The sequence below is a fragment of the Choloepus didactylus genome, chromosome 10 (genome assembly GCF_015220235.1).
Source record: "Choloepus didactylus isolate mChoDid1 chromosome 10, mChoDid1.pri, whole genome shotgun sequence".
In the NCBI taxonomy this organism is placed as follows: Eukaryota; Metazoa; Chordata; class Mammalia; order Pilosa; family Megalonychidae; genus Choloepus; species Choloepus didactylus.
Window position 1 is genome coordinate 63,082,173 of NC_051316.1, and position 288,358 is coordinate 63,370,530.

The 288,358-nt window shown below is 37.3% G+C and overlaps 7 protein-coding genes across 11 annotated transcripts in view; all 7 read right to left on the bottom strand.

Moving 5' to 3' along the window:
• Positions 1-18,702: 18,702 nt before the first annotated feature.
• ZDHHC21 (zinc finger DHHC-type palmitoyltransferase 21) lies at positions 18,703-123,498 on the bottom strand. Of its 5 annotated transcripts, XM_037797119.1 has the most exons (11): positions 123,425-123,498; positions 122,871-123,016; positions 116,291-116,423; positions 114,232-114,339; positions 110,441-110,639; positions 108,851-108,949; positions 104,043-104,154; positions 100,881-101,019; positions 56,931-57,047; positions 43,253-43,296; positions 34,909-42,751 (listed from the first exon to the last, which is right to left on the bottom strand). In XM_037797119.1, exons 5-11 carry the CDS (start codon positions 110,592-110,594, stop codon positions 42,619-42,621), a joined length of 798 nt encoding a protein of 265 aa, XP_037653047.1. In that variant the 5' UTR covers positions 110,595-110,639; positions 114,232-114,339; positions 116,291-116,423; positions 122,871-123,016; positions 123,425-123,498; the 3' UTR covers positions 34,909-42,618. The 5 variants fall into 5 exon arrangements, 4 of the variants coding, with proteins under 4 accessions (XP_037653050.1, XP_037653047.1, XP_037653046.1 ...); XM_037797118.1 differs by lacking the exon at positions 114,232-114,339 and having other exon boundaries at positions 123,425-123,496; XR_005210612.1 differs by lacking the exon at positions 114,232-114,339 and having other exon boundaries at positions 42,654-42,751; positions 43,253-43,728; positions 123,425-123,496.
• An 18,134-nt stretch (positions 123,499-141,632) lies between these two features.
• Positions 141,633-144,192, bottom strand: CER1 (cerberus 1, DAN family BMP antagonist). The gene is made up of 2 exons (XM_037798610.1): positions 143,689-144,192; positions 141,633-141,947 (listed from the first exon to the last, which is right to left on the bottom strand). The coding sequence occupies exons 1-2, from the start codon at positions 144,190-144,192 to the stop codon at positions 141,633-141,635; spliced, it is 819 nt and encodes a 272-aa protein (XP_037654538.1).
• A 20,305-nt stretch (positions 144,193-164,497) lies between these two features.
• Positions 164,498-214,119, bottom strand: FREM1 (FRAS1 related extracellular matrix 1). The gene is made up of 14 exons (XM_037798356.1): positions 213,742-214,119; positions 200,470-200,884; positions 195,675-195,876; positions 194,801-194,945; positions 187,194-187,323; positions 184,814-184,886; positions 179,742-179,891; positions 178,010-178,248; positions 177,209-177,256; positions 176,796-176,939; positions 176,472-176,600; positions 175,901-176,016; positions 168,271-168,356; positions 164,498-167,099 (listed from the first exon to the last, which is right to left on the bottom strand). Exons 1-14 carry the CDS (start codon positions 214,038-214,040, stop codon positions 166,900-166,902), a joined length of 2,376 nt encoding a protein of 791 aa, XP_037654284.1. The 5' UTR covers positions 214,041-214,119; the 3' UTR covers positions 164,498-166,899.
• A 4,830-nt stretch (positions 214,120-218,949) lies between these two features.
• LOC119505532 (FRAS1-related extracellular matrix protein 1-like) lies at positions 218,950-229,866 on the bottom strand. The gene is made up of 5 exons (XM_037798357.1): positions 229,640-229,866; positions 226,033-226,255; positions 223,684-223,828; positions 221,974-222,115; positions 218,950-219,101 (listed from the first exon to the last, which is right to left on the bottom strand). The coding sequence occupies exons 1-5, from the start codon at positions 229,814-229,816 to the stop codon at positions 219,069-219,071; spliced, it is 720 nt and encodes a 239-aa protein (XP_037654285.1). The 5' UTR covers positions 229,817-229,866; the 3' UTR covers positions 218,950-219,068.
• Positions 229,867-230,964: 1,098 nt separating this feature from the next.
• LOC119545210 (FRAS1-related extracellular matrix protein 1-like) lies at positions 230,965-252,137 on the bottom strand. The gene is made up of 6 exons (XM_037850762.1): positions 252,117-252,137; positions 249,562-249,770; positions 245,921-246,014; positions 242,661-242,913; positions 232,282-232,476; positions 230,965-231,179 (listed from the first exon to the last, which is right to left on the bottom strand). Exons 1-6 carry the CDS (start codon positions 252,135-252,137, stop codon positions 230,965-230,967), a joined length of 987 nt encoding a protein of 328 aa, XP_037706690.1.
• Positions 248,288-248,789, bottom strand: LOC119505533 (60S ribosomal protein L23a-like). The gene has a single exon (XM_037798358.1). The coding sequence runs from the start codon at positions 248,787-248,789 to the stop codon at positions 248,376-248,378; it is 414 nt and encodes a 137-aa protein (XP_037654286.1). The 3' UTR covers positions 248,288-248,375.
• A 51-nt stretch (positions 252,138-252,188) lies between the features above and the next one.
• Positions 252,189-288,358, bottom strand: part of LOC119505530 (FRAS1-related extracellular matrix protein 1-like) — a 38,264-nt gene continuing 2,094 nt past the window's right edge. Inside the window, exons 2-12 of the mRNA XM_037798355.1 lie at positions 285,244-285,338; positions 283,302-283,612; positions 281,792-281,988; positions 276,233-276,556; positions 273,190-273,298; positions 269,684-269,815; positions 266,884-267,228; positions 266,079-266,221; positions 254,093-254,289; positions 253,339-253,429; positions 252,189-252,501 (exon numbers count right to left, since the gene is read on the bottom strand). Coding sequence (XP_037654283.1) covers positions 252,232-252,501; positions 253,339-253,429; positions 254,093-254,289; positions 266,079-266,221; positions 266,884-267,228; positions 269,684-269,815; positions 273,190-273,298; positions 276,233-276,556; positions 281,792-281,988; positions 283,302-283,612; positions 285,244-285,338 — 2,214 coding nt within the window. The 3' untranslated portion in view covers positions 252,189-252,231. The remainder of the gene's footprint in view (positions 252,502-253,338; positions 253,430-254,092; positions 254,290-266,078; positions 266,222-266,883; positions 267,229-269,683; positions 269,816-273,189; positions 273,299-276,232; positions 276,557-281,791; positions 281,989-283,301; positions 283,613-285,243; positions 285,339-288,358) is intronic.

Genomic DNA, 288,358 nt, shown 5'->3' on the forward strand with positions numbered 1-288,358 from the left:
TTCTCACTGCCTTCCCCTGACCTCATCTCCACTCCCCCAGTTGAAAAATCAGATGAGGAGACAGAGGGATTCAGAAAGATGGAGTCCAAGAACATAAATAAAACAGATGAATTACCTGGCAGTGTGAATATATTGAGAGACTATTTCATCTTTTTGTAATGAGATTAGGATTGAATTACTGACTGGTACACTAAAAAGTTGACAATTAAAAGTCATGGAAATTATTAACTCTAGGGAAAGTAAAAAGTTGTTGAAGAAAGAAAATGAAATTATAATGTACAACATGGCTCAATTGTGGAAAATATCAAAACTTATGGTATAACTATAGTGAGAGGATGTGGAAGGGAAAGTGTATGTGTATGAGTCAGGCAAGCAGGACAGGACAAACATAAATGTAAGAATGTTAAATCTGAAAAATCAAGAAAGGACATATAAGCATGTTATTTAAAAATGTAGAGGTAAATGCATAAAAACAGTTAAAAGGGTGAAAAATGTTGCTTCTGGGAAGGGGCACAGGCAGTGGATTGCTGTTTTTCATTATAAACCTTTTAAAATAGAATATTTTACTATAAAATTATGTGCATGTATGAATAAGATAAAAACAAGCATTAAATGTTTTAAAAGGTATGAAGAGAATGATACTCTGTTTGAATCATCTGAATTAAGAGCTGAATGGAAGGGTGTGTCAAGGTACAAGACCAATGAATTTGGTCAGGTCCATTGTGTAGGGCCTCAGAAGACAAGGAAAGCATGAAAGGTTTTTTGTTTTTTTTTTTTTTAATTTAATTTTATTGAGATACATTCACATACCATACAATCATCCAAAGTGTACAATCAATTGTTCACAGTACCATCATATAGTTGTGCATTCATCACCCCAATCTATTTTTTGAACATTTTCCTTGTATCAGAAAAAGTGAAAATAAGAATAAAAAATAAAAGTAAAAAAAAAAAAGACCTAAATAATCCCCCTTCCCACCCTATTTTTCATTTAGTTTTTTGTCCTCATTTTTCTACTCATCCATCCATACACTGGATAAAGGGAGTGTGATCCACAAGGCTTTCACAATCACACTGTCACCCCTTGTAAACTACATTGCTATACAATCGTCTTCAAGAGTCAAGGCTACTGGGTTGCCTAAAAAGGGTTATCTATATACTACATAGGAATGCCCACCAGAGTGACCTCTCAACTCTATTTGGAATCTCTCAGCCACTGAAACTTTATTTCGTTTCATTTTGCATCCCCCTTTTCGTCAAGAAGTTGTTCTCAATCCCACAATGTTGGGTCCAGATTCATCCCCGGAGTCATATCCCGCATTGCCAGGGAGATTTACACCTCTGGGAGTCAGAGCCCATGTAGGGAGGAGGGCAGTGAGTTCACCCACTGAGTTGGTTTAGCTACAGAGAGAGAGGGCCACATCTGAGCAACAAAGAGGTACTCAGGGGGGGACTCTTAGGCACAATTATAAGCAGGTTTAGCCTCTCCTTTTCAGTAATGAGCTTCATAAGGGCAAGCCCCAAGATAGAAGGCTCAGCACATCAAACCATCAGTCTTCAATGTTTGTGAGAACATCAGCAACAATCCAGGTGAGGAAGCCCAACACCTCTGCATTTTCCCCCAGCTCCTCAGGGGGCCCTGCATATATATTTTTATTCTCTGTTCAAATTACTTCGGGATGTGTCACTATTTCACACTAATGGGTGAAAGGTTTTAAGTAAAGGAGTGATATGATCAGATTGTACTCTGTAAAAAATCTGTCAGCATACAAACACGTATAATAAATAAATGATAACCCTGCAGGGAGCAGGAAGAGTTTAAAAAGAAAGGTTGGTTTGTAACCTTTTGCACTACTCCTTCAGAACAAAAGCAGCAGACATGGGCATTGACAGAAGAACACGAAGCTGAGTGATATATACAAGATGGGCTCATCCTGTCTATACGAGCAGTGAGGGGGTTGACATGAAGACCCCCAGATTCCTGATTTAGCAAATTGGGAAGAGGGTGGTGCCATTAACCAAAATGGAACCTCAGAAGGAGAGGTGGGTCTCTAGAGGAAAGGCCAGACAGAAAAAGTGATGTGTTTGTCAGAAGGAGGGACAGCTAAAGCTAGGTTAACCTACTCCAATACAGGTGTCAGGGTTGCCAGCAAAAGCACGACTCACACAGGCTCTGATGGAAAGATGTTTTACTCACATAGAGAAGAGACAGAGCAAGGTCAGCTTCACTAGTGGGTGTTGGTTCCCCATAGCCAGTGGGTCTCAATCCTTGGCCAACACAGGGAGTAGTCTAAGAGAGCACCTCTCTCTTGTGTTTGTACACAGCAGTGGTGGATACCCACGAGGTGTGAGCTGGACATTCCAAGGAAGAACTTGTGAATGCTCTTAGGATATCAGGATGGAGAAAGCGCTGGAAGATTGAGATTTTGGAGTCCCTGGTTTATGCATGATGATCAGAGCTTCAGGAGGTCATCTCAAAGTCCAAGTGAAGTACACAGCACAAATCAGTGCAAGAACCTGTCGTAGGGAATAAAAACTGTAAAGAAATAGTCAGTCAGCTGGGCATGATCCATCAAAGAGTGTAAAATGTGAACAGAGAAGTGGAACTCAGAGAGTGGCCTTACAGAACATAAGACAGATGGGGGTTTTGAGAAGCAAGGAGGATTTGACCAGGCCACGTGTCCTCAAGAGAAGTCAAGGATGGAGGATGAGGACATCAGTAACCTGAATACATTTGCAGTGGTGGAAGGGGGAAGGACAGAAGCCCCAGAGAATTGAGTCGAGGAGTGAATGAAAGTTGGCATGACAATGCTGTAAGAATTTAGCAGAAAAAGGAAGTATGAAAATAGAGCATACAGTGAAAATCCATTTACTTTCGCTGCCCAGTGGTCCTCCTTTCTTCCGGTTTCAGCAAACCCGCTGACTTGGAAAACTAACTCCTCTCCTTTCCACTCCGAGTGCGTGGTTCACGGAATGCTGCAATCCTGACAACCAACGCACGGGGGCGCCTGGCCGGAGAAAGGCCTATTGGAACTCTTTCTCCAGGACTATTGAATTGGAACTAAGGAAATTGGTTGGTTGTTCCTCTCTGGTGACAGCACCAGAGAGGTATCACCCTGGGAGACGCCCTGAGCCATGAGTTCAGCTGATGGGGAAGTGCAGTCTGAGTGATTGAAGCCCACCGAGGAAAGCAGAGACAACAGATAGTCTTAAGGAGCCCCTGATACTCGTCAGCGGGGTCCCTGAGCTGCCGGGGGTCGTCCTCCCTGAAGTATGGCAGCTCAGCTCTTTTGGCTTTCACTTCAGTTCTCTGAGCCACCCCGGGTCCATCCAATCAACCTCTCTTTGCTTAAACTCATTCAGGTGCTTTTTATGTCACTTGCTATGAAAAAGAAGTTTTAATAAGAGTGGCAACTTGAAGGAAATGTAGGTTGGGAAGATAGATTATCGATAGATAGGTATCAATAGATACATAGATATATCGAAATCAATTTCTGTATCTAGAAAGATATGGATATGCATCAATGTCAATGTCTGTCTGTCTTCTATCCATCTGTCTATCTATCTATCATCTGTTTCCAAGAGGTAAGCTTTGTTTGTAAACATAGGGAAATGATCTGGGAAATGGAAAGGCTACACATCGAAAGGGAGAGGATGGCTAATGGAGCTTCCAAGGAAAATGGAATGGGATGGAACTGTGAACCCAGATGAAGGAAGCAGTCCCTCCAGTAGAAACCAAGGACATAAGCAGTTAAATGTAGTGAGGAGAGACCTTGAAGAAACATCCCTGTGCCATTATATTTTCCCCTGTGGAGTGGGAGGCAAGGTCATTTCTCAAAAGTAAGGGAAGGTTTTAAGGTAAGGGGATCTGAGGAGAGTAGAAATAGTTTCAAACTACTGCCATGGGCCATGAGAACAAGAGCTGGCTCAGAACAAGAATCAAAGGCTCAGTTTCCTCTCTGTAAAAACCCTACCCTTGCACCGGGCATTAATGTTTGTGAAAGTTACTGTTTCATGAAGTTATGTAGGAGTGTTTTTATGTATACGGTCTATTCATTTTAAAACAGGATGAAATGTACTTATGTAGCCAATTTTCAACTGTCTAGAGCAGGAGTTGGAAATTTTTCTGTATAGTACTGGATAGTAAATACAGTATTTAGACTCAGCGGTTGTAGCCTGAAAACAACCATAGACAATATGTAAATGAATGGGAAAGGTGGTATTCCAATAAAACTTCCTTTACAAAAACAGGCCACTGACTGGAGTTGGCCTTTGGGCCATAGTTTGCCAACCCCTGACCTACCTAGAGATTCAGGTAATAATGATTATTAAAAAATAAAAGTAAAAATTTGTCTCTGAATTTGTGAACACTTTGAAGGCAGGGCATTTTCTGAGCCTTCTCTGTATCCCAGAACTTAGCCATGTGAGTGGTAAATCATAGGTGCTCAATACATATTCACTGAATTGGACCATAGCTTCTCTACAGCGAACTCCTAGAAAGGATTGAGTTTGTAGTGAGTCAAACGGGGAGGGAAAGAAGGAAAGGGATAACAAATATTATTTCCATCAGAGGAAAATGGTTTCAATAACACCAAGGTTCTGCCCAAAACAAAAAATTTCCAACGACTACACTGAGTATCCTATATCCGGGCACCCTGTAATAAGCCTCTAAAAAGCCTTTATGTCTATAGTCTTCACAAAGCTGCTTTGTTTTCAGTGTGTTTTTTTAAAGCCTTACCCTAAGACAATATTGGAAAATCTTTTGGCACAGTTTCCAACATCCTGCCATGCTGCAAATGTAAAGTTTCCACGTTTAAAATAAGAGAGCAAAGTTACCTGTGACCTGCAGGCCCCTGTTATACACATCTTCTTGTGAATAGGTCACCTGAGGTGGGTGAGGTGAGGGGAGCAACTCGATTTTCTAAAATACAAACCTTGTCACCTGTCATTCTCAGGACTGGCATTTTACCTCATCCACTGATGCCCAGGCTTCCTGGTTCTCTTTGAAGACTACTTACTTGTAGAGGAGTTTTATCAAACCCATTTCTTTAAACGGCACCTCTCCCCCAAAGTCTGGAAAAGGTTTCAGTGAGGATGGGAGACCATGTAGAGTCACTGATCAACAGGGGAACATAGGGAGGTTCTGGAGCATTTAGAACCAAGGCCCAGTTATTAGCCTTCCTCTAAGAAAGCCAAACCCTGGGTGGGGAGCTGGACAGCTCTCAAATCCCTTTCCAAAATTGAAACCCGCTCGTATTTTACAAGGTTAAATGTTGAAAATGGAGGCTTGACTGTTGGCTCTATAAGAATGGAAAAGGAAGAAAAAGGACAAAAATGTGGCTTTTCAGGGTATGACTTTTATCTAAAGCAGGTACATTGTACAACAACGAGCTGAGAAACAAAGGGAGCCTTGTGTACCTCCCTCCACTGGCCATTCTAACACTGCGATGGGAGTAAATGGAGTCGGGGAAATGTTTTTGTGTGCAGTGGAAAAGAAAGAGCAATTCATGGGAGCTGCAAATGGGGGGCTTGCTCTGAGGTGTGCCTGCTGGCCTGGCTTGACCGGCACTCAAGTTTCACCACAAGGAAAGGAGGCTGCTGGAAGCTGGAACCTGAGGGAGGCTAAGGTTCTCCTTGTTTGCCAATTACCCAAGGACAGGAAGGACGAAGCAGCCTCTCCCTGAACACATAATTGGAATGGGATCCAGGAGGCACCTGCCCAGGACCAGCTGGGGCAGGGTGCCCAGCAGGGAGGCAGAGGTTGTGGGAGACTGGCCCTGTTGCTTAGCAGTCCACACTTCAAGGTGCACACTGACCAGTACAGGAGCCGCTAGTCAAAGGCAGCTACTGAGCATTTGAAATGTGGCTGGTCCAAATTAAGATTTGCTGAAAGTTGAAAAGATACACCATATTTCCAAGACTGAGGACAAAAACAAGAATGAAAAATATCTCTTTAGTAATTTGGTGTGCATTGATCACATACTGAAATGAGAACATTTGGGATATATTGATTGAAATAAAATATATTATTAATCTTACATGCTTGTTTTACTTTTTCTTTTTTTTTTAAAGTGACAGCTAGAAAACTTAAGTTTATACATATGGGTTGCATTTGTGGCATGCATTATATTTCCTTCTGGCTGTGCTGCCTTGGAGAACACAGAACAGTTCTGACTTTCTCAACTAATTTTCTTGGTGGCATTTGGATAAATGAGAGACTAAGATTGAGGAGAAGATCCTAGTGAAGTTGTCTTTCCTGATTTGAGGTAGCTAGTTCCTACTCCTTCAGAGTCGTTGGGCCTGTGTCTGATCTGTGCTGTGCTCCTCGCCCCCAGCCTGGCGTACAGAGGCCACTGCGTTTGTCAGGGAGTGGGTGTTGCTGGCTGGGAGAATGTGTTCATTTTGCAGGATTTTCCCTGTAGTTCTCCACATATCCCTCACCCGCAATTGGTGCAGAACTTTAAAACTAAATAGTTACAATTGTTTATGATTACTACAAGCAGAGTCCTGGCAAATATCTGAAAACCCAGCAAAGGGGTGTCCACTCTCTCAGCGATGGCTTCATTGTAGAAGGGAGAGAGAAAGGTGCAAAGAATCAGGTTTGGAACCCAAAGTCCTAGTTCTAGTCCTATTTCACCATCACCAGCTACACGACTCTGAGCAAGTGACAATGCTGTGAGATCTTATTTTTCTTTTCTGCTAAACAAGAATACTAATCCTTGCTCTGATTTCCTCTTAGGGTAAGGATCAAATGAGAAAATGTATTTCAAAGCTGGTGATGGTGTTTGGAATATGCAAAAATTAATGTTATTTAGCATTGAGATTCTTTGGAATAAAAATCAAAAGGTCTCAATGTTTCCCTCTGATGTAAGAAATGGTACCCAGGAAACCAGCCACAAACGCGACTCCATCAGTCGGTAAAGAAAACGGGGATGGACAACTCACGACGTCAGTGCCTCTCCTCAGACACTGAAGGGTTGGATCAAAAGTATGTTCACATCACAAATGATCATGCTCTGAGTTCCTAAGGATCATTTGTGCCACACCCTTATTTGCGAATGAGAAACATGAGATGCAGGGAGATTAAAGAATTGTCTTAGGTCACTCTGCTGGTTGATGCCCAGCCCTCGCTGCAACACAGTCCTGCAACTCAGTGTGCACTCAGTCCATGAGCTTCATGGCTGCCCTTACCTCCAGCAGGGCCTCCCGCACTGCTCATCTTGTCATAGGAAGAGGGAGAAGGAGTCCGAAGACCATACCAGGTTGTACCTAAGGGCCCAGGAAAGGAAACTCTGAGCTGCAAATAAACTGGTCAACTGCAAACTGCTAGCAGGGATCTCACTGATCACAGAAAGGTAAGCTTAACTCATGGCCAAACAACAAAGAAACTGAGCTTTTATAAAATTATGAAAAAAGGGCCATTAAAAAAAATAGCTTTGTGTTTAAAAAGAGTGAAATTGTATCAACGTTGGCTGAGCGCTCAGTAAGTGGCTGGCATGCTCCTGAGTGCTCCATGCGGAGTGTGCATTATCTAATAAATCGCCCTGGCTGCACAATAAAAAAAAGTTAACTTTTTTGACTCCTCTCTCCCACTGGTTTTACAATCTTGAACAGGGCTTAAAACCTATCTGCATATTGCCCAGAGTTGCTAATCACAGTAGCTGTGAGGAACTGACTTCCCCCAGTGCAGAGGGGAATCCAAAGAGAAGGGAGTGTTTAGCGCCAGACAGGGTCAGACTTTCAGGTCACCCAGCAACAACAAAGGGTGTCTCTTTCATCTCCCTGAGCCCTGCACTCCCCTGCCCCAGCCTCTTGCAAACCCCGCCCACTATCCTAAGGCTGGGAACTGCTTAAGTTTTGCCATCTGCCTTACAGCTTTTGTCTGATGTCTTGAGATAATTTTTCTGGGCTTGGCAGGGGTGGGGTGGGATGGGGTGGGGCATATATATGGGTCCAGTTTATGGACAGTCTTCCTTTTTCTCACCCTCTTCCCCCAACACAGAAAAAAAAAGTTATTTAAGAATAAATGAGAGTAAGGCTCAGACTGAGGCTAATTATTTGTTTTGAGAGATGGAAATACCTGCATTCATGGGAAAGCTGTTATGGAGGAGACTGGGAAATCTGGGCTTGGGGGAACATTCTGGATGGGAAACGAGTGATGTGAAGGGGCAGAGTGGCGATGACTGTGGGCTTTTAGAAAAATTGGTTCAGAGAGCCTAAGAAAATAGCAACATGGGGCTACCAGTCAAAGAACACTGGAAACCTGCTTCATTTATTGGAGAAATCCTGATTTTGAATCCAGACGGCACAGAATCGGTGATTTGAGGGATATGATTTCCCTTTAAGATAGAGGGATAAAGACAGCTCAGAATGACCCTTTTCTTTAATAATCAAAAGAGTTTTTGGATGTGGAAATGAGTGTAAAAATCAGAACCATCGGTAAATTATGTGGCTGATAACAAAGTCACTGTGAAGGCAGAGAGATTGTGCACGTTGAATGGTTGCCTGAGCCCATGGGGCTGCGGTGGGGCCAGAGAGGGCTGGAGGTAAAGAACAGCATGGCGCAGCATTGGGAAGGGACAGGGAGGAACATTTTCAGAAAGAAGTCCTAAGTACCTTGGTGGAGGCAAGGAAAAAAAAAATCTAAAGGCACAGAAAAACCTAAAAAAGGGACTTAGGCTTGCAGAATTTTAGACCTGGAAGGGGCCTGGAAGATCTCAAGGGATAGTGGATTTTAGTCACTTGTTTCTGGGATCCGTGCTGGCCTGTTGTGTCCGGATGCATGTTCTCCAGTCATGTTTGGGATGCATGTTGGTCCGGCTGCATGAGAACCACTAGGGAACTAATGAAAACGACCGATATTTTGATTTTATAGGATGGGTGGTAGAATCATTATTTTTAACAAGCTCCTAGGAGGTTCACATGTGCAAAGAGTTTGAAAACCATTTAACTGATCCACCTTCCAGTGCCTTTAATTTATAGATGGCAAGGCCAAGTGACTTGCCCTAGGATGCATAACTAGTTAGCAGCAAAGGAAGAACTAGAGCCTGATCTTGTCAATCTAATCAATAATCTTTCCTTGACCCCACAATGTCATATCATGGAGCTATTTTTGAGTAACAAACCACCCCAAAAGCTGGTGACTTAAGTGCCATTTATTTAGTGCACAGTTCTGGGGGTTGACACTGTATGCAGGTCTAGGCTGGATGCTTTTTCCTAATTTAGCTGGGCTCCCTCATGTATGTGTGGTCAGCTGCAGGTCAGCTAAGTAACTGCTTCTCAGGATTGACTATCAACTGGGGCACTGGGGATGAATGGTCACATGTCTCCCATCCTTCAGCAGGCTAGCTCAAACTGGTTCTCATGAAAGCTGGGCAGCTTCCAACATGGCAAGTGGAAGCATGCAAGGCCTCTTGAGGCCAAGTTAGCACAGTACATCATCACTCCTGCCACATTCTATTGGCCAAAGGAAATAATAAAGCCAGCCCAGATTCGAAGGGTTAGGAATTTAAGACGGTGACTCCACTTTTTGAGAGAAGAAGCTGCAAGTCATGCTGCAAGCAATGTGCATCCAAAGAGGGAAATAATTGGGAACATTTTGCAATCAATCTATCACAGGGGCTGAGTCCACTCCTCTTAGATCACTCCTGCCCATTGCACACTATATTTCAGCCAAATGCAATCCCTACTTCCTAAATATAAGGCCATATCCTTTCAGAAACCTGTTTTTGGACTTGCTGTTTCCTTTACCTAAAATGCCTTTTCATTCCCCCATGCCTTCATCCTTATAATTGTTACTGACTAAAGGCTTGCTGCCTGAAGTGCACTGAGGCCAATACTATGACATTAAGATTTTGAGAAAAAGTGAAGTTTATTGTAAGGTTGACCAGCAAAGAGACGGGAGGCCAGACTCAAATCTGTCTCCCCAAACTGAGAGTTAAGGTAGATTTTACGGGAATGGGAGGTGAGAAGTGGGGACTGAACTGGGGAGGTTTGACTTGGCATAGTCCAACTGGTTAATTATAGAGCTGTCCAAATGTGGTAGAGTGGATTTTAGGCCACATCTTCCTTACTGAAGGACCTCTTGCATTTGATTTGCTTCCAATGTCTCCTTGTCCTTGGAATCTTGGCTTCAAGGGAGGTGACCTTTGTTCCTCATGTCTCAAAGGTCATCTGAAGGACAAGAGTCTGTTTTCTGTGCATGATCAGGTTATTATGACCTGCAGTTAAACAAGCTCAGAAGAAAAGATTACAGGAACAGAGGACATACACACACATCAGTTTTGGCCTGCCCATGGTTTCATAAGTCTTTTAATGTCTAATTGTGACTCTGAGTTAAAAGGGGCGGAATTAAAGAACCATTCTGCTTTGCTCCTTCATGAAAATTTAGTAAAAGGATATTGTAAAGACGGCAAAAACTTCAACAACCTCTGGTACCAACTGAAAGTACTACAGTAACTCAAGCCAATCCAATTCTGACTCTAACTACCTGGATTGAGACCAGACTCCACAGGTTATGGGCAATGCCCTACAAGATGGTCTTTCAGGTCCCATTCACAAGTGTGAGGTCCCAATTCTGACCAACTGACTGCAAATTTGGGGATTCCCACCATCCCCTCAGGTTCACTAATTCACTAAAATGACTCACAGAGATCACTAAAAGCACAATACTTACTACTATTGCTTTTTTATAGTAAAAGGATACAAATTAGAAAAAGCCAAAAGAGACACACAATGTGGAGCCTGGGAGGGTCTCAAATGCAAGGCTCCATCTCCTCTCCTTGTGGAGTCAGTGTGCTTCACTATGGCAGTCCTGAGATGTATATTATCAATTGTGGAAGCTCTACACATGTCCTATAGGGTTTCATTACACAGGCATGATTGGTGGAGTCAACACCCACATGGTTGAACTCAATCTCCAGCCCTCTTCTCTACCCCATCAGTGGTCAGGGAGGTGCTGATGTGACATGCTGATATCAGCAGGCAAAGCCCCAGCCTCCTAATCACACAGCTGGTCTTTCTGGTGTGGCAGCCCCCACCCTAAGACTCCAGGTGAGGCCAGTCCCACTCTGAGACATCTGGTCAACATACGAAATACCAGATGTGGTCCTGGGCCCTCTATGCATTAGAAAAGACACTTCTATCATGGGAAATCCAAGGATGTAGGTGTTATCTCCCCAGGAGCTGGACAAAGGCCAGACCTCTTTTCGAAGGCCAAATTCCTTATTATTCAGATATGAAAAAGATCATTTGTAAAGATGCATAATCCTACCAGGGCAAAGAGGAGAGAAGATGGCAGGAGATAAAATATTTCAACAAACTTTGGAATGTGGAAAGCAGATGTATAGTACCCAATTTAGGAAACCAGAAAAAGCTAAGTACTGCAGGTGGGGAAGCCAAGCAGCAAAGCAAATCTCATTGCAGAATCCAGAAGGACTTGGGAATTACCGGTACCAGCTATCTTGCAAGGCAGGGATGTAGAAGATGCTGAAAATAGAAGGATTTGTTGAACAACGTATGAGAAGTGATTGATTCTGCATCTCCTCACCTTCCTCACACAGCCAGGTACATACCCCTCTCCATCCGGAAGCCTGGAGAGTTTAACCTTGAAGAACCCTGGACTTGGAATGAGCAGGCACGGATCATGGCAAGGGTGCCACACTGAAAACAGGGGGATTAAAGAAAAGTCTACACACTGAAAGGTGAAACTCCCAGCTGCAAGCCCAACTTGGCCTGAGAAAGCTGGCAGCCAGACTTGTTTATCCCAAGCAAGAGATGGTGGGATTCCTCTTTAGGGAAACTGACCAGCCCAAGAGACAAGACTTAGAAAGACTGACCTTTGCAAGCTACCCAGTAAAATGTCAGGACACCTGTCTGATTTCCCCATAGTGAGGCCTCCAGTCAACAGGCCTACCTACCCCTTCCATACAGAGCTTCCAAGCAGATTTTAGTGCCTTGTTTTCAAAAGGAACAAGCTTCCAAGTCTTGTGAGACCTTTGAACAAAGCCTCTGCTATGAAAATCAGCAACAAAACCAACCAACCAATAAATGAAATGTGAAGTTTGGGTAAAAAAATCAAGATAGCATTATAGACAAATCGTTTAGAAATATATTGGTAGCAGAACTAAAACTGAAAAGTGCTGGAAACCATTTTCTCTAAGGAATGGGACTCAGAAGAGGGGAGAACAGGAGTCAGCTGAGTTTGTGGAAAACCTTGCAAAAGACCTAACTTTAATGTGCATGCATTACTCTGCTAGAAATGTGTGTGTGTGTGTGTGTGTATGTGTGTGTGTGTATAAATATATATATATATTTTTTCTTTTTAAGCAAACCTACTTAAATGTTCTAACTTCTCTGAAGACTTCTCCATCTCCCAGGTGACTCCCCGCCTCTACTTTGTGTGTTTTCACATGATTGTATTCATAGGAGTAGTTGATTGAAACAAGCATGAATAAATACATTGATGATAGAGCACACACACCACAGCACTTAACCATTTTCATTTTTCGTCTGTCTTAATTGTCTATCTTTCCCACTAGGCTTAAGCTTTTGAAGCCAGAACTAAATCTTAATCATTTCTGTATTGGAAACCCCCAGCACAGTGCTGGGCATTCAGAAGATGCTCCCTACGTGGTGGGGAGGGCATGGGGAGTAAATGACAGCCAATTCATTAAGCAAAGTTTTCTCCCTTTATTCCCTCTTCTATTTTATTCACTTTTAATCTACCCATTCATAATTAGCTTTGTCCATAACTAAATTTAAGTTGGCATATAAAAACATATACTTTTTTTTAAAAAAAGGTGAAGAAATCAGGGTAAATGGAAGCATATTAAATCATACCACCATATTATTTAAAACAAGGAAGAGAGAAGGAGAGAGAGAGAGAGAGAGAGAGAGAGAGAGAGAGAGGGAGGGGGAGAGGGAGAGGGAGAAAGAGACAGAGAGAAAGAGAAAGAAAGAGAAAGAGAAAGAGAAAGAGAAGGGAGGGAGGGAGGGAGGAAGGAAGGAAGGAAGGAAGGAGAGAAATTTACCCAGCACAGCATTTCAATGACAAAGCTACTAACAGCAGTCTTCCATTACTCATATCCATTTAATATCACTTTAATCATAGCATAAAATAATTTTATGTTATGATATTTTTAGAATCACAAATTATTTTCTTTGGTGATAGTAATGAGTTGGTGAACTATGGCCGTCCTAATTTTTTACATTTATATTAAGGGGTTACACATACTGTATCCTGTCATTATGGCAGGATGTAATAAATCATTCTCTTATTATTGCACATTTAGCATTTTTTAAAACTCAGTGCTACAGTGATATCTTGTAATACAGCTTTTCTTCTTCTTAAAAGTTCTTTCCTATAGATACACCCTTGGGAGTGTATGAGACCAAAAAGGGCAAATTGCTTTCAACAACATTCAAATATTTTGTACAGCTAAGAGCAGTGCAACTGTATGCCAGTTAAAAATCATCATTAGGTATTAGAACTTTTTATTATTTAATTTTATTTAAATTTTTTAACATTTTTCTCTTAATATTTCCATTTTTATCTCATGTCAGTTCAATGTTCTCATGACCTCTGCCTATTTACCTATTGTATGCTTGATGTTTTTCTCATTAAGGTATTTAATATATATTATTATTATATATTATATATTTATGTAATATAGCTATTTATATAATATAAATATTATTTATGTAATATAGATATTCATATAATATAAATATATTTATGTAATATAGATATTGATCCTTTATAAGTGTTATTCGAGTATCTACATTGTATAAATATAGTCAAAAATATTTTTCCAGTCGGTTTTCCATTTCATTTGGGTTTTGCTATTTTTTAATATAATAGAAATTTTTCATTTTAAAAATAGAGTGAATCTGTGGGTTTTTCACTACTGATTCCTTCTGTCCATTTATTTGTATGTTGAGTCCCCAGATAGTTAGACACAAGCATCATTTGTGCTGCTTATAGTGAGTTAAATGCCCGTTATATCAGTGTATTATTTAAATAAACAGCATTCTGAAATTAGATGTGGTGGTTTGAAGCTCTGTGTACTCCAGAAAAACATGTTCTTAAAGTTAGTTCATTCCTGAGGGTGTAAACCCATCGTAAGTAGGACTTTTTGATGAGGCTACTTCAGTTAAGGTGTGACCCACCTCCTCAGGATGGATCTTAATCCTATCACTGGAGTTCTTTATAAATGGAAGGAATACAGAGAGTGAGAGGGAAAGCCACAGAAGCAAGAAGTTGAAAGTTACAAAACCCAGAAGAAAAGGAAGAGACCAGCAGACGCCGCCATGAGCATTGCAATGTGGCAGAGGAGCCAAGGATCGCCAGCAGCTAGTCTCCGGGAAGAAAGCATCGCCTTGATGATGCCTTGATGTGGACATTTTCATGGCCTCAGAACTGTAAGCAAATAAATGCCCAATGTTTAAGCCAACCCATTTCATAATATCTGCTTTGAGCAACCTAGGAAATTAAAACACTAGGGAAACCAGTTCATCCAAACACACAAACGCTTTAAGCCAATTCTGAAGTTCTGATTTAGAAATTATTTTAACTGAAGCTATGAAAAATTTTCACAAAGACCATGAGTGTTGCTGAAGATACTCATAGAAATACGTGCTACAAAGTTGCCAATTTTTCTGTTTATTTCATTTTTAAAAAAAAATTCTACTCCCTTTCCAGGTTTTAGGCCCAGAAAATAAAAATGTGAGATGGACCCTTGACTTTTCAATTCTTGAATTTGAATTTAACAGATTTATATTTAAAATCCTAGGGGTTTTGCAAGCTTGGAAACCAAACTCCAGAATGTTAGAATATGAATCTGAAGCATTCTCAAACAGGAACTGAGAAGACGGGAAATGGAGTGGGTCCCCTAGATCACACCTTCCCCTCTTTCCTTTTGTTTCCTGCTCCCAGAATGTTCATCAGTACAGAATTGGAAAGAGATGAGGAAAAAACATGAGACAAAGGAGAAAATATATCTAAGAGAAGAAGAGGCTGAGGACAAAAAGAGAGAGCATATACTTGAGCAGGGGCAAGATATATGGGAGAGTCATTCAAATTGCCAACAGAATTTGCCCAAGGCTTCCACTGCACTCCCCCCACCCCACCTTCTACTCCTACTACCACAACTGTTGAAAAGAGTCCAAAAGTTCACCCTGGATAAACAGAAGGGAGAGGATGAAACCTCTGTGAGAAATCAGAGCTTCAGTAAGGTGTGAGCCATATGGGCTCTAGCTTTTTAATCCCACAGTCAATGGTTCAGGTCCTATCTTAAGCATTTAGTGATTTGCTGGATACCGCAAACACTTACAGTCTCACTGACAGATCTCTGCTCTGGCTGGCTGCTTGCCTGGCAGGATCTCCCCATGGCCCCAGTCCTTTCCCTTAGCTAAAGGCTGCTCATCCCTTAAGACAGGAGCACTCAAAGTGTGAGCTGCAGATTTATGCCAGTCTGTAAAATTTTTTTTTTTCCTTTTAAACCAGTGAAATGGGGTAAGTCTAAAAGCTGAAGTAAGCATTTAGAAAGTTTTGTAGTACTCTGTTAGAGTGATTTTATGTCTGTGGACTCTAATAAAATTGAGCTTTTTTGTTCTGTTTTGTTTTTTTTACCTTACTAGTATTTCATTTTTATTGTATTTCACATGGTAGATTGGAAATTTATAAAAGTTTAAGCCTAGCCTTTTAGCACAGATCATTTGGGAAGCTGCATCAACACTCATCTCAAATGTCACCTCCTCCAGGAAACCTTACCATTTCCTCCCAGTTGAGGTAGATGCTTTTCCTCCATACTTCTAAATGCCCACGCTTATCTCTAATCATTTGCAGTTATCATAACTATCTGTTTGTGTATCTGTTCCCCAATCAAATTGTGAGCTTTTTGAGGGAAAACAGTCTCAGTTTCCCAGGGCTGCTGTCACCAAGTACCACAGGCGTGTTGGCTTAAACAATGTAAATTTATCATTTCACAGTTTTGGAAATTAGAAGTCCAAGGTGTTGACAGGGCCATGCTTCCTTTTAAAGGGGAGACTCCCTCCCATGTCTCTCCTGGCTTCCGGCTGGGGGCTGGCAGTCCGTGATGGTCCTTGGCTTGAAGCATAACTTACTCTCTGACTCCTTCATGCAGCCATCCCTTTCTCTCTCCATTTCTTACCTACTGTGTCCAAATTTCCTCTGCTTAAGAGACACCAGTTGTACTGGATGAGGGCCCATCTTAACCCAGTTGGTCTCCTTTAAATTCATAACATCGTCAAAGTTCCTATTTACAAATAAGCTGATGATCACAGGATTGGATGTCAAGAACGTCTTTTTGGGGGGGTTGGAGAGAACACAACTGAACCCTAACAATCACTATATCTTAAATCTGTTGCATGTTTGCTGAATAGAAGTAACTAAATGACCCTGCTTGGATACGTACAGCTCGTATTACATTCAGGGACACTCCCTTTCCTCAGTTTCCATTACCAACCAAATCCTCTTATACTGGCAACATTCCTTTAAATACATTTATACATTAACTGTGATTATCGGCATATTTTGCTGGGAGTCATTCTGATGTTATTCTTTAGCATAGAGTTTTAAGTCTCTTCTCTGTATTTCATTATGTGTTGATTTCACAGCTTAACTCTCTGAGGTAATTCTGTTTCTCTGATCTCTGCATTCATGTGGGCACCTCACTTTTCTGTCATGTACTACCCATACAGGATAATTTCCTAGTGATATGATACACTAGGAAATACACTACTTATTTCCTGGCGATATGATAAAAATATCATGTAATGTATGTAGAGTGCAAGGCATATAAAAGGCTTTAAATAAATACTTCTCTCAAAGGATAGCAAATATTAGACAGGTGTTCTGTAAACTCCCCCTCCTGTGTCCAAGGCAGACTTTGCTAAAGAATCATTATGTTTTTAGCTCCTGAGATGAAAAATGGCCTCAGATTCCTATTCGGCACAACCACCATCAATTGATGAGAAATAGAAAAACGAACCTTATTCGTGCAAGCCGTGCAACCCATGGAGTGATTCTGGCTATTGGTGAAGGGTGTGACAAACCCAGATCCAACCCTGTTTTAGCAAGTATAGGATAAAAAGTCTGGTGAGCAGCATTAGATGATACAGGACAATGAGAATATACTTCTCTTCTTATTTCCCAAGATGAAAGATCTATCACATTGTTGAAGAGGAGGTAAATAGGCCTTTTGGGTGGTAGTGCAGTGTGCCAGTTTGGATATATTATGTTCCCCAGAAAAAGCCATATTCTCTAATGCAGTCTTGTGGTGGCAGATTGATTAATCTTTTTGATTGGGGTGTGACCTCTTGATTGAGTATTTCCATGGAGGTGTGGCCCTGCCCATTCAGTGTGGGTCTTGATTCATGACTAGAGTCCTTTAAAAAGAGCCACATGGGCCCAAACGCTAGCTGATGCTGAAGGTTGTAGATGCTTGTAGATGCAGACAGAAGGACATTTAGCTAAGAGATAAAGCCCAGAGTTTGCTCTGGGATATGCTAAGACAAGACCCCCAGACATTTAGAGAGAACCATCCTGGGAGAAAGAACCAAGAACACACAGGAACGGAGAGAGGAGCTGGAACACAACCCAGGATCAGCAGATGCCCTCCGCGGGCCTTCCCAGATAACAGAGGTTTTCCGGATGCCAACGGCCTTTCTTCAGTGAAGGTATCATCTTGTTTAAGCCTTGGTTTGGACACTTTTATGGCCTGAGAAGTGTAAATTTGTAACTTAATACATCCCATTTATAAAAGCCAATCCATTTCTGGTATGTTGCATAATGGCAGCATTAGCAAACCCAAACATGCAGTTTTTTTCATTTTTAAGGAACCGTAATAAATGTAAACAGGCTACAGTAGGATTCAGACTCAACCAGCCAGTGTGCTTCCCACAAGAGAGAAGAATTAGGAAACACCAGTCTTCCCAACCTCTGGTCAGCCTTGCTTGACAAGGTGAGAAATCTCTGTGTTGGTCCCTAGGACAAGGCAAGGAGAGGGAATGTGTGCTACAGATATAAAATTAAGTAAAAGAGACTGCAAAATAGTATTAGATTGTGAATACCATTATGTAATAAATGTGCATAGCAAAAAAAAGACTGGAAGGAAATACATCAAAATAAAATAAAGTTTGTGGTCTCTCTTAGGATGAAGTTATGGGTAATGTTTTTATTTTTTTAATTTTTTTCTATAATGTGGTTGTATTATGTTAAAATAAAATTAAAAATTAATGAAGTGACTGTTTCACATTTTGCAATTTTCTAAATAAAAAGAACACTTCAGAATAGGGTAAACAGGGGTCTCTCAAGCCACAAGGGCCTGACGTAGAGAGATGGGCAGGCGAGCCATGGGCATTTTGTTGGTTCCCTGTCCCTTGGATATGTACAGAAAGAGAGGCAAAACCTTTTAAGGGTAACCACAGGTCAAAATCTTTAAAAACTGACATTCGCATACCCCCCAAGAAGGGCAGGTCTTGGTACCTCAATAAGAAAACTGGAGACTGATCTCTAACTGTACTATTTTAGCTTTCTTGTGTAGGATGTGTGTTTGTGAGTGTGTTTGAGTGTCTTTTGAGGTCAGAGGGAAGGATGGATGACCTGGAATCAGTCTTTTCTTTGCATAAACTGGTTTTACTCCAGAAGCACATGACAGAGTTATCACGTCCATACAGATGATGAGCTAGAAGTTTACGTTTCTTCTTAGAATATTCCAGTATTGACAGTTTTTGAGAGGATCCATTTTAATCTGACCATCACCGTAGCATGTCACAGGAACAACAGCTTGCAAAAAATTAAAGGCAAACAGAAGAATGTTGTCCTTTTGTTGTGACCTGTTGGAAGAGATAAGATGAATGCTTCGAAGGGGAGAATTTAATAAGGGAACACTGAATTCTGTGTCACTGTGAGGAAGTGGTCTTGTTTATCTATAAGATAAGGGTCCTGTGTAGCCAGGTGCATTACTCTCTGTTTCCAGAAACTTGATGTCTGGGTTGGAAATAACTTGAGTATTTTTTCTCCCACAGGCTGTAGTTTTCTCTCTTCTAATTGTTAGTGGAATGTTGTCTAGAAGCCAAGTTGTGATCTTTTCTTAAGTTGCAAGTTCATTTCCATCCCATGGCGCATTTTTCACCATCCTCTTTAGAATAGTTGCCTTAGAAGTCTCCTCATATTGCTTCCTAACACTCTTTATTTTTATTTTCTCTAAATCCTCTGAAAACACAGACTCATATGTTAAAAGGTCTCATTCCTCTTTTGGCTTGCATGTAGTATATACCATTTGACTTTGCAAAATAGGATTCAATTTCCCCTCATAGTTACTGACAGATTTCTTGGAGTTAGCTGCCTATTCACCCTGTCTGGTCTGGTTAGTTCACTTCTTAACGCTTTATTATCTGGCTCCTCCACTACCAATACCCCCACCCCCCACCCCCGGAAATCAAACTTATTCTTAAAATATTTTCTCTGACTTCAACTTCCTTGACTGTTTTGTCACATTTCTTATTTTGGGTCATTCTCTTTTAGAAACTCCCTTTTTGGTTTTCATGACATTTTACTTTCTTGGTTCTCTGCCCACTACTGCTCTCCTTACTTCCTTACCTTCTTTAAGAGTTACTCATCATGTGTGGCCCCTAAATGTAGGAAAATCTAAAGATTATGCTTTGTCTCTCTTCCTTTCCTCAATAGCCTAATCTGCCATCACCTTCATTTTAATGTATCCCCAAACTATATATTTGCCTGCATCACTTTGCATTTAAGTTGATGTACTTTAAATTTAATAACCTCCTGCACCACAATATTGTCCCATCCCAAACTGAGATCATTATCACCCCTACTAAATGAACTCTTTTTCCTGCATTCCCTATTTTCATTCATGGCAACACCATTTTTTCAGGGTTCTAGGCTCAAACATAGAACTATATCTGATACTGCCTTCCCTTGATTGCAAACATCTAGACAGTTGTGAGGTTCTGCCAAAACTGTGTTGCCGTGTTTTCTGAATTCTCCCCCTCCATACTTTTGATATTGGTTCAGTCCTCATTACATCCCAAGAACCACTGCAACAGCCTCCTTGTCTCAGAGTTGCCTAGCACAATAATCTTTCTTAAAATGTAGCTTTGATCGTGACACATTCCTTGCTCAGAAACATCCAATGGCTCCTCATTCTCCTACAATGTGTGAGTGTGCTGGTTTGGATCTATTATGTACCCCAGAAAAGACTATGTTTTCTTAATCCAATCTTGTGGGGGCAGATCTGCTGTGAGTGGAATCTTTTGATCAGGTTGTTTCCATGGAGATGTGACCCACCCAATTCAAGGTGGGTCTTAATCCTTTACTGGAGTCCTTTAAGAGAGCTCAGGTTGAGACAGAGCTTAGAGAAGCTAAGATATGTAATCCAGAGTTTACCCCCTGGGGAGAAGCTAAGAGAGAAGCCACTGAAACCAGAAGCTAAACCCCGGAGAGAAGGATCAGCAGAGCCAGCCATGTGCCTTCCCATGTAACAGAGGAACCCCAAATGCCGGCGGCCTTTCTTCACAGAAGGTATTGTCCTGTTGATGCCTTAATTGGGACATTTTTATGGCCTTAGAACTTGTGACCTATTAACCCCCCATTTTAAAAGCCAATCCGTTTCTCGTATATTGCATTCTGACAGCTTTAGCAAACCAAAACAGTCAGCAAAGGTTTCAGGCTTGCTTTCAAACAAACAGTTTCCTGGCCTTGTCTCCCATATACCCTATATGTAGCTTATACTGCAGTGAATTTACACCAGTGTATTTGTTGCTTTCTAAATTCTCCGAGCCTAGTACTTTTATTCATTCTCTTCTTTTTTATCTAAAATATCTTACCTGGTAATTTCTGTTTCTAGAAATCTTACTCATTCTAGTAGGCCCAGCTTACTTCCTCCATAAGCTTTTCCTGAATGCAGCCAGCCACACACCTGTTTTTTTCCTATTTCCTTTGCTGCCTTTTAGCGTAGCTGTTTGTATACTTGCCTAATCTTCCTTACTAGATTGATCAGAAATGTGTTTTAGAAGATGGGGTCTTGATTCTTATTCTAGCTGTGAGACCTAGGCTAAGTTCATAATCCCCTTAAGCCTTAGTTTTCCCTTTCATAAAATGCAGATAATGACAGAGTATAAAGTGATGAAGACTGGGCTCTGGAGGCAGTCAGATGTGAATGTGTTTTTACTTTGACATTGCATCATTGGTTGCTGTGGCCTTATTGTAAAATAAGGGTGTGAACAGGACCTTCCAGCTGTTTTAAGGATTAAATGAGATCACATGGAAACCTCTTAGCATAGTGACTGGGACATGGTAAGTGCTTACTAAACATTGTCAACATTAAGATTGTCATTATTTCCTACATACGATTGTTGTGATAATCACCTGAGATAGATAAAAGCCCTCTATGAGCAGCAAGGCCCCGACAAACATGGGTTATTATTAGCTCTGTAAAAAGTAACATGGAGTACAGGAAAAAATAGCAGCGCTGGGCTCTAAATCCCAATTACAGTGCAAAATATGGATATGTGTGTAATTATAAACCATAATATGCTATATAAATATAAAGCATCATCAGTAGACCATCTTCATCTTTGAATTTTTCTGAAGCAATGTGGTGAAGTAGAAAGAGTAGAACCTTGGAGTTTATAAAATACTAGGACAATGAACTCTGAGCCTCAGTTCCTTCATCTGGAAAATACAGGCAGTCATATCAATCACATGTATGATTATTAAGTAAGGTGATTATAGACTTATTAGTACAGTATTTGGCAAAAGAAGCTTCTTAATAAATGTTAGATTCTTTTTCTTTATTTCCTCCCTTTCCTAAAAGTGTTTTGCATCTAATATATACTTAACAAGTATTTGTGGAAGATAATTAGACTTAAAAATATTAAGAGTATTTATTTTTTTTTTTGGTCACAGATGGATTGGTGCATTGTCTGGCTATCACACTGACTCCTGGAGAAGCCAGGAGGAATTCCTTTAGAGATTTTTTTTTTAAATAAAATTAATTCTTTATTAAAACTGGACTCTATAAGAAAGTGTTGTTGTTGTTGTTGTTGTTTGAAGAGAGATGTAAATAAAGCAGGAATTAAAGGAAAAATCTATTGTCACTCTGGGTTAGTTCCAAAGCCTATTGCTATGTATGATTCATGATTCAAACAAAATAAACTTCAAAGCAAATATATGGCCATTATTTCTTTCTTCTAAATAATCTTACACTTGTAATGGGACTTTGACTATTCAGAGCAGAAAATTAACCTATGACATTTATTGAGTACCTGTTTTTGCAGTTAGTTCTCAGTATAATAATAAATTATAACAATTTATTGAGGATTGCTACATTCTAAGTGTTCTATATGTGCTAATTAATTGAACTCTCAAACCACCCCAAGAGGTAGATACTTTTACCACCCCCATATTAGAGATAATGAAAATAAGGCTCAGAGAGGTTAAGCAGATTGTCCAATGTCACACAGCTAATAAGCGGCAGAACCATGACTATAATCTTGGCTCTAGAGATCTTTTCCATAACTGTTATGTACATACAGTCTCCCATTTTAGAAAGCATTAAGTCATTGGTTCGAAGCCCTAGAGGCACATCTGAATCATCTATAGATTGATACATGGACACAGATTCCCAAGCCCCACTGAGACCTACAGAATCAAACTCTCAAGGGTGAAGCATGGCTGTGTATTTTGAGGAAATTCTTAAGGGGCCAGGGGATGGAGCACAATGGCCTAGGGCCTAGCATACCTACTCGTGGCAGAAGAGTCTATAGCTTCCAGACATCAATGAAGAGTGGTCTGGAGAGTCTCATTTCCTATTGTGGGCCTCACACAGGACCAGCTGTGCCTGTTAAACCTAGAACAACTTACCACAAACCTATGTCCTCTCAAGGTACAACTATCAGGGGCTCTGCAGCGCGTGTTAAGAGTCCATAGTCACTTTGCAAAGAGTGAAAGTCCACGCTGGGCACACTTACTGTAGCCATGTAAATCTTCCATTAGTACTTGTGCTGGCCAAGAAGCCAATGCCAGCTCCCTGTGAAATCCCCAGAATTCAGACACTGACAAATTGTGGATGCTTTAAGATCTGCTGCTAGAGAGAGCTAGCTCCATGTGACCCTCCTCCTTCACTGCCTTTTCTGCTTGATGGTTGTGAGTGCTTTTCTGCTGGTGGGTGTTGTTTTGGGGGTTGGGGGGGGGGATTGGAAAGGGTACTCATTTCTATCTTGCAGCAGCTGCTACAGCAGCTGCTATAAAGAGGCAAAGTTGAGGGTAACTGCCAACAGCTTCTCCTTTCTCTTCTTTTTGTTCACTCAGTCTGTCTGGACGAATGCACCAGGAGAAAAGACAACCAGAATGGCCCTGCAAAACTGCACTCTGTTTTAAAGTTGATGAAGGATGTGTTTTCCACAGCTTAGGAAAAAAAAATTGTTATAAAGTGCCCAAGTAATTAAACAAAGGGTATTTACAGACATCTGCCATCCAGGACTATTGCCTGTGTTCAAACAAAGTCTCAAAGTGTCTTTGGCAAACCAGGGTGAGGAAAGCTGGGTGCCATTTGCTAAACGAACTTAGATTATAATTTGGGGGCCTGAGGGAATCAATTCAACCCTGCTTGGAGAAATTAATTTCAAAAGAGGTAGTTGTTCCATAAGAGAACAACCATAGAAACTAGGACCTAAAGTAAAGTTGGCAGCAAGTCCATGAGTGTTTTATTAACATCCCCTAAACCGTATTTCTTATTTATGGCTGAATCACAGATCATAGGGTTGAAAAGACTCCAAGGGGAAAATGAGACTTCTGGCTAAGAATGGCTTCCACTTCGCAGCCCCAGTACATCGCCTCCAATTCCTCTTTGATACTAATGAAAATGCAGCTGAAGACAAGAACTTTCAATAGCATCATTAAGACTGACAGACAAATGCCACAATCTGGGGAAAATTAATTAGCATTGGTGGTTAAAAATGTGGACTATAGGTCTGAATTTTGGCTCCATCATTTAATAGCTAAGTGACATTAGCCAAGCTACTTAATTTTCTCACCTGTAAAATGTAGATAATAGCAACAGTTCTGTAGGCTTGTTCTAGGATCAGAGAAGATCAGGCATGTAAAGCTCTCAGTACCATGTATGGCACATAATAAGCCCTCCATAAATTTCAGCTGCTAGTAACATAGTCATGATTATTATTGTTATTAGTGTATTAATAAGATTTTTCCCATTGTCCTGGAACTGCAGGCTAAGGCATAAAGTAATGGCACAAAATGTTCTAGGTTTACAGAGAGGTGCTGGTTTCCGGGTTCCCCACCCCCAGCCTCCCAATTAACATAAGGAACGAACTGGCAGAGAAGAGTGGCCTTTGAGGGAATATTCAGGAAAAGAGGCAATATCTTTTCACCCAGTCCCTATGGGGGAGGACACCTGGTACTACTTCTTGCAGCTAAGGGAGGGAGATCCTAAGAGAAATTCTACCTAGGTTTGGGGTGGGGGGTTTCCAAATACTCTCCCCCCTTTTTCATTAACTGAGAGAGTAAAGATAATCTTTCCTCTGAAAGTTGGTGAGGCACAAGGCCAGTTGAGCATCTAATATGTTCCTTGAGCTTGGAGAAATGAGTGAGAAAGAGACACAGTGGAGTTGACGGAGGGGGTGGCTGAGAAGCTGCTTACATTTCCATCATTTTCATAGCAAGAAATAGAGTGGAAACTAGAAATAAGAGCAGACATAAATGAAACTAGAAAATAAAGAGAAAAACAAATGAAGCCAAAGGTATGTCTTCTAAAAGATCAAAGAAATTGATAAAACGTTACCTATAGTACCAAGGTGGGGGGAGGAAGACAGATTACTAAAATTGGGAATGAAACAGAGGACATCACTACTCACCCTATAGAAATTAAAAGGATTATAAGGAAATACTATGAGAAACTTTATACCAACAAACTAGACAACTTGAATGAAATGAAAAATTTCCTAGAAAGACATAAAGTTTCAAGAAGAAACAGAAAATCTCAACAGAGCTGTAATAAGTCAACAAATTGAATTAGTGACTTAAAATCTAGCAAAAAAAAAATGCCCAGGTCCCAATAGCTTCACTGGTGAAATCTACCAAATATGTAAAGAAGAAATAGTACCAATATTTCAAAACTCTTTCAGAAATTTGAAAAGGAAGTATTATTTTTCAACTCATTATATTAAGCCAGTATTACTCTAATATCAAAGCCAGGCAAAGACATTACATGAAAACTATTGACCAATATCCCTCATGAACATGTGCATGAAGATCCTTAGCAAATTGAATCCAGTGGCTTATAAACAGATTATAAACCACAACCCAAGGAATTTTTTCCAGGAATACCAAGTTAGTTTAAGACCCTAAAATCAATGTAACACTCACATATTAACAGAATAAAGGATAAAAAGCACATAACTATCTCAATAGATTCAGGAAAAGCATTTAACAAAATTGAACATCAACTTATGATAAAAACTCTCAACAAACTAGAAGTAGAAGGGGACTTCCTGAACATGAGAAAGTATATCTATGAAAAACCTTCATCTAGCATCATACCTAATGATGAAAGACTTCAGTGCTTTCCTCCTAAGATCAGAAATAAGGCAAGGATGTACACTTCCACTTCTATCCTGCAGTGTGCTGGACACATCAGCCAGTGCGAGAAGAAAGAAGGGAGGGAGGGAGGAAAGACATCCAGAAAGACATTCCAGTTTTGAAAGGAGAAAGTAAAACTGTCTTTATATTCGAATGATGTGTTCATATGTGTAGAAAATCTAAGAAACATCACATACACATACACATACACATACACAGACCTAGGACTAAAATAATTCAGCAAGGTAGCAGGATAAAAGATCAATACATAAATATTATTTGTACTTCTTTGTACTAGCAATAAATAATCTGAAATAAAATTAAGAAAAATTCCTTTCACAGTAGCATCAAAAAGAATAAAATACTTCAGGAATACATACAACAAAAGAACAAGACTTGTATATTGAAAGCTATGAAACCTTATTAATCTTCCCCCCAGTCTTCCCCAAAGGGATCTACATCCTTTGATCAGGGTGACTATGCATTAGGGAAAAGGAAATTTGCCCACATTTCAGGGATTATTAGACACTGACTCTGAACTGACATTAACTCCAGGAGACCCAAAATGTCACTGTGGCCCACCAGTCAGAGTAGGGGCTTATGGAAGTCAGGTAATTAATGGAGTTTTAGCTCAGATCCATCCCCACAGTGGGCCCAATGGGTTCTTGAAACTATTCTGTGGTTATTTCCCCAGTTCCGGAATGCATAGTTGGAGTAGACATACTCAGCAACTGGCAGATACCCCACATTGGTTCCCTGACTTGTAAGTGAGGGCTATTTTGGTAGGAAAGGCCAAGTGGAAGCCATAGAACTGCCTCTACCTAGAAAAATAGTAAATCCAAAGCAATACTGGATTCCTGGAGGGATTTCAGAGATAACTGCACCATCAAGGACTTGTAGGATGTAGGGGTGGTGATTCCCACCACATCCCCCATTCAACTATTTGGCCTGTGCAGAAAATAGATGAACCTTGGAGTGTGACAGTGGATTACTGTAAATGTAACCAAGTGGCTTCAATTGCATCTGCTGTTCCAGATGACATAGTATTATTCCTTGAGCAAATCAGCACATGCTCTGGTACCTAGTATGTAGCTATTGATCTGGCAAATGCTTTTTTTCTTGATACCTCTTAGTAAAGACCACCAGAAACAGTTTGCTTTCAGCTGGCAAGGCCAGCAATATACCTTCACTGTCCACCTCAGGGGTATATCAACTCTCCAGCCCTGTGTCATAATCTAGTCCACAGGAAACTTGATTGCCTTCCTCTCCCATAAGACATCACACTGGCCCATTATACTGATGACATTATTCTGATTAGACCTAACGAGCAAGAAGAAGTGACTACTATACACTTATTGGTAAGGCATTTGCATGTCAGAGGGTGGGAGATATATCTAACAAAAATGCAGGGCCTTCCACCTAAAATGAAATTTTCTAGGCACCTAGTGGTGTGAGGCATGTCAAGACATCCCTTCTAAGGTAAAGGATAAGCTGTTGCATCTGGCCCCTCCTACAACCGAAAAAGAGGAACAATACCTAGTTGGCCTCTTTTGACTTTGGAGGCAACATATTCCTCATTTGGGTGTGCTATTCTGGCCCATTTACCAAGTGACCCAAAAAGCTGCTAGTTTTGAGTGGAGACTGGAAGAAGAGGAGGCTCTGCAAAAAATCTAGGCTGCTATGCAAGCTTCTCTGTCAGTTCAATCATATAATCCAGCAGATCTAATGCTACTCAAAGTTTCAATGGCAAATAGATAATGGTGTTTGGACCCTTTGGCAGGCTTCTATAGGGGAATCAAATGAAGACCTTTAGGAATTTGGAGCAAAGCCTTGCCATCCTCTGAAGATAACTACTCTCCTTTTGAGAAACAGCTTTTGGCCTGCTACCAGGCCTTAGTAGAGACCAAATGCTTAATCATTGGCTACCATGTTATCACAAGACCTGAGTTGCCAGTCATAAACTGGGTGCTGTCTGACCCTCCAAGCCATAAAGTTGGGCATGCACAGAAGCACTCCATCATCAGATGGAAGAGAGGTATATACTAGATTGGGCTCAAGCAGACAGGCCCTGAAGGCACAATTAAGTACTTGAGAAAGTGGCCCAAATGACCATGGCCCCCACTCACCTGCCACATTACCTTCTTTTTCCAAGCCCACAGGTATGCCCTCTTGGGGAGTTCCCTATGATCACCTGAACAAGCAAAAGAAAACTCAAGCTTGGTTTACAGACAATTCTGCATGATATACAGGTACCACCTGAAAGTGGACAGCAGCAGCAATATAGCCCCTTTCTGGAATATCCCCGAAGGACAGTGGTGAAGGGAAATACTTCCAGTGGGCAGACCTTCAAGCAGTGCACTTGGTTGTTCATTTTGCTTAGAAGGAGAAATGGCCAGAGATGTATTTATATACTGATTCATGGGCTGTGGCCAATGGTTTGGCTACACGGTCAGGGACTTGGAAGCATGATTGAAAAATTGGTGACAAAGAGGTCTGCGGGAGAAGTATGTGGATCAGCCTTTCTGAATGGGTGAAAAACTTGAAGATATTTGTATGCCATGTTAATGCTTACCAGAGGATGACTTCAGCAGAGGATTTTAATTGTCAAGTAGGCAGGATGACTCATTTCTGGAAGCCTCTTTTCCCAGCCACTCCTGTCATTTCCCAATGGGCTCATGAACAGAGTAGCCTTGGAAGTGGGGATGGAAGTTATGCATGGGCTCAGCAGCATGGACTTCCACTCATTAAGGCTGACATGGCTACAGCCACTCTGCTGAGTGCCCAATCTGCCAGCAGCAAGGACCCACACTCAGTCCCTGATATGGCACTATTCTCCCTGGTGATCAGCCTGCTACCTGGTGGCAGATGATTACATGGACCACTTCCATCACGGAAGGGGCAGCAATTTGTTCTAACTGGAATACACACATACTTCATGTCAAGCATTTAAATCATCAGTCAGTTGATTGCATGTATGGCTGATTATATCTACAGTCAGCAAAGGAGATTGCCTTCAGCAATAAGAGTAGTCTCATCCAATCAATTGAAGGCCTTAAAGGAAGAGCTGATGATTTCAGCATTCAGAAAGAAGAATTTCTTTCTCTTCTTCATCAAAATTTCATCATAATTGCTAACCTGAGGTCTGCCCTGTGGAATTTGGACTTGCCAATCCCCAAGTTCATGTATATGTATATATATGTGTGTGTGTGTGTATATATATACATACATACATATACATACATTTTTTTTTCTGTCAATTCTGTTGCCTTGAAGAATCCTAATACAGTACTTTCCATATTGTGAGTACTTTTTCATATTGAGAATATTTGAGATGCTTCTGAACATTCAAGAAATCTGCAAGCCGGACATCAAGTTGTAACAAGTGTAGACCACATACAAAGCTTTGATATCAGTTACTTATGGTTGTCATTTAAATATTGAACCATCCAATAGAATGAGGATACTTGTCCTTCAATTACACAGCTTATCCAATTTATAGAACACATTTCATTAACTTCATGGTCATTACTTATTCATGAAGTATTACCCATCCAAGGTTTCAGTGTGGAACTATAAAACCTCCATATCATATTAGGACCTCAATCATTCAATTTTTGCCAAGAATCATCACAAGTTAGACCTAGGAAACACTTTTATGTAGAAAAATATTAATTTCAGTATAAGTATCACTCCCAGTGACATCATCAACATGGCAACATAAACAACCACTGAAAACTTCTCTCCAGAAAAAAAGGACAATTCTGAATTGTTTGAAACTCTGGAGGAGGATACAGACAGAAGACACTGCAGATGCCAAACTGAAGAAAGAGAATATCAGGTCAGAATCTTCCATCCTGAATCAGCTGCTCCTCTCCCCTCCCCATCATTTGGTCTCACTTGGGAAAGGCACAGCATCAGCAGACAGGACCCCTGCCACCACAGACAGACTACAAAAGCTCTCACAGCACTGAGACATATCCCCATTGTTTGAAGGACTGGGGGACAGGGGAGGACATTTCAAGGCCCAGGTCAATGAGGGACAAAGAGACTGGGGAAACGTGGACAGACACTGTGTTTCCAGCCCCGGGTCTGAAAGCTCTAACCCCACACTTGAGGGATGCAGCAGCTGGTGGCTATTTCCTTGCCTGGGGGACAGCTGGAGTACTGGGTCAGCTGAGGGAGTAGGTTGCCACAGGTGGAGCCCCACATCAAGCCAGATTGGGGCTGGCAAGTGAGGGCATAGGAATCCCGCAGTTTCACCTCATCTGTGTAGATGCAGCCTGTGCTCGGAGGCAAAACAGACTCTGAGGTCAATTAAGTTACCAAACAGCACCACCTGCTTGACAGTCTGGACGGTGCAAGGGAATTGAAAATCTTTTAAGAAGATGCTTCAGATCCTTTCTTAGGAAGACAGGAGCTGGTCTACATGCCCTGTACAGAAAACTGGCCTTTTTTGACTGAGAAATATGGAAGAGAGAATTCTGACAGCAGCAAGAGGAAAGCAATCCATCACATACAAGGGAAGCTTGATAAGACTAAGTGTGGATCTCTAAGCAGGAACCATGGAGGCGAGAAGGCAGTGGTATGATATATTCAAGATACTGAAAGAGAAAAACTGCCAACCAAGAATCCTATTTCTGGCAAAATTATCCTCCAAAATGAAGGCGAGTTTAAAATATTTACAGATAGACACTGAGATAGTTCATGAACAGGAGACCACCTCTACAAAAAATACTAACGGGAGTGCTACAGATAGACAGGAAAAGACAGGAGAGACAGGTTTGAAGAGTGCAGAAATGAAGATATTAGGAGATAGAAGGAGGGTAGAGATGGGCATTTGATGCTGAAGGAATACAGAATGTTCAAGAGGACTGATTTTATAGATCCAGAAATGGATAGCACAATACTGTGTGATGGTAGCACAATATTGTAAGTACACTGAACAAAGATGACTGTGAATATGGTTGAAAGAGGAAGGTTAGGGGTAGGTATGACACCAGAAGGAAAGGTATAAGATAAAGACTGGAACTATATAACTTAGTAAAACCTAGAGTGGTCAATGATTGTGATTAAATGTATAAATATAAGAATGTTTTTACATGAGGGAGAACAAATGAATGTCAACTCTGCAAGGTGTTGAAAATGGGATGGTATTGGGGAAAAAAACAATCAATGCAAACCAGAGCCTATAGTTAACAGTAACATTGTAATATGCATCCATTAATTGAAACAAAGGCAATATACCAAAGCTAAGTGTCTATAAAAGGGGGGATGATATATAAAGAAGAGGTATGGAAGGAACTCTTGGAGTTGGTGGTGTTGTCTAAACTTTTTATTGTAATTTATTTTTTTTTAGTTGTCATTTTTTTCTTTTTTTTTTTTTCCTCTTCCTTTCTTTGCAGAAGAAATGGAAATGTCCTCATATAGATTATGGTGGTGAATGCATAAATATGTGATTATACCGGGAATGGTGTTTTAAAACTTCAACTTCAGTGTGAGACCAAAGAAGGAGATGTTTATTTGGTGCAAAGCCTCTATTTTCTGTAGCACACTATATAATTGAACTTGTATGGTCAGTTTATTCAAACACCATAATTACATGGAACTTTAATAGGAAGTGAGATCTGGTTGGCTTGGACAGGTTAGAGTGAAGCCCAAATTCATCCCAGAGTAATTAGGCCAGAGAATAAAAAAGTATTTGCAAAGCCCCCTTGAGGGACTGGGGGAAAATGGAAATCTTAAACTTCCCCATCTGGGGAATTACCAATATTCTCACAAGCATTGGGGACTACCAATTTAGAAGGATGATCCCTCGATCTTGAGGCTTGCCCTTAGGAAGCTTGTTACTGCAAAGGAGAGGTTAAGCCTACTTATAATTTTGCCTAAGAGTCACCCCCAGAGAACCTCTTTTTTTGCTCAGATGTGGCTTCTCTCTCTAAGCCAACTCTGTAGGTAAACTCATGGCCCTCCCCACTACATGGTACATGACATTCAGGGATGTAACTCTCCCTGGCTATGGGACATGACTCCTGCAGATGAACCTGGACCCAGCATTGAGGGACTGAGAAAGACTTCTTGACCAAAAGGGGGAAGAGAAATAAAACAAAATAAAGTTTCAGTGGCTGAGAGATTTCAAATGGAGTCGAGAGGACATTCTGGAAGTTATTCTTGTGTTATATAGATATCCCCTTTTAGTTTTTAGTGTCTTGGAAGGAAATACCTGAAACTGTTGAATTGCAACCCAGCAGCTTTGATTCTTGAGGATAACTGAATATATAGCTTACAGGGTGTGATTGTGTGACTTTGAGAAACTTGTAGCTCACACTCCCTTTATCCATGTATGGACAGAATGAGTAGACAAATGGGGACAAAAAGTAAATGAATAACAGGGAGGGATGGGGGGATGGGATATTTTGGGTCTTCTTTTTTACTTTAACTTTTATTCCTATTTTTTTTTTTTTGGCAGCAATGAAAGTTCAAAAATTAATTGTGATGAATGCAATTATATAATGGTAGTGTGAACAATAGTACACTTTGAATGATTGTGTGGTATGTGAATATATCTCAATAAAATTGAATTTTAAAAAAGAATAAATATCATCCAGAACATGCCACTGTTGAAGTTACTACTAAAGACACAAAGAAGTGAATATCGTAGTAGTATCCAAATATTTCAAAATGTCTGTTTCCAAGTTCCCTATTTCTTGAATTATTCTGGCTTTTTATATGTAAAACACATTGCTATTTGGGTGTTGGATTTTTTAAGAAGAGGGGCTTTTTTGTTTAAAGAAGAGGGCCAATTTGGAAGAACAAAGAAAGTGCTGTGGCTGACACAAAATTTTTTTAAGTAAGTCTCTATGTTTTGTTTTGTTTTTTTTTGTTTTGTTTTTATTTTTTTTTTCCAAACAAACACACATTCTCTATCCTTCCTCAGTCCTGTTTGCTCAGCTGGATGTCCACAGGGTCCAATTTTCCTTCCAATTGCCCATGCAATGCTAATGTAATTGCTACTCATACGGGTAATTGGTCAGCCTACAGCAGCATTTGTATATGCTATATTTGGCAGCTTCTCAAATGACTTTGGAGCCTTATACTATCATGAATTTTTAGTTTTCATCTCTTCATAACAAGGCTAAACAGATGTGAATCTTTAAGGATGCTATATTTTAAGTGCTCAAAAACAGGGATGTAACAAATTTTCTTTTTAAGTAACTAATCTTTCTTTTCACTTATCAAATACCATGTAAATGAAATCAAGTCTCAAATGCAGACTCAGTTCTGCCATATCTTCCCCTATTGCTCTCCTCCTCAGAGCCAAATAAACCAGATTCAATCAAATTTTAGAGGTTAAAAGAGAGTGACAAGACAGTTTTGCTTAATAATATCCTTGAAGAAGCAGCAAAAATTATTAATTTTATTAAATCTTGATCCTTGAGTACACTTTTAATATTGTTTGACAAAACAGAAAGTACACATGAAGTACTTCAACTACATTCCAAAATATGATGGCTTATTCTTGAGGAAAAGCATGTGTCTGACTGTTTGAGTTGCATGCTGAACTAACCACTTTTTAAATGGAATCCTATTTTTTACTTGAAAAAATAATTGAAAGATAACTCTGGTTTCAGACTTGAGTATTTGGCAGGTATTGTCTCAAAAATGAATGAGGTGATCCTGCCGCTTCCAGGTAAACAACTCACAGTATGTGACTGCCAATAATAAAATGTAATCTTTCGAGTGATTAGAATTTTGTAAAATATATTTCTGCTGTTGTAAACTTAATAGCTTTCCAATTTGTGATCTTACTTTTCTGATAGGATCATTGATATTAATGAATAGTATATAATGAATGTATCAACACTTGGAAGATTTGCATAACTTGAACATTTTCCAAATGGCCAGTGAATAATGGCACAAAATCATGTATAGGAAAGAGAACTTTTCAAAGTAAAAAGAGACTAATGGATTTTAACATAACAAGTATGAAAAGTTCCTTGGTATTGTTTCAGATTCCACAATGCAACTAAACTTTGAGAAACTATCACTCATTGAGTTTTTTGTAATCTCAAAGAATATATACAATTATCTGAAAAGACTATTAAAATCTCAATTACATATCTGCAAGTGACCAGATTTCTCCATATACTTCAACCATAACACAATACAACCAACTGAATACGGAAGCAGTATGAGGACCCAACTTTCTTCTATGAAACAAGATATGAAAAGCTTTGCAGAAATGTAAAAACATGGGTCTAATTATTTGTTTTGGAAAATGTTTTATTATATTATTAAAATGGGCTTAATATTTTTTACATATAAATGAATAAGCATTTAAGTTGTTTTAATTTCTAATACAGTAAATATTGATAAACTACATCAACAATAATTTTTATGAGTGCAAAGCAATCTGGAAGCCAGAAAGTTTGAGAAGTACTATAATTTATCACCACTAAGAAAACACAATTATTGTAAATGCTGCTTAGAATCAGAGCAAAGGAAACTAAAATAGGAATAAGATTAAAGTTATTCTTGAAAGTGTGTCAGAATGCAACAGATTTGCTTTGATTTACCTATGTGGTAAAATTTATAGTTTTATCTGCAATGCTACCAAGTCCTTTAAGTTATCTATTAATACAGAATATTTATCAAAATTACTTCTGGTAAAAATAATTTTAAGAATTCTGAAAATAAAGTAAGCCTCTATCTTCCAATCTCAGGGTGCTTTCTACTCCACTGTTTCTCATTCACACTGATTTCTCTTTTCAGAAAGGACGACACTTGTGACAACCCATACTCACTAAATTGAGGCTTAGGAAACGTGTCAACAAAAAGCTATCCAGACACTCTTAGAATGTAACTTAATAAGAGCAAGTATTCCTAGATCTAAAATAGTGTCCAGATGTATACCTAAAGTCTGTGTTTTATTGTATGTAAGTTATTCCTCACAGAAAAAAATATTTTCATAAAATAGTGTTTGGCACAATAAATATATGTTAAATAAATCAGGTTGGATCTAGCCATCTGGGTTATCTCTCAGACAAATAGGCATAATTGGAATAATGTATTTGTTACTTTCAACCTTAGTACACATATTTAGTTCTTGAATTCTTAATGAATTTTGTGACTGCAGAACAATATCCCACGGCTACTGAGTTGTCCAAATTATATAAAACTAAAGAGTACCTATTACATTGGTAGTGCCGAAATGTAGAATTTGGGTTTATTTTAATAAGTAATGAGATGGATGCAAAAAAACAATTGTGTATTTTTTAAAAATATTTATTTAAAAATAAGATTTCTAAAAATACAGTACATAATACATTTCAAGAGAAGTAAAAATTCCACAATTTTAAATTAAAACAATCTGCAAAGAAAAATAGAAACATCACATGAATAAAATTAAATCATTAAAATAAATTTTTAAAAAACCTCGTTTGTAAGGTAGATACATGGTTTCTCATTTTAAGAACCAGTGTAGACTTTTCATTTAAACAAGTATATCTCAGATACATGGTTTCCACTTGTCATTTTCATCCATTTTTTCTCTCTTTTCTCAATCTTTTCCTATATCTCTCAACTACTTTTTGCTTTATTACCATTAACACTAGGAATGTTAGTGAAGACTTTATTAAATGCTCTTATCGGAACAAACAAGGTAAAATAGCACACAACAAAGCAAAGTATTCAGATTTAAGTATACTATGCCCTGAATACCTGGCAAATTTAAAAATGGGATCTTCGTATGTCACTTGGAACATAATACTACTAAAATAAAAGGAAAATCTTTCACTTCAGGGATATATATAATGTGATACACAATTTGGGGGTGACACAAGATTTTAGGAGCCTTAAAAATAACACAGATTTTACTGAATCATTAAAACTCTCCAGTCAGATTCAAAGAAAGAAAGAAAACAAAAAGATTAATTGCAGTGAGACACAAAGCTTGATTCATCTATGCTCAGTACTCCCTATAGCCTACCTTTGTTCCCCTCATGTTAAATTTGCAACTTACTAAGTACATCTTATTGGAATAAAAATTCTTTCTATTATATCACTTAATAGTTTTATAATACCTATGCTAAAAGAGAATTTTTTTTCTTTTTAATATTCATCTCTGGGAATCCTCCTCTACCCAATAACTTGAACAAATAACTGCATCCAGCCACATTATATTAATTTAAATACTACACAAAAAGGTGAATAACTCAGAATGAACACAGTAGAAATGCAATCTAGGAAATACTGTTGACAGACTACAGAGAGATATAATGTTGCTTTGTCCCAATTTTGCTTTCAAACAAATTTTGATTTACCTCTAGTGATATGTATATCTGAATTTTTATGTTTTATTCAAATGATCTTAAGTCAAATTTCACATAAGTTTCAGACTTGATTCTTTTTTTCCATTCAGAATTGACTGCAAAACCACATACTGCATCTATCGTCGAGGAGAGACTTATTTCAGCTGATTGAAAATAATGCAAAACATTCTTATACGTGATTGTCTACTTTTTCAAACATATATACTGTTATCTTCTTGCCAGAATGATTAACCATTTTAGCTGCAATTTTAAGGACACTAAATGAGCATTTTGAGAGTTTCAAGGGAAAAAAATAGTGAACCAGTATAGTATATACATGTTTGTAAAATAGATCACTAAGCAAAATTAGTTTTTAAAATACTCTTACTCTGACTTTTCACGTAAAGTGAGTAATAACATCCAGGAGTCACCCCCCCCACACACACCCCTCCCCCCCTTTTGGGTAAAGTTCAATTTTCTATAAGGAGTTTTGCTTAAATCAAGATATATTTGCATATCCTCTTGAGAAAGAGTGTGTGTATGTGTGTGTACATGTATGTAGTAGTCTTAGTTTCATCTTTATTTGCAAAGAGACAAATGGCAATATCATTTTGAATGCCCCTAAGAATCACATACACATACACACATAGACACAGAATTCTTGCTTTGTGATGAGAATGGGACCTTAACTTTTCATTTTAGCATTTTTCTTAGTTCATTAAAAGAGCCCAATAAGCTATATAGTCCATTTACAGAAATAAAAGTAGAGTTCTTATGCAGAAATGAAATAAACTTTAAAAATCTTGTGGAAAGTGCTTCAATGATCTCTTTTAAGTTCAGCCTATTAAACTACCTTTTGGAGTAGCAAGCTATATTAAATAATCAAATTAAAAACCATACTAATCTGCCTAACTAAAAAAAAAAAGTACAAACAAGATTAAATTGAGACAGCAGCATGCAAAAACTGTTAATCAAAACTGTTCTTGGTAACATTAAATTCTACAATTATAAACAGAAAGATGTGAGAAGAAAACTCTCAGTCAACTAAAAAAGAAAATAAACTCTTTGGTACAGGAATTTAAAACATCACTCAATGCTAAAGTGAGTAGCACCAGGATCTGTTTTAGTTGTTGAGGTTTTGAAACACTGACTTCAGGCATCATTAGGTTAAAATATCACCCTATGCATACTGGCTAGAATACAGAGCTAGCAATATGCAGACAAGCTTTTCCTTTAGTTAACAGCCTACAAACAAGTAAACCCTGTACTTGGTCAAATGGGTAAGGAACACACAAAAAAGAAACACACCTTCTGTTGCTGTTTTGTCTGCATTTTTGTTTCTATAAAGCTATCAATAGCAAAAAAAGATCTGAGTGTTGAACAATTGTGGTAAATACTACATGTTACAGGTATTCAAAACATCAATAGGAAAGAAGACCTTCAAGGTATCAAGAACTGCAAAATATCCCGAATTTTAAAGTAAAAATCACCCTTTATATATAAATAGTTCATTTGTCCTCTGGTGACAAAATTTCATATAACATTTGGTACTCTCTTTGAAACAGGAGATTCTTAGAAAAGCTCTCAGGTTTCTCCAACGTCACTTCTCCTCTACATTAAATAACTGCACCTGGACATTATTCTTAACACTTCAACATATCTACATTATGATGATATTTAAGATGATTTCTCAAAGGCCTCTATCTGACCAGCTGAAGAGAAACAGCAATATAAATTCCTTAGATAAAACATCTCAAATGCTTACGTGCATTAGCAAGACAAGGCTAAAATGATTACTGTGTAGTAGGGGATTTTCTGATGTCACAGTAACACTATCCAGTAAACTGTGTGCTGAGATGTTATTTATGCTTTATCTAATAAGACTTCTTTCCATCTTAATAAGTTACCCTACTGTCTTCACCCAAACTTTTTGCTACTCACTACTCATTTGTACCTGTCCTCTATGGTAAGACAAGGAAAAAAGGACATTCTGATAGTTAAAAATATAACAGAAAAGACCATTAAATACCAATGACTTAAGAATTTCATATACTATTGTTATTTCTGTTTCAAATTTATCACTAGCAGGCAGTATTGCAACATCTGAAAAACAGACAAAAATACAGTAATTTTGTTGCTAAATACTGCACAATGATAATGAAAGAAGAAGTCAGAGAAAATAGGCACTTTCCTAAAGTTAAACCATCATCCTGCTCAAGGTAGTAGAATTGTCGAATACTGATTGAAATATGGAACAACAGCACTGCTTCAAAATACTTCAAGCAAGTTGATTCTATTACTTTCTCATATTCTACTGTAAAATATTCTGGAATAAACTGAGAATAGCTAAATAGTTGAATAGCATAATGAAATTTGTGATTTCTATATAAATGCAGAGGATGATCCCTAGAATAGATAGGAACAAATGTGGGCCTTAAATAATATATTTATTGATTCATTAGCTAATTATATGGCTAGTAAGACAGGCAAGCAGAACATTAGAAATGTACATGACTTCCTACACTTGCCAATAGGTAGTATATTTTTAAAAGCAATAGCAGAGTTGGGTGAAAATCCAATACTTCTATTAGTATACTACTTAATGTAAGCGTAAACTCTACCAAATAAATTCTATATTCTATAATCTATATATATTTTCACATATATAGTAGAGATGTCAAAAACGTATTTAATGAATAGCTATAGTTTAGTAAATTTGACCTAGGTAATCTATTCATACACGAAGTGCAAGGAAAAGTAGTCTTAGAGAAAAATCTAGGCAGATACTAGCAGCTTTGTTAATGAATATTAACACCATTGGAAACCAGGGCTGGACACAATGTAATATAAAGCAATATATGTGCAAACATTTGAACTGACTCATGATCTACTACTACAAACAAAAATGTGTGGCCATAATCTAAATTAGGTCAGACCTCCTGGTTAGAAGTATTTGTTCTAACTTAAGTCTTCAAGATTAGCATTCAGAATTAATATACCCTTTTGGGTGAAATATCTCTTCAACAAGTAGTTACTTGTATGAAAGTGACTTGAAAAAGTCTGATCCTTGGAAAACAATGCATCATACTAAACTTTACAGCTTATGTTCTCTACTTCTATTACTACTAGAAGTAAACTATACTTTCCTCTGTTAAAAAAAAAGGCAATATAATAACTACAATTCTATATAACTATCTCTTATGTTAACTACAAATATTTTTAATACAACTCTCTAGCAAAATAGTATATTTATTATAATGGAACATCAGCTCACTTGATATTTTTAAACAAAGCCTAGGTTACAAAAGTAGCAAGAACTCTTTCAATGCCTACTGTTTGGGGGATTCTGAACTCAGTCAATTTTGCCTAAAATCTTGTGTCCATAAACATTTTTGTTTGCAGAAAAAAAGAAGAACAAAGATGATGGTTCAGGAGGTGTGTCTTTCAGTAAATGGTAAAAACCTTTCTTGTCCAGAAGCTCAATAAATAACTTCATTGATGTAAAACATCTTTTAATGTACATTTTGCTTAAAATTAAATGGAATGCTTATAAAGAAATACTTCAGTTCAACATATAGATTACATCAGTAACCTCACTGCTCATAATTATTTTCTAATGCGCAACAGCTCTAGTTATTTTCATGGTTATCCAGAAGACAGAATAAATTGGCTACAAAAGCTACAGATATAATTCTAGCTGGAAAAGTTAAAAAACAAAGAGAAGAAAAGGAAAAGTAAAGATAAAATTATCAATCTCTTATTATTATTTTATAGCAATAGAGCCAGGAAAAAAATCATTCCAAAACTGGGATTAAAGAAACAAAACATATTTTTTAGATAGTCAATAAAATGCAGATTTTTGTTGCCTTGGTAACTACAACAAATTTCTGTTTTGTAATAAATTAGGATTTAAAGCAAAGGCTTTTCCAATTCTAAGAAATTAATTTCAAAAAATAAAATTTTAAATAAAATTATTGAAATGGTTTCCATTAGCTTATCCTGATCTGATATAAATTTGTGATTGAAAGTAAAAAAATATCCTTAAGAATATGCATAAATGAAGCAAAATAGTCATCACATGCTTACAAACTAGAAACTGACATCATACTCAGGAACACATTTATGTTAATAAAACTTTAGATTTTTTGACATATATTTTTCATAAGTTTGTACCTATGACAGTTTCATAATTAGGCTATCCAGTTTGCTTAGGTGGCATTAAATCTCTTTAGAGCCAGTATAATTACAACCATTAGCCAAAAGAGGGCGCAGAGAGAACACCAGAGTTTATGCGCTCCCTAAGGAAACTGCCAGTTGGTTTCTCATTAGTAGTCTTAACAACGAGAACTAGAAAACCCACAGTAGGGTTAGGTGTATTAACTTGGGAATACTGAAAGTTATAGTATAAGTACATATAGGTACAATTTAATATAGAGTATCATATAAATATATTGATATGTATAGCATTTCTGCCATTCAAACAAAATAAACATAGCTCTACCTAGTCTGTTAGTTTGTATTCCAGTAATTTAGAGGAATCAGGCAGACAGGGATCAGTACCACAGAGGGTAAAGAGTAAAGAGGGGAGCGAATGTGCCCTAGAGTTGGTAAATCTAAGGAATAAAGCCATCAGAATGGAAAAGGGATCATCTCTGGTTTTCATTACCGAGGCAGAGTTGGCCCTGAGTACCTCCGTTACCCTTCATGGTGGCTACTGATACTACATGAAGAATAAACAAGTCCACAAAGCTCTTTAGCAGATCTTCACTTGGACTTGCTGTTTTCTCAAAGTCCTCATTTGAAAGGAATGTACACAGCATAAGGCATTCAACTGATATCTACATTACCTATACATTACTTCCTCATAACTCTTAGTCCTGTCACCAGGTCAAATTTGGTCAGTATGTTAGCCTGCACAAAACCCAACCCCATTTGCCTGATAAAAACATAGTAATTTATGTTTCATTAAGTTATTCATAAATATATCTCATATAAAATTTACTGTGAATCTTATCAGTACCAATAAATACTTTCATCTGTCCTTCTGTTTTTAAAAGCATTACAGTCAGAACATGAAAAACGTGGTACTCCTGTTTCTGGCAAGAGCTTATTGTATTATTTCAGGATACTTCAGAAGGCATTTACAATTTCTGAAAGAACTAAACACAATATTGTTAACTGGATGAACTGGTACCTTCTGGTTTGTGATTTTCCAGGTGTGGTTCCTTATAATCAAAACTAACTAAAAGGAAAATATTAATATGCTCGAAAACAGTAGCCTCTTTCAATCTTCTCAAGTGAAATAATGTGAAAAAAGATGGATTTTGCAGTATTCCAATGGAAAAAATATAAAAAGCTGAATTTTTTTCAAAGCATGCTAATGTCTTTTCACACAAATGTTCTATGCTTCCCAAGAGACTACCACAGTTATCAATTTAAATTTGTATTAGGTTAATGTTAAATATAGATCATTATATTTTATTTTAAATTCATTTCTTAACATTAGCTACTAACAATATATCTCTCAACCCAAATTATAACTGGCCAATTAAAATTGAATTTCAATCTTGGTGACTATAGATATATAAAAGTTGTTTACCTACTTTAAACAGTAATTTCCTTTAAATAAAATTTCAATATGACTTGGGCAATATCTATTACATATAAACCTTCAATGTGCAATTTAGATCTACTAATAGGTAAATAAAAGTAAAAAGTATATATACTTTTGTAAAAGCACAATATTCCTCTTTACACTGTACATTATTTATTATCTGGCTATACTAGGATTTTTTAAACATATGCATTCTCATATAACTGCACTAGAAAAGGTATATGCAGAATTATTGCAAATTCTCTACCCTTTCTGTCCATCAAAATCTTAGGGTAAAACAGGAAAACAAGTCCACGGGTCACAAACTTCTCCTTGGAGCAAATATTTTAACAACAACCAATAATGATAATAAAAAGGAAAAAAAATGGGAAAGTTAATGCTAAAATTTTTTTAAATCTTTCCTTTAAAATAAGGTAGGTAGGTGGTGTTTTATTTTAGTGTTATTTTAATTTTATTTTCCACGAATAGAGAAAGGAGAAAATATTAGCCACTTCAAAGAAAACACTGCCCGTTTTTGGTTGTTAACTCATATGCTGCATTTTAAAAATCTTGCAGCACGTATAAAAGGAAGTATTAAGTACTTAATTGTATTAGAAGAGGAAAATTTACATATAATATAAGAAGGTGCATCAACTTTTGTAAAACCTGAAGAATAAATTCAGATTTGGTGAGGGCTGATTAAAAGTGATAAATTTAAATAAACACCTGAAATTTCCCATAAATTAAAATCTGTAACATTAATAGTACTAAAAGAAATTATGCACAATCATTTCATTCCAATCACTGCCTTTTGAGTTGAGTAACAAAAGCATTTAAAGAAATCCCTGTGGAAAGCTAATTTGAAAGTAAACATGCTTTAAAACTTAAATATAGATCTTGTATTAGTCCCACAACAGGATCAAGATCACTATTAAAATAAAGCCTGGGGCACATTATGATGCCTAAGATTGGTGGGTGGATTTTAATTGACTTGAAGACTGTCATAGTTCTATTATCATAAAACCTGTAACGCATTTCCAGCATGGAGGACCCATCTGTGCCCACCATCCATCTGTTTAGACGTGATTGGCAAAGTGGTAGGGAACTCGCAGTGGTTGCCTGTGCCTGAAAGGAATGAACCACAGGATCTTCCAACGAGTGCCAAAAACTTCTGAGAAGGTCTGCTGCCATGGCTTTCGGGGTCTGGATCTACAGAAGACAGCATTATTAGTGAAAGACAGCACTCCCATGGTGCACTTCAGTGAGCTAAAACAATACAGATTGGCTGGGGATCCATTACTGGACTCTGACGAATTGTGTCCCAGCATCACAAATACAGCTTTTCTTTCATTATGGCATGCAGCTGACTTTTAATTCTGGATAGCAGATATTGTATCTGTGTTGTCAATCAACCTAAGGCAACTTTTGAAGCAGAGGAGAATCTTAGGATTAACCAAACGTGTGTCAACAACACAGTAGCAAATCTCTTTTGATGTACTTTCAGAACAAATAACTTACGTTAGTTAGACAAGGAACAAGAATGAGCAGTATTTATTTTGTTTGAAAACTATCATGGCTAGAAGACCCCTACTGTAAGACTGGGCTATGCCTCTCTAGCTCAGGCCGCAGACAAGGCACCAAGAAAAAGCCATGTGGCCAGTTGTTTTGATCTTTAAATAAGAGTACTATAGACTTCACTTTCATACTTACATTTCTTCACAGCAGTTTGACATCTTTTCAATAGATGTTGTATCCTATTAAAAGTTAAAAAAATTTATTCAGAGTTAAAGTTCTTAAGCCTTTCTTCTATATCTGTTGAAAGATGTTTTTTATTCTACTCAGAATATTATGAAGACTTAAACACATTATTACGTATACGTACTGAGAATTTTTAACTAACTTCATGCATCACTGAAATTTCCTTGGAAAAAACAATTAACATTTTTGTAACAAAAAATTTATTCAAATATGAAATTTCATAAAAATTGTGGGAGTCTCACTTCATTAAAATATAACCCTTTATTAAACTTGCTTTTTAGACAATTATTTTTAAAGTCTAGTATTTATTTTCAATTCAATTGTCAGTGAATATGCATTAGAAAACTAAATGCCAAAATGACATTTTAAAGACACTACCAAACAGAAAACTGCCAAGAGTGAAGAAGAGTTTTCCTGGTTCCAGGTTTCTGTAAACAAAAATAATAAATTCTACAATGAGGTCTATTAATTTCCATACAACATCCGAAAATATGAAAATTAGAGATAACAGATTAGTGTCACTTTTTGCCAACAGAAAATCACTGTTCTCATTATGATTTCTTGTTATGTGTTATCTATAAGGCTCTAACAAAAATATATAAGAAAAACAATTCAACAAACATAAAGTAGCTTCTACATTCTAGTTTAATTCATGCTAACAGACTGATAAACTGTGATAACATCCAAATAAAATACAAATTACACAATCTTATTCTTAGATATTTATTTATATTTTAAATATACTTTAATATAAAAGAAAATACATTTTTTAAATACACAAAAAAGTTAGAGGTTTGCCTTCTCTTACCCTTTCACTTTAATGCCTTGCTCACATATGGGCAGAAGGTAGCTATACAGTTATCAAATAGTACTATTCATGCAAATACTTCTAACTTTAATTCAAATCCCAAGAACTTCTGTGGCTATAGAACTACTGTTTTCCATTGATACTGATAAGAATCACCATTACATTAAAAAAAAAAGAACTCTTTACAGAAGTTACATTATCAGCTCATAATATACTTAAATTCTCATGTGTCATTAGTTGAATAACTAGTTAGTTCACATAAAGGGAAAATAAATATTTTTTTAGATGACTGGTGACTAACAACAGTTTCACTTCCAGATTTTCCAGAGATTTGTGAAGAGTTGCACAATAACTATATATTCTATATTCATTAGCTTTCCTATCTTTGAAATTCATGTATCCAAGTAACAATTCTATTTATAATCAACCTTTCTTTGCTCAGTTGCATAATTCCTTAAAATACTCTCTTACTTTGTAAAACAGTCTGCAAATACATATGAAATCTGATTAGGTGCTCATAGAAAGCTGGGTCTCAGTTTTTCCATACCTGCTAAAGAAGTGAATGAAATATTTTTAATAGTTTCTTAGAGTCTGGTGGGTGACAGGTTGTTCCAAAGCAATTAAGACAGCTTGTGCAAAGGTGTAGTGGGAAAAAAGTGGCACAGAAGTGCTATTAGGAAAAAAGTGTATGAATGGCCTAAAATTGCAGCTATGAACAACTAATTGTGAATAACACTTAAAAACTGGAAACTATTTCAGGATGAGGAAGACAGCTGCAAAGTCACACTATAGCAACCAGTTAACATTACAGAGTATTTTTACTATGCAGAAATTTATCCTGATTATAACCCTGAGAAACTTACATGTGGTATTAAAATAATCAGCTTGAAATATTTTAATAAGGTAAAGACTTCAGATTTAGATTTCATATGGGAAAAGCTTTTATTTTCAAGTGCTTCTGACACCTTTCTAGAACGTATTTCAGGAAATAACTAGAATACTGCCTATTAAATCATAATAAGCAAATGGGCATTCTTTCAAAGGATATGATGTTTACCATTACTTTATGAATAGAATGTGCAAGCACTCTGAAACTCAGCTATTCAGAATACTGTCATGACATAAGAAGAAAGTACAATTTGTATTGGAACAGCCAAACATGTCACAAAGTTTTTGCACTGGAATTTATACAATACACATAGAGAAATGCAAGTTATCACTGTCACATTCACACACAGAACAGAAAGAGCAAATTAGAAGAGGGGGAGAGAAGTTACTACAGGCAGGAACACTAAAAACTCAATTTATACCCAAGCACTAAATTACATTTTATATACTTTTCATTTTGCTTCATAAGGCAGGAAAATGTGGCATATTTTAGAAAAAAAAAATACACTAAAAATAATTAAAATAGATTTTAGAAAAAATACAGTAAAAATAATTAAAATAGATTTTGGTGCAGATAATTTCTTTCAATACAAAAGACACAGTATGGTTACTGCCCAGCAGAGAAGGATCAATAAGATAATTGCTACCCTCAAGGAGTTTACAACAAAGCTGTAAAGTTCTTAGTTATATGTAAAACTCAACTATCCAGAAAAAATATAGTCTTTGAGGATTGATAAGTTTTTACCTTATATTATTTATGATTAGGATATTTTGGGTCCAGGAAAATATTTATGCCTTAATTACAGTCTAATGATAAAAATATCTAAGACTTCCATCTGTCTGGATAAAATCTGGATGTTCACTTTTTTAAAAAAAGAATAAACTAGAAAAAGCAAGACTTACAGAAATACATGGCTTACCTATCTTATCAACCAATACTTTATCTTTTCCTTATGGCTGATCTTACCCTAAGAAGTAGGTTCAGTCTAAGAAAATAGGTTTAACTATATAAGAAATCTGTATCCTAACAAATAGGAGCTCCTGATACCATTTAAGTATGAACTTAAAGGAAACAAAAGTATCTCAGTTAACTTGGCATCTTACATAGACCTAGCATACATATTGTACCAAGTATGCACTCAATATAAGCCGGCAAGATGGGGAGAAACAGCATGATTCAGTCATTCTTTTTTTCCTTTCTTTCCTCCCCCTACCTTTCTCTCTCTCTCTTTCTCTCTCCTTCCTCGCTTCTATCCTTCATTTGCAATCTGAAGAGAGAAAATTTCCTGATAACCTTAACTCTCCTCCTTTGAAGCCAGAGCTCACTATATTCCTCATTTGAAACAAACGGTTCTTTAAGCACCCATCTCCAATAAAGGATGAGTTATGTCTTCTATTAGGGATCTGAAGCTCACCCAAATCTTTAATCAATCATGGAACTAAAGAGAGAGAGAAAGAGCAGAAGATCTGACATCTGCAGCCAAAGCTGATACCTTTCCAAAAGAATTTCCACTCTTTGTCAAGCCACTTTCTGGCTCTTTAACCTTAGGCAAGTTTTTAAACCTCTAAACCTCAATTTCCAAACAAAAATACCTCATAGGTGACTGAGTGAATTAAATAAGTTAGCATATTTTTAAAGTCCATAATAATTCCTCAATAAACAGTAGTAGTAGTTGTGGTTGTTTACATTACCTACAATATCCTGAGAGGGCTTGGAGATATAACATCTCAATTATACTGGAATGTAATTTTTCAAAATTATGTTTAAATACACAAAAAAAGTGGTTTTTATAGTGAAAATGTGGTTTTTACATGTAAAACCTGACAGGCAGTTTTATACAGGAAGACCACATATATAAAATCCTGTCTCTGTCCACAAGGGATTTATAACCCAGTTGAAAAACATAACCTAAGTACATAAACCATGATTTACTTATTAAATTATGCACTCATCAAAAACTAAGTACATACTATGACATAGTCCTTAGCATCAAAGAGCTTACAGTGTAGTGAAAGTAGTAAAGTAAACAATAAACCATTATACAGGAATATACAGAGGAGGCTGGAGCATAAAGTAAGTGGCATAAATTAAGCCTTTCTCTAGCATATTTGAAACAACTGAAAAATTATGTTTGCAATCAAGATTCAAGTTCAACTACACTTACATGTTTAACACTAAACTTAAACTTCTGATAAGATTTTTGGTTAAAAGTAGAAGTATGATAGGCTAATGTGCCTCTTTGGCTAGGATTTGGGGAGTAACTAATATATCAATGGAATGCGACGGAGAAAAGCATATGTTTTATTGTGGAAAAAGATATAAAATTAACTATAAATATAAGAATCATTGCTTTCTCCAATCCCATGATTTTTTTTTAAATTCAGTTTTATTGAGATATATTCACACACCATACAATCATCTGTGGTGCACAATCAACTGTTCACAGCACCATCATATAGTTGTACATTCATCACCCTAATCCATCCTTCGAACACTCTCCCGACACCAGAAAAAGTAAAAACAAGAATAAAAAAAATATAAGTAAAAAAGAACACCCAAATCACCCCCCCCACACACCCTATTTTTCATTTAGTTTTTTGTCCCCATTTTTCCACCCATGCTTCCTCATACTGGACAAAGGGAGTGCAATCCATGAGGCCCTCACAACCACAGTGTCACCCCCTGTAAGCTACATTGCTATACAACCATCTTCAAGAGTCAAGACCACTGGGTCGCAGTTTGATAGTTTTAGGTATTTACCTCTAGCTGCTCCAACACATCAAAACCTAAAAAGGGTTATCTATATAGTGCGTAAGAGTACCCACCAGAATGACCTCTCGACTCCATCTGAAATCTCTCAGCCAGTGAAACTTTACCTTGTTTCATCTTGCATCCCCCTCCTGGTCAGGAAGATGTTCTCAGTCCCACGATGTCGGGTCCAGATTCATCCTCAGGAGTCATATCCTGCATTGCTAGGGATATTTACATCCCTGGGAGTCAGATCCCAAGCAGGGGGGAGAGCAGCGAATCCACCCGCCAAGCTGGGTCAGCTAGAGAGAGAGGGCCACATTCGAGCAACAAAGAGGTACCCGGGGGAGACTCTTAGGCACAATTATAAGCAGGTTTCCCGTGATGTTTTAAAGTTGGATCAAATATTCATGTGGATTCAGATCATGAGATAATAAAATGAACATCTAGGAAAAATTATCAGTAAAAGGAAAACTTATGTAACTTTGGTTTTCTTACTCCCATCCCCCAAAAAGCAGCTATTTAATCATTCAAGCAATTAGTAATGCTTTAAGACAATTAAAATGCTCTATCCTACTGAAAAAAAATTTACAGAAATTGATTTTTAAATTATTTTAAATTTTATCAGAAATACTTCTAAGGGGTTTATTATACTGAGCAAACAGAGACGATGTCACATAAATACATTTTTACATAAGAACATGTTTATCTTAAAGAGTAATCCAATTCCACACATAATTTTGATGGTAGCAAAGTATTTTTAGAAATAATACATTCTATTATTACGCAATGCAATTTAATATGTATTTAAATGTATTTGGCAGGGGCCTAGTTTCTGTAAAGTTCCCTATCATATTCAAAATTCAAAGAAATGTTATAAATAATTGTATATGACATAAAAGTGGGAAATATTTTATTAGAAACATATCTTTCCTTTTAACAAACAAAAATATAAATCAGAAAGGAAAACAAAATTCTGTACAGAGCTCCCTTTTTTACGGAAGTACAGGTGAACTGAGTTTAGCATAATTAGTAGTGATTTCTATATTTGCAATGTTGATTTGCAGTTGAGTAGACCAAATATAATTTGTGAATAGACTGCGCTGAATGCTTGCTAATTCACCACACTGATTCAGTGGGATACTTGGCAAAATTTAATTATAAGGATTAATAATCTCTAAACTATATTTCTTGGTATATATAAAAAGCACGTAAATCCACTAATTTGTCTGCTAATGAAAATGCTACTTAACAGATAATCCCATTTAAACTGATTTAACAGTTTGAACATAAGATACCTTTCACTGCATAAGATAACCATGTCAAAATTAACTCACCCTTGTATTTGTGTTTCTTTTTGCATTTATTTAGGTAAACATCAATGCTGCAAGTTAAGCGTTAGTTTTTAGCAGCAAAAATAATATTTTCCCTTTTAATCTGAATAGCTTTGTTTCAAGCTATCTTTAATAATTCAAATAGAGTCCAAAAACAGTACTTGTGAGACCAAATGCAAAAAGCACCAACTTTTTCTTTCAGAATGTAAAGCCTTTTACAAAACAGCAACTAAATACATTTTTCCCACCCTACCCCCAACCTCACTACAACTGAGAAAAGCAGTAAGCTCCAGAGATGCCATCAAAAGCTTAAACTATTACATAAACTCCACAATTCCCAGAAAACAAAAATGCTCATATACAAAATTTAGATAAACTGTCAGAACAGTGTCATGGTATACAATAGCTTACTGTCAGAACCTCACCAGAACACACCATACCAGCTGTTACAGTGCCTCTTGATTAACTCTCTCCAAGCCCAGTGACTGAAAACATGACTAATACAATACAATCACCCAGCACTAGTGATGGTGCCCATCAAAATGGACATTATTCTTGGCTGTGTGTACACTGCTGCTCAATAAGAAATTCTGACACCATCAATTACATTAATAACAACATAACTATCCATTTCATTCAGAAAGAGCAAAAGAACTGACTAAACGGAGTAAGAAAGGAAAAATCAGCATAATCTAAATAAGAAAAGGACTGCCTCAAAACAGACTGCTCTGAAAACAGCTTAACTTCAATATTAACTTTAGTAAAACCGCACACACACACATATATATATACTTAAATCTTGTTTAATAATACATCTAAAATAATCAAAAGTAATCCTTTAAAATTGGGCTTCAGATTAGTCAATTGAACAAAATATCTGGTTGCACTGAGATTGTCTTAACCTTGGAAATGAGATTAGAAATCCACTATTTTTAAGTTTAAGTAATTTCTCATTATTTTATCTGGATCACAGATAATCTGCTCTTGCTAGGTCTAAAATGACATCAGATTATCATTGCTATGATTATCACAATACCTTCTACTATTTAATAGGAATATGGAGTTTTTCTTCTTCTAAGTCAGAGAAATTATTTATTTATTCCAAGTGAGAACCATAATGAGAAAAAATTTACTGGAAATTAATATATTGCTTCCCTGAAACTTCTAGTGAAACTTAAAAAAGGACAGCATTGAATTATAGGTGGAGGCCTCTGGGCGATAGCCTCTCCCTCCTCAGGGTCCTCCGGCTGGTCCGGGCCAAAGGGTTTTCTTCCATCTTCTTTGAGCCCAAGCAGGTGCAGCTCAGTCCTGCCAGCCTGGTTCTGAGGGTTCCAGAGGTTGTGACTGAACCAAGGAGCAGGAGTAAGCAGGTGCTGGGAGGGGCAGTGGCTAAGCGCACCCGCCCTTTTGCCCCTCCCAGCCACTGCCATGATGGGGCAGCTCTCTAGTCCCTCTTCCCTTCTGTATCGAATCCAGATGGGAGACTTAAAACGTCCTTCCCTCCACAGGGTCAAGGCAGACTGCTGCGGCCTAGTCTCCTGCCTCCAGGGTTCTGCCCCTCTTGGCAGCCAGCCAGCGGGACCGCTTCTGCCTCCTGCCCCAGCCCTGGCTCCTAAGCTGTCTTCCTTTCCAGTGCAGACCCCCCAACCCCTAAATCCCAGTTCCTCTTTATTCAGGAGCTCTATTTATGAAGTCCCTAATTTAGTGTGAGTTAGTTTCTGCATGGTCTGTGCTCCGTCCTCAAACACGAATGGACCTGATAGGCAAATTCCTCCATCTCTGTCAAGTCTGGAGATGCCCCCTGCATTTCACTTTATTCCATAGGAAACTTTACTCTTCAGGTCTCAGGGCTGTGACAACCACGCTGGGGTACGTGGGTATGCCTGTCCCCCTCCCCCAAACTGCTGCCCAGGGCTTGAGCTCCCCAGCAAGGGCCTCTGGGTAGCAGGCTGGTTTTTAGTTCTGATTCCCGATCATCAGTCTAGGGAGACTGCCCCCTGAGTGGGTGCTAATCCTGGATCCTCAACCCACTGTAGTCCAATCCCTAATTTAGAGCTCAGGTCTGGGATAATGGACCTCCTTCCCGTCCGTGGTCCTGACTGACTGTTCTTCATACTCCTGTGGTCAGTTCCCCCCACTACCTCATTCACCACTGCAGGACTGAGGCCCACCCACATCAGGGCCACGGGAGAAGAGGAGCCTGTGGGGCCAACCCCCTTTTCCCCAGGGAATGTGCCCAACACCAGCCCTTGGTCAAAGTACTGTTGCTTTAAGCTATCTCTGTGGCACCTCTGGGGCTCCCTTACCTCAACATGCCTCTGGGAAAAGATCACACTATATTAACTCACGCGAGGATCTTCCTCATCAACAATAAATGGAGACCACTTCAATTGTCAGTGGGGGGGCGGGGGGAGGACAGCATTTGTTTTGTTTGCTTATTAATTAATAGGCCTATACTCAAGCCATGTCATGAAATGATACCCCTACCCATGTTTTCCTGAAATGCCTCTTGGATCTTTGGGGTACAGGGGAAGAGAGGAGAGGAAGACTTTAGTGGGAAGGGCCAAATTTACTGATTCCTTGTCCCCTTCCTCTTCTTGCTTATGCTACCTGAAAACATATCACTTCTTTTCATACTATAAAGAGAGATTCACAGATTCAAATTATAACAAGAATATGTCCCTATATGAAATTTCCTGTAAGTAATTTTAACGTTTTCATACAATGAAACCGTAAAAGTATTTTATAAAGTAAGCATAATCTATATTTTTAGCTTTAATTAAAATATTAAATGCTATTTTTAATGCTAATAATTCATTAGATGTAAAATTAAACATTCAATACATAACATTTAAATATTTAAGGCTTTAGATTAAAAATCCTTAAATCTATGTGGAGAGGGGAGTATTCTGGAAACTTTTCTTCTGTTTTTTTTTTAAATCCAAAAAGAGTAGTGCCTGAACTTCACTATGTAAGTCCAGGTAAATGGAATTGAGATTTTCTGTAATTTTTTAAAGTATTTGGATTCATGAGCAAGTATAGTAACTAAAGAGTAGAATAACAAACAATATATTCTCTTTCTCCTTCAATACCTGCACTTGTTTTGAATGTTTCACAAATATATAATTTCTAGAGACATCATCCCTGTCTAGTATACAGTAAGAGACAAACCTTTTTTGTGGAGAGGATTATTTAAGAAATGTGGTTTTCAGAATTACCATAATGCCAGAACACTGTCTCCCTATCTTAATACAATGAAATGTTGTACATATTACAGCCAAAAAGGAAAAATCCCAAATGGAAAAGTCAGAACTGAATCTGACATTATACATCCTTTAAAAACCAATAAATACGACAAATATGATAAACTACTTATTACGTCCAACTCAAAAGAAAATGCTAAATGTTAGAGTCATAAAAGATTTTAAAGCCTTTGCTCACAAACCCAACTATCCAAAGCTAATGGGGCTGCTGGGTAGGAAGAAAACTGTTACCCTCAGTTATAAATCCCTGCTGTCCTTCATGAGTAACTAGTACACTTAGCAGTGATTCCCCAAAATGTGCATTTTCAGTCATCAATCATAAGACTTTGGAGAAATCTGAGAAATATTGTTACAGAGAATATAAATATATACCAATGGTTCAGGTAAATTCAAAAGTGGAAAAAGAAATTCAAAAGATATAAGCATTATTTGGGAATTTTGACATGACTTATAAAGACTATAACATAATTATGAATTAGCACAAAAGTAAAGAAATCATTTCTAAAACACTCTCATCCTTGGCATTTTTATTTATTAACTCCATGTTATTTATCATCATCATTATTAGAGAAATCACAGGGACATTAGGAAATATTTCAAACAGAATAACAATAAATAGCTATTTAAACAGACATGAATGGCCAATAAGCACATGAAGAAGTGTTTAACTTCATTAGTCATCACAGATCTGCAAACATAAACAATGGGATACTTCCAAACTCCATCAAAGTAGCTAGAGTTCAAAAGGCAGGCAGCATCAAATATTGATGAGGATGTGGAGCAACCAGAATTCTCATACACTGTTGACAGGAGTGCAAAGTGGTACAACCACTTTGGGAAAAGGTCTGGTGGTTTCTTATACAACTAAAGCTAAATTTACCTTATGTAACCCAGCAATTCCATTCCCAGATATTTACCTAAAAGAAATGAAAACGTGTGTCCACAAAAAGACTTGAACAAGAATATTCACAGTAGCTTTATTCGTAATTGCCAAAATCTGGAACCAGCCCAGGTGTCCATCAATAGGAGAAAAGATAAACACATTGTGGTATAGTACAACGGAATACTACTCAGTAATAAAAAGGAACAAACTACATACACAATAGAATGGATGAATCAAAAAACATTACACTGAGTGGAAGACAATGGGGTACACATAAAACTCTAGAACAACAAATACTAATCTATAGAGGAAAACATTGAGATCAATGGTTGCCATTGGAGAGTTGCAGATTTACTGTAAAGAGGCATGAGAGAACTTCCTGGGGTAATGGTAATATGCTGTATTATGAAAGAGGTTGGGGTTACACATGCCTGCTCATTTGTCAGAACTTATCAAATACTACACTTATATTTCTGCCTTTCACTGCATGTAAATTTTATTTCAAAGGAAAAAAAAACTCTAAATGAACATTGAACTCTAATTAATGATATGCATGGTGAACTATTTATTGGGTAGAAATGTACTGATGTTTTTAACTTACTTTGATATGGTTCAAAAATATAACAGATTAATAGATGGATAATCTGAAATAGAATGATTAATAGATGGATAATCTGAAATAAAACAAGTATTCTAAAATGTTAATTTTTGGTTAGTATATGGGTTTTACCTGTAATAATCTTTAAAGTTCTCAGTAAACTTTAAAGTTTTTTCCTATAAATCATAGGGTGGGGTGGAGGGGAGGTTATATCAGTACCTTGTAAACCACTCAAAGAAAGGTTACAGAATAAAACATTTTCTTCCTATTCCTGAATTGATTCTTCCAGTTTTTTTCAGAGGCCAGTACCATTACCAGTATCTAATGTGTCTTTGAATTAGGCAGAGATAGTCTTTGAAGATAGACAGATAAATAGATAGATAGATGGATAAAGACAGAGACATATCATACACTTTTTTCTTTTTTTGAAAGCTAACATTTCATATTAATCAATAGGAGAAACGAATACCTTAATAGAAAATAGACAAAGGACATCAAAAATCCATATACAAAATGAACAAATGAATATGAATAAATGAATAAAATCAAGTTAGCATTTGTTAAGGGCTTGCTATGTGCCAGATCTTTTTATTTAACAGCTCTATTGAGATCCCATAGAATTTACCCATTTAAAGGGTAAAATCAGTGTTTTTTAGTACATTCAAAAGTTGTGCAACCAGGGACAGGTTTAGAACATTTTCATCCCCCCCCCCCCAAAAAAAAATCCCTACTCTTTAGGTATCCTCCTAAAGTCCCCCACCCCCCATCACTAGGCAACCACCAATCTACTTTGTCTCTGTAGATTTGCCTATCCTGAACACTTCATAAAAATGAAATCATACAAAATTTGGTATTTTGTGACTAACATCTGTCACTTAGCACAATGTTCTCAATGTTCATCCATGCTGTAGCATGTACCAGTACTTTATTCCCTTTTATGGTCAAAGAATGTCCCATAGTATGGATATGAAAGTTGGACATTTTGTTTATCCACTCATTAGGTGATGGAAATTGTTTGTTTCTACTATTTGGCTATTATCTATAACATGAACTGTTATGAAAATCCAGGTACAGATTTTGTGTGGACATACATTTTCATTTCTCTTGGGTACATACTTAGGAGTGAAATTGCTGTTAAACTTTTTGAAGAACTGCCAGATGGTTTTCCAAAGTGGTTGCACTATTTTACATTTCCAAAAGCAGTGTATGAAGTTTCCAATTCCTCCACAACCTCACCAACCACTGTTATATCTATCTGTGTGATTTTAGCCTAACTAGTGTTTGTGAAGTGGTATTACATTACAGTTTTGATTTGCATTTCCCTGGTGACTAATGATGAGCATCTTTTCATGTGCTTATTTGGCCACTTGTGTATCTTCTTTGGAGAAATGTCTATTCAGATCCTTTGCCCACATTTTAATTGAGTAATTTACCTTTTCATTATTAAGAATTCTTTATATTTTCTAGATACAAGTCCCTTATCAATTAAATGATCCGAAATTATTTTCTTCCATTCTGTGGTTTGTCTTTTCACTTTCTTGAACTTTGAAGCACAAAAGTTTATAATTTTGATGAAGTCCACTTTATCATTTTTACATTTTTTGGCTACTTGTATTTATGATGTTACATCTAAGAAACCAGGGTCTTTAAGACTTACTGCTATGTTTTCTTCTAAAGTTTTATGGTTCTAGGTTTTTCACTTAGGTCTATGATCCATTTGAGGATAATTTTTGTATATGGTGTGAGGAAGGGGTCCAACTTCATTCTTTTATATATGGATATCTACTTGTCCCAGAACCATTTGCTGAAAAGACTAATCTTCCCCCACTGAATAGCCCTGGCACCCTTTTGAAAATCAACTGATATGGAGATATAGGTTTAATTTGGAACTCTCAATTCTATTCTATTTATCTAAATGTCTATCCTTATGTCAGTACTACACTTTCTTGATTACTGTTGCTTTATAGCAACTTTTGATGCATTTTTTTCTTACTATATATTTCTTCACTAAATATACTCTGATAAACATTTAGGTATGTGTTACATGTGTGTTGCATGTTACATACATGCAAATAAACAGCCTGGATCAACCTGTAAAGATTGGTCAGAAGAACTGCACACTTTCTAGTTTGACAGACACTGACACATTGCCCTCCAAAAAGGTTACACCAACGTACATTCAATAACATATGAAAAGGTCTATTTGTCCTACATCTTTGGCAATGCACTGTATTATCAACCTTTTTATCCTTACTCAATATGATTTCTCCCATTAAAAAAATATTTTGTTATGATAAAGGTACCACATTTGGCTAATTAGGAATAAAGATTGGCACTACAATGTATATTACAATCATCTCTCTCATTGCCTCTATGCTGAAGCCTCAAACTGACCTACCTGCCTCATGAAATGGACACACCTATGACAGTACCAGCATCTAATATCAGATTTCCATGTGTTTGATGCAATTGTACCACATAGGTGGTGTGGAAAAATTTGTGAGTACATTTTTGTATAAAAAAATGTAAAAAACAGATGAGATTATTTCAAGTCTTTTCCATATCAAATATTGTAAAATGAGGAGCTGTCAGTCTTTTAGATATGCTAGATAAATAATGGCAATCATTTTTTGAGTTAGTTTTCACATCAATAAATACAAGTAAAAAATGAGCCTTAATTACTATAAAATGTTTCTACGTGAAACTCCACTTTGGGAATTTACCCTAAATAGTTTCAAGTGTCAAAAAGAGATGTTGAAAGCAGGGTTGTCCATATTATAAGAAAAAAAAAATACTGCACACTAGATGCCAATCAACTGGAAAATGGTTAGTTAAAATACAGTGTATATGCAATGATTAAAAACTATAAATATGAAATCTGTAGCTACATAAAAATACTTAGGTTAATTTTTAAAAGCAGGATACAATATATGTACACTGTACACTGATTATTACTTTAATGTTACAAAGGCATATGGAAATGGGAACATATAAATGATTATGGGTAATGTTCTCCTTTGTTTCCTGAACTTTCTGAAACACTTTAGAATGAAGAATTAGAAGACATGTTCCTAAATACCTTATTTTACATTCAAAAATATACTTACTGTGATGATGCCAATTAGTTGAGTATAAAAGAGTCCAGTTATTCCAACTAACATAGTAATACCCATAAAAGCAGCTAGTCTCATAATGGCCAACTCATGTCTAATGACAAAGAGGTCCTATAAAGAAAAAGAAAAAGAAAAAAAAAGAGAAGTTCTTAAAACAATTTGAATGGCTACTAACAGTTTCAATAATAATCAAGAACTGGGCCATCACACTTCCCCTTATTATGTTAAAAGAACTACTTTTTCCCATTTTCAGCTGGTTCCACTTTACCAGTATATAAATACTTGAAATTTTCAAAAATAACTGTTTTTAATTCAAAATACAGGATTTCACTACTCTATTGTGTTGGGGAAAAAAAAAAAAACCTCAATCCTCAGGCTGCAAGTTAGTCACGTTCATTTGTTTTAGAAACTATTTGCAGCAAAAAAAAACAAAAACAAAAACAAAAACCCAGACCATAAGCAATCTTTAAACCACATAAGGAAATTTTATTTTTGTCCTGTTTATAAGCTTGAGTGCACAGGTATAATGAGTCATATTATTAAAGTTCAAGTGACAAAGATAACTAGAAATTATGTAACTTAGTCAAAATGAGCAGAAAACATACATAATAGGGTCATATGGATAGCTCTCTTCAAGCCCTCTTCATTCCATCTACACACTCAACCACTACTTCCAAGCACTGTGCTATGTAGCAGAAATGTAAAAAATTTAAAGATATGGTCCGTATCCTCAAAAAGCATAGTTCATTTACAGAGACAGTGCAACTTTCAAAACTCCAAAACAATGTGCTATATGCTATACACAGAGCATTGTAGAAACCAAAATGAATACTTAGGAGGGAGAAATGGAAATGCTATAGGGGAAGGCTGACTTTCAGGCTAAAGGCATGGAAAGATGGGTTTTGAAAGTAACCAATGAAACTACATAGAAGACAGGAAAACAAGGAAAAGGGTTTCATTTATCCTCAGTATTGCCAGCCAAATAGACCAGAAGAGGAAGAGAGAGGTGAAAGGATTTAAGTCTTCTGGAATCCGATTGCTGTTAAGCTTGGAAATAAAACAACCACAGTGGATAGAAACAACAAATGGATGGGAACGACTTCATGCTTTCTTTAATACTGATTCAGGTTAAGGCTTAACAGTATCCTGGTAGTAACACTAAAAATAGGGCAGTCAACAAGGATAATGCATTTGCTTGAAACAAAGGACTGATGCTTATCTGTGTATCACAGTGATCAACCAACAAACTCAAAGCAAAACTCTGATTACACACACAAATCATTTATTCATTAGTCAAGAGAAACTTAAATTTCACCAAGATAGTTAGGATGCTATATAGCAAGCAGTCAAGTATTAAGTCGTCTTATTTCAAAACTTTGGTCAAAAAAGCCTAATCTGGAATTCTCATAAAATAAATAAAAATGAAAAGATGGGCCTGCAACTGATTAAAAAAAAATTCAGTACAGAGAACCTAAGATGGCGGCTAGGTGAGACAGGGCAAAAAAACACCTCTGTGAAAAATACTAGATAAAAACCAGAAGGTGACCCAGAATACTGGTTTCAGTGATGCATGGCTGGACAAGGTCTGCTAGAACCACAGGGGCCATACACTTGGTGAAACCGGGAGTCTGCATTCTGAAACGAGTGAGTAAGCTGGCTGAAAGACCCAAGACCCACGGCCGTGCTGCGGTGTGAAGAAGCCAGGGGTTGGCGTTTGGAGACGGACTGGTTCTTTTTTTAAAAAAAAAAAAAAGGGAAACCCAGGAGCAGCTGCAGTTGGGATGGTGGGAACACAGCAGGAGCAGGCTGAGCCGGCCTCTCAGTGTCTGGCGTGGAGGATAGCCCATGGCAGATTCCCTCAGAGCCAGGGGAGCGGAGGGAAGAGCCGGACACAGAAAGAAACCCTGCAGCCTGCAGCTGGCTCCCCGGAGGGCTGGATAAAATCCTGCCCAGGGCTGTGCCCACAGCCCAGAGGCCGGCAGTTGTCCTGGAGCTGGGAAGGAGGAACTGTGCGGGGAGGGGGGGGGTGAGATACCCCGTTCACCCATCCTTGCATCAGGCTGGGAGTGCCCCTGCATGGCCCGGCGACCCAGGGCTTCCCTTGACGGACAGCGCACACTTGTGATACAGCACAGCATTCCCTTGGCAGAGGTCCTGGAACATCACAGCTGAGAAGGGGGGCCCACTCAGAAAACCCAGGGATGCTATGTCAAAGCCGGTGGTTTGTGGGTCAGTGGCAGGGAGAGTCTGCGGCAGAACTGAAATGAAGGCTTAGACTCTTGCAGCGGCCTTGAATCTCTGGAAATACCTGGGGGGTTTGAATATTAAAGCTGCCCTGCCTCCCTAGCCACCCGGACACACGCCCCACATTCAGGGCTGACAGCTCCAGCAACACACCCAAACAGTTCACCAACTGAACCCCACAAGAATCATTTCCCCATACACCACAATGAGGAAGTTGAGGAGAGCTGACTTGAGGGATATAGATGACTCGCAGATGCCATCTGCTGGTTAGTTAGAGAAAGTGTATGCCACCAACTTGTATTTCTGAAAAATTAGATCGGTATTTTTTTTTTACAACTTGAAAGAACTCTATCAAGTGTAGCAAATGCCAAGAGGCCAAAAACAACAGAAAATCTTAATGCATATGATAAAACCAGATGATATGGAGAACCCAATTCCAAACACCCAAATCAAATTATCAGAAGAGACACAGTACTTGGCACAATTAATCAAAGAACTACAATCGAGGAACGAAAACATGGCAAAGGATATAAAGGACATGAAGAAGACCATGGCACAGGATATAAGGGACATAAAGAAGACTCTAGAAGAGCATAAAGAAGACATTGCAAGAGTAAATAAAAAAATAGAAGATCTTATGGAAATAAAAGAAACTGTTGGCCAAATTAAAAAGACTCTGGAATATTCATAATACAAGATTAGAGGAAGTTGAACAACGACTCAGTGTCCTAGAAATCCACAGAACAGAAAATGAAAGAACAAAAGAAAGAATGGAGAAAAAAATTGAAAAAATTGAAATGGATCTCAGGGATACGACAGATAAAATAAAACGTCCAAACTTAAGACTCATTGGTGTCCCAGAAAAGGAAGAGAAGGGTAAAGGTCTAGAATGAGTATTCAAAGAAATTGTTGGGGAAAACTTCCCAAACCTTCTACACAATATAAATACAGAAAGCATAAATGCCCAGCGAACCCCAAATAGAATAAATCCAAATAAACCCACTCCGAGACATTTTCTCATCAGACTCTCAAATACTGAAGAGAAGGAGCAAGTTCTGAAAGCAGCAAGAGGAAAGCAATTCACCACATACAAAGGAAACAACATAAGACTAAGTTGTGACTACCCAGCGGCCACCATGGAGACGAGATGGCAGTGGCATGACATACTTAAAATTCTGAGAGAGAAAAATTTCCCACCAAGAATACTTTATCCAGCAAAACTCTCCTTCAAATTTGAGGGAGAGCTTAAATTCTTCACAGACAAACAAATGCTGAGAGAGTTTGCCAATAAAAGACCTGCCCTACTTCAGATACTAAAGGGAGCCCTACCAACAGAGAAACAAAGAAAGGAGAAAGAGATACAGAGAATTTTAACAGACATATATAGAACATTACATCCCAAATCACCAGGACATTCATCTTTCTCTAATGATCATGGATCTTTCCCCAGAATGGACGACGTGCTGGGACATAAAACAAGCCTCAATAAATTAAAAAAAAAAAAAATTGAAAATATTCAAAGCACATTCTCTGACCACAATGGAATACAAAGAGAAGTCAATAATTTTTGATTTGTAACACCACTATGTACTTCTTACATGATATAAAACACACAAACTCTAATGACAAATCAGTGGTTTTGAACTCAATGTAAAATATGTAATTTTTGACAAGAACTATATAAAGGTGGGGGAATGGAGGAGTATAGGAACATAGTTTATGGGTCCTATTGAAGTTAAGTTGGTATCAAAGAAAAACAAGAGTGTTATGGATTTAAGAGGTTAATTTTAAGCCCCACAGTAAACACAAAGAAATTATCAGAGAATATGACCACAGAGATGAAAAGTAGAGTATGGGTTAAGAGAAGTGGGGGAAGGGGCAATGGGGAGTTAAGAAATGAGTGTAGGGTTGCTGTTTGAGGTGAAGGGAAATTTCTAGTAATGGAGGGTAGGAAGGTCATCACATTACAACATTCTAAATGTGATTAATCCCACTAATGGAATGCTAGGGAGGGTGTGGAATGGGAAGATTTAGGCTGTATATATGTTTCCACAACTGAAAAAAAAAAAAAAAAGTCTAAATAGATGACAATCAAATGCCAAGGATGATCCTGGATGGGATGTGAGGATGGAGGAGAGGAGGCTCAAAGGGACACAATTGAGACATAAGAAAAAAAAAAAAAGGAAATACAGAATGTAAGCTTTATAACAATGTTGAATCTCTTGTACTTCTTAGCTGCATTTAATGGGATTGCATAAAAGAATGTTCTTGTTCATGGGAATTGTATATGTGAATCATAGTGTTTGTTCAAGGATGTGTGCAGCTAGCTCTCATGTTCAGAAGACAGAGCAACAGATGATGGATGATAGAGAGGGAGGGAAAGAAATAGCGGTGTGACAGCATGTTAAAGTTGGTGGAGTGGGGTATCAGGGGAGGGGGGTCAGGGTATGCTGGAGTTCTGTGTATGGGGTTTGTACTGTTTTTGCAACTTTTCCTATAACTTTGAATTTATTAAAATAAAAAAATAAATAATAAAATTAAAAAAACGGAAAAAAAATTCAGTACAGTAAGTTCTGCTAATAATGCTTGTCTGAAAATGCAAATTTATTCCAAAGTGATTGACACATTAAAGAACAATTTGGGCATAACGAGAATTTTAAGTTTGCTTACGCACAATTTCATCCATAAGAAACACTAGATGAACATGAAAACTGCACCCAGCTGAACCAACCCATTCTGAAATATACAACACACACATACACACTCCCACCATCCACCATCCAGTTCAGTTTATGGCATATATTATATAGTCAGTCACATCTTCATCTGATGTTAAAACTTTCCCTCTATTTCAGCTAGTCTTCTTTCCAATGATGCCTACTTTCACAAGAAAATGTCAGTCTTTTTCAAGGTAAACTCCCATGTTTAATGTAGTATTTGTCTTTCTTAACCATTTAACACTGCTGCCCTTTTTAGATTACTATACTTTTTAAGTGTCACTGAGAATACTTTTGAGTGTTGTGCTCCCATTTTTCCATAGGCCCTGTGGTTTTATTCCATGATTTTCCATAGTGGAGTGATTTTAGGAATGTACATATCATTACAGACGAGTTTATTGTACTAAGAATACTATATATGACAAATAAAAATACATCTGCATTCTTCCAGTGAAAAGGTTTTTAAAAATTTATTTTTAGGCCACTAGAATTTATAAACTTAGGGATGGAGATGAAACTAAAAGATAAATTAAAATTTACGCATTTAGCTGTGCATCTAGATATAAGAATAGTTATGTAAAATATTTTAAAGTAGAAATTGCTTTTTGTTGTACTTACATTTTCAAAAAATAATTGTATTCAAAGTTGACACATATAATCAACATCATCAACATTAGATCCATATTTTGAGTCACATAACACAGTTTCCATAGCTTAAAATCTTTACTTCTGTCTTAGATTTTTTTAGATACAGCACTTTCTGAATAAAAAACTGACCATGGAATTTTTATCCAAAGTCACAAGAATCCATTTGCTATTCAAGATCTTTGCTATATAAATACTAACTATATTTCTTTATTGTTTTCATTTCTTCCAATTTTCTGTTATGAAATACGCTTATACACAGTAAATGCATAAAACATGTTCAGATTAAAGAAAAGTAACCTCATCTTCTCAAAAATAAGAACATTTGAAACCACCCAGAAGCCCCTGTGCACTCCTTCCCAATAACAATCTCCCCCTCACCCCTATCTTAAAGGTAAAGTTCATGTGAACTCATGCTTCGGTTACATGTTGCAAATATCTTCTCCCACTCGAGATTACCTTTGTACTGTCTTTATGGCATCTTTTGATCAATCCAAATTCTTAATTTTGATGCAGTCCAATCTATCAGCCCTTTTCTTTTAGTGCTTTTTATGTCCTCTCTAAGAAATCTTTCCCAACCCTGAAGTAATAATGACATTCTGTCATAAACTTTTCTAAAGTCTTTAAAAGCTTTATAGTTTTGCCTTTCACATTTAGATCATCAATTCATCTAGAATTGGCTTTATTCATTTTTTTTTGTACATGGTGAAAGATAGGGAGGGGTCTGATGTACTTCAAAATGTCTAATTGTCCCAGGACCATTTATTTTAAAAAGCTGTCCCCTCCTCAGTGATCACAGAGTAAGTTTCCAAACATGCGTGGGTCTGATATGGCTCTCTTCTGTTCCCTCGGTTTGCTTAACCCTCTGCCAATGATGACATATGTCCTAGTTACGATGACTTTGTAATTACTCTTGCTATTTGGAAGGCCAAGTTATTCCATCTTGTTCTTTTCCAATAATGTCTTGGGTTATTCTAGATAATTTGTATTTCAAAGAAAATTTAAAATTAGATTTTCAGGTTACACTGCATACTCATGCATATATAACCTATCAATATTTTGATAAGGATTACATTGAAGATCACATCTTTACAGTATGGAGTTTTATCTTTGCCTATATATATTAAGATGCTCAAAGGACATTTTCCCCTTTAATTTGTTAATGTGATAAAATACACATTTTATCACATACATTAGACTGATTTTCTAATGTAGAACAACCTTGCATATCTAGAATGACCCCAACTTTCTCACACTTTATATATATAAACAGATTCAGTTTGCTAATATTTTGTTTAGCAATTGTTCAACTATATTCATAATCAGACTAGTCTATAATTTGCCTTCTTATATTAACCTTGATAGGGTATGAATTTAAGATATGATATTCACATAAAATGAGTTGGGGAGGGCTCCCTCTTTTTGTATTCTTTAAAAGACCTTGTGCCAGACTGAAATTGTTTCCTTACATATTTGATCAAGCTAGAACTCACTGATAAACCTATAAATATTCTTTGCATGAAACACTTTAACCACCACTCACTCCTGATTATGGAATTACTCAGGTTTCCAATTTCTTCTTGAAATAGTTTTCTTCTTGAAGCTATACTATGTTTGTGGATCAGGAAGCTCAATAATGCAAAAATGTCAACTATCCAAACTGATCTCTAGAATTAATGCAATCTGAATAAAAATGCAAAGAGTGTTTTTTATTTCATTTTGTTTTGGTTTGGAGACATCACTGAAGCTGTTTCTCAACTTCCTAAGAAAACCCACAACACAAAGAATAATCATAATACTCATATATAAAATGAACAAGGTAGGAGGATTTGTTCTACTGCATGCAATATATTAATGGGGGCAACATTTTCCCCAAGAGGGAGAAAACTGGTTCTTGGAGGGAGAAAAAATTTTAGCTATTACAATGAATGGTGCTTAATCAGTTGGATATTCATCTGAGAAAGCATGAAACTCTGACTCCTACCTCAAAAGAATCACAAAAATCAGTTCCATGTGGAAATGTGTGAAACAGAAAAACATAGTACCTAGAAGATAATATAGGAGAAATAAACTGATGATTTGGGGGATAGAAAAAGACTTCTTAAATTGAACCCAAAAATGACTAAAAAGATTGATAAGTTTAACTACATTAAAATTAAAAATTTCTGTTCACCCCAAAGTGCCATTGAGAGTGAAAAGTTAAGCCAAAGAGTAGAAGATATTTATAACACACATAATCAAAAAGTGCTTGAATCTAACAATTCCTACAATTATCAAGAAAAAGTCAAATGACTCCACTCCCAAATAGGCAAAATACTTAAACAGGCACACTTCACTAGCCTATCCATATGGTCAGTAAAAATATGAAAAGGGCCTGAATATTATTAGTAGCCAGAGAAATGCACATTAAAACAATGAAATACCACTCACAGCCACCAAAGTAACTAACACTTAAAAGACTTAAACAAGGATCAGTGAGGACGTGAAACAACCTACACTTGCATACATCACTGGTGGGAATTTATACTGGTACAAATACTTTGGGAAACTGTTTTAACAGTATCTAAAGGAATACACACATAACCTTTGAATACACCAAGCACTACCACTTCTCGATATACAACCAACTGAAACACATGAAGATGTACACAAGAGATAGGTACAAGGCTGTTTTATGGCAGCATTATTTGTAACAGCCCAAAACTGGAAGAATACAGATGCCCATCAACAGCAGAATATGGTGCAGCTGCAAAAGGATAGAGAGGAAGTTGTACAAATTGCTCCCTGCACTAGAAAAAATGAAATATTAAAGAACTGGAATTAAGTAGGTGGTAATCTTGGAACCAAAATGGACATTTAAAACAACTACAGGAGTTCCAGAATAAGCCAGAGGCTGGTGAGAGCTCAGCTTTTGTAAGTGAAAGTATGAACCAGTCATCAGCCCCACTGTTCAACCAGACACAAGGCTGTGGAAATGGCTGCAGCTGCAGCAATGTACCCATCTGGAGCCAGGGCTGGCAAAGGAAAACTCTTACTCTAAAAGTTGGGGTTGAGGGTCGAAGTCAGTGTATGGGATGCCTGAGGAACCAGAAAGGAAGCAGGTCTCAGTTTCGGCCAGCTAAGCAGCAGAGCTTCAAGCCTCCCATCAGCATCCACCTAAGAAAAAGAGCTAATGCACCTTTTTTGGCTTTTTTTTTTTAACCCCCTCCTTCTACATGTGGGTGTTTCCAGGTCTGGCAGGTCCCTGAGGGCACAGCCTTGGTTTCAGTCCTCTCTGCAGCAACAGCTTCTGGCCTCACACCAGTATCTATCAGGATTGAAAGACACAGTGCACCTTTATCATCGGTTGGGTTTCTTCCTTCTCTCTCTTGTGTTGCTCAGTCCAACAGATCCCTGAGGGTCCAGCGCAGGCATTAGATTGGGTTTCTCTCAAAAGCAGCATATTCTGCTCTTACATTAGCATCTGTGCCAGTTTGAGTGTATTGTGTCCCCCAAATGCCATTATCTTTGTAGTCTTGTGTGGGGCAGAAGTTTCGGTGTTGGTTAGATTTGCTTGGAGTGTGCCCCACCCAGCTGTGGGAGATAATTTTGATGAGATGTTCCCATGGAGGCGTGGCCCCACCCATTCAGGGTGGACCTTTATCAGTGGAGCTATATAAATGAGCTAACTTGGCGGGGAGGAAAGAGAGTGCAGCTGGGAGTGATGTTTTGAAGAGGAGCAAGCTTGCTAGAGAGGAACGTCCTGGGAGAAAGCCGTTTTGAGGCCGGAGCTTTGGAGAAGACGCCAGCTGCCTTCCCAGCTAACAGAGGTTTTCCGGACGCCATTGGCCATCCTCCGGTGAAGGTGCCCGATTGCTGATCTGTTACCTTGGACGCTTTGTGGCCTTAAGACTGTAATTGTGTAGTGAAATAAACCCCCGTTTTATAAAAGCCTATCCATCTCTGGTGTTTTGCATTCTGCAGCATTAGCAAACTAGGACAGATTTTGGTACCAGGAGTGGGGTGCTTTTGCTGCTGCGTTTGCAAATACCAAACATGTTGGAACGGCTTTTTAAATGGATAAGGGGAAGATTCTGGAAGAACTGTGAGGAGCTTGATAGAAAAGGCCAAAACTGCTTTAACGAGACTGTTTATGGAAATATGGACTCTAAAGATACTTCTGATGAGGATTTGAGCAGAAATGATGAATGTGTTTTTGCAAACTGGAAGAAAGGTGATCCTTGTTTTAAATTGGCAGAGAATTTGGCAAAATTGAGTCCTGGTGTCAGATGGAAGGAAGAATCTGGAAGCAACAACCTGGAATACTTAGCTGAGGAGATCTCCAGACTACATGTGGAGGATGTATCCTGGCTTCTCCTTGCAGCTTATAGTAAAATGCGAGCAGAGAGAGAGAAACTTAGAACTGAACTCCTGGGTTCAAAGAAACCAGAAGCTGATGGCTTGGAAAATTACAGGCTTCCAGGGGGTGGAATCCCAGAAGCTACAGCCCAACATGAGGATGTAACCAAACATGGAACCCAGCCACCATTTCACTACAAGCCAAGATTGGAGATGGAATTATCCAGAAAGGATTTGTGGAAGGTCCTATTGTCTGATGGCTTTGACCCCTGTATGCTTCATGCAAAGCCAACAGAATTTTTGCGAGATCTTTATAGACAGAGCCCTTGCCGGTCTGGACTGGAGGAGACAGACAAGGAAAAAATTAAAGGAAAAATCTCTTCAAAGACAGAGCCATGGAGGTTGAGGTCTGGAGTCAGGAGGTCTCGGGCTGGGAGAGCGGAGCAGCCCAGATGCATGGAAAGGGTGAGTTTGCCCTGGAGGTCGAGGGCGGGCTTTCCGCCTCGATGCTCTGGAAGAGTTTTGCCACCTCAGGTCCCAAAGAGGGTGGAGCACATTTCCAGGGAATTGAGGAGAGCCTGGCTGCCACCACACTGTTCTGAAGGGGTTGAGCGTGTGCCCCAAAGATGGAAGGGAAACTGGGAGCTGCCCCGAGGTTTTAGGAGGGTGGAGCCAAGAAGGTGGTCTCCCCAATGTGTGGAAATGTTGGAGCACTCACCCAAGCATTTGGAGAGAAAAGGGCTGCCACAAAGGCCCTTAAGAAGGGTTAGGCTCCCGCTCTCTAGCCCCAAGGATGCAACATTGTTCTGTAAATGACTCTCAGACTTTGAAATCTAATGGAGTTTGTCCTGCAGGTTTTAGGAACTGTTTTGGTCCTGTTAACCCTGTTTTCCTTACTGTTTCTCCTTATGGCAATGGAAATGTTTATCCTATGAATGTCTCTCCTTTGTATATTGGGAGCACATAACTTGTTCTAAGTTCACAATTCTGTGACCCAGACAAGGGTGTGGCACAGGCAGAGAGAGACCATCGAAATGCTAATAACCTCCCCCTAGGGCAATTATCTTCTCTAAGAGGAAAGGGGTGGGGCCCAGCTCTACTACCTGCCTTTCATTCAGAACTTACACCAGTCAAGAATTATAGGCTAACAGGCACCAACTGCTGGGCAGAAAAGCACAGTGACCGGAAGCATCAGAGGGTGTACCAATTTTCTAAGACAAACCCTCAAGGAAACCGGATACTGAATATTTCTTCCTTCTGGGACCTTAGCCCATTCTGGTCTGGGGAGGCCTGATTGGGGTAACCAAGGAAACCATGCCTAGACAACAGAAAACTACAACCTACACTAAGAAAAATGAGGTTATGGCTCAGTCAGGGGAACAAACTTGCACTTCAACTATGATGCAGGAATTGAAACAACTAATAATAACTGAATGCAAAAAGTTTAGGGAAGATATGGCAAAAGAGATGAACCGTATAATGAAAACACAGGATGTACATAAGGTAGAAATTGAAAGTTCAAAAAACCAACTGGTGGAATCTATGGAAATGAAAGGCACAACACAAGAGATGAAAGACACACTGGAAACACACAACAGCAGATCTCAAGAGGCAGAAGAAAACACTCAGAAACTGGAGAACAAGGCACCTGAAAGCCTACACACAAAAGAACAGATAGAGAAAAGAATGGAAAAATATGAGCATCATCTCTGGGAATTTGAAGACAAAATGAAAAGCAAGAATTTACATGTCATTGGTGTCCCAGAGGAGAAGAGAAGGGAAAAGGGGCAGAAGCAATAATAGAGGAAATAATCAATGAAAATTTCCCAACTCTTATTAAAGACATTAAATTACAGATCCAAGAAGCACAGCGTACCCCAAACAGTATAGATCTGAATAGGCCTATGCCAAGACACTTAATAATCAGATTATCAAACATCAAAGATAAAGAGAGAATCCTGAAAGCAGCAAGAGAGAAACGATCTATCACATACAAAGGAAGTTTGATAAGACTATGTGTGGATTTCTCAATAGAAACCATGGAGGCAAGAAGGAAGTGGGCTGATACATTTAAGATACTGAAAGAGAAAAACCACCAACCAAGAATCCTATATATGGCAAAACTATCCTTCAGATATGAGGGAGAGCTTAAAATATTCTCTGACAAACAGACAATGACCGAGTTTGTGAACAAGAAACCTGTTCTACAGGAAACACTAAAGGAAGCACTGCAGACAGAAAGGAAAAGACAGGAGTGAGAGGTTTGGAAAACAATTTTGGGAGATAGTAGCACAGCAATGTAAGTACACTGAACAAAGATGACTGTGAATATGGTTGAAAGAGGAAGGATGGGATCATGTGGGACACCAGAACAAAAGACGAACGATAAAGACTGGGACTGTGTAATTCAGGGAAACCTAGGATGCTCAACAATTGTAATAAAAGGTACAAATATGTTTTTACATGAGGTAGAACAAATGAATGTCAACATTGCAAGGTGTTAAAAATAGGGTGGGATTGGGGGGAAAATACAATCAATGCAAACTAGAGGCTAGAATTAACAGAAGCATTGTATTATGATTCCTTTAATGTAACAAAAGCAATACACCAAAGCTAAATGCATATGGGGGGGTGGGGAATAGGGGAATGGTATGGGACTCCAGGCATTGGTGATGTTGTCTGACTCTTTATTCTACTTTAGGTTAATACTATCTTTCCTTTTGTCACCTCTTAGCTATCAAGTTTTTTTGTTTGCTTCTTTGTTTGTTTTTCTCTCTTTCTCTTGCCTTTTTCTTTTGCTTCTCTGCCGCCTTTGACTCTTCCTCTGTCTTTGTGGAAGAAATGTCCTTATATAGAGAGTGGCGATGGTGCTCAATACATAAATACGTGACTATACGGGGAACCAATGATTGTTTACTTAGGACAGAATGTATAGTGTTTGAACAAAACCATCTTAGAAGAAATAGGTTGATGAAGAAACCATGAGGGTACTATATTGAGTGAAATAGGACAGACACATAAAGACAAATATTGCAGGGTCTCACTGATATGAACTAATTATAATATGTAAACTCATAGACATGAAATATAAGTTACCAGGATATAGAATGAGGCTAAAGAATGGGGAGCAGTTGCTTATTATGAGCAGAATGTTCAAATAGGCTGAACTGAAATATTTGGAAATGGACAAGGGGTGATGGTAGCATGTAATGAGAAAAACTAACAGTGCTGAAAGGTGTGTGAAGGTGGTGGAAAGGGTAAGCTCAGTCACGCATGTCACCAGAAGGAAAGTTGGAGGTTAAAAGATGGGAATGTGTAAAACAGTGAATCTTGTGGTGGGACAATGTCTGTGATTAGCTATACAAATACCAGAAATCTCTCTCACAAACTAGAACAAATGTATGTCACTATAACTAGAGGCTAATAATAGAGAGGCATACAGGGAAAACATATATACCTATTGCAAACTATATACTACAGTTAGTAGTATTTTAACAGTCTTTCATCAACAGTAACAAATGTACTATACCAAAACTATGAATCAATAATGGAGGGGGGGGCGTGGTTAGGGGTATGGGAGGATGTGAGTTTCCTTTTTTTTGTCTTTGTTTCTTTTCTAGAGTAGTGAAAATGTTCTAAAAATTGAAAAAAAAATAATTGTGTTGTGGATGCACAGCTGTATGGTGGTGCCGTCGGCAACTGATTGTACAGTTTGGATCTTTGGATAGTTGTGTGGTATCTGAACAATCTCAAAAAAATAAAAAAATAAAAAATAAAAATAAAAATAAATTAATTAATTAAAAAATTAACCTCTCTAACCACAATGCAATGAAGTCAGAAATCAATAACAGATGGAAAATATGAAAATTTACAAGTATGTGGAAATTTAACCAATGGGTTAAAGAAGAAATTACAAAGGAAATTAGAAAACACTTAGAGACAAATGAAAACAGATCTGTTTGTGTTCATCTGTTTGTGTATTTCATACAATATACCAAAACTTATAGGATGCCATCTAATCAAGATGACAGATTGAGAATTTCAGGGCTCTGTCCCCTCACAGAAGCTTAGAACAACCAGCAAGAACTGGCAGAAAGATCATTCTCAAAGCCCCAGGAAACAATTAAAGGACTGTGGTACAGGATGAGGCACCCCGGTGGGCCTCTCCCCCATGCCTCACTGACTCAGCATGGAGTTGGCCCATGGTCCTAGTGTGGATCCACAGTCCAGTTCAGGAAGACAGTAACATTCTTGTACATAGTGGGAGTGTGCATGTCTGGCCCCATCTGTCTGGTGGTGACCTGAGTGACACACCATCCCAAAACTTGCCTTGCATGTAGAAGACAGCTCACCAAACTCTCCTACAGAATGTCATGAGAAAATAGTCAAGTGGCTGGCTGGGCCAAGGGATTGCTGGCTTTAGGACTTATAGTACAATGTCCAGGACCTTGAGGAAAATGTTACCTAAGGAAGAGGAGATATTTGTACCCGTGTGAACAAGAGACTTCTTAGGGCCAAACACGCATGTCCAAGACAAGACACATGGGCAGAAAGGACCAGGGAAGCCTCTTCGCTTTGGCCTGGAGCTATTCTCTAAATCCCTCATATGGATATGCTATGAAGGAGAGTACTTACACAGCTCAATCTGCAAAGACTGGGTAAGTGGTTTTCTTTTTTTTCTTTTTGTAGTTAGCTCCTGGCATTCAAAGAAAGCTACGGTGTAACACTAGCTAGATACAAACTTAAAAAACCAGACACCTCAGAGTCTGAATTCCAGCAATAACACATTAAAATATCATAATGTCCAGATTTCAACAAAAGATGGCAAAACATACAAAGAAACAGGAAGTGATGGCACAGGCAAAGGAGAAGAATAAAGCATAAGAAACCATCAGTGAGGAGGATCAGACCTGGGACATTGCAAACAAAGACTAAAAAAATGGTCCTGAATATGCTCAAAGAGCTAAAGGAAAACATGGACAAAAAAATAAAGAAAATCAGGAAAATGATAGATGAACACAAACAGAATATCAATATAGAGATGGAAATTATGAAAAGGAACCCAATAGAGTTGAAGATCACAGTAACAGAAATTAAAAATTCCCTAGAGGGATTCAACAGCAGATTGGAGCTGGCAGAAGAAAGAATCAGTGAACTTGAAGATAAGACAGGTGAAATCATCCAGTCTGAGGAGCAGAAAGAGGAAACAATGAAGAAAAGTGAACAGAGCCTGAGGAACCTATGGGACACCATCAAGCATACCAATGTACACACTGCGGGAGTACCAGAAGGAAAAGAAAGAGAGAAAGGGACAGAGAGAATGCTCAAAGAAATAATGGCTGAAAATTTCCCCAATTTAATGAAAGTTATGAATATACATCTCCAAGATGCTCAATGAAATCCACATAGGAAAAACCCAAATAGACCCTACTATGCCATGTTATAATCAACTGCTGAATGCCAAAGAGAAACAGAGAATCCTGAAAGCTACAAGACAGAAGCAATGTGTCACATATTATAAAACGAAGTGTCTATTTCTCACTTGAAACCATGGAGGCAAGAAGGCTGTGGGAAGACATATTTAAGTACTGAAAGCAAAATATTGCCAAACAAAAATTCTATATCCAGCAAAACTGTCTCTCGAAAATGAGGAAGCGGTTAAAACATTCCTAGACAAACGAAAGCTGAGGGACTTCATTACCACTACACTGGCCCTAAAAGAAATGCTAAAGGGAGTTCTGCGGGTTGTAAGGAAAGGACACTAAACAATTGACTGAAACCACATAAAGAAATCAAGATCTCCAGTAAAGGTAATGACATGGGTAAATATAAATATTAGCACTATTGTATTTTTAATTTGTAATTCCTACAGTATTTAAAAGGCAAATGCACAAAATGCAATGATATATCAATGGTTTTTGACTCATAATGTATAAATATGTAATCTGTGACAACAACTACATAAAGCTGGGAGGGGCAGGGGGTATAGAAACAAAATTTATGTAAGCTATTTAAGTTGATAATAAAGCAAATGAGACTGTTATATAGATTTAGGATGTTACATTTAAGTTCCACAGAATCAAAAAGAAAGTATCAGGGAATACGCAAACTCACAGAGACAGAAAATAGAGTAGAGGTTACCAGAGGTAGTGGGCAGGGGCAATGGGGAATTAATGCAAATTTAGTATAGTGTTTCTGCTTGGGGTGAAAGGAAAATGGATGGTGGTGAGGGTACTACAACATTGTGAATGAGATTCATTCCACTTAATGGTATGCTTAGGAAGGGTTTGGATGGGAAGATTTAAGTTGTATATATTTCCACAATTTAAAAAAAATGAAAGAAAGAAAAACCAAAGCAATAATGACAATTAAATGCAAAATATGATACTGGATGGGATTTAAGAATGGAGGATAATAAATGCAAAAGGGAATTGTTGGGTCATAAGAAAAAATTGGTATATAGAATGTAAAACTTATATTAATGTTAAATTTCGTGAACTTGGTAACTTGATGTAATTACATAAGTGAATATCCTTATTCATAGGAAATGTACATGGAAGTATTATATCTTCAAGGAATATGATGTGTGCAACCTGCTCTGAAATGTTGAGAAAATAGGTGGTAGGTAAGTTGGATGGGGAAGGGAGGAAGCAAGGGAAGAAAGGAAGGGAAGGAGGGAGGAAGGGAGGGAGGGAAGAAAGGAGAAGGAGTGGGCAAATGTGGCACAATGTTAAAAATTGGTGGATCTGGGTATCTGGGAGTGGGGTGGGTGTATGTTGGCGTTCTCTATATGGAGCTTGTATTAACTTTGCAACTATCCTGTAAGTTTGAAAGTATTTCAGAATAAAAAGTTAAAAATGCACTAGTGGATTTAAATGCACTAACATGGAAAAATCTCCAAAAGACATTCTCAAGTGTGTTATAGAGACAGAGAGAAGATTACAGGTTACCAGGTGCAGGGGTGGGGAATGGAAAATGAATGTTTAATTGATACAGACCTTTGTTTTTGAGGTGATGGAGAAGTTTTGGTAATGGATGGTGGTGATGGAGGTGCAACACTGTGAATACAATTAACACCACTAAATTGTATAAAGGGGAAATTTTAGCTTGTACAAATGTTACCAGAATAAAAATTAAAAACAAACAAACAGGCAGAACCTAAGATGGCGGCTAGGAGAGACAGGGCAAAAAAACACCTCTGTGAAAAACACTTGATAAAAGCCAGAAAGTGATCCAGAACACCAGTTCCAGCGATGCACAAGATGGACAAGTCTGCTAAATCCACAGGGACCGTGAACTTGGTGAAACCAGGAGTCTACATTCTGAAATGAGTGAGTAAGCCGCTGAATATCCAGCAGCCACATTGCGGTGTGGGGAAACTGAGGGTTGGTGTTTGGAGGCGGACTAGTTCTTTTCTTTTAAAAAAAAACCCAAAAGCGGCTGCAGATACAGCAGCGACAACCGCACAGTGAAGCGCAGCAGGAATGGGCTGTGCAAATGCCTCAATATCTGGCGTGGAAAATAGCCTTTCATGCACCTGCTACTAATTGTTCAGGAACAAGGAAGGCAGAGGTTAGCGAAAAGGGGAAAAAAACCACACCCTTGCAGCCATCTTCCCAGCAGGCTGGGAACACTCCTACCCGGCACCGGAGCCAGAGCCCAGAGCCGCACCAAGAAACCCAGTGTGACAGGGGGTACTTCCAGCGGCACACGCAGACGCCACAGTGTCAGGAGTGGAAAATAGCCTTTTGTGTACCCACAGCTAATTGTCCCGGAGCTGAAAAGGCAGAGCTGTGCAAAAAGGGGGAAATTAACACACCTCATTCAGCCATCTTTACAGCAGGCTGGGAATGTTCCTGCACGGACTAGCGGCCCAGGGCTTCCCTTGAGGGACGGCGTGCACTTGTGACAGAGCAGAGACTTCCCTCAGCAGAGGCCCTACAAGGGCATGGCTAGGAGGAGGTAACCAACCAGAAATCCCAGGGACCCTACACCAATACCAAGGACTTCTGGGTCAGTGGCAATCTGTGGCGAGACTGAAATCAAGGTTTAGACTCTTGCAACAGCCTTAAATCTCCAGGAACACCTGGGAGGTTTGATTATTAAAGCTGCCCTACCTCCCTAACCTCTCAGACACACGCCCCACATTCAGGGTGGACAGCACCAACAACACACCTAAACTTGGTGCACCAATTGGACCCCACAAGAACCAGATCCCCACACACCACAAAGTTGGGGAGAACTGACTTGACGGGAATAGGTGACTTGTGGATGCTATCTGCTGGTTAGTTAGAGAAAGTGTACGCCACCAAGCTGTAGATCTGAAAAATTCAAGATTGGTGTCTGAATAATCCTTCATTTCCTAAAAGAACCCTATCAAGTAAAGCAAATGCCAAGAGGCCAAAAACAACAGAAAATTTTAAAGCATATGAAAAAACCAAACGATATGGATAACCCAAACCCAAACACCCAAATCAAAAGATCAGAGGAGACACAGTATTTGGAACAATTAATCAAGGAACTAAAGACAGGCAATGAGAGCATGGCACAGGATATAAAAGACATGAAGCAGAGCATGGTACAGGATATAAAGGACATGAAGAAGACCATAGAAGAGCATAAAGAAGAAATTGCAAGAGTAAATAAAAAAATAGATGATCTTATGGAAATAAAAGAAACTGTTGACCAAATTAAAAAGATTCTGGATACTCATAGTACAAGACTAGAGGAAGCTGAACAACAACTCAGCGACCTCAAGAACCACAGAATGGAAAATGAAAGAACAAAAGAAAGAATAGGGAAAAAAAATTGAAAAAATTGAAATGGATCTCAGGGATATGTTAGATAAAATAAAACATCCAAATATAAGACTCATTGGTGTCCCAGAAGGAAAAGAGAAGGGTAAAGGTTTAGAAAGAGTATTCAAAGAAATTGTTGGGGAAAACTTCCCAAACCTTCTATACAATATAAATACACAAAGCATAAATGCCCAGAGAACTCCAAATAGAATAAATCCAAATAAACACTCTCTGAGACATATTCTGATCAGACTGTCAGATACTAAAGAGAAGGAGCAAGTTCTGAAAGCAGCAAGAGAAAAGCAATTCACCACATACAAAGGAAACAACATAAGACTAAGTAGTGACTACTCAGCAGCCACCATGGAGGCGAGAAAGCAGTGGCATGACATATTTTAAATTCTGAGAGAGAAAAATTTCCAACCAAGAATACTTTATCCAGCAAAACTCTCCTTCAAATTTGAGGGAGACCTTAAATTTTTCACAAACAAATGCTGAGAGATTTTGCTAATAAAAGACCTGCCCTATTTCAGATACTAAAGAGAGCCCTACCGACAAAGAAACAAAGAAAGGAGAGAGAGAAATAGAGAATTTTAACAGACATATATAGAACATTACATCCCAAATCACCAGGATACACATTCTTCTCTAGTTATCATGGAACTTTCTCCAGAATAGAACATAGGCTAGGACATAAAACAAGCCTCAATAAATTTTTTAAAAATTGAAATTATTCAAAGCACATTCTCTGACCACAATGGAATTCAAATAGAAGTCAATAACCATCAGAGACTTAGAACATTCACAAACACCTGGAGGTTAAAAATGAGGGGGAGATGAAAACATTCCTGGATAATCAAAAGCTGAGGGACTTCATCACCAGTAGATCAGTACTATAAGAAATGCTAAAGGGAATTGTATAGGCTGAAAGGAAGGGACACCAAACAACTGACTGAAACCACATGAAGAAATAAAGATTTCCAGTAAAGATCACATGGTAAATATAAATACCAATACTACTGTATTTTTGATTTGTAACTCCACTATTCACTTCCTACAGGATCTAAAATACATAAAATGTAATGACAAATCAGTGGTTTTGGACTCAATGTAAAATACGTAGTTTTTGACAAGAACTACATAAAGGTGGGGGAATGGAGGAGTATAGGAACATAGTTTATGTGTCCTATTGAAGTTAAGTTGGTATCAAATAAAACAAGATTGTTATAGATTTAAGATGTTGAATTTAAGCCCCAGGGTAAACACAAAGAAAGTATCAGAGAATATGATCAGAGATGAAAAGTAGAGTACAGGTTATGAGAAGTGGGGGAAGGAGCAATGGGGAGTTAATAAGAAATGAGTGTAGGGTTTCTGTTTGGGGTGAAGAGAAATTTCTAGTAATGGATGGTGGGAAGGTGATGGCATTGCAACATTGTGAATGTAATTAATCCCACTAAATGGAGTGCTTGGGAGGGGTTGGAATGGGAAGATTTATGCTGTATATGTTTCCACAACTGAAAAAAAAAAGACCATCTAAATAGATAATGACAATTAAATGCTATAGATGATCCTGGTTGAGATTTGAGAATAGAGGAGAAAAGGATCAAAAGGACACAATGGGACATAAGGAAAAAAATGAAATACAGAATGTAAGCTTTATATCAATGCTAAATTTCTTGAACTTCTTAACAATACTTAATGTGATTACATAAATGAATATTCTTGTTCATAGGAAATGTATATGTGAATTATATTATTTGTTCAAGGATGTGTGCAACTTGCACTCATATGTTCAGAAGACAGAGCAATAGATGATGGATGATAGCCAGGAAGGGAGGGAGGGAAAGAAAGAAATGGTAAAGTGACAAAATATTAAAGTTGGTAGATCAGGGTATCGGTGGAGGGGGGTTGGGGTATGCTGGAGCTCTGTCTATGGGCTTTGTATTATTTTTGCAACTGTTACCGTAACTTTGAATTTATTTCAAATAAAAAAATTAAAACAAACAAACAAAAAAACAAACACAGAACTGTACAAAGCAAACAGTAAACCCTAATATTAAGTATAGACTATGGCTAATAGTATAATTATAATAACATTGTTTCATCAATTGAAATAAAAGTACCACACTAATGCATAGAAGGGGGAAGGGCGGTATAAGGAAATCGTAATTTCTGCATGATTTTTCTGTATACCTAAAACTTCTCTAATTAAAGAAAATTATGGAATGCAGTAAAGGCAATGCTTAGAGGGAAGTTTATAGCTATAAATGCCTATATTAAAATAAAAGATCTCAAATTAATGGTCTATGATGCATCAATCAAACCTCAAATTTATACTGAACTGCAAAGAGCCCCAAATAGCCAAAATAATCTTGAAAAAGAACAGGGTTGGATATCTCATACTTTCTCGTTTCAAATTTTAATCAAAACAGTGTGGTACTGGCAGAAAGACAAATAGATCAGTGGAACAGAACTGAAAATCTAGAAATAGACCCATACATCTACAGCCAACTGATTTTTGACAAGCGTGCTAAGTACATACCGTAGAGGAAAGAACAGTCTCTTCAACAAATGGTATTGGGAAAACTGTATATCCACATTTAGAGGAATTAAATTATACCCTACCTCATACCATATACAAGAATCAACTCAAAATGGATCAAGGACCTAAACATAAGAGCTAAAAAGTCTTCTGTGCATTGAAGGAAATTATGAAGAAAGTGAAAAGACAGCCTACAGAATGGGAGAAAATAGTTTCAAACTATATAATGGGTAAGGATTTAGTACCCAGAATATAATAAAGAACTTCTACAATGCAGCAACAAAAAGGCAATCTAATTTCAAAATGGCTGTGACAGAGGAGTAGCTAAGATGGTGGTGTAGAGAGGTGTGGAATCTATTTAGCCCCCTGGAACAACTAATAAACAACCAGGAACAACCAGTAAATAATCTGGAACTGCTGAGGGACAACCGTGACTGTCCACACATCATACACCAACCTGAACTGGGTGGAAAGGCTGAGACTGCAGCATAAAATCTTTAAGCAAAAACTGCAGAACCATGTCGGGAACCCCTGCCCCCACAGCAGGCTAAGCTGCAGGACCTCCCTGTGGGAGAAAGCAGCAGACATGGAGTGAGCAAACATAGCTCAGGCCAACTCCAACCGGGGTTTTAATTAACAAATGTGGACTACTGACCACAAGCTACAAACACAGACAAGAAGCAAAGTACCCTGAGGTTACTCCCAGTGAAGAGGAAGTAAGGCTGACAGAGAGGAAAAAAATTAATTAAAAAAAGAAAAAAAATACAGAGACTTTTAGAGACTGACCTTAGAGTGCTGGAAAACACCTGTGTCCCGGAAGGGGGAGCCCAGAAGACTAGCTGCTGTATCTGACTGATGGGCGAAACTGGGGTGCTGCCGACTAGCTCTGAAGGGGGGGTTTCTTTCCCTTTTTCTCTCTCTCAAACTGAATGGTTCAGTGAGCCTCACCCATTTTCAGTTCACAGAGCTCTGACCCAGACAGGGGTGGAGTTGATAGAGTCAGAGAGAAAAAGAACAATTTATATGCAAAAGATAACTCCCTAGAGGGCGTATCATCCCTAAGAGGAAAGAGGTGGGGCCAATGCAAGGGCCTGCTGTCCCCTCAGAACTCAGACCCCAGGGCCTGGGGGAAAACAGTCAAAACAGAAAAAACTACACCAGTCCAGAGCAACAGGCTAACAGGCGCCACCTGCTGGGCATGTTAGGAAAAGCACAGCAGCTAAAGACCTCACAGAAAAGTCCATCAAACTCTAAGACACACCCTCAGGGAGACTTAAAACTGAATATAACCCCATTCTGAGATGTGAACCTGTTCTGGTCTGGGAAAATCTGATTGAGGTAACTGGGGAAGCCAGATGCCTAGTCAACAGAAGACGACAAATTATACTGGGAAAGATGGAGATATGGCCCCATCAAAGGAACAAACTTACACCTCAATCAAGATACAGTTGAGATACTGTTTCACTTTGATGAAATAGTCAATTAAAAATTTTCAAAGAAATCTGCTAAATCAAATAAAAAATCAAATCAACGAGTTCTGGGGAAGATATGGCAAAAGAGATGAAGGATATAAAGAAAACACTGGGCAAACATAAACTAGAAATCAAAAGTTTGAAAAAACTACTGGCAGAATCTATGGAATGAAAGGCAGAACACAAGAGATGAAAAACACAAGGGAGACATACAATAGCAGAGTTCAAGAGGCAACAGAAAACACTCAGGAACTGAAGAACAAGACACTTGAAATCCTACACACAAAAGAAGAGAAAGGAAAAAGAATGGAAAAATATGAGCAACATCTCAGGGAATTGAATGACAACATGAAGTGCATGAATGTATATGTCAATGGTGTCCCAGAAGGAGAAGAGTAGGAAAAAGGGAAAGAAGCAATAATAAAGGAAATAATCAATGAAAATTTCCCATCTCTTATGAAAGACATAAAATTAAAGATCCAAGAAGCGCAGCGTACCCCAAACAGGATAGATCTGAATAGACCTACACCAAGACACTTAATAATCAGATTATCAAATGTCAAAGACAGAGAATCCTGAAAACAGCAATTAAAAGCGATCCATCACATACAAAGGAAGCTTGATAAGACTATGAGCGAATTTCTAAGCAGAAACCACGGAGGCAAGAAGGAAGTAGTGTGATATATTTAAATACTGAAAGAGAAAAACCACTAACCAAGAATCCTATATCTGGCAAAACTGTCCTTCAAATCTGAGGGACAGTTTAAAATATTCACTGACAAACAGATAATGAGAAAGTTTGTGAACAAGATACCTGCTCTACTGGAAATACTAAAGGGAGCACTATACAGACAGATAGGAAAAGACAGGAATGAGAGGTCTGGAACACAATCTTGGGTGACAGTAGCACAATGTAAGTACAATGAACAAAAATGACTGTAGGTATGGTTAGGTTAGGAGCATGTGGGACACCGGAAGGAAAGAGGAAAGATAAAAACTGGGACTTTATAACTCAGTGAAACTTATAGAGGGCTCAACAATTGTGATAAAATGTACAAATATGTTTTTACATGAGGGAGAACAAATGAATGTCAACCTTGCAAGGTGTTAAAAATAGGATGGTATGGGGGGGGAATACAATCAATGCAAACTAGAGACTACAGTTTAAATAGAAACATTGTATAATGCTTCCTTGAATTAAACAAAGGCAATATACCAAGGCCTATAAGAGGGGGATAAAAGGGAGGGGTATGGGACTCTTGGCATTGGTGATGCTGTCTGACTCATTTATTGTATTTCAGCCTAATTCTATCTTTCCTTTTGGTGCTTTTTAAATGTCCTTTTTTATGGTTTTTCTTTTTCTTTTTTTCTTTTTCTGTCTCTCTACCTTCTTTGACTCTTCCTCCTCCTTTATGGAAGAAATGGAATGTCCTTATATAGATAGTGGTGATGGTGGTGAATGCATAAATATGTGATTATACAGGGAAACATCAATTATTTACTAAGGACAGAATGTATGGTGGGTGAACAAAACTGTCTTAAACAAAAAAAAAAAAACCGGGATGATGAAGAAGCCTTGAGGGCACTATATTGAGTCCAATAAGTCAGACACAAAAGGACAAATTTTGTGTAGTCTCACTGATATGAACTAATTCTAATATGTAAACTCATAGGCATGAAATATAAGTTACCAGGATATAGAACAAGGCTAAAAAATAGGAAGCAGTTGCATATTATGAACAGAATGTTTAACTAGGTTGAACTTAAGTGTTTGGAAATGGACAGAGGTGACGGTAACATGATATTGTGAGAACAACTAATAGTGCTGAATGGTGTGTGAATGTGGTAGAAAGGGGAAGCTTGGAGTCATGTATGTCACCAAAAGGAAAGCTGGAGGTTAAAATATGGGAATGTATAAAACAGTGAATCTTATGATGGACAATGTCAGTGATCAACTGTACAAATGTCAGAAATCTCTTTCATGAACTGGAACAAATGTATGACACTATAACTAGAAGTTAATAATAGAGGGGTATATAGAGAAAAATATACCTATTGCAAACTATGTACTACAGTTAGGAGTATTTTAACATTCTTTCATCAACAATAACAAATGTCTATACCAATACCATGAGTCAATAATGAAGGGGGGCAATTGGGGGTATGGGAAGATTTGAGTTTTCTTTTCTTTTTTTTTTTTAATTTCTTTTCTGGAATAGTGGATGCACAGCTGTACGATGGTATCGTGGACAACTGATTGTGCACACTGGATTGTATGGTATATGAACAATCTCAATAAAATTGAATTTTTTTAAAAAAATGGGTGTGACAGAGGAGTAAGGGACCAAGGATTACTGGCAGCCAGCCCCAGAATGCCAGTCTTTGGCAAAAATGAATTACCTTGATGATGTCTTGATTTGGACTTCTCTTAGCTTCAATAACATAAGTCAATGAAATGTCATTATTTAAACCAACCCATTGCATAGTATTTGCTGTAGCACCGAGGAAACTAAAACAATGGGCAAATGACTTGAATAGATATCTCTCCAAAGAAGATATACAAATGACCAATAAATATATGAGAAGATGCTCAACATTAAATTAAAATCAGATGACATACCACTTCCCACCTACAAGAATGGCTATTGTTTAAAAAAAAACAAAACAACAAGTATTGGAGAAGATACAGAGAATTCGGAACTCTAGTGCATTGATGGTGGGTATGTAAAATAGTATAGCCATTGTAAAAAGCAAAACGGTGGTTCCTCCAAAAGTTAAAAAGTTAAATATAGAATTAGCATTTGACCTGGCAATTCCACTTCAGGGTATATGCCCAAAAAGACTGAAAACAGGGTGTACCAGTTTGTATATAATATGTCCCCCAGAAAAAGCCATGTTCTTTGATGCAATCTTGTGGGGGCAGACATATTAGTGGGGATTAAGTTGGAAAGTTTGGATTAGGTTATTTCCATGGAAATGCACCCCACCCAACTGTGGCTGATAATTCTGACCGGGTAATTTCCATGGAGGTACGGCTCCATCCATTCAGCATGGGCTTTGATTAGTTTACTAGAGCACTATATAAGCTCAGACAGAAGGAGCAAACTTGCTACAGCCAAGAGGGACCCTTTGAAGAATGCACAGGAGCTGAGAGAGTAGCTGCAGATGAGAGACAGTTTGAAGATGGCTGTTGAAAGCAGACTTTTGCTCCAGAGAAGCTAAGAGAGGAAAAACGCCCCAAGGGCAACTGAGAGTGACATTTCTGAGGAACTGCAGCCTAGAGAGGAACGTCCTGGGAGAAAGCCATTTTGAATCCAGAACTTTGGTGCAGACATCAGCCACGTGCCTTTCCAGCTAACAGAGGTTTTCCGGACACCATTGGCCATCCTCCAGTAAAGGTACCAGAGGATGTGTTACCTTGGACACTTTATGGCCTTAAGACTGTAACTGTGTAACCAAATAAACCCCCTTTTATAAAAGCCAATCCATCTCTGGTGTTTTGCATTAAGGCAGCATTAGCAAACTAGAACACGGTCACAAACATATACTTGTATACCAATGTTTATAGCAGCATTAGTTACAAGAGCCAAAAGCTAGAAATAACCCAAGTGTCCATCAACAAATAAATGGATAAACAAAATGTGGTACATATACCCAGTGGAATATTATTTGGCTATAACAAAAAATAAAATTATGAAATACACTGCATTATGGAAGAACCTTGAAAACATTATGGTCAGCAAAGTAAGCAAGACACATAAGGACAAAAATTGTACGGCATCATTTATAAGAGATGGCTAAAATAGCAAATTTACAGAGAATAGAAAGCAGTTTACAGTTTACTGCAGAAAGAGGGTAGAAGGTAGGGGAAATGTTTGAAAAGGAGAAAAAAAAACAACAGAATTGATAAATAAATTGTAATATATTAAATGAAATATTATATAGCAATGAAAATGAACTATATCTAATGTAATAAAACAGATAAATCTTTTAATTGTTGTCCCAAAGAGGCTTTGTGATAATTCACTGGGCTGCATGTTTTTATTTTTATGCATTCTTCTGTATGTATGTATTTCACAATATAAAGCACTCAAAAAATGACATTATAGTAAAAAGAAAGTTGTGTTAGTAAATTACCAATAAAATGTAAAATAAAATTTAGTTACATATGGTCTGTAAAAGAAGAGACAAAAGATGTCAAATAAAAGATACTGAAAAGAAGATAAGAGATACAGGAAAGAGTAACACTGACTCTCTGACCTCATCTACTACTTTTTTTCTTTTTTCACTCTACTCTAACTCTATTGACCTTGCTAATTCTCAAACATATCAGGCAAACTTCTATCCTCAGGCCTGCTGCATTTGTTCTTCCTGGGAACATCTCCTTGCCCTGTTTTATTTTTTCCACAATAGCCATCTCCATTTGATATTATTTATAGTCCGTCTCTCTCAGTAATATGGAAGTTTCTTGAAGATGGGGACTTTGTCTGATTGTTCACTGACGAATCCCTGAGCCTAGAATGGGCTCTCACTCACAGCAGGTGCACAATAAATACTGAATAAATGTACGAAAACGAGGAAGAACGCTGTATAAAAGCACAGAGTCCTTTCCTCCAACATGTGAAAGAATACATGTAGTAGCAGAGATAAACAATGAAAAGAAACACATAGAAGCAACATGTACACAGACACACAGACATAAATGTCCTCACAGACAAACCAGCAGGGGAGGCAAGGGTCACTTACATGAAATGATATTACTAGTAATTTGTTTTTAATAATACCATTTAAATTATAACATTTAAAATTTCAAAAATTTTATAAAACTAGGCAGTAGTGGGGACATCAATTCTTGATGCAAGCTAAATGAAAAAGAAGAGTCAGATTTGGCTAGTTATGATCTCGCATGTAACTTACTGTTCCAGCCTTATCTCTTGATGATTTCAACATCCATATAGATAACTCTTACAACACCAGGTCTATGAATTCCTTGAACTCATTCTACCAATAATCTATTCTATCCTATTCTCAGTTGAAATTCTATACCTTATCATTTCCAATAACTGTATCCATAATAGTAATTTTAAGTATGCCACTCTCTGAATACTACCTCCTATATTTTGGGCTCACTCCCTGTAGGCTAACAATGCTAACAAATTCTTAACTTTAACTTCATCTGTTGACCCATTCACCATTGACTGCACTGTGCATCACTGCCTTTTCTCAATACCATCATTATACCCCCTACTTTTTTATATCCCTTGGACAATTGTTATAATTTCTCCTTCAATATACCATCAGCTCTCTTGCCCCCCAGTCTCTCCATCATTCTCTTTGTGCTTCACTGACTTCATCCTAAATACATAACTTAGGAAGAGACAGAAATGGATCTAAATCACACCTCTGCCAAGTGCTTATGCTGTGACTGGGCAAGTTATTGAACCTCATGTAATTTCAGTTGCCTTACCTGTAAAACAAGAACTATACTATTTATCTTCTCAGGGATACTGTAAAGAAGAGTAGACATTTTCAGCTAATCAAATAACTTACAAATCCAGAATGATATAAAATAAAAATCATGAAATATATGACTAGTGAAATTTCACAGATCAATATATACTAAAAATAAGAAAATACTTTAAGTATAGTGCTACTTTCCTTCATATTTTATAAAAGAACTATAATGTTCTAATATTGATTTTGGCAAACAACCAGCATATAACAAAATGAAATATATTACTTTAATTTAGTAATAGACCAAATGACCAAGCATTTCTTTATAAACACTTAAAGTAATTATGTGGAAAATAATCAAATGTAGACCTTGGTCAAAGATGAAAATTCATTTTCTTCAATATCCACCTATCACATTCATTAAAAATGTCAAATTATTCCTCACACTTTAGATTTTGAAATCTTTACAATGATTTCCATCCCACGTACTACTTAAAGATAACACAAGAGGGGTTTTAAAGTAAAATTCAACATTATGCTAGCATGATAAATGCAAATGGTAGTCAAACTAATTTAATGTCTAACATTTGAAAATTTTCTCCAAATATCTCAAAACTTATAATCTGTACTGATTTTTTTATGCTAACTAAAAATGCTTAATTTATCTACAGTCATTTAAAAAGGAACCTACTACTCAAGTTTCTGCAATTTTTCTAGATATGCTTTTTTCTTCTCAACATTAATTGAGAATCTTAGGTTTTTTTAATTACTAATTTCAAAGATATAAAAGCAAGTATTTTTAAGTTTAGGGGCCTCCATTAGTATAAGTCAGAATATAAATCAACATTTATAGCTTAAAAATAAATCCTAAATTTGGGGATAGATTTATGATGAACTGTAAATTCTTTACTCCTGTCTCTTACACTTCCTTTACACAGTGAAGATATATTAAAATATTTCCTTAAAACTTCAGATAGTGAAAACATACAAATCTTTGAAAGTTTGGAATAGAAGGATATTTTAAGTAAAGATTAAGAAGAAATCTAAAGAGCATTCAATTGTCCTAAGAAACAATGGGGCAACTGCAAGTCAATTAAATAATCCAGCTCAGAAAGAGCTCCCTGAAAAGAGAAAGCAAGAAGAGAGAAATGGAAGAAGGGCAGGCTCCTCAAACTGTTCATTTCCCAGTTTATTAACAGCCCGTTTTTCTCTCAACTGTTTCCCACGAGCTCAACCATAATGTACCAGTTTTCTACCGAATACAGGTTAGGTACAATTACAACCAAGTCCAAGGGGAAACTCACTTTGTATTTTGTCTAATGTATGAACATCTTCAAGTTAAAAAAAAAAATAAACAACAAACCTACGGGTTAACACTTTCTTTCCCAAGCCAAGGAATAGCACTTAGCTTGGGATTTAAAGATGGGCCAGAAAAGTTATTATGCTGCTACCTATCTACAAAAAGGGTATAAAGAAAAATGATCTTGGCACATTTTTAAAGCCTTTACTTCAGTCTGACTGACAGAAGAATACAGAGTCAAACTCACGGCATACCTTAACTGCACCATTACTCCCACATGAAGGATGCATAATAATTATTAATATAAACTCCAAAGATAGTTAGGGATCTTTGGGGATGCTTCTTCCATATCACAAATAATAGAAAGAATAATGGTGAACAAAAGAGGATTTTTATACCATCTGGTCAGCGTGACATACATAATCAAGAGATGGATATAATTTTTTAATTTGTTTTAGAGAAAAATGAAAGGGACACAGGCAAGGACTTATTAAAAAAACACTGATTGTAGTGGATTGTTTGAAGAATATTCCACTGTAAGACAAAGTAATTGATATTAGTAGGCCTACTCTACAAGCAATGTTAAAGGAAGTTTTTTAAGCAAAAGGGATAATGGGTCAGAAAAATAAGGAAATGAAGACAGCTGGAAATGGAATAAATGAAAAAAATAAAACTATTTTCCCCTAATTTTTAATTGCTTTACAAGATAACTATTTAAGGGAAAAAACAGTAACAAAGTAAGTATTTTTATAGCACATGTAAAAGTGAAATGTATGACAATAATGGAACATGAGATAGGGGGCCGGGAATTAGGAATGTACTGTTGTAAGGGCCTCCTAATACACATGAACCAGTATCATATTTTAGGGTAGATGTATATTATTTTTAAGTGCATATTGCAAAACCTAGGGCAACCACTTAAAGTTTTTAAAAGGAAGTATCAGCAACAAGTCAAGGAAGAGTTATAACGAAATGATGAAAATTGTCTAATTAAAGCCAGAAAAGTCAGAAAAAGAGTGAAAAAAACAAAGAACAAATGGAACAACCAGAAAACAGGTAGTAAGATGGTAGATTTTAATCTAACCACATCAGTAAGTACTTCAAATGTGAATGGTCTAAACCAGTGGTGCTCAACTGGGGGAGATTTTGCTCCCCAAGTGACATTTGACAATGTAGTATATGGAAAAACTACCCATTACATATTAAAGACTATATTTAATAGGAATATCTTACAAGCACTAAACTAATACTAGGGATGAATAATTAGCAGCTGATAAGAGCTCTGGAAAGTATTATGTTATGATAATTGTTTAAAGTTGAGAGTGATGATGATTGTAAAACTAAGTGAAGATAACACAGAAACTGACCATTTATCTTGAAACAGAAAATATATTAAGTGAAATTAGGAACCCACTACTTATCAAATCAAGCCCTTGACTTGAGGCACGCTCTTGTTAAACAGGGTTGTAAATGGGAGGCTGGGCCCTCCTATAATTATGCCTAAGAGGAACCTCCAGGGAACTTCTTTGTTGCTCAGATGTGGCCTTTCTCTCTCTAAGCCCAACTTGGGAAATAACTTCATTTACTTCTCCCCCACAAGGAACACACCACCAGGGGAATGAATCTTCCTGGTGACATAGGACATGACTCCCAGGAATAAGCCTGGCCCTGGCACTGAGGGACTGAAAATGCCTACTTGACCAAAAGGGGGAAAAAAAGAAAGGCAACAAGCTGAGGTCACAGTGGCTGAGAGATTCCAAATAGATTCGAGGCTATTCTGGAGGTTTCTCTTATGCAATCTCCAGTTAAACATCCCAAATGGCCACAGTATGCCATGCCCTTACCAACAGTAGTCCCCAAATACCTAGGTCCCTACCTGAGATTCTATAAAAAATTCATTCACTAAGTTTTATCTCTCAGAAACATAAATCCACAGAGTGTTCCTATGCCAGGCAAGTCCTAAAACCCAGAGGCAACAGCCTCTTTAAGAAAAACAATCAGATGCAGCCCCCAACCCCATGCTGTGAACACCTCCTTTCAACATGAACAAGTTAGGGTGCTCACTGCCTAGACACCCCTGAAGACGGAGAAAGGGATTATGTGGGAGGAAGGGGTAGTAACAAACAAGATAAAATTTAGCAAAGGGTTATGAATACTGAAACTTTATATAAATATATATATATTTTTAGATGCTGGGGTACTGGAATTGCTGGAAGGAGGTAAATGACATAGTGAAACTGTAACCTATAACATCCTTTGAAATTTGCTCTGTAACTACTCGTTGAATGTTGTTTCACCTTTTTATATATACCCTACATTGCATAATAAGGAAAAAAATGAAACTATGGAACAGTAACCCATAACAATTTTTGAAATTACCTATATAACTGCTTGTTGAGCTATACTTCAAAAGTTAACACCTTTCTGCATGTTATATTTTACAATGATGGAACTAGCTGATGTTGTGGAATTGTGACCCATGACATTCTTTGAAATTTGCTCTCTAACTTCTTGTTTATTTTACTTTGAAAGTTATCACTGTTATGTATATATGTTAAAGTTCACAATAAAAAAATGCATTAAAAAAACTGAATTAAAAACAAAATTCCTTACTTGATAATTGATAGAAAAGCTAGGCAGATCTTTGTTGCTCAGATGTGGCCCTCTCTCTCTGGCTAAGCCAACTTGAAAGGTGAAATCACTGCCCTCCCCCCTACGTGGGATCAGACACCCAGGGAAGTGAATCTCCCTGGCAACGTGGAATATGACTCCCAGGGAGGAATGTAGACCTGGCACCGTGGGACGGAGAACATCTTCTTGACCAAAAGGGGGATGTGAAAGGAAATGAAATAAGCTTCAGTGGCAGAGAGATTCCAAAAGGAGCCGAGAGGTCACTCTGGTGGGCACTCTTATGCACACTTTAGACAACCCTTTTTAGGTTCTAAAGAATTGGGGTAGCTGGTGGTGGATACCTGAAACTATCAAACTACAACCCAGAACCCATGAATCTCGAAGACAGTTGTATAAAAATGTAGCTTATGAGGGGTGACAATGGGATTGGGAAAGCCATAAGGACCAAACACCACTTTGTCTAGTTTATGGATGGATGTGTAGAAAAGTAGGGGAGGGAAACAGACAGACAAAGGTACCCAGTGTTCTTTTTTACTTCAATTGCTCTTTTTCACTCTAATTATTATTCTTGTTATTTTTGTGTGTGTGCTAATGAAGGTGTCAGGGATTGATTTAGGTGATGAATGTACAACTATGTAATGGTACTGTAAACAATCGAAAGTACAATTTGTTTTGTATGACTGCGTGGTATGTGAATATATCTCAATAAAATGATGATTTAAAAAAAAAAAAAAAAAAAAAAAAAAAGAAGCATAATACAATGCTTCTGTTAACTATAAAAAAAAAAAAAAAAAAAAAAAAAAGCTAGGCAGAATATCAGTAAAGATAAACATGACCTAAAAAACAGTATCAACAAACTTAACCTACATGACACTCACAGAACACTTCACCAAACAAAGCAGAATACACAATTTTTTCAAGTGCACATGTATATTTGCCAAGTTGGACCATATTCTGAGCCATAAAACAAACCTTCACTAACATAAAAATAGAAAAAAGGATTTTAAAAATGAATGAATTTAAAATAAATTTTTTAAAATGTTCACATATTTCAAAGAATAGGAAAAAGTATATAAAAAGTATGTTTTCAGGCAATAATGGAAATAAACTAGATATTAATTAGGAGTTGGAAACTAAATAACACAATTCAAGATAACCCATGGGTCAAAGAGATGTCTCAGAGGAAATTAATAAATAATTTATACTGTATGAAAATACAACATAGCAAATTTTGTGGGATGCTACCAGAGCAGTCCTTAATGCGAAATCTTTAGTATTAAATATTTATACCAGAAAAGAAGATAGATCTAAAATCAGCAAGCTAACACACCATCTAAAAAAAGCTAGGAAAAAAAAGCAAATGCAAGGAAGCAAATAAAGGGGAACTACAATCATTAGACAAGAAAAACAATACAAAAAATCAAATAAACCAAAAGCTGGTTATTTAAAATAGCTAACCAAGATAAAAAGAGATGACCAAGCTCAGAAGACCAACCTGCTATTACCAATATCAGAAATGAAAGAGAGGACATCACTACTGACCCAACAGGTCAAAAAAAAAAAAAAAAGGATAATAAGTGAACACTGAAAACAACTCTAGATCTAAACAATCAAACTAAGATGAAATAGATTCAAACTACCAAAACTCACTAAGAAGAAACAAGAAAACATGAAATCTACGAAAGAAATTGAATATGTAGTTTAAAATCTTCCAAAAGAGAAAACTCCAGGTCCAGATGGTTTCATCAGTGAATTCTACCAAAAGTTTAAAGAAGAAGTAGCATCAATTCTACACAATCTCTTATAAATAAGAAGAGAAACATTTCTCAACTCATTTTATGACGCCAGCATTATTCTTATATCAAAACCAGATAAAGACATTACAAGAAAAGAAATTTACAGACTAATATCACTCAAGAACACACACACACACACACACACACACACAAATCCTTGACAAAATATTAGCAGATTAAATCCAGCAATATTCTTCCCACAGATTGGAGAAATAAGGAGACATGATGACTACATGCAACATGGCATCTGGATTGGATTTTGAAACAGAACAGGTACATTAGTTGAAAGGCTGGTGAAAACCAAATAAAGACTATAGTTTAATTATTCATATTGTACTAATACTAATTTTTTAGTCCTGATAAATGTACTATGGTAATGTCCTATAATTCAGCTTTACTCTAATAATTTTAAGTAATAAACTTAAATTTATTGTATTTAAATGAGTCTAACAAATTGTCTTTTCTTATACTGGTCATTATTATATTATGATAAAGTTTTCCTCTCCATGCACCTAACTTGATATATATGAATCACTTCATTCATTCAGAGAATAGATCATAAATAATGTTTAAAAGTACTGTATTCCTTAATGGGGTGTTAAATGATTTTTGGAAACATTATAACATAATTTCTAGAGATTAAATTTCATTACCTCTAACATGAAGCTAATTATAAACACATCCTACTTAATATAATAAGGATACTATAAGACTTAGCCTAAGAGAACAATTCCTGCTTGGCACTATTAGACATAAATAATTGCTGAGTCCCTAAAACTATTTATAAGTTTACTACTTACTACCAATGTAGCTGTATTACAACCAATATGACCAAGTTAAACTATCTAATTCTCATGCAATAATTATATTAAATTATTGTAAAAAAAAAAAAAGATCACCTGCATTGCTTCTACAATTGATTACTGTAAGAATCAATCCATTGATGATTATTACAGCATTGAGTTTTCAAACCCCAACTCATACTCATTTTTCATATTTTTCCCCCTAGTATTTTAAATCCAATACAACCTTTACTAGGTTGTTGGTCTTTTTTCAACATTTATTATGTGTGTATGTATACACACACACATATGTTTTCATATTCAACTATTTTCACTTATAATCAATTTATCCATTGAAAAAAAGATTCTTCCTCTAATTGTCATTAATTTCTCCAGAGTTTCTAGTGGATTCCTTAATAGGGTGTTAAACAATCTTGGAAACATTTAGGGAGAGAAATCAGTTTGTAATTCCAGATTTCTAAACCTTAAGGTAAGTATTACAATCACATTCTTATCTGATTATGGGTATTTCTTTAGTTTGTTACCATTTTTCTAATAATAGTGCTCAACAGTTTGTAAAATTCAAAATTCAATATGCCAAAGAAACACTGTTCCCTCCTTCTGAGAACTTTCACTGAAATCAAATGTAATACAAATCAAGTCTATATACCAGGTACTTCTAAAGATATCACCTCATTTACTATTCACATTTTTCAAAAGTGGAACATGTATAACTTTTTCTTACTACATGTTGCAATTCAGAGAGTTTAAGCAAGGTGTCAAAGGTTATACATGTAGTAAGGTTATACATACAGTAAGAAAGGTGTCAAAGGTTATACATGTAGTAAAGAAAAGTCAAGCTTTAATCTTAAGTGTCTGTTTATAAATCCAAGATCTTTCCACTTAATCTCTAAAAAGCCAGATGTAAATATTTTAGGTTTTGCACATCATACATTCTCTAACACAACTACTCAGTTCTGCTGTTGAAGCACAAAACCAGCCATAGGAAATAAACAAATGAGAGTAGTTGTGTTTCAACAAAACTTTATAACAAACACAGGGCTGAATTAATTCAATGCCAGTAGTTTGCCAACTCCTGCACCATACTACAATGCCCTCTCTCCTAGAGAGCCTCTGTTAGCTTTTCATCAACACTGCTAAATCTTATTTCTCTCTCTCTCATTTAAAAAAAAAATACATATATATATATGTGTGTGTGTGTATGTATATATATATATATACACATACATACATACATACATGACCTTGATCCTACCAAGCAGTTTTATTTTAATGCTTGTCTTATTAAGCTCCATTATTTGAAACAAGGTACATTTGGGGGAATATGTACAACCTTTTACATATTCTATGTATAATACAAATTACATCACAAATTCATTAATAATTAAAAAGATGAAATATTTCTTAACTATGGGACTAGGAGAAACTAAGTTCTCAGTGTAAAAATATCATATACTCCCATTTAAAATTCTTCCTTTGGAAGATTTTTCAGTTATTAGAATCTAATATTAATTGCTCAAACTATATTTAATACATAATAATCACCAAAAGGTCCACTAATAAGTGCAGGCAAGCAACTATAGCAAAATCATATCTTCTTTCAATTATCCAAAATGACCATGTATACTATTATAAAGATCCAAATACATAACTTTAAGATCTTTCCTTTTCTCCTTAAAATTTAGCTGTATGATATATCAAAACCTATGGGATGCATCAAAAGCATTGATGAGAGGGAAATTTATAGCTCTAAATGCCCTCATTAAAAAGGAAGAAAGAACTAAAACCAAAGACCTAACTGAAAAACTGAAGAAACTAGAGAAAGAACAGCAAACTAACCCTAAAGCAAGAAGAAGAAAAGAAATAACAAAGATTAAAGCAGAAATAAATGAATCGAAGATCAAAAAACAAAATTTATTGATAATGGATCAATAAAGCAAAAAATTGGTTCTTTGAGAATACCAACAACACTGACAAACCCTTAGCTAGACTGACAAAGTCAGAAAGAGAGATGAAAATAAAATCAGAAATGAGAAGAGGGTCATTACCACAGACCCCAAAGGAAGTTAAAAAAAAAAAAAATCATAAGAGGATACCATGAACAACTGCATGCTGATAAACTAGACAAGTCAGATGAAATGAACAATTTCCTAGAAACAAACCAACAACTGAGACTGAATCAAGAAGAAACAGAAGACCTCAACAAATCAATCACAAGTTAAGAGATTGAATCAGTAATAAACAACTTCCGTACAAAGAAAAGCCCAGGGCCAGATGGTTTCACGGGTGAATTTTACCAAACATTCCAAGAAGACCTAATACCATTCCTGCTCAAACTCTTTCAAAAAGTTGAAGAAAAGGAAACACTACCTAACTCATTCTATGAAACTAACATCACTCTCATACCAAAACTTGATAAAGATACTTCAAGAAAGGAAAACTACAGGTCAATCTCCCTAATGAAATATAGAAACAAAAATTCTCAAAAAATCTTGCAAATCGAATCCAACAGCATACTAAAGAATTTTACATCATGACCAAGTAGGGTTTATTCTAGGCATGCAAGGGTGGTTCAATACAAGAAAACCAATCAATCTAAAACAACACATCGACAAATCGAAAGGGAAAAATCACATGATCATCTCAATTCATGTTGAAAAGGTATCTGATAAAATTCATCCTTTTTTGATAAGAACATTTTAAAAGGGAGGAATCAAAGGAAACTTCCTGAATATGATAAAGGGCATATATAAAAAACCAACAGTCAACATCATACTCAATGGTGAGAGACCATAAGCCTTTCGTCTAAGATTGGGAACAAGACAAGGATGCCCACTGTCACTATTGTTACTCAACATTGTGCTAGAAGTTCTAGCTAGAGCAATTAGGCAAGAAGAAGAAAAAGGCATCCAAATCAAAAAGGAAGAAGTAAAACTCTCATTATTTCCAGATGATATAATCCTACATTTGGAAAATCCCAGGAAACCTATGACAAAGCTACTTCAGCTAATAAACAAATTCAGCAAAGTGGCAGGATACAAGATTAACATGCAAAAATTGGTAGTGTTTCTATACACTAGTAATGAGCTAATCAAGGAGGCAATCAAGAAAAAAATTCAATTCACAATACTAACTAAAAGAATCAAGTATCTAGGAATAAACTTAACCAAGGATGTAAAGGACCTGTACACAGAAAACTACAAAACATGGCTAAAAGAAATCAAAGAAGACCTCAATAGGTGGAAAGACATTCCGTGTTCATGCATAGGAAGACTAAATATCGTTAAGATGTCAATTCTACCCAAATTGACCTACAGATTCAACATAATACCAATCAAATTCTGTCAACCTACTTCACAGACTTAGAAAAGTTAGTTATCAAATTTATTTGGAAGGGAAAGGGGCCTCGAATAGCCAAAAACATCCTAAAAAAGAAGAACAAAGTGGGAGGACGTACACTTCCTGACTTTAAAGCTTATTATAAAGCCACTGTGGTCAAAACAGCATGGTATTGGCACAAAGATAGACATATTGATCAATGGAATCGAATTGAGAGTTCAGAAATAGACCCTCAGATCTACCATCAATTGATTTTTTATAAGGCCAAGGCCACTGAACTGGGTCAGAATAGTCTCTTCAATAAATTGTGGTGGGAGAAATGGATATCCATATCCAGAGGAATGAAAGAGGACCCATACATCATACACTATACAAAAATTAACTCAAAGTGGATAAAAGAACTAAATATACAGTACCATAAAACTCCTAGAAAATAGGGAAACATCTCTTGACCTAATGATAGGAGGTAGCTTCTTTTTTTATACCCAAAGCACAAGTAACAAAAGAAAAAATAGATAAATAGGAATTCCTCAAGATCGAACATTTCTGTGCTTCAAAGAACTTTGTCAAAAGGCAGCAAAACTCAAGGGGAAACAATATTTGGTAACCATATATCTGTTAAAGGTTTGATATCCAGCATAAATAAAGAAATCCTACAACTCAACAATACAAGGACAAACAACCCAATTATAAAACGGGCAAAAGATACAAATAGTTACTTCTCCAAAGAGGAAATACAAATGGCTAAAAAGCACATGAAAAGCTGTTCATCTTCATTAGCTATCAGGGAAATGCAAATCAAAACCGCAATGCGACATCATCTCACACCTACAAGAATGGCCACTATTAAACAAACAGGAAACTAAAATGTTGGAGAGGATGTGAAGAAATAGGAACACTTATTCACTGCTGGTGGGAATGTAAAATGGTACAGCCACTGTGGAAGACAGTTTGGCAGTTCCTCAGAAAACTAAATATTAAGTTTCCCTACAAGCTGGCAATTCCGCTACTCAGTATATATCCAGAAGATCTGAAAGCAGGACACAAACAGACATTGGTACACCAATGTTCACAGCGGCATTGTTCACAATTGCCAAAAGATAGAAGCAATTCAAGTGTCCATCAACAGATGAGTGGATAAACAAAATGTGGTATATACATAGATGGAATATCATGCAGCAGTAAGAAGGAATGATGTCCTGAAGCATGCAACAACATGGATAACCTTGAGGATATAATGAGGAGTGAAATAAGTCAGACGCAAAAGGAAAGATAATTGCATGATTTCACTAATGTGAACTAACGAGAATATGTAAACTCAGTGCCTTAAAACGTAAATATAGGGTACTTAGAGATAGACAGAAGCTAGAGAAGGAGGAGCAGTTACCTAATATATAAAGAATTTTAATGAGGTTGAACTAAATGTTTGGAAATGAATAGAGGTGAAGGTAGCTTGTCTTTAGAAGTATAAGTAATAGTGCCATATTGTAGGTGAATTTGGTTGAAAGGAGTTGTTTAGAGTATGTATCCCACCGATTAACACTACAAATATAAATAAGTTCATGCATGAACTACTATAAATGTAAGGTACTTCTACAAAGAGTTAATAATAGAGTGGTATATGGAGGGAAATTTACCTATAGCAACCTACAGACTATAGGTAACAGTAAATATCTTAATATTCTTTTATCAACAGTAAGAGGTGTACCACTATGGGTCAAAAATAGAGATAAGAGATAAGGGAAGTTTTCATTTTTTTTTCTTTTTTTGTGTGTCTATCTGGTATTTTTCTTTTTGGAGCAATGAAAACGGTCTAAAATTGAGTGCGATAATGATTGCACAACTAGGTGATGATACTGTGAGACACTGATTGTATACTCTGGATGGAATATACAAGTATGTGAATACCTCAATAAAATCTGCAGATTCAAAAAAAAATTTAGCTGTATCCCATCAATGAAATTAAAATTGTTAATATAAAAAATTTTAACAGTTTTAAATGGTATAAGCAGGAAATAAAAATTTCCCTTCTCCATCAGGGATTCTATTCTTTCTTCCCTCTCCCTCAATCCCTTATATGTTCTCTCTCTTTCTCTGTCTGTCTCTTTCTTTCATATAAAGCCACACAAATATTTTTAAAATTCACCTAAGCCCAAATAAAGTGGAATGAACACTAGCCAAAAAAGCACATGAGAACCTAGACTGACTGAAAAGAAACAGAAGACCTCAACCAACCAATCACAAACAAAGAGATCCAATCAGTCATCAAAAAGCTTCCCACACCCAGGGCCAGATGGCTTCACAGGGGAATTCTACCAAACTTTCCAAAAAGAACTGACAACAGTCTTACTTAAAGTCTTTCAAAACATTGAAGAAAATGGAACACTACGTAACTCATTTTATGAAGCTAACATTACTCTAACAGCAAAACCAGGTAAAGATGCTACAAGAAAGGAAAACTACAGGCCAATCTCCCTAATGAATATTGATGCAAAAATCCTCAACAAAATACTTGCAAATCGAATCCAAAGACACATTAAAAAAATCATACACCATGACCAAGTGGGGTTTATTGCAGGCATGCAAGGATGGTTCAACATAAGAAAATCAATGTACAACACATTAACAAATCAAAAGGGAAAAATCAAATGATAATCTCAATAGAAGCTAAAAAAGCGTTTGACAAAATCCAGCATCCTTTTTTTTGATAAAAACACTTCAACAGGTAGGAATAGAAGGAAACTTCCTCAATATGATAAAGAGCATATATGAAAAACCCAAGTCAGCATAGTAATCAATGGTGAGAGACTGAAAGTCTTCCCTCTAAGATCAGGAATGAGACAAGGATGCCCAATGTTACCAATGTTATTCAACATTGTGCTAGAAGTGCTAGCCAGGGCAATCTGGCAAGACAAAGAAATAAAAGGCATCCAAATTGGAAAAAGAAGTAAAACCATCATTGTTAGCAGATGATATGATCTTGTATCTGGAAAACCCTGAGAAATCAACAACACAGCTACTAGAGCTGATAAACAAATTTAGCAAACCAGTGGGATACAAGATCAATGCACGTAAGTCAGTAATGTTCCTATTCATGAGAAATAACCTAACTGAAGAGACACTCAAGAAAAAGATACCGTTTTCAATAGCAACTAAAAAAATCAAGTATTTAGGAATAAACTTAACCAAGGACCTACACATAGAAAACTACATAACTTTACTAAAAGAAACAGAAGGGGACTTAAAAAGATGGAAAAATATTCCTTGTTCATGGATAGGAAGGCTAAATGTCATTAAGATGTCAATTCTATCCAAACTCATCTACAGATTCAATGCAATTCCTATCAAAATTCCAACAACCTACTTTGCAGACTTGGAAAAGCTAGTTATCAAATTTATTTGGAAGGGGAAAATGCCTTGAATTGCTAAAACATTCTAAAAAAGAAAAATGAAGTGGGAGGACTTACACTCCCCTACTGTGAAGCTTATTATAAAGCCACAGTAGTCAAAACAGCATGGTACTGGCACAAAGACAGACATATTGATCAATGGAATCAGACTGAGAATTTGGAGATAGAACACCCAGATCTATGGTTGACTGATCTTTGATAACGCCCCCAAAACCACTGAACAGGGACCTAACAGTCTATTCAACAAATGGGGCTAGAAGAGCTGGATATCCATATCAAAAGAATGAAAGAGGACCCCTACCTCACACCCTACACAAAAATTAACTCAAAACGGATTAACGACCTCAATATAAGCGACAGTACCATAAAACTCCTAGAAGATAATGTAGGGAAACACCTTCAAGACCTTGTATTAAGAGGTCACTTCTTAGAACTTACACCCAAAGCACAAGCAACAAGAGAAAAAAATAGATAAATGAGGACCTCTCAAACTTGGAAGTTTCTGTACCTCAAAGGAATTTGCCAAAAATGTGAAGAGGCAGCCAACTCAATGGGAAAAAAATTTTGGAAACCATGTATCTGACAAAAGACTGATATCCTGTATATAAAAAGAAATCCTACAATTCAACGACAACAGTACAGACAGCCCAATTATAAAATGGGCAAAAGATATGAAAAGACAGTCTCTGAAGAGGAAATACAAATGGCCAAAAAACACATGAAAAAATGTTCAGCTTCACTAGCTATTAGAGAGATGCAAATTAAGACCACAATGAGATATCATCTCACACCAATTAGATTGGCTGCCATTAAACAAACAGGAAACTACAAATGCTGGAGAGTATGTGGAGAAATTGCAATTCATATTCATTGTTGTTGGGACTGTATAATGGTACAGCCACTCTCTAAGACAGTCTGGCGGTTCCTTAGAAAACTACATATAGAGTTACCCTTTGATCCAGCAATTGCATTTCTCGGTACATACTCAGAAGATCTGAAAGCAGTGACACAAACAGATATCTGCATGCCAGTGTTCACAGCAGCAATATTCACAACTGCCAAGAGATGGAAACAACCCACATGTCCTTCAACAGATGAGTGGATTAACAAAATGTGGTATATAAACACAACGGAATACTATGCAGCAGTAAGATGGAACAATGTCATGAAATATATGACAACATGGATGACCCTTGAGGACACAATGCTGAGCAAAATAAGTCAGGCATAAAAAGAGAAATATTGTATGCTACCAGTAATGTGATAACATTATAGTCTGTTTATTTTCTTGAGGTAGGGTAGAAACATGTTGGAAGCAACGCAGTTAATTTAGGCTATTTTTTTTCTTAATCCTTTGTTTTGGTTTTGTTTGAAATTTTTTTTTATTGTTTGTTTTTTAATTTTTTGATAAAGTTAAAAAAAACAATGAATGAGTGTGAAAAAAAGGTAAATGAACAATGCAGGGAGGAGGGAAATGGAATGTTTTGAATGTTCTTTTTTATTCTAATTTTTATTTTTAGAGTAAAGAAAATGTTCAAAGATTGATTGTGGTGATCAATACACAACTACGAACAACTGATTATACACTTTGAAGGATTGTTTGTTATGTGAATATATCTCAATAAAATTGCATTTAAAAAAAAAGCACGAGATCGGGTTCTATTCTGAGCTCTACAACTAAAACAAGCTGAATAATCAGTTTCTAGCTTTATGCCTTCAGTAACTTATTTAACACTATTAGTCTCTGTCTCCTCATTTACAAAATAGGGGCAAGGGGTTATGGTGTCTCCCTCAGGTGGTTGTTGGGAGCATTAAAATGAGAATGCATCCGATGCCTATAGAAAAGTTCTTGACATATATTTAAGGACTCAAAAACTCTAGTTGCTGCTGTCATCATCATCACCACTATCATCACTATCTTGGAAAAGTCTTACCATCTATTGAAGTTCCTCTATAAAATGAGAAAAGCAGTGCCTCAAATGGTATATATAAGGATTACTTTTTAAAAACCCTATAAATTCATCTTATCATTCCTGCCAAAAAGTCAGAAGAAAAGAAAGCCCCTTTTCTCAAGAACTTACCTATTCCCTTGAGAACTTTTAAAAATGAAATGAAGTAGAAGACTTATGTTTCTACTTCTGAAAAGAAACATGAAGTTAACATTTTTCCTTTGTTTTTCATTATGCTAGATATTTTTAAATCAAGACATACACATTGAGTGATCTGTTACTTTTTAAAGAAATCACTCGACACTAATAAATAATCACAAATGGAACTGGTTAAAAGGTAATGTTAAATTAGGGTCTACATTCTCAATCCCAATATATTTTAAAAATCACCAATTTGAGGGTTTATTTTTGTTGTTTTTGTTTTCAATCTTCTACACTTCAAGGAAACACATTAATAACTGTATGCTATATCTGCTCTAACATTAGGGGATATAAACATTTCTTACCAAGTTACGCTTTTTTAGCGGAAGAAAGTAATAATAGTGGCAGAAAGAAAACATCAGTGCGTAGGAAGTAAGAAGTTCAGTGTAGAAACACAACTGCAGAAAAAGCCAATGATTATCTTCACCAACACAATTGTTAATCCTGAAGGGAAAAAAAATGAAAAAGAAACAATATTTTAAAATTCAATAAGTTGTTAATTTCAGGATTGGTAAGACTATGAAACTAAAAGTAAACACAATCAACTTCACATACATTAACTTCATGGAGATATGTTAAAGCCACTCAAACCTGAAAGCAAACAGTATGTAGAAAAGATGATATAAATACACCCCATCTCACATTTGTAAAGAACTTTTTACTTTACAAAAGGAAAGAAATCATTGCATATGATCCACCTTCAGTCCACAGCAACCCAGTGAAAGAAGAAGAGCAGATGGTAGTGTCCTTGTTTTATTAATATGAAAACAAGACCAAAGGCGGTAAGCCACTTGCCAGAGAACGGACAGTTAGAAGAGATAGTGGCCAAGAGAACAAGACTCCATTTCTCCCGTATATTTTTTATTACAGCATTCTAGCTGTGGAGAGCAGTTTGAGCGCATTGACATAATGTACTTTAGACTTGCCACTCCAACATTCACAATTTTTCTTTTTCTTAAAGTCTATCCTTGGCTACTGAAAATAAAAAATGTATCAAAACTATTTAGAAATCCTTAGAGCCACATATCCACCAATAAAATAGCGAACAGTAACTAGGGAAAAAGATTTAAATGTTTCAATTCCAAAATTTTCATGATCTAGTTAAATATTTTACCATTCAACAATCATTTATTGTACTCAAATTTTCAAAGTATTTTAAAATTCCAGCAGAAAACCCTAGTTCAAAACTAGAAATTATCTTGCATTAATGTTTTCATTTCAAAATAGCATTATTCTTACACTATCTGAAAAAAAAATGCTATAACAAGCTTGGCTCCTAAATTAAATTGTTTTTTGGGGGGATGAGTCATTAAACTATTTTAAAGATCAACTATAGAACTAGCCTGAACAACCTTGGAGATGCACTTTTTGGACTTAACAGTTCACGTTCTATAAACAAGAGAATTACTATGTTTTGCTATTTTCAAGCAAAGCTGTCAATAAAGTGTGCTTATGTGCACACTCAAAAAAATGCTCTTTAAACCACTGTTGCTTGAAAGATAACTTATCACTGTCTTGACACTCCTTGTCTCCAAAAAGTTTGAGAAATAACTGCTATGATCACAGCACTCTTCTTGACCTTTGGAGAGCTTTAAGAGGAATTCAGGTAACCAATCTACAAGTAACAGTTACTTTGTACCATTTAAACTACTTAGAAAGAGTGATACAGAAATACAGAAAACCTTAAGGCAATCTGATAACTGACCTCCAAATCTAAAGCTGTTAGGCAGTTAAGATAATGCAGTTTCTAAAATCTTCAATAATTTTCCTTGCTTCTAATTCATACTGAATGCTTTCCTCACCCTCTGAATATCTCAGCAGTGCTCTATCAGGGAATTCAATTTGCACGAAAATTCCTAATTTAAATCCCTGGTCTACTCTCCTCTCCTATTCACTAACCCTTTCTACTTCCCCTCTCCCTCCTGCCAATTTCTAAGAAGTTGATTAAAACTGTGGAAGCAAAGGCCTAGAAAAATCACCCCAATCTTAGAATTTACGTTAAAAAGTACTATATTTTGTCACCAAGTCAGTTTTATTTCTTAAAAATAAATAAATAATACACTAGTCTTCACAGTACAAAACATTTCCTAGTTGATGGCTTATATTCTGATTCTTAAAATAAACTATTGCATTCTTTTAAAAGGGAGCATCAATTTCCAACTATATTATGAGCATTTATTATATTTTTAGTTAAACAGAAACTTAACTCTAAAAAGTATATAATATTGAGTTTTCCAGTGTGATTACTACTTACCTGAATAAATGTTTCATTCACTTTTTAAAATCTATGACTGTGGTAACTACAAACAGACAACTAAGGTTTAGAAAATCATTTATGAATTAATCTGCTTAAATTCAAGGCACATTTTTAACACCTTCTATGTCATATACTGTACATAATTCTGTTGACAGAATTAGAGAATTTTAAAAAGATTTATATAGTAATAAAATGTTTTCATTGAAAACTAAATTTCCATTGAAAGTTTACTAACTAATTACATGTGCTATCAAAATAAGTTATAAAAAATAAGGAATCTCCAAAGTGAGTAACACTATTAGGCAAAGCTTAAACTCTACCTTGAGTCAATTTTAAATAAATGCAGTTATAAATTTAGGAAGCCTGTCATGTAGTTAACTTTGTATATAGGCCTGCATACATGTACAAACATAAATATATATGTATGCAGATATATTTATAAAGTGCTACACTATACTAGCTTAAATATTTATACAGAGATCTAATGCTAGAAAAACAGAATTAAATACAATATCTTGCTCACAGATTTTTGTGACAGCTTTGAAATGAGATACAATGCAGAGTTCTCACAGCACTTGCTTTTAAAAATTCTATCTCAACAGAACAGTTTCTTTAAATATTACAAGAGAGCCCCCTATTGACCAAAAATGTTGGCACTTCAGCAGAACTGGTTAACTACCACTTATACACACATACCAACATGCATGTAACGGTAGTATCTATTCCTACCTAATGCATAATATTCCAAAAGGCTTAATTTGGGAGGGAATATCAAGGTATCTGAAATATGCTATCCTTTAATTAAACAAATGGAAAGGAGGATACAAACAATGGGATGTTTGAGGTTTATTACAGTTAGCAATAACTACAACTACTAATATTCAAGTATTTTCAATATGCCACTTACTATATTAATGCTTTTTTTATATTGCCTCATTTAATACAACCATCTTATTTCTTTTGTAGTATTTGGGTGCATATTAATTCTTATTGTTTCTGCTAAAATCTCTCCTTGTTTGAAAAGATAGGATCTCTGTAGAAAAAGAACTTTGGGAGATGGTGATAGAACCATACAATCATTAAAGGTATCATTATTAAAGGATTTTTTTAAAACTCTTAACATAACTTTTTTTTAAAACCTGCTAAGTACTAAAATTTATTTTTTCCTATTTATGATATTTTTGCTAAAAGTGAATTATGTTTTTCTTACCATGGACAGTGATGATCCATTCTCCTAACACAATGGCCGCAACGGCTACAGTGATGGGAACGCTTTGGTCGCATCAAATTACACTTGTTACATAATTCCCAGAACTCCCTTTCTATAGAAGGAAATTAAAATTCATTTAATGTAGGCAAATGAGTAACAATGAAATACAGCAACTGCTTACAAGATTTTATAAGTAGTCATATATATATATATATGGGATTTTTCTTCTAAATCTGCAGTCTGGATACGTTTGCTGTAAATGATGCTGTTGCATTCTACATATGTCTTATTGTGTATATTTTTAATTTTAAACACTATAAAAATAAGATACTACTGTTGTACTCAAAGTAAGAGATAGAAAAAAATGTATTTGGATCTTGGAACATAAATACAATTCAATGATAAAACTCTAAAGTACAACCAAATTATTATATTAAAACAAAATTTGATTTAAATGAATTAATTTCTAGAAATTACAATATCTAAAGGCTTTCAAAAAGAAATAATGACAAGTCTTTGTTTCTATAGATTAGTAAGTCAAAATTAACCCAATATAAAAAAAAAATCAATCCTATAAACTCACTGAAAAAAACAGAGATGGCATTTTCCTCCTCTGTATCCAAACCACTTTATTTTTTTATATCAATGGATTCATTTGTGCATGTGTATGGGAGGGGGTTGGAAAAAGATGTTAGACAGATTTAGGAGGTATTAGAATGGTTTCAGTAGTGAACAAGGTTAAAAGAAAATTGTTAATTAAATAAAGGAGGATCTTTACAAAACTCTGTCCTACCACCAAGTAGCAATTTCCTCTAGCCTATAGTGAAAAGACCATACAATTAAATTCTGTGATAAACACACGAAGTTTGCAGAAATAAAAGAGAAAATTCCATTATAAATTGCTCTAATCCATTCCATAAAAACTATATGGCATAGTCATCAAACAGGACAAGTGCTTTATAATTCAGAATGTATCTTTTTAATATTTGTTGAAATGGAATTTTACTTGTACAAAACTCAAACTTTCCATCTTAAACTACCATATGACCTCATTAGGAAGGTAAGCATAATAAAATTAATCCCCAAAATATTCAGTGAATATTAGCATATGCAGAATGTGACCATAATGTATAGTAGGTGCTCACTATATGCTTGCTAAAGTATGAAAAAGTTTAAAATTTAAAAAAAAATGAAAGATTCTAAATGCAGGTAAAAGAATATACTAGTGGGTAGCGTTCAATTTTTAAAAAATATTCCATATTTGAATTCCACTATTTAAATTTACTGCCCAGGAGTAACATCAATATACCAGAAATTGATACAGTAAAACGTCAGAAAAACCTTTTGCTATAGATGTCTCTGAAGAAAGAAGAAATCAATAAATCAACCTGTGTCAAATTGTTTGCTCCAATATATGAAAGTTAAGAAATTATCTTTTACATTTAAGACCTCATCTTGAAATAAAATCCTCTTTCATTTCTTGCATAGTTCTTATTTTAATAAAAATATGTGAGAGAGCAACAAACTAAAGCTTCATTTAGAGACAGTTAAATGTTATTATTTAACTGTGAGATGGAAACTCAATTAATAAGTAGCATAATACAATGTCATAAGCTTATCAATGTTTTTGCACTTATGCTCCGAAACATCCTAATGTTAAAACTTCGAATTCATATTTTGCAAGAACAGACAGGAAGTATACTTCCCACTACTAATTCAATGACCCAATTTTCATTAAAAAGACAATATAAAACTTAACTGTTCTTAAACCAATCCCTTTAAAACATATAATATTTTAGAGAATAAATTCTTCCTTTCATACCTTAAAAAGATGTATCCTCAGAAAAGCAGAGAACATTTGGCTATAGTCAGAGAAAGTCTCAAACTCGATAGTTTAGACCAGGGATTAACACACTAGAGTCTGGGGGCAAATACAGTCTACCACCTGTTTATGTATGACCCATGAGCTAAGAATGGTTTTTATATTGCTTGAAATATGATTGAGAAAACTAATAATTTGTGACATACAAATCAATGAAATTCGAATTTCAGTGTCCATAAATAGTTTTATTTAAACACAGTTATGTCTATTCATTTGCATAGTTTTCATGGCTACTTTTGTACTAAAATGGCAGAGGTGAATAGTTGTGACAGAGACTGTATGGCCCATCAGGGTGAAAATCTTTACTAGCTGATCCTGTATAAGAAAGAAAAAGTTTGCTCATTTCTGGTCTAGAGTATAAACAAATTAAAACAAAGAGCTTGAACCAGGACTTTGGCTAAATTTAAGATGTTCTGCATGTATTTAAAATGAGAAATACCTATGAAAACTCATATTTTCACACACGTGCACATACACATCCCAATGTTAAAACAAATTCATCTGACTATTTCATTCACATATCCCAAAGTTTATAAAACCAAAGTCTGGGGATTTGCTCAATGGCATTCTCTTATATTCAAACTGCCTCATGTGGGCATATTTAGTAGGTCACAATATATTAAAGTTATTCTGTTTAAGAAAACAGGTATGTAAAATATTTCCGAGTAATTCAATAAAAAAATCATAAAAGTTAAAATCATAAAAGTATTAGGGCTTGAGTTTCCTTTTTGGAAAAATTCTTTAGCCATGCTATATTATTTTTCACTGTTAAAATTCTGAATATATTTTACTGAGCTAACAGCACGTTTACAAATGAATCAGGTAATAAGCACCAAAATGGGCACGATGATTACAATTTTCTTCAGAATCAAAGCAAAGGTAAATGAAGAGCTCAAATAATTCATCTGCATATAGACCCATGATAAAAGGATGATAAAGACAAGGATCTGACACCAGCTCTGTATCTAGAAAAGACAATCTATGCTCCTGACTACCTAGCCTACCTACCCCCAGACAAGCGCTATGAAGATCACATGAGATGAGATACCAAAAGGCATTGGAAACATTAAAATATGAAAAACGGATTTTTTTTTTCCAATTGGGAAAAAGCTTTCTGGACTCTAGGAAAATAGAGGTAAAGCCATCTGAGACCAGAAAGTCAGTAAGATGCCATGGCATCCTCCATTACTAACAGTCTGTAAGCTAGAGGTAACACAGTAGTCACAGATACAATCCGTTTAGTCTTCAGTATGTTTTTATATTTTTTAATGAGTTGCCAACATGTTGTAAAAATCATAACATTTCCCATAAAAACTGGGATTCCCTATTTTCTCTTAAAAAATTTTAAGATCTAACAACATTGGGCCTGCATGACAATTTCACTGTAGCTGAACAGGGGCCACTCCCCTTAGATAAATAGGAAATTTGCAAAATGAAATTCCTACCCAGCCCATTTTAGGATCTGCAGTATCTGGCACATGTAAGCATTTAAGTTTTGACCACTGCAAACTAAACAGTCCATTTGAAATGAGTGTCGAGTTATGAAAATCCTGCTTCTTTTATTTTCTGGGGCCACTGGGTTTTAGTTAAGAGATAATACATATACACAATATTTTAGAAAGTCTTTAAGTAGTCCAGTTGGGAAAAAGGAGGATTCTACACAAAGTGTACAAATTGTATAGTGCTACACCATTACCCCACAAAAAAAATGTGTGTGCACGCACACACACACACATAACTGCCAAGTGACAGCACCACTGTTTCTGTAAGTTAATAAAAATTAAATATTCAACATTGTTTTCAGAAACATCTGCTACACAAACACTAGTATCATATAATTCCTATTTAATCTCTAAATTTGCAAGGCCAAGTAAGCTCCTAAATGATGGTTTTTCAAAAGAACAATAATCAGGACCTCAACAGAATCTTTATAAGCCCTCTGTCACAAACTAATTTCATAATGAATTGCTACATTGGTTCTCAAGCTTTGCTACAAATTGGAACTACTTCGTATCTTTTAAAAATACCAATATCTGTCTCCCACCCCCAGACATTCTGATTTAATTAATATGGGGTATGACTTGGGCACTGGGATTTTTAAAAGCTCTGCTGCTGATTCTAATATATACCAAGTTTGGAAACCACTGAATTACTATAAAAAGTATTCTGGTTCTATAATGTACAACACAGGCATATGAATTTCTTACTAGAAGAAAGTGCAGAGCTTACATAGCAAATAGCCAAAAAGTAAGACACAGAAAAGTAGGAGGATAAATGAGGTTGTGTTATACCCAGTATGTGATAAAACAAGCAATACATTTTCAATTCATTTTTATGGTCTGAATGGTTACTGTGCAACAAGGTATTCAAAAATTACCTTCAACTGGCAATAGAAAAAAAAAGGCTTTTAAATTTTTCACTGAATTGAACAAACTCAAAAAATATCTAGGCAATAGTATAAATAATTCTACAAATATTTACTCCAAGTAACATTATATTTATAACATCATGAGGCAAATAGCACCATCAATAAAACTTTTATTAAATTAAAATACGATTTCTCATATTATTATAAAACCATTCAACAAATATTTGCCCAGCACGTACTAAGTAATAGAGACTGTTCTGGGCACTAGGATAAAGCAGTGAACAAATGAAAACAAAACAATCTACACCCTCACAGAGCTCACAAAGATCTAAAGTAGGAGACAAACAAAGTAAAAAGGAGAACCAGGGAGTGGGGGGATGTGAAAAGTTGAATGGAATTTACAATTTTAAATAGAAAAGCCTAGTAATGAAACCTGAGCAGATTTGAAAGTGGTGTTAGATGATTTTATATAACTGATATTTACTAAAGGCAATGAAATATACTAAGATAATAATTCTGGCATCAGTAAAAAACTGATAAATCTGAAGAGTACCATACCTCCATGTGGGATCTTAGGGTTCTCAGGGAGTCTTCCTGGATCAGTTATTGAGGCCCTCACTAAGGCAATCAGACAAAATATGGCAATGCCATAGAATACTTAAAAAGAAATAAATAAAATTAATCAGTCATTAACCCTTAAAAACATTTTATCAAAAGCATACGTAAAGTTTAAAATGTATATTTAATTAATACCAGCAGGATAATAATTTTCAAAAGATAAAAAACTTAAATGACTAATTCATTTCACTTACCAAATCATATTGCCAAGGACTACTTTAAATGTACTAATTATTATTTTACAAGAACAGAGACTTCTTGTCAGTAATATTATTTTACAAGAACAGAGACTTCTTATCAGTAATCACTTTTAAAAATATTCTATAATTAAACCTTTTCAACATCTCTAACTGGCTATCTTCAGTTACTATAAATGAGTGGAGTTCAATTGCTCCTTTCAATGGATCTTCAAATATGCAATCTAGAACTTCTGCATTATGAAATCAATAACCAGAAAAAAAAAAAGAGGGAAAGGAGAATCATATACAGTAGTTCTACATCTTAAATTAAAAAGAACATAGGCATTTTGTTAAAAAGAAAAAGCACTGCAGATGCAATAGGAAACTTAGTTTGAATGTTTGCTCCAGGACTGACTCACGGTTGTGATGGTTAAGTTCATGTGTCAACTTGATCAGGTTATGATGTCCAGTAGTTTGGTCTAGAAAGCACTGGCCTGAATGCTACTGTGGGGGTATTTCATGGTTTTAAATAATTAGTCAGTTAATTGCATCTAAAATCAACAAAGGAGATTGCCTTCAGTAATGAGAGAAGTCTCATCTAATCAGTTGAAGGTCTTAAAAGAGGGAACTGATGATTTCAGCAGTCAGAAAGAAGAATTGCTATATCTACTTCAGGCAGCCAGCTTTTCTGGGGGAATTCATTGAAGCCTTCATCAGAGTTCCAAATTTCTTGCAGATTTACTAGTCTCCATGGTCACATGATCTATATCCTGTTCTCTTTCTCTGAAGAACCCTAACTACTACAACAGTATTAGTTTTATCATTTGTACAATAGAAAGAATATGTTACGTAAGTATTGTGAGGTCAAAACAAGGTGATGTACATGAAAACTGCCAATGCCGTGTACATATAAAGTATATAATTTCAATCTTATTCTTGCAATCATAAGTAAGTCATATCAGTGGACTATGGCAGAAAAGTTATCCAGAAGTTCAAAGTGTTATCATAATCAATATACTAACACATAATTTAGTATCATGAAATTCTCCTTTCCCAGCAATGTATACCACCTCCGTTCTCAAAACTCCATCCATACTTGCAATTAAAGACAAAACAGAAACATAAAAATATACCCAGACTCATAGAAATGGCATATATATATCACATTTACCTAACCCTGTGAAATATAGAAAGGCCATTCTTTTTAAAAACTTCCATAATTTAGTAAATAACAACATTAATACCATAAATATTATTAAAACAGAGGTTAACATGGTGACATTATACTCCAAAAACATTCATAATAAAAAAAATTTTAATTATACAAGGAAATAAAGATCTAGGAACTTACTTATTATTAATATGCCTGGAATATGTCCTTCTTCATAGTGAGGAAAGAGGACAATTTTCGGAATTAAAACAATATTGTATAACCAGACAAAGACAATCAAACCCATGCAGCACCAACCATGTGGGTCAACAACAAAGTGAATCCGGAGACCCATTTTGCAGTCCTATAACTGCCTGCCAACCCACAAGGGAAGATGATCCTAAGCAAAGGGAAAAGGGAAAAAAATTACTTACATAGGAAAAGTCATTAAGCTATTCGACTAGAACAAAACTGCATTTCTGGCAACTATAAAATGATACTTACTGAGTTTTCTTTATGTATTTGATTCTTTTTTTGACAATACAAAAACTTTGGAAAACAAAAAAGTTTCAAGACTTTCAAATTTTACCATAAGTTTCAAATAATTTGATTTCAATTATGACTTGATTTCAATTCATTCATTATGAATTCCTATCAAGGGTGCACATTGTCTTCATCTACTGAAGTTAAACACAAGTCTGTCCTATAACCCAGCCATTCCATGTATAAATGCAAGAGAAATGAGCACACATATCCACCAAAAAAAGAGATATACAAAGATATTTGGTACTGTTAATCATAACACTAACTGACAGATCATACAAAAATTAGTGATGATCTTTTGGTGGGAGGGGTATGTATTACTGGAATGGAACATAAGGGAACTTTCAGAGAGCTAGAAATCTTCTATATCTTGACCTGGTAGTTTATGTGTATATACATATGTAAAACAAATCACTGAACTGTATACTTAAGATTTGTGTACTTTAGGACATGTTATACCACAATAAAAATTTTTTTAATCATTCTGGAAAAAAAGTAATAAAAAATGAAAAGTAATTATGAACTGCCAAAAATGTTAAAATTATGAAATAAAGCTCAACTAATCTTATTACTATCAATTCAGGAAGCCTACAGTTTAAATGTTTTGTTTCAGTTGATTTTTTTTTTTTTTAATTTCAGCTGATTTTTAACAAACTACCAACATACCTCTCAATGAGGCACTCAAAGTTAAGATATCTCTATGGATGTTATACCAAAAAAGCAACTTAAAATATTTCATACTTGAGTGAGTATAACCACTAAAACTTTAAAAATACATTATTATCTAGGATCTAGGAGGTGCCTTTCACATAAAACACAAAGTAATACATTAATAAACAAGAGCAATGGCTCTCAAACCTGCAAGCAAAGCAAAATCAACTGGAGCGCTTTTTAAAAATACATATTCCCAGGCCCCATTCCAGATCCACTGAATCAAAATTCTTTATGGAACAAAGCTCAAAATAAAAATTTTTAAACCACTCTCCAGGTGTTTCTGATACAGCTGACTGGTGTCTAGGAACTACTGATCTATGGAGTTTCACTAAGACATCAATGTTAGGGTCATGTGTTGAACTCAGTTCAACAAGTATTCATTGATCCCTCACTATATACCAGCTGCTTGCTTAGATGCTGATCTTTGCTTAAAGAAGCTAACAGTCTAATGCAGAAAACAGTAATAAAAAGAGTTTACTATGACATGTTAAGTTCTAGAAGCGTGCACACAATGTTACTGGAGGCACAGAAGACGATGACTAGCTAAACCAGAATTCAAGCAAGACTTCCTATAGGAGGTGAAACTTGAGTTCAGTCTTAAAAGATGAGTAAACGTTATTCAAGCAAAGAAAAGTGACAAAGATACAACAAATAGAAGGGAGAGCAAGAGGTATACATCAGTTAAGAATGTAGAAGCCTTACAATGACTATAATATAGCAGTTCAGTGTAGGAGAGGTGGTGAGAAAAAAGAGGCTATCTCATGAAGGACATGAAGGTGCCTTGTTGGAATACTAAGGTTTCATTAATAGGCATTGGAAAGCTATTAAAGCAGGGGGTTAACTTGATGAGATTTGTATTTCTGAAAAATTATTAAAGCTATAGTGTGGAGTACAAAATTAAAGACAGAGATCAGTTAGGAAGCTATGAGAAGACAAAAGCCAAAATTAGTTTTCAAGAAGGAACCAACTGAAGAAATTAGTAGTATCAACCCAGGAAGTCTTACTAATTACATATTAGGGGTTCCAGAGGAAAGAGACAAGGATGACTCCTAGGTTTTCAACTTATAACCCAGACCATTTCATTTTAAGAGCTATTTATTATCAGTTGAAGAGCTCTTCAAAACTATAAAGCTACAGGACAAGATTAAGGAATATTTGATTTTAAAGGAATATCCCCCCCTATCTTTCCTAGAACCTGCAAATAATGTTCCAGCAGAAAAAAAAAAAAAAGGACCAGAACTCAAATGCAACCACTGAATTGCTAAAAATCAGATACAGTCTAAATTAGTCTCTGTATATGAAGTAAAAAATAGTAACAGTGCCTAGATACTTCAGTATCTAACTTAATTATAAAATTAGTATCATTAAAATTACAAAAATCACAAAAAACATGCTGTTAAAAATCTAGAGAAGCTCAAATACAAATGATAAGCTATCTACATAGCTAAAAAAGAAAAACACTCAAAAGAAATGACAGAAGGCTCTGTCTCTCAACATGTTCAATATAATTAACTTCATGTATCTCCTTTTTAAAAAATGTTCAGTTCCATTCAGACTAAAAAACAAAATACAAACTCCAATAACTATATAGGACAGTGATTTCATTACTTATTTCCGAATTTCCTAATATTAAAAGCAGAAAAGCACATAAGCCAGCAAAAAAGGTAGCAAAATTAGCAAATATTCATTCATTTCATCATCTCCACTTGTATTCTTCTCTACCAGAGAATAACAAATTTTCCTTATCACTAAGAGTTCCCACACAACAGGAAATATTAGTTATTGAACAGAATACTTAAAAATGTGTCCGTTTTTCCTGGGTGTAAACAAAGACAGACAAGTGCTGAAAGAGCAGGTACTCCCCAGGAAAAATAAGCATACAATAGAAAAATAAAACAATTAATAGGATCTTGAATGTTAAAAAATTGATATCTATATACCTGTTTAGTAAATATCAGTGCCACATAATCCTTACAGTTGGGTTGTAGAGAAGAAAACAGTGGTCTTCCAAGAGCTCCAAATCAGATTACAACCACAAACACGGAACTCGAGTTGAAGGATTGCACCATTCAGTTAATATCTACCAGGTGTGGCTTATGGCTGAACAGAAACTATTACACATTCTAAGCAACAACTGAACTGAAAACACTGCTACTACCTGGTCTTAAGCAAGGGCGGCATTTGTAAAATACTTTGTTACCTAGAGATTCCAACATACTAATTTGTATATTAAATGGTGAACTCATAACTCAAACTTTGATGTAACTAGTGGACATACTGGTACTTCAACATTTTTTAAGATTGCTATCTGATAACTATACTTGAGTATGGTGTCCAACTTCATAATGATGTAAATTACTACAGCACAAACTTTTCTTTAAAGAAATTATAACTCAACTCTAATAAACTAGACTGAACAGATATTTACAATGTCCAAACTATTCTAGTGGAATATCCCTTTTCCTTTTCAGACAACTGTATTTGATCACATACTTTCTGCAGGAAGAACTCTCACATTACTGTAAAAAAAAAAAAAAATAGAAAACTACATCTGAATGCAAATTTTAGAAAGTCAGAAAAATTAGCCAAATAATTAACAAGAAATCTAGCCAAACCTACATCTCCAAACTTAAAAGTTTTATATGACTCTCCAATCTCAGCTAAATTGGTTTTATTACTGTTCCATGAATATGAAAAATATATTCCATCTCCCATTCCCACTGAAATATCCCTACCTTTTTGCTTACTCTTTAAATTCAACTTATATTTCAAGGACAATTTGAATCTTACTCTCCATATGAAATTTTTCCTGGTACCTCAGTTCACAGCAATTTCTCTCTCTTCTAAATTTCAAATAAAAAGCAAGATTATTAGAGTAAAATATCAATTGGTTTTATAATCTTGGAATGAAGAAGGCCTTCACAAAAAAGAGTGAAATCCATAAGCTATATTCGATCATGTAAAGATTAAAATTTCTGACATGCAAAACAAAGTAAAAAGACACAATGCACTCCCAGAGAAAATATCACAACATGTATCTGATGAGAGGCATACAAAGTAAATACATAAAGAGGAAGGCCACAAAAGAAAAAAAAAATCAAATGGCTAATCACTACTGATCAGGAAAATATGAAATAACCAGGTACATTTTTAACCCACTGTATTGAAAAAATTTTAGAAAGACCAATGATATCCAATGTTGAGCGGGCACAGGGAAAAGAACACTCTCACTCATTACTGGTGTGCATGTACCCTGATACAATCATTTTTGGAGGGCTATTTGATACTATCAAAATGGAAAACCCTTCAACCTAGCAGTGTCACTTCTAGTAATATCTACAAAAGTACTCATGAAAATGCACATACAAGGATATTCCATACAGCGCTTTCTGTAATTACAAAAATATGGCACAACCTAAATGTCCATGTAGAGGGAGGGGAATGATTAACTAAATTATAACACATCTATACTGTAGACTATTTCTGAGCTACTGCAATTAAGGGGAAAAAAATGGGACGGGAAGGGGCAGCGGAGAAGGTAGATCTAGATCTGCATATGGTATCCACAACATTCTGTTGAATGAAAAAAAGCAAATTACACAGGCAAAATCTAAACTTAACTTTATGTTGCCTGGTGGGGGGAGGGAGGATAGACTAGGAAGGCAAAGAGGGACTTTCTGAGGTGCTGACTGATAAAGTTCTATATCTAGATGTGAGTTTGAGTTACACTGGTGTACAAATTTGTCAAAACTCCGCAAACATACACTTACGATTGGTACATTTCATGGTATGTAATTTTACCTTAAAAAAAACCCGTAAGCAAATATTAAATTCAGTGATACATATGCTTAAGTATTTGGAAGGGGAAGGTGTACTGATGTATGCAATTTACTTTGAAATGCATCAAAAAAAAAAAGGAAGATGGAATGAAGGTTGTACAGAGAGATGTGTGTTAAAAGAAATACAGCAAAATATTAGTTGTAGAATCTAGGTGATGGGTATTAAGGTGTTAGACCATAAAATTCCTTCGGCTCTTCTGTTTGAAAGTTTTCATAATTAAACAGGGAAGAAAACAAGTAATAGAATAGTCTGTATAACATGATTCTGTTAGAAAAAACGTACATACATAAGTAATCTCTGAATACATACAGAAAAAAGTCTGGAGAAAACACACTCACCGAACTGTTAACAGTGGTTATCACTGGACTGAAGGAGGAAAGAATATGGAGGAGGAAGACTTTCACATTTTAATGTATGTATTTATGTGATCGTCTAAGTTTATCAATAAACACCTATACTTCTAAACTCTTTTCAACCAGTGGAAAAACAGAGATAGTATAGGGGTCTGATTAGACACTGAAAACCTTACCAAAAAAAAAGTTAAATTTAAGCATTTCTTTATCACTATATACAATCCTTATAACATACTAAATGCTTTTAAAGTTAATATTTTAAAAAATGCAGTACAGAAGCATCAGTTATAAAGCCATTTAAGATTTACAACTTAGAAAGACATTTCTGAAACTCATATTAGTTACAAATTTTTCCCCCTACGGAAAAAGTCTCATTTAAGAAAACGCTTAGTTAAAAGTTAAATATTAAAAATTTTAAGTATACAAAGCAACTACAATTATTATTATTATTATTATTTTGGTAATCAACAATTAGCAAGTGCATCTAAACACAGCACTTGACTCACTTTATATACATATTGTGTATCTTCCTAAACATCGAAGTATACCATAGCATGTAATTCTGAGACATAATCCCATATAAAAATAAACACAGACTTACCACTTGTAAAATCACTGAGATGTGTTGTAATTTTTCTGGTACTTGCATTTAGAGGTTTTATCTTGATTCATTTTTTTTTTTAATTACATCCCATCAAATGGATCTGTCCTCAATAACAATTCTCCATGATGTCCTATTAATGGTTTAACAAATAATGATCTCTCACAAAATAGAAATTGTAAGCAGCTAAATATTCTGTAAAAATGCCAATTTCAAACATTTTACATTCAGAAATAAGAAAAGATGATTCAAGCCCACCTAATTCTGTGCTTTTATATCCCATCCCACCCCCTAACAATTTGCATTTGATTAGCATTATCCATGAAACTTCTCTTTTGAAACCCAGTTCTCATAAAATCAAATTAGCATTATGTGTCTAGTACTTGGTCTTCATCAAACTTCCTTGACCACGATCACAAAATGAAAATGGATTCTGAGATCACTGAAGTATCAGGATGCAATGTAACATCCATCAAAGTAAGACTGGTGAGCCAGAAGTCTCTAATCATAATTGATAAACAGAGAATAAGGGGCTTAAAATAGAAGCAAATTTTAGCTTAAGATGTTTTAAGAAAAACATTTATCCTCCTGTAATGAAGGCATTAAGAGAACCAACCACAAAAGTTACTTTCTACAATTCAAGCTTAAAAAATAATAATACTATAAAGAATTCTAGATAAATGTATAGATTCCATATTTCATTAATTCAATCAACATTTACTGAGTAAATATTATGCACTGGCACCAGATATAGACGAAAAAGAGACAGGCCATATGCTCATTGGCAACAGACTAATAAGCCAAACCAGAACAATACTATGTAAGAAAAGCTAATGCAGAGGACAAGGGGGCAAGAGCACATCTCATGTAGTAAAGGTAAATATTGGTTCACGGAACTTTTTTCAGTAATGAGAATATTTAAGTTTGTACTGGGTTATATTACAAAAGTTATTTCTTATAATAAGTTGCAATAAAGAAAACCTTCCTAGAGAAAGTGAAGCCTGGGAGTCAGCTAGATAAAGAATGGAAGAAGGCTCTTCTGACCAAGGGAACAGAATTACAAAGGTATGAAAGCAACAAGGAAAACCTAAGTAAACTGAAATGACTGGAGTAATTACATGGAGTAAGACATGCATAACCTTTTGACACAACCAACATCTAAGAAAGGTTTTATAACATTACCAGAACACACACAAATGTATGAATAGCTGTAAAAGTTTAACAAAATGGTATTTCCCCTTAATGCATGTGATGCATTCCAGTATTTCTATTCTATTGTTTTCTATTTCATTTTAATAAAAATATATAATGCTGGTCACACACCCCTAAACTGATTTAATGACTCACAAATAAAAAGTGATCCACAATTTGAAAAACACTATTAAAGTTTGGAATTCACCCTGAACACAGTGGAAAAACACTAAAGGATTTTAGGCAGAAGAATGCCATTGTCAAATTTGCATTTTAGGAAGAATACAACACTTTGAAGGATGTACTTAGATAGATGAACCACCAAGAATGACTCCATGCAAAAATCTAGGTTTACTGTTAACCCTGGGAGAAATGATGAGAGACATGGTAAACACCTCCAAAATGGTACCTTATAAGGGGTGCAGGGGAGGGTGAGGAAGTGACACTTAAAACAGGAGACATGCTGAAAAAGGGCAGATTCAGAAGAACTTAAAGAGTAAAACTGAAAAGACGATCAATCAGAAGCAAAAGGCAGATCCTAGGATGGCTCTCAGATTTCTGGCTTAGGGACTGGGGGATGGGTGGTACCATTCTCCAAGAGAGGAAATAAAGGACAAGTTATAAGTTTGTTAAGCATACTGCTTACCAACAACAGAAAACTATCACATGCAGAAGTTGTGAAAAAATACATCAAATCATTACATTTAAATTCCCCTTATAGACTATGTGCACACACATGCATACACGCACACACACACAAATACACACAACCCTGTATTTTCTCCTAAGGTCATTTTTCCGTATACATGATTGTTAGATTGTCCAATATTATTTGCTTCTACTCTGACTTTCTAAGTTAATTTAAAGGCTCACTAGTCATCTCCTTGGCCACACCTTTGCTTCTAAATAACAAAATTCAAAATGGTAAAGTAAAGGAGCTGCTACCCTCAAGGCAAATGAATAAATACATCTTCCAGAAAAAGTTGCAAACAGAATGAACTGGCTACAACAAAATGTTCTGAAATATGGCCAAAGTCAATAATGCTGCTAAGTCTATGACTCTAGGGTGGCTACCTAATGTTTCAGCAAAATAGTAGTTTCTGTCAGTAACATTATTATGTAACAGCACAGGTCAGTCATCCATGAGTCAAATCCCAGTCACTCGCTGGCTTAGAATCAAGAAAAATACTGTGTTACATTTTACAGTCATTAGGACTACAATGCAGATACAGTATCTGAAATAAGATTACCATTTCGATGCTAGATCTAGATCAATATCACCACCACCATTGTAGAATCAAATCAAATCTCAACTATGTGGTAAAAAGTAATGCTAGGCATAAAAGTCCAAGAAATTTGGGAATGACAAGGAAAACCCCAATATTTCAGAACTATAAAATGCCATTAACATTTTTTTAACATTGCTATGTCTGGAAGAATACAATCAATGATTTATAGGGCTAGTTTTCAAGCAAACCAAAAAAATTGCTTTTCACAGGACCAAGAAAAAATATATAATACTGTATATATAGTATATATAATATATAATAGTCAATATATAAGAACATATAAAATTTAAATCTTACAATTGCAGCCAAAAATGAATTTAGAAAATATAAAGTTATAACTATATACCTTTAAACATATTTAGAAAGCTATTTGACTTCTGGTTTTATTCTATTCTGAAAATTGGTCAAATGCTGCAGTTACATAATTCTACCTAAAATACTGGGCTATAGCTGCCTCTAATAATTAGCTAATGGAGTAATCCAACTTTTAAAACATCACATAGGTATTCAGTTATTCTCAATAGGTTAATAAATTAATCTTGCTCAAAGGTTTAAAGTAGTAGAGTTGGGGTCACATTATGGCTCAGCCTATTAGCTTTCTAAGTTTCAGTTTCCTTAGAAGTTTCAGTTCAGCCGTCTGTAAAAGGGGATAAAAATATCTACCTCATAGGGGCTGTGGTCATACTCAAATGGGAAATTATCCAGCAAATCGTAAGTATCTCCAAAAATAGTAACTTTAAGAGGTAGGGGAAGAGGAAAGGGAAGGAAGGGAAACTTAAAGATGAGATTTACTTCTAGTCTTATAAACTCCAGAACGAAATGATGTTTCTAGGTCCTGATCATTAGTGACGATTTAACCATATCCCAATAGCATTGGTCAATGACCTACCCATGATCCCAAAGCTAGGTAGTGAAGCAAAAAGACCAGAATCTAGTTGTTTCCATCACACCAAATCTCATTTGGTTTTTTCTTTCCAATTGATTTCTCACCTCCTCTCTTCTTCAAAAACCTTTTTGCCATTGAGATTGCATAATTAGCAGTCAAAAGAAAGTACCTCTCTATACTTTATCTCTAAAATAAATAATATCTAAAGAATTGGAAGGAATTAATGAGACATTACATGTAATTCAACACTAAACTCTGAAAACAACCTGTCAGAGATGAGAAACTTCAGGTATTACATAGCCATTCAGCTACTATTTCCACATGTTGGCACAGGGTCTCTTTAAGCAGAAAACCAAAAATACAGAGTTGATCTAAAATAGAATGACTGAACTAAAGTCCCTAAAGTAAATCTCTTTCAAGTAAAAGCAGGACTGGTGAACTATGGAATGAAGCGTGGGAGAAAAATGAGGACTTGATTTCAAAAGGCAATGAAGAATGTGTAATTAAAGCAGGGAATTTTTATTTCATCTCTGTGTTCCCCAACAACACACTTTGTGAAAATGTAGGTGGGCAAAGTATCAAAGCATAACATACTTGCACCATCAATAGTTTCAAAAATCCACTTCCTAGAATGAATCTGTAAATTACCACATTCTGGGAAAAACTGAACATAAGCCATTTGCCTCTTTGCATACTTGCTCTTCTACGTACTTGCTTCGTGAGTGAAAAATAAATGTAAATTAATACTTCTATTAACAATAGTGTGTTTCGGTGATACGCTTCTTCAGAAATTCCCTAACAAAAAGTAGAAATAACTTGGGAGGTGTGGGGTGATATGAATTTAAAAATGCTGACAGCACAAAATGCTTGTGGGAATCTTCATTAGGAAAGTAGGAGTGTGGGAAAAGATATAGGGAAGGCAAGAGAAGAACTAGAGTTAAATGTAGGTTAGGGATAGAAGGCAATAGATAATCTTTGCTCAGATAAAACATCCCTTGGAAAAGCCTTCAGAAATGGTAAAAGTCAGAAATGAAGAGGCTCAGACTTTCCCTGAGCAAGAATCAGGCATGTTCATCCAAAAGGGAAAAGAAACCAACTCCCTACCTTCCAGTACTCACCACACCAAGACAATTAAAAAAAAAAAAAGACTAAATTAGATTTATTTCATACCAAGCTTTACCAGAGCTAGCATGATTTACAAAGAACACTAAAGCTATAAAAAAAAAACAAAAGGTAAAAAAGTTATTCACGCCATAGTTACAGATAAAAGGGCTTAACATCAGAAGTGAATTATAATAAAATTAATCAGTGAATAGCAAAAAAAAATAATTTTTACCCAACAGGTGATAAGAGCAGGTATATTCAGCCTTGTTAATGGGAAAGACTGTTAATCTCCCCTGAGAGGGAAAACACGAGGAAAGTGGTGGCCAGGAAAACAGAAGACAAATTAAGAAAATGTTCTAATTTTGCCCAAGGTAGGTCTATAAAGAGGGAAATAAGTAAATAAATTACCATCACACTAAGGTATCCTTGACCAGGTAGCTACCAGTGAGAGCAATCCTGCTTCACCTGTCTATGAGAATGTGCTTTTTAAATGGGTTGTCTCAATGTACCAGTAAATTTAACCAACAAATTGCTATTCTAGCAGTAAGAAAGGTTAGTGTTTTCCCATTTATTGCCTTTCAGCTATTTTTAATTGATTCATAATAGCTTAAATATTTTAAATTTTAATACAAGGCATTAATGCACTGATTATCCTCCTAGATGCTAAATTGTCTTTTGGCATTCGAAGAGTTGAATCTGAGCCACGATGTTTTATCAAAACAATATAAACTGTCCGTCATTCCTTAATATAAGAGTAAAGCTAAGTTTAGGAAACAACTTCATAGAAATAAAAATGGCTTGTCCTCTGCCTTTCTTATTATGCCTGGTAATATAGCTGAAAGAAGTTTTCACTGACTCAGGCTCAATTATGATTCCAGAAAAAACCTCCATCTAGACATTACTAGACTTCTCAACCAGTTTCTTCACTAACCTACTGCAGTATTTTGAATGCCAGAACACTAAAATTATCCATGTACATTTCCACAGGTTGTCATTCAGTCACCTCAAATTAAAGAAATCAGACAATGAGCAAATAAAAAGTAAAAATTATCTGATTAACGGATAATTTTTTCTTGTTTTAGAATCTGTTAAGCTGATGATTATATGCATACTCAAATGCTTACGTATCATCTATTAAACAAAACACCCTAGAGATAACAGAAACCTCTACCGTTGGAGGAGTCTTAAAATAACTGTTTTACATCCAAAATGTGAACATTGGAATTACTATACCAAAAGTTATGAACTTATAAAACTTTTAAGTTTTATTTTGATATAATTTTACTAATACTTCTTCAGGTATCTATTTAAATGTATCTTCTTACATCTTAAATTATCTATAAACATAATACATGACTAGTGAACTTGGAAAAGCTAAAATAAGCCTTAAGGAATTTAGTCTGACTCCCTAATTGTACAGATGAGAAAACAGCATGGGTCAGTGACCTACACATGATCCCACAGCTAGGTAGTGAAGGCAAAAGGAACGAATTGAGCTCTTTCCATCACATCAAATCACATTTGGTTCTTTCTTTCCAAATGATTTCTCACCTAATCCCTTTTTCCAAAACCTTTTGCCATTAAGAAATGGCATAATTAGTAGTCAAAAGAAAGCACCTCTCTATATCTTTAAAATAAATAAAATCTAAAAAATTGGAAGGATTTAATGAGATGTTACATGTAATACATTTTACTAGAGATGGCTCTTACTAAGCAGTCATCAAATGGTGACTGTTAGTATCATCATTAATATAATTTTTACTACAAGGAATGTAGCGAATTCTTTTAAGTACACATATTCATGTACTAGGCTGAGGATCCATTTGACACATCTTTTCAACTTGTGCTTATACTTACTCGTCTTTTTCTTACATTATAACTTTACACTATGATTTATGAGGCACCCACAATGACCTCTAATTTTTTTTCTCCTACACTTTTATGGACGCTGTATCCCAATATTTCCAAGTAATAATTAATCAAATCCCCTTAGCCCTGGAGATACATTCTCCAATGACTCACAAAAGATATTAAAATATGACCTAAATATAGCCTGAGCGAGACTGTAACTTTAAACGGACTCTCCAGTTAAAATCCAGTGAGCTCTTACAGTGAATGGTGACAAGTGCAAACTCCTGCCAGCCACAGCCATTTTCTCGAAACCACACTTGGATTGGGGAAGAGGGGGCACTGCAGTAAAGGAGCAAAGTATTTCTCCCCCAGCTAGTCCTCTCTCTGCAGCCTCACACCGACGTTCTGAAAATGAATGAAAGACTCTGTGATAGCCTAGAGAAACCGGCATCCCAGGACTGGTCTCTGGGTGTGGTAGAGGGAAACTGCTGTTCACAGGAGAGAAACAAAACAAAAAAACACTATTAAAAATCATCTTTCGATTAAAGCAGGAGCCCACCCACCACCAGTTATGAGAGGGGCAGGTGGCGAGAGGCTGTACCTCTGGCAGAACATGGTGCTGACAGAGGCAAGGCCTGGGGCGAGAAGGGCACGGAGGGGACCAAGGGTTATGAACGGGGGTGGCGGCAGCACTGCGGGGCGGCGCAGCGGGACGCGGGGACAGGTCAGCGCGGCAGGAAAGGCGGGCGGGGACCCGGTGAGGCAGGGGTCGGCCCGGGTGGCCGCGTCGCCCCCGCTACTGCACACACTCACCGGCGCCGGCTGACTAGCCTCTCGCTGCCGCTGCTCTGGCGGCGGCCAGCGGCTCTTCCCCCTCCTCCTCCTCCTCCTCCAGCGCCGCAGCCGCCGCCGCCCTGGCCGGGCCGCACTCCCCTTCCGCTTCCGGGAGCCCGAACGCCAGGGCCGGGCCGCGTGGGTGCATGCCAGTGCAAGGAGGGCTCGGCCGCTGCTGTCTCAGCCCCGTGCCCAGGGGCTGCGATGGGAGCTGCCGAGGGCCGAAAGACCGGAGATCGCGCCGTGGGCGGGAGGAGACGCGCAGCAGCCACCAAGCCGCATGCCGCGCCGGACCGCCATAACTGGAACACGCGTACCTGACGCACCTCAGTGCCTCCGCCCCGCTGTTGCCACTTTTCCCTACTCTGCTCCAGCGGCCTTTCTCTTTGTCTCCACACCCGCACTGTCCCCCTGCCCGGAGGGGAAGAAGAGACGCTTTCCTTTAAGAACGGCATTTGTCCTCCTTCCCCTTCAGGGGAGATGACCAACAGGCCTCGGTTACCCTTAACGCATTCTGTATGTCCCGCGATACCTTGCTTCAAAATATCTTCCGCACCATCAGCATCCTCTGGAAACTTATTAGAAACGCCCAATCTCAGGCCTGCTGAATCAGTATCTGCATTTTAACAAGGCCTCCAGGTGATTCCTACGTGTGCACCTTAAAGCTTGAAAATCACTGCGGTCTAGTGCATGGTATTGCCTACTTAAGACCCTCTATGGAGCAAGGCTCAAAGTTGCCCAAGATAGCCAAGCTTTTTCATGTTCCAGTCAGCAACCTAAATCCATATTCAAACAGGCATTACTTAGTATTTCAGGAATCATCCAAAGTTGTCGGCCTTCCCATCCTTGCAACCTAGGAAAAAGTAAACTGATTCAAATTGCTAATAATCCACCTTTAGGTCTAAATTGGTATCTTCATGAAACACCAGAGATACATCTTTCCTTCAGCTGAAAAGTCTTTGGGAAGGATAAAATGCTGCCATGTGGGGCCGTTTTTTGTACCTTAGTGCCTCAGGAGGAAATATTGTGCAGATGGAGGAAATACTGTATTCCTTACATGATGACATTGGAAGCTCTCCACAAACTGACACTGACCTACCTTTCCAGGCTTAGCTCCAACTAGGAGGAACTCTCCAGTCAAGTTGGCTGCACATTCCTATCTAAACTTGATTCATTTCCCCATCCTAGAATGCCTTCCACCTCCCTCTCTGATGATCTTAATTCTTTTCAAATTTGTGAGTCCCTTCAAATCCCACCAGAGGTCTTTCTCACTACTGCACTTATAGTGTAGCTTGTTTTGGGACCTTATGTTACCTTGTGTTGCTAGGTATTTTTAAATGTGTTATGTTATGGTTTCTGAACTAATTTCAAACACCTTGTGTCCTTAAAGACCTAGATCAGTGGCTCTCAAAGTGTAGTCCCCAAAAGCATCAGCATTGTCTGGGAACTTGTGGGAAATGCGTATCTTGGACCCCACCCCAGATCTACTGTATGAGAAACTTTGAAGTCGGAGCCCAGCAATCTGGGTTTTAACGAGTTTTCCAGGCGAGTCTAATGCTCACTCAAATTATAGAACTACTGACCTAGAATATTGCCTCATACCCCCAAACGAACCCAGGGTTTGTTGGGGTTAATTTAACTATATGCAAGTTTTATTGCCTTTTGGGTTGACAAGTAAGCTCCCCTATTCATGCATAGATAGGTTGGAAGGCTGTCAGTTGCTTTCTGCAAGAATTATCTTCCTTGTGGTTTCATAATGCATTTGATGTAGTAGGATTTGGTTTGTTCAGAAGGAAGGAAATAATACAGATAAGGAGTCACTCTGAAGGAAGAGGAAGCAGGTGGAGTTTTCCTTGCTAAATACTGGTACCCAACTGCACACACCTTTGTGAGGGAATCATTTGTGGCAAGTGATCTCTATGAGTGCCAAGACAAGAATTATTTGATGGGCACATGAATTCACATTACAATTGGAAGTGCACATATTTTTCATGCCTTTTTTTTTTTTTATGAGTTAGCCTGTCTTTTAGCCAGATTAACTCCACAGAGACTTTTCTAGGAAAGCCATGGAAGGAGAGAAATGGCAGGAAAAACATTTTCAAAATCATGAGTCTTTTTAGCATGGGTAGTTAAGAAGTATAATCAAGGTCAAGTCATCTAGTTACATTATTCAGGCTAAATATTGATAGAATTGTATTTCAACCCATATACTCAGAAACCTATGTCATAATGAAGGTGTGGGGGAGATATGGCATCATGTAACCCTTTTGAAGAGTTTTTCTACTTACTGTAAGGCTGGAAATAAAATATGTCATGTGTTATCTTTTTCCTTTTACATTTCTATTCTACTTCATCGTGCCTGTGACTGACTGAACTGTAACGTTAATCAAACTAATATTTATCTGGGAATAGAAAGAATAGACAAGGACAAGTAGCACTGCTGCCACTGCCAACTTAGCTTCTCAACAAAGGCCCAGGCAAGGCATTGATGAGGATAAACTCAGCCAACTACGATGCTTCTGTGCCGTGACTAGGGAGGATTGGGTATAACTGCTATTTTCAAAAATCAGTACAGTCCAGAATTTAATCAGTATTGGCTAATAGCCCTTGGCAGCTTTGGGTGGATGGTGATCTCCACCTGCCCAGCTGGGTACCATGCCCTAAGCACCCAGATTTGATGCACATTCATGATTTCTTGGTTGCTTATAGTCATCTCCCCCATCTGTTTGAGTGGCAGAGTGCCCATTCCACAATAGTCTAATATTCTAATCATTGTTCTTAAGCTCTTTTAGGTTGCACATCTCTGAGCAGCTGATGAAAGTTGTTGACCCTCTTTCCATCAAAGAACAAACACATAAGTATACATATAGATTGATACATGGATATGCACACACACACACACACAAAGTTTCCCAAGCTGTCCTCAACTTCCTGCATCTCCAGAAGACCACAACAAAGTCCATAAACTTCAGGTTCAGGACTTGCCCTAAGATACAGAGTACATAAATTTAACTTTTCAAATGTCAAGGACAAGTCTAAAACACAACTGGGTGCTTAGGAGACCAAATAAAAGCAATGCTAAACAGAGTAACAAGCCAAGTGCTACAGAAATGCTAAAGAAGAAGCTAGTACTTTCAGCATGGTGGCTCAGAGGTGGCTTCTTGGAGAAAGTTGTTCTTGCAGCAGGCCTTTAAGTGAGAATAGGATTTCAATTGGGACAAAGAAGGGAAAGAAATTCCAGGATGACAGAAAGTGTGAACAAAGGCATGGAGACACTGGGTCCATCTGGTATGGCCAAATGTGAAATATATGGAAAGATAGAGAAAGGAATGGGAAGATAGAAGAACGGAGACAAACTGTGGTAAGCCGCAAATACAATAGTGTTTACAATGCAGAGCCATTGAGCTTTTGGAGAAGGGTAAAAATCTGCTCTGAGCCAGAGAAGACTCTATTAGTAAGAGCTGTGGCATCATCAAAAGGCAGAATACTGGGACATTTGGGAAGGTTTTAAATAGGAACCTGTGAGTGATGCCACACGGCTTCACCTCAACTTTTTAGGGTTGCTTGATGTCTATTCTAGAAGTTCCTATTAAGCTAAATCAAGATAAATATGAGATTCTTACACTTGGTTAAATGCCCCACAAATTTAGAAGCCAGGACCCTGTAAGAGTTAAAATCTGCTCAGGATTGAAAGAGTGAAAATCAGCTCTGGCTGAAAAGAGCAAAGAAACCCTTCCACTAATCAGGCTGGGAGAATAGACATAGATAACAGTCAGCTACAATGTTAACAGAAAACACTCTTTTCCCCAAGATGATGCCTCAGTTGATACTGTAATAAACCCCTCTATGAGTGACTTCTGCTTTCTTTACCAATGATGTCCCAGAATGCGTTGCTGTTTTCCTTCATTACTGGTGATGTCCAATTTTTCAGCCACCTTTGCCTTGTGACAGCATCCAACACCTAGTTAATACCCTCTTTTCTAATTCTGCCTCAAAGCAGCAACCAATTCAAAACTGATCCCATGGTTCTCTTAGACCATCTTCAGAATCCTTCAGTGGAAGCCCAATTTACAAAACACGACTCCCTCCTCCCTTTTATCTAGCTGCATTCTGGCATTCCACTGTTCCTCCCTTGCAGCAAGGCAATAAATCTGATTTTGTCAAACTACAGGCTTGTTCCTTGTAGTCTTTGACTGGCATAGGCTTTAACAACCCATTTGATGATGAAGGCCTCCCTCCACTCAAGGCTCATCAGGAAGGAGGTCTCTATTTTTGTGTCAGTGGCACAATCAAATAGCTGCCATTCTCATCAGTGAAGCTCAGCAATTTCACACATAGACTCTTCCAACATGAAATCCCTCATCCCTTGGAGAGATGTGGATTGAGGAAGAAGGCAGAGGGGAAAAAAATAATTTTTAAGAATAGGTGTAAGTAGAGTCTATTCAGATGCAGCTTAATTTAAGTAAATGGGATTAGTAGAGTCCCAAGACAGTGGGGAAGTGAAATGGGTCTAAAAGGATAATGAAAAGTCCTGCTCTGGCACGATGTAAAGAACATGAAAACTAGGGTTAATTTTGATGGCACAGACCCCTTTGCAGGAAGGACAGAGATTGGGTGAGATTTTCCTTGAGAGATTTCATTATAAAGAAAATAACACAAAAAGGCAGACTTCATAATGATAGATACAGTGGGAATCTGGGGCTGAAGCAAGTTCAAGGTCATGACATAGCTTCTGGAGATCTCTACCAGCGGGGCCAATTGAGACTATGAGAGTGGATAGGTCACCAAGAAAGGGAGTATAGTAAAGAGAAGAGAGGCAAGGGCAAAATCCATGTATTTAAGGATACAGTGTATTTAAGATTCAAATAGGGAAAGAAATAATTTGAGAATTACCTGTGTTCCAGTGACTATAGTTCCAATTACCCATATTCCAATGACCAAGTCAATATATCCATCTTTGCTCTGTATTGAGCTGCAGGCTCATAAATTCTAGGAGAAGCCCCACCAAGATGTTTGCTATGAAGGTTCAAATGAGGTGCAAACCTTTGGGACCAGCCATGAAATATGTAAAAAAGGAACCATTGTTCTTACACAAGGCAGGCCAAAGCTCCCTGCCCTCTTTCCTGTAAGAAACCTGTTGTTATTTGTATTCTGGAATAATAAAAAACATTCACTAGTGCCTCTTTATTTTTAGTGATTGCCCTTTAAATATGTATAACTCCATTAATAGCTTAGGGAGAAATTTGTCACTTTGTACCCCGGAAAAGACATAATAAGTTGTGAATGGGTTATATCATTCACCTATAATTTCTGCTATAGGAAAAGTAAGTTATAAAAAGAATCAGAAATCTCTCTCCTGACTGGGAGATTATCTGAGTCTAATCTGCGTGTAAGCACATGAGAAAAATGTTAAGTCAGTGGCCCAGAACACTTTGGATCGGGTCTGCAAACATGTTCCCTAAAGGTCCAGATAGAAATATTTTTTGGCCTTGTGGGACATACAGTCTCTGTCTCAACTAATCAATTCTGCCATCATATTGCAAAGCAGCCATATGCAATACACAACTAATGGGCATAGCTGTGTACTGATAGAATTGTGATCCGTGTGTGTCAGAGTTGGCTGACCCCTGCTTTGGATTGGAGACTTGCCATCTCAGAAAGGCAGAAGAGTATAGTGAAGCAAGACTGCCTGGTTTAGACTCCCTGCTCTAACACTACTAGTTGTGTGTTATTTAATCACCCTATGCCTCAGTTTCCTCATCTGTAAAAGAAGGATAATAACAGTCATCATCAAAGATTTTATGAGGATTAAATGAATTAATTTATGTGAAGCATAAGGAATGACTCAGTGTCTGCTATTACTATTATCTTTAGGCAGAGAGCTGAAGACAATGTTGGTAACATCTAAATATTAGTTGGACATTGCTTTGGATAAGGAATAAGAACACATAAAGCTCTCTCACTAGTTTCTGGCTCTTGCTGCTCCCAAATTTTCTACTTTATTGTAATTTTTTTATTAGAGAAGTTGTGTGTTTACAGAACAATCATGCTTAAAATACAAGATTCCCCTATACCAACCCACCACCAATATCTTGCATTTGTGAGGAACATTTGTTACAAATGATACTAGCACACTTTTATAATTGTACTATTAACTAAAGTCCATGGTTTAACTTAGGGTTCCCTGTTAGTATAGTGTATTCCATGGATTTTTAAAAATTTTTATTCTGTTACCATATATACAATCTAACATTACCCCTTTCAATCATACTCAAATTTATATTTCAATGCTGTTAATTGCATTCACAATGTTGTACTACCATCACCACCATCTATTACCAAAACATTTCATCATTCCAAATAGGAACACTGTATATTTTAAGCCTTAACTTCCCATTCCCTATCCCTACTCTGTCCCCTGGAAACCTATCCTGACTCTATGAGTGTGCTTATTCTAATTGTTTCAAATCAGAGAGATCCTACAGTACTTGTCCTTTTGTGTCTGACTTATTTCAGTCAACATGATGTCTTCAAGTTTCATCCATGATGCTGCATGTATCAGCACTTCATTTTTATAGCTGAATAATATTCCATGGTATGTTTATACCACATTTTATTTATCCTTTCGTTAGTTGATGGACACTTGGGTTGCTCCCATCTTTTGGCAGTTGTGAAAATGCCACTGTGATTATCAGTGTGCAAATATCTGTTAGAGTCCCTGCTTTCAATTCTTTGGGATATATAACTAGTAGTGGGATTGCCGGTTCATATGATTGTTTGATGGTTCTATACTTAGCTTTCTAAGGAACCACCAAACTGTCACTGCCACCAGCAATGAATGAGTGTTCCTATTTCTCCACATCCTCTCTAATGCTTGTTATTTTCCATTTTTTTTTTAATAACAACCATTCTAGTGGGTGTGAAATGCTATCTCATGGTTTTGATTTACATTTCCATGATGGCTAATAATATTGAACATCTTTTAATATGCTTTCTGGCCATCTGTAAATCTTCTTTGGAGAGATGTCTATTCAAGTCTTTTGCCCATATTTTAATTCGGTTGTGTCTTTTTGTTGTTAAGTTGAAGGATTTCTTTACATATTCTGGATATCAAACCTTTATTGGGATATATGGTTTCCAAATATTTTCTCCCATTTTATTTTCATGAGGCACCAAAGTTTTTAATTTTAAAACTCAAAGAAACCCCCTTCCAGAGCAAGGAGAATAACCCAGTTTGAGCAGGCCCTAAAAGAAAGTTCCTCACGTTCCTCAAACCCTCAGACTCAACATGTCCAAAAACTAAACTTTCATACCCTCTAGTATCCCAATTCCAGAAACAGGTGATGTCAAAGCTAAAAAACTGGGAATGTCTCTTCCCTCTCCCTCCCAATCAATCCACACAAAGTCACCAAACTCTCTCAATTGTACTTTCACAATTCCTCTTGTATCCATTCACTTCCTTCCATCCCTACAGCACTATGTGAGTCCAGGTTGTCATTATTTTTCAACTTTTATTGGTGCATTGGACTTCCTGCCTCTAATCTTGACCCTACCCCATCCATTCTCCACAGTGTCCACAAAGGTCTCTTCTATAAAGGCAAATCTAGCCATTCTTTCACTCCCTGCTCCAAGTCTTTGTTGTGAAACCAAACCTCCCAACCATGACCTAAAATATCTTTCATGATCTGGCCTCTTCAGCCTCATTTCTGTTCCCATCCCCCAAATCCCTCCTCTGCCTTGTCTTCAAATATATATTCTACTAATAATCAACTTCTTGCTGAACCATTGTTTTCCCTGCCCTCTTGACTGCTAACTCCATACTCATTCTCCAGATCTCTGCTCATCTCCTCCTTCAGGAAAACGAGTCTAAATTAGGAGACTTCCTTTGGGCTCCTATATAATCCTCCTGACTCATCTAACACAGTTCTTACCACATTGTAATTATCTGTTTGCTTATCCATCTTCCCTATAAAATAGTAGTCTCCATGGAAGAACAGATCCAGTGTCATCTGTGTTTGTCTTTCCATTGCTTCCCACAACGGCAGATCCATCATAGGTGTTCAGTATGTTTGTGGAATTATTAAATGATGGAGCTAAAAAAAAAAAAATACAAAGGAAGAGTCAGAGTGGTTGGCAGACCCTTGGGGAGAGGTCCGGGTCTGATCTTTGACCATTGTTGAAGCTGAAAAGTTTGCAGAAGTCAAGTGAGGGAACTGACAAGGGTATATGGTCAAGAATCTGCAAGTCTGCAGAAATGTTCCTCATGAGGCTTGAGAAAAGACCATTGGGTTTGGTGACCAGAATTTTCCTGGGTAATTCAGTGATTTTTAGTAACTAAGTAATATACACTAAGGAGAGAGAAGGTTATTTGGAAATGCGGGCAGTAGGCATAGATTATTGTTGCAAGAAGGTGGTAATAAATATTAGTTTTCTGCTCTTTTTTTAGGGTGGAGGAGGCCTGGGTTTGTCTCTGAGAAAGACCAGAAAATAGAGAAAGAGAAGACAAGTTAGAATTGGGAGCTTAAACAACGCATGTTGCAAGAGCAGTTGTAGAATCAAGAGTCCATAGGAGAGTTATCTTTGTCTTGGAGAAGAAACAGTTACATATTTTTCAAAGTCAGATGCAAAACAAAGAGCAGGAGGGTGACCAAGTGGTAGATTTTGAAGGGGAGCAGAGAGATGCTGCAAGTATAAAATCATAGCGTCAGTTTTCTCAGTGTGGACTCAAGAACAGGAGGTGCTGAGCTCTCACAAACAGAAAGGAAAGAGAGGAGTGCTCAGTGCCAGGAAAAGAGACGAAGAGACTGGAGGAGACAGCCCACCCCATTCATGTGGAGATAATGTTGGCTAGGGGGATGAAATAATCTCTGAGTGCACATGTCCTTCGGGAAAAACCCAGATGCCAGAGGTAATAAAAATAGGACTTACTGCTGTATCTTATGGTTCCAAAACACTTTGGCAAGTTAACTTTTGTTGGTTTCCAAATATGCTAATACAACTGACCTGCTTGGAGTTCACATTATCCACATCTAATAGATGGGAAAACTGAAGTCACTCAGCATTTCACCTTTTGACATCCTATGGTGCCACAGGAAGCCTCAGCTTTCACTGGTAAAAATGTGGTTGAATGATGCGCTAGCAAATAGAGATGCCTGTGAAAATTCCATGGGAAATGCAGGCTCGGGGTGTCATGATGGAGAACAGCATCGAGAAAAAATAATTAAGGAAGTTGGTGGAACCAATGGTGAAAGATTGTCCAACTACTTCAAGTAGTTGGACCACATCTTAGGTTTAGTAAATACCTGTGCTGTTTTGGATAGTGATGCCTACCACACACACACATACACATACACACATATTCACACCATTTCTTTTCATATCCTTGTTCTTTGCTTCTTAGTTAAAGAACAACTTTCACTGGAACTTCATTACAAAAACAAAAAGTTACTCCCAAGCTCCTCCCTCTTCTAGCATGCAACCTTCTCATTCACTCTTTCTCCTCCGATCTCACTTCTTGTTCTTTGGGAAGGACCTGGAGGTATGGCACTATAGTACCATATAGCAAATAATGAAATGGGGCAGTCCTTAGGTTTGGAAAATTCTACACCCTGAAATCATCCCCAGGCCTGGGTTTGTGAAAACCAGCGTTCACTGGCAGACTCTTGCCTGAAGCGGTCCTGTCACAGTTGTGTTGTCATTTATTAATTGCTATGGGAGCCACCAGCTGTCATCATGAAATCTTTTATGGGCACACTGTAAATATTAAAACAGCATGTTAAATTACACCGTGTGCAGCAGCAGCTGATGCTGTTTTATGGATACAATATTAGAGAGTGTGCAGAAATATTGCACTACAACTCCCATGATTCCTATTTCCTACAGCTCCCCTGAAGCATGACGCCAAGCCACCGTGTTAACTCTTTAATCACGGCAGGGAGTCATTTGACTGATCATTTGCACTGAAGCAAACCTTATCCCTTAAACTAGGTGTGTAGTTATTGATGTAGATGTCTTCTGTATACTCACCAGTTAACTTTCTATTGTAAAAATGAGGACAGGAGGATTTTCTTTGAAGTTTCCCAGGGCAGGAAAGAACAGCTAACCTTTCTTATAGTTAAAACAGTGTGTGGGAGTGCACCCTAGGAGCTGTATGGCCTGTCTGGCTTGGCTTAGACTGTATGTCAAGGGGAATAGACATTCTGGCAAGATGGCACGTTTGTCTGTACTGCTTTATTAAATCTACCCAGAGACTGGTGGTTTGATGGGTTGAGCCCTCTACCATAAGTTTTACCCTTGGGAAGACGGTTGCTGCAAAGGAGAGGCTAGGCCTCCCTGTATTTGTGCCTAAGAGTCTCCTCCTGAATGCCTCTTTGTTGCTCAGATGTGGCCCTCTCTCTCTGGCTAAGCCAACTTGAAAGGTGAAATCACTGCCCTCCCCCCTACGTGGGATCAGACACCCAGGGAAGTGAATCTCCCTGGCAACGTGGAATATGACTCCCGGGGAGGAATGTAGACCCGGCATCGTGGGACGGAGAACATCTTCTTGACCAAAAGGGGGATGTGAAAGGAAATGAAATAAGCTTCAGTGGCAGAGAGATTCCAAAACGAGCCGAGAGATCACTCTGGTGGGCACTCTTACGCACACTTTAGACAACCTTTTTTAGGTTCTAAAGAATTGGGGTAGCTGGTGGTGGATACCTGAAACTATTAAACTACAACCCAGAACCCATGAATCTCGAAGACAGTTGTATAAAAATGTAGCTTATGAGGGGTGACAGTGGGATTGGGAATGCCATAAGGACCAAACTCCACTTTGTCTAGTTTATGGATGGATGTGTAGAAAAGTAGGGGAAGCAAACAAACAGACAAAGGTACCCAGTGTTCTTTTTTACTTCAATTGCTCTTTTTCACTCTAATTATTATTCTTGTTATTTTTGTGTGTGTGCTAATGAAGGTGTCAGGGATTGATTTAGGTGATGAATGTACAACTATGTAATGGTACTGTAAACAATCGAAAGTACAATTTGTTTTGTATGACTGCGTGGTATGTGAATATATCTCAATAAAATGATGATTAAAAAAAAAAAAAAAAAAAAATCTACCCAGAGCTACCTTAAGACTTGAGTTGTCCCATAAATCCTACTTGCTCCCCAAAGATCCCCTCTATCCACTGGGCAGAATGTCTGAAACTTCCACCACTATATTTGGGACAGAAAAGTAGGTCCAGAGGGCATCTGTTAAAATGCAAATGATCAGATGATATTTAGAAAATATTGCTAATTTTCTTAGGGGTGATATGGTATCATTATCCTTATCATGTAAGAGAATATCCTTATTCTTAGAAGCATGCTGAAGTTTTAAGGCTGCAGTGTCATGATATCTGTAATTTGCTTTCAGTGGCTCAGCAACATAAAATTGTGTGGTGAATACACATACCCATGCTCATACATATTGAGAGATAAAGCAAATATGGCAAATTGTCAGTAATGGTTGGATTAAGGTCTAGGGTGTGGAGATATTCATTGTACTACTTTTTCAGCTTTTTTTCTGTGTCTGAAATGTTAAATTGGAAAAATTCAGGTTCCTGAGTATAACCCAAGCCCACTGAATCAGACTGTTGGGGTGTGAAACCCAGAAAGAGGTGCTGCTACTGAGCACCTGAAATAAGCTTTAGGCACACTAATATTAATTATAGTGCTAAATGCTGATGGAGGAATAAGTGCTATAAGTATGTGATAAAAAGAGCAACTTATTTTGGGGAGGAAAAAAAAATCAACACAATTAACAACACCTATTTCCTCTGGGTGAAAAATGCAATTGAGTTATCTGGGTAGGAGTAATGTTGCCCATTAATTGCTTAGAATTGAAACTTGAAGGATCAAGAAGGGTCAGGAGAACAGTACAAAATTCTCTTTCTAGAAGAAATCTGAGCAAGTGTTCAGAATTCCTGTGATCAGAATTCTTCAGTGACTCCCTAGCTCCACATTAACTGGCCTTGCAGCAAAATCATCTATGGAGCTTTAAAAATAGACAAATGCCTACCACCGCCAACCCCCACCTCCATCCATTAGAACAGAATTTCTGAGGGTCCTGGAAAGCTACAGGACAGTATTGCCATTTATATTGAAAGACATTAATACATGTCATGGATCCAGGCCTCCTTTCAGTGTCTTACTTGAGCTTGAATATGAAGAGGGATCTGGCTATACATTTAAGCTTTCACCTGTTTCTTGCCTGGGGTTTGGGGAGGACATGGATTTCCTTTTAGCAATGTGATTGTGACTAAAAAAAATGCTTACTGGAAATTCTTGTTTTTTGGGTATTGGTCATAAAAGAGATGTGTTTCTCTTAGCTGGTAGACAAGAGGAAATGATACTATTTCTGTGAAAACATTAACCCAAGTCCCCACCCACAGGTGGGTCATTGGCGATGTGATTGTTTATTTGGAGGAAGGAAGTAGGAAAAAACATTTAAGAGAGAGGAAGGCAATAAAATGGGAATCTGTGTTCTCTCCCAGGAATGTGGGTGGACAGGTGAGGCCTGGCTGTGGAAAACTAGTATTACAGGAAGTCTATTCCTTTGCAGCAGGTGTTATTACTCACCCGTTTCACCACTGTGAGCTCCTGGATGTGAACATTAGATTAAACAAGGAGAAGAGTACCCGTGATATGCATTTAAAATTCACTTTCTGTTCCTAAAATGGAAACCTGACTTTCCTTAATTCTAGTCTGAAGAGGTTTGTGCCACATGATTTCCAAGGTTTCTTCCAGATCTCTGGCTCTTCTAAGCTTCTTACTTTCTCTCCACCTCAATTTATCATATCCGCCATTAAAATTTGGGGTTCATAGAAACCCTTGAGATGCTTGTGAGAATTCTAGACTTTCTCCCCTGAGTTTGCTCATACCAACAGCATTTGCACACAGTTCAGGGAGTTAAGGGACCCCTCTGAAGCTACTGTTGCAGAGCAATACTATCTGAATCTGCTCAAAAACCTTCAAGAACTTCTCCATTGACTATCAGATATGTTCTTAATACTCACTGGCTGCCATTCAGAGTTCCCACTCTTTATACGCTACCTACCCTTCCAAGACCAGCTCCCAAAATTCATTCATTTAATTAAAAGAAAATTTAATAAAAAAAAAAAAACTCACATGTTTCGAGTGTTTATCCCTCATAAAACATTACATTAGAAACAGTGGGGTAACCAAGATATATAATACACAGAACTTGCCATTAAGGAGTTTATAATCAAGAAAGATAGATAAGACAAATAATAACATAAGTTAAAAAGTGTCAGTGGCTGTGGCAGACATTGTTGCTACCCAACAGTCTTTTCCCTTTATTCCTCACTGTCAGAACAAAGATTTTGTTCCATTGTTCACCTGTATTTGACAAAACTCATTGTATTCAGCTCTTTAAAAGGGATGAAAGTAGGAGAGAATCCCTTTTGTTCCACTCCGGACATTGGCATGTGAACAGTGAAACCTGAGGTCTGGAACTTGCAGCAGCCGTGTTGTGACCGAGGGGAGTTTTAGCTTGTGGAGAAGACACTGATGGGACAGAGCAGAGAAAGGAACCTGAGTCCTTGAAGGAATGGTGGAGCTGCTGACCTAACCAGCGAGGGGGCTAAGGGCCCTCCAGTCTTCTTGGTATGTGAAATACATTTATTTATCATTAAATCCATTCGGACTTGTATTTTCTGGTACATGAGTTGAAAATACCCTCACTGATACAAGTGCCTTAATATAGGCATGGATAATGGGCTCAGGGAATCAGAGAAGGGAGGGATTATACACACACACACACACACACACACACACACACATATGCATTTCTATCTTTGCTGTCTTGAAGCAATGTGGCATAGTAGGAAAGAGCTCGGCCTTTGGAGATTTCAGCTTCTGTTGCTCCATAGCAGTGAAACTTTGGGGAAGTTATTTAATTTTTATGAGCCTCTGCATCCTCATTTACAAAATGGTACAGTGCTCCATACCTCATAGGGTTTCATAAAGATCAAAAGAAATAATATATGTAAAATGGTTGACAGTATCTGACAAGTTATGTACCCTCAATATATGGTATTGATATATTGATATGGCTTCTTTCATGCAGACGAAAAATATCCTTTGAATATCTACTATGTGCCAGGAACTTTGCTAGGCATTGATTACAATGGTGAAGGAGACTCCAATATGATCCCTATCCTCATGGAACTTACAATTTGATTACTAACACAAATGAAGATGTAATTATAAACTGGGATGAGTACTATGAAGTGAAGGTACACAGTACCATCAAATCATGTAAGAGGTGACACCAACCTTGTCTAGGGATTTAGGAATGTTTCACTGGAAAAGTGACTTTTGAGCTTAGGGATAGGGGCATGGTGGAGGGATCATCATTCTTGGCTGTATAGGAGAGTAAATGGGAAGTAAAAACATTTAGCTACTTGTTCCTAGACTGTAGGGTCCTTCAGGTCAGTGAATATATTCAGATAATATGTTCATTTATTCATATTCTTTGTACCAAGCACAGGGACCAGACTCATCACAGGCTGTCATGAATATTTGTGGAATGAAAGAATCAATTCCATTTCTAAAATGGGTGTAGAATGTCTACTTCAAGAAGGAAAGGTCTGTAAAGCATCTGAACACATGTAGGTACCAAATAAGTGGTAGCTCTTATTATTATTATTGCTTTATGATTTGCACATACTAGCTCTGGCATTACGTAGTAAGCTCCTGGGTCATGGGAAAATTTGTCTTATTTATCCTTGATTCCCCCACAGTTCTCTGCACAATTGTTCTCCATAACAATTCAGAGAATGAATGACATTCTTAATCAAAAATTAAATGGACAGGTTAAAGAAAATGTGTACATTGAGAAAATAAATTATCAAAGCAAGCTTAACTACTCTCTGCAGGGAATAGTCAATGCCAAGTTTCTGGAATAGAGATGAAATATATAGAAAAAGCCTCTAAAAACTGTTATGAAAACAAGCCAGAATCCTGTGTGGATTAAAAAAAAAAAAACATGTAGAATAACTCATATAAAATATCATGTGTGTAATTAACAGCTCTAATGACATATGTAATGGGCAATGCATAATTACAGTATGTAATGCGCAGGATTTAATATGCTCAGAGACCTCTCAGAGATCACCCAATCTAAAGTAGTCAAACTCTAGCACATGTCCCTATTTTAATTCTCTGAATACCACTTAGAGCCATTTGATAGTTTTTCTTTTTCATTTGATTGATTTTTTTAATTGCACCCCCCTCCCCGCCCTGAGAATGAAGCTCTGTAGGAGCAAGGATCTTGTCTGACTGCTTCATTTGCTATATGCATAGAACCTAGAACTGTATCTTGCAAATAGCTGGTAGGCAAATAAATATCAGTTGAATAAAGGAGCACATACTCAAATATGGTACTGTGTATGTATGCAGAAGTATAAAAGAAAAAAGGATCTATAAGTAGAAATCTCCATGACAGTGGTTTTTCTGGGGGCAGGGGCAGGATAGGACTCAGCACAATGCTTAAAGTGGACTTATATCTGAAATTGTTCATCTTTTAAAAAAAATAGAGCAGCATCAAAAGATGGCAAAATGTTAACTATTAACTTCAGTGGTGGAAATTCAACTGCTTATTATATATATATTTTTGCACTTTTCTATGTCTTTTAAGTTTCTCAAAGTAGATTTTAAGAAACAAAAAAGAAAGCCTGAATGAAGAAAAGTGAATTAACCCCTTGGAGTTTTATAGGATCTGAAGCTCTCTGAAGTGCTTTTACCTACTGGATCATCACAACAATTTTGAGGAAATTATTCTCAGCCTCATTTTCGCAAGGGAAGACATTTGAGACCAAGAGAGTCACCTTGTCATGGCAACTGGTCAAGTGAGGCTGACGCTTGGTCAAGAACCTGCCCTGGAGATTTCTTTCAGAGAGAACATCAGTATCTTTCAAATATGAGAGAACCAGACGAGGAAAAAAAAATAAATGAGCCCGGAGGTTTATGGGCAGGAGAACTCAAAGAGCTAAATCTAAATTGTGGACAATGTGAATGAGAAAATGTTTAAGTAAAAATAGAAAGGATGCTCCAAACAGTCTTAGACAAGTTGCTTAAACTTTTCGAGGATTTTATCTTGCTCTTAAAAGTGTTCAATTTTTGGGCTTCCTCATGCTCCAGCATTTTATATTGTACCATTTCAAATTGCCCTTTTTGTAAGTAAAAATGGTTGAATATGAGCAATTTCATGAGGTTCATGCTAGTATTCTATGAATGTGAACCCTGATAACACTATTAGCTATCTCAACTTGAATTCACATGTGAGGGAAGGGCAGACCAGAGTTTAAAGAAAAGCAGATAATTGTTTGGGGCTTGGGCATGAGAGTCTATTTGCAAGGATAGAAAAGAGAGATTTGCAAGTGTGTCAGGAGGAGAAGGATAGTCCATTTGGCACAGATAGGTTTACATAATCAGGGTTAGGCAATTGCAAACCAAACAGCTGCTCAATAGCTTTTGGCACCAAAATATATTGACCAGCTGGGATATCATTAATGCTTAACAGTTTTATACTATGACCACATCTTGGCCAATTAGTTTGCCTTTGACTACCAAAGGGTATAATATATTCTGATGTAAATGCCACATGTGTGTCTGTATAGCACATATTATATTATATTGATGTGCTGTGGAATATACACTAAATATAAATGCGTTCACTTCTTTGGAATGCCATGTTAGATGGTATGACTAAAGAGGAATATAATTAAAATATAACCTGATTTCTTTTAAAAAAAAATAGTCATTATTCTGGAAAACATTTTGTGTGTAAGTGTACTCTGAGTAAAGGAATCCAAATAATTAAAATTATTTTTAAAAATGAATTTTTAAAGAATTATTACAGAGAATGAAATCTGGCTGGGGAAAGCCAGTTCCACACAATATGTGCATACAAATAAATATAGGCAGGAGTAATGCAACAGCCAAAAGATAGTGATTGAAGGACCTTGACAGAAAGTTGCTTTCAGAGTCAAAAGAAACACTTGGGCCAGTATCATAAACCTATGGAGCCATTTCAGAAATGCTTCTAGCTAGATAGTCTCCAGATATTGCCTTAAAATTTTGAGACAGACAAAAAATATAAGGGTGAAATGTTAGATATTTGATTACTATGAACTCTTCCAGAATGCTTCATACTCTAAAATTTAATACATTAAAATATTAGGAATATTCTCAGAACTTGCAATTGTGGCATTTGAATAAGCTTTGTAATACAAATTTTTTATACGTAGCTATCCAAACACAGAAACCTTATTTACTCCTAATCCAAAATACACGTGGATAAAGGATTTCACCTGTAACTTGTTTCAATATTAAATCATTTGCCGTTTATTTAATTTGACATCTACTGAAATGCTCTGGTAGCTTTTATTAGCATCTCTGGATTGACCTTTACACCTAGTGCTATGTCTCTCCTTCCCTGTAATACAGGCATGTGTTTGATTCCTGAGGAGTGCTCCTCTTTCCTAGGCAAACCACTCAAAGTAACTTCAATGTTCTGTCTTCAAAGCTATAGACCTGGCGTTAAAAACTTTGCATGGAGAGTAACAAAACTAAGGCGACAACCCAGCGAGTTACTCCTTGCATCTATGGATTAAAAAATCAAATAAAACTGCCTGAAATGCAAAGATAGCTACAAGTATGAGATGAGGAAACCTTCCTAAAAACAGCCCAGCTATTTTTTTTTTTCTTGGCTGGTAATTTACAAGCAATAAAGAAGCCCCTCCCTTTTTTTGTTCTAATTTATTTCGTTTACTTCTTTAGATGGAGAGCATTTACCAAACCTTGCAGACAACAGATCATGGAAGATTAGTAGTGGAAAGGACTTCAGTGATATTTAGTTCAATTTCCTCATTTATAGATGAAAAACTTTGAGGTGGAGAAAACTGCTCCTTGTCAACATCTTTCAGTCAGCAGTGGCGGAGCCAACACTAGATCTTTCTTCACAATGTACTGGTAACTAGATCAATACCATTTCCTCTAAATTGTGCTATCTTATGATTACTTTTTAAGCCATCTTGCCCTTAAGATATTATGTACCAACTTTACATTTCCAGACTGAATAATCAGCCACTTTCATTGCTGTGATTTTTGCTCTTCAAAGGTAATAGTGGGAGAGCTCTTTAAGTTGAAAATCCTGGGATAAAGGAATCTTGGGCATGAAGTTCTGCCTGGGAACCAGACTGTAGGAGGTGTCTATTCCTGTGCTCCGTATTTACCTTGCACTGACACTCCTCCACAAGCATCAACGCCTTGACCACGGGAACACGGCCAGGGCAGTTCAGCCTCACGTGCATCGTGCTGAACTTGGCAGGCGAGCAGTGGGAGCAGAAGGTCTGGGGGTGCTGTGCAGCCACAGGAAAATGAACAGACCCACATTTCCCAAAGCAAAGATTGTTCTCGATCACTACTTTCTCACAGTCTTCGTGGGTGATGGTCTAAGAGGCAAACACATTTCCATTAAAGTATTTTTAATATTTCTGTAGTATTCTGTAGGCACAATGCAGAAGCTATAAACAGTAAGTCGAGTCTAACTGAGACTGAAATTTCAAAAGCTTTCCAATTTTTAATGATGATATCCATAAGGGCATAGAGACACTTTCTTTTGAGTAAATTAACACATTTTAGTCTTTAGGAAATGCCTATGTTAATATGAAAATCTTTTACTCTACCTTTTAAATTGCAAACTTTAAGAAAATTTATCTAATGGGGTGTTACCCATTGGAAAAATTCTAATGGTATCTTCTTGTATTTGTAACGTGGATTGCCTTTCTACTCTCACGGTGCGTTGTGCATAGTATATAATAGTTCTTAATGTATGTTAATATATGTTAAGTTTATCACAGAATAATCAGAACATACTGATTTTAATTCTATCCTATTTTGCAGGGCCTATAGAATAGTCAGCTCTATGAAGGTGGATGGGGCCAAGTTGCAACACATATGGCTACCAATCATCATGTATTACATCACGTTTGCCTCTCCCAGAACCCCAGACACCTGAGCTTTATGGGTTCTTCAGAGACTCAAATGCCTTAATTTTATTAGAAATAGGGTTCAAAATAATAAGAAATAGGGTTCTAATAATTAGAAATAGGGTTCAAAATAAGAATTTCAAAGGAAATTTGATTACCTGATTCTTAGGCACAATTTTCTAATTACAATATGGTCCAACAAAGCAGTCATTATTATTCCACAATTGACTTATTGCTGCTGCATAATCTTGCCTTTTCGGGAAGAATACTTAATGCCTGGTACAATTACCTCAAATACTGCCTGCTTAATTGGGTACTATTACTGGACTGTAAAATTTTACTCTGCCCTGTGTTGCTTTTGGTTTGGTCTCCTCATGTTTAAGGCTTTGATGAAATTTCTCAATTTTAATTTAACATTTGGAATTTACACAGTGCCAGAACTGGAGGAATTATTTAGGAACATGCCACTTTGTCTTAGCAGTGTGGAATTCATCATGATAACCACGCATCAGCCTATGTGAACTAGGAGATAGGCACTTCTAAGGGGAGGAGATGTTAATTCCACAAAAAGATTTTTTTTTAAGCTTATGAGAAAAGTTGAAATTCAATATTTTTAGTTATGGTAACACTAGAAATGATATGGCAACTTTTGCCTAAGAACCTCAACATACTGTATGAACCTATGATGTAATTAGCTGGGAAATCCAGGGATTAGGACCAACATAAATGTGTGTGAGGGTGTTTGGGAAGGGTTTCAATGTATTCTACCCTATCTACAGATACAGTTGACCAGCTCGTCTACATCTTAGTAGGGAGCAGAGATGGAGCTATAGAGAAGTTCCGATAATTGCTGTAAATTCCCCATTTTCTTAACTGTAGATACAGTATCACTTCTCTTTCTACATAGACCATCCCCCAAAATGAAAATAAATAAATAAAACCCCATAAAACAAAGTTTTGCACCATAAATACATATTATTACTGATATTGACCATACTATCGTACCATGTATACACCATATCCAGAATATCAAGAAACAGTGGTGTGATCATGTTTGTCAACTGCTATGATGAATGCCCTAGGACCAAATTTATGAGGAAGCCATTCTCTGGCTCCTGGAAGCCTCTTTCCCACTCCCCACCCCTACTACCTGTCCACCCTCCTCCTGCAAACACTTAATCTCTTCTTCCCCTACAACACATACCTGGCTGAAGGGCACTGTCCTACAGGTCTCGTGATGCACGTCATGACTCTTGATGGGCAAGATGATGCCCTGAGACACTGGGCTCTTTCTGAACATGAAGTGGTGCCAGAATTTCTTAGCTTCTTCCTGAAGAGATTTCTCCATTTCCATCCCATCCATTGACTGAGTGAGGGGCTGAGTCCTAGGGCGGAAGTGCTCACTAACCAAATCCCCAGGTGGGTGCAGCTCCCTCTCAGGCTTCTCCCAGAAACTGCCAAAGCTGGACAGCATCTCCTCTCTCTGCCTCTGTTCTTCCGCTGCAGGGCTAGCACCTATCAGGCGCGGCACAGAGACAAACAGATCTGGTTTCTCCTCAGCCTCCTCGTGGTTGTCGGTGGGGAGCTCTCTGCGATTCCTTTCTACCAGCACAAGGGAAAGAGAGCTTGGATTCTGGCTGCCCTCTGGGTGCTGTCTTGCTTTCCCCAGGGGCAAGAGCAGCAACAGCTGAACTAGTAGGAGATGCATGCTGTTGGGGCCCAGCAGCTTCTTTTCAGATTCACAGATGCACAAGGAGAGGCTCCCTCTCTGCAGGACGGTGAACAAACGAATCCTATATAGAGACACCTGCCTTCTGGGAGGGGGCGACAGGTGGTGGCCAGGCAGAGTAAACACATTTACTGTTTGTTTGAATTATGTAGTGCTAATGGCGTCCTGCGATCACTTTGGTTTTAGGTGTTTTTAGAAGGCCCCAGTGAAAACTTGGGGCCCAAAGGGGGATTGGCTGACAGTGTAGCTATTGTCTGAGATTTAAAAAGCTGCATTGGCCAAAACAACACATTCTTTGCTCTGGTTTCCCATCACTGTTATTAGAAGAAAGAACAGAATCAACTAATCTTATGCTGGGATGGAAATGACAAGAACTTTTTTTTTTTATGAAGAAGCATATCAGATAAAAATGAAAGACATTTAGCAAAAGCCCAGGCCTTTAGGAAGTCTATTGACACACACATAGTTGCATATCTAAGAGATCAAAGAAGTATGTCAAAATTGGAAGGAAGGAAAGGAAGAACTTCAGAAATGTAAACTGTTGAGCAGAGGACTCTCTGCCTCTTACATGTGGATTGGGAGTGTAGACTTTCACCGTTTAGACACATAGAAACTTCACAATTCCCAAATTAATCCCCTCCTTTCGTAATAATAATCAAATAATCAGTGCTAAATTCACAACTGGTCAGAGTCATCAGATAAACTCTTTCAATTGTTTACAAATTTCTCAATAGAATCCAAAATAATAGACTGACAGCTCCTCTGTCTTCTTTGAGGATAGGGAAATGTCTCCCCCCCAGCTACCTTATTGATTTTTTCCTTTCTTTAACAAAGAGCCAGACTTGAGAAAGGTTCTAAGAACCAGGTTTGATCATCTTTGGGAATGAAGCCGATTGGTCCCTTCCTTTCCTTTCCCTTACTGAATCCACATCGGCTCCCCATATTCAACAGTAATCGATGACCGATGACCGGGTTAAATAGAGATGGAAATAAAGATGGGCCTTCTGGGAGCAAAAGAAAATTTTTGAAATGACTGCCATTTTAAAATGTTGTAAACCAGCTGAGGGTATGAGGAAGAAACAAGTCCTCGAAAATGAAATGCCAGAGTTGAGTCCAATGTACCCACCTCACTATTCTAACAATATTTCCACTGGGAATTGATTCAGTACTTGCTTACATCCCCCCCCCCACCTTTTATTTAATAACCATGTCTTGCTTTTAAAAAGTAACACAAATCCCTGGAACATGTCACTCACCCCCTTTTCAATACTGATTAAACTTTCTTTCTAAGGAGAAACTTGTTGGAATGTTTTTTCCAGGTACTGTGTTCTTAATAGTTGTACATGATTTCTATGAGATAAAGTCACAAGTAAGTCCATTTATCTATAGTAATAAAACGATTTTAAAATGTAACATCATTTTATCAAAAGAGATAAATTTTCCTTGTACTAATGGTCCATGGAACATTTGATCCATACTTAATGATCATCACCATTTCTTTTAAAGGAACTTTTTAGGGGGAAAAAAAAATGCCTGCTATTTTAATTTCTTATTAATCCTCTGCCATCCAACACAATGGGCCTTCCAGAGCTACCACTCTGCCCCCTGGTTATAAATATGGTGTGGAAGCCACTATGATAGATTTCCTGATTCCTTTTTAACTTTTATTTTCAGTGACTGAAATTCCATTGTCATCAATCATAATAGCTAGCATTCCTCAAAACCAAAGACTATCCCAATGATTCCATTTGGGCTGTCAGTTGCTCAGCTCTGGAATGACTGAATATTGGATATAGCTCAAATAATTTCAGTTGAACTGAAATTTGTAAAACACCCATTTGTGGTCAAGGCATCCTGTTAGATACTGGGAGATGGTAGTAAAGTAAAAGTAAGGAAAAAAAGTAAAGTAAAACTTGGTCCCTGCCCTCAAGCATGTTATATAGTCCAGTGGTTTCATACATTTTGTAACTTAATTGTATTATTTTTAGGTTCATCAGTTATCCTTTTTTTTTTTTTTTTTAAACTTTTCTTTAGCCCTGAACTCCCCTTCCTCTGATCCTAATTGAATTGTCAGTAAATATTATTTAAAAATCACTCATGGAGAATTTCCTTTTGCTGTCATTCCTGTTAGAGAAAATTTTCAAATATCCTGAAGGGTAAATCCAGCAAAATAAAGCCTTCAGTCTTCAGAACTATGGGGCATAATTCTGTCTCCAGCCCCTGTCTTTTGGGGCTGAGGGCAGATCATTTTCACCACTATGTCCTGTCATCAATTCTCAAGCTATGTACGCAATACAGTAGATTTTATTCTTAAGAACATAAACAAACAGTTTGTAGCTTTTGGCAAAAATATGCTGCCTCTATTGGTTCCCAGTTGATACAGGCATCTAGTTACCTCCCAGTTTGGGTGAAGCCAAATGGAGGTCAGGCCTGGAGGAGGCCTCTGGACACAGCAGGAAGCTGGTATGTGACAACAGCCCCACAAATTTGGTGCCCTTAGTACCAAATGCCAGGATGAAATCAGGCCTGAGCTTGGAGGCCTGCTCAGCCCACATACTGGGGAGCCTCAGACCTCGAGAGCCAGAAGGGCCAGTCTCATCGTTCACTCATTGCAATGTACAGCTCATGCTTGGCATGATCAGACCCTCTGTTTTCAGCTTGACCGAGTTTTCTTAGGCACTGAGATGTCTTCAGGTACCCTAAAGATTTCGTGAAGATACCCATACAAAATGTTTCCATATGCTAGCATCATTTTTACAGAATGGACAGGAAGCGGGGCCATGAAATCCTACAACCTGTAAGACGTTTTGTGTTGCGAGTCTCCCCAAAGTCCCCGGGTGTGCCTGTGAGAGAACAGAAACAGCTACATTTTATGTCTGTCTTTCGGAATCACAGAAGGGAGCTAAAAAGAGTTCCTGGTGCTCTCTGAGGGGAAACTGAGAAAGGCTACATTCTTTCCTGAAAATCCCAGGCCTAAATCAACAAAAGGTGAGAGGCAGCGTTAGGGGGTAGGGGGTGGGCATAGAGTTAAACAGGATAACTGAGAGACAGGAAAGAGAATTTGGGAAGACAGATTTGTTGGAAAAACCTCTTTGGGGTATATGCCACATCACCTTTACCTCTCTTCGCAAAAAACAGAAGGCAGATAAGATATTCTCTTTTCCGAAGGACAAGAAAGAGGGAAATTAGGATAAGTGGTTTCCTCTTAAACCTTTTATCATAATTTAGTTTAGAAAGTCATTGAAAATGTAGAACTCTGCCCCCACTACCTCCCTCTCCCATAGCTTTCTAAGGAAAGGGAACTTTAAGGAGGGCCTCATTTCCGAAAGCTGTTCTACTTATTGCACTCATTCATTTATTCGTACAGCAAATATTTGAGTGCCACCGCTGTGCGAGACTCTGGGAATAAAATTCTGAGGTTGTCCCTCTCCAGACCTCCTGGAGTTTTCAATCTATTGGGACCGTCTAGTTTATTCAAAACAAATTGCACAAGGAAAACTTAGGAGGGCACCAGTCCTCTGCTATACAGGAAATTTCAGGTAGATCCAAATCCAAAGACATTATGGACTGCCACGTTGTGTTTGTGCTAATGCCACAGTTGTCACAGAGCAACCACAGAAATAAAGCCTATTGTCTCCTACTCTGCTTCCCTCTGGATATTATAAGATTTCACCCCTCCTTCCTGGCCTACTCCACCAATACAAAAGAAATAGGGTAACACTTTCCATTCATTTTTTTCCCAGATATGTATTGAGCTCAGACTGTGTTTCAAAGTGCCTAGCACTTTGCCAGGCAGTGGAAACAAAAAATGAGTATGACATGCTTGCACCTTTCCAGGAGCACACTGTTTAATGTAGCAGGGAGAGCTTAAGTTTGTAAATTAGAACAGACATTCGAAATTTAGAGAGAGAAAGGATTTAGTATTCAGCCACGCATGACAAAACCACAGTTTTTCTCTCCTGGTTCATGGTTTTCACAAAAGAACCATTTTTTCTAATCTGCAGATTTTATTGAGATATATTCACATGCCATATATTCCATCCAAAGTATACAATGTCTCACGGTATCATCACCTAGTTGTGCAATCATCATCACACTCAATTTTAGACCATTTTCATTGTTCCAAAAAGAAAAATATCAGATAGACACACAAAAAAAGAAAACCCAAAATACCCCATATCCATTATCCCCCCTATTATTGACCCTCTAGTATTGGTGTGGCCCACCTGTTACTGTTAATGAAAGAATATTAAGATATTACTGTATCTTAATAGTCTACAGTCTATAGCTTGCAGTAGCTAACTTCCCCCATACACCACTCTATCATTAACTTTTTGTACAAGTGTCATACATTTGTAGTAGTTCTTGCAAGAATTTATTTATATTTGTAGTGTTAATCAGTGACATACGACTCTGAACAACCGCTTTCAACCAAATTCACCTATAATATGGCACAATTATATTCCCGTTAATAAGCCACCCTTATCTTTATCCATTTCCAGACATTTAACTTCAACCTTGTTAAAATTTCTGTACATATTAGGTAACCACTACCCCTTCTCTAACTTCTGTCTATCTCTAGGTACCCTATTCTATATTTTAAGACTCTGAGTTTACATATTCTAGTTAGTCCATATTAGTGAAATCATACTGTCCTTTTGTGTCTGGCTTATTTCACTCAGCATTATGTCCTCAAGGTTCATGCATGTTGTCACATGCTTCAGACTTCTTTCCTTCTTACTGCTGAATAATAGTCCATCGTATGTATATACCGCATTTTGTTTATCCACTCATCTGTTGATGGACACTGGGATTATTTCTATCTTTTGGCAGTTGTGAATGCTGCTATGAATATCAGTGTGCAAATGTCTGTTTGTATCCTTGCTTTCTGATCTTCTGGGTATATACTGAGTAGCAAAATTGCCAGGCCATTGGGTAACTTGATATTTAGTTTTCTCAGGAACTGCCACTGTCTTCCACAGCAGCTATGGCATTTTACATTTCCTCCAGCAGCGAAAGGGTGTTCCTATTTCTCCACATCCTCTCCAACACTTGTAGTTTCCTATTTGTTTAATAGTGACCATTCTTTTAGGTGTGAGATGATAGCTCATTGTGGTTTTGATTTGCATTTCCCTAATAGCTAATGAAAATGAACACCTTGTCATGTGCTTTTTAGACATATGATTTGTATTTCCTCTTTGGGGAAATGTCTATTCATATATTTTGCCCATTTTATAATTGGGTTGTTTGTCTTTGTATTGCTGAGTTGCAGGATTTCTTTATATATACTAGATATCAAACCCTTAGCAGATATATGGCTACCAAATATTCTCTCCCATTGAATTGGCTGCCTTTTCACCCTTTTGACAAAGTTCTTTGAAGCATGAAAGTGTTCAGTCTTGAGGCGTTCTCATTTATCTGTTTTTTCTTTCATTGCTAGTGCTTTGGGTGTAAGGTCTAAGAAGCTACTGCCTATCACTAGGTCAAGAGATTTTTCCCTATATTTTCTTCTATGAGTTTTATGGTACTGGCTCTTATATTTAGGTCTTTGATCCACTTTGAGTTAATTTTTGTATAGAGTGTGAGGTAGGGGTCCTCTTTCATTCCTTTGGATATGGATATACACTTCTCCAAGCACAATTTATTAAACAGACTATTCCATCCCAGTTCAGTGGATTTGGGGGCCTTGTCAAAAATCAATTGACCATAGCTCTGAGGATCTACTTCTGAATTCTCATTTCAATTCCATTGATCAATATGTCTATCTTTGTGTCAGTACCATGCTGTTTTGACCCTTGTGGCTTTATAATAAACTTTAAAGTCAGAAAGTAAAAGTCCTCCCACTTTGTTCTTCTTTTTAAGGAAGTTTTTGGCTATTGGAGTCCCCTTTCCCTTCCAAATAAACTTGATAACTAACTTTTCCAAGTCTGCAAAGTAGGTTGTTGGAATTTTGATTGGCATTGCATTGAATCTGTAGATTAACAACATTTAGTCTTCCTATCCATGAACACAGAATGTGTTTCCCTCTATTTAGGTCTTCTTTGGTTACTTTTAGCAATATTTTGTAGTTTTCTGTGTTCAGGTCCTTTATAGTCTTGGATAAATTTATTCCTAGATATTTGATTCTGTTAGTTGCTATTGTGAATGGAATTTTCTTAATTGCTTCCTCAGTTAGCTCATTACTAGTATATAGAAACACTACTGATTATTGCACGTTAGTCTTATATCCTGCCACTTTGCTGAATTTGTTATTAGCTCAAGTATCTTTGTCATAGATTTCTTGAGATTTTCCAAATATACAATTACATCATTTGCAAATAATGAGACTTCTTCCTTTCCAATTTGGATGCCTTTTACCTCTCAAAAAAGAACCGTTTTATCATCCGTGGTAACAGGTGGCTCTGGGAGAAGAGAGAGAGTGGCCTGTTTCCAGCTTTACTCTTCTGGTGAACCTGTTACAAGCACCGCACATGCGCTCACAGCTCACAAAAGAAATACGGGCCAAAGCCACAGTAAAAATGATGGAAGCTTCAGTCCCTCAGCCCCTGTTGATGATGAAAGGGGCATTGTCTTTGGTAAAATGTACACAGCTCCCAAGATGGGTAACATTGTAAGTTTATTTATTCATCCACTCATTCAACCTTGAAATGCTGAGTGGCCAGTGAACTAGGGTGAGGCCAGCAGGGCACCTGGGGTGCAACATTTAAGGAGGCCCTTACTTTTAGGCATGAGTGCAGGGTCAGTGCCTGAGACTGAGTGCCTCCTTAAACACCATGCCCTGGGACCCTCACTTTCTTCACCCCTACTGAGCACATAGAGCATGCCAGGCAGAGAGGGGCGAGTGGTCCCTGTATGTGTGCATAGAAGCAAATCATTATCCTAGCTGTTATTGTATAAAGTTGTCCTAAGTGTTCTGAAGGAAAAGTCGGTGTTCAGTAAGAGCATTTAACACGTGGATTCAAACAGTGAAGAAAAGGATGGGTCAAAGTAAGGATAAGTAAAAGTACAATGAGATCGGGTCAGAGGTTCTCTCCTTAAAGAAAGAGCAATCCCACAGCAATTTGCTGGAACTTCTCTTCTGTATAGTATTATGGTTATTTGCCCCCTCTCTTATCTCCATTATTGGTCTTTAAACTTCTTAAGGACAAGAATTATATTTTATTAATCTTTGCATTCTCCACTGAATCTGCTTGAGTGCTTACTTGTTGACTTGAGTTGTTTAGCCAGGAAATTCTCTCTCTTCTACCCTATATCCTTTTCCCAGGCATTTCCAAACATAATCACTCAGTTATTTTCTAACACAGACTCTATGACTTCTGAAGTCTATGGACAGCAAGGTTTAAGGATCAATCCTTTCTTCAAACTTGTCTCCATGTTAAATGTATGAAAATCAACCCATGGTAGGTTAGAGTTTATTTTTTAAAGTTCATTGGATACAGAAAGTCTAAAGCCTTTAGTCAGCAATTGGCATTGTGCCAAACACAAGTAACGGACAATAGATGTGCAATAATTTTTTTTGAGTAAGTAATAAACACACATAGAAATAAAATTCAGCAATCCAAAGGTTGTACAATGAGAAGTAAGTCTTCCTCTGACTCTTAGACCCCAGGTTCCCTCCCACAGAGGCAACCATTATTATCAGATTGTTTTCAACCTTTGAAGTTGTCACTCAAAGAAACTAAAACATGTAGCCAGTAGAAAAGGATAAATATGAAATCGTATAGCAGACCACAAAACTTCCCCATTTCCGCTTTTAAGCACTAATGCCTAAACTGTCTTCTAAGATGAAATTATTCTGTGGGCAATTTCAGTGATCTCATCTCTCTTTGTCCAAAGGCACCCCACATCGTTAAGAAGTATTTTATTTTGCTAGGGGGATTTATCTATTGTTGTGCACAAGTCACGGAGAACGCTTAAATGTAGCCAACTGACTACTGACCTGAGAATGCAGAGAGGGCTCCTGAGAATCTGTGACGTTGGCCAAGGCAGCCTGAGGCGGCCTTCACCATGTGCCACCTCCCCACCTGCCCACCTGATCCCCACTGCCTGCAGCTTCTATCGCACAGCCAGCCCAGGATTGCCTTACTCATGCTACACCTCTGTCATGCGCCTTCTTCCCATCCTTAACACTTACCATGATCATTTTCCATTCTGCTGGAAGCTTCTCTTAGAGGTGAGCAATGTCTACATTGAAGTGGATCTAGACTTAAAGCCAGGATATCTAGGTCTGATTCCTGCCTCTCCTTACAGCTTGCAAGCTGCATGGTCAGAGGCACTTCGCTTTATATCTCTCAACCTCTCCAGGGATAATATTGCCTGCCTGCGCTCTTCATCTGGCTCACTGCCTGTCTTTTCACCCCACTTCCTACCATCATGCTGGGTGACTTCGGTGTCCACATGGATGGGTCTGACCAATGACCTGGCATCGGTATGAAACGTATGTCCCTTTCAATACCTTGGTTGAAATCTGATGACCATCCCCACTCCAATTTGCTGCCCCCCTGCCTTACATCCTGACCCCCATAATGACCAGGAACAATCCCACCTCTGAACAGTAAATCTCACATTCCACTCTCGCATGACAGCATTCTGTTGTTTGAGTTCTTCCACTCATCTGTGGCAACATGTGTTGCCGCTTTAGATTTGAAGTTTATGAAAGTTGGGGCTATGTCTCTCTTAGTTACCAACTCAGACTTCAGCACAGTTACTCTCACATAGTAGATGCTCAAAAATATTGGTGAATAATGAATGAATGAATATAAATTCTCTGGTTTTCACTTCCTTCTCTATCCATCTTGGAATTCCATGGTCCATCACTTAATTTTTTTATTTTTATTTTTTTAATATTCATTTTATTGAGATATATTCACATACCACGCAGTCATACAAAACAAATCGTACATTCAATTGTTCACAGTACCATTACATAGTTGTATGTTCATCACCAAAATCAATCCCCGACACCCTCATTACCACACACACAAAAATAACCAGAATAATAATTGAAGTGAAAAAGAGTGGTCCATCACTTTAAACTTGCAAAATTACCAACTCTCTTGCCCCTTTATCCTTCTCTTGCACCCACACAGTAAAATTCCAACCCCAGAAACATCTGGTTGTCCACCTTCCCTCGGCACATCCCTGGGTATGGAATGCCACCAGAGACAATGACAAAATGGCAAAAATTTGATTCTATGTAAATAGACTGTCTTCAGTATCAACTGAACTCTCAACTCAACCCACCAATCTTCCAATCTTTCTTATTACTCTACTCCATTCTCTCAAAATCCCATCTTTTCCTCCCTTGTCTCTGTTGAATGGCCTTCTCCTGCTCCCTGCCAATGTCATCAATCTCCTCTACTCTCCTGGTTGCCTCCCATCAGAACATCTGTTTCCAATCTTTTAACAATGTCTCTTGATTTCATAAAAATATTTAGGTTCTGCCCTTTAGTTTTTTCTTCTGTCCTCACAGTCAAATTTTGGAAAGCATTGTCTAGACCAATCTCCATTTTTCATACTCCAACAAGTTGAAGTATGGCTTTTAAAATTTTCTCCCCAGGGTCACCCACACTTTCCCAGAGCTACTTGAACTTGTGGCAGCATTTAACTCATTTCTCATTAAATTGGTCCTAAATAAAATGGAGAGACAAAGGGAGATCAGAGTGTGCAAAAGAGCTATGAGGGAGATCGGGGCAAGATGGCGGCATAGAGAGGAGTGGAAGCTAAGTAGTCCCCCTGGAACAACTACAAAAAACCAGAAACAACTAGTAAATAATCCAGAATAACTGCGGGGGGACAAACGAGACCATCCACTCATCATACACCAACCTGAATTGGGAGGAATGCCCGAGAACACAGCATAAAATCTGTAAGTAAAACCTGCGGAACCAGGTCGGGAGACCCCCTCCCCCATAGCCCGAGCTGTGGAGCCGCGTGGTGCCACAGAGAAGCTCTCTCCCAGCAAGCGAATACAGCTCAGCTGAGCTCCAACTGGGGTTTTAAGTAGCGAGTGTGAACTGCTCACTACAGGTACACAGCCCCAAAAAACAGACAGAGGCTTTGGGTGACGACTAACCTGGGAGAGCCGGAGGGTTGCCTCGGACTGGGTCTGAAGGGGACTATCTGTTTCTTTTTTGGCTCAGTGGAGGAAGCCCCAGGCATTTTCAGTTTCCAGGGCTGTGACTCTGGGAAGGGTGGAGACACCACAAGCAGAGAGTGAGACCATTGAAATGCTAATGACCTCCACCTGAGGGGTCTGTCTTCTCTAGGAGGAAAGGGGTGGGGCCCTTTCCATTCAGAACCAGACCCCAGAGCCTGGGGGAACACGGCCATACCTCCTCACACCAGTCAAGAATTATAGGCTAACAGGCGTCACCTGCTGGGCAGAAAAGCACAGTGACCTGAGGCATCAAAGGGTGGAGCAATTTTCTAAGACACACCCGCAGGGAAACCAGATACTGAATATTTCTTCCCTCTGGGACCTGAGCCTGTTCTGGTCTGAGAAAACCCGATTTGGATAACCAAGGAAACCATGCCTAGACAACAGAAAATTACAACCTACACTAAGAAAAACAAAGTTATGGCCCAGTCAAAGGAACAAACGTACACTTCAACTGAGATACAGGAATTTAAACAACTAATGCTAAATCAATTCAAAAAGTTTAGAGAAGATATTGCAAAAGAGATAGAGGCTGTAAAGGAAGCACTGGACATGTATACGGCAGAAATCAAAAGTTCAAAAAACCTACTAGTAGAATCTATGGAAATGAAAGGCACAACACAAGAGATGAAAGAAAGACACAATGGAAACATACAACAGCAGATCTCAAGAGGCAGAAGAAAACACTCAGGAACTGGAGAACAGAACACCTGAAAGCCTACACGCAAAGGAGCAGATGGAGAAAAGAATGAAAAAATATGAGCAACGTCTCCGGGAACTCAAGGATGAAACAAAGTACAATAATGTATGTATCACTGGTGTCCCAGAAGGAGAAGAGAAGGGAAAGGGGGCAGAAGCAATAATAGAGGAAATAATTAATGAAAATTTCCCATCTCTTATGAAAGACATAAAATTACAGATCCAAGAAGCGCAGCGTACTCCAAACAGAAGAGATATGTATAGGCCTACGCCAAGACACTTAGTAATCAGATTATCAAATGTCAAAGACAATCCTGCAAGCAGCAAGAGAAAAGCAATCCATTACATACAAAGGAAGCTTAATAAGACTATGTGCAGATCTCTCAGCAGAAACCATGGAGGCAAGAAGGAAGTGGTGTGATATATTTAAGATACTGAAAGAGAAAAACCACCAACAAAGAATCCTGTATCCAGCAAAGCTGTCCTTCAAATATGAGGGAGAGCTCAAAATATTTTCTGACAAACAGACAATGAGAGACTTTGTGAACAAGACACCTGCCCTACAGGAAATACTAAAGGGAGCACTACAGGGAGATAGAAGACAGGAGTGTGTGGTTTGGAACACAATTTTGGGAGATGGTAGCACAACAATGGAAGTACACTGAACAAAGGTAACTATGAATATGGTTGAGAGAGAAAGATGGGGAGCATGTGAGACACCACAAGAAAGGAGGAAAGATAACGACTGGGACTGTGTAACTTGGTGAAATCTAGAGTATTCAACAATTGTGATAAAATGTACAAGTATGTTCTTTTACGAGGGAGAACAAGCAAATGTCAACCTTGCAAGGTGTTAAAAATGGGGAGGCATTGGGGGAGGGATGCAATCAGCATAAACTAGAGACTGTAACTAATAGAATCATTGTATTATGCTTCCTTTAATGTAACAAAGGTGATATACCAAGGTGAATGCAGATAAGAGGGGGGGATAGGGGAGGCATGTTAGACACTTGACATTGGTGGTATTGTCTGATTCTTTATTCTACTTTGATTTAAGGTTATTTTTCCTTTTGCTGCTTCCTAGCTGTCATTTTTTTTTGTTTCCTCTTTCTTTTGCCTCTCTACCTTCTTTGACTCTCCCTCCTGCCTTGTGGAAGAAATGTAGATGCTCTTGCTTAGTATGAGCAGAATGTTCAATTAGGATGAACTTAAATGTTTGGAAATGAACAGGGGTGTTGGTAGCAAGATGTGAGAATAACTAACAGTGCCGAATGGTGTGTGAATGAGGTGGAAAGGGGAAGCTCAGAGTCATATATGTCACCAGAAGGAAAGTTGGAGGTCAAAAGATGGAAATGTATAAAACTGAATCCTATGGTGGGCAATGTCCATGATCAACTGTACAAATACTAGAAATCACTTCATGAACCAGAACGAATGTATGACAATACAATTAGAAATTAATAATAGAGGGGCATATAGGGAAGAACTATATACCTATTGCAAACTATATACTACAGTTAGTAGTATTTCAACATTTTTTCATAAACAGTAACAAACATACTATATCAATACTAGGAATCAACAATTGAGGGGGGTTGGTTAGGGATAGGAGAGGTTTAGAGTTTCCTTTTCTTTTTTTTCTTTTTTCATCTTTCACTTTATTTCTTGTCTGGAGTAATGAAAAGTTTCTAAAAATTGAACAAAAATTAAGTGTGATGGATGCACAGCTGTATGAGGGTACCCAGGGGCAAGTGATTGTACACTTTGGATCTTTGGATAATTGTATAGTATCTGAACAATCTCAATAAAAATGGAAAAAAAAAAAAAAAAGAGCTATGAGACTCCTGAAATTTTAAGCTCTAAGAGCAGAACTGCCGTCCAGCCTGCTCCCAGTGTCATAGAGTTTTTGCTAGAGTGCCATCACACTATAGCGCTGGAATTTGTTTTGGACCCCAATAGCCTGATTTATTCCTCACTTGGCCGCTTAGTGATTCTTTGGACTTGGGTTAATTTGTGTGTAGGTGTTCCTAACCTGAGAGAGAAGACTTCTTAAAGGCAGGGACTGTGCGTGTGGGAGATAGCATTGTCAGCCATGCTGAGAACAGGGATTTTGTTTAACACAGTTTTCTGTTTCTTTCTCATTTCTGGCACCTTGCTTTACACTCAGGAAACTAATGAATGTTTGCTTTAGCAGCCCAGATCCAATAAAAATGTGGATGGGAACTTCTGATGTTGGTCCTTGTGCTTTACTAAGAAGCATCTCTTTGTCGTAGAGAATTTATCTCTAATTCTCTCCATTTAGACCTCATTTTAAAATTAAATTTCAACTGAATCTGGGAAGACTCAGAATAAACCTTTCTTTATTATTTTCCCAGCCTGGCCACAGTCTCAGATTGTGTCTCTGAATTTTGTCACACTAGCCACAGTTCCCAGAGAAGTCTCTCCTGAAGGATAATTACACTCCTAGAAAAAGCAACTTATGCCAGAGAACTCTATGTGTGTTAGGAAACTTTATGCAGCTTGTAGATTGTTTTACTCCAGTTGGAAGATGGGGGTGGTTTATCACCAACAGAAGTTAAGTGTAGGGGGCATCTGTCTGAAAATCTTTCCCCCACTGGCCACCTTGCCAGTTTCTGCTTATACAATGCAGGCAGCTTGGGGGAACCATATTGTCCCTATAAGCTCATAACACATGGACAAATGATTAAAAACACATGGAAAACAGTTCCACAGTTAAGCTAAAATTCAGATGGGAATGAAAAATCAACTTGCAAAGCTTTCAACTGACTCAGGGCCAAATGTAGGACAGAATGTGAGGAGACACTGCCAAAAAGAGAGGGCAGTTGGGGAAAAAAGCAAGTCATGGATAGGAAAACTAAAACAATGACACCTTATATTGACAACCCTTCTCTAAAGCTCACCAGGGGTAGGAACCAAAATCAACCTTGCAAATATTAAGACCTTCATTTCATAAATGATTTCAGACAGATTTATATTTTCTACCCTCTATAAATAAAGGTTGGCTTGACTCTCTTGGCAACACCTATGCAGAAACATAATGTTAAGTATCTGTAACATAAATATTCAAATATTACACATTTTTCCCTCCAAGGTGTGGGAATTAAGTAATAAGGTGACATGAGACAAACTGTGAAAAATAGTGACAATAAAATGCAATAGCAAAGCAAAAGTTTCCAGCCAGGCTCGCCTTCTGTTTTGTACCTGAAGTTGGGCCCAGGTTTGCAATAATGCTGGGCAGGACTCAGTCACATTTGCAAAAGTTCAACTCTTGGTTCAAATCTGAAATGCTAAGAAACCTGTTTTCTTGTGGCTGGCCACTAAAAACACCACAATCAACGCATCCGATAGGTACAAAATTTGTAGGAAAGGAAGCGATTTCCTGAGAGAAGTCAGTGGGCCGTGTGACATGCCAGTGTTTGGAAGTCCCTGTGGGTCTTATCCTCAGCTTCTTCCTTGAATCCTTACTCCCATACACATTAGGCTGCCTCTTTCTCCATTAGCACCATTTAAGCCTCCACTTGTTGATTTGCGGGTATGGTTTGCAAACAAAGGCTTACTCAATATATGCAAAAAAGGTGTCCCTTAAATGGTGAATACGAAGGGAAATTTTGAAAATGTGGCTTCAAGGAGCATCAATTCTCAGAAAATAACCGTCACCCAAGTTCAGTCTGTTAGCAACTTGGATGAAACTGCTAATTAGCAACTATCATATGGAAAACTGTCTCCTGACTTCTCTCTCTTTATAATGAGATTTGCTTATCTGGGGATCATGTCTGAAAGCAAGGGACTTGGGGTTCTAAAACGGGCTCCTTCAGTCATCTGAATTTCTCCAAAAACTGAGAACATTTCCCTGTCCAGCACAAAGTGTACAAATGTCCTAACATATGGTAAGTTCTCACTTGTAAAATAGAACTTTAAAACTCCAATTCTTCTGCCCCCAGCTCCCACTTCTCTGCTGGGGTTAGTTATTGCTGAGAACAGGTTCTATTGGAAGTTCTCAGTCTCTTCCAAATACAGATGCTGGCTTTTTACACACACACATGCACACATGCACAATTTATAGCTTTTCAAAAGATACCCTTTATTAGTACCTGCTGTCTCCATACTCTTTACACTTTCACATTTAATTTTCACACTTCTTCCAGGAAGTTATTGTTATCCTTAAGTTCTCTAAATTTAGTTTTCCTCATTTATTAAATGAGGATGACAGTAAATTCCTGGAAGTGAGGTATAAGTGACTTACAATAAACTCCAGATTGAAAATATACAATTTGATATATTGAGTATATACATACCTGTGAAGCCATTACCACAATCAAGATAGTGAATATACCTATCATTTCCAAGAGTTTCCTTCCTTACCCTCTTCCCCATTCCTGGGCAATGACTGATTTATTTCTCTCACTATAGATTAGCTTTCACTTTCTAGAAATTTATATAAATGGAATCATACACTATGTACTCTTTTTAGTCAGATTTTTTTCACACAGCGTATTTGTTCTAACAATCATGATACTGTGTGTTTCAATAGTTCATTCATTTTTATTCCATAACTTGTTTATCCAGTTACATGATAATGGACATTTGGTTTGTTTACAGTTTTTGGCTGTTACAAATAAAGCTGCTATGAATATTCATGTACAGGTTTTAGAATTGATCTGTACTTTCTTTTCTCTCAGGTAAATAAGGAGTGGAATGTCCAGGTCATGATTTTGGTTGTATATTAGACTTTAAAGAAAACACCAAATTATTTTCCAAAGTGATTGTACCATATTATTTTTCCACCAGCAGTAGTTCCAGTTTCTCCACATCCTCACCAATGCTTAGTATAGTTAGTCTTTTCAATTTTAGCTATTCTAACAGTATGTAGTGGTATTTCATGGTTTTAGTGTACTTTTCCCTAATGATTAATGATGTGGAACATCTTTTCATGCACTTATTTGACATCAGTATGTCTTTATAGTAAGGTATCTTTTCATATCTTCTTCCCATTTTAAAATTGGGTTCTTTGTGTTCTTATTATTGAGTTTTGAAGTTTTTTTTATATAATCTGGATACAAGCCTATTATCAAATATATGCATAGTAAAATTTTCTCCTGCTCTGTGGCTTGTCTTTTTGCTCCCTTCAAAGTGTCTTGGTCAAGATGTATTATGCATTTGTATATATTGTTGGTTTTGAATTGCTAATACTTTGTTTAGAATTTTTGCATCTATGTCCATAAAAGATAATTATCAGTTTTCTATTCTTGTAATATCTTTGGTTTAGTATTAGAATACTGCTGGCCTCACTAAATAATTTAGAAAGTATTCTTTCCTATTCAGTTTTCTGGATGAGTTTGTGTAGAATTGGTACTATTTCTTCCTTAAACATTTGTAGACTTCAATAGTGAAGCCATCTGAACATGGAGTTTTCTTCAAAAGAAAGTGTTTAATGATAAATTCAATTTCTTTAGTAGATATAGGACTTTTTCAAGTTACCTATTTTTTCTTGATTGAACTTTGGTAGTTTGTTTCTTTCAAGGAATTGTTCACTTCTTTTAAGTTGTCAAATTTATTGGCATAAAATTGTTCATGACATTCCTTTATTATCCTTTTAACATCTATAGAATCTGTAGTGATGTCACGTCTCTCATTCCTAATAATGGTAATCTGTGTCTTCTTTTCCTCCTAATCAGTTTGGCTGGGGGTTTATCAATTTTATTGATCTTCTCAAAGAAATAGCTTTTGGTTTCATTGATTTTCTCTATTTTTTGTTTGTTTGTTTCATATTTAACTGATTTCTGCTCTGATCTTTATTATTTGCTTATTTTTGCTTTTTTCTTTTTCTGGTTTTGTAATGTGGAAGCTGAGGTCATTGATATAAAACCTTTTTTTCCTTTCAGATACGGGCATTTAGTGCTATAAAATTCCCCCAAGTACTACTTTAATGGCATTCCACAAATTCTGGTATGTTGTGTTTTCATTTTTATTCAGTTCAAAATGCTTTCTAATTTCCCTTTTGGATTCCTCTTTAACCTATGTATTAAAACCTAACTGCATAATTTAGTCTCCAAACACTTGGGGATTTTCCAGAGATATTCCTATTATTGATTTCTAATTTAATTCTGTTGGGGTCAGAGAACATACTTCGTGTGACTTGAATCATTTATATTTACTGAGTCTTGCTTTATATCACAGAATATGGTCTATCCTGGTAAATGTTCTTTGTGCACTTGAAAAGAATGTGTATTTTGCTGTTGTTGGGTGGACTATCCTATAAATGTCAATTAGGTTAATTTAATTAACAGTGTCCACCCTTCTATATCCTTACTGATTTCCTGCCTATTTGTTCCATCTTTTATTAAGAGAAGGGTTTTGAATTTCTGACTGCAAGTACAGAGTTGTCTATTTCTCCTTGCAGGCCCATCAGTTTTTGCTTTGTATATTTTGAAATATGTTTTAGATGCATAAATGTTTAGGATTATTATGTCTTGACATATTGACCCCTTTATCATTATGGTATCACCTTCTTTATCTTTGGTAGTATTATTTTCTCTAACATCTATGTTATCTGATAGCCACTCCAGCCTTCTTTCAACTAGTTTTAGTATAGTATATCTTTTTGCATTCTTTTAATTTATTTGGGTATTTATATTTCAAGTGTGGTTCTTATAGATAGCATATAGTTGGGTCTGAACACATTTTTATTCTATAGGGTAAGTTTGGATTGATTGCTTTTAGAAATCAAAAATACAGATGGGATAGAAGCAAAAGGTGAACTGACACGTCATTTCTTGGAAAAAGCATTGCAGAACACCACGAGGCCTTTAATGGAAGTGTTGGTTGATTTTTGTTCCTTTCTGTTTTAAGATAAACTAAACTTTATTGCCTAACAGAATATGAGACCTATAAAAGAAATACTTTCAAAATGAACAGTTATATGTGTAAGTTATGAGGATAGTATATGTGTAAGTTATGAGGATAGTATATTCATTTCCTGCACAATCCTGCACAATCCTCATAAACTTAATTTTAAGACAATCATGGCATTCTGGACATTGCAGACATCCAGACACACACTGTTTTCAGAAACAGTTCTCCCATGATTGATGGGGAGATGGGAGTTGGAATTTCGATAGAACTGTACTGTAAATTTAAAAATATGTCTAACCAGCATCCCCTTCCCCTTAATCTGCTATGTAAATAAATAAACAAAAAACCTGGGTGAGGCATGGGGCAAAGCCTAGAATGTATCTTGGATGGGTCAGATAAATACGCAACAAATGCAACAATTTGTATCTTTCTGAAGTGAATTTTCATATGGCAAATTTTTATAGCATTTTTTGGTAAGATGTGCTTCACGTAACATAAAATGCACCATTTTAAAGTGTACACTTCAGTAGTTTTTGGTTTATTTACTATGCCATGCAACCACTGCAACTATCTAAACTCAGAACATGTCCATCTTCCAAAAAGGAAACCCATACCTATCAGCAGTTAGTCCCAATTCCCCCTCCCCTTCTCCCCACTCCATTCCTTGACGACCACTAGTCCACCTTCTGACTCTGGATTTGCCTGTTCTGGGCCCTACATACAAATGGAATCATACAACATGTGTCCTTTTGTGTCTGGTTTATTTCACTTAGCACAGTGCTTTCAAGTATATGGTGAATCATCATACCCATCATTCAAAGATGTTGACTTCAACATAATAAAACCGTTTGCTCAGAGTGGTACTAGACATATGGAATAAATAGAGGATATTCAGTCTACAATTTGGATGACCTCAGATCTAGTGCTGATGTTTTCTCATTTTAATTTGTGAGAACCTCAGTCTTCTCTGTTGTAAAATGTGGCATTAGAGGAGATGATACCAAAGCCTTCTCTCTTTTATTTCTGTTACTTCAAGGGTCTCCAAGATACAGAGACATCTACTGCCTGTCTTTTAAAAAACTGCTGCAATTAACTAGATTTTGAATTTCTAGTTACTAACTTGATTCTGGAGAAAAGAAATTTGAGATAAGTTGCTACCAATAACTTTTTGATCAGATTATAAATGCAGGAAGTTAACACTAGTTTCTTTATCAGGAGAGAAATATAACAAAACCCAGCTAACCTGAGATGTTTGTATCTAAACTGAGAAAAGGAACAATGTAATCAATGATTTCCACTGTGACTTCCTTCCTGATTAAAAAAAACTTGAGACTTAACAAAACTATTACAAATTTGCATATCTGTGCTATGCTTATATATTCTTATTTTCCTATCTAATTTCCTACATTATTTCTAGTATCTAGAACAATGTCAGACCAAGGGTTGGCACTTCATGTTCAATATTTGTTGAATGAAGGGTGGAGGATGGAAGGATGGATGGACGGATGAAACCATACAACTAAAGGCTGGTCTAAGCAGTAAGGATAAATGAGACAGGTTGAGTTTTTTTCCCTACTCCTTGTTACAACGAATAATATCACTAATACCTAAAGCCCATTGTTCTAGTTTCCTAATGCTGCAGAATGCAAAACACCAGCGATGGATTGGCTTTTATAAAAAGGGGGTTTATTTGGCTATACAGTTACAGTCTTAAGGCCATAAAGTGTCCAAGGTAACACATCAGTAATCGGGTACCTTCACTGGAGGATGGCAAATAGCGTCTGGAAAACCTCTGTTAGCTGGGAAGGCACATGGCTGGCGTCTGCTCCAAAGTTCTGGTTTCAAAATGGCTTTCTCCCAGGACATTCCTCTCTAGCAAGCTTGCTTCTCTTCAAAACATCACTCACAGCTGCACTCCGTTTTCCTCTCCTTGAGCCAGCTCATTTATATGGCTCCACTGATCAAGGCCCACCCCGAATGGGTGGGGCCATGCCTCCATGGGAGTATCCCACAAGAGTCACCACCCACAGCTGGGTGGGGCACATTCCAAGCAAATCTAATCAGCACCAAAAGTCTGTCCCACAAGACTACATCAAAGATAATGGCATTTGGGGTACAAAATGCATTCAAACCGGCACACCCATGTACCCTTAAAAAATATAAAATAGTAAAAACTAAAGGAACAGTGGACTAGAATTACAAATAAGTATATTTTATGAATTTTCTGATACAATACTAGATATAGTACATGTAATATGCTGCCTTGTTGCAGAAATTAATCAGCACCAGTTTATGATTTAAATTACACAGAACCACAGTGTTAATTAAAATATATGCATATTCTTCCTGGCTGTATTAAAAATAAACAAAAACAAAAATATAAATAAATGTTGCCTGGTTCATTTTCATCATCCTTTGGAAGGAGGTGAGACAATTATCATATGGTTTTTGTATTTAGCATATACATGCTGTTTTTTTTTTTTTTTTTTTTTTTTTTTTTTTTTTTTTTTTTTTTTTGTTAAAGACCAAAAATCAGAAGATTCTGAATGCCACACATTGTTGAGTGGGGTTGATGACCTCGGACAAGTAGAACTTTTCCTGAGTTGGTATTCAAGTTTGGGGGACAGAAGCCAGGTGACATTCAGGTGCCTCCTCCTGATGCTCTCCTTCCTGGCTACATCAGCTTCCATCCCTCCTACCCAACACTTCTCTCTCCCCTTTCTCTCCTATAATCCCCCTTCCCATCCCCCAATTACTCTATTTCCTTTTTTCCCCACTCACCTACCAGAACCCGAAGGGTGGTTGTGGCAAATCAAGATGGAGAGAACCGAGCCCAGCATCTCCTTCCTTTCCTTCCCTGATCCAAAGCCCAGTTGTGGGGAAGAAATGAAGGTCATGGTGAATCCTGCCCAGTACTCAAACTTGCCTGATTTTTTATTCATATCTCCTTTCAATTTCTTGGATTTTACAACTAGATGAATGCTTTCAGGGTTAGGAATATGTTAAAATATTCTTCTAGTATTTCTAGCTGTTATAAAACCAAAACATTCTGTCTTTGTGCCAAGATTTGTAATTGCATTCAAATACCACTTCCATTCCAGAAATGTGTGCTAAACCTACCATGCTGACCAGGTTTTATATAGTTGACATAATTCTATATTTCCAGTTTTAAGTAACTGATACGGTTTAGAGGTCCAGTAGGAAGGAGTGGCTCTTAAATTCCTTCTTCCTTAATCATTTACTTTCCTTCCTAGGATTTAAACCTTCAGGTAAACAATTTTTTTCTTATCTGCATCTCTCCTATCCACACTGTAGAAACCAGTGGATCAGAAGAAATTTGATTGGCTGGTACAGAAGATGTATTTGGCATCTTTTGGTTATACACCAGAGATTATTTGTGTGGCACAGGAGACCTTATTTACACCAGTCCAGAAGAAATAAGATAAAGAGCCTCCTGTCTCCTAAAACATGTTTAGATTTAAGTAAGAGGTAGAATATCTGAGTCTTATCCTAACCTCTCTTTGTAAATTCTTCCATTAATCAAAAACTTGATAAATGACCACAAATAAAGCAAGCCTGTCATGTTTTCATACTCAAAGCAGGACTGAATTTCTTCAAGCATTTTTCAAGGTATTGCTATAATTAAACTGGTACCAAAGCTCTAACCTACTTGGAAACCCTGTTTTGATTCTGAAGTCACACTGATACTCACATATCAAGTGACATTTGGCACAGCCATATTTTTCACTGCTTATGAAAAGAGAAAGATTTTGAATAAATGTTTCAGAAATAAAGTTCTAATTTCCTGTTGTTAGAACCTTTATTTCAGAAGAGAGTAGTGGTAAGACAGCAAGATGCTTCACTGCCTCAAAAATGTTTCACTCAGCTGAGATTATAAATCAATAAGGTACCTTCATGTTAAAGAATCAAGTTAACGTGGCTATTCTATAAATAATAAAGATTTAGGGCCCAAAATTGCATCAGAATCCTTTCTGAGAATATAGGCTTTCAAAGGTTCTGTTTTCAATATTATCTTTCTTTATTCACCAGCATAGTTCAACACAACACTTCTGAAGAAGCAGTATTTTTCTTCCATATGCCAAAACCATCCATATATACTCTCTATTCCAAATGTCCTTGAGAAATGCCAGTCAGTACTATAAACGGGCACAAAGAGAGAGGCTCACGTTACTTCAAATTTCTCATGGTAGGGCAAGGCTGGGGAAACCCAACCATTAGCTTTGGAGTGGTACAATGCCAACATTCTTATTAGAAAAGGCAACCAATTCAATTTCATAAGTGGTGATGTATCCAACTCTAAAGTCCAGGGAGCCCCTGAATCCTGAGCTGAACCAGGGCTTTGTAGATAAATCTCCACAGAGTGATTCTTCTACCTAAATCCTTCATTCTTTCAGCATGCATTTTCACCAGAGAATTCTCCTTTCTATCTACAGCCTCTAATATCAGGTTCAATGTTTAAAAGGGCCCCCAAAAGACAAACCAACCCTTTGCAGCTCACCCTGGGTCAAAGAACCTGGTAGGGTTATCTTCATTAGGCTAAGGTGGAACACCTGTAATAAGAATTTCAGAACAGACTCATTTGTGATAATGGCACAAAAGAATCCAAGGACCATGAACTTGGTGCTGCCTGAGATTTGGAGGGGGGTATCTCCTGGCACAAGCAAATCTTACACCTTTTAAAACTACAGGCTTTTATTTTGAAAGTAATTGAGATGCAAAAAATTGTATCTTTTCTTCCAAAAAATATTCATTTAGCGATCTTCCTGGAACTATTCATCTATGTCTTATCTTTACTAGATAGAATCACTCATAAACTATGATTTAAAAAAAATATATGAAGCCATGACAACTAGTTTTCTATTGGGTAATATTCACAATTCCTGTAAATAAATAGGTGAGAAATCCCAGGTGGACACCTGCAGGGCCAATTACATTTAGAGTTTCCTGGAGCACACATAATTGTGAGGTTTGCCCCTCCTGCAGTCCTTTGCTTGCCATTTCCCTTGTCTGTGAACCAAAATACAGCTCTTTCTAGGCTTTGCACGTTGAGAGGTTCTTCTCTTCCAGTTGGTGAAGGTGACAGGTTCACCACCAATCCACTCCCAGTGGCCAGCATGACGTCGATCATTCAAACCTAATGCAAATCAAAAGAATGAACCAAATGATTTTATTATTTTATACTTAGACATTATATCCATGCAAATCACATGCAAAGGTGGGCCCAAGTTCTAAAACAATATTAGGAGCTGCGAAGCCTATAGGACACAATTAAGAGCATGAAAGTTTGGAGTCAGGCAGACCTGAGTCCAAATCTCAGCTCCACCATTTGCTAGTTGAGCATCTTTGGGCAGGTTACTTATGTTTTCTGACTTTCCGCTTCCTCATCCAAGAAATGAGGATAAAAATAGTACATAAAGTGCTCTTTTGACAATTAAATGAGATAATGCACATAAAGCTCTCAGCATTTATAAGTGTTTAATAAATGGCAGCTATTGTTAACTATATAATCCTACATACGGAACTCCTATCACAGGGAAACAGATAGACCCATGTCTATTGTTTTCCTTCCTCTTTATTTAAATGTCTTGGTTTTCATATTTGAGAGAAGCTTACTATGTATTATTTTTAATCTGGAGCTTAAGATTTTTCAGTCTGCTACAATTCCAATGAAAAGCAGCTTTTTTCTATTTGCCTCTGTACTCCCACTGGCAATTTTTACAAATTACACCTTAACGTTATAAAGCTTCTGTAATGATTTCTTTAAAAAGCATGCCTCCTACTCACTCTCCTTCATAATAGAAAAATAAAAAAGAATGAGATGAGAAAGAAATTTCCTGGAATAGCATGATCCACCATCTCCCAAACCAAATTTGAGTGTGAAAATAGTCTTAGTTACATATACCTTCCCCAAATGAGTCTCAGTCAATACTTTTGGATAGAATCAAATGAAATACTTTTGGTTAAGAATATTCTATTTCCTTCCAGATTGTTTCCTTGAATTATTGACCAGATAATATCGTGCCTAAGTTTTTCGTGCAGACAGAGCCTTGAAATCAGTCATTTTGGATACACAGAAAACTTATCCTCCAGCTTTAACTTAATACTCAGAGATAACTGCAAGACTTAAGAGACAGAAGGTTTAAGATGAGTTTTAAAAGGTTGACTGCATAATCTTCAAGCATAGCTGGGTCCTTGGTAGTTACTGAAAACCACAATCCTACTGGCCCATGAAAGAGAATGGTGGGTGGTGGGGTCCGTTCTCTTGCTGCTGCCACCTCCCTGCTCTGTGCAGCACAGAAACTCACCTATCCAAAAGGGCTGCCTGCCACCGAGTTCCCAGAGCCATTGCATATGCCGCCTGGTGAGTACAGTTACAAGGCTGCCCAGGTGTCTACACACAAACAAATGAGAATGAGAGCATCAGTGACAAGGAGTACAACATTCCTGCTGACATGAAATGCATATGAGAAAAGAAATCAGTTTAAATATAATATACATATAAAGAATTTTCCAAGAGTTTCATTCATACTGTATTTTCATTTTAATGAGAATCTGTAGAGTAGGGACACACAGCCGCAAGGGAAGTGATATTTTATTATATCTTGTGCTTTAAAGCACAAATTCTAAAGGTTTTAAACATCATTTTTGGAAAATCAGCAACAGCTTACTTATAAAAATTAACTAATACCAAAATATTACTGCTGTCCTAGGAAGTTTACTTTTAAACTGTATACCTATATCCAGTTAATCTGAACAGTAGAGTTACCCAAACTGACTATTCAGACAAAATTAAATTGAGGCCTAAAATTTGATCTTGGTGTGTTTAGTCAACTAACCCAATAATTGTGACTCTTGCATCATACTTAGTATAATGAGAATAGCCCAACTGTCAAACTGTCATACATTACGTGGAAAACAAAGCATCTGTTCTTATAAACCTATATAATTAATTTTCCCCAAAATATAAATCTTTATTAATTAGTTTCACACTACTTGAATTATTCCTATAAGCAATATTTGATTGTTCCTCATGAGAAATACTTGTACAAGACTAGACAACTGTTGAATTGCTTTTTATTCATTTTGCCTGTCTTTCCAAAATTAATTTCTCTGTCTTTCTAGATCGCATATGGTGAATATAATCTGTTCATTAACAACTTTTTCCACTAATACAAGTTCTTATGCTGCTCTATAATGCAGCAGCGACTTCTGGGCGCCCAGAGATAAATAAGGCTCTTTGCCCCTTCCCGACTGGTCTTGGGCTGCTGGATTTGGAATTTGTGAATTGGCTCTGACCTCCGTATTTCCTGTCAGCTCATGTCTGACAGCTATGACAGAGATGACAGCAGCATCTCCTCCCCTCCCCACCATCAGTATGCTCATTATAATTATGCTGTGGGCTTAGAACACAGAACACCAAACTTGTGCGAAATGTAGGCTAAGGGAGGGCGCCCGGGGCTGTCTTGGACAGGACGGCATATTGGACACAGCACCGGAGCCCTGGGCTCTGCTTCCAGCTCTGCCCCTAATTCACTTTCTGATGACTTGGTCAGCCTCATTTTCATCATTAGGATATAGCAGGTTTTTATTCAAGGACATTTAACATCTCTTCTATGTTTAAAATTCTCAAAACGATCTTTAAAACAGACTCTGTAAAATCCATTTTAGCTGCTCAAGTACTAATTTGACTTTCTTTTTGACACTCAAAGAAGTAAGAAGTCCCCAAAGAGCAATATGGAAAAACAACAATGTTTATGATAGGTAAAAAGTTAGAGGATAATGATTCACAAAATAAACATTCATGCATTTGCATGTTGATTATTTTATACAAATAACATATGAAACAGAATGGGTATTATCTGAATAGACAGGTATATAGAGAGATATAAAAATAAAATAGGCAGGTACTCATAGATAGATAATAACCTTTTGAAGCTCTGAAGTTTGAAGTTTGAAAGCATTCTCTATTAAAAACCTAAACCTTATTTTTTGTGCTTACAGAAATAAATATCTACTTCTTTGAAACTTTATGGTTTAGTTTAGGTATATTCCAGGATAACCCTTTAAAGATATGTCAGCAGGGGTTCCAGACACTGCTGTGGGAAAACAAAATGGTTTCATAGATAATGATTTATAATAATAGAATTACCAGATGTACAATGACTGCCTAAAGAAATGAGCAGATGAGATTACAATATGTAAATTCAAGAAATGCCTAATCTCAGAGTCTGGCTCCTCTGGGTTAGAAAAATAATAAAACACCAATGGGGAGGAAAGGAGATTGGAGATAAAGATTAAATTGCGTTAGCAATCTCATTAGGGATAAGGGCTAAAGTAAGAGTTGTTAATCTTAATGAATATAAGTATACTGTAAAGGACTGTATGGGTCCTTTACAGCAAGGAAGACCAAGGAAACATAGCCCAGAATAGAACAATGGTCCCCAAGACCAAATAAAAAAACAGAGTAGATGTATATTAATTCTAATTATAAATCCAAAACTATCCTCTAACAATATTTCATGAGAAGGCAAATTTCCAGGTTAGAAAGTGTTGAAACTCAATTTTACAACACCATAGAAGGATCTGGTAATTTCCAAAGGGTATTACCCATTATCAAGACAAAAGGATTGGGGAGGAATAGGACAAACTTAATCAGTAAAGTAACATATGAAGGGAAGGTATAACAATAAGAATAAACTGAGTGGGTAGGGGAGGACTTGGGGTTTAGAGAAAAATTATATTGAGGAAGTGGTGTTGCTGTCCCAAAATGTTCTTCCTAGAATGACTGCCAGGCCAAAGGAAAATGGTGATCTTTTATATGTTTTTTTTTCTTTTTTTAGTTTGCTTTTAATCTGTTGTTAGGCTTTTTCCAAAATGCCTATAACTGTTATCAACTGTTGTCAGAGTAATCTTCTTCTTGTCTTTTGAAAAAATAATGCAAACTGAAGTATCATACAAATGCAATCATATCAAACATTTCAATCCATTCTTTCAACTAAGATTTTAAATTAGAAGTTATTTATAGTATTTTTAAAATCTCACACTGTATATATTTTCTTTACCTCCCTTACTCACCCTGGAATAGCATCAGGAATGGTATTTGGTAGATGTTTTCATTCCTGGGTCAATATGGTAAATAAATGATTGGTAATTTGTAAGAGTTTATTTTACAGATAGATAGATAGTTGCTTTCTAAATTATGCTGGAAAAGCTCCGGTTGTAACTAAAAACTTTCTCTTGTTCTAAGCACTTTCTTGGTTTCACATCTAAAAAGTAGTCACATTTCTACAGCTTAAAACAATTCCTTGAGATTAGAGTTTATCAAAATAACTTCAGAATAATTTGAATATGTTTGATCTATGAATATGATCACTAATCCCCTTGAATTCATAGGGAAGATGGAAATTTTTCAGGTATTATTATACATTTTATAATGGTTTATTCCAGAACAAAACATCTTTCCATTTTTAGCAGTTCCAAGTACCATTTATGTTCTTATATATGCAACCAACAAATATTACTTGTAACTCATATAATTACATCCAGGTGGTGAGAACTTCTTAACTGTACATATAGAAAGATACCAACTAAAAGAGAACTGTATCCTGTGATTTAAATTCAGTGACTTTCACATTCTTGATAGAGCTTTGCGGGAAGGGGACGTAAGAAGGAGTTATCAGGATTGTCTAACAACCTAACTGACGTAAAATGCAGGGTTTGGGACTTGCCATATAGGACAGCTGGATCTAGAGAGTTAATGTCTGTATCCCTGAAACTAACTGATGAATGAGGAATGATTTAGCTTTGGAGTTGCGGGGCCAACACTGGAAGATAATACTCAAATGTGTGGTTGGGTCTAATCATTTCTGGTACCTGCCATATAATCAGTGCTCAATAAATATTTGTTCAGTGAATGAATCTATAAACTCAGAGCTTGATTGTACTTTAGGTTTGCTCTGAAAAGTTAGTTTGATTCAAATCCAAAGGAGACTTAAAATGTATAGTTTAATAAAAGTCTTAATGTGTCTTCGCTGTGAGTGATACAAAGTTAAGACATAATTTTGAAAACCTACTTTAGGTTAGCCAGCACAAAATTAAAATAGGCATACTTATTAAACCACTGGAGACGAGAAATCCTCTACACTTGATGTAGCTGTTTTGGAGAGTGGTATAATTGGAAATTAAGTCCTGTCTCTTTCATTTAACTTGCTTGCATAACCATGGGCATGTGGTTTTGCTTCTCTGAACTTCTTTTCTTAATCTGTAAATGTGGATACTACCGGCTTCCCACACGGAAGTGATGGGAGGATCAAACAAGCTAATAGATGTGAAAGATTTCTGTAAACCTTTAAGTGTGATATAAAAGTAAGGCATTATTGGCAAGGAGGAAGGTAAAACTAGGTCAGGCTAGTGTACAAGGGTCATGGTATGAAAGTGCTTAAAACTAAGTTGCAGATGACATTAGGTTAAGTGCATAAGGAAGAAGCTAGGCTTTTAAATTAATATGGGCCTTAAATGAATTATTGGGGTGAGTGAAATTGCACAATTTAATAGATACATGAAGAACCTCTACAAATAGTCTTGCTACTCTGTGTATTCATCATTTAAACCCAGCTGCAACTAGATGGATCAGTAAAATTAAGGGGAAAAAAAGATATTGCTATGTAGGGTTGTCTACATAAGGATCTTAACAATATTACTATAAGGTGCCATCATTCCATAAAAAATGATTTTTGACATTCAAAAAGCTAGAAGACCATAATCTCGGAATAAAGAATAGTCCTTCTAAGAAAAGACACTTGGCTGTGATTGTGAAAACCTTGTGGATCGCACTCCCTTTATCCAGTGTACAGATGGATGAGTGGACAAATAGGGACAAAAACTAAATGAAAAATAGGGTGGGATGGGGGGATGATTTGGGTGTTCTTTTTTATTTTTATTTTTTATTCTTATTCTGATTCTGTCTGGTATAAGGAAAATGTTCAAAAATAGATTGGGGTGATGAATGTACAACTACATGATGGTACTGTGACCAGTTGATTGTACACCATGGATGATTGTATGGTATGTGAATATCTCAATAAAACTGAATTTTAAAAGAAGTTCTATGGGTTGGACAAAAACATAATGTCCCGTACCCATAAATACAGTATCATACACAATAGTTTCACTACTCTAAGAATTCCCTTTGCTCCCCTGAAAACTCCTGGAAAATGCTAATCTTGTCATCATCTCCATAGTTCTGCCTTTTATAGGATGGCATGTAATTGGAATGATACATTATGTAGCTATTTCAGAGTGGCTTCTTTCTCTTAGCAATATGCATTTAATATTCATCCAGATCTTTTCGTGGTTTGAGAGATGGTTGTATTCCTTGTATAGATACACCACATTTCATTTATCCATTCACCTTCTGCAGGATATCATGGTTGCTTCCAGTTTTTGATGATTCTGAATAAAACTGCTGTAAATAAACAAACAAAGAAAAAAACAAAAGAAAACAAAACAAAAGATACTTGGCGATCTTACTCCAAAATCTATGGATTGATGAAAAGGTATCTCTCAATACACATTGTCCTTGTTTTCCTCATCACACTGAGGACCAATGAAAGCTCCATTATAGACCAGCCTGGTTACTTGAATTGTCCTTTGAGAACTAATGGAAGGTGAACAGTAAGGTTGATTCCAATCTTGAGGTTTGGAGGTTCTGTCCTGTCCTTCCGTATTTTACCAACAAATCTCAGCAGCAGTGTAATCTTGATAAACTTTGGCTGGAGTAAAACTGCGCTTGCCCCTTTTGTTAGTGGAGGAACCATATTGCCTTCCCCTTTGTACTGTATTGGGCAGTCTTTTTCTTGCTTGTCAGATAGCTCTGATTCTCCCATCAAAGCCCTTTCCTTGAGGAGGAAAAGAATAATTATACCACTACTCCCACCAAAGCCTTCCATGCATGAAGATAAACTCTAACAAAAGAGGGACATCTGGTTATTTTGGTGAAAGAATGTCTTATTTCTACTTCTACATATATACTTGGAGAATGTATGCATATAAACAATGATTGCATATATAGCAATTTATAAACATATTTTAAATTATTATACACCACCACCAAAAAACCTGAGAGACACTGGTTAACCTCTATGGTGTCTGTGCTCATCCTAAGGACATGAAATAAAGCAGTGAAGAAAAGGGTGGTTGATTAGACCAGCTTTTAAATATACTTTTAAAACATTTTATCTTTTAAAAAAATTGAGGTATGATTTTCATACAATAAAATGCATAGATTTTTAAGTATTCAATTCACTAAGTTTTGATAATTATGTATATCCATGCAGCAACTATCCAGACGACAACATAGAACATTTACATCCCCTAGAGCAGTTCCTCATTCTATTTTTCAGTCATCCCACAATCCCTACCAGAGATAACCATGTTTTGTTTTCTGATACTATGGATTAATTTTATTATTCATGTAAATGGAATCATACTAATGTGTTCTTTTGTGCCAGGCTGGTTCTCTAAAGATAATGTGTTTGAGATTTATCCACATTGTTGGAGGTTTCAGTAGCTCATTCCATTTTATTGATTATAAACAATTTACTTATCTATTTTCCTGTTGATGGAAAAAATATAAAGAACCCTCACATATCAATAACAAAAGATAAATGACCCAAACTATTACTATTATGAATAAGATTGCTACGAAACTCTTGTGTGTGTCTTTTTTATAAACGTGTATTTCATTTCTCTTGGGTAAATACCTAGGAATGGAATTGCTAGGCCCTAGGGTAGAAATACATAACTTCATAAGAAACTGACAGACAGTTTTACAAGGTGGTTGTACCATTTTACACTTCCACCAACGATGCATGAGAATTCCATTTGCTCTACAGTCTCATCAACATTTTTGTCAATTCTTACGATTTTAACTATTCTAGTGGGTGTGAAGTGGTCCCTAATTGTGGTTTCAATTTGTATTTCCCTCACGGCTAATGCTGTTGAGAACATTTTCATGTACTTTTTGCCCAATTGTATATATTCTCTTGTGAAGTATCCAAATTATTTGCTATTTTTAATTGGGTTGTCTTTTTGGTATTGATTTTTAGTAGTCGTTTGCATTTACTGGATTCAAGGCTTTTATCAGATCCATTACTTGAAAATAGCTTTTCCCGAATGTGGTTTACCTATCATTTTCTTAGTAGTGTCATTAGATGAATATAACTTTTAAAATTTGTTGAAGTGCAAGATTTGACCAAAATTCACCAGAGACCTCTCTAGTTTCAATTTCCAGCCACATGGCATATTAGTCTAATTGCTTTCTTTGGATAGTATCCAGGTTGGCACAAAGGAGGTCAGAGAGAGTTACATATGCATTTCTCAAGTCCTTCTGGACTAGATAAGCTTCCTTGTTATTATCTGACCACAGATCGTCTTTCATTGAATGTTCTGTAAACAGTGAGCCTTAGTCCAACTTGTTTAGCTTCATAATCACTGGTACAGGCCTGATGCTATAAGGCCTTTCATTACTATTTATTTTCAAATCAGTGGGCAGAAATCCCTATCTCATAAAACAAACAGACAAAAATAGAACCTGTAAGGCTGCTGACTCAGAAAAGCTCCTTCTGACTTTCTGGAAAAGACTGAGATAGAGAGGCAAAAAAAATTTAGAATTGTAGCAATGGTACAGCTTTAACAGAAAAGAACAAAGTCTGAATACATTATCAATATCAGTCCCAAATCTATTCTGAACTACAGAATTCCCTCCAGGCACCTAAAACAGAGGCAGGCATACAATACACTCGTAATGCTTACTGAATGAATGAAGCAACCCTACAGTTCCACAAGAAAATAGAGAAATAGTAGAAAAGAAATTTTATAAGAGCAAAATAAAACTGAGTAAGCAGCAGCAATCGAATATGAAATGGGGTGGCTTACTGTTCCCTGCAAGTCTGAGCAGCCATGTTCCAGGAAACTTTCTGCTCTGTGATCCAGGAGTGGCAATAGCCTGAGTGATGGTGCCACCCAGCTGGGCAGGACTTGTCTTCCACCTCCTGGAAAGTAATTACACATGTTCTCATCATAATGGTCTTTACAATCCGTAGTCTGCTGTTAGCATAAGAAACACTATTAGTCCCCAACTTGAATCAAGTAGTTTTGTCACCAGAAACAGGGTCAGCCTTAATCCCAACTCTCCATTCTGCCTTTTTACAGAAAACATTACCGAGGCCAGCAAGGTTTCAATTTTACACCTTACGACGTTCTGATAAATTTTTAAAAATAGATAAATGTCTTTTTAAACTGTATAGTTTAATTAATGTACTTTATAATTAAAAAAAAAAAAAACACAACAAAAACCAACTGTTTGGGGCCTTTTTCCCACTTTGCCCTCAAGGTGCAACAAGGGCAGGCAGAGTGGACAGTCAGGCACCAGCTCATTTCCTCTCTGTTAGCTTATCTCAGGGCACTCGGCAAGCAAGGGAACTTGGCTGCTCAGTCTGCGTCCCACCTTGGTTTGGGGGCTCCAGGTTTTCCAGGTAATCCCATTGCACTGATACAGTTTGTGGAGGCTTTCTTCAAAATGGAAGAGTCCCTTTAATTCCAGAGTGCAGGTTTTTGGAAATGAGGGTAACTGGTCCTAGGGAAAGGAAAGGAAATTTTGAATTGATTTAAACTTAAGGTGAATATACACTTATCTCTTTTGTGTCTTCATTTGCTGGGGAGTATTTTTGTTGAGTAAACAAATCTTGAAGGCGATTTTGTTAAATATGTGTGTTTATGGCCCAGTAAACAGCTTGTTGGAAGGCAATTGGAAGTAAAAAGATTTTCATACCTGTCTAGGGAAGTGTGAGTCAGTTGTGGATTCCACCTTATCTGCTTGAGGCAGTTCTGTCACTTTGATTATCTTTTTGGCCTTCTGTTTGTGAATTGGGGAACTGTTACTATCCTCCAGTTTCAGGGAAACCATCCCATGATACTTAAGTCAACCAACCAACAACAGCAGCAACATGGAAAAAAATGCAAGATAGATAACAAACAAAAAAATTATTACAGAAATGAGCAATTGCAAAATGAGATCAAAGCAAAAGACGAAAGTTTTTTTCTGACCACCCAATCCTTTAAAGCAAATTTTGAAACAAGTTTTTAGGAGAAACATAAGTATAAATGAGATGAAATAATAGTCTCACAAAATATTTTCCATCCATAAATATAAGGAATTTAACAATCTCCTTAGACCATGCTTACATTATAGACGATGTCTGTTCCATTTCTATAAACAGAGGATGGTGGAACCTGAAGTCAACAGAGGACAAAATACGATTACATTTTCTCTTAGTGACAAGATTGAGTAGGCTTGAATTATAATTAGCAATCAGGTAAAACATTCCAGTAAGATATTTTAATGCTGAAACATTTTAAAATACATGTTTTTTAAGATTCTCCATGTCCAAATCACCAGACTTTTAGAAATCACTAGGTCTAATGGTAACATATCAATGTTGGTTCAAGAATAAACCATCCCAGTTAGGGAGAAAAGACATCCACATGTTTTTGTACATCTGTAGAACACAGAGGTCCAAGAACAAGCACAGGCACATCCACACACGCACATGCCCTGAGGCATACACATACACACACACACACATGTGCACACGCACATGTACTTCTTCACCTGTGCCAGGTAAGAACTCTGTGCTGATGAGGTCAAGTCCATGGCTTCCACACCCAAGCACATCACATAAATCCTTTCTGTTCCAGAGTCACTTGTCATTCCCTATCTGTCTTGTTACAGAGGGAACCAGAGGAGAAATCATATGGATGAATCCATATGTCTATTACTTCAATTAGCACAACTAGTAAGTGGAGGCAGCACTGTGATCTTTGCATACACAGGGCACAGCAAGACCGAGAAAGGAACCATGGCCCCCATTCACGATGAGAATCAAAAGACCGTTTTCAGTTTTTTGGGTAATTTATTAATATCTTTTGATTCTTTTAACACGTACTATACACAGCAACTTCCAGAAGGCCCCAGGACATCCTTACTGTTTTGCCATTCCCGCGGGTCCTGAGCCTCATTCGAGAAAGATGGGTAGAATCAAAGCCTCGCAGGGTGTCTCCTCTGGTGTCCGCTAGCCTCCTGGAAGATGGAAGGGGTCTTCTTTCCAGATGAAAGGAGCCAGAAATGGAGGGTAAGGAAGACCCAAGAGTCAGTGGGCGCCAAATGCCCTCCTCCCCTGCACTCTGCTTGTTTTGGATGAAGGAATATGAAAGATGGCATTGTCCTGGAGGCATGCAAGATGGCAAGCGGTCAGTTCATTTTACACCAACAGATAAGTGATCACATCAACATAGTCCCTGGAGCAGCTTGTCATTAAACTTAGATGGATGGTTTTGCTACCAGATGTTGCCTTTTTGCCATTTGCCAGAAACTCCTTTACTCTTCTTCAGTTTCCCTCTGGGGACGCTGTGCCCTTCTGCACATCTACAGGGTGATTATAAAGTCATGAAATTGACTTCACAAGCTACAAATAAAAATCATTCTCATGATTTTATAATCACTGTATACTTGGGAAACAGTCTCACTTCTCTTCAGTCTATAGTACTCTTCAATATATCAGGTTCATATGCCGATCAAGTATCATTCTGCAAGCATTTTGAAATATTCCATCTTTTCCCTGATCTCTTACAGGTAGAAACTGAAATTGTTTAAAATGCCAGTGAAACCAAGTAACAGTTTTAAAAATTAGAAATCAACTCTTGCAAAACAAAGACCCAGTAAATCTTAACGGGGCACATTCTGTTGGAAATCTGGCTAATTATTATTTCTAGGAATGCTTGGGAAAAAAACCGTAAGGTTAGACCCCTCCTCTGGGTATTTTATACTGCATAGGTAAAGTCTGTCCTTCATGTATTTTTGGTAATTAATGTGATTTAAAAATTCTGCTGGAAAAGAATGGAATTCGGTCAGGAAAAGTGGTGGGGAGAGATATGGAAACATGGATATTATAAAGGAAAGGGATGGTACCAATTTTTACTATTGGGTGAGGACGAGAGGAGGAGGTAATAGATTCTAGATAAGTTTAAAATATGGCCCATAGGGGATGACAAGTGCAAAAATAGGATGAGCATGGTAAACTGGACACCAGAGGATGCTTAGCAGAAAAAATATTTATCAGCACATCAAGGACTTTGGTCTTTATTTTATTCAGTCCACAGGTTGTTTTTTAGCATTTACTATCCAGGCCCTGTTTGGCTCTGCAACCTGAAGTCATTCATTAACATTCTCCAGCTGCTACTGAATGGCTAAGCCAGCTGCATCTATCACATCTGTTTTTCTCCAATTCCTTATTTTCTTAGAATTTTTCTGGTCACACTACAGTGGGAGCTCCGATTTTTAGGCATTGAGAGCTCTCTTTAACAGCGGAAGATAATTACAGCCCTACAAACTCTGGGGGGAAATAATTGTCGATAGATTTCCCACTAACATTGTTTCTCCCTCGGTGAGAACAACAAATGGGTAAGGGGAAAAAAAACAAAAAAACAAAACAGCTACAGCACTGACTTGTTGCTTTTCTCAAGCTACAGTTCTTAGCAGGAGGAAAACCACATGAAGCAGAAACCAGAATAAAGAGTCTACATCAAGACTGAGGCCGCTTTCTTGACAAGAAATTAAGCATTTTGATTTGAAGGCGTTATCAAGCTTGTTGGCTGTTGAAAGCAAGCAGCTCCAACTCCAGGACTGCTCCTGATTTCAAGATGAGGATCAAAAGAATACCTCCTTTTGAATCCAAAATTTTCACTGCAGCTTTTGTCTTTGTGCCAAGAACTGCATTCACAGGGGAGTTCAGAATTACTTCAAAGACCTCATCATCTTCCTCTAATCCGTCATAGGTAATTGCTATATTCCACGTCTTGGTTGACATTCCTACAAGAAGTAAACATTTTAATTACTCTTTAATTGCTATTTCAATCACCTAGGTGTCAGAGAAATATATTAATTAACATGTCTACAGCTAGACTGCTGTAGCCTGAGTGAGCTATTGTACTGCTACTGACTGACTGAAGTCCTGCTGTTCTCCCAAATAATATTAAAAGACCACATTTGTTCCTGGACAATGATGATTCCGTTTAAATGCAAACACTGTAACAAAAAAAAAGTAAGTTGCAATATGCAAGAGATGAAAAAAAACAAAACAGTTAGTAGATGAGATTCAAAATTTATTTTTTCCTGACCTGCTCCTTCTTTTCTTAAAAATAAACAACTGCAATCCTAGAATCTTAATAGTTTCAAAAATCTTAAGATGTTGATGCAGACAGTTAGAAGTGATTGTTGGATAGCACTTTATGCTCTTCATGGAACCCTTGAAATGACTGATTTCTAAAGACAGTTGCCTGCAGCGGCTGCCCTACTTTCTGAGATCCTTCTAGCCCACAAATGCTTTTTCTGATGATGTAATACTCAATAGTTCGATATACTCCTAAAGAGAATTTATGGTCTGGAGGTTCTAGCAATAGACTGAGCCAACCTTTTTTTTCTCTTTCTGTCTGCCTCTATTCATGGAGTTACAATCAAGTTTGGTTCACAGTAATTTTGTGAACTTAATACAAAACAGTTTTGATGTTATAAACATATCCCCAGCCTTCCTGTCGCCTCCAAGATTGGAAGCAAAGCAGCCCCAGAAAACACAGACTATTATGGCGGGAAGGGACCTCTGAGACTGTCTAATACTAACCAGTTTCCATAACGTGGATTATAGGCCATCCCCCTGGATTTGCTTAGAAGAGAAAGAGGTGGCAGGAATACAGCTCAGTGGAGGAAGAAAGCTCAAGTTAAAGGGAGGAAAAGTTAGTAAACTTAAGGCTTAACCTTCTAGGGCTACTTTAAAAACCATACTTGTCATTTACTCATTAACTATTTGTATTTGAGTGCTTTCTCTCCCGGGAACCCCTACCTAGAGGCCATCAAACGTTTTTTTCTAACCTTCTCTTCCGAAAATTTGGACTCATTTTTTCCTGCAGATTGCCTTCTGCAGATTTATGCCTCTTAACTCTGCCATTTGTATGATGGCCTCTTAAAAGTCAGCCTCACTTAGATCTCATGCTTATCAAGATTCCATCAATCCCCAGCAGAATCCAGTGGATGAAACTGCTCACTTCTCATACTGTTCACTGCACTTAGAGAGAAAAAAATTGGGTGTATTTCGGGTAATTTTATTTTAAAAATTAGGTGGCAGCTTATTGGCTAAACCTTCAGTATTGACTGTTTCTAAAATCAATTACTTTCACAGTCTTTGCAAAAATAGAGGTTGATGCACGTAATAAAAAATACTATTTAATTACCAGCTCATAGATAGATGAACCAATCCATCAAAAAATATATTTTGTACTTACTATGTGCTCACCTCTGCATTAGATGCTACAGAGAATACCAGCAAATGTAACACAAAACAAGCCCTGACCTAAATGAGTTTAAAATCTCTTTGAGGAGATGAGACATGAATACCAGAAAAGTCAAACAACTATTCAAGTCATTTAAGTATACAATACAAAAGATATGGACTAGAGGATAAATACTATAGTCAGAAAAGAGAGGTTACTGCATGTTCTACAGTTGGCAAGGTTTGGAGGGTAGAAATAGGAAAACAACATAGTAAACAAAGGCAGTAAGATAGCAGAGCAGAGGCCTATTTTGGGGAAAGGTGAGCAGATTAGCCAGCTGGGATTAAGATGTCACATTGGTGGGCAGGAGGCGAAAAGCTACAAGGGTACTGTGCAGTCAGACTTCAGAGAGCCCAGGACAACACCTGGTTGGGTTCAGACTATAAACTGTAGGCAAAGGAAAGACTCTTGAATGGAGAAGTGAAAAGCTGAAAGTGGATGTTTTAGAAAAACAAACCTAGAGAAGATATGTAGGGGTATTTTTGTGTCCCTGGCAGATGGGCTGAGAAGCTAAAGTTGAGAGACCACAGAGGCAGCTGTTGTGATAAAACTGTCATGAAGAGATCCGAGGCCAGACAATGAAGAAACCTCTGCATACTAGGATTTCTACCGTTTTGACCCTTCTACTGCATACTAGGATTTCAACTGTTTTGACCCTCAAAGCCCATAAAATTAAGCATTATTCAAATAAAAATTGAATACAGAAAAAAATATTTACAAGTCCCAATGAAATATCCTCTTATTTTAAGTATCATTCAAAAACAACCCCCTTCCCCCAAAACTATAGTACCTCCACACCCACCCCACAACAAACAAACAAACAAACAAACAAAAACCCAAAAAAAATTCACAAAGCTTTTGCTGGGCTTTATGGAGTAGAACCAGATGGAGAGAAGCTTTACTCCAAACTTAATTTAAGTGCTTCTGATTTGTTTTCTGCCTCTTGACTTTGTTTCTATGCCTACCAGGTGTACACACAAGTCCACTTCTTTTAGGTTAATGAGATTGGAAGTAAGAGCCTTCTCTTTTCCCTACCTCCCCTACATTCAAGGTGTAAAGTATTTGTTAAGTCACTGAGATATAAAGCAGTTCCAGCAGGCTTGAATTGGCCCCCTGGTCCCACAAAACAAAAGGTGCTGAAGAGGAGAGAGGAAATGTCATTTTATGCAGACATATCCCACTTTACAGAATAGGCTAATTCCTGGATATTTTCACAAAGCAGATCTCTCTATTGAAAGACGTTTCTCAATGTGTTTTAGCAGATGCCACATTAGAGATCTGTTCTTTTGGAAAACATTTTGACTCTGAGGAATGATGAGAGCTCAATTAAGAGTGCAACAAACCTTTCAAGAACACATATTTTCAAGGAAAACAATCATTTTCTTAAGAATATTTACACTTCAACTCAAGATAAATCACAATAGCTGAAGGCAAAATAGTTGGGTTAGTTTTTGGTTTGGCACAATCGTTGCAGGGCAAGCTAACTTGAGTACAACTTACTAGATGGAAAGGTTACTCCGTTTCTCTCTGGCTCCCTCCCAAGAGTTCCCCAAACATATAATATCCTACTGTCCTTGACTGCTTACTCTCTCTTTCTTCATCAATCAAGCAAGGTGCTGTTTTAAAGAAATGAACGGTTTGCTCTGGGCAAAAGGCGTTTCCCAAAGAGGCAAAGACTCACAATATGGGAATATAACAATGAATATTTACAGGACCTGCAGACATGGGGAACTTGAAAATTCTCTAAAGCAAGATTTCAGTTTATTAAACTCAATTCCAAAATGAGAAACAGCCAAGTGCTGTTTTTTAAGTTATAAGATATGTTTATAACATTTCTTAAAATGTCAAAGTAATCTGTAAATCTTAAGACTATTTAGAGACCCCTGAAATCATTAGTGTCTACTCAAAATAGCATATAAATTCTTCTAGACAAATGGATATTTATCTTATCCAGTGGAATCTTATCCAAGGAGGTAGATTCAGAGCCTAGTGTGACACATTCTAGTTCCTATCAATCCAAACAGAGCACTTGGTGAGTGACTCAGACCCACTGGAAGCCAAAACCACTCCCGATCTTGTGATAAACAGACGTCAAATAATAAAGATGATGCGTGGCAAAGACTTGGCTTTCAGAAAGCATGAAGACTGGATGAACTGCCTTAATATGAAGTAGGAAAAAGGGCACAGTGCAAATGAATCCAACCCCTTCATCTTCAGATTGATCAGAATACAAGAGCCTGTGGCTGCCTGAGGGTCAACACCCAATACAGCTATATAAAATATCAAATACAAATACATTATGCAAGTAAGAAAGTTAAGATGCACAGGAAGGAGGTCAGTAACAATATGTGGGCTGCTGCATGTCAAATTTAAGGGTCATCAAACATCATGCCTCTTGTGGTGAACTACAGAGAGGTGTTTTTTTCCTATGTTTAATGTTAAGATTGTCAATATTAGGATGCTGGGGGTATTTCGGCCATTTTGTTTTGCCTTTGCCAGAAACATGATGCGTTAGTGGCAGAAAATGGCAAGATTTTAGACTTGGCAAATGGCCGTAAGAGGCAGGAAACACAAAGCCACAATTCCTGGCTGCTCTTCAAGGCCTTTTCCATTTGCTTCTGGCCAGGTGATCCTAGTCCAAGCAAGACCACAGGGAAACAGAGAGAGCCAAGCAGTGGAGTGATGAAGAGCTACCTGCCCCCATCCACAGAAGCCAGGGAAAGTCGCAATTTCCCAACGACATGGCAATGATTTTGTATTCATCCTTTGGCCTGGGGTTTCTTTGTTTTGTTCCTACCTGTTCAGAATGCCACCTCCCCTGGGAAGCCCTCAGGATTTTTCCTCAGCCAGAATAAAGGCTCATCCTACACTAATGTACTATTACTGAGTTGTTTTCAGGTCTATATTTCCTACAAGATAAATCATCCTTGAGAGCAGGCACCATATTTTTTTATTCTGTTTTGCAACTAGCAAAATTTTTCCAAATTTTTAAAACAAAATATAAGGTATCTAATTATTACAAAAAATTTCCTTGGAACCCCCTTATAGCATACTGTTCCAAGAAGGATCATTTAAAAATACCTTTTGGGAATCTATAGGAATATAATATTCTGAAAATTTCCACCAAAATACTAGGCAATGAAATTATGGTTTTTGTGATACGGTTTTATTTTTAATATCACATTATTTTTTCTGGATTTTTTAATGTTCGTTTTGACATTTTAAATTTGTTATGATCTTCTTCTCATTTTAAATATATATGAGAGCAAACATCAAGTTCAAACTCATCTCTCTTGAAGTGATATGGCTCCCTGAGGAAATTGTAGTTGGCTGAAACAGTGTAATATACCTCCACAATCTTCAGAGTTTCTTATGAAATGTAAAACAAACTAGAGACACAAAATGTACCTGGGTCAAACTGAATCAGTTTGGCTGGAGTCACAGTGAAATCTTTTCCAGCTGTAGCTGACACTTGATTAACCTTAAGAGGAAAAAAACATTTTTTAATAAAAATAAATATTCCATAACAGAGAAACATCTAGACTTTCCATCCTACTAGACCCAACTCATCCTTTTAAATCTGTTTTTGATATAAAGTGTTTTTTTAATTATAATAAACCATTTGAGAGCCTATCTATATCAAAGTTCCTTAAAGTTAACTTTTTGCTAGACTAATATCAATGGAAACTAACGCTTTTTTGATTCACTTTTACAAATGATTCAGTTATTGGAGAAAATAGCATTAAACTATAAGCAATATTTTTTCTCTCTGGTATGAGTAAAATTTTATTTCATTGCCTTCCCTCCACCCCAATCTGCTTTTAAAATAGTGCCTCAGAGGAAAGGAGGGGCAGGGCAGAGAAGGAAGGCAAAGAAGGAAAAGCAGGCATTCCTGACAACCTGCGTGAGGATGCATCAGCCCGCGTTCAGGCAGCCTGCAAGCTCCAGGACACTGCAAGCCTTGCGACTAGATTAAAACAAGTCCAGTCCATTTTCCTGTCTGGATGAAACCATGCTTCTTCACTGACATGAATGAAAAACCTTGTGGGATGGACTGACATGGTAAACAGCCAAGCAAAGGCATCGTGGACGCCAAGAACCAAGGGTCTTAGAGGCTCCCATCGAGTGTAAAAAAAAAAAAATGCCCTAGTCTAAAGAGACTATTGACTGCTATCCTGCTCTTCAACTCCAGGGCTAAAACCCAAAGAGATGACATAAGGGCTCTTGGAGTGCCTGCCTTCATTTTCCCAAGAAGGCACCTTAAAAATTAGTTAAGAACAGTGTCCTTGGCTGGTTTGAAAATGAGGTCATCGAGTGAGAACCCTTGCAAGCACACCAGGCAGTTGTTACTTTTTACTTTTACAAATTTTTTTGATGTTTAAGGGTTGGGAAAGTGGGTTAACGTATTTCTACACATTCTTACAAAGGAATGAAGTGTGCAATTAAAAAACTTAAAAATTCCTATTTCTCTGGCCTCAGACAATAACTCCATTTCAAATCAAATGTTCCATCATCTATGAATGGACCTGCAGTGGAAACATTTTTGCCGAAGAAGGGTATTACCTCCTGTGCTTCTGTTTACTTTTTGTCTACAATGCCAAGGCTCCTCCTGAATAACCACTCATTGTGAAGAGGCAGCCCATTGTACATCTGAACCCACCATATGCTGAAAGTTACATTTCCCCACATGGTTCTTGCATGGCAATTACCTAGCATTTACCACTGCTGAGTTTACAGACTCCTAAGTGGAAAAAGGAATGGAGTGAGGCAGGGTGGTTGGGGAAATCTGTCAGGTGAAGGTGTATACTTCAAACCAAGGCAAACAACATAGAGAAGAGTGCATTCTCTTTGCCCTGCCCCTTGTGAAGTAGCCAGGCAATAGCTTTTGTGTCAAGTGGCAGGTTGTGCTCCAGGTGGTTTTGTCCCTGAAAGACTCAGGCTGCGCGTGATGAAGATCCACACACTCAGCTGGCAGTTGCACAGTGTGCATTCAGCTTAGGTAGACAAAAGGTTCGATGTATGGTCTTTCTACCTGGCAAAGTGGATGGCTGTGTGGCCCAAAACTCCAGACTAGAGCATATGGTAATTTCTTTAGGGGACCAGAGGATTATTAGAAAACAATCCAGGCAGATTATTTCCTTTTCCATAGGCAGTCTGTCAGAAAATTATAGGGCATGCCAGGTTCTCTGCCATTTTAGTAACAATAGATGACCAACAGATCCGGGGAAAAGAGCCTATGTCAATTAGAAAGATAAATACTGAGTCTGGACATCATAGAATTTAGGTGCACAAGATTCCGAGGATGATCTAAATATACTTTCATAATTGAGACTTAACAGAGGTGCCACTTTTCCCTTATTCATCAGACTGAGCCATTTGGGGATAGAAATTTGCTCTGGGTACCCTACAGAGTACATATGTCTCTATGAATATCTTACATACAGTCACCCTTTCCAAATCAGAATTTGGACCAAGTTCACTACGTTAGATATATATATATATCCCTGTGGAATCATGGAATCAAAATTCAAAAATTAAAGAGTTTATAGAAACAATGGCTAGATTTAAAAACTAAAAATGGGTTTAAAAAATCATGTCTATGAGTTAATGCAGCTAGATGAGGATGGAGGGACAAGAATCTTGGATGTTCTTAGAATCTTCAGAATAGTGTGACATACTTGGACACTGAAATTTCCTTGGTCACTCCGAATTTTTCTAAGAAAATAATTGATGGCACCAACGAGCAATGTAAGTTTTACCTTGACAGTATACATGTTAGAGTTGTTACCTTTACACCCACAAAGGCTGAGTCCATGGAATGTCCCCTTCTGGTAATTTCCAAGGGCAACATGCCCACATTCTCACAGACCTCATATTCAGTCTGCGACCATTCAATATGAGACCACTTCAACTCCAAACTGTGCAAGAAAGGACAAGAGAAGGGAAAAATCAAAAGATATGTATGGTAATTTCCTGTAGGGACTCTCCTGGCTGGGAGACTGAGCCACTGACTCATGTCATGGTGGTAGAGGTGGTTCATTGACCTAAACCTGTGATAAGAATTTCTTATGCCTGTTTGGTACATTTGAATTTACAAAGAACTTTTACGAACATTATCTCATTTGAGCTTTATTAAGAACCCTATGAAGGCAGAAAGGCAAGTATTAGAATTCCATTGTACAAATGAAGAAACTGAGGTTAAAAGACTTGCCAAAAGTCCCACAGTTCCTAATAAAAGAAAAGGGATGCAAACTTGAATGTTCTGAAAGGAAAGGGTCCAGCAGTTGTTAAGTTCAAAGAAGCATTCATTTTTGGGAAAGACAGTGATATGAAATTTTCTATATTATCTTTTTGGCAAAATAAACTCAGTAACACTGGTTCCCAACCTGAGGGCCAAGCACCAGGGGGCAGGTTTAGGATGGGAACATGGAATTTTACAAAGAATTCATGAATCTATATGAACACACATGTTTATTCAACCAGTAGATATGAAACTTATCATTACTGGCAAACTGGGCTTCATAAAGTTTTTGACATGAAAATGTAATCTTTATATTAAAAAATACTGGGACCCTCATGGGTCTTTGATGCAAGTGAAGATACATCTGGCATGAAATAAAAATCATAAAGTAAAGAAATAAATGACCATGCTTAAAGAATTACGAGATAAGCAATAAGGATGTTACAAATGCCAACAGCAATAACACATTGCAAAGAATTCCTAAAGGATATAGGTAAATGAGAACAGAAAAAAAAATCAAGAGGGAATAATGAAGAAGATAGAGAGATTAAAAAGTAAGAAAAGAAGGGCAGGGGACAAGAGTAAAATGGATAAATCTGGATGGATTTCAGCGTTCAGTAAGGTTCAAATGATCTTCAATGTCCAAATCTTCTGACAATCCATCCATTGCTAATGCTAACCACGACAAGCAAAAATCCATCAGTGGCACTTTGCGGAAACAGGTGACCTCAGGGCCTAAAGCTGAATGCACTTGGGCTGCTGCTCTAGATCCAGAGGGGAACTATTCAGAGGGATGTTCAGCTTCAAAGCATAAAGAGTCGTGTTGGAGAATGTGTGTGTATTTCCCTGATGCACCATCAGATTGCTACATAATGCTTACAGGTTCAGGTTGTCATTATACAATGTTATCTTTTATTTTCTTAAAACTATTCACCACAAAAAATAAAGATCTATTGAAAAGCCATGAAATTTAAGCCAGGCTGTATATTTTCCAGAAAAATATTTAATTGACAAAGCACTTGCATACCTACAGGATATGTGCAACATATGTTTCAAATGTGCTTTTAACTTTTTTTTTTTTTTTTTTTTTTTTGCAGTACCATATTTGAGAAGATCTTTCTACTCTGAGACTATGGAAGAAAAGTAAGAGATGCAGTCAATATACATGGACACCTGGAAGAAAAATAAGAGATGAAGTAGGTCACCTGGGAATACTCTGCCAGAAGTCAAATAGCCGCATGCTTGGCATCATGTAAATAAGCAGATGCAGGAGCCCATGACAGAGATATGGAGACTGAGCAATTTGGAAAGCTCTGGATGTAGACAGTGATTAGTTCACAGTTCACATTTTAATGATCTCTTCCATGATCGTTGAACAATGCATATCTTAGGGTTAGAATGAAGGTTACAGATGCACTTTTTGTGAAACCCACTTGCCCACTGTTTCAATCATTCAGCAGAAGGTGAAAACCCCTTAAGCCTCTAGATCAAGTTTCCCAACCTCAGAATTATTGACATTTTGGACCAGATAATTCTTTGTTGATGGAGGTTGTCCTTTGCATTATAGTATGTTTAGCAGCATCCCTGGCCTCTACCCACTAGATGCCAGTAGTATCCCCGTCCAGTTGTGACAATCAAATTGGACACTGATTAATGTCCCCTGGGGGGACTATTGCCCCCAGTTGAGAATTACTCACCTTGGTGGTTTTGGGGTGCTCATCTCAATAGAAAAGCTGATTCAATATGAAAGGTCAATTTTGGTTCCCAATAACCACTGTTGTGAATGGAAGACTTAGTTAGCATGGAGTAGTGGAAATAAAATTGGATTAGAAGTCATGAGGCTTCTTGTCCCTCTGGCACTCATGAACTCTAAGATGTTATGCATAAGAAAAGCTGTTTAAACACCCAGCTTAAAATTGCATTGTTTCCTCCAAATCCCAGCATCTATGGTCCCCTTATCCTGACCAAATTGTTTTTATTTTCCCAAGCATGCATCACATACAACATAGTATTTAATTTATTTATAGACTATGTATGCTCCAAGAATACAGGGGTCTTTAGTTCACTGATGCATCCCAAGTCCCCTGCAGAGTGTCTAGCACATAGTAAGTGCTCTATAAATATTTATTAAATGAATGAATGAATCTTTTTTAGCTTACTATTTCTCAGGCTAAGTTGATCGTCAAAACTGCTTTTCTCCCCAGTCTTGATAACATCATGATATTTTGCACACTTTGAAAAATGCTATGCTAGATGATCCTTATACCTTCTTTCTAGCCCTAATTGATCTGGATTATTTTTTTACCATTATTGACTATTAGAGAGCATTATGGCATTGATAAAAGAGCAATCTACCATAAATCATGAGTTCTTAAAAATATATGTGCTATTTTCTAAGGCGGTGGTCCTCAACATTTGGCAATGTCTGATGACAGTTTTGATCATCACAACTGGATGTGGGGGGTACTACTGGACTACTGACGTTCAGTGCGTAAAGGCCAGGGATGCTGCTAAATCTTGCAGTGGTCAGCCCCCCGACAACAAAGACAGCCTGAAATGTCAGTAATGCCGAGGCTGAGAAACTCTAGAATCAGAAATATGTACTTTTTCATATTTTATTTTGTGGCTACTTGATTCATATATACAAAGGAGCTAACTGAAAGAAGCATTTGAGGTTAAAACACCAGTCTGGGATTTGGAACATTAATCCAGGTTAACAAGGGTCTGTGAAAAACGCACGCAGCCTCTCTACGCTTCCGTTTCCTCACTTCCCAAAGGGTATTAAGGACGAGTCTGTACTTCAAAGGGGTTAAATGAACCTTAATGAATGCCCATTAAGTATTCTGAACGTCTCAGTGAAAAGTTTTATAGAAACTAAAATTGTAATTAAATTATTAATATTCTTATAACTAGATCTTCATTTATAACAAAGAAACACATGACGTAAGAAAATTGAAATGTTAAAAAATATTTTTCCTGGGATTCAATCTAAGAAAAATTCAAAGACGATGCTATTACGCTCCACAATCTAATGCAATGAACACCTGTGTTCTCATTTCTTTTTTCCCATGATAATGAGAAAACAGAGTGTTTCTCCATGAGGCAGCACGGTGAGTACCCAAAACAAGTGCTTTGGATTCAAGCACAACTTGCAGCCACTTATTAGTGTGTGACTACGGTCAGTTACTCACCCTCTCTGGGTCTCAGTTTTCATTATCTATAAAATGAGGAGAATTAGGCTATGTCAAATGACTAAAATTAAAAATCTTTTAATATGGATAAAACACCTGAACACAGTGGGTGCTTAATAAGTGCTATTTCCCATCTCTTCCCTTATGGTTTCCTAAATCAAGTCTAGACACAAACACTTTAACTCCTGACATGCATACTTTATCTAGTGAATAGTTTCAACCTCAACCCTTTCAAGGTGTTTCATAAAAACTGCTGAAACATTGCAAAGTTCACCTATTAGAAATTCCATTACTTTAGTATTTTTTTTTGTCCTTGCTCTTTTAAGGTCAAGAATGAATAATGGAAAAGCTAGAATGTGGGTAGCTAGTGGGAGGAGAAGAATTGGAGTGCATGGAATCATCTAGAAACTGGAGAAGCTCCCACTGAGTTATCAAGAACTTCAGCATTGCTCAGCTTTTCTTTTGATGTTCACTTCCTTTTTTTTTTTGGTGGGTATAAGAAAAAGGTAAATGTAGAAGACATATTAGGAAAACAGACTTAGGCAGACGTTGGCTACACGTTGTGCTCTGCCAAGGTGTTTCTGCTGAACCATAGGGGGACCTGTGGAACTTAGTTTGGGAGTTCTGCAGATCATCTTGAAAATTCAAGTGGACTAGAGAAGAGACGAGAGCTTGTGTGTGAGTAACGAAGGCCAAAGCATGAGCCAACACCACGAGCCCTCGCTTTGAGGTCAGGTCAGGATTCACCTTTGGCTCTCTACCACTCATTCAATGACTTCCAGCCAATTACACAAATGCTTTGAGCATGATTTCCTTACTTCCCTCAGAGAAGTGTGTTTTGCAGATTAATTGGACAACATATGTGAAAGCACCTAACACAGTGCCTGAAATTTAGGCACTTAGCCAAATCTAAATCTTTACGCAAATTTCAGTGTATAAAATAATATCTATTTACAATGAAGTGTTTCCCAAATGAATTCCATGAAAAAATTGCTCCTTAAGCTATTCTGGGCAGTGGCAGAGGTGGTTCTGTATTCAAGTGAGGTTTAGAAATGCTGCATTATGTCCCTCTCCGAGATTCCCAGTCCACACAAGCATCCTGAAGATTCTGGGATGCGATGAAATTAAACAACCATACAAGCTAGCTAACTAGCAATAACGTGATTAATCTTCCCTAAACCAGCATTTCCTAACTTTTTTTTTTAATGGAACAAATATTGACCCTTCAGAAATGGTATTCCACAGAAATGCTGCAATAGCGAAAACTTACTAGCAATCAAGTTTCTGAGACATTCCCACTAAACACAGGTCCTTCTCATTCTTTAAAAGAGGCCCCTTTCAGCTCTGGATTGTTCCCACCAGTCCCTTTAGCTTTATTGCAGATGGCTTTCACCCCTTCAAATGTGCAAAATATTAATCTATTATAATGTCTAAACCAAAGAAGAACATAAGGTTCCACTGCATTTAGCTTATCGATTAATTGATTGTTCATTATGCGAATCATCCCACAATTTCTAAAAGAGGTGGGATTTAGCTGGCCACCAAACCTTTTCAAGATACTTCTTCAGATGGTAAAGCATTATATCCACATGAATTAAACAACAATAGCAATCACCACCACAGAATACATCTGTTAGAACATTAAAATGTGCACAATGCTTTCATATATTTTATCCTATTTGTTTCTCTAAATGAATTGTGATATTGCCCCCATTTTACAGTGGAGACAGTAAGGCTGGTACAATCACCTGGATGAATGACAGAGCCAAAGCACAATCTTAATACCAGCACGCTGTAACCTGTGGCCAAAGTTTGGAGAGAAAAAAGGGAGATGAGTCTGCTGCTCTGTTAGGCCACTTTAGCACAGTTGTTAAGAGTGATGGAGATGGCTTTTAGTGCAGTGAGGAAAACCGTGGACTCAAGAGCTACACTTGATGTGTCTGAATCCCAGCTCCTTCACTAATTGTTGTGTGGGCTTGGAAGAGCCATTTCACATCTCTCTGCTCCAGTTCCCTCATCTGTAAATTCTGTACTGTGACAGTACCTAACTCATAGGTGCTTGTGATGATTACATGAACAGCAGTGAAATAAAGCAGAAAACAACTATATTGCAAATATACCATGTGTGATTTACATTTTCAGTATAACTAAGCTTTTGCTGACTGTCTTGGGAAAACAACTCACTATTCATATTATGGTTTCTTACTGGAAAATATGCTCCGAGTTCCAAAACAAAAACTACTTACAAATGAGCTGAGAAGTTTGGGGACAACTATACCATTCAGAAATTATGAAGATAAATGCTGAGTAACTTCCACCTCAGATCAAAATTATTTCTGGATTAACCTTCAATTAAGGTTTAAAAGTACCTTGAGTAATTTCTTGGTAAATTCTGCTGTTATTCGTTATGAATTTGCAATGCCCTAGGTAACAATAAGGAATGAAAACGGCCTGTGGATGAAGAAGTGCCAGTACAGCTCCATTGCCAGGAGAAAAAAACCTGTCAGCTAAGCTGTGTTCACATGTGGAGTACCAGAGATCAGCATGAGGTCAACAGCAAGTCTAATCAGTTGAACTATTAAAAAATAGTTTAAAAGAGCCAAGTATTGTCATTTTATTGATGTTTATAGAGCTGGATTTTTTTTTTTTTACACATTTTCTTGAGACTTGGAAGATGTTTGTCTGAATTGCAAGTAATTGTTATATTTTCTATAAATACTGTGACCCTGAGGCAGCTAGCTTAATAGATGGTAGCCATCATTTTAGTTTTATAAGCTCAGGATCATATTTTAATATCAGGACCATGTTCTCCTTGTTCACTCCTATTTCTCAGCTCCTAGTACTGTGTTCCTGGCATATAGCAGCCACTCATTAAAAACTGTAGAGCTCATGACTCTGAAGCTGGAGAAGGCCACTTTATCAGGGCAAAAGTGGCAATGGAGGTGGGACCCCGGGGATGTATTTGGTTAGAGAATGTCAGTTTTTTTAAAACAATGACTACAGAGACCTCTGCTGGTAATGGCTGGAACTACAATTTAGCATAGGAAAGAAAAATCCAGGATGAAGAGCACAGAAGTGAATTTCTCAGCTCGCTTTTCTTCCTTTGTCTATATTCCATCCTAAAAGGACAATAATGAGGCTGTACTCACTTATGGCATGTAGTACAGCCAGGAGATGGTGACTATGAAGACAACAGTAAATGAACAACTTTTCTTAGAGGTGACTGGGAAGGGCATTAAAAAAACAGGCAAACAAACAAAAAAGAACAGAAGAAAAACCTTTCTATGACCGTCTACTAGCTGGTAAATTATTCAAGATTTACATTCAAGAAATGCCTAGAATAGGGACCCAGTGAGTAAAATTACTGTAGTCTGTTAATCTCATTAATTTGAGGGTTTTATTATTGCTAGTTCTGAGGATCATATATATTACACACATTCTAAGCGCTGCTTAATAATTCCCCAAGTCTATTTTCCCCTCGACACCATTTTCATCTCACTATATAAAGGAAAGAGAAGATGTTTTGCTAACCCTTCTTGACTACCTCATTCTTCTTGGCTCTAGATATTTTAGAAGACTATGGTAACTAATGTGGTCTTAGAGTGACCTCTTCCTGCACAATTTGTACATGAGCCTGAAAGCTCAATCTTGAACACTAGCGAATCGTCAAGACAGAAATCTCTATGTGTGTGGAACTGTATGCATTTACATGCACAACATGAATGATCCACCACTATATCATTTAATTTTTTTAATGTTTCCATATTCTGTAACACTAACGACTTTCCCATTACCACACAGTACAAAAAAGACATTCCCTCTCCAAAATAAATTTTATAAGCTTGTGACATAGTCTATCGGTTTGTCCTCTTAGGTTCAGTATGAAAAAGAATGTTTCACTTTCATAACGAGATATATTCAGGACATTATATGCAGGGCTATTGAATAAGCAAGATAATTTACATGTGAGGAGTGGCTGAATTTCCTGTGGGGTCCATGATTTGAAATTCCAAGATATCTGAATTTACTTCCGAAGATGGATTTATGATGTAAAGAATGATCTTACTGTTTAAGTCCTTTTGGCTAAATTTCTCATGGATAAATTCACCTACAAAAAGAAACACATGAATCTCATGGATAATCAAATAAAACATTAAGTAAGAGCTTATAAAATTGCATGGCTTTTATATTCTAAACACAGCTTTAAAGACAGCCAAAGTAATTTTTTTTTTAGAACTTTGCCTTATCGCAACTATCTTAAAATCCCATTGTGAGGCATTTAAATTAGGCTTTAAAATTTACTTTGCCTGGAAATAGTGTACTTTAAAGAAAATATAAAAATAGAGAGAGGTGAGTAGGAAGAAATAAAATACATTCTCTAATTCTGTGCCATTCTGTTAAGTGATAGTTATAGCATTGTCCTTACAAGGCAAATATAATATACAATCCAGTGAAATCATCAGAAAAAAAAACTCAGAATTTTTTAATGAACTGACCATTTAAAATGCATGACAGAAGCAAAAATTAGTCACAAATAGGAATTTTGTCCTGACACTGTGTGTTCTTCCAAGTATATTACAGTCTGGCCATTAAAAAAAAAAAATTGTAAACAACAAACAGCTGTGTAACATTATTTGGTTCTCCCACTCAAGATGAATTTAGGAAAGCTCAGCTTCTAACCTTCTTTAGCACCAATATTGATTTATAAACTGCATCTATCAGTAAGCCCTGGGGAGTGCTTACCAAATGGGCCTGTACTTAATTAAATTACTCTCTAGCACTGCCAAGCACTGGGTATTTTAAAATGAGCAATTACAAGGATTAAGGAAGCCAATACCTGTTGTTATGTTCTCCAGATGTCCATGTTGTGGGCCTCGTAAAATCTTAAAGATGATCTGATCATCCTCGGTGTCAGGGTCAGATGCCTTCAACACACGGGAAGTGATGTAAATCCCATAGCAACCATTTTTCAGGATCCCCACTTGAGAAGGGGACTGCAAATGTGTGATCCGGGGGGCTGTTTTATCCAACTGGTCCACCTGAATCATCAATAATTATATACAGTGTTGGACAAAGGCTTCTCACACCCATGCATTGGAGGGCTTTAATGGTTCAACAATGACAAACTCTCCTGAGTTTCAGATTCCTTATCTTCCTCTTTGTTAAATTTCTGCTAAAGTTTTGGAAGGAGAAGATGAAATTGCAGTCTCTGTCTTGTTCACAATATCTCTAGCATCTATCACAGATATAGAAATAAAGTTGGGTCAAAGTTTAAAATGGAAAGTTGGCTGACGAAACAAAGGCCAACTTTCCATTTTAAACTTTGACCCACTTTATTTCTTTATCATCTGATTATATATATTAGAATATATACTCCATGAGGGCAGACATCATGTTTTGTTTTTGTTTTTTTTCCTCCCTCCGTACCCTGAGCCTGGCACGGGGCCTGAAACATAACAGAATTTCAAGGAATATTTGTTGAATGGATGAATTAAATTTGACCCAAGAATTGCTTTGCAAAATTAATGTTCATTTCACAGAAATATTTCCCCATTTTTCCAATGCTTAGTAAATTACAAAACGGCATTGTAAGGCTTTACAAATGCATAGGACTTCTTTGGCATGTCTTTGTTCAATTTGGCAAAAATGTTGACTAAAAATAGAAATGCTTCAGTAAGAAAAAAGTGAAAAGCGAATATTTTTAGGCACAAACATTTGTTTCATTGAGGATGAGGATCAAGTAACTACATATGCAGACTCAATTTGAGGAGGTGGTGGATAGATGATTACTCACGAGTTAGAACAGGGGTAATAGGTTCAAACACTATAACGGGTCTCATTCAGGTTTGGTAGTCTGTACGGAGCCCAGTTCATCTTGTAAATGACTGTTACAGGTAACAGAGGGAGCAGGTTTGGATGGATTAGCACAAATACACCACTGATTCTAGAAAACAAGTAAAAGATCACCACCTTCATTCCCCTAACTCCTAATCCCACAATTCTTAACTTCATTTACCCCCCAAATGATATCACTCTAAATCTTAGTTCACTCTAACAAAGAAAGGAATTAGTGTCAATAAGACCATATCTATATAATTTTGTATCTTATCACATAATAAACTACTATGCAGTTATTGTGAAGAATATGTAGAATGGACTGGTATTAGTGTTAACAGAAAAACAAAGCAAGTTTCAGAATAGAAGATGTCTATAACACCATTTTTGTTAAAAAACCAAATGTATCTATATGTTTTTACAAGGATAGGTAAAAGTCAGGGACCATTTGTAAAATGCAGAATTGAAAAATTACAGTTCCTCCTTTGTGTATTTCTACATGGAATTTTTTCACAATCAAATATTTTTTTCCCTGTCAAATTGGCAAAGCTTTGTTTTTAAAATAAAAATAACTATACTGTATGTTGGTAAATGTTTGAAGAAACAGACATTTTTAAATTTTGCTGGCAGGGGTGCAAATTAGCAAAAAATTTAGGGAAAAATTTGGCTATGAAGATAGAGAATATTAAAAATGTGCAAATACTTTGATCCAAATTTTTTATTTTCATGAGTATATCCAGTAGGGACAGATGTGTATAAAAACACAAATATATATAAATACATATACTCACATATTTATGGAATATCATTAAAATATTATCTACAACAGTGAGCAAAACTTTCCAAAAAGTGTAAAAGCCCTACGGGGGGATTTATAAACCATCTCTGCCAGAGACAGAGTGCTATGCAGCCTTAAAATATCATGTTTTCAGGGTATATTTAATGACATGAGAAAAATTCATAATATAATAAGAGTGGAAACATCATCCAATTTTTTTATTGCCCAGAATAGGAATTCCACTAACTGCTCGTCTTTGAGTGGGGTGACTGTGAAGGAAATTTTTTTTTTTTTGCCTTTTTCTATAGTTTATGAATTCCTTACAATGTTCATAAAGTAAAAGTGCAATAAACATTTTCAAAAGTTTCAGCCATTCTCTCCTCTCCTAAAAAAATGTGGGAGGCAACTCTCAGAGCTGTGGGGTAGCGTAGAAGGTGGGAGAAGCTCCCCCAGTCATGGTGGGTGGCCACTAAGAGAACAGTCAATGGAAGGAGAAGAAAAACAAAAATACTTCAAGCCACGTAAGAAATCCTCAAAGTTGGTAAATAGCTATAGCATTTTTTATTTTATATTTTCCTTAAAAAGAAAGTGTTACAAAAGTAACAAATGCCTCTCATGATACATTTTTTTTTAAGTGTTAATCTCTAAACCATGGTTGCATGGTCCCCTGCTGTGCCTTTGGTCATATTCCCCCTAAAATGCCTCCTTGTCTTATTAAACGTCTAGCTTCCTTAGCAGCAGGTCCTCTGCCTCAGTATACTGGAGGTATTTTTAAACGTTGGAATATAAGGCTTGCATTGTTTGATTTTGAAAGAAGACTACTTCCTCAAGATGATTCCTGTTGTACTTACTGAAAATCATCAGAGACAGGGCCAAGCTAAAGGAAGCTGTGACATTCATCCTTTCTTCTTCACCCCCTGGTTGCCTTTAAAGAAGGACTACAGCAATCAGTTCTAGGAACATAGTCAGACAAACATGCATTTCCTACGAAATAAATGTCAGGATGTGCCTGTTTGATTCAGTAAAGTGCCCCTGTGTCTTACATTTGTTCACCCCAGTAGCTTTGCCCTCGAATCCCCAGGCACCACTCCTGTGTGGGGTAGTACACTATGCTTGGGAGACTCATGTGGACCAAGTCATCACCCACTGGTGTCGCCATCATATTTTCTTGCCTGAAAAAGCTCTTGAAGTCATGAGACTGGAGGTGTTGTCTCTCCTGCATGCTGGCGAAGGCCAGATTCGTTCTACATCCCTTGCCCTCTCTGCTTAGAGAGATCAGTGGGTCCAGGGGAATTACTGGGGAAAGCTTGAGGCTTTCCTTGTGAACTTTTTACATATTATGACCTTTTTTTGGCCAAAGAAAACTTTGCAGTTTTGATGACAACATGTATCCAACATTTTTCTTTCGGTAAATTCTAAATTTCCAAGAGATAAGTCTCTTAGAAAAACCATGCTTTTTATGATTACTGTTAGTGCTGGAGGAGGCCTGATTTAAATTCTGATTCCTTCTCCAAACTCTACCCCTTTTATCGATCTCTGCTCTGGAATCATGCATTCAGAATTTATATAACTTCTACAAATTCGCAGCCAAATAGAGTGAGAAAATTGTCCCTGGCTGGACAGTACAATAACATTTCTCAACCTAGAGTTAGGAGTCAGGAATGAAGAAAGATATTAACAGACTGAAGATTGGGAATAAAACAATTACAACATAATGAAAATAATGAAAACACAATTATTTTACTACACACAAAGCACTTCTTATAGACCTTGTCAATATCATTAAAACCTTCTCTCTTCTTTGAGAGCATCATAATTTCATTATATTTTCTGGACTTCCCTATGCCAAAGTCTCATCCAGCATCTACTGTATGTTATCATGACCCATCCCTCTTTCTACTCAGATCCACCTTAGATACAGAAAAAAGAGCACGGGGCAGGGATGGAGGGTGGAATATCTGAATATTTTTACGTAATTAGAAGGCATCTTGAAGTAAAACACAAATTTATATCCCATTTGCTATTGGTGGACGTATATAGAACAAGGATGAACTACATCCAAGGAGACTAGATTTAAGGGTTTGAGAACCAAACATATTTGATGTGTTTTGACTAACAAAAGAAAAATGCATTAAGTCCTCCAAGAATCACTGTAATAAGCATCAGAAACGTGGCAGCATAGTACCACAGAAAGTACACAGAATTTGGGACCAGAAAGATCGAGCTCTGCCACTAAAAAGCTGTTTAGTTTTCTTTGATTGAATTATTTAACCTCTGAACCTCAGTTCCCTCATCTATAAAATGGAGATTATAACACTTACCCAGCAGGATTTTTATGAGAATAAATGAGATTTAGGTAAAGTGGGTTCAACACTTTACTTCTAAACACTCAAAAAATTGTGACCAATGCTATTATTATCATCATTATTATATGTGTAATTCTGACGCTGCCTTGGAAGATTTCACATGGTTAGCTGAAAGGCATTAAAATGTCAGTAAATGACATGGTCCAATAAGCATCATTATAATAGTAGTTACTAGAAAGTGAATATCTATTACGTCGCAGGCAGCGTCCTAGTGCCCTGGATACCTTATCTTATTTAATTCTCACCATAATGCTATACAAGCCTGTTTTTTCAAAGAAGGAAAAGCAGAATCAGGAGAGTTAAAGAACACTTTTAGGTCAGCTAATAAAAGGCAAATGACAGCTAATAAAAGGCAAATGACAGCTAATAAATGGCAAAGTAGAAATCCCAACCTATGTCTTTCTGTCTCCAAAGCTCATGTTCTTTGCTCCTTTCTATACTACCACTGACTCTCAAGGTCAGTCATTAGCCCGTAAGCAGAGACCACGTCTACTTTATCCAAGACTTATATGCCCAGTTCCTTGCCTAGTGTCCGGAAGGCTGTAGATATGCAATACACATTTGAATGAAATAGGGAAGGAAATAAGGAGATAGTTCTCCTTGAATTCATTTCCCCCACTTCTCTGGCAATGAACTATGTTTGTCATACTTGCCTGGATGATGAATGAAACAGGTTCTTCCCACACTCTCCCGTCCACAACAAAGCCTTGGTGTGTCATATCTGTGGCTACAAATGTAAAGTGGTCAATCCGGGAGTCCCCTCCTGAGTGCCTGTAGGCTACATTCCTGCTGTCCACGTCCTGTTGAGTGAAATTGTGTTGAAGCAGTACTGTCCCTTGCAGGTAGAGCTGGCCATGTTGTGGGAGCTGGGCCAAGAGGAAGGTGAGATTCTCCACTGGTGTGTCAGGGTCGGTCAACTGAAGGAGGTCAGGGGACAGCAGGCCCAGGGCCCCTTTGACCAGTCTCAACCCCTTGTTCCTAGTCACTGCTGGCAAGGCTTTGTCCACGGTCTCCAGGGTGATCTCAAACACCCCTTGCTTCGTCCACAGTCCATTGCTAACGACGAATCTGGCAAAGAGAGGCAAGGCAGCCTTCAGCATGGATTCTTGTTTCACCATCTACTGGAATGAAATGATAACAATACACACCTTTACTAAAGGATATGTTGTGTTGTGACTCAAATGAAAAATCAAGGGCAGCTCTTTCAGAAGGATGCCTTTCTGCTGTTAAACCAAGTACTGGTAACACTTAAATTGACTATTCTACACTCCAAAGTATTTTCTCAACAGCATTAATGGTGGACTTACGTGATGGAGCAGGTTAATTCTGGCAATATTTTTCAGGCTTGTCAATACTTAGCGAAGTTCCTTCCCCCAAATAGGAATTTCATATCTAATTATACCTATTAAATGAGTTTGAGGAATACACTCATTTTATATATGTATAATCTTACAATTGTAATTTCTCCATGGAAATGCAATAAGCTAAACTTTTAAGACTGATAATTGGGGCCAATCCAACAAAGTGATGAGTAGACTGAATTTGGCTAATCCAGTGTACCCATAAGTCCCATGGTAAATTACTTAGGGCAGATCACACTACCTAGCCATGTAATCTTACCTAACTCATCTCCCTTCTCTGGGCCTCCTCTTTACACTTCGATAAAATGAGGTAGACGGACCAGATGGTCACTAAGCACCATCCAATCCTAAAATATTATGTGAGCCTCAAATCCTTTACAATTTACATGCACTTTTATATTTGGCCCTTACAAGATATGTGGGAATTATGTTAGAAAAGGAATATTATTCCTGCCTTACCAAAAAGAAAATTATAGTGGAAAGGTTCAAAAACTTGGTGACAGATCATAAGGCAGGTAGGAGACGAAGCTGCGACTAGAACCCAGGTCTTTTGACCCCACACCTCTTCTCTTGAAGAGTTGTCAATAAATGCTGGCTTAGTAAACCACCAAAAAACAGCCGTGGCGCCTGAGCACTATTAAAGAAATCACAATAAAAAGTTGAAAATGATACAAATTCAAAGTAAGCTAAATCATCGCAATCTTGGGTTTGAGATACCATAAAGTGCTTCTCATTCTATGGATGACTAAATCACATTGCACCCACTGCTGCCAATCTTAAAACTAATGTATGTGATCTTTGGAAAAATTCAATATGTAATTTTTATTTTAAGGAGAATTGAGATTATCAAGAAATTAGGCAAACAAGATACAATATTCAATTGCCAAAATGTTTTATATATTTTTTTCTTTGGAGGTTCTTTTTTTAACTAGAGAAGTTAAGGTGTTTATTTTACTAACCTGACAAATTTGACTAACAAGTTCTTTATTCTTATAAGATGCGCCTTGTTCTTCAGGGTTTGAGGGTTGATGCTTTACTTTTAACCGTGAAGGAACATGAAACCAGGTCATGTGAGTGCAATCAGTCAAAGCAAAGAACTCATGGGACAAACAGTTGAATAAAAAATATAGGTAAATGAGTTTGACAGGATGCAGACTTTCCTTGAAAAGCCAGGCTAAGGTTTTTGAGTTATCTATTTATCTAGTTTATAAGATTGCCTAAGAGGAATATATGATGTGATACATAGAAAAAAAATCTATGTAACTGAAATATAACAAGTAAATTTTGACATTTCACATGTGTAGACTTGTAAGGAATGCTCACCTGATTTTTTTCATAGCATTATTTTTACAGTTTGAATAAAACTGTAATTGTAGATAGACTGTTATATAGGTTTCTTAAATTAAAACATTCAGCTCTCCTTTTGTAAAGCTAAACTCCTGATAAATTTATTCAAAGATAATTGGACAATTTCATGGGTTTATACAGTGCCGGATTATAAGACGTTTATGAAATTAGTTATTTATAAAAAAGAAAAATGTTACAGGCTCACCCAGAAAATATGTGTACTCTTCAATGGTTTACTTAATTTAGTCACCTTTAACAGTTTCAAAAGTCAAATTACATGCATTTTCAGGTATAATAATTTTGATTTATTTCTCCAGCAAGCCTTTCATGGAATTATGCCTTAATTCTGTGGTTTTCTTGTTACTATCTCACATTTCCTCCCTAGAACCTATCATCTGACCTAAGATAAAATAAAAAGGATGCTAGGTATCCCCTCAGTGCCTCTAATTTCTCCTTTTTCCACTTTACTCTCCAGGAACATGAATAAATTGGCTCTCATCCCCTCCAGGTTGCTATATAAAAATGTGCTCTCATGGAGAGTTTAAAATCACATATTTATAGTTTAGTATAAATTTAAACCTGAGTATGTGTATTTTTAGTATTAGCATTAATTGTAAGATTCAAGAGTCTGTCCCCCCATTAAAAGTATGTCAAATATCAGCTGAGGGGAGAGACAGGATCAGAACAACAAGGTTAAATGTGAGATTGAGTGAATGCCAGGGGCTCGGTCAGAGGCAGCCATTTTGAGTCTCCATTTTGACTTTCCTTTCTGGAGGCTGAATTGTGGAAATACCTGACAGGGTCCTCAAAGCACTCTCAGGATGGCCGCGTTTCTGCTATGAGTGTGTGACCTCTGTGAGGGCACTGAAGCTGTCTTCTGATCCAGGCTGTCCATCCCAAACTCCTCCCCACATGGCCTCCCTGTCTGATGATCAGATCTGAGCGTTGGAAGCAGGCAGCCTGCCATCAGACAGATGGGAATGAGGGCAAGCAGGCCGGGGACCATAGAAGAGTAAGAAATATGTTTGCTGCAGCCAGTGTTCCCAGCTGAGACACCGAGGCAGCTGTCTGCGCTGACCTAAAGCTAATAAGCCAGTGGTAAAAAGGATGTAATTTCTGAACATGACTGGATCAAATGCATCATTCCACTTTCATGAGTAACAGCGCAAACTACTCATTAGCAGAGAAACATTAGCAGAGAAAGAAAGGGTGAATTGTTGTGGTTGGGTTGTTAGTAATAAAAGTCTAGCAGAGCAAGTGAAACAAGGTCAGGGCCGTTTATTTTTGTAAAAGTTGACCAGATCATCTTCCAAATACTCCCCCACACCTCCTCCCCCCTCAGAAAAACCCTCCAAATATCTTCTCAGGTTTTAAAGCTACAGTGCCATTGCTATAGTGGTATCCATTCCAAGGTGAAGAAGCTGGTTGTATCAAGGTAGCAGCTCCTGTGGCTCCATTTTGTTTAATTTCCTTTATTACATCCCCCTCCATCCCCCTGAGAATAAATGGCAGCCAAGATGACCATCATTCTCACGAAATTTGGGGAATGACTCTCCGATTTGTCTGGGGGTGCCTGCGTGGTCTGATTTCACCATTACCATGGTGCTTTCAAGCTTTCTGCATTTCCTGGCAAAAGAGTTGGCTAAAGAATCTGCCATCTGTCATGGCATTTAAAGATATAAATGGAATCATAAATAGCGCCAGCTCCTCAGGAAAAAAAAAAAAAGTCCAGCCGGCATGTCAGAATGGAGGACATTAGCATGTTCTTTTAGTACCTGGCTGCCAGCAGCTGAAGTCAGCTTGCTAATTGCTCGGTGTCATCTGTCCTAGAACATGCTGCCAAATCCTTCTTCCAGACCAGCAGCACCAAACAATGCAGGCAAAATTTACGATTCACAAAATATTTTTACAGAAGGTAAAATCTGACCATTAAACTCTCCCGTTTAATTAATGCTACCACATCTTACATTAAAAAGGGAAGGGGAGGGGAGGGAAATCTGCCACAGAATTTATCTATTTTACCCAGCCAAATTCCTTGCCAGATTTAACAGCAAGCAACATAAATTTAGGTGATTAGATTGGTTGAATATATTTAATTTTTAAGAAGCACCATGATCACACTTTCATTAAAACAGGCTTTCAGATTTGGTTTAGGGCCACTTGACAAGCAACACAGCGGTCCACAATTGAGTTAGTGAAATGACAAGATTAAAACACAGGTCTTCTGCAGAAGCTAGGCTCTTCCATTATAAATATGTAAAGCTGCTGGCCAAACATCAAAATGATGCTTTGAGGAGCTTCCTTCCTGTAAATGCATATTCTCCACAAATTTTTGGTACAATGAGTTTTAATGGAAATAACTCTCCACTGGAAAAGAGATCTCAGTTCAAATTCAGCTCTGATAATCAGTGATGTGAATTTGAGTGATTTCCTTTGCCTCTTGGAATCTCAGTTTTGTTTTTTTTTCTTTTTCATGCATAAAATGGAAACAACCACATCTCTCTCAAGGTGGTGGGTAATGCATGATGCATTGCAGGTGAACAATAAATACTAGCTTTCCTACATGTAAATGAATGGATTGGACTAAATCAACGTCTGTCAATCTTTGTTGTCAGCCTGTGTGTCTACCTTTACATGTTTCCTAATCTTGAGGCACTCATAGACCACCTTTTTAATTTTTGCCATATTCTGGTACTATTGTTGTTTATTATTTTGCTTCATATCTACTCACTCTTTTACTTAAACAAATGTACTTAACAAAGAAACCTTTTAAATACTAAAAACTAAAAGCCAATTTTAATAGATCATCCTAAATACTATGAAATAAATACAAGAAAACAGTCTTTTAAATTCTAGCTAGATATTGTTGTCCAATGGCTTGGAGCCTGAGAAATTGTCTCTCTTTGTTAAAAAGGAATGTAGTAAAAAATGAAAATAAAAAAGCAGTGTAGCAAATATTGAAGAGCTGTTAAAGAAGTATTAGCATCAGCCTGAGAATTCCTTCTTGAAACAATCAGAAAGATCTAGAGAACTAAAAGGAGAACTAAAAAGAACAGAGATCTAGATTCACTGCTACCTATTGCCTTGTTCCAACCCCAGTCCACATCATCTTGCACCTTTATAACACAGGTAGTATAAATCACACACTTTGGGAAACAGAGACACAAACTTTTGTTAAAAGAAGAATTTGTCAGGAAGCCTAGGGTGCAAAACAAATTAAAAAACAAGCCACGAAGGACTTCTAGTTGACCAAGATGCTCCAGGGTGCAGTCCCCCCCACGGAATCTTTTAGCAACTAGCAAAACCTGGCAAAGCCATCTTCCTCAAAGCTCTGGAAAACTGTTAAAGAGTTACAGTAACTGGGTGGCTGCTGAATCAATAAAAGCAGCTTTAAAAACTGTAGGAGAAGCTCATGATGTCCTTGCTGGCCCCTCCCCTTCCCTACAGCAATGTGGAACTAGTCCACATTACCACTGTGGGTCCCCGGGCTTGGTCTGGAGGCTGCTGAGTAACCCCGATGCACTACTTGGATGCCTGTATATCACTGTCAGTCTATCAGGTGGTGGAATGAATGACTGAGCCAGGGCACTTGTCACTGCTCTCCTTCCCAGAACTTGCTCTGCAGGCAGAAGCAGTGTGCAGACAGCTAAATCAATGTTAGAAACAATTAAGGCAAAGTGACCTGGGGTAAAGGATTAGGTTTTAAAGACACACAATAGAACATGGAAGGGGAGGGTGTTGGGGGCAGGGAGGTCTTTTTCATAGGGAGTAGAGAGAACATTCAGATTCGTGTATATAGGGAATTTCTAAGGCCATGAGCCAGCATAAGATACAGGGTCAGAAAAGACAGAGAGGATCCTGCATTTCACTTTTGCCTTGTGCTGCTCTTCTTGATAGGAGGGCTAAAATCTGAAGGAGAGAACAATAGTGAAAAGCCAATTTGCAAAGGCCATTTTTCGCATTGGTTTGTTTGTTGTTGTTAGCTCCTGTCACTCAAGGAAATCTCTGTTATATCACTAGCTGGAGAAAACTCAGAGATCTGAATCCCAAAATAAATACAGTAAAATAGTAAAACACAGAATGTACAACCAAAAATCACAAGACAAATGAAGAAACAGGAAATGATGACCAAACCAAAGGAATAAGATAAAAATTCAGAAACCATCAACAAAGAAGACTAGCCTTCGGCTATACCAGACAAAAGACTTAAAGAAAAAAAAAAAAAAGATCTTCAATATGCTCAAGGAGATAAAGGAAAACACAGAGAAAGAACTAAGGGATACCAGGACAACAATGAATGAACAGTATGAGAATCTCTATAAAGAGAGAGAAATTTTTAAAGAGAACTAGACAGAAATACTGTATTTGAAGATCACAACTGAAGTGAAAAATTCCTTAGAGGGTTTCAAAAGCATATTGTTGCTAGCAGAAGAAGGAATCAGCAAACTATAAGAAAAGACAATTGAAATGATTAGGGCTCAAAAGCAGAAAGTAAAAAAAAAAATGAAGAAAGGTGACCCATGGGACATATTCAAGTATACCAATATATACATTATGGGTCTCAGAAGGAGAAGAAAGAGAGAAAGGTGAAGAAGGAATATTCAAAGAAATAATGGCACAAAACTTCCTAAATTTCATAAAAGACATGAATATATATGCTTAAGAAGCCCAAGAATCACCACATAGGATAAACTGAAAGAGAACCATGCACAGACAGGTAGGAGTCAAACTGTTGAATGCCAATGACAAGAAAAGAGGTCTGAAACCTGCAAGAGAAAAGCGATGTATTATGCACAAAGGAATCCCAATAAGATTAAGTGCCAATTTCTAATCAGAAAACATGGAGGCAAAAAGGCAATGGGGCAAAATATTTAAAGTGCTGAAAGAAAACAATTGCCATGTGAGAATTTTATATCTGGCAAGACTATCTTTCAAAAATGGGGGATAGATTAAGGCATTGCCATATAAATAAAAGCTGAGGGAGTTTGTCACCACTAGACCTGCCCCACAAACAATAGTAAAGGGAATTCTTCATACTGAAAGGAAAGGACACTGGAGAGCGGATGAAACAGGCATAAAGAAAAAAAGATCTCTGGTAAAGGTAACCATATGTGTAATTATAAGTGCTAGTACAATTGTATCGTAATGTATTTTTTTTGGTAGGTAACTCCACTTTTTGCCTCTTACAGATTCTAAAATGAAAACACATGAAAAGTAATAATAAATCCGTGGTTTTGAACACACAGTGCTAAAGCTATAATTTGTAATAAGTAAGATAAAAAGTGAGGGAACGGAAGGGTATAAGAACAGTGTTTGTGTATTCTATTCATGTTAAGTTGGTACCAAATAAAACATAATTTTTATAGATTGAAGAAGTTAAATTTAAGCTCCATGGTAACCAAAAAGTGTAAGAAAAAGTTATACAAAAGAAATGAGAAGGTACTCAAAATGGTACACTACAAAAAATTTAAATAAATATGAAAGGAGTCATTAATAGAAGAATTGAGGGACAAAAAAGTTATGAGATTCACAAAGGCCAAATAGCAAAATGGCAGAACAAAGTCCAGCATTATCAGTAGTTACTTTAAATTTAAGTGGATTAAACGCTCCTGTCAAAAGTCATATATTGGCAGAATAGATTAAAAAAAAATGACCCAACTATATACTGTTTATAAGAGACTCACCTTAAACTCAAAGAAACAAATAGGTTTTCAGTGAAAAGATGGAAAAAAATGTACCAAGTAAATGGTAACCAAAAGAAAGCTGGGGTAGCTATACTAATATTAGATGAAACAGACTTTAAGTCAAAAGTTTTACAAAAGACAAAGAAGGTCATTCTATACTGATAAAAGCATCAGTTCAATCAGAAGACTTAATAATTATAAATAATATGCACCTAATGGCAAATCCCAAAATATATAAAGCAAATATTAAGAGATTTGAAGGAAGTAATAGACAGTTCTACATTAATAGTAGGAGACATCAATACATCACTTTCAATAATGTACAGAACATCTAGACAGAAGATCAATAAGGAAACAGAAGACTTTAACAACACTATAAATCAACTAGACCTAACAGACGAATACAGAACACTTCACCCAAAAGAAGCAAAAAACACATTCTTCTCTAGTGCACATGGGTCATTCTTCAGGATACACCATATGTTAAGTCACAAAACAAGTCTCAATAAATTAAAAAATAATGAAATCATACAATGTATTTTCTCCAACCACAGTGGAATGAAGCAAGAAATCAATAGTACAGAGAGAACCGGAAAATTCACAAATGTGTGGAAATTATACAACACACTCTTAAACAACCAAAGGGTCAAAGAAGAAATAACAAGGGAAATTAGAAAATATCTTGAGGCAAATGAAAATGAAAATATACGAAAACTTACGGAATGCAGCAAAGGCAATGTAGAGAGGGAAATCTATAATTCTAAATACTTACATCTAAAAAGAAGAAATATCCCAAATGAAAGACCTAAGTTCACCACTGGAGGATCTAGAAAAAGAAGAGCAAACTAAACCCAAAGCAAGCAAAAGGAAGGAAATAAAGATTAGAGCAGAGATAAATGAAATAGAGGATAAAAAACAATTGAAAGAATCAATGAAATTGAAAGTTGGTTCTTTGAAAAGGTCAATAAAACCAACAAACCTTTAGATAGACTGACAAAGAAAAAAAGATAAAGGACACAAATAACTAAAATCAGAAATGAAAGAGGGCACATTACTACCGAATACACAGAAATAAAAAGGATTGTTAAAAGGACACTACAAAGAACTGTACACCAACAAATTAGAATACCTAGAATAAATAAATAAATTCCTAGAAACACATAAACTATGAAAACAAAGTCAAAAAGAAATAGGAGCTCTCAACAGACGAATAACTGGTATAAAGAGACTGATCATTAAAACAAAACAAAACAAAACAAAAAAACCCTCCTCAAAAAGGAAGGTCCAGGACCAGATAGCCTCACTTATAATTTTACCAAGCATTCCAAGAATTAACACTAATTCTACTCAAACTCTTCCAAAAATTGAAGTCCTAACTCATTCTATGAAGCCAGATAAACATACCACAAGAAAAGAAAATTACAAACTAATATCCTTTATGAACATAGATGCAAAAATCCTCAACAAAATACCAGCAAAGTGAATCCAACACATTAAAAGAATTATGCAAAATGATCAAATGAGATTTATCCCAATTTTGCAAGGGTAGTTCAATGTAAGAAAATCAATTAATGTAAATACACAATATTAATAGGAAAAACCCACATGATCATCTCAATTGACACAGAAAGGGCATTGGACAAAATCCAGTACCCCTTCTTGATAAAAGCACTTAGAAAGCTAGGAATAGAAGGAAACTTCCACAACACGTTAAAGGGCTTATGTGAACAACCCACAGCTAACATCATACTCAATGGTGAAAGACTGAAAGCTTTCCCTCTAATCTCAGGAACAAGATAAGGATGCCTACCATTATCACAGTTATTCAACATTGCACTGGAGGTTCTAGCTAGAGCAATTACACATGTAAAAAAAGAAATAAAAGGCATCCAAATTGAAGAGGAAGAAGTAAAAATTCCCTATTTTCAGGTGACATAATCCTATCAATCCTGAAAAATCCACAATAAAACTACTAGAACTAATATATGTATTCAGCAAAGTGGTGGGTTACAAGATCAACATGCAAAAATCAGTACTGTTCCTATACAATTGTAATGAACAACTTGAAGAAGAAATCAAGGAAAAAAAATCCATTTCCAACAGATTTATTTTGAAAAAAGAAATAAACATCTAGGAATAAGTTTAACCAAGGAAAAGGACTTGTACATGGAAAACTACAAAGCATTGCTATAAGAAATCAAAAAAGACATAAATAATTAGAAGGACATTCCATGTTCATGGATTGGAAGACTACATATCATTAAAATCAATTCTACCCAAAGCAATTTGCGGATTCAATGCAATCCCAATCAAAATTCCAATAGCCCTCTTTGCAGAAATGGAAAAGCCAATCATCAAATTTATATGGAAGGGTAAGGGGCCTCAAATAGCCAAAACCATCTTAAAAAGAACAAAGGTGGAGGACTCACGCTTCCCAATTTAAAAACTTATTAGAAAGAGACAGTGATCAAAAAAGTATGATAACAGCTCAAAGACAGACATATGGAATCAAACTGAGAGTTCAGGAATGTACCCTTACACCTACGACCAATTGATTTTTGACAAGGGTGCCAAGTCCATTCAATGGCAATTGAAATATGAATTCAATGAATATGAATGAAATGAAATGAAGAAAATATTTGGAAACCACATATCCAATAAGGTTTTAATATCCAGAATTTATAAAGAAATCCGACAAATCAACAACAAAAAGATAAACAACCCAATTAAAAAATGGGCAAAAGACTTAAATAGTCATTTCTACAAAGAAGATATACAAATGCAAATAAGCACATGAAAAGATGCTCAACATCATTAGCCATTAGGAATATGGAAATCAAAACCAAAATGAGATACCATTTCACACCCACTAAAATGGCTACTATTAAAAAAAAAAGGAAACTAACAAGTGTTGGAAAGAATGTGGAGAAAAGGAACACCCATTCATTGCAGGTGGGAATATAAAATGGTGCAGCCACTGTGGAAGACAGTTTGGTGTTTTCTCAGAAAGTTAAGTATAGAATTACCATATGATTTGGCAATCCCACTTCTAGGTATGTACCTAAAAGAACTGAAAGCAGGAACTCAAACAGATATTTGCACGCAAATGTTCATAGTGGCATTATTCACAACTGTCAAAAAATGGAAGCAAGCCAAGTGTCCATCAACAGATGAATGGATAAACAAAATGTGTATGCATACCTGGAATATTATTTAGTCATAAAAAGAAATGAAGTTCTGATACATATGACAACATGGATGAACTTTGAAGACATCATGTTAAGTGAAATAAGCCAGACACAAAAGGATAAATATTGTATGAGCTCAGTGATATGAAATCATCAGAATAAGGAAATTCATGGAATTAGAAACTAGAATAATTTTCCTGAGGCTGGAGTGGGGGTAGGGAATGGGGAGTTAATGCTTAATTGGGACAGAGTTTCTGTTTGGGGTGATGGAAAACTTTTGGTAATGGATATTGGTGTTGGTAGCACAACATTGTGAATGTAACTAACACAACTGAATTATATATTTGAGTATAGTTAAATGGGGAAATTTTATGTTGTATATATGTTATTAGACTAAAAATTTTTAAATAATCATGGGACGGTACAACACAAATAGGGAGCTCTAATGTAAACTATGGACTACAGTTATTGTATAATTATTATAATATTGTTTCATCAATTGTAACAAAGGTACCACACTAATGAAAAGTGTTAATAATAGGAAAATGTGCATTGGGTAGGGAGTATATGGGAACTCTGTATTTTTTGCATGATTTTTCTGTAAACTTATAACTTCTCTCTTAAAAAAAAGCATGAGAATAAAATGAAAGCAAAGCTCTTTCAGTAAATTGGTGTGAAGGCCCCATAGCCACTCCAATTCAGCTCCTTCAATCTCTGTCCCCCAGAGGCCCTTAAGGGCTTGCGTGAATTCTTAATTCCTCAGAACATATTCCTCTTCTGAAGTGTGGGCTGGACCCACAGTGACTGCTAGTCCTGACTGTGCATCAGAATTGCCTGCAGAGCTTTTTAACAAAAACATAGATTTCTGGGCCCAAGACTGGACTTACCAAAGTCATCTTTCTGGGATGAGACTCAAGAATTTCTATTTTTATAAATCTCCCAGGGAATTCTAATGAGGCATTTCAATAGATGGGATTTAGAAACTCCTAGAATAAATGATTCCTCAAATGTCATCTACAATGACTTTCTATGGATATAAATTAGGAAATTTTTATGGTATCACTAATCCTTACATGTTGAGATTTTGTTTCTCATTCTCAGTTCATCACTACCATCTAATTGATACCTAACTTTTGTTTACATGACATCCTTGCACATTCATACATTGGCTTCTCCAGCAGGGTAACTGATTTCTTCCAAACAGTCATTAATGTCTGCGGCGTAGACTCCCATGGGCACTGACGGGGAAAGCAGGAACGGAGAGAAATAAGCAGTTCCAGAAAAGGGTGTGAAATTAAAAGCCCTGAAACTGATATACATATTTTAAGTTTAAAAGCACCCAGTCTCCATTAGCAAACAGGAAAGTAGAAACAGTTGTTTCTCCTTTCTGTGACTTCTTTCCTCCTTCAAGATTATGCTTGGTGTTGTAAAGATTGGAAGGAAAAAGGGGGCCAAGAAAAGAATAAAATAGTAATAATAATAAAAGCTAATACTTAGAGCTTCCTATGTATGTTGTATTGTGACATGGTGAAAATTTTACTGGGGGCCAGAAGCCCTGGGTGTATGGCAGATGAAGCGATGCTCTCAGGACCTGTCTCATAATTTGTAAAACTCAGGGGATGGATTACGTAGCCTGGTTCCCCCAAATGCTAGTCCAAGATTCCCTGGTTCGCACCCAGGCCAGGCCGTCTGTATTTCTATCAAGGACCTCCATACTTAGCCAGCTATGAGAACTGCTAGATTTTAGATCCTCTAGAATTTCTCTTGCTTTATGTGACTTGAAACAGATTTTAGTATTTTATGAATGTAGACTTTCATTAAGGTTGTATCTCTGCCTTTTCAACAGATTGCTATTTGTTTCAATGATTTATTTGATACAGAATCCTTTTAACAGGTGCACAGCCCCCCAAATTATGGCATTGTTTCTATAGGGGAATATGACCCACTTTATGACAACAGGATTTATGATACAGTTACTGGAGCACATTAAAAGGCAGTATATGCATATGCCAATTGCTTACCAGTAAACACCTTTTCCTCATATTAAAAAAACATACTCAGAAAAAGAGGTGAATTACTTTTCTATGTTACTCCTTAGCTGGGACTCGCAGCTCTTAAGAGTTCTCTTTATAGAACAACTTGCATTTGGATCTGCTCATGCCTTTATTATTCTAAAACAGGCCCTGATTTCTAGTCTTGCTGTTGCCATCTGAATCATGTGTCTTCACCCTTCCAAATCAGGCAGTAGAAGAACACAGATATACCACAACTGTAAATGAGTCCCCCTCCCATCCGCCAAGTACTAGTTCAGGGAAGAGATTCTGGAAAGTGTCCACGGGGCTCACCTGAAGGTGTCACTGGAGACAGCTGCCTTGCTCTTATGTACATAACAGACCATCTGTCCTGCTATGTCCATTTGGCTGAAGCTCGTAATGGGGACACCAGGATAGCGGGTATATTCGATCTGGCCATATCGCGGCGGGGAGGAGATGACATAGAGCAGTTCCTCGGGCTTGTCTGTTCCATCCACGGCAAGGAGAGTGGTGGTCGTTAAGAAACCTCTGTTACCTTTAGACACCACCAATGGTTTTGCAAGGATGATGATATCACCTGCAAGACAGAAGAGGTTCTGATCATGAACCATATGAAAAAATATAATGCCAAAGTTACAGGTAAAAGACAAAGGCCAAACAGCAAAAATCAAAACCAATATTTTTTTTGGTGTTTAATGTTATGTTTCCCCTCCTGTTAGAACTTAAAAATGGAAAACTTATGTGCTTCAGTAATTTAAAATAAACACATTTGCAAGACAGTTGAGAGTCCCTATTTATATACTGTTTCACACTTTCTGGATAGCATTTTTTTTTTATTCTAACACCATTAATCACAAAAAGTAACCATTTATCTGACATTTAGCAAGTAAAATAAATTTCAGTTTGCATGTATTCTAGTTCGCACAACATCAGTGCAAAAGCCATTGTACTTTACTATGTTAAAAAGTCCACAGTAAAACTGTGATCACCCATGTGAGGAAATGAAACCTTACAAGGTTTAATGATGGATTAAGCACACATCATTTTACTAAACAAAGAGCCTAACCTAGCAAATGAAATTTAGGAATAGAAAGAGTTTTTATTAAACTGATTTAGCAGTGTTTTATATAGTTACCATTAATAGAAGAATCATGGTCAAAAGACACAAACAGTATTTCATAGAAGAGGAAACACAATGTGGTCGATAAAGATAAAAGATGCTTGATCTCATTAATAATCATGGGCATGCAAATCAAAACCACCATAAGTTGCCATTTCATACCCCTTTGATTGGTAAAACTGTAGACGCCTGACAGTAAACAGGTGTTAAAGAAGATGTGGATCAGTAAAGAGAATGCTGTATGTGATCCTGCTGGGAGCACATATTGGTTAACAATTTGGCACTGTTTTGTAAAGAGGTGAATATTCATATATGCTCTGACCAGCAATTCCAACCCAGCTGTGTACTGGAGAGAAACCCAGGAACTTGCACACAGCAGACATAATCCCAGAATGATCATAGCAGCACTGTTTGTAATTGAAAAATTGGAAACAACCTTAAAGCCTTTTCCAAAGGTGAATGCAAAACAATGTGGCCTATTTACACAACTGCGTTTTATGCAGTAGCAAAATGAATGAATTATAGCTACATGCAACAATACAGACACAGCTTATTAACAGTATTAGTGGCATAAGCAAGTCCCAGAAACTATCAACAAAAGTAAGAAAGTAATAAACACAAAATTCAGAAGAGTGGTTATAGAATAGGAAGAGCACATAAGTAGATGTCCATTATTGTTACTATTCCAGTCCTTGAATCGTGTGACAGTTTCAAACGTGTTCATTATATTATTTTAAAAAGAATGTATGAATGAGTATATGAATGGGTGAAGTAGAAGTGGGTCACATATGGACCAATAATGCAGTGTTTCACAAATTAAGTATTATAATCCAATTTTGCTCACCTAAAGTCCCTTAATATTGATCATAACAAAAACACAGAGCTTCTACTTTGTGCCAGGCATAGGGCTAGAGGTTCTTACATCTTCACAGCAATCATGTGATGTAGGATATTATCATATTCCCCAAGTTAAAAATGGGGAAACTAAGGTGTAGAAATGCTAACTAACAGTTGGCAGTTCCTCAGAAAGCAGAGTATAGAAATACCATATGACCCAGCAGTCCCACTACTAGGTATATATCCAAAAGAAATGAAAGCAGGGACTTGAACAGGTGTTTGCACACTGATGTTCACAGTGGTTTTATTTACAATTGCCAAAAGATGAGAGCAACCCAAGTGTCCATCAACCAATGAATGGATAAATAAAATGCAGTATATACATACAAATGTAATATTATTCAGCAATAAAAAGGAATGAAGTTCTGATAGTGTGACCACCTGGATGAACCTTGAAGGCATCGTGTTGAATAAAATAAACCAGACACAAAAGGACAAATATAGCATTATCTCACTGATTTGAAACAATTAGAATAAGCAAACCCATAGAGTCAGTATCTAAAATATAGTTTACCAGGGGATGGGCTGGGGATAGAGAATGGGAAATTAAGGCTTACAATGTACAGTGTTCCTATTTGTAATGATGGAAATGTTTAGGTAACGGTTGGTGATGGTAGCACAACTTTGTGAATGCAATTAACAGTACAGAAAAATATATATGAATGTGATTAAAAGGGGAAATGTTAGATTGTATATATGGTAACAAAATAAAAACAGAAAAGACAAAACAAAACCATGGAACTACACTATACAAACATGAACCGTAAGTTAACCCGTGGACTTTAGTTAATAGCACAATTACAAAAATGTGCTAAAAAGAAAGACCAAAAACCTCTAACTTGTTCATTGATACACAATTAATAAAAAGTGGAGCTAGAATTTGTACTCAAGCCCTCTGAAATGAAAGCAGAGGATTGTAAACACTATATTATTTTGCTTCTTCTCTTACAAATTGACATTAAAATAATGAATATCCAAAAAGGAAAATGTGTGAAGTAAATGCTGAGTCACTTCTACATTTAAAAAATAATTAATAAAATTTTGAAAAGATATTCAGTCTAAAGAGGAAACAAAAATGCAAATAAAACATCAAGGAGGTAACATTTTCTGCCACTAGTTCTCAAGGAGGGGACATTTGACAAAGCCAAGACATTTTTGGTTGTCATAACTGGGGTTGGCTACTGCCTTCCAGTGGGTAGAGGCCAGGGATGCTACAAAATATACTATAATGCACAAGAAACACATCATAACCAAGAATTATCCATTCTGAAATGTCAATAATGCCAAAATTGAAAAACTCTGCTTTAAATGATCATATTGGTCTTTTGGGCACACCATGCTTCTTACTCAACATGCTATCTAACTTAAGTACTACAAAGAATCAAAGGCCATCCTAATTTGAAATCAAAGCCCGAGCCTGAGATGCTGCAGATGGAAACAAGATGAAAACATTAAGGAAGTAAGAAGAATGAACAAGGCTGGGGAAACAAACAAAAAAAAGCATCAGAAGAGGTTCCACCGGGAACAGAAAATGGGAATAAAGGGAGTAAGAACAACAGGCTCTTGCTTCATTCCAACTTTTCGGCACTGTAAGGGCAGAGTATGGGTTAGGGTCAACAGCAGATGATATCCTTCTAAACTGCTCTCAAAAATCTCCATGTTTTGCCACACTGCATATCAGAAGGCACAGCATAATTGGAAGACCTAATGTTATTTATAATAGTCCCTAAAATGGAAATCACCCAAATGCTCAATATTAGGGTAATGATTAAGTCTAACTATTCTGTGCAGTTTTATGTAGAGATAAATAGTTATGACCACAAAATTATGGGGCAACCTGAGAAAACTGAGGTTAAGCAAAAAAATAAATAACTGAAAGGATGCAACACTGTACCTACATAAGATATCACTATGTAAGAGAAACAAAGAGAAGAGATTCTGAACTTTGGAAAATGTTAATAGATTAATGCATCTAATTAGCGTAGGTTTTCACAGATCCTTTTAGAAAATACTCACATGTCAGTTGTGGCAGAGACTGGCTCATTTCCTTTCCTTCCTGGGTGCACACCTAGAGTTTCAATTGCCCTGTCTCCAATGTAGTGTGTGACTATAATCTGGAAGAGAGTTACACTACCTACCTTCAAGCCTAGCCCATGAAATCCTCTCCTTTTCCTCCATATCTCACTCCCTGGGTGACTCCAAGGCCTTCAGAGAGGGGGAAACCTCTAAGCAAAAAGAGCCCAGGTCCTCAGAAAACTACACAGAACAGAGCTTAGCTCCACTCCAGCACGCCGCTCTGTGCTAGGAGATTGAGAGGATAGTCTACTCCAGTACATTAGTTGTCTACCTTAATACATCAGTTGTATTACATTTTCCTGGACATGCACTTTTGATGGACATAGTCTTATTTTGCAGAGAGAAGTAAATGTGGACAGTAACACCTAGCTTATCTGAAAGTCACTTATTAGACATCTTCAAGGAACACATGTTCTCCAACCAGAAAACAAATAAAATATATTATTATACAGCCAAAAATAAAAATCTCAAAATCAATCAAGTTGACTTTAATTTTTAAAAAATTAAGGATTCTTGTAATTCTACCATGCTCATGAAGGAAAATGTTTATTGCCCTTAAGCATTCGATTTAGCTCTGAACTTCCTGGCAACCAATGCAAAAAAGGAAGCTTTCAGTCAATCATCATTCAACAAGAATGTAGTAAGGGCCTATATAGATCCTCAAAATATATATATTCATATAAATGTGATTCTAATTGTCTCATCTGTGCTCTAAGCAACATTATGGATTAGTGACAGTTGGGCATCAGGAGTTGACACTCTCCTTGCTGAGCTTTCATATAATGTATTTTTTTAACTTCCCTAATTCTACCATGTAAATGCTGCTGAGTTCTATTCTGCAAATGGGTATGCTCAATTAATTCAAGAGAAGTTTGTCCATTGTCCCTGAAGAATATGACTCAGTGCTTTCAAAGAGCAAAAGCCACCAAACCTTTCCAATGACCAAGTTCCTTCTGATTACTTCAAAAGCATTCATTTCTATGCCCTTTATTATTGTTCTTTCTATAATAATCTTGGAAATATTTTCCTTTCCTTTAAACCACATTTTCAAGTAATGATTCACTTCCCAAAGATAAAACTAGTTATCACATCGATTTTGAAAAATTTTACTTAAAGCAAAAACAAAAGCAAAAACCAAACACCTGACAGTTAAAGGAAGCTGTGCAGCCGTACAGTGGGCAGGGGCACTGAATTGCCCTTCTTCTCCCATGAACATCATAGATTCCAGGCAAAACAGGCAGAGCCAAAGGATTGAATCATAAATGATGGAATTTCGGGTATAAAAGAAGGAAGGAAAGAAAGAGAAAATATTTGTTGAGTGATTACACCATCTCACTTCCACTTATATAAGTTGGCACCATTAAACCTTGGTAGAACATGCATTTACCTTTCCCCATGTCCTGGATGGTGATGTGACAGTCAAATGCCGGTGACCTGTTGTCTCCATCCCAGAGGTAGAAGGTGAAGCTGTCTTGGTTCTGTGAATCCATTGCCCCAGTGTGTGTGTATCTCAGCAAGTTCAGATCCACTTCCTCCTGAGTGCACTTCATGCCAGGGTGGAGAGAGACCCAGTCCCTCCCTATCTGAAAGGTGCCAGAATTAGTCAGCTGTCCATAATTTTTTTCCAAGTTTTAATGGACATTTTCCATTTACCCTAACAAACTCCAAGACAAATTATTTTTTAGGAAAACTCCAGAGACTACTTTATGCCATTTTACATTATTTTTCTTTCCCTTTCCGATATAACAATTTAAGACCTTGGAGAAAAACTAGCTTCAACCAGAAGGGTTTTTTACGAAGTCATGTGGCAATTCAACAATAGTGCTACTTCCAAGGTATTTATTATAAGCAATCATAGCTGAATAAATTTTCCAATTAATGAGAACAGGCTGGTAATCTAGCTGCTGGAATAGGTTCTTAAAAAATTAAATGTGTCTTGTTTGGGGTTTTTCTTTTTTCAGCTCATTTCATTGTACAACTAAGCAAACCTCTTTTTTTTTTTCTCCCAAACTGGCTTATCTGAAGTAGGTAAAACAAAAGAGATTGGATCAATTTCCAGCCTCACCGCAACTTTAAGAAAATGTTTGGGATCCCCATCACTCCCTACATTTATAACGTAGGTCAGCAAAAAATATATAAATTGCAAATACTATATTTGATTTTTATCAGACTCTTAAATTTACTAAATGATATTCTCTTATACTTTTCCTCCTGTCTGGTTTAAGAGACTAAATCAGAAATTTGTCATTTACATTTTATTTCCCTTGATACATTATTCCACAGATTCCCAGTTCCTGGTAAAGAAGTTTTGTCCCCCTCTTCCCATCATTGTGTTACCACTTCCCTTTATGTTATTTCTTTGATAGGGTTTCCCATCCTTAAGCCCATCTGATATGTGTAGACAAGTATGTTCTGCCCAGTGCTCACTGGGTGAAAGCTAAATATATTGTAATAATTAAGCTCATTGTTTGTTTCCGTCATAAAATCTATTACAAGTATTATTTTTAAAACAGGGTCACTTCCAGGTTTTTAATTGGCATCCTAAAACTCTATTTAATTTTTTTCCTTTGTAATCTCTCCAGAAAAGGGAAATATAGAAGATCCTTTTGGTCCTTCTCATCTCCATCCACGATCCCACTTGTACCCCCAAATGTGAGTGTGGCTTGATGGAATCATTTGAAGACGCAGAAGAAGGTAGAAAATAAGAATCAGACTCAAGGTGGGGAAAGTTAAGGGAAGTCAGTGAGGAAAGAGGGATCCTTGAGAGTGTCCAGAGACCGAGGGTTCTGCTCCCTGCTGTTGGAGAGATTTGGGGAAGCCTTACGAAGTTGGGAGAAAACTAAGTGGAGCAATAGTGGGAAGCTGGAGCTATCTGGATTTTCATATACCCACACCACTACAGTTCCCAAATGTGTGAGCTTTCACTGCATTTCTGCTTCATTGCTCTTTGAAATGCAATAAGGACACAGCTGCATCTCAATTCTCATCAGTGATTTCTCTTCACTCTGATTCTCTATGGTGCTTGCAACCTAAGATTATCAAGCTGTTTCACACAGAATGAATCCTTGCCGCTTTTCTAAGACTGTGTCCGCATTAGATTAAAAGTTAAGCTTTCAAAAAAAAAAAAACAAAAAAATTAAGCTTTCAGTCAAATAATCACATTGGGGATGGTTCATGGTCACTGCTGCTAGTTTTAATCCACCATTCAAATAAACATTTTGACTCAAATGCTGTCTCAAGTGACTGATCTATAATTTGAGTTGGGCTAATCCTTGGGCATGAAGCACACAGTTTGAATTAGACTGAAATTTTGCTATTCCAGAACCGAAGTGGAACAAAGAGTTGTTATCAGACTACAAAGCAAACTGTTGGAAGAGTCAGCAATGGAACCCAGGTGTTTCTACCCCTGTATTGCTTAATGCTTCCATACTTATTTGCTTTGTGCTAAATGAAATAATTTCCAGAACACACACAAATCCAGGAATTTTAACTTACTACCTCATGTAATTCACTGGTTTCAATATGGCAGTGGTCAAAATCTGACAGATGTCAGTGGGGTGGGATGATAGCATGAAGTTTCCTCCACATCTCCAACCTTAACTTGAGGGCTCTGGTACAGAAAGGGGAAGTAAGACTGAAGAAGTAAAGTACCAGCCTTTTGGCTTTTAAATTCATTTCAGATATAATACAGAACAATTGTATAGACTATTTGCTGAGTAAGTTGTTCCCCTGGAGAAAAGCAAAGATTGTCCCTTCACCAAGACAAGAATTGGAGGATGAGGCTTGGAAGGGAAACAAGGAGGCTGCTCACTGCTGAGGGTCTCTGAGAAAGGAAAAGGTGATAATATCCAGATAATTTTGAAAGCCTGAAGGACAGAGAGGCTTATGTCCTGATTCTCACTGAACCCAGGTGCTGCTGCTGCCCTCAAAAATCCCTCTACCACAGTGTCAAGGGAACAGAGATGGTTGCTGAGGGATTCAGGGCAGAGGGAGCTAGAGGCAGCCCCTCCAAATTTCTCCAGGCCTGAACGCCATGAAAGAACAATCAGCATTTTCATGTTCCTGAGAATGGTTTAGAACTTAGCTGAGAGGTGGAGAGCTGAAGAAGTTTTATGTTTGAGATTATAGGATGCTAAAGAGGAAAGTTACATGGATCATAAGCCAAAGACCTGGTAGAAATTAAGATATCTAAAAGGATGCTGAATTCTCAGCAGAAACTTGACAACTTGCTTTCCAATGAAGAAACTTATCATTGGTTGAATTTACCCTGAGTAGACTGAGAAAATTTAGAAGAGGGTGAATTGATCCCAAATAAGAAAATTTAAATTTGTTCTTCTTTGCAGGATATTAGATAGAGAATAGGTTTAGTTATAGAATTTTTTGAATTGAGAAAATTTATACCTGCTATATCAGATTTGAAGGTTTTCTTCTATAGTAGAAAGGCCACTAACCTTAAGCTGAAGTTGCCCATTTTGGGGAAGCCTTTCAAATAAATAGTGAATCTTTTCCCTGGGTGAGTCTTTATCTGAGGCTGAAAGAACAGCACTAGAAATAATACAAGTTTCACCCATATTCATTACAATTTCAGCCTTCCTGTAAAAAAGAAAAATGTCTGAGTTGATATGAAAATAGAAAGTACTGCTTTTGTAGGGGACACTTATAATGACTATAACCTCCAAATATTTAGGAATGGTATTCAATATCCAAAGTACTGAAAATGATGATTCAGCCACATGAAGTATGCTCTTAATCCACTTTGAACAAGAAGATCCTGAAACATATTGAGGTAGCATCAAATGAATATAGTATGGGGTAATTACATACTTCTAATTGCTTCCGTGTACAGAACTTCACAATTTTATAAATTTATAATTTATGCTATAAAAATGATTTTGCTTCCAATCATTCATTTGATACTCATAACAACAGCTCCATGAAGTAAGTGGATCAGATGTTATGGTTCAAATTGTACAGACAGTAACTTACTTAATGAGATTAAATGATTTATCCTCAGGTAAGTACCCTTTACGACATGCTATTTTGACTTTGGGGTCTTTGGTGATATTTAAGGTACTCTCTAGCCTCAAACTACCACCCCTTTCCCTGGTGGTTTTCTAGGTAGTTTGTGTTCTCTTCACAGCCATTCATCTTTTTCCATATTAACTCCTGGTATCTTGACCAGTGAGCTGGGATAGCAAGCAGCTGCTGCTTCTTCCACGCTGCTGCAGTTTTTGCAAGTCCTCTATGGCTGTTGCAGCTTTCACAACCAATATGGCTAATTTCCCCGGTCTCACCTAAGAGAGTGTGATGGTTAATTTTATGTATCAACTTGGCTAGGCTATGGTGCCCAGCTGTTTGGTCAAACACTAGTCTAGATGTTGCTGTGGACGTATTTTGTAGAGGGGGAGTTAACATCTACAATCAGCTGACTGTAAGTAAAGGAGATTATCCTTGGTAATGTGGGTGGGCCTTATCCCGTCAGTTGAAGACCTTTCAGCAAAAACTGAGTTTCCCAGAGAAGAAGAAATTCTGTTTTAAGACTACAAAGTCAACTCCTGCTGAGTTGCCAGGCTGCCAGTCTGCCCTACAGATTTCAGATTTGCCAACCACCCACCAATCATGTGACCCAATTCCTTTAAATAAATAAATAAATAAATAAATAAGTAAGTAAATAAGTAAATAAATAAATAAAAATAGTGAAAGATGATGAAAGAAGAGGCATTCATATATTTCCCTCAGTAACTCTTAGTTGAAAGTCTGACCAAATCTGTCGTGAGGACAATCTGCAGTTAATATTATTACACTTTAGTTGAATCTATACATTAGCTTCACTTTGGTGTGTGTGTGTGCTTATTTATTTAGTAGACTGTTCATTCTATACTGCATGTTAAGCCATTCTTACTGACTCACAACTAAATATAACTTTAAAAAGAAAATCATACACTAAAAGAGCAAATTTGAGAATGGTTAAGGAAAGGTTACATTAACTAACATATACACTAAAGATTCTAGGTGCCGGAATGGGTAGGATAATTCACAACTATTGGGAGCTGTTGAAGACTTGCTTCTCTGTGGGAGGCATGCACTATTTTGCACCTAGTGTGTAGATCTCATAGAATTTTATGGAGAATCTGACAAGGGACTCTTGTCAGTTAACTTACTTGCTCAGCATTGGTTTTTCATCATTAACTGGGGTGACCTCTACTGAAATGGTTTTAAGTATCTTATGTTTCCCATCTGACAATTGGATTGTAAAGTCATCAGCAAGGCTCTCAGAGTCATCATGCACATATATCAACCTCAGTCCTGGAAGAAGGAGAGAAAGTAAATCTTTCTTAAGATTGAACCATCCCAACACATTTCATAGCTAATCCTTTTTAACTTAAAGGCATTGGCATTAGTAAGAGTTCACTAATCAGTACAACAGGGTGAAATCAAATTAGTTTTATGAAGTAAAAAAGTACCTTCTTAGCCCGCAAGAGATTCCTTTTATGAATAATTTAGTATATTATACAGTTTTATTTTAAACAGGTCTTTATATTTAATAAATTGTGTAAGTACAATAGTGTCAGGATGTTTAAGTAAAACTGAGAAAATTAGTTAACTATTGGAGAAAAATTACAATTAGATCCCTACCTCAAACTAAATACCAAAACAAATTTTAGATGGATCAAAACTTAAATATAAAAAATATAACTATTTAAAAAACCTACCTAACATTAATATGGAAATGCAAGAGACCTAGAATTACCAAAACAATTTTTTCTTCTTGAAAAAGAAGAACGAAGTCAGAGGACTCACATTTTATGATTTCAAAATTTACCTCAAAGCTACACTTTTAAGTTACACAATGAAAGTATGATATTCACATAAGAATAGACATATAGATCAATGGAATAGAATTACAAGTCCAGAAATAACCTTTACACTTATGGTCAATTGATTTTCCACAAGGGTGCCAAGATAATTCAATGGGGAAAGAATTCAACAAATGCTGCTGAGAAAACTGGATCTTCATAGGCAAAAGAATTAATATGAACTCCTGCCCCAAGCTATATACAAAAATTAGCTCAAAATGGATCACAGAACTAACTGTAAGAGCTAAAACAAAACAATCTAGGAAGATAGGAGTAAATCTTGTGACCTGGTATTAGGCAATGGTTTCTTAGATATGACACCAAAATCACAAGTGACAAAAAAAATAAATAAATTGGACTTCATTCAAATTAAAAACTTTTGTGTTGCAAGTGATGAGACAACCCACAGAATGGGAGAAAATATTTACAAATCATATCTCTGATAAAGGTCTAATAAATTGACAAACCAATTTAAATATGGGCAAAGAATTGGAATAGACATTTCTCCAAAGAAGACGTAAGAAAATATACAAAATACACAAATGGCTAATAAGCCCATTAAAAGATGTGCAACATTACAAATCAAACCTACAATGACACTGCTTCATACCCATTAGGATGTGGAGAAATTGGAACCCTCAAACATCGCTGGTTAGAATGTAAAATTGCGCAGCCACTTTGGAAAACAGTCTAGTATTTCCTCAAAATGTTAAATATAGGGTTACCATATGACCCAGAAATTCCACTCCTAGGGATATACCCAAGAGAAATGAAAACATATGCCCACACATATTTTTATAGCAGCATTATTCATGACAGCAAAAAGAGTAATAGTGATCAAATGTCCATCAACTTCTTGCTAAATGGATAAATAAAATGTGGTATGTCCATAAGGTGGAATATTATCTGTCAATAAAAACGAAGTACTGATTTATCTTACAACATGGATGAACCTTGAAAACTTTATGCTAACCAGTTACAAAAGACCATATATTCCATTTATATTATTCCATTTACAGGAAATGTCCATAATAGGAAATCTATAAAGACAGAGGAGTGTGAAAGGAGGCAGATTCTAGGATTGCATAGTTTTCTCAAAAATTAAAAATTGTTTTTATATATGTTAAAGTGGAATGAGATTGGTTTTTTAAAAAAAAAGAGTAATTAAAAAATATTCAGGCTGCCATCCTCATGCGTCATTTCCCTAAAGAGAAACTACCTCCTCAGAAAGAGCTATTATATATGGTTCTATATTTGTTTCAAATGTGGAAAGTTTGGCAGACCAATCTTGTAAATTTTAGTTCCATGATCTCAATAGTGTAAAAAAGGATGCTTAAATGATGACATTAAAAGCATGAGCCAAAGTACAAAAAATGACAAATATCATTTTTAATGATACTTTGAAAATGAAAGAAAACATGCTATTTCCTTTGCAATTACCCACAAGTTCTAGCTGGGGCTTCATGACTTGCATGAAGGGTAAGTGAATACTATTTCTTGAGGGGTAAGTGAATACTATTTCTTTGCCCTCTCTTTCTGTGATTCATTAGTATCTTTTCTGGGTTTAATTATTAAACCATCATCATCATCATCATCATCATCGTCAACAACAACAACGACGACAGCAATGAATAGAAGTGGAACATGATATACCAGTCTTGAGACGTTCCATGGAAAAGCTGTAAATGGGTTCGTGTTTCTGGTCAGTGTTGCCTGGCTGTTCATACCAAGGAAGGTCTTTGCTAAGCTCCCCATTGAGGAGGAGGCCGTGTTGTGGATTTCGGGTGATAGTGAACACCAGCGGGTCCTGGGGGACATCCAGGTCAGCAGCATCGATGACAGAAGAGTCCAGCTCCTTCATCTGGCCCTCAAACACCTAAACAAAAACACGTCGGAAAAGCCAGCCGCATGCAAACTAAAACTTGTCTTTCTTTTAGTACTGCACAAAAGAAATCATTTTAAGATATCCTATTTCAAATTTGCCATGAGATTTGTTTGTAGTAAGTCCTAGAAAGAAATTACTGGCTTAGCAAGAACTTAAAAGAAAAGAAAAAACTATTAATTTCCCTCACATATGTTCTGAAGATTTCAAAGCCCTTTATTCATTTCCATGAAGGACAAAGGATAAATGACTTAAAAATTTATAGTGCTCACAGTGCAAAAGTCTGGGAGAAAAAGCAATCAAAAGGACGCTTGCTTTCTGGAAGGCACAGAGAAGTTCAAATGTCAAACAGTATCTAGGACCTTCACCTTCCGATCCCAATCTGTGATTTTAGCTCCCTGAACCTCATTGCTTCCACAATTCTTATGTCTCTAATTGTTTTAGAAATGGACAAATATCTGCTATGCACACTAGGAGTATTTGGTGTTGTTATTTTGTCATTGCAATAAAAATTTCTGTATTTCAATTGTAATCAGCAACAACTGAGAAGGATGCTTCTGGTTACACGGTAATGCCTATTTTAATTTTGGGCCCTTCATCTCTTCCCAATCCCCACACCTCCAGTTTTCCTAAACTATCCTTCCTTTCCCCTCCCCATGCCCCACTTCAGATTTCATGATTCTTTAAGCATTCTTTTCATTTCATGTGGGATCTGGTAATCTAGAACTTGATGATATACTACTTAGCTGTCTTGATCTTTTTTTTTTTTTTTTCCCATAGTGGGGATATGGAGAACAAAGAAACATTTGTGCTTCCTATTTTGAACTATAGTAAAAAATAAATAACAACAGTCGATAAATTTATCACGTTTGTTGGGAATCTGCAATGCCAAGTCACTGTGCTACATGCTGTGGAGAATAAAAATATCTTCATGAATCATAAAGTAAAATAAGATTGTAAAGACTTGTCCATCAATAACTATGATGCAAGGAAGAAAATGTCTAGTGCAGGAACAAGAAACACAAAAATGTCTACATGGCCGAGGAGGTCTTTAAGCCTTAAAGGATATATATGATTTAGGTATATGAAAATGATCTTTTTTTCAGCCTCTCCAATTGATTTTGAATGCAGCCTTCCTGCAACCACTTTTTTACTGAACCTGCATGGAGAAGAATCATTTGCTATATGATACTTGGGCCAAAATGATAAGGATTTTCTTTTATCTGGCCCTCCTTTGTAACAACTAAGATGGCATCACAGTTTAATGTATAATGCTTTACTTGTGAAATCATCATTGATGTAACTTGTCTTTCTCTTCAACGACTCTAAAGCAACCTAAAAATAGGTTCTAATGATCCTTCTGCATAGGGGTTGGGATTCCTGACTCACCGGAAACCTTTCTCTTTTATAACGTGGTAAATTAGTTCCCATGTTAATTTGATTGAAAATTTGGAACTCTTTATGCAGATCTAATTGTTCACTGAGATTATAATCATTAAAAGTTTGGATCAATATACACAAAATTCAGAAACCTACTAGTAGACAGGTTGGGAATGAATCATAATGACTCTAATTAAATTCTCAAACTTTTTTTGCACCACAACTTAATGGAATTCCAACTATCTACAAAATAAATATATGTTTTCACAAGAAAGCAAAATAAATATGGCTATTTTAAAAATCACCTGAAACTTAAAATCATGTCTGCCAATAACACATGGAGCTCCATATTTGTTTTCGTTCAACACCTTCTCTAAGGAATGCACAGGTAACAAGCATGAATATTTTCAGAGAAGAACAAGGGAAAATTTCCCAGTGGCCTAATTATTTAAGAAGCCCAAAGTCTAAACAGATAAAAGACAATAGAGGTAGGCATGGAAGGGATCATTTGCAGATTTTTTTTTTCTCTCTCATAATTGCTAAAGGACTCTCCAGAGAAAATTATGTGCCAAGAAAAGAAGAAAAGCAGAAGCTGACTCTTTAATCTCATCCTGAGATAGTTCTTCAATGGTTCTCAAATACTGTTAGGATTCAGTAGAAAATTAAAATCAAATAATGATTTTTGCACTCAGAATTTAATGGTTTTAAGTGAAAAATGAAGCAAAATATTGCTTTCAAAATAGTGTTTGCTTTGGTCAATGTCAGAAGAAATATGACAAACAGAATAACAATAACAATAATGGTACCTACTTTTTAAGGGACTAATCTGTGTGACCATCTTGAGCATTACTTCGACCCCTTAAGGAAGAATTGATACACATTTTGCAGATGAGGAAACAGAAGCAGTGAGAGAAATAACTTGCCCGGGACCCTATAACTAGTAAATGGCAGCATCTAAGTCTTTCTGATTCCAAAACCTGTGCTCCTTACATTAAACCAACATTTGCTATACATATGTCTGGATTAAATAATCCCATGCATAAAATGGCATTGTTCAAAAAGAATTATATACTGATGTGGAAAGATTTCCCACATACACAATTAGTTTTTAAAAAGTAAGGCCCAGAATAGTAGTTGTAATATTCATCATATATAAGTAAAAACATATAGAAAATCACACACACCCATACACATCACAAGCATGTGCACAAATTATTTTTGTGGAAGGATTACTGAAACTCAGTCATCAGTGAATGACTAGATGTAGGAGCTTTTGGAGAGGGAGAATTGCATTTTTCACTTGGTATGTTTCTTGACATTCAAATACGTTTAATCACATACATTTACTGGTACATTTACTGGTAACAGGTATATTCTCAGGAATGATATTATGGACCATTTAAAATATATATTTAAATAAAAAAACTAATACGTTATTATATGAAAACATTTTTAAAATTGCCTAAGAAGAATGGTCCAAACTGTATCCTTTCCACGTCCTACATCCTCATAAATAATTATATTTAAAAGGATGCTTATAATTTGTGAATTAAGAATTCTGGCAATTATAGCATTGCTGTGGAGCCAAATGGCCTGGGTGGAAATCCCGACCTGTCACTTATTTACAAACTCTGTGGTCTTGGGCCACTTAGTTAACTTCTTTGTGCCTCATTTCTTCAGTTATAAAATGGGAATAATAACACCACCACCCTAAAAACCTATTGTGAGGATTATGCATCAATGCATATAAAAGACTTGAAATGTTACCTGCAACCTGGTAAGTACTCCATATATGCTAGCAATTATTATTATCATTACCATCATAATTAGTAGTAGGACACTATTTTTCAAGTGATCTCATTACAGGATGTTGGATACTGTCCTTCTCATTCCTCTACCCTCATGGGTTAAGTGCACTTAGACCATGCAATGAACTACGTGAAGACAAAAATCAAAAAGTGACAACAGAAAAGCAGAAAATTCTAATTTCTTTCTTACAGTAATATTCTGTACTACAAAGCCAGGAGCTTCGTCATTTGTGGGGTTGATTATAATGTAAAATGGTTTCTCCAAGGAGCGTTGCTTCCCATCTGTGACGTACACCATGAACTGGTCGGCAGTGGGTTCTAAGCTCAGATGCTTGGACTGCACATAGTTAATGTGCAGCGCCTTCATGTCTTTCCACCGAAATGAAGCTAGAGCACACCAAGATGGAACAGGTAAGTAAAAACATTTTTCCCAAGCTAATGGTCCTTAATCCTTAACCCAAAAACCCATTTCCCAGCGAGCAGCTAAGCAATCATGGCAGTTGATGTAAGTATCAGCTATCAGGGACTACTGTAACAACTTCCAACCATCAACACAAAAGCAAATATCTATAGATCACAGGAAGGATTAAAATTTGCATGGAGAATAGGAGGGAGATAACAGCTAACTAAGATGCCCAGGGACTTGACCACTCTTCAGATACTTGGAATCAATGTCAGAGAGATCGTCCCTTGATTAAAATTGCTGCTTCTGCATGAGCAGATCTTGTCCCTCTTGGATAAGAAAGAGGCTGACTGTTTCACTTAAAGGCAAACCACAGTCAGTTAATCATCTGCCTACTTGAGGTTCATATCAAGCAACTGGTTGGATTGAGTGGACTTAGCTAATCCATTGGGTTGTTATTTTGACTTTGGCTTAAATCAAAAGGGAAAAACTCTAAGTTGTGCATTTGGCCACAGGAAAAATCAGGTACTGTTTAATGCAATTAATCAAAAATCCAGCATCTTTCAAATTGAAATGGATATGTCTCAAAAAGAATTTACTTCTAATGTATTCTCTTTGTAAGATTTTGGTTTTGCTTTCTGTTATCATTTTGGTTGTTTTCATTTGTGTCTGAAATACAAGAGCTATTCAGATATCTGAGTCACAAATTTGGTTTCAAAATTAATGTCATCTGCTTCAACATTTCAGGGTTTCCCTATTATACCAGTGGTATATTTCATGACCTTTTCCAATTGATATCTATTAAAAATGTGAAAAGGTTGTGAGGATAAGACCTTATGAGCTTCTACCTGATTCATTCACTCACTATACTCTGTGTTGCAATAAACGCCTTTAAAAACATTATTTCTTCATTTCTCCATTTATTTTGAAGTAAATGTGCATACATGGGGAGATTCAGAATAAAAAATTAAAATGACAAATAAATAAAATTCTAAAGTATCACTATAACAATAAGATTTCCTAGAATGTGTATGGTGCTTTAACATTTTTGAAGTCATTTTCCAATTGTTTAAGCATGATCTGACCAATCAGAATCTATAAACATAGTCGAGTCATTTCCGGTCATGAAACCATGACTTACCTACACTTATGCCCATATTGCTTTTTTCAAAACCCACAGAAGGGAGTGTGTTTTCAAGGTAACCAAACTGTGGAGGAGAAACCAAAACAAATTCCAAGTCATCTGCTGCAGTGTCAGGGTCAGTGGCAGACAAATGGTTAATGGTAATGGCTGCTGAGAAACTCTCATCTACAACGAACATGGTACCTGCATACAGATAATAACACAATTATGACAGCGTGAAATCCTCTAATCAGAATAGTGAGGACAAAAGCGAGTGATTGAAATTCCAATTCAGGGAAACCTCCCATATGTAAATATGCTTTCATGGGAGATGTTCATTTCCTTTGCCATAATTCTCCTTACAGTGAAAATATTGAGAGGTAATGGGTAGAATTTAATTTGACTTATGGAAATTGTATATTTTTTCTTGTACAAGCAAGCCAGACAACAATGGAAAGACAGCAGAAATGCTAAATGCTCCTGTGTAGCCCTTTAGTCATTCTCAAGGAACTCTGATTTCCCTTGTGTCACTATGGAAGTGACAAATGAGAATAAGAATTGCCAAACTGTTTTAATGATAAGCCACTAAATGTAGTTTATGTACTCTTCAAGATCAGTTGTTACCTCTGTTTGTCAGAGCGTTAATTGCCTGAGAGCTATTATGAATTGCTCATAACGAACATTCTTTTCATGCCTTGGTGCTTAATTATTCTGCTGGGATAACACTTCCTTTCCAGAACATTGCTTGGGAAATAGTTTGCAAATTACAATAACATTCATGCATACGCTTGTGTTTTTTTTCCTGTGAGACAGAACATATACATAATGCCTATGAAGAGATGACTTTCTAAAAAGCAACTAAGGTTAAATACATATCTATGGTCTCTGATAAGCTTGTTCTGTTCTAATAGAAATTATTATGCATAAAATAAATTACTCTCTCAACAGAAGGCAAATGATATTTTCCCATGTGAAATAAAACCAAAGTATTTGAGGATTCCAGTGTTGTCCTCCTGCCAACACAGACACACACACACACACACACACACACACACACACACACACACACACTTGCCCTTTCTCTATATGGAAAATTATCTAAATTTTCAAGCAAATAAATTCTTTTGCCCCATAATCCTTTAGAGATTGGGAATTTTCCACATATTTGTGCTGAGGCAATTACTCAAGGGCAATTCTGTTTTGTGGTTTTCAATTTTGTCTGTAAGTAAAGTGTATTTTACTGAACCACAGATAGGATACTAGGTGAGGTAATAAGACTTTAACAGAAAAAAAAATTATTTTTTACCTATTGTAATTGATGGTGGCTGATTGTCTATTGGATACACTGTGATGTTGAGGTCATATACTGGAAAAGACTGATGAAGAGGAAAAGATGGATGAGGTACATCATAGCAACAGCCATTTACAAAAGGGCCAGCTTCTCCATCCGAGATCACCAATGTGATGGTGTCAAAATGAGGTACTAGGCCAATCTCACCACCTGGAAGACACAGCCACAGCTGAAACCTGACTTTTTTTTCTGTTTTTTTTTAAAACATTTTTTATTGTGAAATATAGCATATATGCAGAAAAGTAATAGATTTCAAAGTACAGTTTAACAAGTAGTATAGAGAAAATTTCAAAGTATAGTATGGGTTACAGTTCCACAATTTCAGGTATTTCCTTCTGGCTCTTTTAATACACTAGAAACTAAAAAGAAATATCTAAATAATGATTCGGTTGTCGTATCATTTGTTAAATCCTCACTTCTCTGTTATAGCTCCTACCTCTCATTTGATCATTCTCTCAGTCTTCAGGGATATTTGGGCAATAACCATTCTAACTTCTTCATGTTGAAAAGGGGTATTGACATTGTGGGGTATGAAAGCTTACTTTTAAATAAATACAGAATATTAAGATGAAATCTACTACCTCTCCAATAAGTGTAGAATGGCAAGGAAAATAACCTATGTAGACAAAATGTAAAACCCACTTTTATCATTATGAAATTAAATACAGTCTTGAAAATAATGCAAAAATGCTTGCCATCTTTTGTCTCTGGTAAAATTGCTGCCAGCCATTTATCACCAGGGCTAATGAGAAGCAATTATGCTTGGGGTTTGGATGACAATAGGGCACAAAAGTACAGGGACAGCATCTCTTTTAACAAGACATATTAGTCAAATCTACAAGATATTGTGTTTTGCATTATTTTTCCTGCTTAAAATCATGCCAAGAAAAATGTAGACATGATATTAAGCAATCAAATGATCAAAGGATTAGAAAATGGGACATGTAAGGAAAGATAGAGTTGAAGTTCAGAGAGAATGAAACCATCAGTATGCACATTTAGGAAAAGTTAAAAATAAGAGGCCTCAAATCAATATTAATTTAAAAACTTGCTACAAAGCTGCAGTAATCAAAACAGTGTTGGTAAAGAGAGACATACAGATCAATGGAATAGAATTGAGAGTTCAGAAATAAAACCATACATATATGGTCTGCTGATCTTCAACAAGGGTACCAAGTACATTAACTGGGGGAAAGAATGATCTCTATAACAAATAGTGCTAGGAAACAGGATATTGACATGCAAAAGAAAGAAGTTGGACACCTACCTCACATCAAATACAAACATTGACTCTTAGGATCAAGGACCTTAACATGAGAGCTAAATCCATAAAACTCTTAGAAGACAACAAAGGGAAAAGATTCATAACCTTGCATTTGGCATAGATTTCTTAGATATGACACCAAAAGCGTGAGCAACAAAAGAAAAAATAAATATAAAATGGACTTCATCAAAGTTTGAAAGTTTTGTATATCACAGGATGTTATCAAGAAGTAAAAATGCAACTGACAGAGTGGAAGAATATAATTGCTAAATATATATCTGAAAATGATTTAATATCCAGCATATATGAAGAACTGCTACAACTCAGCAACAAAAAGACAAACAACCCATTTTAAAAATGGGCAAAGGATACTGAATAGACGTTTTTCCAAAGAAGACACACAATGGCCAATAAGTACCTGAAAAGATGCTCAACATCACTGGACATCAGGAAAACGCAAATCAAAACCTCAGTGATATAATACTTCACACCCACTAGGATGCTATTACGAAAATAACAGAAAATAAAAAGTGCTGGTGAGGATGCAAAGAAATTGGAATCCTTGTACATTGTTGGTGGTACTGTAAAATGTTACAACCACTGTGGAAATCAGTTTGGCCCTTCCTCAGGAAGTTGAACACAGAATTACCATTTGATCTGACAATATCACTTCTTGGTATATACCCAGAAGAACTGAAAGCAGGGACTCAAACAGATATTTGCGTTGATGTAGATTAACAGCATTATTCACAATAGCCAAAGGTGGAAGCAACCCAAGAGTCTATCAACAGATGAATAGATAAACAAAATGTGATATATACAAACAATGGAATGTTATGCAGCTGTAAAAAGGAACGAAGTTCTGATACATGCTAAGACATGGTTGAACATGTTGAGTAAAATAAGCCAGACACAAAAAGAAATATTGTATGATCTCACTTATAAGAAACACCTAGAAGAAGCAAATTTATAGACACAGAAAGTAGATTAGAGGTTACCAGAGGCTGGGCATGAGGGGAACAGTGAGTTATTGCCTAACAGATGCAGAGTTTCTGTTTGAGGTAATAAAAAAATTTGGGTAATGGACAGCAGTTATGGTAGCACCACACTGTGAATGTAATTAATACCACTGATAGTACAATTGAAAGTAGTTAAATGGGAAATTGTGAGTTGTATACATGTTGCTACAATCAAATGTTTAAAAAAATTAAAAGAGGCCTTACCTATTTATCTCCATAAAAAACAAATTGGAAAAACTATGCAGTAGGGAAGGAGAAGATGGTGGCATAGAGAGGAGTGGAAGTTAATTAGTCCCTCCAGAGCAACTAATAAACAACCAGGAACAACTAGTAAAAGATTTGGAATAACCGCTGGGGGATGACTGTGACTGTCCACACATTGTGCAACAATCTGGATTGGTAAAAATGCCTGAGATCGCAGCATAAAATCTATAAGTAAAAACTGCGGACTTGTGCCGAGAGCCCCTCCCTCAAGGCAGCCTGAACTGCAAAGCCTTGCTGTGATAGAGAGTAGCACTCTCTGAACAAGTGAATATACCTCAGTTCAGCTCCAACTGGGGTTTTAATTGGCAAACATGGACTGTTCAATGCAAGCTGCAAATCCCCAACAAGCAGACAGAAGCTTTTAGTGATGACTGACCTTGAAGAGCCAGGGGACTTCTCTGTCTCAGGACGGGGAGCCCAGAGGACCGGGTTCTGTCTCTGACCAATGGGTGAGTCTGGGGACCGTGGACTGACCCTGAAAGGCTCAGTCCCTTTTTCTCTCTCTCAGCCTAGACAGCTCAGTGGAGAAAGCCTCATCCATTTTCAGCTCACAGTGCTCTGCAGTAGAGAAAGCCTCAGCCATTTGAAACTAGCAGCACTCTAACCCAGACAAGGGTGGAGATAGCAGAGTCAGAGAAATAAAGAATCTATACGCAAATTAAAACTCCCTAGGGGACTTATCTTCCTTAAGAAGAAGAAGGTGGTGCCAAGCTCTACTACCCGCCTTCCATTCAGAACTAGATCCCAGAGCCTGGGGGAAAACAGCCATGGGCCACACCTCCTTACACCAGTCTGGAGCTGCGTGCTGATGGACACCACCTGCTGGGAAGAAAAGCACAGGGTGTGTCAATCCTCTAAGACATATTCTCAGGGAAACTGGATACTGAATATTTCTTCCTTCTGGGACCTGAGCCTGTTCTGCCCTGGGAAAACCTGATTGGGGTAACCAAGGAAACCAGATGCCTAGACAACAGAAAACTACAACCTACACTAAGAAAAAAAGAAGTTATGGTCCAGGCAAAGGAACAAACTTACACTTTAACTGAGATACAGGAATTGAAACAACTAATGCTAAATCAATTCAAAAAGTTTAGGGAAGATATGGCAAAAGAGATAAAGGCTATAAAAAAAACACTGGGTGTACATAAGGCAGAAACAGAAAGTTCGAAAAAACAACTAGCAGAATCTATGGAAATGAAAGGCACAGCACAAGAGATGAAAGATACAATGGAGACATACAACAGCAGATCTCATGAGCCAGAAGAAAACACTCAGGAACTGGAGAGCAAGACACCTGAAAGCCTACACACAAAAGAACAGACGGAGAAAAGAATTGAAAAATATGAGCAACATCTCCAGGAATTAAATGACAAAATGAAAACAGGAATGTACATGTCATGGGTGTCACAGAAGGAGAAGAGAAGGGAAAAGGGGCAGAAGCAATAATAAAGGAAATAGTCAATGAAAATTTCCCATTTCTTATGAAAGACAAAAAATTACAGATCTAAGAAGCACAGTGTACCCCAAACAGAACAGATCTGAATAGGCCTATGCCAAGACACTTAATCAGATTATCAAATGTCTAAGACAAAGAGAGAATCCTGAAAGCAGCAAGAGAAAAGCGATCCATCACATACAAAGGAAGCTTAATAAGACTATGTGCGGGTTTCTCAATAGAAACCATGGAGGCAAGAAGGAAGTGGTGTGATATATTTAAGACACTGAAACAGAAAAATAGCCAACCAAGAATCCTACATCCAGCAAAACTGTCCTTCAAATATGAGGGAGAGTTCAAAATGTTCTCTGACAAACAGACAATGAGAGAGTTTGTGAACAAGATACCTGCTCTACAGGAAATACTAAAGAGAGCACTGCAGACAGGTAGGAGAAGACAGGAGTGACAGGTTTGGAACACAATTTTGGGTGATGGTAGCACAGCAATGTAAGTACACTGAACAAAGATGACTGTAAGTATGGTTGAAAGAGGAAGGTTAGGAGCATGTGGGACACCAGAAGGAAAGAGGAAAGATAAAGACTGGGACTGTATAACTCAGTGCTCAACAATTGTGATAAAATATACCAATATGTTTTTTCATGAGGGAGAACAAATGAATGTCAACCTTGCAAGGTGTTAAAAAAAAGGGAAATTTTGGGGGAAAAATTCAATCAATGTAAACTAGAGACGATAATTAACAGAAATATTGTATTATGCTTCCTTTAATGTAGCAAAGGCAATATACCAAGGCTAAATGCATATAAGAGGGGGGCATAAGGGAGGGGTATGGGACTCCTGGCATTGGTAATGTTGTCTGACTCTTTATTCTACTTTAGTTTAATGTTATCTTTCCTTTTGCTGCTTCCTAGCTGTCACAGGTTTTTTTTTTTCTTTTTTTTTTCTTTTGCCTCTCTACCTTCTTTGACTCTTCCTCCTGCTTTGTGGAAGAAATGGAGATGTCCTTATATAGATAGTGGTGAGGGTAGTGAATACATAAACATGTGACTATTCAGGGAACCATCGATTGTTTACTTAGGATGGAATGTATGGTGTGTGAGCAAAACCGTCTTTAAAAAAATGGGTTGATGAAGAAAACTTGAGGGCAATATACTGAGTGAAATAAGTCAGACACATAAGGACAAATATTGCAGGGTCTCACTGATAGGACCTAATTATAATATGTAAACTCATAGATATGAAATATAAGTTACCAGGATATAGAATGAGGCTACACAATGGGGAGAGTTTGCTTATTATGAGCAGAATGTTCAACTAGGTTGAACTTAAATGTTTGGAAATGAACAGAGGTGATGGTAGCATGTTGTGAAAATAATTAACAGTGCTGAATGGTGCATGAATGTGGTGGAAAGGGGAAGCTCAGAGTCATGTATGTCACCGGAAGGAAAGTTGGAGGTTAAAAGATGGGAATGTATAAAACAGTGAACCTTGTGGTGGGCAATGTCCATGATTAACTGTACAAATATTAGAAATGTCTTTCATGAACCAGAACAAATGTATGACACTACAACTGGAAGTTAATAATAGAGGAGCATATAAGAGAAAAAATATACCTATTGCAAATTATATACTACAGTTAGTAGTATTTTAATGTTCTTTCATCAACAGTAACAAATGTACTATACCAATACTATGAGTCAACAATGTGGGGGGGTTGGTTAGGGATATGGGAGGATTTGAGTTTCCTTTTTTTTTTGTCTTTATTTCTTTTCTGGAATAATGAAAATGTTGTAAAAATTGAAAAAAAATTTGTGGCGATGGATGCACAGCTGTGTGATGGTACCAGGGGCAATTGATTGTACACTTCAGATCGCTGGATAATTGTACGGTATGTGAACAATCACAATAAAAAAAATGTGTTAAAAAAAACAAATTGCCTTAAAACATTCATTTATTCATCATTCAATCCATTAAGTTTTATTTAATGCCTATTAAGTGATAGTGTTCTGGGTGCTACAGCAGTGAAAAAGGCAGGCATTTTGAAAAACGTTAAAACATTTTCTAAACACCTACTGTGTCAGACACTGACAAAGTCTGATGATAGAGAAATAAATGAAATATGGTTAGAATATCACAGCTGTATATATGTATTCGGTGGAACCATATGAAATTGCCACTATTAAACCATTTTTTTTACTTATGAAATGCCAATTTCACATGGTTCAGCCTAATTATGTACAGTGCTAAGGATGAAAAGAGAACGGGAGTGTTGGCTAACAGTGACATGGGGGGTGGGGCACATGTGTCAGAGAAAGTCAGAAAAGTCTTTCCAGAGTTACTTGCTTTCTGCTGAGCATTAAAGCATGAGTAGGAGTTTACCAGTCAGACAAGGCAGAGAATTAGAGGTAGGAGAGAGGAGTGTCAGGGAGAAGAAGTGGGGAAGAAAAGTGGAAATTAAAAGCCATTCCAGGAAGAGAGGACAGCTTTGAAGAGAAAGAGAAAAGAAGAAGAACAAGGAAGAGGAGGGGGTGTGGGGGAAGGAGGAGAAAAGAAGGAGGAGGAGGAGGAGGAAGGCAAACATAGCACATTCAGTAACTGGAAGTTCAATATAATGGAAGCATAGGATCCATTTACAAAAAGAGCTAGAAAAGTATGCAGGGATCAGAATATGGACAGCCTTTTATACTTTGGAAAAAGCTTTCAATTCTCTCCTCTGTCAGGGGTCGGTAAACTTTTCCCATAAATGGTCAGATAGTAAATATTTTAGGCTTTGCAGATTATATGGTTTCTGTTGCAATTACTCAATTGTTGCTGTAGCAAGAGAGCAACCACAGACAATCTCTAAATGAATCAGCATGGCTGTGTTGCAATGAAACTTTATTTACAAAAATCGATGGTGGGTCACAATATATTGGCTCTCAGCCTGTATTTGGCCACTACCTGCTCTAGGTGATGAGAAGCCACAATTCAAGCAGGGGAGCTGCCTGATCTTATTTTAGAAAGATCATTCTGATATCAGTGTAGAGGAAACCTTGGAAGGGGGGAAAACCAGAAACCAGGAGGCCAGTTTTATGGCCACTGAATTAGTCAACATTAACAACAAGGGAGAGCCTGCTCTAAGGCAGTGAAACTAATAGGAAGGGGTGGATTTAAGGAGAATGAAGCAACTGATAGGATGTGGGTAGTAAAAAAGGGGGAAGAAGAAAAGATGCCTCCCAAATTTGTCATGAAGCACTGAGGAAATGAAGGTCCTCTGGTGGAGGAGGAGAAAGGTAGTGAGTATTTCCCTTGGACATCCCTGAAATGGAGAATTCCTCTAGGCATTTAGCTTATGGGTTCGTCATTCTGCGGAAGACAGTGCTTGAAATCATGACTCGCAAGTCATCAGTACAGGTCCACGATCTCTTATCACGCAATTCTGAAACCCAAAAGGCTCTAAAAATGGAAAACTGTTCTTACTGTTTAATCCATTTGGCAGCACAACATAACCTGACCTCATTTGACAGTGAAACCTATCTCAATGGGCAGAAAGCTATTCATAGCCTTCATTTATTTCACAAATGTGAATATTCCTATGTTTTACTGCAGAAATATGAGCACATTTGACTATAGGGCACTGCCTAAAATCCCACTGGGGTGTTACAAATGTACATTCTGTACACCAGATTACCTTCCTAAAATCCAAAATTTTCAGAATTCCACAATTCATCTTACCCCAGGAGTGTTGGCTAAGGTTTTTTAAGACCTGTACATTATTAGATTTCATTCAAACCAGGGGATATTTGAGATTATCCAAGGAAAGTGGGTAGTGAGAGAAAGGGAACCTGAGGAGGAAACCAGAATCAGAAAAGGAGACTGAAAAGTAATGGCTAGAGAAAGAGTGGAATGACAGAAGCTACAGGATGAGAGTTTCAATTAATATCATTTGATTAGAATGCAACATTTTTTATAATAAAGCTAATTAAGCCACTATAAAGATCACAACAAGGGTGGAAGTATTCTTTACCTTGAAATGTCTAAGGACATGATTTATACTTAAAAATGTTAATCACAATGTGATTTAAAAGAAAAACTTTGAATGGCTTAATTTTTAATGTTGGGAGAACAGCCAATTAATAGTGTCCTTTTTATAATGAAATATTCTTCAATTATCAAAAATTATGTTTACAATAATTTTATATCATTTAATAAATATTTTAATAAACATTTTAGGCAATAATATGCATGAAAAATGTAATCTGCAAAACTGCATACAAAACAATTTCAACTGTTAAAATTATGATTAGAAACACTAAAAGAAGATACTGTAATACTAAAATGTTAATAATGATTATCTTGGAGGGTGTAATAAAGTGATACTTCCCTATACTTCCCAAATTTTCTGCAATGAGCATGTATTATTATTATAATCATAGAATGCAAATAAAATAATGTAGACAAAATCATGTCTTTGTGGCCTTACTAATCAGAATATGGAGGCAAGAGTTGGGCCACGTAACTCACTGACACTTCAGATCCTACCATACTGTGGTTCTTTATACTCATCCTAACACAGTACTGACAAATACCACTTGAGCAACTGAATGAAGGTTATAAGAAAACATAACATTCAAATATCAAAACACTCTTAGAATACAGTATTTCTATTCATTTAGTAACATAAACTATCTATCTGAAATAATTTACTCCAATGTCCTATTAGATCTTATGATTACTACTACTACTAATAATAATAATAAGTAGTTAACGCTCTCTTACATGCCCGCCACACTGGAAGAGAGTTAGAAATTATGTATACGTGCTACATAGCGTCCAGAATAAGACAGCTTCATCTCACTCCTAATTTACCTGTGCTTCAAGAGCCTGCCAAAAATGTTAAAACTATGTAATATTCAACAGTCATTGGCCTTGATCCCTTTTTTAACGCTCAATTTAGTTCTCTTCCAGAAATCATAAAGAAGCACCTAGTTGTCAACACTTCTATTCCATTTAAGAGGCAACAAGCACATGGACTATGCTCTTTAAGACAAGGGTAATAACTGAAACCTTTCCTAAAACTAAAGCAGATAACTGAATAAGAAGATACCATTTAAGGAAAAAAGATGACAAGCTGAGTGATTAAAATGCCTCATATTAACTAATTGGTCACAAGACAACTGGTATCCTAACAATTCATTGTTTCCCAAAATGTATTTGAAAAATATTATTTCAAAAAATTTTCTCACACTTCTAAATTGATCCTTAACTATCATAATCCTCTGCCCCACGACTTACCTCCAATGCTTGAATTTTCTAAGTCTCTTCAAATAAAAAATGATCTGAATTCTGGTAGCTCTTATTTCCTATACCACTCCCCTTGCCTTACATACCCATAGTATAAAGAAGCATATGGAAGTATAGATAGGAAATTATAATAGAGCATGATAAAAGCCAGCTAGAGGAAGTATATGCTCTTATCATTGAGGAAGTGGCTCCAACTCAGACTTGAGAAGATGAGTGAGAGGAGATGAGATGATGATGTATAGATGGATGACTGTGTCACACTGTTGTCTATGATGTGAATGGGTTTTGTCTGCCCATTTAAGTCTTAAATCCTTTACAGCAGGATCTGGATTACACTCTTTTGTAGCCTTATAGTACCTAGTCCTGTGCCTTGCAGATACCAGATGGTGAGGTAATATTTTTTTAGTTGAAGACTTCATGTGGGGAACAAATGCCACATGTGTGAAAGTATAATAAGATGCCAGAATTGTAAGCATGGTGCTACGAAACAAGCATTTACTGTATACTTAATCTGTGTTCACCACTGCCTTGTGCTAAAGGTGAGTCATACAAAGTGTATGACGTCATCCACTTTTCGGGAACTCAAAGAGCAGACACAGTGCTTCTTAGGAACTAGCCAGAGATCAGTAAACTTTTAAAAATAATAATACTGTTATTGTGGGGACCTTACTTCAGGCATTTCTATTATGATTTATAGATCTATAAACTATAATAGTCAAATAAAATCTTTCTAGAATTGATCAAAAAGGAGGTGAGGAGAATCACAGGGTAAACTGAAGGCCTATCAGGTAGTGTCAGCAACAGAACAGCAAGTAACACCTTCTTTCTCCACTCTTTGAAATTCATTATAATATGGAGATCAGAAATATTTCTAAATATGGTGATCATACTTGAAAATTGGAATAGAGGCTGCTGTTACTGCTTCTTTTTTAATGGAAGCAAGCACGAAGACTGTTAGTTTTATGGGACCCCACTGCAAGGACTGGAGTGAAGACTCCTGTGTTATTTGCATTTCCTTATGCAAACTAGTCACAAAGCTAACAACACTTACCTGTGTGTTTGTATGTCACAGCCCCTGAGATAACATCTCCCTGAGAGAAATGATCTGTTGTAATTCCAGCTTTCCTTACCACCCCATGCTGAGGTTTCCGAGCAATCGTAAATACTAGTTTTGAGTCATCACTGTCTATGTCAGTAGCAAAAATGTATTCGGAGGTGATGGCTACTTCTTCGCTCTCTGAGCAATGCATCATGGGGATGAGATCAGCCTTTAGGACTGGCGGCTCATCATTTACAGGCAATACCTAAACAGGAAAAAAAAAAGGCATGTTTTCAAGAAAAAGAAAAAAAATGACAAATAGCCCAACTGGTGATCCAAAGCTCATAGTCGGCATGACAGGCATTTTCAATCTTCCAGGCATATCAAACAATAGACATGGAATGTGGCCAAGCAGTCTGCATCTTTTAACTTTCCCCAAATGAAGCATTTTGCAAGAAATGACCCACGTGAGAAACATTTTAGGTAGGAATGGGAGAGTACAGTTATGGTTTGGGATGCAACGCTTTCATCTGTTTCTGGACAGACAAAATATAAATACAATATAAAACATTCTTTACCAAAGCCCCTAGCCTCCTTTGTTAAATTCACACATTCTCTAGAGGAAATCTGGTCCTTGTGGTCTGACGCATTTTCATTTATCATAACAAAATTATTTTTATTTCAAATTACTTGTTGATTATAAAGCTTTCCTCCACCCTCAACTTCCTACCACCCAGGAAGTTACTCAAGACTTAGAATAAGCAGCAGCTGCAATTCAAACATTTTGAGTTAAATTTGAAACTCCATAACCATTAAACCAATGCCAGGTTTCAGTATGACAAAATGTTTTTCCCCTGCTGTTATGAAAAAAAAAAATCTCCAAGTAGAAAAGAAAAAAAGCAACATGGGATTACACTGGCTCTCTGAATTTAAAATGGATGTGTAAATTTGAAAAGCCTATCTTTTAAATGGGAATGAAGGGCATCCCTCCTCTGGATTCACAGCCACAATTTGGTTTATGTTGCAAGTTTATTTGTCAATTCTGGCCTATTACCACTCTCAATCCTGTACTTCCCCTACACTTCAGCCAAGGTGAACGTTTAAAAATGTGGATTTCAGTGGTTTCCCTGCACTCCTCATAGGATCTCTGCTGCCTCATCCCCTGATATGTGATATCCTTGACACTCCATTCCCTTTTCACCAGACAACCACCTTTTGCGCCACTCAGGGCCTTTGCATCATTCTCTTCTGCATGCCTGGAATGCCCTTTGCTTGGCAACTCCTCCTTCAGGTGCCAGTTACACGTGGTTTCCTCGGGGAACCCTTTCGTGATCACTCAGGTTAATTCAGGGGCTTAATTACTCTTTGTTAGTCTCCTATTTATTTGTAGAACACATCCAAATTTTAATGAATTATTTTGGTGATAATCTGCTTAATGCCTGTCTTCATCCTGGCCTGTAAGCTCTAGAGAGACAAGGAGCTTGTTCACCATCATATCCAAGCATCTAATCTAGGACCTGGCATGTAGAAGCACTTGTTAAATATTTTTTAAACAAATGAATTAAATGTAAATATAAATTTAAATATAAATATACATCCTGGTTACACTTAAACAAGCTAATGACTTACAACAAATATATGTAAAATTATGTTGACACTTTCCTTTAATGGGGATGAGGTGATAGATGCCCCAGGCTTATCATTTGTCAAGGTAATAAAACTTACAATATTCTATTCTCTATTTTCTACTGGCTTATCAGGAAACAATATCATTGTTTAAGTCCTCTGAGCAGTTTTATTAAAGACCCTCTTTATTATTGTTCTTGACTCTAAGGAATCTTACTAATAAATGAGGACCATCTTGCAGTAGTTCCTTATAAAAGAGCCTCTACTTTCAAATGAATAATAAAGTCCAAAGGCAATAGAATTAAGAACATTCCTCCTGGATTTAAAAAAAATCACAAATACTCATTAAAAAATTGGCTCTACTTCTGAATGGCTTTCAAAAACCATGCCCTTTTATTTAAAGAATAACAAAAAACAGGCTGCTTTCCCAAAATGACTGCTTCTTGTTTGCATAAGATGGAGATGGATGGAAAATAGGTTTTTCCCTCTGAAATTTGATTTTCAGAGATAAAAGTAACTCAGAGAGGCTTTCTCTATATAGAAATGTCTGCCAATAAAGAAATTTTCCTTTTTGAAGATGAAATAACACACTGCTCTTTATCTAGATCTCAAAGGCTATCCTGAAGATTAAGCAGGAAAATGAAGGGAAGGAGCTCTTCATTGTGCCTGGCACAGAAGGTACTCAGAAAATGTTAGCCAGCATGATAATTATTACCACTGGGTAGTTTACAGTTGCAACAGCATAGTGGACTATGTCCCAGAGAATGGAGATGCCAGCCCAGGTCTACACTGTTGAGTTAAGTGACTTTGGTCAAGTCACTGAAACTTCCTGGGCCTCAGTTTCTTCAACTCTATAATGGGGATAATTCTCTCCATGCCTACTTCTTAAAACAACAGATGTACATAAACATTCTTTATTATTATAATTGTTAACCATAAAATATATTACAAATGTAATAATCATTTACCATTAATAATTTTATATAACAAAGATCTGACAAAATTCAAACAAATCAATAGAATTTAGTACAATGAGAACAACTAGTGGGTGGGATTTTAAGGAGCATGATAAGTCTTTCTGCAGACCTTCCTTTGTAACTAACCATAAATATCTGCAAATCCTGAGTTATGTTCATGGATTCAGGAAGCCTCTCCACAGAGATACTCTGGGGTTCCCATAAAGCCTTTGGGCATGTACTCAACCTTTATGCACAAATTTCTCTTTAAATGCCAAAAGTGGAAAAACATGACCTCAAGCAGACCTTATGCTAGGTCTTTATGTAGGAATTCACAAAGGGACATCGTGCACATTCAAATATGGCTTCTTTAGCATACAATAGGAAAACCCCATTGAAGTTGAATAAACCTGCCCAGTTGCTAAATAAATATTTCTGAGTGTTAAGCTCAAAAAGTTTATAAATAATTTATACATGGAACCAATAAGAATCAAGGTTTGAGGTCAAAGTAATATCTTCAAATAGACTGGAATGAGAAAATAGTATGCCTGTTTCACCAATATGACTTTGCTCTCTCGAGTCTGGTCTGAGACATACAAAAATGTAAGAAGACATCCTCAGGGGCCCTGAGGGATTTCCAAACCCGATTCTTTATTTCTATACAACCCAGGGAGGAAACCTTCTACTCACCTCGATGTGCAGAACAAATTCTGCAGAATTTATGCCATCTGTGACCTCCAAGAGTATGTCATCCTGAAGAACCTCAGATCCATCGTGCTGATACCTGTGAAGACAATATTTGTCACTAATATCTCAAGGCCACTGTATGTTGAGATTCACAACACAAGAACTCTTCCCTGGTTTTGGCCATGAAAGGCAGTGTTTATGTGTTCAAAAACAAACAAATAAAACAAACAAAAAACATAATCATGAATACACATATTTAACGACTTAAGTATCCGTGAATATAAAATTCTGGAAAAACGTGTTTTATGTATTTATAATTTGTCCCCAAATCAAAAAGCAGCCCTTCAAGTTGCTACTGTGACAATGGGAACCATGTGATGTAGCTCTGCTTACTAGCAGAATACACTACAGGCTGGGCCCAGAGGGACACTGAGACCAAGCAATGAACGGAGCAAAGCAGTGATTCCCTCCCCACTCCTCCTTTCAAGGCTAATTTTCACCTGTGCTCTGAATCATTTCAGTTCCTCTTCAAAACTCTGATCTATAGATTATTGCCTCTCTCATGCCCTTTTTTCCTCTTCCTTTTACTAGCTCTCTTCCTTTCAACTATAAAGATTTTCAAATCTTCCCTTGGTCTAGCCTTTAACTCAGCTAAGTTTCTTGAAGGGATTGCCTAAGTCCAGGCTTTCCGTTCAGTCTTTCACCCATAGCAGTGATACCTAGTAAGTTCTAGAAATCTGTCAAATTGAACTAGGCAAATTTCAACGTATCAGCAATCTGTTTAAGATACTCAGGAGTGAAAATACCTCCTAGAAGTTGAAAAAAAGAGGATCATATATTGAACCTTTGTATAGGAAAAAAAAAATTCAAGGCTAAAGGATACTATACTCAGGACTATTTACACACATAGGCTGCATAGGGGCTCAGGTTTGGAATTCCATTCCGATGGTAGGGAAGGCTCACACACTCATATCCCTCTCTCACACTGCATCCTGCTCTTCCTTTTGCCATGCTCCACTGTGGCTTTAATCAATCACTGATTGATTTGTGATAATGTGCTAATCCTCTCTGATCATGCCAATACCACACTAAAAGGGCCAAGTGGGTCTAAGAGTACTTGGATACTAAAGCATGGACGTAGAGTCAAGCAGATCTTTCAAAACCTGATTCCTCCATAGAGTAGCTGAGACTTTGGGCAAATTCCTTACCATCTTTGTACCTTTGTGTTTTTTTCAGCTACATGAGAATAGAACCATCCACCTTGTCAGGGTTGATTTTTGTGAAGATTAAGTGAAAAATACATAATTGCCAGCCCCTAGCAGAGTGCTTGAGCTATACGTGCTGGCAAATGTGGGTAACTTTTCTTTCTATGCATCATTCACTCCCTAAGAACTGCCTAAAGAGAGCTCTCTATCCAACATGTAGCTTAGAGCCGAGATCTCAAAGAAGGGAATTTTAGTGGGGGTAGGAGTGAGTACTAAGAAAAGATCAAGATCTTAGAGAGACGAGAGTCCACAGAGGAACACAAGAAGGGTCATAAGGAGATAGAACAGAGAAAAAAGGTGGGAGGAAAATAACTCCATAGAATCTCTGTTACCATGCAATTTTGCTTTGGGCCCTCTGGCTACAAGGAACAATACACTTAATCTGCTCATGCTTACACCATACCTTGGGAGAAAAGTTGATGAAGGGCTTTTCATATTCATGTATCCTACTTTGGTGTCCAATAACTCTTATTAAATATGAGTTTTTTCACAATTGCATATAAACTGTATACAAAACCTTGCTACATAGTAATGCAGTCTTTGATTTTCTTTCTTTTACTTATTAAATTATCACCATTATAGACTGAAAAGGTAGTATAAAACTGTATTCCAATAACAAATAGTAACTTGGATTCATGTTATAGATTTCAAAAAACTGACTCGGGTATGTTTGACAGCTGAGTCAATGTTCTTAACCACAAACTAAACTGCACAAGGAGCACGCTGTGGTTCATATGTTTTTGGAAACCCCACAATACTGAGTTTAGCTAGCAAACTTTGAGCCTAGGTTGCACAGGAGTCTTGGTTTATTTCCCACAAATCTACAACATTGAGAAGAGCCTACCTGGTAGGCTAACCACTCCAAGGTTCCCCAGTGCTGGCATATAATGAAAAGACCATAAAAATCACTCCATCTACCAAGGGGCATTGGGTTGGTCTGGCTGGGACTGTAAATCAAAGATGATGTTGCCAAACTGTGAGGATTAAACTGACCTTTCTGTGCACAAATCCTAGTTCATATTCAAGCTCCAAATCAAGTATAAAACTAAGCGTATGATGCTTAATGTCTTTAACTATTCTTTTTTTTTTTTTTTTTAATGGTCCAAAAACTTATATTTAGAATTTGCCAGCTGGACTGTTTAGATGATTCCAATTTTGTTGGCAACATCCAAAGCATCATAGTCAGGAGCCAGTCAAACATATGCCTTCTTCTCTCCATCAGGCCTGATCAGGGTGTTGACCTTGGCCACATCAATGTCATAGAGCTTCTTCACAGCCTGTTTGATCTGGTGCTTGTTGGCCTCGACATCCACGATGAACACAAGTGTGTTGTCTTCAGTCTTCTTCATGGCTGACTCAGTGGTCAGGCGGAACTTGATGATGGCATAGTGGTCCAGCTTGTTTCTCCTGGGAGCACTCTTCCGAGGGTATTTGGGCTGTCTTCTGAGATGCAGAGTCTTGGGCCACCGGAATGTAGGTGAAGTGCGGATCTTCTTTTTCTTGTGGCTGTGGACACCTTTCAGTACTGCCCTCTTGGCTTTCAAAGCCTTTGCTTTGGCTTCGGTTTTGGGAGGGGCAGGGCCTTCCTTCTTCGCTTTCGGCGCCATCTTTGTGAAAAGGTCTAACTATTCTTTATCAGAAGGGCCAAAGTTTTCACTGACAAAGTAACCAGTATGTTTGTCTACCTGACTATTGCTTTTCAGTAGCTTTCCTGCTTTCTCAGAGAAGTTGTCTTATTAGACTTCGGAGGAAGGTTTCTGCATTCTGTATTGGAGTTGTATTAGGTGGAGGAGATGAGAGACCCTAGGGGAAGGGGGACTGCTGTAGGACTGTGAGGCAGGGATTGCACCAGACCTGGCTGACTGAGACCTAAGTACTACTCCATGCCCTGCCTACCCCAGTTACCCTATTTGTTCCCTCACAAATCCTCACCAAAGTAAAATAGAATAAAAGCTTACACTAAAAACATTGGTCAACAGAGATCTATCCCAGAGTTCCCAGAGCTATGAAATTGGCTTTTCTTAGAGCCAAGCTCCATTACATGGATTAGCCTCACAGTTCATTTCAGTCTATACCCACCTAGTTTGTCACCTCTCATGATATCTGCAGTTGCAAGTTTAAAATTTATGGTCATTAATTTTTGTTCTTCAAATACTCATAAAGATATTTCCACTCATCTAGGAAACAGGAGGGAAAGAAAATGTCTGGAGATAAATGAAAAATCTGTCATTTCTAATTTTAAATTGACCCTTGAAAGTACTAAGTGGCCTGTTGTTACACCTGAAGAACTGGACAAACTTCTTTCTCTCACTCTGTCTCACACTTGATCCAGATGGGGAGCCAAAGCACACAAAGAAAAAAGCTATGAAAAGTTCTAACCTAATGCGTAAGGAATGGAGGTCTCCCCAGGAAAATGTGCCCCCTGTGTTTAGAGGAAATCCGTTAAGCTCCACCCTCCCATGCAGAGGCAGTCTCTGGAGGGAAAAGTAGATATCATCCAGCTTGGTATCCATGTCAGAAACCAGAATGTGCTCTCCGCTGACGAGGCATTGATCTCCTTCGGCCACTTTCAAAGTGTTGGTAAATACCTAGAAAGAAGGAAGGAAAGATTCAGGGCCTTATTCCATGAGGTATCCCTGAAGACAGAATTCATCAAATCAATATAAAAGTACCATCTTCACATGTCAAAGATGTTTTTCAAGAATAGGGCCAGGGGAAAAGTTCATAGCTGGAAATTTTATCCAAAAAATACTTTTTCACTAAATGTTTCCAACTTGCAAGCATTGATATATTCAAAGAAGGAAGGCAGAACTACAAACCAAAAAATATCTAGACTTCATTTATCTCAGATCCTATATTGTAGAATCAGCAATGGTATTGATTGCTTCCAAGGAAGTAACTACTCTCCTCAGAGCAGCTGTTGCTCCCAGAAAGGAAAAAATTCCCAGAAGAAAGAGATGGGAAAGAGGCCAAAGAAGAATGGGGTAAAGGAAGTGAGTGAGCTGAAGCCAGGACTCAACCAGATCCCTGCTCTCTTCTCCTAACTCCAGGGCACATTGTTGCTGGGACAATTCCACATCTGCCAGGGCATCCATGGATGTCCCAAGGGCAGCCCCTGGATCATGGGGACTGTGAGACTTATAACCCTTTATTCTCTGATAAAGAACAGAAAACATAAAACTCCCTACAACCTCCCCACTCTATCCATCCCAATATCTCACCCTTATTTTGCCAAATCTGCATTTTGCACTGCTTGCAGGAAAAAGAAAGGGAGCTCTTGTTTCAAGAGGACCATTATTTATGAACCAAAGTCCATGTCTACCAGTCTCATTTTTCCTTGACTGTATTGATTAATATCTAAGATGCTGTTTCATGGAACATAATTTGCTATACTAGATGATTTTTTTGAAAAAGAAATTTTAAGGCTACTTTCAAAAGAATAAAAGTATAGTCTAATTTGTCCCCACTCACTAATCCTTAACATTTTGGTCTCTGCCCAAATTCAGTGCTCAGGTTTCAGGGACTTCAGGTTAGCATGGAGTCAACCCATTTATCAGTGGGTATTTCACATCAGGGAATCACTCCTGGTACTGGTTTCACTGAAGCTATTAATTTATTTTACTTCTAATATTATCAGTTCTCTAAGTACTATTTCACTTCTTCATCCACTGTAGAAAAAAAGCAGGAAGCCACTAAGCCACCTTAGCTCCAAGTCCTCATAACTATCTGATCCGCCTTTAAATGAAGGGAACTGTTGACTTTACTCTTTTTCATTTTCTTCACAAAACATCATTCTCTATCAAGAGGCTTGGACTGCTTTGTTTAAAAGAGCATTTCTTCACCATTGTTCTAGCAAGATCTATAGCATCTTTAGATGCTGGGTTATTTCAAGGACTGTACCGTTTACGTAGAAAGGGATGGTATGAGTAAAATATTATCAACTTAACACAATAGGGATTTTAAACTGTTTTCATCCCCAGTCTCAGACAGAGAAGGTATCAAAAAGTAGTGCTAGTTTAGATTCTTCCATGAGAGGTCTTTGGCTTCTTCCAAAGATTGCAAACTCACAGGCCTCAGAGGTCTGGACAGTGAGCAAATGTGTGTGTAGAGTTGGGTGGGGTGTGGTGAGCTTAAGAGCTCACATCCTGCCCACCTGCTACCATGGGGAATACAGGCTCAATATTTCTGGAGCTTCCAGAGTTTCAAGAGAAGGCAAAACTCCAGATTTGATATGAAATGTCCTGATGTTTAAGTATTGGCAGTAATTATTTTAAGACATTGTTTAAAACCATCAGAACACTTCTGTGGGTGGGGTCAGGCCCTTGGGCCCTCAGTGTGAAACTCTGGCTCACAACCCTGGAGGGGAACACCTGTGCTTTCCTAGCCATAGTTCAACCAGGGACCTAGGAAGGTGACCTCTTTCCCTAGCGTTGAGGCCTGGGTAGTTTGTAGTCCTCTCTGATTTGTAATGAATAGGTAATATTACTTTGTCTTCTGCTTTTAAGAGGAAAAATGAGCCAAGTAATAGCCACACTAATTAAGTATAGCACTCTAATGGGGGGTAGGGGGGTAGGAAATGGAACAAAGTCTCAAAATGGATCCCAGTCTCACAGATAAGATGCACAAAGTGGCATCACCTTTGTAGCTTTGTTTTAATGACAGACTCAAGTCCTTTATGGTTTATATAAACATTGGGCTGTTGGACAGGATTGGACAGAAGGGTCCATCTTAATTCATTTTGGAAAATTAAAGAGCTTCTTTAGATTACAGAGCAGCAGAGCTGGCCTGTGGTGCAGCAAATAAGCCTCTCTGGTTGCTAAGAGACCCACAGTTAAATAGCCTTCCCCTGATCAACACATGAAAAGGAAAGGAAATGAAAGAGATTTTGATAAAGCTTTGAAAATAATGCCAAATTCAGCAACTGGAAAACTCACCTTTAAGATAGAAAGCTCCATAGGAGGAGAAAGACCCCCTTTCTCCTGCCCGTTTTTTGTTTGTTTGTTTGTTTTTGTTTTTTTAAATCTACACTGTAACTGGGAAAAAAAACTCTTAAAAAGAACCTAAAGACAAGTTGCCATTTCCAGGAAATCTTTTTTCACTTTCCTTGGGTCCTGACTCCTTTTCTTCCTCCATAACAGACAGTGTACATACCTCAGGAACTTGATTGTCCACTGGAAGAATTGTAATGTTAAAGCAGATCCCGTGCAAAGTGCCACCATGTTGGTTACTGACGGAAAATGTAAACTGGACATGACAGAGGTGGGGACCTATATCTTCCATGGGTGGCATATAGGCCACTTTCCTATAGTTCACAGCATGCTGCAAAGCAAAGCAAACCAAGATGGACATGTGGGTACAGATTTGCAAGCATCAGAAATTTCAGAGATCTAGGTCCAAGTGAACCACTGTGTTAACTGATATTGAACATTGTAAATGTCGCCATCATCAATATGAAGATTCCAAAAAGATCTATTTTATAAATTACATTTTCTGCCAATAAGAAAGGGATAAAGAAATTAAGTAAATTTCCATGGATTCAAGTGCTTGAAGCCACTCAACCTATGAAAGACAGGAGACTTGTTTTTTCACCCAGCTCCATGGGATAGTAGCTGTGTTAGGCCCCTGTTTCCTTATCTGTAAAAAAATACAGTAATAAAATAATAGCACTTATCACATGGGGTTGACATAGTCCTTTACAAACTCTAACTACAGTGAAGTTAGACATAACTAGTCTGAAAACCACAAAGGTAGCTGCTGTCCAAGCACTCATCACCATTACAGTGACCCCTGTGGGGTCTTCAGTGCAGAGTCCACAGGAGTAGGCAAAGGGCTGAGGAAGGATTTTGGAAGGTAGTCGGATATTGGTAGAATAAAGACTTATGCACTGGGTCCCCAAATCAGAGTCTCACTGCTTGCAAAACAATGCAAAAGGCAGATTGAACCATGACAAGATTTTGAAACCATATCCAGCTTGGTCGAGCATTTTCAAATAGATGCTGCCTGCTAAACAGAAATGTGCAGGCAGGAAGAATAAAGACATCAACCATTTGGGACAGATGTAAATGGCAATCATTCTTGATTGCAACACTAGGAAAGTCACACCTTTTCAGAGGACACCGACATCATATTTGTCAATATTTTAGCATATTATCATACCTGAGTAAATGACCTCAGCCCCACAGCTGCAGGATTTTTGGTTAGCTTTGGTATGCTGTCCACCATGAATACTTTCCCAGCATCCAAGTGTCTACACAGAAATATGAGAGAACATATCACCTAATATTCCAAGTAAGAAAAAGTAAATCAAATAGACAATCAAAATTTCCAAAACTAAAAGGTCTCATTGTAGGAAGAAATCACATGCTCCATCTTTATATTTCCTCTTTATGTTGGAGGTTTTGGCCTTGAGTCCGATATCATTAATGCCAATCCCATCATGACTGTAATAAGTATGTACAGAATTTTCTGCTTTGACATCCTCAATGGAATTGTTATTCTCATCCTAAAAACATTTCCTTGCTATCACGTACATGGCAATACTCTAAGGTATACTCATGCCAATTTTGTGGATTGGGGTCAAAGAATGTGACAATTTCATGGCCTATATCTAAAAATAATGTTATGAAGCCCTCAATAAATTTTACTAAAAAGAAAAAAAATTCTATTTATAAAAAAAGGATTAAATGCTGTTTTAAACCTACCTAAGTTGAAGACACCACAAGCTAAAGGTCATTTACCAATTAATAAAACTTTTGAAGGGAGCTATGAGATAAGCTCGAGCTAAAAGTACAAGTTCATGTCTGACCAACAAAGCAATTGAACCATCATACTATATACAGACACTTTCAACTCTTCAGTCCTAGAACACAACCCTCAAATAATAGCCCAAGGGATGACACCTAAGAGATACCTGGGGCTGGAGGAGAAAAATGGAGGATCTGTTACTGTGTAGAGCAGCTCCCTGTCATATGATTCTGTGTCTATAAAATGTAGATGTTTCTTAGTTATATAGGCCACCTCAGTCTCCTTGACAATCAAATGCCGAGAAACTCCAAGAGCCTCTTTTGGAAGCTGGTCATCTACTGGTGTGATATGGAATATCACAACCTGGAATGAAAAAATATATATCATTAATCTGATATACCAAGAAGATACCAAAGAGAATTCCACCCCCACACCCCCGCTCCCATCTCCTAGTCACAGTTAAGATAATTTTCAAAACCTATCATTCATAATGATATCATTCATAATATAGTTCTAATGAAATGATTCAGGAGATATTGAGAGCGTGAACCAAAGATGGAATATTCTCCACCCATTTTATATTATATTATAAGAATATAATTATCATAATTACAGTTGATCCAGTGATGGGTGCTATTGAAATGGCAGATAATACACAAAATACATTCCTCATTTTATTGTTACATCTCTCTTCTATCAACAACCTGTGCTTTCTCTAGCACCTCCCTCCACTTAGTCATTGATTCTAGAAACTGACATAACTTTTAGTTCCTCTTCTATCCATACATAACACGTCACCAAGTCCCAGAATTTCCACCTATAAAATTTCTTTTACAGGGACGATAACTCACCCCTTACCCTCAAGAGTCATTTCCACGTTACTGGCCTAGCTCCAACTCCCATAATGTCTTCTTTAGTTTACTGCAACTGCTTTCTGACTGTTAGTCCTAACTCTGATAGCTAATCTAGGCTTTTCATACCTCCACCATTATCTTAAAAAGAAAGTCAAATCTCGTCTTATGGGCTGAATTGTGTCCACCAAAAAGATCTGTTCAAGTCCTAACCCCTGAGGGTACTGTGAATGTGACCTTATTGGAAATAGGGTCTTTGAAGATGTGATTAGCTAAGATAAAGTCAAATTGAATTAGGGAAGTCCCCAAGCCAATGACTGATGTCCTTGTAAGAAGGGGAGAAGCGACACAGAGAGAAGACCCTGCAAAGACGGAAGCACAGACAGTGACCTAGACACACAGAAGGAAAAAGGGCATCTGGAGGCAGAGACTGAGATTGGAGTTATACTGTCAGAGTCCAGGAATGCCTGGGGCTACGAGAATCTTGAAGAGGTAGGGAAGGGGCTCCCTCCCTGGGGCTCTTGGAGGAGAGCTTGGCCACATGAGACATATTGATTCAGGACTTACAGCTTCCAGAACTGTAAGACAATAAAATCCTATTGTTTTAAGACACTTAGTTTGTGGTACTTGGTTATGGCAGCCCTAGGAAATGGATACATCAGGTCACTCATACTCTCAAAAATCTTAACAACCCAGGAGGTATATACAATTATCCAAATGCCTTAGCATAGCATCTGAGACCTTCCACAGTTTGAACACAATGGATTTTCAACCTTACCTTCTACTGCCTTTTAGCATTAATCCTGCAAGCTAGCTAGACCCAACTGATCATACCCTTGACCCAAGTATGCCTCTGTGCTTTGGATCATGGTATTTCTTCAATTTGGAATGCTCTGCTTTCTCCAGCAATCTAAGCCCTTCTCAGCCTTTAAGGCTCTTCTATGAAATCCCCAATTTCTCAGTTGGAATTAATTGTTACTGCATTTTGCTTATCCCTAAATAAGCATTTTTATTTCATTGTCTTATATTTTTGGCTAGTGGTTTCTGTGTCAGTCTCTCTCCTAGACTGAAAGTTACTTGAGAGCAAGATCGTGGTATAGTGCAAATCACGCGGAATTTAGTGGTGAACAAAGAAGTTAAAATCCTGAGCATACCACTTACTAGCTATATAATCCTGAATAGGTTACTCAACTTCTTGAGTGTAATTGTCTTATTTGTAAATTAAGGATAACACATCAAATATCACTATGCAGATAAATTGCCTGGTGTATAGTTGATGCTCAATAAGTATTACGCTCATCTCTATATTTCCACAACAGGTGGCACAGTATTTTGTATGTAAGAGGCATTTCATGAATGTTTGCTAAGTGAATGATTCATCATGCCCAGTTTGTGATTTTAAAAATTCTTAAAACCACATTCACAGGTTTGTATCATGCTAGAGGCCAAAAAACTATTATCATCATTTTTACTTTTTTATAATAATCCATGATTGGTTGAGAGAAAGCAATTACAATCTCTCCCTGGGAAAGGTACATTTGCCTGGTTTCATGGGTCTTTTTACAAGCTTTTTACAGAGTATTCTTACTCTGGTTTTAGTTTATTTTATTGTTGTTGTCACTGAAGCACAGATCAACTATGTCAATTTTGTCTACAATAATAGTGCTCACAATACCCAATTTAAAAATGATGAGAAGTCTTTTTTAAATTGACATACAGAGCAAAATCCAAAACATGGTCAAGATTTGCTATGGTATGAGAAACACTGGAACATCAGCTCTACCCTCTACAAGCTGTGTTCCCTGGGGAAAACTCATCTCTTTGTGTCTCAGTATTTTTCTCCCTATATTGGGAATAATAATGATGGCTATTTTAGTGAGGTGTAGTCAGGATCAAACGAGAAAGCTAAAAACACAGGAATTACCTGGGATTTAATAGGTGCTCAATGAATTAATTCCCTGGCACCATCCTTTCATCACTTTTATGAAAGTATATAGCATTAAGAAGTTTTTTGATAACTATGAAGTGTTTCAATAATTAAAAACTAAAGCCAGTTATCAAAGTAAAGGAACACAATGGCAGTCATTTCTCCAGTCTCCTGGAGTAAGTGTCATGATTTTTTTCCCCCCAATTATAGTATTTTGCTAATCTACAAAGTTCAGAAAATCTCTATGGGACCTCCTAGCCATAGTGAGGATCAGCGAGCCTCTACTTAATTGAAAAACTGGATTTAATAAAGAAACAATAGTTATTGTGGCCTTCAAAGAGACCATTTTCCATGCTAATTTATTCTCTAATGTGTTCTTTGTGTAAAAAAGAATGTTTAGGCATGCTTTTGTATACCCTGCAGTAATTCTTGGTGGGCACATTTTTCAACATGCTTTATGACTATCTAAGTTGATGTGTCTTTACATATTGATGCATGTACAAACAGTTACTGTGTGTGTCTGTGGGTGGAAAAAAAATCCTATTTTATCAAACTCCACAGAGAAATAATGTATTCTCATTATACTGGAATTTGGTTCTAGCAAAGGTGTTATTAAACCCCAGTTCCCAGAGGGTGGGGACTGGATCGTAGTCTCCTCAATTGCTGTGTTCAGGTTCCAAGTCCTGGTCCTGTGGGTAAATAGGACCTCTGAAGGTGTTATTAGTTAGGTGTGCCCAAACTGAATGAGCATGGGCCTTAATCCAATATGGCTGAGGTCCTTGTAAGCATAGGAAATTGGCATGGGACACATCCAGTAACTGGAAGTCAACGGAGCTTGAAAGAGAAAGGAAAGGATGCTGCCATGTGCATTGCCATATGACAGAAAAGCCAAGGAAACCCAAAGATTGCCAGCTGCTGACCCCTGGAGGAAGCAAGCCCTCCAACCCCTGAAACTGTCAGCCAATAAATCCCCAGTGTATGGTGTTTGTTTTAGCAGATGGGAAGCTAAAACACCAGGCAAACAGTTGAAGACTAGTGTTCAAAGCAACCACTAGGCTCTTACTTGCAGGCTTCCCCCACTTCTCTCCAAGCCTATTTGTGGTCACATACCCCACAGACAGACTTTTAGGGAATCAAAATGTAAAATGATAAATCAGTAGATAAAATGACAAAGGCTGACCTTGACCCTCAGAATCAGGTCACAATATGCATCCTGGTGTCTGAGTTTCTTGTAAGTCAGAGTTCTTGATTTTGTCTCTGCCTCAAGCTCTGATTCCTGCTGCTCATTATCTTGCAGCCTCTGCGGATCCTAGCCAGTGCTATTCCTCACCCTCAGGAACTACATCCAATATGGTCTTGCCCATCTCAGGCTCTGATCTGAGCCCAGGGAGGCTGCATACTCATCTGGTTACTCTCCAGACATTCATCAGTCCCCTCCTCTTCAGCCACTGGTCTTTGTGGCTTCCACCTCCTTTATTTCTCCATTTTCCAGTTCTCTTTGTGATTCTCTCTTCTATCTTTTTTTTTCCACCCTCCATTTTACTTCTAACATTAATCTCTCCTGGTTGAAGGTGTCTTAAGACTTAAGCTGTATAAAGACCTCTACGAAGTAGGATAAAGAAGGAAATTTTTTCAAAAGCAAATTGGGTGACCACACCCCAATCCAGATGTCAGAGTGAGAAGCTTCAGTGTTCCCCCTCTGTACAGAAGATTTGAACAAACAGCAAGAACTGGCAGAAACATCTTTCTCAAGGCTCCAGAAAAGAGATCAAGGATTGCAGTAACAGGGCAAGGACTGAATCAAGAAAAAGGAAACTTAAAAGTAGTAGGATCTCCTTGAGCACTGGCTGGCCGGTCCCCATCTCCTCACCAGCACATCAGGGAGCTGGCTAGCACTCTCAGTGTGGATCCCGGGTCCCAGTGCAGGATAGAACAGAGTAACCCTAGTGCATATACTGAGAGCATATATGTCTGGCCCAATTTGTCTGGTGGCGGTCTGAGAACTTGCCCTGTGTGTAGAAGGTGGTCACTGAACTCTTCCATGGAACACTGTGGGAGAGTAGTCAAGTTGTGCTGCCTGGGGCAAGGACTTGGTGGCTGTAGGGCATACAGTGTGGTGCCCAGAGCCATGAGAAAACTTTCCTGTGGAGGAGGAGACAGCCAAATCCACATAAAAGGGGGAATTCCTAGGACCAGGTGCACCTGCCCAAGACAAAACACATGTGCAAAAATGATTAAGGGGACTGCTTGGGCCTAGAGCTATTTCTCCAAATTTATGGCATGGATAAGTCCTAAAGGAGAACACCACCTGCACAAGTCAAAATGAAAAGACTGGAAAAGGTGTTTTCTTTTTTTTCCTTTTTTCCCTTTTTCATCATCTTCTTCTTTTTATTTTTTTATTTTTTTGCTCCTAGTATTCAGGGAAAGTTCTGTCATAACACTAGCTGGATACAAGCTTTAAAAAGACACCTCAGAGTCTAAATTCAAGTGTAAATATCATAATGTTCAGGTTTCAACAAAATAATACAAAATATACAAAGAAATAGGAAGTGATGGCTCAGAAAAAGGAGAAGATTAAAACATTAGAAACCATCAATGAGGAGGATCAGACCTGGGACATTCCAGACACAGACTTTTAAAAATGGTACCAAATATGCTCAAAGAGCTAAAGGAAATCAGACAAACAATAGATGAACACAAAGAGAATATCAAAAGACAGATGGAAATTATAAAAAGGAAGCAAACACAAATTTAAAATTCCTTAGATGAGTTCAACAGCAGATTGGAGCTGGCAGAAAATCAGTGAACTTGAAGATAAGTCAAGTGAAATCAACCTATCTGAGGAGCAGAAAGAGGAAAGGAAGAAAAGTGAACAGAGCCTGAGTTACGTGTGGGTGACACTATGAAACTTGCCAATACATGCACTGTGGAAGTCCCAGAGGGAGAAGACAGAGAGAAAGGGGTAGAGAGAATACTCAAAGAAATAATGGCTAAAAACATTCCAAGTTTCCAAAGACATAAATATACATACTCAACTCCAAACAGGGAAAAATATTAAACTTACACCATGTCAAATACCAAAGATAAAGAGAGAATTCTGAAAGCTACAAGAGAGAAGCAACATGTCATATACAAGCAAGTCTTAATAAGATTAAGTTCTGATTTCTCATCAGAAACCATGGAGGTGAGAAGGCAGTGGGAAGACGTATCTAAAGTGCTGAAAGCAAAAAATTGCCAAGCAAGAATTCTGTATTCAGCCAAACTGTCTTTCAAAAATGAGAGAGGGATTAAGACATTTCCAGATAAACAAAAGCTGAGAGAGTTTATCACCACTAGATCAGACTAGAAGAAATGCAAAATGGAGTTCTGCAGGTTGAAAGAAAAGGGTATTAGACCATTGAATGAAACCACATAAATAAATAAAGATCTACAGTAATGATAATGACATGGGTAAATATAAATACCAGTAGGATTGTATTTTTTCTTTGTAACTCCACTTTTTACTTCCTACAATATCTAAAAGGAAAATGCATAAAATGTAATGATAAATCAATGATTTGGAGCTTATAATGTATAAACATGTAATTTGAGACTAGAGCTACATAAACTTGGGGGGTGGATGGAGGGGTATAAGAACATAGTTTAGGGAGGCGGGGCAAGATGGCGGAGTGGTGAGGAGCAGAATTTCATCTCTCCCCTAGAGCAGCTGGCAATTACCCAAGAACTATATGAAACAGTGTTTTCGGGGTCTCCAGTAACCAGTCACACATTGGACACAAGTTTGGAATTGGAGAAAAAGCTGGGATCGCAGCGAACATTGTAAGTTCCCCGGACCAGGGGTCTGGCGCCCCTCCCCACCCAGACCTCACAGACTCTCTTGCTGCTGGCTCCCTGAAAGGGGGGAAAAAAAAAACCAAAAAACAGCAATCTGCTGAGGGCAAGAAGGGAGGCTCAACCCAGCCTCAACTGCAGAATTAATTAACAAAGTAATTAACTAACTTTGGGAGCTGGGGTGCTAAAGAAGGGCTGGGCTCCAAGAAGTGGGGGCATGTAAAAGTGGGCACCCATTCCCAGACTCCAAAAAAGCCATTCTTTTTCCCTTACATTTTGTCCCTTCTGGCTTCTCACTGATCCCTTATCTTTTTGCATTTCAATAGCCCCCCGCCAGACAATAGCCCAAAGCATATCTTTAAATGCTCTATTCTGACACTGACAAAACTTCCAGCCTGGGGAAAGACTTTTAAAAGAGACTCTTTTTTTTTTTTTTCCTTTTTTCTTTTTCTTGATTTCTTTTCTACTTTTTTTTTTTTTAAATCTAAAAGTAATATATGTGGTTATTTTCTATCGGAAAGCCCAGGTTGAGGGACTAGGCTGGGCTTGAGGGGAGACAGAGTACCCATAGTGTCTTTGAATTCTGTATTCACTACTGAAGGCCTCCAGCCCAGTCTTTAATTGGCAACTCAGGCTGACCAAGGAATCTACCTGAAGAGGCCCCAAAGAGGAGAGAGGAGAAGGGAATAGTGCCCCTGAGAGACAACTGGAGTTCTGAGGATTGGGAGAGTGGAGGGAGGCCCAGCTAAACTGGCAGTCCTCCTTCTGGGAATTCAGACCCCAGGGGCTGGAATTCAGATTCCAGCTTCAGTCAGCCACGCCCCCGACAGGATCAGAGTCACCAGGAGAACTAAAGGCTCCATACCTCCTTACACTGGTGGGGGAGCTGCGGACTGGCCAGCGCCACCTGCTGGACAGGAGAGGAAAAGCACCAATTCTAAAGGCCTCATAGGAGGGTCTCATTCTCAGGAAAACTCCATACCCTCCCAATGAGACCTGGGCCTCACTAGACTGGGAAATCTGACTAGGGTCGACCATATCTGAGGAGACCCACTCACAAAAAGGTTACATAGAGGCAGAGCAAGAAACAGAAAAAACAAGAGGGGAAAAATTCTGATCAACTAAATGGAACCTAAGTTAGAGGTCTAGAATAAGTTGAACTGAATAACAGAGGCCAGAGAACAAAGCCAACCAACAAGAAAACCACTAGGTAAAAGACAGAAAACAAGCTCCAAAATAAACTAATCAAGAGAATCAGATGCCTAGACAACTTAAGATAACAAGCCATACCAGGAAACACGAAAACATGGACCAGCCAAAGGAACAAACTAATAGCTCAGCTGAGACACAGGAGTGGAGGCAACTAATGCTAAATAAATTTGATGAAATGAAGGAAGATATAGCAAAAGAGCTGAAGGATATAAAGAAGACACTGGCTGACCATAAAGAAGAATTCATAAACTTAAAAAAACAAATGGCAGAACTCATGGGAATGAAGGCCACAGTGGAGGAGATGAAAAACACAATGGAGGGACACAATAGTAGATTTGAACAGGCAGAAGAAAGGATCAGTGAACTGGAAGACAGGTCATTCGAATTCATACACACAAAAGAACAGATGGTGAAAAAAATGGAAAAATATGAGCAGGGTCTTAGGGAGCTGAGTGACAAGAACATAGTTTATGCATGCTTTTGAAGTTGTTGAGTTGGTATCAAAGCAAATGAGATTGTTACAGATTTAGGATGTTAAATTTAAGCCCTATGGTAACCACAAAGAAAATATTAGAGAATATGGAAACTCATAGAGGCAGAAAGTAGAGTGCAGATTACTGGGTGGTGGTGGGGTCAGGGCAATGAGGAGTTAATGCAAAATGAGTGCAGTGTTTCTGTTTGGGGTGAAATAAAAGTTCTAGTAATAGAAGGTGGTGAGGATACTACAGCATTGTGAATGTGATTAACACCACTGAATGGTATGCTTGGGAGGGGTTGAGATGTTAAGATTTATGTTGAAAAATATCTATTTCTTCACACACACACACAAAGAAAGCAAAACAAGAGATAATGACAATCAAATGCAATACATGAGACTGGATGGGATCTAAGAATGATAGAGGTAAGGCTTAAAAGACATTACTGGGGCAGAAGAAAAAAATTGAATATAGAATGTAGGCTTTATATCAACATTCACTTTCTTGAACTTGACAACTGCATTTAAGGTTATTACATAAGTGAATATTCTTGTTCTTAGGAAATATACATGGAAGTATTATATGTTCAAGGAGTAAGATGTATGAAACCTGCTCTCAAATATCTGGAGAACAGACGAATGGATAGATAGATAAAAAGATAGATAAGACAGATAGATGATAGATAAATAGATGATAGAGAGAGAGATAGATAGATAGAGCAAGGATGGCAAGATGAAACTGATGGGTCTAGGTATCTGGGGGTGGGATGGGGATATGTTGCAGTTCTCTGTATGGGGTTTGTAATATTTTTGCAAGTAGCCTATAGGTTTGAAATTATTTCAAAATAAAAAGTTAAAGAAAAAAAGCAAATTGGGAGAGTGAGGCTTTATTCGATGACAGTCATGGCTACCAAGAAAGAAAGACCAACGGGATTTCTTGCTGATAATTAAATATTTTGTTAATGTGTTGGCAGATCTCTCACTAGGAGTATTTAATGGAGAAGGATGAGGGAGTTAAGGGGCACCACCTTCTTGTGCACCCTGCTTCCTGCTTAATTAAAGTAGCTCTAACACGAGAAGATCCTGGGTTTCTGCCTCTATGAAAGGAAGTGTTCTAAGGGTACAGACTTAACAATTCTGAGGCTGAGCTTAAGCTTCAGAACACCATGGAACTTTCTGATCACAAAAGCTACCATCACGCAACCATCTTCTCTGGACTTTTAGTTGAATAACTGAAAGTTAAATATTTTATTGAATATTTTATATATATTTTTATTTGTAGGCCATGATTAGATACTTGTCCAAATTGACGGTGCAATCCTCAAATGGACTAGATGATCATTTAAGTCCCTTAAAAAATTCCATGATAATGTCAGCATTTATAATGTAAAATTACCAGCACACACACATAAAACACTGTTTTGTTGATATGCACAACCAATCCCTAGAAACTCTGAAAATAAAGCTTTAAACTTTTTACCTCCCAATCTCACTCCTTCTCCATTTCCTAATCAGATGTTGGGCTCTTCTTATTTCTTCCTAATTTCAATAAAATTTGAAAAGAACCAGAGTTCATTTTGGGACCAACAAAAGTCAGGTACTAAGTCTGAGGATATGGAGATGTAGTCCACGAGCTCAAAATTAATCCAATAAAACAAACAAATGGCCTCATAAGACGTAAGTTCCACAACAAAGATATGTGAAGATGCCCGAGCATGAAAAAGGACCAGCCGACCCGGCCTGGGACTGTGGAATGGAGGTGACAGAGAAGGATTCCTGGAGTAGCTGAGAGCAGGTCCCTAGTCAGGAGAGGAACTCAGCTAAAGCTACCGTATCCCCAAAGAGAGAGAATGGGCTGAAAATAGACACTGGGTGGATTCTACTAAACATAGCTGCCATATCAGTAGGATTAGTTGTCCCCATTTACAAGGAGGTGGCTGATATCTGTCACTCTTAAGAGGCTACATGAGGGATTCTGAGGATAATCTAGTCCAGAAAGGACGAAGGCCGGAACCAAAGCAACGTAGAGATAGATAAAAGAAATTTCATCAAGCAGATTTAGTAAGACTTGCTGACTGCCTGGCTATGTAGAAATTAGGGAGAGAAGGGGGACAGGGATGATTTTAGAGATTCTAGCTGCAGTGATTTTGTGCAAGTTTTTTTGGAAATATACTAAATGGTGAGTTTAAATTGTGGTAAGATGTCCATGCAGAGATGTCAGGTAGAAAGGTAGGTACAGAATACTGAGCCAGAGAAATATTTAGGAGAAGTATGTAGAACTCTCTCGCAAAAAAGATTAAGAAGATGAAAGCAGAGGAAAATATGATCATGATTTTTTCTTTAGAAACCTACCCATCATAGGAAATAAACTTATAAATGGATCTACAGAATTTAGTATGACTTACTTGCCTAGATTTATAAATAATTCACTTTCAATAAAGTTTCATTATCATGGTCCTTACTGTAAAAGAAGCTGACATTTTATTTGTCTGCATGAAAAATATGATCTATAAAATATATATCAGCAGGATAAGGAAAAAGAAGTCCTGAGCTTTCCATTTTTAAAAAGGCATGTAATATGGTAGTCTTGTCAGAAATATAACTCGGTTTGATCTATCTTAACAGAAGATTTAGAAATAAATCCTATAATATTTGCTATTTTGGATTATCAAATCAACTAAGGTCTCAAGCAAATTTTAATCTAGAAATAGCATATAGTACATTGAGGAAAAGAGAGGTCTGTTATTTATAAAGTTCATTTGTCAGTCAACAAGCAGATGAACTGAGAGTTTTCTCATTCCTTCTTCATTCCCTTTTAATACAGTTCACCCACTTCCTTCAGTTTTTGGCCTCTCTGATATCATTATTCCTGATCATCCCCTTCCATGATCTTCATCTTGGCCAACAGATGTCTAGCTCAGTCATCTATGCATTTGTTTGTGTCAGCAACAATGACCTTACGAGAAAACATTATATTGCCAATAGGACACCGGCTTTAAGTAGTTTTTCTTTAGCAGGTTCTAGATTTGCTTGGATCCATGCACATGCTAACTTCCAAGATGGTAGATGCAAAATGCCTAGCAAAAAGTATTACACATAAAAGGCATCAGTTAAATTTAACAGTCTTTTTTCTATCCCTCCCATCAACCACTCTCCTTTTACAAGGAGCCTGCCCTTTTATTGCCGTCCATACCCTACACTGATTTTGTTTTTTCTAATTCCTATATGAGAATGGTTGCTTAAATCTACTTCTGCATTCTAAATATTTAAATTTTTTCTCTTTTAAGGTAAACCTCTTTTAAGTAAAACTCTGGGATCTTCAAATGAACAGTAAATAATAGCTAATTTATTTATTGTTTACCATGTGTCAGAATGTTTTTAGTACTTTATATGCATTATCTACTTTACCCTCATCATAACTCTATAAGGAAGTTTCTATTATTACCTGTTTTATAGGTGAGGAACCTGAGGCACAGATTAACCAGTTAATTAGTGTTGGTCAGGAAGAAATCACAGTCTAACTCCAGAGCCTACACATTAATCATTACAAAATACATAAAAATAATGGTTTCTTGAGTGTAATAAAGCAAGTAAATTTTGTGAGATGGTCAGTAAAAAAAAGGGTCACATGGTTAAATAATCTTGAAAATACCACATACACGGAAATCTACAAAACTCTTTAGAAAAGTAAATGTCTGAGTAGTCCTTTGTAAAGAAATCTAATTAATTTTGCTTAAGCCATTGTTTCTCAAACTTAGATATATAAAACACGTTTTCATGTAGTTTCCAATAAAATCTCCCAGAATTAATATCTGTGGACATGACCTTGAAAAAACATTCAAAGCTGGTCTCTTACCTGAGGCACTGAGAGATTTGGAGGTTCGTGGCTGTCCCACAGGACAAATTCAAAAGAATCTTCAAAGATTTCTCCACCAAAATGATGATAGTAAATGATCCCATTAAACAGATCCCTCTGAAGAAACCCAGGGACAGGATAGCCTGTTGGGTACCCAAAACACCACATGCTTTTGTAAGATTCTACTACATGTTGGGGTACAATGATATTAGGTTTATCTCCAAAATTCTTCTCCACCTAGTTGTATATATCCAAGGAATCACCATTAAGTGCTTTTATCAACGATTATATCTGATAAATCAGAAAAAATTAGAATAGTTGCACTTGTCTTAATATGTGGAAAAAACCACATTACAAAAATTTTTTTACAAAGCATAGTCTTATTCCAAACATAGAAAATTAACAATAACTACGTGATCCCTATTTCGCCAAACTCCTGATCTACTTCAAGAAGCAGTTATGAAATGCTTGTAATAAAATGTAACTCATGAAATTATTTTATCAATAATCTAGAATAGGCCAAACACCCCCCTTCAGACTTATTCGTTCTATAACCCTGTTTGGCAGTTTTAACTTTTCATAGCATAATAATACATTCTATATGCTTAACCTTGGACAAAGCCTAAATTCTCCATGTCTCAGGCTCCCCATCTAGAAAATGTGAATAATGATAGTATCTTACCTCATAAAATTCATGTCCACCTTAGCACACAGTCGGACACAATTTCAGCAAACCCATATGGATACACAAAAAGTTCTCTGTGAAAGAGTAAATTCCAAAGTATCCTAAATGCCCCAAACTTACCTATCAGTCCTGGCCCTGGCTGCTTCATGATTTCTCCAGCCTGAGGTGGTTTTGTGATATTAAAGAAGACGTAGTCATCACTAGAGTCCATGTCTGAAGCTCTCAGCATGGAACCCTGGATTAATATGGTCTGCCCCTCCTCCAGTTCAATCACAACATTGGTTATGAGGAATGGGGGACTATCATCTTTGGGCAAGATGTTAATGGGAAACTTGTGGCGGATGCTGTGCTGGCCATCAAATATCCGGAAGACCACAAAGTCTTTGGTGGAGTCACTGTCATCGTGATGATAGCGAACAGCTCCAGCCTGAAGGTCAGCAACAGTAAAGAGAAATCCTTTCCCCCCTGACGGAGAGAGCAGAGATGGAGCTCCTTGAACAAGGGAGCACAGAAGCAGCAGCTATAGTGAAAGCATCACTAGAGGAGAGGGTATTAAGAAAAGTGGTGCAGCCAATGCTTCCCTCACCTGAGAAACAGAAGGTTGTTCAGTGGGCCAGACCTTGTGTTTTTTCTTTATTAATTTTTTTAAAAAATTGAAGTAAAATTCACATAATGTAAAATTAACCATTTTATAGTATACAATTTAGTGGCATTCAGTACATTCACAATGTTGTACAACTATCACCTCTATCTAGTTCTAAAACATTTTCATCACCCCAGAAGGAAACTCCATACCCCTTAAGTAGTCACTCTCTACTCCCCCTTTCCCTGGCTCTTGGCACCCACTAATCTGCTTTCTATCTCTATGGATTTACCTAATCTAGATATTTCATAAAAATGAATTCATACAATACATGTCTTTTCTATCTGGCTTCTTTCTCTTAGCATAATGTTTTTGAGGTTCATCCATATTGTAGCATGTATTAGTACATCATTCCCTTTTGGCTGAATAATATTCCATTGCAGAATGAACACTGCAATATGGACATTTGTGCTGCTTCCACCTTTTGGTTCTTGTGAACAGAGCTGCTAGGAACATGTGTGTATAAGTTTTTATGTGGGCATACATTTTTTCTTCCATGGAATTGCTGGTGGAATTGCTGGGTCATATGGTAACAGACCTGATTTTGAATACTAGCTTTAACATTTATTAGCTATGTGGCCTTGGGCAAGGTACTTAATTTATTTGAGACTCAGCTATAAAACAAGGATAAAAATACCTATTTCATATTCCACAGTAAGGATGAGAGCACTTAAACAATAGTAAGCCTACAATAAATGCTATTTATTCTTCAACTCAGAATTGTCATCCCTCTGTAACAGCACTGCTTAGAGGAATGGTTTTTAGTGTGGTCTTGAATCAGCAGCATCAGCACCATATGGGAAATTGTTAGAAATGCAAATTTGCATGTCCTTCCCTCGACCTACTAAACCAAAAACTCTGAGGGTGAGTCCCCAAAATCTGTGTTTTCTTAAGCCTCCAGGTTAAATTTGAGAACTATTGGCTTAAAGGCTAATGCTAGAACTCCCATATCATATAGCCTGGGTTCAAATCCCACTACTGGCACTTGCAAGATACACAACTCTAGACAAGTCAATTTATCTTAGCTCTAAGTCGCAGGGCCCCCATTTGTAAAATGGGCATAATGATGGTTTCTCTTCTCAGAAAGCCGATGTAAGATAAATGAAATCAAGTATGTAGAACGCTTTGCACAGTAGCAGGCACAAAATAAATGCTTAATAAATGTCAGTAGTATTTTCTACCTCTTCTGAGCCTAGAACACCATTGCATTATGGGCTACCACTCCCCATTTCATTTTTATAGTATTAATGACATTGCTTCACTTTGCATCTCAGACTCCCTTGCATCAAGGGGTAGCCATGTGACAGAGTCTGGAAAGGAGATATAAGATGTTGTATGGGACTGCTGGGAAAACTTAAATGGTTTCAGTTAAAAAGGGCAAACTTGGATGGCATGTGTTTTTTCACTGTTCCCTATCTTTCTTCCTGCCTCAAATGTAAACCCGATGCCTAGAGGTGTAGGCGCCATCTTGAGACTACCGGCAAAGCGGAAAAGAGTCTGCCAACATCATGTCATGGAATGCCTACCTCTGGGAAACTTGTCACTTGAGGAAAATGAGTCTTTAATTGTTAAGTCACTGTAGCTGGGTTGCCTTATAGGCAGCTGAACACGAGCCCTGATGGATAAATCTAGGCTTAAGCAGTTCTGGATTAGGCAAGGGAATTTATCATGGATTTATCATTTTATTTTTAGTTTCAGAATTCCCTAATTACAAATGATGTTAAGTAAGAGTTCTCTTTCTGCTATACAATTAGGCAAAACAAGAAAATAATTGAATTAAATCCTCTAAGCTCCTTACAAGGAATGGCCTTTATTATCATAAAGTATAAATATTTTAATTAGGGCTATACCTTGTTAACCACCATCATTACAGCAGTAAACTAATTTCTTTTAAAATATATGTTACCTGCTGCTAATTACATAATTATTAGTGAACTATTGAAAAACAGAGCAGAGAGGAAATATTTTTTTTTCCCCATTGGGAAAAGATAGTCAGTTAAGGAATATATTTACAGGGTGCTCTGCATGATATCCGGAAAGGAAAACTGAGATTCAACTAATAAGCTAAAGGCAAGGTACCATTCATAAATGGTTACCTACTGATTTGAGCATCCTAACCCAAAAGATGATGATTTCAAGATCTCTAGATTTTCTGGATATGACAATTTCCTTTAGAATTAGGCTCCTCCAAAATGCTACATATATCCTGTTAAATATGATTTGATTTTGGAGAAAATACTCTTTTTTTTTCCTAGTTTACAAAGGTTGATCACTTACCTCTTACTGTAAGCCGTCCATGCTGCAGGCCATCAACTGTGACTAGATGGACTGCCCCAATGTCATCATTGTCTACAATCTGAAACTGTTCCCAAGTGATGGCCCGAGACTGCCCCTCCAGGAGATTCAGACCTACAAGAGAAGACAGAAAAGCATCTTGGAAAGTTCTATGGCATGCCAACACGCCTATTTTAACAAAAAGTTAGTGAATTCTAACTCATGGAACTATCTGAAAATAGTATCTTCAAAAGCTTTTCATGAAACTAGAATTTAGTTTTTCTTTTTAGTAATATTAACTCCAATCTGACAACTGATTCCTTATGATATATCCTTTAGAGGTGGGATGGTGCCAGAAGATAAATACTGAAGGAAAGAACAGATGCGTTCACGGTGCTCTCTAGTTCAAGAATGTTGATAAGGAATTTTCCAAGGACTACATCCAGATATCAAGTGAGGGAAAAAAAGTCAGAGGTGTTTCTGCATAAAATTTTTGAGAGTGTAAATAGCGCACAGGACGGAAAATGTGAAGTAGTTAAATATTTAAATACAGAACCACTGCACCTGAGGGGCTTTTTAATGGTGTTACATGTGAAGTGCATGTCACTTTGTAATGAGGGCTGGATCTGAGTTCAGGCTCTAATAAGGGAGGGATTTTTGTAACTAAAAAATTAAAGTAAAACCTTCTCCCTGGACCTTGCATGCTGAAGAAAATCTGTGGAGAGAGAGCAAGTGCTGGTCAGGGCGAAAAAAAAAAAAAAAATACAGACTCAGGTTAGAGACAGGACTGTGGCATCATTCCACCATTCCCATTACCCAACAGAGCTGGCAGCCAGTGATTGCCAAGAATCTTGACAGGCAGCACAGCTCTTTAAAGAAACAAATTGATAAAATTTAAAGACAGTGCACTGATGGGCCCAGTTTATGCTTCCCCTGTCTCCCAGGCCTTGACCAGTTGCCCACTTTCTAGTTGGAGCAGCCCCGTGAGGGTTCCCACAGTCCCCACGGCTGTGAAGTTTGGCTGCCACCATTGCCTATCTTCAAACAGGGCTGATTACTTCCACTGCTCCCTAGGTGAGAGCCAGGTATTGGCATGGCCTCTATTGAGTATGAGACCCACAAGGTTTGTGCAGTGACTATGAAGAGAGGCCTGGTAACCCAATCTGGAAGTGTGGGGAGTTAACATCCAATGGAGCAAATCTTGACCAATACAAGACAGGAGATGGGAAGGAGCTGGCAGAGAGATTGTTCTCCTTTACCTCACCTGTGCCGGTTTGAATTCATTATGTCCCCCAGAAAAAGCCATATTCTTTGATGCAATCTTGTAGGGCAGACATATTAGTGGGGATTAAGTTGGAACGTTTAGATTAGGTTGTTTCCACGGAAATGTGCCCCACCCAACTGTGGTGACAATTCTGATTGGATAATTTCCATGGAGGTGTGGCCCCGCCCATTCAGCATGGGCCTTGATTAGTTTACTAGAGCACTGTATAAGCTCAAACAGAAGGAGAGAGCTTGCTACAGCCAAGAGGGATACTTTGAAGAATGTACAGGAGCTGAGAGAAGAGCTGGAGATGAGAAACAGTTTGAAGACAGCCATTGAAAGCAGATTTTGCTCCGCAGAAGCTAAGAGAGGAGAAACTCCTCAAGAGCAACTAAGAATGACATTTTGGAGGAACTGCAGCCGAGAGAGGAATGCCCTGGGAGAAAGCCATTTTGAAACCAGAACTCTGGAGCAGACCCCAGCCACGTCTTTCCCAGCTAACAGAGGTTTTCCGGACACCATTGGCCATCCTCCAATGAAGGTACCCAATTGCTGATGTGTTACCTTGGACACTTTATGGCCTTAAGACTGTAACTGTGTAACCAAATAAACCCCCTTTTATAAAAGTCAATCCATTTATGGTGTTTTGCATTCTGGCAGCATTAGCAAACTAGAATACCACCCCACCCCTAAGTCTTCCCAGACACAGTAGATCCATCTTCTCCCTGCAGATATCTGCAAGACCCAACTGAGCAATCAGGTTTATTTTCTTGTGGAGCTGTAACAAACTCAATCATACAACCATTTTATTTGCTGCTTACCCTGACTTCCCTTTCCCCTTGTTTTCAGCATAGGGTTAGTATATACAATCTGCTTCAGCTCTGTTTTCTAGGAAACCTGGGTTAAGACAGTATTTTTTTAAAAAAAGAAGTATGCTAGCACATATAAGGAATCTTGATGACTGCTAATGAGGGTTTTGAAGCCAACAGTGCATGGTACAGCAAGGCATCATGCATGGGATGCAATAGAGCAACAAGCAGAAAGACGTGATACAGAGAACAAAATATTAATGGTTATATCTTTATAGCAGAGTAAGCATGGCCTTTAATTTTCTTTAATGCATTTTCCGAATTTTCAACAATGGGCATATATTAAGTACATAATAAAGAACAACGCACTGATAAAAGGATTCCAGTGTCCAAAGTAGTCAAAATCAGATTTGGAGCATGTGTAGGGTGCTATCTTAACAAGCCTGGATGTTACAGATCACTCATACACATACAGACTATTCAGTCTCTATGCTCAAGCAAAAATCCACCTAATACGTGATTACTGTTTTGATAAATTTTATGCTCTCAAGTCCTTCTTTTCCCTCATTATCCCTCTAACAGAGGTCAAGTGGAACTTTGAACCAGAATTATAAATTAAGGCTGCTCAACACTCACACACACTCACACACACACACACACACACACACACACACACATGCATGAACGTACACAAGACAATCCACTTAAACTGTAGCTTGAGGATTTAAATCAGACACTGGGACATTTTCCCCTTAACAGAATGTGCTAGCACTGCTTATTAGTTTGTTTTGAGTGCTACTGATGACATTGGTAAGAAAGGAAAAAACTTCACTTGTATTTCACATTTAATCTGATCTTAATATGTACATTACATTATGAGTCTGCTCAGAATTGAGAGGCAGTGCAAAGCTTTTTTAAAAAAACAAAGTGAATTAAGTTCTTATTTATGTATTTTGGTTTCCACATAACCCAACCTAAAGAAGGGATAATGGATTACAGTCCGTACCTCCCTTCAATCCCTCTGAAAAATTTGAGTTGAAGATCTTTCTCTTTCAATCCAACTGACTCAGTATCATAAATGGTCACTTTTTTGCTTCATTTAATTGAATTTGCTTCATTCTCCTGCAGGAGAAAGAGCTTGGCACCAGGACACAGAAATCCTGGATTTAAGTTTTTCTCATACTGCCATCAGTAAAGAAAAGAGAAAAGAGAAGAGAAGGGGAGAGAAGAGAAGAGAAAGAAAAAAGAAAAAGAAGAGAAAGAAAAGGAAAGGAAGAAGGAAGGGAGGGAGAGAAAGAAGAAGGGGGAAAGGAACCAGTCTGTTTCAGTTGCCTCGTAAGTGAAATGGGAATAAAACTACCTTACTTTCCAGACCTATATGCTTTCTTGTATTCCCTTCAGTGTTACGTTGCTTGACGCCCTCTATTGAGCTTCACCTGTGTTCCAGGATACTCGTGGGGCATTTGTATCTGCTGCTCTGATGGAGATGTGTACTGTAATAGGTGCACTCTTTTCAAAGAAGAAGTCAGATACCTCCAACTCCATCTGTAAACAAACAGATGTACATGAATCGCCCACCAACAAGTTATAACATTACAGTACCATTAATTCTCTGGTGTTCTAGTTTGGATATATTATGTGCCTCCAAAAGCCATATTCTTTAATGCAGTCTTGCGGGGGCAGACATATTAGTGTTGATTAGGTTGGAATCTTTGGATTAGGTTGTTTCCATGGAGATGTGACCCACCCAACTGTGGGTGATAACTCCCATTAGATAATTTCCATGGAGGTATGGCCCTGCCCATTCAGCATGGGCCTTGATTAGTTCCCTGGAGCCCTATAAAAGCTCAGACAGAAGGAGCTCACTGTTAGCTGCAGCTTACAGAGGCATTTTGAAGACAGCCATTGAAAGCTGATATGTTGGAGAATGCCATTTTGAAACGCAACCTGGGAGCAAGGAGACGCCAGCCACATGCCTTCCCAGCTAACAGAGGTTTTCTGGATGCCATTGGCCATCCTCCAGTGAAGATACCCAATTGATGACTTAGCTTGGACACTATTATGGCTTTAAGACTGTAACCTTGTAACCAAATAAACCACCTTTATAAAAGCCAATCCGTTTCTGGTATTTTGCAAAACTGCAACATTAGCAAACCAGAACATGTGGTATTTACCACACACTGATTCAGGTTTTTGCTGCTACCTGATCTCATTTTTGACAGCTTGATCTTACTTTTTCAGGCTCCATATCTTTAGTTTATCAATTAAATTTTTTTTTCCACTCCATAAAAGAATTTATTAACCTAGAGCTAGTAAATATGCTGGAGAACATCACTGCATTTTGCCCAGGAGCCTGTCTCAGCCACTGGAGCCTTTCTAAAAGGCTTAGGGTCAAGAAAAGTGGTTCTCCACCGGGAGCAATTTTGCCCTTCCGGGAGCATTCAGCAATGTCTGGAAGCATTTCCGGTCTCATAATTGAGGAGGGAGGGTGCTGCTGGTATCTAGTGGGTAGAAGCCAGGGATGTGGCTAACATTCTGCCATGCACAGAAGAGTCCCACAAAAAAGAATTTTGCCATCCAAAATAGTAACAGCATCACTTCATCTAGAGGCATCTCTCCTACTAGACATATTTTCAAATATCTAGATTTCATTTTTCAGTGAGACCCATAGTTAATAGGTAGGGGCTACATGGTAAGTTTTGAGCATTTACTACGTGCTAACTATTGCACAGGCCTTGACACAGAAACATGAGGTCTAATAAAGAAATGCAAGGCACAATGCCTACTTTTACAGAAGGTATGGTCCTTTTGAGAGGATAAGAGAATAATCAGAAAGCAGTATATCAGCAAGTACTAAATAACTAAAGAAACAGACTCCTAGGTACCAAAATAACAGACTGAAACTATCCTCAGGCAGGGGATGTCATTTTGGAGGTGTGGTGTAAATATGTATGAGGTTGAATCATGTGAAATTGTGTATTATATGCTCTTCAGGATCACGTTCTTCTCAAGTACAAATATGAGTCAAATCTAATAAAGTGAATTGAAATTTTCCAAAGAGGCGAAAATACCTGAAAGAATGCACTACCTCAGGGATACCTGCCCAGGGATGGGTCAGCTTCAGGACCACTGGCCATTCCCTGCTCCCTGGAGTCCCACCCCAGCACCTGAATGAGCAGAACTCCAGAGAGGCTGGGGCTTCCACTTGTCAGATTCCACATAATCTGAAAAGCCCATAATCTCCATGGAGAATATTGGCAACTATCTTCTAACAAAAAGCCATGGCATTTGGACAGGAACTCTTTTAAGATTTCCATCACCCAAAACCAGACAAAACACTCAGGAAGCAGCCCCAGTAGCAGCGCCTTATTTGTGAGCTCAAGATAAATCTGGATGTATAATGAGAAATGACTTCATAACAGAGAAGACTTGAGAGGCAAGGGCAGGAAAGGAAAACCAGCTGCTACACATTACTATGAAGTGAAGAAAATAAAAGCAAAGGGCAAATCACAGCATTTACAGGCTGAAGTCTTTTGTCTGCCCTTGAGGCTAAATGCTAAAAAGGCCCAAATTACATGGAGGCCAATTTTGTAACTCCAGCGACACTCATTTTCCATAATAAACCTGAACTTAAGTCTGTATCAATCTGCTCTGCTCATTTAAATTTTTTCCATTATGTTTGTATCAACTTGCCGGTGGGTCTTCAAGCATGTAAAGGATTATTATGTGGCAGACTGTAACCAGCTGTTCTCCAATGTCATTTGATACAAAACAAGAGGAAAGTGCCTGAAACTGCTGCAGAAGGGATTCAGATTAGTATAGAAAGAGGAATTTCCTGAAGGAGAGTATTTGGTGGTAAAATCAGTTTTCAAATGAGACTACAGAATCTCCCACCCTGAGTAGTCAATGTTACTAATAAAAATTAAGAAACTCAATTAATTAAAAAAAATAAAAAGTTATTATCCAAAGAATTGTAAACAAAACTCATTTCTAACTCCAATGGTCTATGTAACGCAAGAAGGCTGTCGAGGCTGAGTTCTCACACTGCTGAACCATACTGGATCAAATTGTCCCTCAGAGGTCTATTGTAGCCAACATGAGATAAAATTTTTAAATTTTAATTTGTTTTCTATATTTAAAAATTGAAATATTTTACATAAAAATCCAGAATTCTAACATCTCTTGAAAAATGAGAGCTATAGCAACACTGGGTGGGTCTGTACACTCACATGGCAGCAGCTGGGGCAGCTGAGTTGCGGCTGCTTACCAAGGTACTGGCTCTTTCTTCAGGTTGCCACTGTTTTCCTCCATCCCAATTTGACTGGCTGCTCTGGGCATCTGAATTTATTGTCATGATTTACAATGACTGATTATCCTCTGAGGCAACGAACATACGAATGAACCTGAAGTTAACAGGAGCAGCCTCTTAACCACCTCTGTGAATACCAGGATAGAGGCTTCGTCCCTCCTCCTTCTTACCTCATAATTTCTCCTCTCGGAATGGCTGCCATTTGGTGGCTGGTAGGCAATCTGCATGTCACTTAGATCTTTCCAGGAGAATGAAGAGATGGGTCTGGTGTGATCCAACAGATGAGTCACATAGCCCTGGCGTGGGGGGTTAGTAATGTTGAACACCAGCAAGGATTTGGGAGTCTCATCATCGTCACAGTCCAGAACTGATGTAGTCAAAGAGGTTAGGATGAACTGATCCACTTCCAGAATAAACATGGACATGAACGCAGCCCTAGGAATTTGGTTAGGAATGCCAGCTCTGATGTGAACTGGCAACCACGCACTCTCTGACTTTTGGAGGAGGGAAGAAAAAAAAAACAACATAAGGGGGAAAACAATATGAATGAAGCTGTCATGTACATGGTTAATAGCATGATATTTAACATAAAGTCACAGCCTAGAGAGATCTGTGGGGATATGAAAACTGGTATCCTGTAGAATCACCAGGGGGAGCCTTTAAAACATTAACACCCAAGCCCCAGCTCCAGAGATTCTAGTTTAATTACTCATTTAAATTTAATTGTCCTTTCCAAAGAAGGGGCAAGAAAACTGGTATTTTTAAAGTGCCCCAGGTGACTCAAATATGCAACCAGATTGGGAAGAGGGCACCAATTTTAGCATCAGAAGGACCTGTGCTTATGATTCTATCTCCAGCACTTATGATTTGTGTGACTTTAGGCAAGTTATTTAATTCCTAAGTCTTGTTTCTTTCACCATCTGTAAAAAGGGAATATCTGACTCACAGGTATTAAATGGGGATTAAATGGAATATCTGAGGTAAAGCACTTAGTGTCTGGCATACCACAGGCACTCAATACATGCAGTTCTGCAAGGACAAGAGCACTTGTTTTCCCACCCATCATTATTATTCAAGGATAGCAAAAACTGATAACAGCCAAAATAAAAAATTGAACCATTACCAGAGTTGGGGAAAGAATTCCACTAAATGGAAAATTGTAATCATTGAACAAAATAAATACACAAGTCTGAAGGAAGTTAGGGAGATGCTTTGGTCCTTTCCTAATACCCTACTCTTGATTTAGAGATTTGAGCAACCTTTCTCCTGCTGAATGAGCACCAAGTTATAGAGACATTTTTCCTTCCTCCTGTCCATGCCCCGACCCTCTAAAACCACATGACAGGAAGTAGGAGGGTTGCTGGGAGGAGATGGTGGTGGTGCAGTGCATCATGGGATCTGAACCATCAACAAGTGCTATGTGCAGGAAGAGTCCTCATAGCAGTAGACGCCAGCTACCACAGGATTTTATGTATCTCACTGTTGAGAGAACTAGGATCAATTATCAGAGCTACAAATAGGAGTTGTAATATATATGTAACAGACTGTTAAAAATTGAATTTTTCTTGCTTCAGTCTCAATTCAAGTTCCAATAAAAGAGATACCAGATTTCAAAGTGAATTTGAGACAGATATTTTATGCAGAATTTACAAAGCAAATTGTCTAGAATGAGTTCCAGACTTGAGGACCCACTTGCCCAGTATACTAATATAAAATGGGAATATAAAATGGTTGAGAGAGGTGAGAGAAAGAAATTTATTTGGAGAGAGGAGTTCTTTGTTGAGGTATGAGCGCACCCACCCAATGCCATACACACACCCATGAAGCAGGAAGAAAGGGTAATGCTACATTCCTTGTCTCAAATGTCAGGAGGGAAGCTTCCTTGCAGATAGAGCACGCAGAGGGTGGTGCTGGCTCATGCCTGAAGAAGCTAAAGGTGATGACACAGAATAAAGCTAGCTGTGCTGGGATCAGCCTGTAGTCCTTGTTTGTGACAGCAAAGGATGTACCAGTGCTTCCCAGATATAATCCAAGAGGGACAGAGGATTTAACTCTAAAATTTAAAAATATTCTTTAGCCTGTATTTTTTAATATCCAAAGTCAAAAGATGAAATGGGTTCTCTCCACAAATTTCTATGTGTGATATGGATCAATATGATTTATCCTATCTCTTATTAATTGCCCACACCCCAGGCTGACCTAGGGGCCAACCTAGGTCCTGATCTTTAGAACCTCCTAGAGGAGCCAAAAGTCCAGCAGCAGAAGCTGGAGGTGGAAATCTTCTTCTAGGGGCTGCAGGAGGAATTGCAAACGACCACTTAGAATAGAAATGCATCCTCCCAAAATAAAAGAGTGAGCGAGAGGGTTTCCATGATGAGGATCTCCAGAGAAACTATGAAACTACCCAGGAGACAAAGAGTCAGCTTGAAAGATCTGCCAGGTGCAGAGAGCGTGAAGTCATGTTCCATCACTCCCTGATCAAGTAAGATCTCTCTCCCCACTCAACTCTAAAGCCACTCCCACACCCCAACTGGGAAGTTCAGAAACTGGCCAGCAAAGCTCAGAAGGAGCAAGAAGTACAAGAGAGAAATAGGACAATCAACCCTTCCCTTTTCCCACTGCATAGGCTGTGAAGACAAATGAATGATATACTAAGATATCCCAAGGTTTAGAGTATCTACTCACCATGTGTATTAGGAAAACAAAATATATGAACATGCATAATGTGGAAACTTAAGAATGAGGAAATCATGGTATAAAAGGAATGGTGCCAAACAGTGAGAACAATCAAGCCTACAGTGAAGTCTAAATAAATGTCTTTTGAAACATGTTAACAAAATGGATACAAATGTCAAAAATGCTTCCTTGAAAGAAAAGACAGATGCTGTAAGAAACAGTAAGATATAACAATCATATTCTAAGACTAAAATGGCAGATTATAAAAATAAAGCCTGGAATGTGGACAATTAATAAGAGAAAGGATAAATCAGATTGATCCATAGCACACATAGAAATTTGTGGAGAGAACCATTTCATCTTTTGACTTTGGATATTAAAAAAAACAGGCTAAAGAATATTTTTAAAATTTAGAGTTAAATCCTCAAAAACAAAATGGAATAAAGAACTTTCAAATAAGTGAAAATAACGGCAAAGAAAACATGACCTATTTTGCAAGCCAAAAATTTTTTAATTAGCAAGAAAGCATAAAACAAGAACAAAGAAAATTGTACATATCCATTATTACAAAAAATATAGTTTGTAGTACCTTATTCAAAACAAATAGCCTGAAATTCAATTAAAATATCCAACTGTATGTGCTTTATGAGTTGCACTTAAAATAAAATTATATAGAAAAATTAAAAATAAAAGGATCCATATATATTATATAAGGAAAACAAGCAGAAGTGATGATATTAATTTGAAAAAAAGGTGAGTCCAAGGCAAGAAGCATTAGAAAGGACAACGTAAGCAGTCGATATTGATAAAATATATGACAATTCTTAAAAACATCATTATATTTTATATTGTTTTGGCCAAACCAGTGTGGAATAGAGTAGAATAAAAGGGGAATAATTACTGAAAAGGAAAGGACAAAATTATCACCTTTAGTGAAAGATATAATTAGGTTCTCTAAAAGTCCAAAGAATTGAAAAAAAAAAAATCTTAGAATAACTGAATTTGGAAAGAGCCCAGATAAAAGAAAATTACACCAAAAAATAACTTTCCTATTTATCATCATAATGTATTCATAATATATGTGAAGCTTTGTATCTTGTTCTTTCATTATTTTTAAGTGTGTATAGTCCATCTCATCAAGTGACTAAATGGCTGTTAACCCATAATTTCTTCTAGATTTTGAAAAAACTTTTTATTGTGTTATGAATTCAATTCCATAAAACAAAACCAACTCGAATGTGCATGTCTCCCCACCATGTCTCTGTGTGAGTGTGTGTGTGTATGTATAAACATGGTAGAAATATAGCTAGTTTTGTTTTCTTCTTATATACCTTTCCCTGTTGGTAAATATTTGCTGCAGAAACCTCACTACTTTTATATACTTTAAAGAACACATTTTTTGACATGCCAAATTGACTATGAAATAGATTAATGCTAAATAAAGCAATAAGGTCATTTAAATGAGTAAACCTCCAATAAAACTGGTCTAAAATTATAAATAAATACATCCCTGTCTCAATATACAGAGGAAAAAAATAAAAATAAGTCAGGAAGGAAAAAGGCTCTGACTTTTTTCATGGAGATAGTTAAAAGTGAAAGGAATTTTGGGCCTAAACAACAAACAGAAAATATCTACTAGAAGTCAAAAGACCTAGATTTTAGGTCCTGACTCAGCTGTAAAAAATCAAGATACTTCCATTTTCTGTGTGCGGTCTAGGTAATTCATTTTCTGGGCCACCACTAAAAAATAAGAGGCTTGGGCTAAACCAATTATTTTCAAACCTGGGTGATAATCAGTTTTTACTGGGTGGCTTTTTAAACAGGCAAAAGATGTGTAGTGCTTGCTACATGCTAGGCATTATGCCAAGTGCTTTATAAGTATTATCTCATTTAATCCTCTCAATTACTATAAGAAGTAGGTACTAATATTCTCACTTTAAGATGAGGAAAATGCAGCATAAAGTCCAAGGTCACAGAGCTAGTTAAGTAGAGGTTTGAACCCAGGCCATCTGGGCCCAGAGTTCATGCTCTTAAACATAATGTTAGAATTGGAAATCTACACTTTTGAAGCACCCCAAGTGATTCATCTGATCAACTGGATGAGACTACCTCAAAGTTATTTCTAGATCTCAATTTTAAATTCTATAATCCTGTTTTATCATTCCCTTGTCATTCCTTGTCTTATCAATTCCTTGGATTTATGTTCAGTATTTGATTGTGCCTCTTAGGAGAAATCCTAGTGAGAAGAACAGATTGTGAAAGACAGATCTTCCACAAATGTAATTTTGGGTCATCTTTTATCAACACAAAATCTGAGCTGTTTCAGTAAGTGCAAAAGTGTCCAAGGTTCCCAAATAAGCAAATTATAGATTCCATGAAATAATAGAGTAGCATGTTAAATGTTTTATATAAATTAATTGCTCTTTCTGTCATCATTTCCATGTGAAGACATCAAGAGATGAAAGAACAGAGAATTTAAGAGATTGGAGGATGGGAGGAAGTCTTTGGGAGCACTGCCTCCTTGATGACCAAGCCCTCCATCCAAAGGTCTGGAAGAGTGAAAATGATACAATCTAATTGTCCGCTACAATTATAAAAATCAGACTGAGATTCCCATGCCCCCTAGCTTCCCATGGCCTTGCAGAGTGGGTATGTAGACCCTCTAAATTCCTCCACCAGGTGAAAAGAAGTTCTAATAATCAAAGGGAAAAGGAATCATCAAAGAGAAGGTGTTAGAAAGGTCAAATGGCAAGCTGAAGAGTACTGAATGGAAAGAGGGAAGAAGGTTGGCATGTAACTAGCCCTAGTCCTTCCTGAGTTGCCTTAGTGTTGTAGAGCTAGAACAGGGCAAGAGAAGGGCAATTAAATACAGGTATTATACATAAAAACTACTATGTGAAGCATCTACTGGAAGAACAAACAAGCCTGCAGTTCCAATGAGTCACCGGGCTGTCCAATGACTTCCCTGACATGGAAGTCAGGATGAGCACCCCATGGAACTGGCTCTCTGGCTGGATCAGCTGGGGACACAGACACATAAATGCAAGCTCTACCTTGTATATGACTTTACTCCTGCTATCTGTGAGATCCAGTCGGATGGAGATGTAATCAATGTTGGGTGAAGGAGGATCCAGATGTTGATATCGGAGCCCCATCCGCAGGAACTCCTCACAGCTCACTTTGAGACTGCCTATTTTCTTCAGTTCTAGGATACAGTTTCCACCTGGACACCTCAATTCTGTTCCCAGTTCTAAAATGTACAGGATAAGATTAATACGGTCATTTGAACATAAAAATTATAAAATTTAAAAACAAATCCTCCCTCCCATGGATACAATTTCCTTTCCCCACCCCAAGAATCCTCATGTGTTCCCTCTAATCAGTCACTGCATTGTTTGTAATTATTCTGAAAGCCTGTAATTTCTTTTCACTGAAAAGAACAGTTAACCAATTGTCTTATTGGGCCCTGGCCCAATAAAAGTTGCACTGAGAGAAAAAAACAGTAACAAAATGTGTTTTCTGGTGCTTAAACATCCTAGCAAATCGGCCAGTGGCTCATTGAGGCCTTCCACAGTCTAGCTCATCTTTCTTTGCAGAATCAGCTGCCATGGCTCCATCATGCACTCTCAACTAGAGTATTATATTTACTATAACACTGAGCCCTTCACACTGTGCTCATCACCCACTAAAATCCTGCATATCCTTCCAGGTCCAGGTAGTCTTTTAATAAAACTTCCCTTAAATATTTTTTAACCACTGAACCAAACTGCTCTCTTCCTTCCACTGAAAGTCATAAATGTCTCTTCAGTACTCTTCATATTGCCCAAAAGGCCACTTATTTTTCAAGTCTCATTTCCTTTCTGTATAAAATGTCTTAACCACAGATGTTTTTGAAGACTAAATGAGATGTCTTTAGCTATAAAGAGCTGTCCAAACTCAAAGTATTACTATGATTATGATTATTCTTTATATTTCCTGGTCTTCCCATAGTGCCTAGACTACTAATTATGCATATAGGAGGTGCCAAAAATAAAATGATTGAATGAATAGCAGAAGCAACATTATCCATCAGTTCTCCCTGGTTTAAACCATGGCTGCTGCCTACCAGCTCTACTTCAAACTTGCTTAGACTCTAATAATGCTTATTTTATACACCTCCTCCTACTACTACTTCTGTCATCTCTACTATTACTAACAGGATCAGGCAATCATTGAGCACTTACTATGAGCCACACAAAGTGCTAAGCACTTTGTGGGTGTGAACTCATTTACTTTCATCCTTAGGACAAGGATGGAAAATCTATTATCCTTTCCTGTTTTACAGAGGCTTAGATGGGTTAAGTAACTTGCCTAAAATCACATAAAACATAAATAGCAGAGGCAGTTTTCAAACCCAGATCTTCCTATCCCAAAGTCCATGCTCTGAACCACTATACTACATTTGTCAACCAGTTAAAACTAATGTTAGTTAAGTAAAATACTTGGTTATGGCAGAAAATGATCATTTACAGATATTTGGATCAGTTTTAATAACATCCAAATAAGCATTAAACTATGTCATACGGGACTCAGGGAATAAACTGTGTGGCTGATCTCCCCGAGGTTCTTCTGGCTGAGGCTCCACCTGGACCACCTGGACCACCTGGCCGTGGGTGGGCAGCCAGGTCCCCACAGGGTCCAGCCTGACCGTGCACTCCAGGCTCGCCGTGCCATCATAATCAAATCTCAGCGTGTTCTTATCAATTGCTCGGGACAGGCCATAGAATTCAGACACCTCCAGCACATTGTTACTCATACGGATGATGTTGCAGTCTGGTTCCAGGAGATAGACCCACAGAATAAAGGTTTCCGTGAAGGTGTCTGTTTCAGTAAATCTGTGAAGAAAATGGAGCAAAGGCAATATTTATTGGTGCTTAGCTGCTTCTGATATCTTAGTATGGGTTTTGTGTTGTAATCTACCCTCAACCGCTCTGTTCTTTCCCCTTCTTTACTCTGGGAAAAGCTTTTTCTGCCACTTCCTCCTCCAATCACGTTTCTTTCAACACCTGCTCTCAGACCCACCATCCATACTATTTAATGACTGGTAAGAGCTCAGAGACCCACTTCTATGAGATTCTGTGAGTGCATATGTAATTTAAGAACATCAAGCCTGTATAATTATGGATTGCATTCTAATTCAGGGGTGAAAGATTGGGGAAATTTTCCAAAGCATCAGAGCATTTTTGTTCTTCAGAAACACCATGATGTGGAGGGTCATTTATAGTCTAGTTTGGGTGCCCAGCTCAGTGCTTGGCATGTAAAGGGTATTCAGTAATTGTTCGTTCTATTCTTTCCATCTCCTCAGTGACTCAGTTCTCAGGGAATTTTCAGAGACTAATAGAGATGGCTGGTCATTCTTTTTCAGGGGAGAAAATTAATGAGTGGTGAGTGTGCAGCAATAATGCAGCTCCTAATTGATGAGCGTTTAAAACTTTGATTGTGGTGATATATAATGCAAAATTTACCATTCCAACCAATTTTAAGTGTACATTTAATTATATTCACAATATTGTGCTACCATCACCACCATCCATCAGACTTTTTCATGACCTCAAACAGAAACTGTACCTATTAAGCAGTGCCTCCCCATTCCCCCTTCCCCCTGGACCATGGTAACCTTTAATGTAATTTTGTCTCTCTAAATTTACTTATTTTAGTTTTATTTCATATACGAGGAATCATACAATATTGGTCCTTTTATGTCTGACTTATTTCACTCAATGTAATGCTTTCAAGGTTCATCTGAATTTTAGCATATATCAGAACTTCATTCCCTTACACAACTGAATAATGTTACATCATATGGATATACCATATTCTGTTTATCCAGTCATTTGTTGACAGATACTTGGGTTGCTTCTACCTTCTGGTTATTGTGAATAACACCAATATGAACACTGGTGTGCAAGTATGTGTTCAAGGCCCTGCCTTCAGTTCTTTGGGGTGTATTCCTAGGAGTGGAATTGCTGGGTCATATGGTACCTCTATATTTAACTTTATTGATTTTTAAAGGACTTTTATTATTAAATGTGCTTAAAATGGAAGAGATCTCACTTCGTTTAACTTGGGGATGATAATCCAAAAGAAGAATTTTATTCAATTTTGGAACATATGTCATCCCTATTTCTCATTAAGAATTTGTTTGTTGTTTGTAATGTCTATTTCCCCATCATCGGTGGGGATTGGAACACCAGAGATAGCTGGACAAGAATACTAAAGGGAAACAGAGGAGGGCTGACAATTTATCCCAGAAAATCCCCAAGGAAGATGATACAAATACAGGCAATTGAAAGTTGGCTGTAATTCTCACCTCACACACTCAGGTCTCCAGTTTCTACTGATCCCTTTCATGTTTAGAATACAGTAGCGCCCCATGATAATACCTATCCACAGACAAAGCCCTAATAAGTACAATACACAGAAAGTCTATCGGGCAAAGAATAAACACTATCCCTGGGCTGCTTACCTGTAAAGTCTAAGCTTCACTGTGTCTTCATCAAGAATTGGACAACCGTTGTGAATATATTTTACTTCATTGGGAAGGAAATGGCAGTCAAATACCTAGTTCACATGAAGAAATGGATAAATATCTATGAGAAAATTGATACAAAATTTTATTTTGAAGCAGTTTAGTACCATCTGGAGAAATTATGGTCTGTCAGTGTTTTGTGTGTATAACCATGTTTAATACCACTTCCTCTACCTGATCTCTAATGCCTCCTTGCCATCCTGCTTACACAACTGTGTTTTGTTTTAATAATATCTACATTATGAACATCCAAACAGATGAGGCAGATAAATTAAGGGGTGTTTACTTCTCTCAACAATATCTTTTTACAGTGTATATTGCATTTAAAATACGATTTCATTTACCAACATTTTATTTGCCCACATTCATCAGGGGTTCATATCAACTGAGCTAGAGGCCCACCTGTGTGTGTTCATGCAAAGCTATGCACGACCCCATGCACAAACAGCTGCATTAGTTCTCTTTATGGATTTTTTGACTTCCTTTTTTTTTTTCTCTTTCTTTTCCAAATACTGTTTTTATATTGAAAGATGAAGTCACTGACTGTGGGTATTTTTACTGTTGAACAGAACCAAGCAAGACCCACAGTTTTTCATCATATACTTGCAAAAGACTTTTTATTAGTTGTGTAATAGCAGAAACAAGTTATGAGACAAATGAAAACTTAAAGGCAATTTCCTTTAGTCAAATAAAATTGTAATGAACTATGTAACCTCACTCCCAAATAATAAGGAAATTGTTAACTGTTATATGCCTGGTTTTTAAAAAGAAGGACCTCCTCTTCCACTGACATCATGACGCTCATTCTGCTTCATCTGACTTGGTAGAGTTCTAAGAAATACCTTTTGGGTATTCACATGTTGTCACTAGTCTGTACCTTTTTACAGTTGCAAACCTTTTCAGGTAACACAATCCATTCTGGGAAGACTTTGTCACTAATACAAATGATTTTCTTTTCCCAAGGACATCATTGGTTCCTCTTCTTAATTGACAATGAGGAAGGAGATAAAGGAAAGACCTTCCCCCACCTTATTGGCAAACAGTCATGGCAATAAAGAAACAATCTGCTTTGTTAAAAGAAACATCTGTTTTATGTTTAGTAATATGTTTTCCTTTTATAAAAGGCAACAACCATAATTGTCCATAAATTTACTAACTAAAACAAAGGAGCGCTAAATCCTTTTCTAATTACTGTCTAGCTTTGTTTTTTCCACTTCAACTGCTTTTCAATTACAATTTATAATTAAATTGTCACACATTCCTAACTCATTACTCACTTTAATGACAGTAAACTGGTTCAAACCAGAGATATTTTCTCACTGTTTTATTTCCTATTCAAAAGAGCAAACTCAGCACCAAAATGGGTGCTTTTCCACTCAGAAAATTTCTTGCTTTGGGCCAGGCCTAAGAAGTGCTATGTGTAAGAAAGTCTTATCTCTAAAACATGAGGAATATATGCTGCCGTTGACCTCATCTAATTAAATATATCAAGAGGGATATCTAAACAGAAGGTACTGGTGTGTACTAACTGAAATCCCTTTCCAAATATCCAACAGGAAAATGAACCTGTTGGTCCTAGGACAAACTTCAGTAATGAAATGAAAACACTAATTGAACAGATGTTAAACAAAACATTTTCTTTGCAAATCACACGAAACCGTTCATTACACAGCAGGGTGTTGTTAATACAATCGTCTCACTAGAAGTGGGCTCACATAAGCCTTGTTTTCAACTTACTATTAAGCTCTATTAAAGAACAATGTTTAGGCTTTGTGTTTGAGTATATATGTGCTCGGCTCTGCTTAATTTCAAAACTCCATTAGAAATGAATCCCTGGGGAAGGCTGAACCAGCCTGGATTAAAAACAAGCATAAAATCCTTATGCCTGAGAATCTTGTTTTTCTTGAAATCATCAGAATATGAAAAAACAGGAAGGATCACCTGGCAGTTTGAGAAACAAAGTTTTCCCAATATATAGATTTTGCTATGGTACAAAGTTCTAATATTTGACAAGAAGGTGAAGAAACTCCACATTTTACTCACCTCTTTTTCTAAAGAATAAATTTTAGAAGATTTAAATCTCTTACAAATCCTAACCTCATCAGATTTAGTTATGGAAATACAAATACTAAATATTCTAGGCATGATTCTCTCTCTCTCTCTCTCTCTCTATACACACACACACACACACACACACACACACACACACACTTTTTATTTTAAATGAATAACAGCACACTAGGGGATCACTTGGAGGCATATGGAGCCTTACCCCAGTCCCCAAAGTCAGGAGTTTCATAAGTTAGCCAGGCATTTTGTTGTTTTTACTCCATATCAGCTTTCTAGTTAACTAGGTTTTGCCTTAAAGTCAGAGAAAATTTGAGATGGAGAAGTCTTGATCCTTGTGACAACTAAGTTTTCTTTTTTTTACATAGTTCTAGTCACTCTGATGCCTTTGTGCTCCCCTGTGCCTCAGAGCAGGCCTAACAACTAGGACTATTAAAACATCACTGAAAATATATAATGGAGACAATTTCTTTACTCTCAGGAAGGGTGCCATATGTGTTTAGAAGGCATAAGCTACTTGGGGTGCAGGGAGGAGACTCCTCAGAGGCTTGGTTAGGTAACAGTAGAACCGACCAAAATGGTCTGCCCAAGAGGGAAAATCTAGTGAACCAAAGGATGTTGTTTTGCCTGGTGGGGTACCCATGCTTGAGGACAGAGCTGAATACTGCTAGACCAGGGCTTACAACTACGTGCTGTCAGCAGGAGTTTTGCTCCTCATCCTCCCCCACATAATGCTCAATCTCACTTCTAAATAAATATTGAGCAATTTAAAATATATATATATATTGACTGGAAGGGGCACCACATTATCTGTTTTTCAGTCTTTTATAAGGCACTCACATATATCAAAACAGCCCGATGAAACAGGGACCCCGGTTCCTCTAGGATTAGGGTCCTATCTTGATTGTCCTCAGAACTCCAAGGATTTGCCTTTTGCTTCTGACAGCAATTCCTGTGGCTGGGTCTCCACTGCCTGCCACTGAGC

What these genes read in the sequence shown, in the direction of transcription:
- ZDHHC21 (XM_037797119.1), bottom strand. Translation starts at nt 110,594, where the DNA reads ATGGGTCTCCGGATTCACTTTGTTGTTGACCCACATGGTTGGTGCTGC. An exon ending in CCCTAAGATCCCACATGGAG is followed by an intron (nt 104,155 to 108,850) that starts GTATGGTACTCT and finishes TTCCTTCTATAG; the next exon opens with AAAGGGAGTTCTGGGAATTA. An exon ending in ATGGATCATCACTGTCCATG is followed by an intron (nt 101,020 to 104,042) that starts GTAAGAAAAACA and finishes TTTTCCCTTCAG; the next exon opens with GATTAACAATTGTGTTGGTG.
- CER1 (XM_037798610.1), bottom strand. Translation starts at nt 144,192, where the DNA reads ATGCATCTCCTACTAGTTCAGCTGTTGCTGCTCTTGCCCCTGGGGAAA. An exon ending in GGACAGTGCCCTTCAGCCAG is followed by an intron (nt 141,948 to 143,688) that starts GTATGTGTTGTA and finishes TTTGCCTCTTAG; the next exon opens with ACCATCACCCACGAAGACTG.
- FREM1 (XM_037798356.1), bottom strand. Translation starts at nt 214,040, where the DNA reads ATGGTTCATGATCAGAACCTCTTCTGTCTTGCAGGTGATATCATCATC. An exon ending in CCCGCGGGAATGGCAAAACA is followed by an intron (nt 177,257 to 178,009) that starts GTAAGGATGTCC and finishes TGTTGACTTCAG; the next exon opens with GTTCCACCATCCTCTGTTTA. An exon ending in CAGGCAGCCCTTTTGGATAG is followed by an intron (nt 167,100 to 168,270) that starts GTGAGTTTCTGT and finishes GATTTGCATTAG; the next exon opens with GTTTGAATGATCGACGTCAT.
- LOC119505532 (XM_037798357.1), bottom strand. Translation starts at nt 229,816, where the DNA reads ATGAAGGCGCTGCACATTAACTATGTGCAGTCCAAGCATCTGAGCTTA. An exon ending in TTGTAGTACAGAATATTACT is followed by an intron (nt 226,256 to 229,639) that starts GTAAGAAAGAAA and finishes GTTTTTGTTTAG; the next exon opens with GTGTTTGAGGGCCAGATGAA. An exon ending in ATGGGCAACTTCAGCTTAAG is followed by an intron (nt 219,102 to 221,973) that starts GTTAGTGGCCTT and finishes CCTTTCAGATAG; the next exon opens with GGAGGGACTGGGTCTCTCTC.
- LOC119505533 (XM_037798358.1), bottom strand. Translation starts at nt 248,789, where the DNA reads ATGGCGCCGAAAGCGAAGAAGGAAGGCCCTGCCCCTCCCAAAACCGAA.
- LOC119545210 (XM_037850762.1), bottom strand. Translation starts at nt 252,137, where the DNA reads ATGGAGCTTTCTATCTTAAAG. An exon ending in CTCCATTCCTTACGCATTAG is followed by an intron (nt 246,015 to 249,561) that starts GTTAGAACTTTT and finishes TTGTCTTCACAG; the next exon opens with GTATCAGCACGATGGATCTG. An exon ending in TGTGACATACAAACACACAG is followed by an intron (nt 232,477 to 242,660) that starts GTAAGTGTTGTT and finishes TGTGTCTTCCAG; the next exon opens with GTGGTGAGATTGGCCTAGTA.